The sequence below is a fragment of the Xyrauchen texanus genome, chromosome 45 (genome assembly GCF_025860055.1).
Source record: "Xyrauchen texanus isolate HMW12.3.18 chromosome 45, RBS_HiC_50CHRs, whole genome shotgun sequence".
Lineage (NCBI taxonomy): Eukaryota > Metazoa > Chordata > Actinopteri > Cypriniformes > Catostomidae > Xyrauchen > Xyrauchen texanus.
Window position 1 is genome coordinate 22,830,761 of NC_068320.1, and position 288,358 is coordinate 23,119,118.

The 288,358-nt window shown below is 38.8% G+C and overlaps 2 protein-coding genes across 4 annotated transcripts; one reads left to right on the forward strand and one right to left on the reverse strand.

Moving 5' to 3' along the window:
• Positions 1-15,852: 15,852 nt before the first annotated feature.
• LOC127637746 (interferon-related developmental regulator 1-like) lies at positions 15,853-25,989 on the reverse strand. The gene is made up of 12 exons (XM_052118995.1): positions 25,781-25,989; positions 23,626-23,730; positions 23,107-23,185; positions 22,828-22,952; positions 22,545-22,702; positions 22,412-22,462; positions 20,397-20,575; positions 20,180-20,288; positions 16,966-17,100; positions 16,735-16,863; positions 16,554-16,649; positions 15,853-16,264 (listed from the first exon to the last, which is right to left on the reverse strand). Exons 1-12 carry the CDS (start codon positions 25,809-25,811, stop codon positions 16,178-16,180), a joined length of 1,284 nt encoding a protein of 427 aa, XP_051974955.1. The 5' UTR covers positions 25,812-25,989; the 3' UTR covers positions 15,853-16,177.
• Positions 25,990-49,551: 23,562 nt separating this feature from the next.
• Positions 49,552-169,668, forward strand: dock4b (dedicator of cytokinesis 4b). 3 transcript variants are annotated; one of them, XM_052118833.1, is made up of 53 exons: positions 49,552-49,715; positions 90,859-90,942; positions 92,945-92,985; positions 93,255-93,310; positions 93,998-94,094; positions 94,336-94,484; positions 95,388-95,472; positions 98,995-99,146; positions 106,935-107,016; positions 107,110-107,170; positions 107,297-107,429; positions 107,978-108,066; positions 114,391-114,516; positions 117,083-117,207; positions 117,365-117,527; positions 118,672-118,778; positions 121,163-121,316; positions 121,473-121,570; positions 121,692-121,775; positions 121,885-121,985; positions 124,184-124,265; positions 124,573-124,743; positions 128,755-128,947; positions 129,356-129,483; positions 131,354-131,488; positions 135,315-135,413; positions 135,520-135,614; positions 135,704-135,779; positions 135,886-135,986; positions 137,575-137,633; positions 137,735-137,883; positions 137,973-138,058; positions 138,925-138,951; positions 139,056-139,151; positions 140,172-140,232; positions 140,674-140,767; positions 142,378-142,526; positions 143,717-143,803; positions 144,962-145,066; positions 145,214-145,355; positions 146,310-146,476; positions 147,899-147,985; positions 149,382-149,558; positions 152,636-152,719; positions 153,523-153,642; positions 153,740-153,864; positions 155,691-155,811; positions 156,224-156,305; positions 158,537-158,643; positions 161,910-161,982; positions 162,491-162,586; positions 163,013-163,071; positions 167,239-169,668. In XM_052118833.1, the coding sequence occupies exons 1-53, from the start codon at positions 49,673-49,675 to the stop codon at positions 167,656-167,658; spliced, it is 5,883 nt and encodes a 1,960-aa protein (XP_051974793.1). In that variant the 5' UTR covers positions 49,552-49,672; the 3' UTR covers positions 167,659-169,668. The 3 variants fall into 3 exon arrangements, with proteins under 3 accessions (XP_051974793.1, XP_051974795.1, XP_051974794.1); XM_052118835.1 differs by lacking the exon at positions 162,491-162,586; XM_052118834.1 differs by lacking the exon at positions 138,925-138,951.
• Positions 169,669-288,358: the final 118,690 nt, after the last annotated feature.

Below are 288,358 nucleotides of genomic sequence, written 5' to 3' on the forward strand. Positions count from 1 at the left end.
AACAGCAGAAGACCCCACCGGGTACCACTCATCTCCACTACAAATAGGAAAAAGAGGCTACAATTTGCAAGAGCTCACCAAAATTGGACAGTTGAAGACTGGAAAAATGTTGCCTGTCTGATGAGTCTCGATTTCTGTTGAGACATTCAGATGGTAGAGTCAGAATTTGGCGTAAACAGAATGAGAACCTGGATCCATCATGCCTTGTTACCACTGTGCAGGCTGGTGGTGGTGGTGTAATGGTGTGGGGGATGTTTTCTTGCCACACTTTAGGCCCCTTAGTGCCAATTGGGCATCGTTTAAATGCCACGGCCTACCTGAGCATTGTTTCTGACCATGTCCATCCCTTTATGGCCACCATGTACCCATCCTCTGATGGCTACTTCCAGCAGGATAATGCACCATGTCACAAAGCTTGAATCATTTCAAATTGGTTTCTTGAACATGACAATGAGTTCACTGTACTAAAATGGCCCCCACAGTCACCAGATCTCAACCCAATAGAGCATCTTTGGGATGTGGTGGAACGGGAGCTTTGTGCCCTGGATGTGCATCCCACAAATCTCCATCAACTGCAAGATGCTATCCTATCAATATGGGCCAACATTTCTAAAGAATGCTTTCAGCACCTTGTTGAATCAATGCCACGTATAATTAAGGCAGTTCTGAAGGTGAAAGGGGGTCAAACACAGTATTAGTATGGTGTTCCTAATAATCCTTTAGGTGAGTGTATACATATGGCAAATCACAACTCCGCAAGGTTCTCTACTCGGCACCACCTGCCATTCGAATACAGTATGGTCTCTTCCGTTTGAGCGCAGTGGTGGGGCAGTAATCTTAAGGGGCTTTTTGCATTTCCCGTTAACCTTCGAATTGGCAATTCCTTCGCTCGTGGGTAAAACAAGCCCAACATATAATAAGGTGTGCATAAATGTAATAAAACCATGTCTCCCACCAGATAATGGGCCGCAGTACCCGCCCACACTCGATACTGCCACAGCATCACCCGCATACTCTCGATAATGCCACAGCAGCACCCTTTTTGCATTTTGATGCTGCCATAGTAATGCCCAGCCATGACAAACGTAATAAAGTTGGATTCTTACTAACCTTTTGCTTTTACAGACGGGATAAAGGTAATACATTTACGTATTCCTAACTAACCATTTGCTCCCCCTACAGGTATGTACAAATGAACCTCTGCTTCCCTTACAGGTGTTGATACATTTAATAAAGTAATTTATGCTCTACTTGACACTGCCGCAGCAGTGCCCCGCCCATGGCAAATGTAATTAAGTTATGTTTTCCTATCCAACCACTTGCTTCCCCTACAAGCGTGTACAAACATAATCGTCTTGTTTTTCGTAACTAACCTTTGGCTTTCCTTGCCGGTGAGTATAAATATAATGGCTTGGTTTTCCTAACTAACTTTTCGCCACCCTTACAGGTGTATACACAGAGTTGTTTCTATTTTCTCCACAGGCACTTTCAATTCCTCAGTTCCATAAATTTATAGATGTGCATCTATAGCCATGGAAACACAGCAGTGCTCCCACAGGAGCCCCTTTACCATACTTTAAATACTCAATCTACTCTCTCTTTAGAGCAGTCTCCAGTTTGAATCATAGTGTTAGCACTTCCTTTCGAGCACAGTGTGAGCCAACTCTGGTTCTTACTTTCCCCGTTCTAATGCATGCTAGGCTTACCCGTTCAAATGCTGCAAGCTAAACCACTCTCTCTGTAGAGCAGTCTCCCATTCGAATGGCAGCGTGAGCCCTCCCTTTCGAACACAGTGTGAGCCAACTCCCGTTCTCACCTTCCCCGTTCGAATGCATGCTGGGCTTACCCATTTAAATTGTTTAAAGAGTTTGAAAAAGTAGTTTTTCCGAATATTGATCAATCCCATAACTTACTTTACTTGGAGGCAACCTTTTTACTAAGCTATTAGCAATAGATGAAATTAAAACTATGGTATGTTTTCAGAAATCAGGGGGAAATTATTTTGTCTCTAAGACTTATGGTTCAAAACTTATTTGCATAAACATGAGTGGAACTTTAAACTGTTGGTGGCGCTAGAGGGTTTCAGATAAAGACTAAGATAAGGAGTTTATTACCGAAGATAGACAAATTAAAGTGGTTGCTAAAGTGGGAATTTTATGTTTAACAGAGACCTGGTTAGATTTGACAGTAAATTATATTATTATTTTGAAGTTATAACAATGAAGTGTTGAAAGTTATAATAGAATTAGAAAGGATTTCAATAGAAAAGGGGGAGGCATTTGTGTTTTTATTATATCCAATATTAATTCTGATGTGCTAGACATAAATGCTGTGCATGAGTTATTTTTTCTGGATGTTACACTTCCTGCAACAAAGCCTATTCTGTTTGGAGTGTGTTCTGGACCACCGAATAAAAAGGATGTTTATGAGGGACTTGAGTATGCTTTGAACAATTATAATGATGCTTTGACAAAAGAATGTATTATTATTGGGGATTTTAATACTGATGTTAGTAAAAGAACAGGGGGAATTATAATGCTCTATGGACATTATGTAAATCCTTTGGGACAGTGGTGATAGTACTATCAACCTAATTTTGGTGTCTGATGAAGCAAATATTTCCCAGAAAGGAGTGATAGAATATGGTGTCAGTGATCATCATATTATATTCTGTACAAGGAAATGTTTTAAACAAAAATGTAGTAGGCATAAAACAGTAAGGACTAGACTGCTTAAAAAATATTATGATGAAATAGTCAAAGATCACCTAAATAGAGTTAAATGGGAAAATATACAAAACACCTCATTGGTTGATTATGCTTGGATACATTTTTAATATTTATTTCTTAATCTAGTTAACGAAGTTGCCCTGCTTAGACAGGTGAGAGTTAAGCAAAGATCCAGTCATTGGATGAATCAGAAGATGATATAACTAATAAAAAGTAGAAATAAGGCCCTATCCATGTATAGGAGAACTACAAATGTAGTGGATTAAAAAATTTAAGTTTAAAGTACTCAGAAATTTAGTACAGAAAAGTATAAGGGAAGTAAATAAGAGGATCTTTATCACTGAACAATTTAAACAAGGAGGATCCAAAATCATTGTGAATGGTGCTGAATAAGCTCAAACTTGATGGTAAATAACCTGGTTCATCAAAAATGGGCTTAGAATTTTGATGGAGAGATATAATTTGATAAAAGTAAAGTCTCATCTATTGCTAATAGCTTAGAAAAAAGGTTGCCTCCAAGTAAAGTAAATTATGGGATTGATTTTGTTAAGAGGTTCTATTCAAGACAAGGTGTGTTACCACATTCTTTCTCTTTCTAAAGCAACTGGTCTAGACAGTATTCCAGCTGGGTTTTTAAGAGATGCTACAGATATCATTGGACCAACCATTACATATAATGCTAATCTATCACTTAAAAAGGGTAAAGTACCATCTGATATGAAGATAGTAAATATTATTCCAATATATAAGAAAGGGCATAGATATGATCCTGGGATATACCTTCCGGTCTTCGTCCTCAGTGTGGCTTCAAAAAAATTTGAAAAGTTTGTGATGTCATAAACAGATGTATGAATTTGTATGTAAAAATAGATTGATTTATGATTTGCAGTCAGGTTTTAGGATGTCTCATTCAACAGATATTTGTTTACTATATTTAACAGATTATATAAGGAAACAGATTGATGATGGAAAATTGTGTGAAATGGTTCTTTTGGACATTCGGAAAGCCTTTGATAGCCTTTGATACAGTAAATCACTAAATACTTTTACATAAATTAAGTTTGATGGGTTTTTCGAATACAGTGATTGCAGTGGTTGTCTTCTTATTTCACTGGGAGGACTCAAAGGGTAGATGTTGGAGGGATCCTTTCAAAGGCAAAACTTGTAAATATTGGAGTTCCCCATGAAAGTATACTTGGTCCTCTCTTGCTTTTGTCATTTATAAATTATATGCAAGCTGCTTATGATTGTAACTTGTTTTTATATGCAGTATTGGTATTAGGTAAGGATGCTTGTAAAATACAGGAGAAATTAGGTGAGGACCTCAGTAAGGTATGAGATTGGCTTTCAGAAAATAAACTTTTACTACATCTTGTCAAAATGGAATCAATACTATTTGGCTGTAAATCTAAAGTACATAGGGCTGCTGAGTTGGCTGTCAAGGTCGGCAACTGTGTAATATTAAATAGAACTTCTGTCAATTATCCTGGTTGTGTTCTTGACAATAGCTTGAGTGGTGCAAGTATGGCCTTGAAAGTTCTTGTCAAGGTTAATACCAGGACCAAATATTTAGCTAGACATGTTGGATTTCTGGATAGAGAATACTTAAGATTACTTCTATTATATTTAGTGCAATGTTATTATGACTATGCTTGTATTGGCTCCCATCCTTGATGTGGATGGGAATGTTACAAGCCTCTCAAAATAAATTTATTAGATTAGTTTTAAGGATTCAGCATTTTGCTCTTGTGGATGAAACCCATTTTAGACATCTTGGTTGGTTTCCAGTTGAATGTAGAGCAGTATAACTTAAAGTTAACATCGTACATAGAATAATCAACAAAAGAGCTCCAGTTTATTTTTGTGATTAGTTAGGGATTAGTGAAAAACATTGTTACAATACCAGGCAGAATATTATGGATCTTACTTTGTCGCTTTAAATCCATGTATGGCCAGATGTCTTTTGAATACTCAGCAGCACAGGAGTGTAATAAGTTACCTATGCATATCAAGTGTATAACAAATAAGGTTGGTTTTAGTCTGAAAGTTAAACATTTTTTTCTTTTAGATAAATTGAAACAATGAACCTAGGCCTTGGCTAGTGGACGATAAAATGGCTTAAAAAAATCCTATAGATTTACAAGGACATAAGCCATACCCAAGGACCAGAATATTATACAGATTTGGGGTAGAGTATTTTTACCAGGACTAATAAGCAACCAGCCAGAACATCCTAGCAACTGCATAGCAATGCATTAACACTCTAGCATAATGAAAGCTACTTTTGCTGGGGAAAGCACCACTTACATTTCCTTTCTAAAAATGTAAAACTCCAGTTTATTTTCCATTAGTCATGTGTTCAGAATGGGATGTGAGTTAGATTGTTGAAGGGTTTTCTGTCTGAGCTCAAATTAGACTCCCTGATGCTATTCCCAGAAGCTATTAGATGTAATGAGTTTCTCGTCACTCTTTCTTAGAGCATGTCTTTTAATAAAGTAATATAATCGAAACATACTGCTGTCACACACACACGCACACACAAACATAGCACACACTTAGATACTTCATGCATTTTGATTGATTGAATTGCTAATCAATTGGGTATGCACATTAAATTTACACTTGACCAAATAAATGTGTTTTCGCTAAACTAATATAAATCTGATGTACCATTTCTACGCTTTAGGTAAAATTTGTTCTGTTTGGGATGAGTAATGTTTACTCAAGTGACCTGAACAACTAGATATATTCAGGACCATAGTAAGGAATTCTAGGCCCCCTGACTGTCTATTGCTCTAGGCCACTTCCCTATTCAAAAAATACAGTTTCAGAATTGGACCTTAGGCCCCTAGAATCATTACAACTATTCACCCCACTAGCTACGGCCCTGGATGTATTTACACTTCGCCAAGTCATGTCTTGTATGCATCTCAAAATGTTCAGATTGCTATCTGTCTCAAATGAGTCTTGGATGGCATTTACACTTGGTCTTTCCATGATCAGATAGATAAACGATCAAACAGATTTAACCAAGTGTAAATAAAACATGCATACACAGTATAGACTGTCACACAAGCATGCATTGCAATTGTTTGCAAATAAAGAAACAGAAAAGAGAAAGAAAGGCAGAAAAAGGTTTATTATTATCTCTGTTAGCATAAGATTAGATGTTCAACATAGGTGGCACTGATTTGGTATGCATGGCCTGGCAGCATTTTCCTGAAATGTGATTACCATTTTTTTGTTTTCAGTCCAAGTCCTTTGCATTATCTATTAGATTTTCATTTGTTGCTTGTCCATCAACTGTGAAGAAAAGCATGTCTCCCTGACAGGACCAATGTACGCACAGGCTTAACCGCTAGTTGTTGCACTGGTTTTTATTGCAAATACCACATATCACATTTTCGCGTGGCATTTCCATGGGTTGAATAATCAAGTTGAAAATGTTGTTTGTAGACCAGGATACTCAAGAAGAGAGATGGAGACCAGGGGAGCGTAAGTGAAGGATATACAGTACATGCAGAGCGTGAAAAAGCATGCAATATTTCCACTGAGGTACTGTAGGGCTGCTAAGAACATGCTAAATGCCCGCAGCCCTCAAGTTTCGAAAAACAACATTTCCACTAAGAGAAAATAAAATGAGGACAATAAAACCAGCTTTACAACCTTAAAGCAACATCCATTCTGATGGAAAAACCCAACCACTTAATAAATAATGCTAGCGTATTTACTAGCGCTGTAAAAAACTGAGATCGGGCTACTAAAATGGATGAGGGATTCATGAAATCAGTGACTGGCAGTAATTGCGACGTTTGAGCAGGCGTTGTTTTTCCAAGAGCTGTGATAATAGAATATTTTGGATGGTGACAAAGTAGAAACTTTTTTGGTAAAAATGCTTAACAAGAATGGTAGTATCTTGGTAGTAAATGGTAGTAAACTTTATATCATCCCTTAAGCCTTTCAATTTCTCTCTCAATCTTGGCTCAAAGAAACAAAGCGGATACAGCAAGAAGCATTTGCGTTCCCCTACTTTCATTGAGTATGTTTCAGACTTAAAGACCCCTTGAAATCAAAACTGGAGCTTAGGTATACTTTGTTGTTCCATGTGCCGTTACGTCTTGCACACAACAGAGCGCTCTTTTGATTGCACAATCAAAGCTGACCTCAGGCGGACTGTACTCATGTCTAGAACAACAAGGCTGTACGCAGACAGTCCAAACATACTGTGCTGATGATGAAATTTGTGTCACGTACATTGTGTGTGAGATGTAGTGGCATTAGGAAAACAGAAATACACTTTGGCCTTTAGCTTTGAGGCCATCTATATGCGAGTGTACTCTTAAAAAGTGCAAATTTACGCAGATATATGCATTCAGTTTTTGTAACCCACACACACACACAAGATGAGACAGTCACAATGTTGAGTCAAGCTGGTGTTTATTGAAGCAGGCAAAGGTACAATACGGGAAATCCAGAGGAAGAATGGTCAGGGGAGCGTTAAGTCGAAAGCCGGGGAATCAGGATTGGGTAAAGGGGCAAATCCGGGAGAGAGTGGTCAACGAGAGCGGGAGGTCGAAGCCGGGAAACAGGACACAACTAGACGGGACTAGCGGGAGCAAAAGACAGGGGAACTAGGGGATGACTAGTGCTGGCAAAGCGAAGGGGAAAACTAAACAATAACCAACAAGCGTGAGACGAATGTGCTGGGGTATTTATAGGGGAACAAACGAGTGGTGCAGGTGAAAGGAATGACAGGTGATGGGACTAGTACAGGTGTATACAATGCTCTGGTGTGCTGATGAGGCGAGTGCAGGTGTATACAATGAGGTGCTGAATGAGGCGAGTGCGGGAGCGTCTTTAATGTTCTGGCGATTGGGAGCGGGCATGTGAGCCCGAGGGGGGAGATTGTGTACGAGCATGTGAGCTCGAGGAAGCAGAACGAGCGTGCAAGCTCGAGGGGGCGGAACGAGCGAGTAAGCTCGAGGGAGCGCGCGTGTGTGTGCGACGAAGCGGGGATGGGGCAGAGGAGCGGGGTTCGTGACAGTTTTGCCATTTTTACAGTCTTTATTTGGCAGAAAAAAAAAACTCATCTTGCACTTGTGGGCGTTTCAAAATGTTTATGAACATTGCGCTTAGAATTAGCATCTAATGAAAATCGGATAAGATTTAGCAAGTGATAGTTGATCTTTGTGCCTAGCGTGGCCACAAAAATAGAGCCCAATGACCCCCTACCAATTAGCAATTGCCAGTAGAAAATCATGGTTCACGTCTGTTATGTAAAATAAAGACTGTTGGCTATTTAAAATAGCCCTTCGATATGTCCTGCTAAATCATCCTGATGCAATAGGAAATATATCAACACAGGAAAGTAAAAAAACGACACTTGTCAAGCAATCATGGGGTCTTTAAAATGATGTCTTCAACTCTCAAGATGGCAACTCTTAACATTTCTTTGGTTTTTATAACACCTGTGTACATTTTAATGCAGCCTCTGTCTAGTCAGTGAGTCTCCGTATCCAAATGATACCACTTTGCCTCGACAATCCCTTCGAAAATGAAATGCAACCTTCAAAGATATCAATTAACGTCAACCATGGAATTGATTTGTATGTGTGAGAGTTGTTGACTAAGATGTGTTCTCGGGTTAATGTGACTAGTTTGGAATCTTCAGTCATTTAAAGGAGCCAATCAGCTTGCGTTCTCCTTCAGAGCCCTGGCAACAACCCCCAGTGCACGGGCAAGTGTGTTTTAATCATTCTACTGAGCAGCCAATAGTGCACTCACACTTCTATAACACACACAGGGACAAGAATATATATACAAGAATTTGTATAAGCCACATACACACACACACACACATATACACACACACTGTGTGATGAAGTTACTGTCTCCTATTACTCCCTGTGCTATTTACTCATAAGCAACACTGAACTGAATTGTCCTGTTATAATAGGACAAACTGGTTTATTGAAATCACCCTAAATATTGCATTTTGTCTTCCCACATAGAAGTCCATGGTTTACAACATTGAGTTAAGTTGAAGTGGATCCTCTATGGTGGTGTATCTACGAATACTGTAATGTATTGTGGATTTTCTTTTTTTTTTTTGTGGACATGATACCATATTTATATCATGTTTTTTGGACATGGTATCACAATGGTTTTTTTGGACATATACCATGGTATTCCCATGTTTAGAACCCCCCAGATACAACATCAAACCCTATTAGACTTGATCAAACCTCATCAGACTTCCTAATACCACATCAGAACCCTTTAAACCATATCAAACCCAATGGCTGGCAGGTTGCTAGGCATTTTTAAGGTATTCTTGCTTGTTGCTAGGCTGTTCTGGCTTGTTGTTATGTTTTGCTAGGGTTATGGACATCATCCCATATTTAAGTAATGTTTGTTTGGGCATGGTACCATGGTAACACAATGTTTTTGGATGTGTACCATGGTCATGCTATGTTAAGACTACATCAGATCCCATTAGACATTATTAGACTCCTTTAGACCACATCAAACCCAATGACTGGCATTCTTATGCGTTTTTAAGGTCTTCTAGCAATTTGCTAATGTGTTCTGGCTTGCTGTTATGTGTTATGTTTTGACATGGTACAATGGTTACTTCTGAAACTCTATGAACCTGCCAGAGGGTCTAAAGGAGGGGCTGTATTACGAAAAAAAAGTCTACGCTTAAGACGTTAAAGTGACATAAGTCAGGCATATGAGGTATCATTTGAAAGCTTAGAATCTGAACTTTTCAGAGAATACCATCACTTTTGCATTCATGTTACATAAAATAACAAAATAAGATCTGAAAATATATGCATCGCAAATTAGTGCCCCCTAGAGGTAATGGGGTAGAAATATTAATATGAAATTAATCTTTCACATAGCACTTAAATTGAAAGTCATATATCAAATGAAAGCTCTCATTCTCAGGAGTGTGACTATACAGTTTGTTATGTTGTTGCCCTAATACCACACTTTGAAAAAGTTTCAAAAGCATCCCAAAGTGAAATATGATTTCTGTAAGTCATCAAAAACAAACGTCTCTTTTATGAGCTGATAATTGCTGCTACCTTAGGCAGTTTTCTAAACAATATTTCATTTTTTACATGTCTGTGAGCTTGCTTGTGTGAATAATACAATGTTATATCTTAGATGTCCAGAACAAAACATGCCATCCAGCAGGAATGTATGCAATGTCAGCATTCCAATGACACCTGGATTGACCTTCTAGTCCACTCAGAGGCCGAGATATTCAGTGAAATGTGGGTGGTGCATGAACTGAAAATTAGACTGAATGTCTATGGATGAGCACATCTATGAAGGCTAAAATGCGTTAGAGTGCCACCATATTGTGATGGAATGTGCAATTAGTCCACAGTATGTGTGAATGGTGAGCTTTTAAATTTCAGTGTGAAAAATTGCAGGGTGCAACAGCCCCAAAATGCAAAAGAGTTTAAGGGGTTAATATACTGTAATGGGTCTGTGCATGTAAATAGAGTTGCAGTGATCTAATATAATGAGTTGCACATAAGTGTTTGCAAAAAAAGAGCCAACTGTGCCAATGTGCTGGCTCGTGCAGCTCGTGAACAGGTGCCTTTCCATGAACCCCAGCATAATCCTGCTTGGCACGGCCCAGTAAACAGTTGTCGGACCCGGTGGGCGTCCGCATGTGTCACCAGCCTCCATGATCACGAGCCTATGTGGCAAGACGGTGGGTTTTTGGCCACGATTAATAATGTGCATATGTGTTTTTGTTGGAGACTGGCCGCCAACCACAAAAGGGTTTAAACATGAGTGCTCTGTGTTTATGCTGGAGGAGTCACCTAACATCTGTGCTTGGCTCAAAAAAACAGAATGTGCTGACATGACCACTTTCCAGTTCCAGAAATATGTGTAATAATGAATTTATCATGGTTGTGATATAAAGGCTGTAGATTTGGGTTCTCCACATGAGGCTAATGAGCTGGAAATTCAAACTGTGGTTCATGATTTTAGACCGTTAAATAGGGAAAATCATTTCATTGGATGATAAGTGTTGTTACATATTAAGTGGAATATGTTCATGTGTGTAAACATGCAGAACTGACACATGTTAATGGTAATAAGTGGCTCTGTTTTTGTGGATTGATTAATGAAGTAATCTCATTAAGATGACTGTTGGGACTTCAATTCTCAATAGTGAAAAACTGCCATCTGCTGGAAGACTTTTGCATTGCCAGTCGTTCATAAATACAATAATAAAAAAAAAATTATAATAATAATGCACATTTAGCTGTTTTCATGTTTACATCAAACCACATACTTGTGTTTTAAGTAAAATATGTAGATTTTTATTATTATTATAAAAACTTTTTTTTTTACTTAAAATGTTTTAAACCCAAGGAAATGAATTGTACTTTTTTTAAAATGTTTAAAATGTTTACAAAGACTAAGTGGCCTAGAAAAATACTATTATATATTTTGGAAAATCTGAGCACAGTCTGTTATATTGTTGAGATCACTTCTGAAACTCTTGAGTGAGATTTGGGGGTTTTCAGGAGAGCAATCAGAGAAGCAGGAGATGATTTAATCTCATTGCGACCTATAAGAAACAATTAATATTTCAAATAGATCTCGTTTGTGATTTTTCTTTCTTATACAGTAACCTAATATATAAATAAGGCCTGTTAATCACGCATTAGGTGCCGATAATCTAAGGATTAATTGTAACTGTATTTTTGACACCATTCTCATTTTGCTTGCTTGAAATTGGGCATCTAACTTTGGCACATTGTTGAAAAGATCATTCTGAGTTCAATAGATTATCTCACTGACCCAGAATCGACACCTCCATTGCTGGCTGCTGAGTTTCCAGGCCAAAGGAAGCTAATTATATAACAATGGCTGACACGCATAAACATGAGGCTACTGTTCTGGCATCAGGAAATCAAATGTGGGTCAAGGTAGCTTCCTGTGCTTTATTTATTAAAAAAAAGACCTGAAAAGCCTGGTGTAGTTTTGGCATTATAGATATCAGAATTGCAACAGCAAAAATCTGTGAAGATGCTGTTTTTCGTGAGCAATGTGGCTCTGTGACAAAATAGCTGTAATCTGCACATTATATTTAACATGTCAAAACAATGCCATGCTTGAATGTGTGTTTACCTATTGCATCATTTGATGTTTTCTTTAAACCAAACAATGTGTGTTTAACCCTCAGAGACTCAAGCATAAAAACTGATGATGTATTTTCTTTTTTCCTCTCTCTCTCTCTTTGGTCATGTTTGTAGGAAGCCACTGATTATAAACTATTTTCATTTTTAAGCATATTTTGTTTTGGGGTGAATTTTGTGTGACTTCAGAAAACAATGGCAGTGTATGTGAAAATCAAACTGTTGTTCTAAAGTACGGTGTTTGTTTTTTTTAAACATTTTAAACCAGAATATTTTATTGTTTTATTGCAGGAAAAACAAACATTACAATTCTGTTACATTTGGTCTCTGAGTGTTAATCAGAATTTGTGACTTAAAAGATACATTTTGTATAGAAAAATAATGCACAGTGGGTATGTCCAGAATCACATGCTACTAAATTACTCTTTCCTTTTCTGCAGTAGATGAAAAATATGCAACATGCCTGGAATACCTGGATGATGACCTTCCATTTTCAGTGTGATGAATGAACTGGAACTTTTTTATTGGACTGCCAAAAGTTAAGATGCTTTACACAATATTAGATTAAAATTGAAAATAGCCTTTTTCAATATAACATTTTTTTTTTTTTTTATTGGAAGAGAAGATGGTAACATTTACATGCGACAAATACTATGTAATCATGTTTTCAGTGATGGAGATCGGAAGACAGCAAGTAGAGAAGAGACAAGAAGATGAGACAAAACAAAAAAGAAAAAAAAACTTTATGGTTATAAGTGTTAAAAGGTGTTAGTGTGTCATTTTTATGTATTTACTGTGTGGGCACATACTGGTTGATGGTTCAGTGTAGGTTTGTGTATGTGTGGGCAGTCTGTATGACAAAAAATCAATGAAAACAACCACAGCAGTAACAACAACATAAAAAAAATGAAAAACAATAATTATTATAATCTGATGGACTGCCCCATCTTATACTTTTGATTACTTTTTGTCTCAAAATTATGACTGAATCTAATAATAATGATTTTTTTATTATTATCAATTATGGCTAACTATTTAAAAATGTTGACGTTTTATCATAATTCTGATTTAGTATATCAGAATTATGACTTTTAACCTCTTATGACTTATTTTATTATTTCTACTTAACACTTGCCCTTAAAAAAAAAAGTTACTCAGAGGTCCATCGAGGACAAAAATGTCCGCGCCAAAAAACTGCCATATAAATGTTATATATTAATATTATTTTCCACTTAAAATTAGTAAAGAATTTATCCAACATCGGTCCTGATCAAAACTACCAAATATTCTTTCATTTTCAGGATTTTAACCCTTTAAATGCCCATTTGTTATATTAATGCCACTGTTGTTTTATTAACAATACAAAACAAAATAATTATTTTTCATATACTAAAATGCGAAGGGATAATTTGGAAATTTTGGAAAAAACTCTAATGCTTAAACATACATACAATACATTTCTCAACATAAACATATATAACACACTCTGACATCCATACGAACACACCCACACAATGTTAGCTGCATCATTTATTCAATTGGCCTGCAGTGCTCTATAATACAGCAAACAGAAAATAGGAAAAAAGCATGTATTTGCTCCATAGGATAAACATGAGAAAAATGGTGCCATCTGGTGGAAAATATATCAAATTAATATTTTGAAGCCAGGGCTCTGGAATGAAAGCATAATATCATAGAATTAAAGATGTTATGCTTTAATGGCACTAGGATCAAATATTGCACTTTTAATGAGTTTCATTGGGGACATTTAAGTCCTGAATGTCCCGAGTGTAACTATTTTGTGTACACGGTGTATAGATGTATTACAGGAAATGAGGTTGAAATATCAAAATTCCCCCAAAAATGCACGCCTTTGGCTAAATGTATGCCGTTGGCATTAACAGAGCCAAAATGATCGAAAAAACAAAAATGAAAATTACAAAAATATCCAGAAGGTCTCACAAGGGTAATGTCATAAATGTGACTGTGAATCTAATAATTTTGATTTATAAACTCATAATTAAGACATCTCATAATTGACTTGCCAAAGCACTTTTTTTTATCAATGTGTAGGAAATAGACATCCATAGGATCATGTGGGCCAATGGCAGTGTTAACCAACTGACCAAACCAACCAATGAAATCAAAGATCTGAAAACATGGATTAGGGCGGAGCAAATATAATGATTTTGCAAATCACTTCCTGTGCTGGGGCTTGTGGCATTCTTCTAAGGAAATGCTTTATCATTAATCTAATCCTTTAAACAATGGGTTTTGAAGATGTGTCCATGTCCGGCCCTGATCTGAATCTTACTGACCTGAAGATTGAAAACTAATCATAGGAGGCCACTTTGCGAAGTTATGTGCTGCAACAAGTAGGTGCCACAAGTTATTGACTGAACACATCTTTACCTCTGCATAAGAATGTCTAAAGTACCAGTCTAATGATCTATTAAAATCATGAGTTCAGTCGAGCTCCGAAAGTTTTTTGTTCTGATCTTTTTAAGTGGAACTGAAGCGGGAGCCAAGTAAAATATACTTTCAGAACGATGCCAAATTATCAATTGTATCATTCGTTTGAGTCGGTTCTACACAGGCAATTGCTCAAACGGGTTTGGCAAAACTCTGAATCGATTCCCAATTCACTCGGAATCATTCAGAATCCTCGGACGACTCACGCACTGACTGAATCATTTGGAGCGATGCACGTGGAGTTCTTTCAGTTCACTTCCATTTCGTTCCTTGTTCAGAAAGATATCTGGATTTTCGGTTTGTATCTTGACGAAATAAATGAAACAAATAAATTATTCGTTTGGTTATACTTGATGCTTATACGAAGCATTTCCCCAAATATCGTGCGTGTGTGTCGTGTAGGGATTTAGTGAGACAGTAGGCTGGCAGATGAGGTGGTAATTTAATTTCCATTTTTCTTAGTTTGCCAAAAAGACAGCAGTGTCAATAAGACTTATTCTCCAATAAATAATAGCGCTATGATTTTAATGATTTAAGTCATTTGCAACACCGACAAATACGTCGACTTCTGTTCTGTCATTGGGAACGCAAAAACAATAGGAAACCAGTTTGGTTTGTCGTGTTGCATTGGAGCATACATAGTCTGCGGTTTAGTGCATGTTACACATTAGCTGTGTGCAGAATTGCATACTACACTTCTGCAGTATAGAGAATGTACTAAATAGTATGCAGATTTTCTGAATGCGTGATTTTGCTCGTTTTAAAGGGACAGTTTTTTATTTTTTTATTGAAAGGATCCCCATTAGCTACAGCCGTGCTGCAGCTATTCTTCCTGGGGTGTTCACCACAATAAGTCTCCATTTACTCACCCTCATGTCATCTCAGATGTGCATGACTTTTCTTCTACTGAATAAATTTTTTTAGAAGTATATCTCCTCTCTGTTGGTGAATGGTGGCCAGAAATTTTTAAATGTCCAAAAAGCATTAACGTAATCCAAACGACTCCAGTGGTTTAATCATCTTAAGCGATTTGATTGATCTGGTTTTCACCAGCACCTATATTGAAGTCCTTTTTTACTATAAATTCTCTGACTAGTAGGTGGCGATATGCTCCAAAAACAAAACTTGATACTTCAACGCATTGCCAGTGGGCTAAGAAAAAAATTCTGAAAACGTATTAAAAATAAGTTTGATATTTTACTGGAAATATGACAATAAGAAACTGATTTTGCAATGTATCAGACTGTCATTTGTATCCTACGTGCTTTTTTACAAAACATTGGCAACTTGTTATACCAGCTTCAGTGAATTGATCTCCATGGCAACTATGAAGATTCCAGGAAGTGCGGTAAAGGTTTTTTTGTGTGTGTGTGGTGGTGATTTAGAATAGCTAAGGTTTCTGGTCTTATTAAAATGAATGAGTCATCTGAAACCATGGCAGATATTAAAGAACACGAACTAGCCCATTTGAATAGGGGACATCAACTTAATCTAATTTTATTTATTATTTTTAAATGTACAGCCTTGTCACTACAGTACAGTCCATACTTTAACATACACAAGATTCATAAATATACTATGAAATTCATAAGACCCACAAGTACACAGGCAAAAACAAAATTCTAGTAAACCCAATACCACTTAAATATAGACATAAATTAGAGTGTTGGTAGGATTAGTGAGTTCACAGTTGGCAAATATTATATTTTAAATCACAAACTCAGACTAGTAACTTTTCAGCTAGGAATGCAAATAATAAAAAGGTGTATGAGCAAGAAAATGAAGTTAAATTACAAAAACTTCCTAGAACTCGCCAACGTCAATCCTTTTGTCCCGAAACTTGTTCCTGGCCTTGGTTCTAGCTTTGAACGCAGCTGCATTGTAGAGGTGCTAAAAAATACAAAAGCAAACATGGTTATGGCACATGCAAAACACATTGTTAACTTCAAAAATGAAGTTCTATCATATATTGTAAAAGTGCTACATGTGGAAAACCTGTTGGGCAATTTAACATCGTGTCAGCATTCCACAATGGATCACTTTGCATAAATAAGTGAAAATTGTCTTTTGACACTTTCTGCTATGCTTTTTATGTGGAGGTCAAAGCCGTGCATAACACTTGGGTTTGAAGCGGTGATGAGTCATGTGAAAGAGCCTTTAGAAAGAAGTCCTCACTTACCCTCTCCAGTCTGGAACTCTTCATTGCTTTCAGAGCAGCAGAATCAATCAACATTGGCTGTCCCAGTTCAAACACGTCCCTTATGAACTCGTTTGCCTGCGATCAGAACAATCCAATTTTGTTCACAAAATTGCCTACAGAATCAACTAACAGGTATGTTCTTGACTTCATAGAGCTTTACCTGTAAGTGGTAGTTCATCCCAGTGCCAACAAACTCTCTGAACGCATCGTAAGTCCTCTTCCTCACCCAGCTGTCAATGACCATTCGCTCTGTGCCAAACCGGATGGTCTCAGATTGAAAATCTCCTTCCTGTTTCCAGACAGAGTGAGTGGTCAATGTCAGAACAACATTACCCATGATTCACTTGTTGTATTGTGTTAACCATGATAACCAATTCATTTATTGTCTGACCTCTACTGCTTTGAGGACATCTCTGAAAACAGATCTTTGCTTCCTCTTATCGCTCTTAGCTCGGTGTTTATTGCAGTCAGTGGCCAAATTGCTCAGCTTCTTACACAATGGCTCCCAGTCATCATATTCAAACTCCTGTGGAGGAACAAAAAAAAAAATTACACAAAGTTTCACAATCTTAATTACTTTTTTTTTTCTCCCCCCAATTTGGAATGCCCAATTCTCAATGCACTCCAAGTCCTCATGGTGGCGTAGTGACCCTGACGGAGGACAAATCTCAGTTGCCTGAACATCAGTGACGTCAATCCACGCATCTCATCACGTGGCATGAGTGTTACCGCAGAGACGTAGCGAGTGGAGGCCCATGCTATTCTCCGCGGAATCCACGCGCGCACAACTCCCCACGTGCCCCACCGAGAGCGAGAACCACACATTACAGTGACCACGAGGTGGTTACTCCATGTGACCCTACCCTCCCTAGTAACCATGTCAATTTGGTTGCTTAGGAGACCTGGCTGGAGTCACTCCGCACGCCCTGGATTCTAACTTGTGACTTCAGGGGTGGTAGTCGGCGTAAATACTCGTCAAGCTACCCAGGCCCCCAATCTTCATGACTCTTAACTAGTGGTGCACTAAATTTAACTGGCCAATGCCAAAATCTAGAAAGCAAAATGGCCCATACAGACAATTTAATTCAGAGCTGCCATGTAAGGTGCTAGCCTGCCATTGGGAGCAACTTGGGGTTCAGTGTCTTGCCCAAGGACACTTCGGCATGTGGAGTCATGTGGGCCAGGAATCTAACCAACAACCCTGCGATTGGCAGCCGATCCACTCTACCATCTGAGCCACAGCAGCCCAAACAACAAAAATATCCACTGATTTATTGACCAGGGCAAAATATTGGTCTAACTACTCTTAACTTGATGCGTAGCATTGGGCCTTTATCAAAACACACAAGCAAAACGAGTATTAACAAATGTGTAAATATTTTTAACTTTTCTTGTATATCTCACATTTCATTCAAATGTAACAATTTACGCAAAAACAGATTCATGGGCAATTTAGTTAAGTCATTTTTATTTGTATAGCACTTGTCAGAATACACAGTTACAAAAGCAGCTTTACAAACAAACAAGTCACTGGCTTAACCGTAAAAACTAATTCCATGCTTTCTGATGAGGTCACCAAAGGGAAGCATATACAAAAAAAAAAAAAGAAGAGGACCTAATACTGAGCCTTGTGGCACTCCATACATGTTGATCAAACATTTCCTAGTTTGCGCAGTCATAGTGGTCAGATAAATAGGACCAAAGTCATGCTAACGCCGGTCTACAAATATTGAATGCCAAGATCTAATGGCACAATGTGAGATGCAGCCACTGTCAGATGATTAAAGCAACACTGGCAAGCACAGTCTCTATACTATAATTTACCTAAATCTTGGCTGAAATTCTTCACAGATACTATCTCTTAAAGGGGTCATATAATGGTACATGCACTTTTTCAAGTTGATTGTACTGAAATGTGTGTTGGCTGTGCCTGTACACAACCATCCTATTATGATAAAAATCCATCCAGTGTTTGTTTTAATCTCCTTATATATTTTCCCCTGCCTCAAATCGAGCCGTTCGACCGCGTGACGTCACACGGTCGGACGCCCCTCCCAGGATTGTTGATTGACAGCAGTGTTTCAACACAGACCCGCCCTCGCTCGTGAGCGAGCTGTCAATCATAGTCAGTCATCATTGTTGATCCACTGGAGCAGAATGGCGCCCAAGCGATTGTGGGTGTTCTGTTCTTCGGTGTAATAACGAACACAGCAGTCATTTTGATTGTCCTAAATCTGAACCGCTGAAGACTCAGTGGCTGAATTTTGTTTACGATGGGAATATTCCCCACGAGCAACGTCAATGCTTTCATGTTTGCGCGAATCATTTTTCACCAGACTGCTTTATAAACGAGGGTCAGTATAAAGCTGGTTTTGCTAAGAAGCTGCTGCTGAAAAAAGATTCGGTACCAACTATTTATATTCCCTCTGCACCTCCAGAAGAAGTGTAACGTTTTATTAACCTTTATATTAATCTTTGCAAATCCCTTGCATGCTTCACAATGAATGTGGCTAATGTTTACACTCCGGGTACATTACGGCATGTTTTCCATAACGTTACGACGTTCAATATAATTCATAATCCCACGTTTATAATGAACAACGCGTTATGGTTATTGTGTTATTAAAAACTCTGTACGCAGGTATTACAGTTAACATGGTAACACTAAGTTACACCTGGTTTACTTGTATGTTACTGATTAAGAAGTAATGTCAAAAAAACAGTTATAACTGCATGAAGATGAATGGTAACACAATACTGGCAAAATACGGTTTACATCTTGCAAATGCATATGATTAAATAGTTTTTCAACATAAATCTGTCAACGAACATACATCAGTAACGTTAAACACATAGCATTTGTATCTCACTACTCTACCCTGCCAGTACATACAAAAATAGATCAAAGTGACATTACGTTAACAAACCATTCAGAAACGTCCTGTTCGAGCCTTAATTGTCGAACTTCTTCGGGGCCGTCATCTTGTTCCGGGTCCGACTCCGGTTCAAATTGGTATGGTTGCACTACAGATGTGTCCTCAGACTCCCGCTGCCATTCTCTCTCCAAAATATACCCTCAACTGTTGTCAAGGCAACACTCCACGTGCGTGGTGTCAAAAACGCCCCCAGAACGGAGGGGCGGGGTGACCAAAGCTCATTATCATTTAAAGTCATATGCACTGAAACGGCGTGCTGAAAACAGAGCTGTTTTTGAGCAGGTAAAATTAGTGTTTTCTTAAAATACTAATGAGAATTTTTAATAAAAGTATATTACAAAGTTTTCATTTAGACCCTAAAGATTCATATTAACTTGTACAAAAATGGCATTATATGACCCCTTTAAATTAAAAATAACAATTGGGGAGGACAGTTAACTTTCTATTATTAGACATAAACGGGAGATTTGAGATCAATGTTTTTTTGATAAGCTGTTTGATAACTGCCTGCTTGACAGTCTTGGGACATAGTCTTTCTAAAAGACAGTGAGTTAGTAATATTGAGAAGAGGTTTTACAAATTAGAAACATCGCTTTCAGTAGCTTAGTGAATTAAGACATTTTTTTTGCTTGAATTTCATATGAGGTCCGTGGAGTAAATGAGACTTACCGGGTCAACATCTCTGATAAGCTCAAACAGAAGGGCAATGGTCTCTCCAGCCGCAATCCTCATGTTAACATCATCATTCTCCAGCAGTTGCAGCAATTTTGCCAGATGTCTGTAAATGGTAGCGTGTACTTGTCAGAATTAAACTGCATACTGTAATTTAACCATCATCAAGGCCTAAAAACATTTTTCCAGAGCTGGTAAGCACTACAGAACGTACTTTTGTGCCATGGCTCTGATGTGGCTGCCGGTGCAGATGGTAAGCAACAGTGCCCAGGACAAGAGAGAATTGGTGTGGAGCTGGGTGGTTTGAGGGCTTACAGAATGTCTGCTTCCATCCTCCCTGATGTATGAATGGGTAAAGAGGCTCTCAAAGCACTCCATAGTGGCTGATACATCCTGGAGGTGACGAAAACATAAGTGAGTCAGTCATGATATTCTTGGAGGGTTCTACATCAAAGTGTTCAGAGAAAATTACTTTGGATGTTTCATTAGGGTTTGACCATGCCATTTCAGTCAACATGTTCTTGATCTTGTAGTGTTTGGATTCACTGGCAAATAAAGTGAATGGCAGCAAGACTAGTAAGATCGAGTAATTTGTGAAGTCCAGATAAATATAAGCTTTCGATGTTTTCAATAAGAATTTTTTTTTTCTTACCAATTGATTGCTAGTAACTAATTCACATTTTTTGATTGTATCTTGGTTAAAAATATATACTCTCAAAGTACTTGCAAGAAATTGTTAAGTCATTAATTTTAATTATATAAATGTTTTTTTTTCCTTTTTTGGGGATCGTTAAACCCATTTTTGCAGGTATAAATCTTTGATGGACGTATACACATGCTATAAAATCAGTGAACATGCTGTAATTAAAAGTTGGGCAAAATCTTCTGCCGTTTTCCAGTGTCCATATATATATAAGGATCAAATGGGGTTGTGAACAATGCTAATGCATTATTAGACAATACATACAGAAAAAATTTAAAATTGCAAAGTTTGATTTAAGTTTAAAATCTAAAAAAAAAAATCAGTCTGTTACGCACGTACACGCCGAGTCTCGGGCTGTTTTCACTTGATACTGGTTCAGATTACAGCAAGTGTGCATTTTCGGGCGATGCAAAGGCATACTGCAGCTTGCCCAAATCTCTCCCACACCTGATTCACCACTTGCAGGTGAAGTTTTAATTCTCTGTACAGAAAATCCGCTCCCCGTGTTTATTATGCCCGGGACATGAGTCGCACATAATAAGTGTGCACTGCTACACACAATCAGTTTCTGTGCTAGGATGTGCAGTCAAGTTAAGTGTGTACCTCCTGGAAATTTATATATGCTAATTTTAGCCTCAGGAAGTGGAGAAAACAAAAACGTATACTGCATTAATATGTTAATGTCCCCAGACACATCACAAAGGTTCCACCCCATTCAGTTCGGAACTCGCATGGAGCTGAATAACATGTCAGAATCTAATTTCAAACTGGTAAAATGCATAAAGCTTGACAGCTTTAATAAATATGCAATATATACAACTATTGTTCTATACCATTTGTTGGTCCAAGAACAATCCACATGTAAACAACTATTTCTCCCTTTTCCCCAAATTGCTATACAGAGCCATTTTAGAGGCTGTGGCTCCATTTTAAAACATACTAGGGATGTAACAATACACAATTAATTTTTATTTGTATAGCACTTTCACAATACACAATTTCAAAGCAGCTTTATGGAAAATCATGCCTTTGTCTAAAAGCCCCTATCGAGCAAGACAACATTGACAGTTGACATTTAAATGTTGGTTAGTGGGGAGAAAAAAAATTATGAGGAACCTGACCTATGGCTTTTGATAAATGTATATATGCCAATATTATTTAGCGGTTTAAGCAAAAATCAATCAGCACACAGTGCAATTATTTATCTGAATATTTAGGAATACAAGAGATGTAATGCTATAACTGTACAGAGAGAAATGGGAAGACAAACAACGCTAAAAATACGAGACGTCACATAAATTGACTCAAAACATTAATATAAAAAACAGACAATTACTATAGATGCAAAATAGATCTGCGTATACATGATATCAGTGCAAGCAGAATGATAGCATCTGTGTGCATGTGTGTGCACGCACTGGCATGTTCACTCAGTCCAGTCTTTAGGCACAGCGCTACGATGTGACATCTAGATTTAAAAATAAGTCTCAAGGACTTTTGCAGCCTGACAGAATTCCACCACTTACCATGATATCATCTTCTGCCACAAGAGTGCAGAGGCCTAAACTTGTTGCACACTGGAACACAAGAAAAGATTTCATGTTTGAGAAAATACTTACATTTCCAAATGGGCTAAAGTGGAAGAAAATTAGTGCTTACAGCTTGTCTGGCCTGAATGTTAGCTGCTCCATCATTGAGAATGGTCTTAAATACAGGTTTAAGGGTCTTAAAAACCTCTTCGCTCTCAATTCCAGAACCCAGCTGGATGCACAGGAGACATGCCAGTGAGGCTGCAGCACATTGTTCCACCCCCTTACCTGAAATACAGCGAACACAAACGGAAACCACAACAAATAATAAAAAAAAAGTTATTACTTGCACGTTATTCTGCCATCTAAAGAAAACAATCTAGTTCCAAACTTGAAAAACAATTAAATCAAACCTTTTTTTAAGCAGCGCTCGATGCCATCTGTGATGGTCATCCTTCTCTCGGAAATAAACTCGTACAGTATTTTGGTTGCCATGGCAGTCTTTAGTCCATCAAGGGCACCTTGCCTGGTCTTGGCACTAAAAACAGAACATAATTACTCAGTTCAGAGCACTGCAAGAAGAAATAAGGTTTAGCAGGTACAATAAATCCCACATCAAAAGGAAAACTAAAATGTTATTAGTTCATTCTGAACAAACTGTAAATTCTTTCAGAACAGTATGAAACACGAACCTTTTATCCACAGTGCTGTCAATGTACGCCTTCAGTTTATACTGGAAGTCCTCTTCAGCAGTTTCTTCAATTTCACCAGCTGTCAGCCAGAGAGAAGGGACAACAATCATCATAACATGCATTCATCTCTTATTTCTGGTATCTCTAGGCATGTGAAACAGCTTTCTACAAGCCTATGTTTATACATGCTGAACCATTTAAAAGAAATGCAGCATGCTTTTTTGTATTCAAGATACATGATTTAGTTCAATTGATTATGGCAATAAGGGGAGTGCGTTTTGGTAATGGTCCATTCAAATTTTCTGATTAAGAGTACTGTGTTGTACACATCCTGTGTGTACGCAACATGTATTCCTCAACATATAGAACCGATGCAAGTTGCTGACCCCCTCTTAACCCACTGAATGGCACTGTAAAGGATCATAAAATATACACGAGTACAATTTTGGTACATTTGCATGTAGTTGTTACTAGACCTTGATCATAGTACTCAGGGACTCATCCCCTGAAAATACACACCTTCCTCTGCCACACTGGTTCGGTCACTGAGGCTGCTGCAGTGACTGAGGGTCTCGATGGATGCATCTTCATCACTAAATGACTGGACATTTCCCTGTTGTCCCGCTGCAACCAGGAAAACAAAATTTACTTAAAAGGGGTCATATACACATTTAAAAATTCCCCTTGTTTTTTTACAACCCTACCTTTTTCCACACTTTTTCTGACCCACTGCAGGAACTAAAGCCTGTTTGAGGTACTTTTAAAGTACCTTTAACCCACGATGAACGGTGGTTCCTCTTAGCTGTTTAAAGGGACTTTTTAGCTCTTACTTGGGGGTAGGTACTTTTTGGGAGAAGAGGGAATGTGGGAGGTGCTGCAACATGCGATTGCTCAAACAAGTGTAATACACAAAGCAATGAGAAACGGCAATAGCTGACAGCCACCATGAGTAAACTGAGGACGCAAGAATGCACGATATTTTTGTAAAATTTCGTACTACACAGCGTTTCGAAAGTTCAAGTTTGGTTTAGTCTTACCTGCGAATCCATGGAGAGGACACTTGAATATAGATCGATGCCTGACCTTATGGCACAATTCAAAGTATACATATTTCAAAACAGTGTGTTTTGTTGCAGGAAAGAGAGTAGACAATATATTAGTGTATAATAGCCTGTGAGTTTTCCAAACTGGACACGTTTGATGCAGTCCGAATACGAGTGTGATTGTTCCAGACGCATGTGGACCAGAGTACAGATTGCTTTCTTATGTGAACCGTCCCACAGTTCCATTGCAACTGAACTCAGACCCCCTCTGAAAGGTAGTATCAGATTTGGGAACAGTTTTTTTTAACATTTTTTCACACTAATCGTTTTGGACGAACACACACAAGGTTTGGAAACAATTGCACAAAACGAGCCAAGTGTGATAACACTCTTTGACCAAGATTGTCTGGGATGTTAAAATAAATTTAAGTCTTACATGTGGGGTTTAGAGATATATAGAAGTATACATACTTCTTAAATAATGACTGGCAGCCAAAGTTTCTGAACTATGGATATCATTATTTAAGAAGCATGTATACTTTATAAGTTCAGTAAATTAACTTTATTTGGGGAGGACATTGAGTTTTTAAAAAGTAATATTCTCAGAGTACATTAAAATTCCTAATTTTAAGTCATTTTAAAGATAACATTTTGTAACGACGCTTGCATGGTAATTAAAATATTATCTAACTAAACTCCCACATTCATATGCGAGCTTCAATGAACGGTCACATCTGAAGATATGGTGCCACGTGTTACCAGCACGACATGTGTAGAAGGTACAAAGTGTCTCGTATGGTTTGACAAGGTCACCGGGCACAGTGACAGCTACATTTGAGCTTATACAAACAAAAGGGCCTCTATATGGCATTTCTCAGACAAATGTAAACAAGTCTAGATTTTGAAGAGCACCACACTATATATGGCACAGACTGTACATTCAACACAGACTGATTTATATTAAAGTCTAGAGCTGAAATATTTAGACTTCATGTTCCTTGTTCCTTCCGGTGTCTTTTAATTTTTCGCAAAACGGGACTGATATTATATAAGCGAGAATGAGCAGTGTGACAGCATAGCCTGAATTATTCTCATATTTACAAAAAAAACTATTGCTAACTTCCTCCTGCATAACATTTCCCCCTAAAAGGAAATAAAGATTAATACATTCTCTTTGTCATTCAATTTGGGTAAACAACCTTAAAAAACACAACACATTTTGATAATTTGATTTTAATAGCGTGTCATTGTTAATCATATTATTGCATTATATAATCGTCCCTTTTTAAAACAAATTCAGAAGTTAGTATTTATGTAAAATACGTTTATCAATTTGACTAACCGTAAATTTATATCAATTCGAAGGAAATAACATCCCCCTAAAGCAAATGAAACATTTAGAAACACAAATGGGCATTTTGTATTGTCCATGAATCGCACTGTGCATTATTCTTTTGTTTGTGTTAAAAGAAAGACACCCTCGGCTGTCAAAAAAGCAGGCCGTCAACTCATGGATGTTGTAGTTTTCTTGCCTACATGTTAATGGCCGAGCGCCATGTCAAGAACTACAAATCCCATATCATACTGCAAAACAAATAACCGGTCATCTCCAGACTTTCCAGCCTACTTACCTCTGCCGCTCCTTTTGTTGCCTCGTGGCATCTTGATTAAACGCGTATTTCCGCAACTAAAATCAACCGATACACGACCAGTTTTTACTATAATGTATTTTAAGTTGAGTGTGTTCCAATGGCACAGTGAAAAGGAAGGTATTAAAAGCGATTCCGGTGTAAGACTTGGAGCGCAAACGAAACATTTTCCCTCTCAAACTAGGGCTGCGTCTGTGCGCGGCCGCGAAGTGGTTTTATACGGCCGATGATCACGTGTTTAAAAAGGCGTTACCTCACATGGGGTCTGGCCAATAGTGTAACTGGCCGCGTAGACGTAACTACTTCTGGTGATTTTGTATTGATTTCGGCTGTCATGTCCTCGTGCGGGTACACGTGTACAACTGATAAATAATACAGCACATGTATAATCGATTTTTTTGGATAATTGGTTTAAGGTTTAACTATACATTTTATGGTTAAACTTTAAACAAATGATAAAAATTTACAAACTGCCTTGAGTCCACAACATGTCCAACGAAGCAGCACTCCTTCCTTGCACATGTTGTGGACTCAAGGCAGTTTGTAAATTTTGACCAGCTGACTGACAAAATATTTATAAATTATTAACATGTTCTACAGGACTATAGTATAGGCTGATATGTGCTGTGTTCTTTCTAATCAAATCACTATATTGTCACTACATCATGAACACAAGTGCAATGATGAGTGAAAAACTTACATGATCCACACATTACAGCATTATACATATAAAGAAGAATACATAAAATGAACATTACAACAATGTACAATACACACAATATAAACACAATATTTGATATACAAATAAACAGGCTCAGATATGCAGGATTAATGCTTAGTATACTATGTAAATTTATTCAAATGTATTATTTATATCAGTATGTCAATCAAACATTTATTTGCTCTATCATGAGAAAGAGGCAACCATATACCAGTGATACAGAACATTTCAAAGATCTTTAATTTGGATTTTGATGTCAGATATTAGCTACATTAGTACGTTAAGAAAATGTGAATATTGATTCCCCTTGCAAAACTTGCCACCATGATGCTAGGGCGTTGAGATTGTTTGCCAGGGTGTTGGTATGCAGTTGTAAAGGTCTTTTCAGTGGTTCTCTGTGTATTGCTATGCGGTTGCTAAGGAATTGCTAGGTGGTTGCTAGAGTGTTTTGAGGTTTTGCTTACTGGCTTAAATCAATCAAACCCACCCGAAGATATTCCGGGTAGGGTTGCACCAGCTGTGCGTAAGTTCTCATGTATAAGTTGGGACGTAAAGTTCACACTAAGGGCTTAGTAACTACTACTAGTTAGTTTGTAACTTCAGTCAGTGCTTAATTTGGTTGCACCACCTGTTCTTAAGGCAAGACGTAACTAGTAGGACATAAGCTCTCCGTAAAGTAATGCGTAGTCACATATTATGACGTTTACCAGTATTTATCCAATAAGCAGCATTACATTTGTACACAGAAGTATTAAAAAAGCTGTGCATTTCAGTTTCATCTCATTGCGGTTGATGTTCAAACCTTGTAACCCATACATTTCAGCTGTAATAAATTATATCCCCATTAAAATACGATACGTATAATAGTAGCTACATTTGATAAATCAGTAGATTTGCCCTGTGTAAATAACAATAACAGGAACTGTATCTAAAATAAGGGGTGATAAATACTAATACAACAGACATTAAATGAGTCTGCTTTTTTATTCCAATCATTACTCCTGGTCTGAGGCTTCCGTAAATATTTAGTTTATACGTAGGGCTACGTCATACCTAAATTTAATGGTGCAATGCTCAAATATTTAGTAGTGTGCAAATTGTGACTTAGTGCCCATTATAGCTTGTACAACCCCCTAGATATGTCTCAGGGGCTGGTTGCACCAGCTATATGTAAGCTACAACTTAGCCTAGTTGTGGCATAAATGGGCAATAAGTCACAATTTACACACTACTATATGAGTTAATGTTTTTACATTTACACTCGTTTACATTTACCAGAGAGAAAAAAAACGTAATTTTAAGCGGCTCTTCAGCATGAAACTGTTCTAATAGTGCAGTTTTCAGGGTGCGTCGCCCAATGTGAAGTTTCAACACATTCGAAATATATATATATATATGATATTAAAATGAATAAATGTCTACTTTTCCAGCCTGTTGTATTAGTTTTTTTTGATCACCCCTTATTTATTTTAGATACAGTTCCTAGATTTTGTTATTTACAAGGCAAATATACTATTTATCAAATCTACTTTTATTACGTATCATATTTTAATGGGGATATAATTAATACAGCTGACATTTACGTGAGCAAACAAGGTTGGAACATCAAGTTCATGGCTTTTTAACACTTCTGTGTACAAGTTTTAAGGCTGCTTATTGGATAAATACAGGTAAATGTCATATTATGCATCTACGCATTACTTTACGGAGAGCTTACGACCTACAAGTTAAGTCTTGCCTTAAGAACAGGTGGTGCAACCAAATTAAGCACTGACTTAAGTTACAAACTAACTTGTAGTTACTAAGCCCTTAGTGTGAACTTTATGTACCAACTTACATGAGAACTTATGTATAGCTGGTGCAACCCTACCCAGGTCCTTCCTCCAGTGAAAATCTATGGGTGCCAAAGTTTAATACTTAGAGTTAGGGGGTTAGTCAATCCATAACCCAAAGTATGAGCTAACTAAATAACTACTCTAACTAAATCTCAGTATTACAGACAACACAATCAGGATCTTTAATTGGGATACCACTAGAGGGAGCTCATTCAAAATAATTCCCCATGATAAAATTAAACAGCTGGCGCTGATGTTTGGAGTGATCTGACATTGCTGCATAATTTATAAAAGAATCCTTTTGATGACTCAAGGTCAGTCAAATCAAATTTAGGTCAAAGCCATTCACAACCCGGTTTCCAATATGAATTCAGTGCATAACTGGATTAACAATATTACAGGCATACGATGGGTTTTCTGTGGTGTACATCATCAAACTGTTTTTCCATCTGACCTGTGGATTATTTGAAATGACAGATCAAAGAAGAATATTGCTATTACTTTGTCTGACAGATAGAGTTCCTGGAAATGAAGGGTTAATGATGCAGTTTTTCTCACATTAGATATCCACTGTGAAGAGGTTTAATATTTCATGCCATTCTCAACAGGTTTTTCTACCCCAGTATGATTATTATGTCATAAAAGCCTTTTAAGGACATCTATTCACCTGAGTGAGCCTTGTATACATGTATTTGGGTGAATAAGTTCAGCCTGAATAAACAGATCCTTTTTGTGTTTGTCCTCAGTGGTCCAGGCACGTTCTTCCCACAGAGAGCGTTACTCAGCAGCCTAGCGCCACATGAATGCAAATAATATGGGGGTGAAAAACAGGCAGAAAAATAGGTTGCGAAGGGATGATGGGTTTAAATATATATTTGCCCCATCTGCAACTTCTGTTTTATAATTGATAACACACCCTGGGGCTCTGTACATTTGCATTTCTTTAGATCTTTTTAACTTCATTAAAATCATTCGTTGGAAGTCAGGTGTATGTGAAGGCATCTCAACAGGGTTTCTACCTTAGATTTATACATATATATATATATATATATATAATTTAATTAATATAGTCTCTTTAAACAAACTTAAACATTTTGGTTTTCCCACCATATTCCCTTAATTTAAAATGACATCAATAAAAAAAGCTAAATGATTGAATTTATTTTGCTTTGATTTTCTGAATTTATGTTTTACGCATGATGCCATTGACAACAAATGCTACTTGAGAAATTCATTAAAACATTAATGAACATGAAGTGGAAGGAAATAACAGAGTGCATGAGGTGTCTGCCAATTCAGTGAGATGTGAAAACCTCACACATCAGCACAGGTCAGGGAATTAAAATGAGTTGAAAAACAGCAGAGGATATTTTAACACAACCTAAACATCTGGCTTTCTTTTGGTACCTTATTAGGACTTTACCAAACACATATTCTGACCTTCAAAGTTTTCAAACATTTGATCAATTTACTAGATGCTTTGACTGTTCAAAATGTTTTCTTTTATTACTATTTAAGGATTACTGTTGGTTCAATACAAGTTAAGCTCTTTCGACAGCATTTATGGCATAAGACTACCACTAAAAATATTTTTGACTTGCATGGCCTTTTCTTTAAAAAAGAAAAACTCTGTGTTTCAGTGAGGCACTTACAATTGAAGTCCATGCATGGGGCCAATCAGTAAACATTAAAATACTCACTGTTTCCAATGTATAGTCACAAGATATTAACAAGATGCACGTTAACGTGATTTAAGTGTGATAAAATCACTTACTAACCATTTCTGTGTAAAAGTATAGCCAATGTTGCAACTTCGTTGCCATAACGATGTAATGTGATATCAACAACCCTAAAATTAAAGTAAGATGACCTTTGAAACAATTTTACAGCTCAAATAATACATGAGTTTTAACAGAAGAATTAATGTAAGTGCTTTTATAAAATTATAAGCTTCACATTTCTGATTATAAACCCTCCAAAATTTGGCCCCATTCTCTTCCATTGTAAGTGCCTCACTGTATCCTAAATTTTTGCTTTTTAAAAAAGGGCGGATGAGTCAATAACAAATGTATTTTTTTTTTTTTTTTTGTGGTAATCAACATTACATCACAAAAGCTGGCGATTGAGCATAATTTGTATTTAGTCTGCTATTGTTGTTCCAGAATAAAAGTCTGACCAGTGTTCATTATTATGAATCTTGTAAGTGGGCGTTCACACATAATGCTGTTTTTTTGTTTTTTTTTGTTTCATGTTTGCTGCTTCAACCAATGCTATAATGGCATTTCAGCTGAATAAAAACACTTGACTATTGGCTTGACTGCTGCTCTGCCTAGCTATATTGGCAGAATTGAACTCTAAACCTAAACCTATAGCAAGTTATTACATTTTGATTAAAGATTAGGATCATAAAATAAAAATAATGGATGAATCATTTACCATAAGACCAGGAACATGCATTAAGGAAATAATATCCTCATTGTATGTTTTGGTTTTGTTGATGCGAGTACAAGGTGTTATCTTGGCAGTGTGTTTGTTACCCTTTTCCAGTTTTCCACCCCACATGCTGTTTTTCCTGGGCATCGATTCAGATTTTTAGAACTTCAGGACAGACAACTAAATGAATTTCATTTCCTCCACCACTTCCTCCCCCTCACATTTTGTTCCTTTCTTCTTTTAGCCTTGAAGTAGGTTGGAAAATGTTGCCAAGCTAGTTCTCTAAATGGGTTAAAATGCCTCCTGAAGAGCTTTTTCAGCCGAAAGGGCCTTAAATGTCAAAATTTGTATCAGTGAGTGGAAGCAAATTTTCTGTTTTCAATTTACTTTATTCGTTTTTTGAAACTTGATACGTTTTCGTTTTCCTGATAAAGCTCTGTGAAAATGACTAGCAATAATGCTGGTATCAGTGCCAACACCAGAATTGCTAGATGATGTGATTTGTATCCTCACACTTTTGAACGAATGTGTTGAAAACTATTGTAGACTTTACACATTGTCTGGTGCTTGCCTGTGGAAAGGTCACAGCCAAGATGCTATGGTTTTGTGGATGTTCTGCATGATTACTAGGTGATTGCTGAATGTTACAAGTCAAAATACCACAAAGTTTACATAATATTCTGGTCTAGTTACTCAGAATAGAGCAGACCTCTACTCAATAAGCCGAGGTATCATTCATGTTTGTGGCACTAAAGATGTGGGACATAACAAGTACAGTGTCTATGTAAAACTGATGATATTTTGAATTGCTAGAGCCCTGCAGTTTGATGTAGACAAACTAATTTACAAGATTCTGCTAAGAAATAGATGTCTATCCTTTAAATATCTTAAATATGTGTATGTATCGTGACTACACCATTCAGATTCTGCTCATTCGATCATCAGAGAATTGGGTCAGTCTCTTTGCTGTGGGCCAAAGTTCCTTTGCTTTGACTGCTCTGGATTGCGTGACTGCATCAAGTAACTCAGTTCATCGTCTCATGTACTTCTCTCTTTTTTTCTCCCTCCCTCTCTCCATTCGTGCCCTTGAGATGTCTTTCTGCTGACCGACAAAACTGGAGTGCGTGACGTGAGAGGTTTATCTCAGGAAAGAGTGGAGAAGAAAGGCTGATTAATCTTGCAGAATAACCACAAATCTCAGATGCTGTGATCATGTTTCCGAAACTACATCCATCCATCCATCCATCCATCCATCGTCAACCGCTTATCCTGTGTACAGGGTCGCGGGGGGCTGGAGCCTATCCCAGCTAACATTGGGCGAAAGGCGGGGGACACCCTGGACAGGTCGCCAGTCCGAAACTACATGATGAAAATAAAATTACTGGCTTGTGGGTGATTATAAAAACATGTGTGATTGTAAAAGCAGTAACAGTGATATACACACACCATGACACACAGTAGGCGATATGTCCACTGTGTAGATGGATGGATTGATGGAGTGTCCCCCACCTGATGGATGGATGGATGGATGGATGGAGTGTACCCCACCTGATGGATGGATGGATGGGGTGTCCCCCATCTGATGGATGGATGGATGGATGGATGGATGGATGGATGGATGGATGGAGTGTTCCCCACCTGATAAGATGGTCGGATGGGTGGAGTGTTCCCCACCTGATGGATGGATGGATGAATGGAGTGTTCCCCACCTGATAGATGGATGGATGGATGGGGTGTTCCCCACCTGATAGATAGATGGATGGAGTGTTCCCCTCCTGATAGATTAATGTATGGATGGAGTGTTCCCCACCTGATAGATGGATGTATGGATGGAGTGTTCCACACCTAATGGATGGATGGATGGATGGAGTGTTCCCCACCTAATGGATGATGGATGGATGGATGGATTGATTGAGTGTTCCTCACCTAATGGATGGATGGATGGATGGATGGATGGATGGAGTGTTCCCCACCTAATGGATGGATGGATGGAAGGGATGTTCCCCACCTGATGGATGGATGGATGGATGGATAGATGGATGGAGTGTTCCCCACCTAATGGATGGATGGATGGAAGGGATGTTCCTCACCTGATGGATGAATGGATGGAGTGTTCCCTTTCTCCTGTAATGTTTCAGTGTGCTGAATTGGCATGAAAAATAATAGTATATCTGAAAAGTATTAGCAATAAATGAGTATTAATTTATTTACCTGTTTTGTAGTTTTGATCTTTGGATGCTATATAAAGTGATAGTTCCCCCAAAAATATAAATTCTCTCATCATTTACTCACTCTCATGCCATCCCAGGTGTGTTTGACTTTCTTTCTTCTGCTGAACACAAATTAAGATTTTTTTAATAATATTTCAGCTCTGTAGACCCATACAATGCAAGTGAATGGTGATCGGGGCTTTGAAGCTCCAAAAATTAGAAAAGGTAATCATAAAAGTAATCCATAAGACTCCAGTGGTTAAATCCATGTCTTCAGAAGTAATATGATAAGTGTGGGTGAGAAACAGATAAATATTAAAGTTCTTTTTGTACTATAGATTATCCTCCCTGCCCAGTAGGTGGCGATATGCATGAGAAAGTGAATCAGCAAAAACAGCAGAAAGTAAAAGTGGAGATTGATAGTAAAAAAGGACTTAAATATTGATCTGTTTCTCACCCACACTTATCACTTCAGAAGACATGGCTTTAACCACTGGAGTCATATGGATTACGTTTATGCTGACTTTATGTGCTTTTTTGGAGCTTTTTACGTTTTGGTACCCGTTCACTTGCATCTCACTGTGTCAATATTTGAGTCAAGAGTGCAGTTGCTTATGCTTTTTGTCAAATATAAAGGCAAACCTACATATTATATACTGTATATACAGTACATTTCCTTGTAACATCCATGCACACAGAATCCTGTACATCACATGCAGAAATATATTCTGGAGGTCCTCTGGAGATACAACTTATTTATATTTGTATATGAAGAGAGAGCCGAAAATAGAATAAGAAACTCTATTGAGTGTTGATCAGCTTGAGCAACTGTGGTGATACTTATAGAAGTAAAACTGACATGTATTGTTGTATGCGCCCTCAGTCTTTGACACTTCCTCCTCCGTGGTTAAAGCGGCTATTTACTTTTCTGATTCATATACAGATTTCTTAAATAAACCCTTGAAGCTGTTTGTGGTTATGTGTGTTACAATGGAAGATTCCAATGACCTTCAACTATACATATCAATCACTATGTGACAATATGAACAATTTGTCAAATTTGTTTTGTCTTTCATAGATTCTTTACTCAATTTACAATTTACAACCTATCAAGAAAATGTCCTGGTGATTTTTATACCCAAATCAATACCTAAAAAGATATGAAATATTTTTTTTGCCTAAACAATACGAAGCATACATTTAGGACCATTAAGATTTTTTTGCATTGTGACATTATTTTCAGGACACTTGAGCACATTTTACCCCATCGTTCTCATTGATTCTCATTACCATAACACAAAGATAATTCTTTTTATTTGATTCAGCAAAAATGAACGGCAGTACCAAAGGAGTACTGCTGGACTACGAGGTATGAATACTTTACCAAATAATTTTTCACATTTCGGTAATGAGAATTGAGTAAACACTCACAAAAAAAAAAAAGAAAATCACAATTCAAAACATCTTGATGGCTCTAAATCTAGGCTTCATTTTCTTTATGGAAAATATAATTTCTTGTTTGTTTCTTTTGATTTTTTTGTAAACTAATAATAAGACATTTTTTGACAGGTTTCATGAAAATCATTAAATTGCACATTTATGGTTCACCTTGGGAATGTTATGTTAGATATGCTCTTGTTGCAAAAAAAATGGAATAAATAAGTCAGACATGATAAGCAAGGCAATTAAAGTAAATCAAAATAATTTGAGCATGATAAACAAGGAAATGAAATATTTATTCTGTGTTCTTAACTTTGGAGTTTTGTAATAACATTACACTTTTTCAACATGAAATCAAAAATCTAAATCTTTTAATTTCTTCACATTCCTGATCTTATTTTGCACAATTCATCAGTGCATGTTATTAAAAAAAAAAAAAAGAATTATATATATATATATACATTTATACAGTACAGTGTAAAATTCTTGGACTCATAAGATGTTTCTCAAAACCATTTGTCTTAAGATGGTTATTTATAACTGCTACTTTAGTGTGTCAATAGGAAATATACATTTTATACTCCCAAACAGAGGTGGACAAAGTACACAACTCCATTACTTGAGTGAAAGTACAGATACTACTGGTCAAAGACTACTCTATTACAAGCGAAAGTTGTAAAGACTTTACTTAAGTAAAAGTACAGAAGTACTTGGTTTTAAAAGTACTTAAGTAGCAAAATAACATTTCCTTTTTTATGTCAACGCATTGTTTTATTATTGTTGCAATGCCTTATGCTTCTGAGCAACCTACTGAATACACTGACTAGCTTATAGTATCTGTGGAATAAAGAGCTTTTAGAATGTTACAAAACCTATAGAAATCAAACAAATAAATTGACAAATAAGAATATTGTTTTTCTTTAACACTCCTACCAACACCCACAAAAGCAGCATGGTAGTGTTCTCGCACAGCTCTGGCAGTGTGAACACATCTATGTGTACTGTATACATTCACCCACATTTGAATCAAGTGGACAGTGAAATTGCTGTAAATACAGACATTTACATTTATACATTTGGCAGATGCTCATTAGGCACTTATTACAGGGACAATCCCCCCGAAGCAACCTGGAGTTAAGTGCCTTGCCCAAGGACACAATGGTGGTGGCTGTGGGGCTCGAACCAGCAACCTTCTGATTAACAGTTATGTGCATTAACCCACTACACCACCACCACTCCACTCCACATGAACATGCTCTTTGAATTCACGCTATTGCATGCTAATTAATGTCATTGTTAAACCTTATCTATGTGTTAGAGGTGTATCCACAAACTATGGCAACTTGGCGGGCCAGCTTGGCGGCCCATAAAAAATAATTTGACCGACCATACTTCATACTGAAACATTAGCTCTTCTCGGCTGATGTCACTAAGCCCTCTTTTCACAGTCCAATCAAGTCCTCATGGATAAAATCAAGTCCCACCCTACATTTTACTCATTGTTTAACTCAAATAAGTCACATTGTGGAAGTAAAATTATAGTTAAAGTGCATTGTATAGTTTTTGTATAATTATTGTAGCATTATTTTCCACCACTGTTCAATCAAACAATACCTCCAAAGTGGCATAGAAATGAAAAGATCTTTCTATTTTTATCAGGAAGGCATGTAATTTTCTGCTCCACGATCAGATAGAGCACAGTTTTTATAAGCACAGAGCAATGCAAAACAACATGAGGGGAAAAAATGAAACCCAGCACAATTATTCACGGCCTCTTTGGCGGGCTATTTGTGCACGGTGCCAGAAGCTGTCTCTACCTTTGTTTGAGCGAGTTTGGGAGGTGACGAAGCATGTCGGTATAAACCTCTCCTTTACCGATGCCATTTTTATCATTATTGTTTATGACTAGAGAAACTGTATCCACATAACTCAACGCTTGTTTTTTTAACACTATCTTTAACATTGCAAGCACAGTTTTATGTGTTGTTCCATTCTGAAATGTGTCAGAGCACAATTAATCATGTAGCTTGAGTATGCATGCTTGCAAAGAGTATTTATATGGCCCATATTCCACTGCAAAGCACATATCGAATGCCAGTCATTCACAGAGTTTGACACAGTCCCCACCAAGGTCAGAGCAAAAAGCTCAGGGCAAATATGCCACTTAAAAAGGCCCTCGAAATCCAGAAAAGTAGGGGGAAATTATGCCCATTCACATCTGAAATGGTTTTAATATTCTATTATAGTCAAAGGTATACGTATTATGGAATTAAAATAAGAATTTATGTTGATTTTGCACTTACATGTTTGTCATTTTAGCAGGACATTTCACACTTAAAATTTAGGGAGAAATTTGCCATGCAAAATGTATTGAACAGAGCTGAGAGTATTCCATTTTTATTGGTAGTTGAAAGCATAACCAAATTAATTTGTTTAATTAGACAAAATATTTCAAGGGATTCATATTTAAATGGTTAGTTCACCCAAAAATGGAACACAAAGGTTGTTAGGTAGACTGTTAGTGACTGACAGCCTCAATCACCATTCACTTTCATTGGATCTTTTTTCTATACAATGAAAGTAAATGGTGACTGAGGCTGTCAGCTCCTAACATTCTGCTTAACATCTCCTTTTATATTCTAGACAAAAGTCATAAAGGTTTGGAACAACATGAATGTGTGTAAATTATGAAAGAATTTTCATTTTTGGGTGAACTATCCTTTTAAATATGAATCCCTTTATATTTAGACTAATTATTTAAATTAATTTGACATGCCAAATTTTTTGTCCTCAAAATTAAAATGTGATGTGTCCTGCTAATATGAAAGATCACAGATCATCTGCTTAGCTTATTATTACAGTATGACAATCTTTAATATTTTCATACATAAAATAGGGTTGTTATTATTAGTAACCTCGCAGACCCAGTGTAGCAGAACTGCAACGTTTGTTTAAATGGTATAAAAAAAACTACACATAACAATAGCTGGCACTCTGGACTCTATCACAAAAACAGCTTAGGTGAGGGAAAAAAAACTGCATAATGAAACTCACAGCTTGTTAAAATAGAAAAAAGAGCACACTTAAAATTCAAGACTTTCCCATTCACTGTCATTGTTTTAGTCACACAAAATTCACTCCAAAACCAAAAATCCAGACTTTTAACAATCAGTGGCTTCCTAAACACTTTCAAGAAGGAAAAATAAAATACATCATCAATGTCAATGCTTGGGTCTCTGAATATTTAAAGCCAGTCCATATTTTTTCTAGAAAATATGCCATTAATAATATAACACACCTCTGAAACACATCTAAATCTAGAAACAAGGCAAATATGATAACCAATCAGCAATGAGGTCATTACTGGTCTCCCACCAAAGCAAACATTAGTAAACTCTATACTCTATATACTGTATCTATCTCTGTAGCTCTGGTGTCATGGGCACAGAGTAATTATGTCTGTGTACAGTATTTACCTCTGTGTCTGTGTTGACAAACTTGGTGCTGCTTTTGCATTATAATGACACCCTTGTGACTTAACAATTCATTTTAATGATTAGTTTGGGAGGTGATGCAGGTATGTTTATAGGTTTAAGTGTTTATTGGGCCTGTTTTTCTTTTGCAAATAAGTGCTGTGGTTTTACAGAAGCTACGAAACAATCTGCAGGTTAGTGTGAGACATGAAACTGTTGCTCGTTATGACAAATACGTTGAAAATATAGAAATGATCACATTTGGTTTCAGTCGTCAAAATGCAAATTATTACTGGACAGTTCTCACTTATGTTTCATTTAAGTATCAATTTTGTCTCTGGTGTGTCTTCTAAACATTTAAGGAGAAAAAATAATTTACACAAAAGAGACAATTGTTGACATACAATAAGAGTATTGAACTATTAAATTAATGTGGATATAGCTCAGAAAAGTTGGTCTTGGAAGAATTTGATGAGATGTGTTTGAGTTCATATTAATATCTCTGACATATGATTGCAGACACTGTTAATCTGAGCAGTTTGAGACATTGTTGTGATCTCGTCTGAAACTCCTGAGGAGACACAGGTGAGATTACTGGGGTCTTTTTCTCAGGAGAAAGGTCTGAGAATGAGTCTCCGTTTGCTCTCCAATCTGAAGAAACAACTGGGGATATTAAAGAGATCTCAATAATGATTTTGCTTTCTTATGGGGCAGCAGTTGCGATTCTCATCTAGATATTCAGGACAAGAGATTTCAACACAGACCTGCTGTCACGATTGTGTAGTAGAGATGAGGAGAGGCAAGGATCTATTCGCAGGATTTTACACACTAATATACAAGTTAACTGACAGACATACAGGAACCGATAGACAATTGAGAACTGACCCAGCGTAATAGAAACTAAAGGGTATATATATATATATATATACAAACCAGGGTAATGACCAAACACAGAACACCTCAGAACAAACATGGGGAACACTTGGCTGTGATGAGGGCAAATAATCATGGGAAATGTAGTTCAGGGGGAAACTAAAGACAGAGGACAAAAACCATTACAAAATAAGAGTCCTTGAAAACATAACGGAGATTAACTGTGACACCTGCAGAGTCCTCGTCCCAGCTGATTTGCAGATAATCATCTGCAATTAGAGTGAATTGTGGGTTCAATTTAGTTTTTGTCTCAAGTAGAAATCTAGCCATGGCTTAGTGAACAATATCAATAAAAGACACATTAAAAAATAGCTCTTTGGATGAACTTAATTAATTTGGGGACAGTGGTTCCATGTTTTTAAAATAGGTACTTAAACGTACACTCGGGTACAAAGGTTTTTTCCTCAATAAAAAAATGTAACTCCTAAAGACATGAATTGTAATTTTGCAATATATATAGCAAATCATGGCCACTCATATTCAAACGAAGACTCCAGTTATATCAGTAATCTTATAAAAGCTGTTTTATTCTACATGGAGATGGTCCGCACATGGGGGCTCCCATGTTAGAACCACATGACCAGCCGAATACTACTCCCTTAATCTCAGTAAACATCCTGTTATTTGACGCTTTCACTCATTGTTTATGTAAGATTCAGAAAGGACAAGGAGTGGTGGTGGTGTAGTGGTCTAAACCACATAACTGGTAATCAGAAGGTCGCAGGTTCGATCCCCACAGCCACCACCATTGTGTCCTTGAGCAAGGCACTTAACTCCAGGTTGCTCCGGGGGGGATTGTCCCTGTAATAAGGGCTCTGTAAGTCGCTTTGGATAAAAGCAGCTGCCAAATGCATAAATGTAAATGTAATAACACCTGTGGCCATTAAGTGAACTGCAGCCTGTTGCTCATAATCGTGTACACACACAAAAAGACTGATATCATGCTGACAGATGAGGCAGCATAATTAATTTACACATTTTACATTTACTAGAAACTTTGAGACTGTATATCATATTTGACTCTCCAGTGCTGGAACAGGGCTAAAACAAAGTGTGGAAATACGTCTGGCTATGCAAGACTGTAACATAACCGAAACTGCTAAATCTCAACATAACAAAACATGAAACACTTAACAAGTATCACCCTTTATATTCATCTTGCACAAAAACACATAAAATAACACTTCATGTTAACAATCGAGTCCCACATAAAGCATGCTGGGAAATGGAAATCCCCTGCCCAGTTTCATCAATGCTACATTAACACAAAAAAGTATTCATGTAGTCCCAATTTAAATGGATTAAGTAAACATCCATTTACAAATTTTAATGGATAGAATGCAGTTTTTGGCAAAATGTTCTAGAATTGTGTTGCTTTAGTTAATTTTAACTAAGTAAATTGAACAAGCTGCAAAAATCCTTTTTTTAAGTGCACGTTGTTTTAAAGAGGCACAGAGAGAGAACTTAAACGTTTTCTTCTCATTCTTGAAATATAGATAACAACAACACGTAATGCTTTGCATGGTTCTGTTCAGTCCACAGATGCCGCTCAGATAGGTTTGCCACCCGTCCCGTAAAATACGGGATAGTCTCGTAAATTACAGGATCGTCCCATATTTAAAGATAAAATTATGCTTCACGAATTGATTTGTCCCGTATTTAAGCTGGTCAGATGGCATCACGGTGAAATTGTTCCAGATCGCCAATTTAACATTGATATAAGTTGGAATATTTGCCTTCGGTGTGTAAGGGACCATCTGAAAAGACTACATATTGTGCTAAAACGTGCTAATACTGTGGAGGGTGTGATAAGAAACCATTTGAAATGTCCACAAATGGTGGTTAAACTGTGGAGTTTTTTCTATATAAATGTTCAATAAGATCAAACAATGTATGAATATAATCATAAAGACAAGTACAGGTGAAGGAAAAAAATAAACATATAAAATAAATAAAAATAATGAATCAAAGATAACTCCTGAATCAGCATCTCTCATCAACCTGATACCTCCTCATGGCCTCCTCATGTGTTGTGTCTCTGAAAATCTGTAAATAGTGGGATAAGACATTTTGCTAAATGATTTTCTCTGGCTCATTTCACTGTAGATTGACTCCTCAAAAACCCTGTTTCTCACACATAATGCTATCTTATGACAGCTGAACATTTTTATATTAGTCCATGACTTGTAACATATAACATTTTAACGTTTTGAGTACATTTTTAAGCTTGTTTGAGCAGGATCATTTTGTGCAGACGCTCAACTGATAGAGCGTTGCACTTGTGACACAAAGGTCCTGAGGAGGACACGTGAGCCAAAAATGTCATAGAAGCACCAAAAAATAGTGTGGTTGCTTCAGCAATCGGGGTTTTCACCTCATATTTGCTTTTTATGACTCTGTCAGTTAGATTTAGGTTTGGGGTTTAGAAAAGGGAGGTTGATTTAAAACTCAGTAAAGCACCGAATACCTCATCTGTTTGGGAGAAAATTGAACTTGCTTTTAGCGCCACTCAGTGGACATTTTACCTTGCTGCGGTCCACCAAGGAACAACACAATATCAGAGATCTTATATACTTAGATAACAACCTCTGTGCTTTTAATTTAGGAGAGAGCGTAACGGTCAACTAGCATAATACGACAGTAAGTCACAGTTTGCGGATACCATACAATCGAATGGGGAGAGCCGTAAACTGACACCAACCTGTCTCAAAATCATCCATGACTTCCCTTATAAAACAGCCATTTTATCATTGTAAACACACATAGTTCACTTCAAAAGGATTGTTTAGGATAAAACATGCTGGAGATCAGTGGACATGCGATCAATTAATTAAGTGATGAACTGTTTCCTCACAAAAGCAGTTTATTCAGCACCGGGAAGGATCTCCTCCATTGACACCAATTTAAAAAGAACGGCCTCTTGTCTCCTCACCAGTGTACTGCCCACAGAATGTCTATGGGTCCGCTACATTATGCTATTTTATGCTAACCTTGTAGGCTCCCCCTTCAGATGGGCTCTGGCCATATCTTTTTGCCTAAAAATGTTTGAGGAAGTCTTTCAAAATTAAATACATAAACTTGCTCCCAATGGCAGGCTAGCGCCTTACATGGCAGCTCTGCCGCTATTTTTAACCTCTAAGGTTAAAAAAGGCTCTATATAAGTGCAGACCATTTACCATTTACATACAGTACATTACAAAACAGACAATTACAATTTGTCTATTTAAAAGGCAAGATGCACGTAACAACAAACTTATAGCACAACCAGTGTTTTGCAATGTTTTTGTTTTGTATTGAATTGGTTTCTATACTGTTAGGGTTGATTGCTTCTTTAAAAGTGCTAAAAGAATTGTTTAAAGAATAATTGAAGAACCGTAATTGTATTGCAGGGCCTTCTTAACATCCACAGTGCAATGATAAGTCCCTGTCCATTAAGATAACTATTGCTTACTATGCTGTTAGGTTTAAACATTTTCTACAATTGAGATACATCAACAGTAAACCACATTAATTAAATTTTTTATGGCTTTTCTTAATAAATAAGGTGATCATCCAGTCAAGCAGCATTGAATAATTGATGGAAATTATTAACCATTCCTGGAGTGCAGACTGCTTGAAACATTGGTGTGAGAGTAAGTCCAGTTGAAACAGGGGTCGACTTTATAGCTCCTGTGTGTGTTTAGTATGCATGGCTGGTTGGAGCCTGTGTCTTTGGATCCCTGCAGCTCACTTACACAGTGGTCTGTGACATAAACGCATAGTCTCTTCTTTCAGAGCAATGCAAACATACTTTAACATTGTCTGCGTGAACAGTATCTACCAACAAGTCCTGAGGACAGTCTCGTATCTACATGTCTGGTAATGAAAACACTTTTTAAATGTTTCTTAATTTTCTATACAAAAAATATTTATGTTGCTTCATTTTCTATGCAAAATGAATTTGTTTCTTTTGATTTTGGAGTAAAATAGGACGTAATTTTCTTAACATGTTTCATGACAATCACCCAAATGTAATGAAAATGTTCTTTAAAAAATTATCTTTCCTCACTGCTCATTACTTTCTTTACTACTACAAAATTATTTATACTTCACACCAGAATTACTATAAATTATTTATATTCACAAATGTAGAATAATTAAATATTTTTTCCTAAATTAAAGGATTTTGTAACAAAATTGTATTCATAATACAATATCTTAAATTAAGAATAAAAATAGTATGTGAAGTATTATATGTACACTAGTGATCAAAGTTTGGAATATTGTTCAGATTTTGCTCTTATGGAAAGAAATTGGTACTTTTATTCACCAAAGTACATTCAACTGATCACAATGTATAGTCAGGATATTAATAACATGAAAAATTACTATTAAAATAAAAAAATAAAATTCTGAACTTCTTAAACTACTTCAAAGAGTTCTTATCAAAAAATCCTCCACGTGCATCAGTGACAGCTTTGCAGATCCTCTGCATTCTATCTGTCAGTTTGTCCAGATTCTCAGGTGACATTTCACCCCACACTTCCTGTAGCACTTGCCATAGATGTGTCTGTCTGAGTCTTCTCTTTACTGTTGTACATGAAACTGGTGTTGAGCGAGTAGAATTCAATGAAGCTGTCAGCGGAGGACATGTGAGGCGTCTATTTCTCAAACTAGAGACTCTGATGTACTTATCCTCTTGTTTAGTTTTACATCTGCCCTCCACATCTCTTTCTGTCCTTGTTAGTGCCAGTTGTCCTTTGTCTTTGAAGACTGTAGTTACACCTTTGTATGAAATCTTCAGTTTTTTTTTTTGCAATTTCAAGTGTTGTATAGCCTTCGTTCCTCAAAACAAGGATTGACTGATGAGTTTCTAGAGAAAGCATTTTGCATACTGTGGCAACTCAAAAACAAACACAGACAATGTTTAGCTTCAATTATCGAAACAAATAGCTTTCAACTGTGTCTGAAATAATGGCAAGTGATTTTCTAGTACCAAATTAGCAATTTAACATGATTACTCAAGGATAAGGTGTTGGAGTGATGGCTGCTGGAAATGGGGCCTGTCTAGATTTGATAAAAAAATTTTTTCCAAATAGTGATGGTGTTGTTTTACATCAGTAATGTCCTGACTATACTTTGTGATCAGTTGAATGCCACTTTAGAAAGAGTACGGGTAGGAGGGTTCTGGTAAGTGAGCACTGATTCTGCAGATCTTATCTGAATCTTGTAAATGTAATTATCTGCACTAATCCCATACTAAAATGCACCTCTGTTTCCTGTATAAAAAATCTTTGCTTACGATGACCCACAAATGAGTCAATTGATCTGTTCAGACGAAGCTGAAAATTAATTTCAAAAGTGAAATTCAGTCTTGCTTCCTTTATAGCTCAGCATGCATAGCGTCTATCACCATCTGACAGCTGTGAGCATAGATGGAAGGATGTGAAGTCAAAAATGGGCCCCACCTCATGACCTCATGATCTTCTCAGTGAAGATTGTTTCTGTCCCTTGAATTAAAAATAGACACAATGCTTTATTAATGAAGGATCATGGTTGCATGAGTTTTTGTTAGGAAGGTTACTGCTCTTTTATTGATGATGATGCTATGACAGACTTCATGCAGGTTTTTTTTTTACATCTATATTCCCTCATGTAAGTGTCTGCATAAAGTGACTTTTAGTTAATTCTATTTGCTTAGTTTGTGAAGGAAATCGTGGATTAGGCTAGGCCCGACACAGCAACACTGTCTCAAATTTTATATAAAGATATTTTATCTAGATAAGAAAATAAAATCTCAAAATTAAAATGAAAAACTGTTTGGAAAGAATCATTATTTGGCAACACTCTACAAGTAGGTTGTATTAGTTAACATTAGTAACAGATACCATTAACTTACAGTGAACAACAGTTTAATGACATCTATTAATACTGGTAAATGTTAATTGCTTCCTATAATAATATGTTTTTTACGTTAAAGGTTGTATTCATTAACACCAAAATTATTGTTTATAGTTAGTTTATAATAGCAAATGCATTACATAATGTTAATATATAGAACCTAACTGCTGTAATGACATGCCAACTCAGGAGCTGAGATGAATCCAGATGTGGGAGTTTATTGCACTGAACACAGGAAAAGCAGGTGAGCAGTGTGAGGTGAGTATTCAGGTCATACAGTGAACTAAGGCTGAAGGTCCAGAGATCCACAAATGTTTACCAACATGTGCCCAAAGAGGAAACTTAAACTTCATAAAGGGTCATAGGTGAGTCACTTTCATAAACTTAGGAGCAGGTTTGTATATCAAGACATAAAGTACATTCAGAGATCTCAAAGTCATGTTTCCAACACATTCAGATAGGTTCATTGTATGACAGGCAAGTTTCAAACTGGTGAGTAAATATGCAGTAAACTCAGGTTTCACAAAGTCACTTATCTTGTATATCCAGAACAGATAGTTGACAATCAGGTAACTAATGAACAGAACATTTGTTTATTTTTAGTGCCATGTCAGCAACAAGGCTATCCACATGGTGCGAACTGATTAAGTATCAAAAATATACAAATTAATTAAGGAATATTTGTTTTATGTTAGACAGAATCTCTTTTTAGGTGATACATTTAAAAAAATGTTCGATAAGCTTGTTTCTGAGTAAAACCTTTGTCTAATACTGTAGTATTAAAAGCAATCCAATAAAATGCTTAATAGTCAGCATAGTCTGACAGGAAAGACTTCACAAAGAGGTTCTTCACCTTTTAATAAAAATCCATGTCTTAGTCTAGAGTGACCTATTCGACACCTGGTATATACAATTTGATCATGCCTAATTTCAAAGTCAGAGAAAACATTATTAGTTATACTGGGATTTATTTCATAAAGCTTAATGTTTTTACATTCGTCCCATTCTATCTGCCACTTGTTAGAGATATAAGATTTTAGTAAGGGTTTATGTCTGTGGGCATGGACCAATTATGACTTGCAAAGGCCCCTGGGCCAATTATATCCAAGGGCCCCCCTCCAAAAGTTAGTGGAGTGTAGTGTTTTCATGCCCAGTGGCGGGTGGGGGGGTTGTTTTCATTTTCACTGTTGATTGGTTTGCGAGCAGAGGGATCGCCAAACTGGATCACGCAACCTTAAACCCAGGGCCCCCCTGGGCAGTCAAGGGCCCCTGGGCACTGGCTCCATTGGTCGATTCGGTAATCCATCCCTGTCTGTGGGTGGAATACTACACTCTGGGGTTTCTAGAGAAATGGCTTCTTTAGCTGCGATATCTGCTTTCTCATTGCCTGACATTCCAAAATGTCCTGGGAACCAGCAGCAAAAGATACTGACGTTTTCTTTCTGTAAGTTGTCTACTTTAGTTAAAATATTCAAAATAACGGGGTGATCAAGCTTTACAGATTCCAAAGCTTGAAGGCATGATTTTGAGTCTGTGAAGATTAAAACATTTCATCCTTGTTCATTCTTTAAATTTTCCAGGGCTAAAAGCTGCACACGAGCTTCAAAATGGAGCATTGTCCAGGAATACGGATTCCATAATGTTGATCTCCGAAAACTGTTGCAGCCAAAACTTTATTATCTGCTTTGATCATCAGTGAAAACAGGTTTATGGAGAGGAAAGGCACATCTTATATCTAAAAATGGCTGGTGGTATTAATTAAGGTGTGTCTCTGTCTTTTTGTGCTGGGTCATTGTCAAAAATATTTGGCCTTTTCAGATCCCACGTGGTATAGGGATTGATAAACTTGTTTTCTAGGTAAGGTTTCATCCTCATTCCAAAAGGTCTGATATATCTGGGTCTGACTTTCTGTAAGTAAGATCATTTGGGATGAAAAACTGTCTGGTAGGCTGGAATGCTTTGGTTTGCCTTAAGTTTCACTGCATATTGTAGTACCAACTTCAAACATCTGTTCTGGAATGAAGGTTCTCTGGCTTCTGTGTAATGACTCTGAACAGGAGAGGTTCTGAATGCTCTTAAAGCGAGTCCAAGTCCTTGGTGATGTAAGGTGTCCAGAACTTGAATGTAGGACTTTCTTGCTGAGCAATATACAAAGCATTCATGGTCGGGATCTGACTAGCACTCTGTAAGTCGTAAAAGTACAGTGAAGTCAGCACCCCATTTTGTTTTTGCCAGCACTTTTATAATATTCAATGTCTTGAAACACTTTTTCCTCAGGTTTCTCATGAGTGGAATAAAGGTGAGTTTGTTATCGAACACAAGTCCTAAATATTTAAGTTCTTTGACAACTTTGATGGGTTCTCCTTCCAAAAAAACTCTGGGTCAGGATGAAGAGACCGCAAAAGTGCATACAAACAGTCTTTGTTTTAAAAAGTTAAATCCATTTATGATTGACCATTTATTTATCTTAGTTATGCATAATTTTACTTGTCGTTCAATTACATTCATATTTTTTCCTCTGTAACAAATTCATGGATCATCAACATATAAAATGCTAAAAATATTGTGCATTATAACATTTGCTATACTATTAATTTTGATACTGAAAAGAGTAACAGAGAGAATGCTTCTTTGAGGGACCTCTAGTTCTTAAATATGTGAATTTGACAGGGTTGTTCCTATCTGAACACGGAAACGCCTATTGGACAGGACATTGGGTAATTTGCCTGGAAGACTGAATTCATATAGATCTTTAAGGATGCCATATCTCCAAGTGGTATCATAAGCCTTCTCCAGGACGAAGAAAACAGCTACAGCATGTTCTTTTTTGATAAAGCTGTCCCGTACAAATGATTCCAGTCTAATGAGGTGATCCAATGTGCTTTTTCCTTTTCTAAACCCACACTGGTATTTACTGATCTTGTGTTCAGACTCTAGTATCCACACTAGACTGTCATTGACCATTCTCTCCATAGTTTTACAGAGGCAGCTGGTCAGTGCTATTGGGCTATAATTGTTAGCATCAGAATGGTACTTGCCAGGATGAAGGAAAAGTTTCTGTTCTCCAGATGGTATTAAAAATTTCCAGAAGGATACTGTACAGGCCAGATGCTTCTAAAATTCATAATGAGTTTTGTCTGGTCCAACTGCTGTATTATGAGCATGCTTTAAAGCTCTCGAAAGCTGATTATATGGTTTCATATTGTTTGAGGAGAAATCAAGGAGTTTCTGTTCTTGTTGTATCATTATTGAATTGAAATTATGTCGACAGTTTTCTAGTGAGGAGTTCTTCTCAAAATATATTTTATATTTGCTATTTCCTGTTTTGTAGTTAATAGGGTGCCTTTATGTTTAATATGTTGAACTTGTGGACCACCTCCCCTATTTTCCATCTTTTCAATCAAATCCCAGATCTTTTTGGATGGTGTATCCAAAATTCTCCAGCTGTCTTTTTGTCTCATTAATGATTGTTTGTGCTTGTGCTTGACACCTTTTTAGTTTTGTATGATTCTCTGTTGTTGGATGTTTGTTGAAGAGCTTCTCTGCTTTTTTCCGGGATTTGATAGCCTTTTTACAGTTGTTGTTGAACATATGTTAGACTTACAATGTGGCTTTGATGATGTCTTAGGATTAGTTTAATTTGCTATTTCAGTTAAGGTGTCCGTAAAGCTTTTTCCTTGGTCATGGTTATTTTTAATACTCATGTTAAATTTATCATAGCACATGGTTTGAAACATGTACCAATTGGCTTTTTTTCAGTTGCCATCCTGGGGTTCTTTGTTGGATGTCTAGTCTTGTAGAGGTGAGTATCAAAGAGAAGTGGTCACTTCCACTTAGGTCATCCCAGGTTTTCCATGAGAAGTCAAGCAATAACTCGGGTTTGCATATTGCCAAGTCAATGGCAGAATATGTTCCATATACCGGTGTAAGTAAGTATTTGAACCATAATTGAAGAGGCATAGAGCGTTATTTCTAATAAAATCTTCAACTCATTTGCCCTTCACATTAGTGTGGCTTCCTCCCCATAATGGACTATAACTGTTAATGTCAACCATAATGATGAAAGGGGGTGGTAACTCATCAGCCAATTTGTTCAAGTCTTGTAAGGTCAAGGTAACATCAGGAGGTATATAAATGGAGCACAAAGTAATAGTTTTATGGAGAGTTATACGTAAGGCCATTGCTTGTAGGTGGGTGTCTATTGTGATCTGACTGTGAATTATATCCTGTCTTAAAAAGATGGCCACCCCACCAGCCGGACGATGAATGTTTGGGCCAAAACTTATAAATTGTTTCAGAGAAAAAGTGCTGTTTGGTGATAAGCATGTCTCTTGGAGACAAACGGAAAGAGGATTATGTAAAGCGGTTAAATGCTGAAGTTCTGCAAAATTCAGTTCCACTGAAATAATGTGACTACCCATCTGGTGGGTAGGACGGGAATATGCCCTCTACTCCTAAAAAAAGAAGATTCACTATTACCCAGAAACACATTTACACCTTTATACACTTAAAAAAAAGGAAAGTCTCTGTTTTGAATTAATTAGCTATTAAGTTGATAATCCAATATATAATATTTTCTTTATCATCAGTTGACAAATATTTGACTGTATACATTTAAACCATGTTTTTCTTGGTCAAAGTGACTCAAAATGAAAGAGCAGGTCAAATGTCATCATTTCAATATGAAAGCTTAGCCACCGTTGTTACTTTTCCATCTACGTTACAAAACAACATTTCCCATCATGCTCCCTGGCATTGGCACCCTGGCCGCGCGCTGGCATGTGTGAGCGCGCATTCCCCTCTCGTGCTGCAGAGCGGTTCACTCGGTCGCTCGAGCAATCTGAACAATGACTCTGTGCAAGAGGATGATCCAAAACTGGAGCCATGTGTGATTTAACACCGATACTGTACATTGCGCTGGTTTTAACGCTCTTTTCAACACAAACACCATGAATATGTGGATACCAACAGAACATGAGAAATACGGAGTCGGTAAGTTTGCTGTTTATTTCAATACGAGACTCTTGAGTGTGTGTGACTATTGAATTCAGCGGCAGCCGATTATACAGTGTTTGTTTTTATTCATAACGAAAAGTCTGCTTTGTTGACTCTATGCTGTATTTGATTTTGTTTACAATTATTTGACACTGAAACATAAGTGTTGTGGCACTTTATTTGTGTAATTGATTGTATGTTTGTGTTTGTTTTGTGATGACAGTGTGCATGTTAAACAAACTATCACATGTACATCCTGTATGATGTGTAATGACTGCTGGTCTGTTTTTCTCTAATGCATTTATCATGATAGCATTCAAACAGCCTTTTCCTCAGTTCAGCATCTGTCAGAATTAGAGATATTTGACTCGGTATATATATATAAAAAAGCTTAATAATAAAGAAAAAGTATGTAAAATTTGAATCCTACGAGAATGCGGTTGTGATTATAATATTATTCATAGATATTATGAAACATCAGAGTATGTGTGTTTATGTGTTATATGCATGATCTGTTATTTTTATGAAGTATTGCTCATCTGTAAAGTGTCTTGTTAGATGCTTATGTTATCAGGTGCATGTGGTGCTTCGTATCCATGGTTGATGTGTGTGTGTCAGCTTTTTAAATTAGTCGGTTTAACTTCGTATAAATGGTTCCTTAGCTGAATCAGTGTTTTTTTTTTTTTTTTTTTTTTTTATATATATCTTGCCTACTTGATTGAAAGTAATGCATGCTGTTCATACTGGATTGGTGACATTTGGTGAGGTTAGGTTAAGTCAAGTGAAAATTTGGTTGTTTCATCAAGATTTATACAAATTCGTACTACTCTTACTATTTCTGCCGTATGTAGCATGTATATATTTTACATGTGCAATATGCACATATGCACATTTTCAGTATTGTATGACTTACTCAGTTGACCGAACAGATTTTCCAAATATTCAATGAGTTCATTAAGTAGTAAGCTACTGTTTCATTCAGAGCATAGACAATTATTCCATTTACAATTGAAATCGGAAATTTACGTACAAATTTACGTACAAACTATAGTTTTGGCAAGTAATTTAGGACATCTACGTTGTGCATGACACAAGTATTTTTCCCAACAATTGTTTACAGATTGTTTCACTTTTAATAGACTATATCAATGTCAGAAGTTTACATACACAAATTTAACTGTGCATTTCAGCAGCTTGGGAAATTCCAGAAAAAGATGCCAAGCCTTTAGACAATTAGCTAATTAGCTTCTGAAAGGAGGTGTACTGAATTGGATGTATTTGAATGCCTACCTTCAAACAGAAAAATATTGTGGACCTCCACATGTCTGGTTCATCCTTGGGAGCAATTTCCAAATGCCTGAAAATACCACGTTCATCTGTACAAACAATAGTATGCAAGTATAAACATGTGACCATGCATCCATTATATCGTTCAGGAAGGAGACGCATTCTGTCTCCTAGAGATGAATGTAGTTTGTGCGAAAAGTGCAAATAAATCCCAGAACAACAGCAAAGGACCTTGTGAAAATGCTGGATGAAACGGGTAGACAAGTATCTATATCCACAGTAAAATGAGTTCTATATCGACATAACCTGAAAGGCTGCTCAGCAAGGAAGAAGCCTCTGCTCTGAAACTGCCATAAAAAAAAAAATTGAACTGTTTGGCCACATTGACCATCGTTATGTTTGGAGAAGAAAGGGTGAGGCTTGCAACCCGAAGAATACCATCCCAGCCGTGAAGCATTGGGGTGGCAGCATCATGTTGTGGGGGTGCTTTGCTGCAGGAGGGACTGGTGCACTTTTTCAAAATAGATGTCGTCATGAGGAAGGAAAATTATGTGGTTGTATTGAAGCAACAGTCCAAGACATCAGCCAGTAATTTAAAGTTCAGTCGCAAATGGGTCTTCCAAATGGACAATGACCCCAAGAATATCTCCAAAGTTGTGGCAAAATGGCTTAAGGATAACAAAGTCAAGGTATTGGAGTGGCCATCACAAAGCCCTGACTTCAGTCCGATAGACAATTTGTGGGCAGGACTGAAAAAACTATGAACAAGGATGCCAACAAACCTGACTCATTTACACCAGTTTGACCCAAGTTAAACAATTTAAAGGCATTTCTACCAAATACTAACAAAGTGTGTGTAAACATCTGACCCACTGGGGATGTGATGATAGAAATAATAGCTGTTATATATAATTTTCTGTGCTATTATTCTGACAAAACTTCTGACTTCAACTGTATGTTTTTACCCTTGGTGAGGTTGGTTATCAGGTTAAGATGGTCTGTATGCTGTCTATGTGAACTGTCTTTCCTGTTGAATCTTTGGCAGATAGTTCAATGGAATTTATCATAGTAAACTTATTCAAAGATCAGATATTGCAGCCAGTGGGCAAAAGAATGCTTGTTAGACCTAAATCAAATGTATTCTCTAGTAGGATCTTGTCTTTAATTATGGTGATGTCTCAAAGGATTTTGTCATTTCGCTTTACATTTATTACTTGAAAGTGAGATTTCCCAAAAGTGAGACTTCCCAAAGGGATTTTGTGCTTTTACCTCCAGTGGTTTTATATTTTTCCGTTTGATCCCATGCAGAAACAAAAATTCATATTTCTGTGTTTAATTGGAGGCTGGAAAGTGATTCTCCTATGTAGAGTAGTTTAGAATGAGTTTCAGCCACTGATGAAATATGAATGAACTCCTGCAGTCGCTGCAGTAAAACACCAATTAGCCCTCAGTTGGATTAATTACCGCTAATTAAATCAAGACAAGCTATTTAAATCCAAGTCATGTAACTCTCTAAATGGCCCCTTTGTGACTTTCTAGCTGGTTTCTACCTGCCTAACAGGAACTAGGAAGAATATTTTTAGGCATAATAGTGATTTTGACAGCCTTGGCATTTGAGGAAACAACGTAGACGCTGAATGGTTGGAAATATACTCATTTGTTGTGCATTGCTTCCTTTGCCGTCTTCATTTTGCAAGACAAATGTGATTAACTTAGAGCTTGAAATAGATTGAGGGTGGAATATGACTAACTTTTGAGTTGATTTCAGCTGTCTCTGACTGTTTTCAGTGAATCAGTCTCCCTTGTGTCAAGACATTTTAGAAACGCTCAAATTGCGCCCCCTCATTTAAGCTAAAAAAAAAAAAATCATGCCTCATGTTAAGCTGGAAGCATTTTTTTTTTGTTGCATATTTAACCTATTTTTGAACGTCTGTTGAGGAATTTTTACTCCTTTCCATGCAAGGTTGAATCTCACGAAACCTGTTAAGAACATGCTCTGAATCAAAAGATATCAAAACATAATTAAAACCAAATAAAAATTTACATGCAGAAAATTAAGCCCATTTATAGAACATTAGGTTTTTTGCATTGACAATGTTTTTTTTAAATCTTGAATAATAGTAATAATAATAAGAAATTATAGTATTTATGAAAAAATAAATACTAGCTGAAACACGTCTTGAAACTTTAACTACAACTGCCACTGTTGATAGAAAATTAGGCCTAATAGATTCTACCTTTAGATTATTTCATATGAAACTATAACATTTTGTCAAAATATAACAGTTCATTTTACTCATGTGAAATTGTGAAACAAGTTTGTAAAGGTAAATAGATAAATGAGCACTTAGCACAGTGTTGATCTTTTCCCCCTCAGTGCTGTTTGGCATGTCAGGACTGCCTACTGTTTGAGAGGTTTGACTTGACTTCCTCCGTAATGCTTTAAACTAGAAAAGTCTCACTAGAATTTAAATTGGTCATATCAGTTTTGAGGTCTACGCTCCGCAAAATCGAGGGAATTGCATGCATGTGCCAGAGAGAATAGCAGATCATGTTTGCGATCTGTTTCCGTTACTGTATGGGCCAGGGGTGTGCCAGTGCCAATGGCATGGGTAACTCGCACATCTGTGAGGGCACCATTAATGCAGATAGATATGTACTAATTTTGGAGCAGCATATACTGCCATCCAGCACCGTCCTTTCCAGGGACGTCCTGGAATTTTCAGCACGACAACATCAAACCACATATAGGCTGAATAAGCAGAGCGTGCGGGTGCTAGATTGGCCTGCCTGCAGTCCTGACCATCTCCAATTGAGAATGTGTGGTGCATTATGAAGCGTACAATATGGCAATGAAGACCCCGTACAATTGTGCAGCAGAAGATCTGCATAATGGATGAATGGGTGGAAATTCCACGTTTTAAACTTAAACTTGTGTTTTCAGTGCCTAAATGCATAATAAATGTTTTTATAAGAAATGGTGATGTTTCACATTGGTAAACACACTTGACTGTCCAAACTGTTTTGGAGCGTGTTGCAATCATCTGATTTGAAATTACTGTACATTTTCAAAAAACTATGTAATTCACAAGGAAAACATCATACATCGATCACCCACAACACTAAAACCACTTGCCTTATATTATGTAGGTCCCCCTAGTGCTGCCAAAACAGCACCAACCTGCATCTCAGAACAGCATTCTGAGATGCTTTTTTTCTCAAACAATTGTGTGTACAGAGCAGAACAGTATCTGCATTATCATAGACTTTGTCAGTTCAAACCAGTCTGGCCATTCTCAGTTGACCTCTCATTCTCCACACTCACTGGATGTTTTTTTGTTTTTGGCACCATTAAGAGTAAATTGTAGTAAACATTGAAGGTTTATGGATTACTTTTATTCTAGCCTTCGAAAATCCCAGGAGTTCAGCAGTTACACAAATACTAACTATCAACTATCATCCAAGCTATCATCCATGCGATTATCTAATCAGCCAATCATGTGGCAGTAGTGCAGTGGATAAATCATGCAGATACGGGTCAGGACCTTCAGTTAATGTGCACATCATCCATCAGAATAGGGAATAATCTGTGATCTCAGTGATTTGGACCATGGTATGATTGTTAGTGCCAGATGGGCTGGTTTGAGTATTTCTGTAACAGCTGATCTCCTGGGATTTTCAAAGGCTAGAATAAAAGTAATCCATAAACCTTCAGTGTTTAAATCCTTGTCTTCAGAAGCGATAAGATATATGTTTGTGAGAAACTGATCAATATTTAAGTCCTTTTTTACTATAAATCTCCACTTTCACATCATTTCATGTTCTGAAAGTGAAAGTGGAGATTTATAGTAAAGGATTAAAAGATGTATTTGTTTCTCACCCCAGTGATTGCATCGCTTTAGAAGACATATCATGTAATGTGTGTAGTTTTGACATCTTTAATACCCATAAAAGTGTGAATTCTGTTGGAGCTCATCCAAACTTGCTCTGATGGTGCTCAGATGATTGCATTGAAGGTTATTGTGTCTTGAGCCTGGTAGACATGACTTAATTTGAACCATAATTGAGTTTGTAATTATTGAAATTCAGTTATATAAGAAATCAATTGCACAGACTTGTTCGAAAAAGCAAAGTCATTTTATAGGCTGAACAATCACATTTTGATTGCAAACACCAAAATTACCAATATTCTTTGGAATAATATGTACTGGTGAGTTGTGCACCATAAGACCAGGAACATGTAAAGAGGGTCAATTTTGAATGAATGTAATGGATACATACATAAAATAGTCAAACAAAGACAGGCTATAGAAATGGCCTTGCTTGCAAAGAACAGATCCGTTCTGAAACCTGAAATCCTCCCCTTCCTTTGAAACCGAAGCCTGGTGCTTTCCAGAAATCCTGTTATTGATCCTAAGATAGGCACACTCCCTGACCTCATAATCCCTCTGACCTTTGACCTCGTGTTCAGGGTGCAAACAGGGAGATTATTAAAACACCCTCTGCGGCTGGAACGTGGATGTAATTAAGTGTGGTTATGAATGCCTCATTAATGCAGAGTGAAAGCTTCTGTGCGAATAGGGATCGTGTATGAGGGAGAGACAGATGTGAAGAGAAGGCCGTTATCTGTGCTCTTGGCAGGCAGCAGTGCTGTTAGTGTCTGGCCCAGACAGCGCTATAGATACAGCTTTGAGAGGCAGTGTGACACCCAACCAACCACCTTCTGTTGACATCCCCCACATCATATTAGACAGTAAGCGAGCAAGCCAAAAACAGGAGCATAGAGTCTTTCTCAACAGTCTCTCTTCTATACTGGCTTTTGAATTCTTTCCTCATTTCACATTACATTCCCTGGATGCTCTTAATATTTTCCCATTTCTGGCCTCCCTTTGCTCCCATCCATCTCTGTTTCTGTCAAACCTCTTGCTCAACTATCATTTGTCTTTCCTGCATCCTTTTCAGTTTATCACCCTTAAAATGATAATTCACCCAAAAACGACAATTCTGTCATAATTTCATGTTGTTGCATGTTGTTCTCAGGTTGTACGAGTTGTATGCTTTTTTCCACTGGAACACAAAAGGAGGAATTTTAAAGACTGTACACGCACCGCACAGAGAAAAACCTTGATGCTATCCATCTGAAATCGAGTGAATTTAAAAAATGGGTGTTGAATGAAGCCAGGTGGTTGGAGGGGTTAGGAACTGATTTAAAAACAGGGTTTTTCCTGCAATTAAAATTTTCGGCGGCTGCCCAGGCAAATTTTTGTGCTGCCGAAACAAAATTAACGATATTTGTCTCTAGGACTGGATAATAAACTGATACCAATATTTATTGAAAACGTTTTTTGAAATTAATGATAAACATTTGAGTAATTTTCGATATTTAGCCTACGTTCTACATCTAGACAATCGAATCAGATATGTGTCACTAAAAACGCAAGCAATTCAGCAAATTTATACACACAACTGGCGAACTGAATCACACACACATTTATTTGGTACGTGCCAAAATAAAGGTTTTCAAATACACATCTTTGCCAATATAGATTACGATTTGACAGCAGTAACAGTAACTGTGATACTTTGTTTATATGTTACAGTTTATATGTTAACTGTGATAGGCTTGTTTCCCACTCTACACAGTTTTCATTTTATTTTGGCTCTTAATAATTTAAGTAACCTTTAGGAATATCTGAAGGCAAAAAAGGGCAGTTTATACCTAATTCGAACAGAACATAAACCGGCGGCCAAAAGTTTAGAATAATGTACAGATTTTGCTATTTCGGGAGGTGCTTTAGTTCACCAATGTGGCATTCAACTGATCACAAATTATAGTCAGGTCATTACTGATGTAAAAAACAACACCATCACTATTTGAAAAGCCATCACTCCAACACCTTATCCTTGAGTAATCATGCTAAATTGCTAATTTGGTACTAGAAAATCACTACATACCATTATATCAAACACAGTTTTTGAGTTGACACTGTATGCAATAGACTGGCATGTATTAAGGTCAATATTAGGTCAGAAATGGCAAAAAAGAATCAGCTTTCTCTAGAAACTCATCAGTCAATCATTGTTTTGAGGAATGAAGGCTATACAATGCTTGAAATGACCTAAACACTGAAGATTTCATACAAAGGCATACACTACAGTCTTCAAAGACAAAGGACAACTGGCTCTAACAAGGACAGAATGACAGCACCAGTTTCATGTACAACAGTAAAGAAGACTCAGGAGGCCTTATGGGAAGAATTGCAAGAAAAAGGCACTTTTGAAACAGAAAAACAAAATGAAAAGTTTAGAGGTGGCAAAGAAACACAGACATTGGACAACAGATAATTGGAAAAGAGTGTTATGGATCTTAAACCCATTGAGATTTTGTGGGATCAGCTAGACTGTAAGGTGTGTGAGAAGTGCCCAACAAGACAGACACATCTGTGGCAAGTACTACAGGAAGTGTGGGGTGAAAAGTCACCTGAGTATCTGGACAAACTGAGAGAATGCAAAGGATCTGCAAAGCTGTCATTGCTGCACGTGGAGGATTTTTTGATGAGAACTCTTTGAAGTTGTTTAAGAAGTTCTGAACATTGTTTTCAAACTGTAATTGTAATTTTTCACGTTATTAATGTCATGACTATACATTGTGATCAGTTGAATGTCACTTTGGTGAATAAAAGTACAAATTTATTTCCATAAGAGCAAAATCTGTACATTTTTCCAAACCTTGGGCCACCAGTATATATAAGCCAAATGGAAAAATGTGTCCATTATTTGTTGAAGGTCCAGATTTAAACCCCTTTTTGTACTTGCCCTTTTATTTAGAGTGCAATGACATACAAGCACAGGCAAGACCATTGATGGTCATCATTTCTGTGGTAAGGTCAATTTAGCTAGTCTTCCTAAAAATAAATTCTACAAATAAGGTGTTAATTGAATTAGCCTAAGCTTAATGAGATTTCGTATTGCACCTTAAATTAAAAAAGAAAACCATTTAAGACCCTTTTATTTGTTGTGTGTGCTCATATAGAGGTTTTGTTGTTTGTAATTGGTCTGAAAGTGTATTCGAGGATGAAAAACCAGTTGCAGACCTAGATCTCACATATAAACAAATGTTTAGACATGGAATGGCAAGATATCAGCAGCTATTCCTTGTTCTTCACACCCACAAAGCGATTCCTCATTAAGATATTTTTCATTATTGAAGACCTGTGGAGTTTTCAGTATCCCACTGCGTGCTTTTGCTCCAATCAGATGGTTGTCTGATCTCGACTCACCCTGACTTTGGTGTTAAACCACTTCTGAGAGATGATGTGCTGTGATTTTAGTAAAGGCAGCTTTGCTACACTATAACATAAATTCTGAAACAATTATACAAAATGTGTTTGCCAGCTGTCTGTCTATTCCAGGTTATTTCGTTATTTCAACTGCTACTAATGACTGAGAAACATGATTATAGAACTACAATTAAAATAGAACCTAGAGGGCAAGAGGGCGGAATCGTGAATAGGTCTAAATTATCAAATTTGTTTTATTAGAAAACGTTATTGTTAAAATCAAAACTTTTTTATTTACTACAGAATACTTTTAAGTCTTTTAAGAAAATACAAGCTTCACAATTCTGCTTTTAAAACATTCAACTCAATTGCATGCTACAGAAGATTACTTTGTTCAGTTTGTAATTAAGACCAAAGAACTGTATGAGTCAAAATAGGTTTGTGAACCAGCAACCAGTTGTTATTCTGAACTGTTAACATAAAAAAAAAATAAAAAAAAATGGAACAGTTACAGTATGCTTTTCATGATTTGAACATGAATTTCTCTGCCGATGTGGACGCAACACTGTACTAAAACACTGTAGCACTATTCAGCGGCAGTGCTGCTTCTCTTCTGAATTTATAAGATTAGTCCGATTCCCGAACAAAAGACTCTTATGAGCCAGTTTTTTTTTTATCTCCTGCGTGGAACACAGTGCAACTAGTGTGGTCTGATTCTTGAACAAATGACTCCTTTAAGCTGGTTCTTTTGAATATACAGCGTAAAACATGTTTAGCTTGACCATTATAGTCCGATTATCAAATGAAATACTCTTATGAGATGGTTCTTTTGAATCTACAGTGTGAAATGTATTACCAGTGTATGACAGTGTAGTATGATTCACCAACGAATGAATCTAATGAGCCGGTTATTTTGAACCCATAGTGGAAAACGTATAGTGCAACCAGGGAAGTCCAATTCCCAAACAAATGACTCTTATAAAATAGCGATGGGCAGCGAGTACTTGAGTACTCTGTAGTGACAGCAATGATCGATCATGAAAACGACTGATAATGATCATGCATGATGGAACTTTTCACTTAATTTGAAATCCAGTGATAATTGTACTCCAACTTTTCAAATGAGGCTTATTTTTTCATTTCGAGATTATGATTTTCAGTGGTACCTTCCAATCTAAATCATCAGCGCAACATGACTTTCTCTCTGGGGTAGTGACAGCACTCAACACTCTGGAGAAGCGTGCACACACACCAGGCTTCTTCCTTTCGAACAGCTAGATGGAGCAGAGCTGAATGTAACAGGACACAAGGTCTTACATTTTTTTTTTTTTTACTTAAACGTATATTAAAATGTGATGGTTATGGTGTCTCCTGTCATGCCAACCACATGTCAAAATACACGGTTCAGCCAGACACTATGGTCCTAATAAAGTCCCCGATGTGGTGTTCTGCTGTTATAGGCAATCCGCCTCAAAGTTCAACATGTTGTGCATTGCTGAGATGCTATTCTGCTCACTACAATTGTACAGCGTGGTTATCGGAGTTACTGTAGACTTTCTGCCTGCTGGATCCAGTCTGGCCATTCTCCGTTGACCTCTCTCATCAACAAGGCGTTTCCATCTGCAGAACTGCCACTTTCTAGATGTTTTTTTGTTTTTGGCACCATTCTGAGTAAACAGTTGTGGGTGTGAATCCTAGGAGATCAGCAGTTACAGATATACTCAAACTAGCCCGTCTGGCACCAACCATCATGCCACGGTCAAAATAACTGATCACTGTTTTCCCACATTCTAATGGTTGATGTGAACATTAACTGAAGCTCCTGACCCATATCTGCATGATTTTAGGCATTGCATTGCTGTCACATGGTTAGCTGATTAGATAATCTCATGAATAAGTAGGTGTACAGGTGTTCTTAATAAAGTGCATGGTGAGTGTACATAGTATGCACATAGTACTCGACTACTTGAGTAGAAAAAATTAACAAAATGCCAATGCCCATGCCCATGTATTATAAACCAGTTGATTTGAATCTACAGCAAGAAACTTACAGTGTGAACAATGTATGACTCTTATGAACCAGTTGTTTTGAATACATATTGCAAAACGTACAGCGTGACTAGTGTAGACCAGTTCCTGAACAAATGGCTCTTATAAGCTTGTTCTTTTTAATCTACAGTGCAAAAACGTGAACAGTGTAGTCTTATTCCTGAAAAAATTGCTCTTTTTAGGCAGTTCTTTTGAGTCCTCCAGTGTAGCACGACCAGTGAAGTTTCATCATTTAGGCAGATCCCATCAACAGATTGGCAACAGACTGCTAAGGGCAGTATTGAATTTCATATTCCAGATATTTCTTCTTCATAAGTGAAAATTCTTAATGGAACTGTTAAGGAATTGGAATCAGAACCAGAATGGTAAGGCCTAATTCCTTACGATTCCCATCCCTAGGTAAAAACAATTTCTGTGTTTATCAACAGATGCTTTCCATAGCCATTAAAGATTCACTCAGTAACTTTTGTCTTTGTGTCATTTTGCACTTACACTGACACCTAGAGGCTTGGATGCAGCATCATTTAAAATCAACAGTTTTTAGTTTCAGATGCCATTGTAGAAATGTAGGATTCACAGTCAGCCATGATTACTTCAATCAATGAGTGAAATTGTGAAATAACAGGACATTTACTGAGAGTAAGCGAGTAGTATTCAACTGGTCATGTGATTCTAACATGCTTTTATAAGGTTACTAATATGACTGGAGTCTTCATTTGAATGTGAGTGGTCATGATTTCCTACATATATATCAAAATTGCAATACTTTTCTTTAGGAGTTCAACTTTTTTAATGAGGAAATAATTACTGAGTGCACCTTTAAGTTGTAAATTACTCTGAATATCCCTTTAATACTTTAATTACATTTTTCAAATTAATTTGGCCACTGAAAGCTTTTCATGTTTTTCTTTCCAGGCTTTCACTCACATGTACATGTCTCGACAGATTTTCTCTGCTCGGTCCGTGGGGAAAAGGGTGAACCGCAAAGGGACCTGAGATGCTATTAGCTGTTATCTAAGCTGTCAGGAGTGCGATACAGCATTAGTAGCCTCGCCTGACCGCTGTTGTCAAAGCAACTGCACCATATGCCACTTCTTTAACACATCTCGCCAAGGCCGGATGCCTCACTTTCTCATGGAGTTGGTGTGCTATCTAGATCACTTTTACCCCACAGCAAGGCCAGGATTAGGGCAGTATTCCCTCTCAGGGATTCTATGTGAACACAGCCCCCCTTTTTTCTCTGCTGTACTTAATGCAGTTCTTTTAAGTAGCTAATTAACACCCTGCTGATTGTTAGCATGTCTTCTCCTTGCTGTGTGAACTCGTTTTGACAAGATTAATTGATTCGAGACTCGCTCACCTGTGTAGTGGAGGTTAGTGAGTATAAGATGCCACAAAACCCTGTTCTTCATGAGTAAATGACCCTTTTTATTTATATATTTATGAAGATATTTTTTAATCTTTAAATCTTTTTGATAGTTTGAAATCCATTGTTTGCAGCCTTTTTGGATTTATCAAGTGCACCCAATCGTTGACAGCACAAATGATAGCAAAGTGTTCCATTTCTCTAAACGTATGTTGCCTTATGGTATCCGTTTCCTTTTTCCGTTGCTCTGTTGAAAGATTAAGGCTTCTGCTTCAATGTGGAGAGATTCTGCTGGATTTTATGATCCAATAAATCACTTTCTTCTTATCATTTGAAGTTAGTTCGTCCAGAGAGGCAAGTTCCTATTTTCTCCTTCTCATCGCTGATTGAATGGGGTCTGCTTAGCATTCCAACAACGGCATCCGACAGTTTACGAGCATTCAGGGATTTCCTCCTTTGCTTCTGGCCCTTTGTTTTACGTTCAGCAACTTTCTTTTGTCCTTTAAAATGCTTTAATTTAGCAAATGAAGCCTTTGTTGATAGATATAAAAAGAAATGTCAAAATGTTTGAATGACACATATATGTCTTATGGCGGAAGCTATTTCACGGATTTGTCGCATTCCAGCACTGGATTGACAATGGGCTGTTCGTAAGCATCTGTGTTGGTGGGGGTTTATGCCCATCCCTGTGGCTGTTCGAACGCAAAGCAGACAGACTGGCCCACATTTTGGACTGCTTCTTGACCCCCTGATAGCTGTCCAACTAGCGTCCTTATTTGACATTCTCAGGGTGCAAATTAAAATTGAAGTGCCACACTGCTACAAAGTCTGTAATGCTTATCCTTTGTTTGGGCGAGTGGCGAAATGGCTCTCTTCGCCCTCTGAGAGTCATGTGCCACAGTGAATAAATGCAGCCCGCTCTCTTGCAATGAAGACTGGAAGTCTCGGTCCTAATGGAGTGTCTTCTGCTGTCTCATGCTTGCATGCCACACATATACTTTGGAAGAAATGTGAGCCAGAGACGATTTATTCAACCAGCATTTTGGAACAGTCATCGCCTACGCCTACTTCAACAAGAATCAAGATCTCTTTTTAGACTAGGTTATAAATGGATTTAACACTCAAGGGTATTCTAAAATGATGAACATTTTGTAAATAATAAAGCTGCTGTGGTAAATCATCATTGCATATTACATTTCAAATGGATACTTTAGCCCATCCTTAATCATAGTACTAGATCTAGTCCCAAGAAACATGATTAGTTGTTAGGGTAGAGGGTATTGCTCTCATAATCGGATGTTCATGTGTCACCATTTATTGATTCTTTTTTCCATGGCATTAAATGAATGGTGACTGAGGCTATCATTCTCCCTAACGTCTCTGTTGAAGTCAACTAGACCCATCCCTTTAACTTAGGAAGAAGGCCTCACACTTGTTTCTGTCTTGTGCCCTGTTGGTCTGGACTAGAGTGTTGTGGTTGCTAGTGCTGAGGTGTATTAGCATAATGAGCGAAGGTGCTATAAATACTTGTGTGTAAATGGGACACGCTGCATGTCACATACGTTTGACATCCTCAAATAGCGCTTGCCACTAAACCACACTGCTTTTTTTGTCTGTGAAACAATACTAGGCACTAATAACACAATAGATCACAAAATTGAAAGCATCACTTGAACTGTGCTGCAATCTGTCTCATGGTTTTAGCAATAGATATTTTAGCAATAGTGTTATGTGCATAAAACATGCATGTTACTCAGGTAATGAAATGTGAATGAGAAATTTGACATAGATTGCAGCACATTCAGGGTAATGCTGTCACTTTTGTGCGATCTCCTTTTACTAGAAATAGGAAAAGTGATCTCTGTGTGAAAAAAAAATATTGATTAAAATATAGATTTTTTACTTTTTAGAGTATTGACACTGTATTGTGAGGAAAAATATTGCCATTTTCTGAAGTGTCAGTTTTTCCCCAATTTCAGATAGATAGATAGATAGGTAGATAAATAGTTGGTAAGCTTGGGATTGATGCCTTTTCGCACATCGATAATCAGAGGATTTTACAGGTGATTATCAAGATACATCTTGATTTTTTCAGATTTATATAGAAGTCGACCGATGGTGGATTTTGCAGATACCGATAACTAAGGTGGTGGAAAAGGCAGATAACCAATTAATCGGCCGATAATTTTTAAATCGATTCATGGAACATTTTCTTAGTCTGCACAGACATAGAGGCCAGAGGACAAAATGAATGCAATCCAAGATGTAGATTATTTTTCAACTAAAATCCCAATGATAATCAGAAAAAAAGAAGATTTCTTACGTGTAAGACATAGAGGAGAAAACGAATGCACGAAGTCGAAATGCGAGATACAGACAAGCAGAAAAAAGAAAAAACTAAAAAGCAATTGAAACAGTAAAAAAGTGCGTGAAAAAATGAAGTACGCTGTAAAATGGCAAAAGGATAAAATGCTGAGCATAGAAGAATAAGCAATGCTAAGCAGGCTAACAAGCTACACACAAACAAACAGATTTGTGCTGGTGTTGAGAAATCTAGTCCCCCCTGAAAATCGTGTCATCCTGCACTAACCTGCAAACTCATCAATTTCACTTTTGTTAATTCTTGAAGAAGTAGAAAAATCTTTGTAATTTTGGACTGCCATCTGCTGTGCCGCATCAGCTTGTCATGTGTGTTTGATTGTGACTGCGACCCGGCTTTAGTAAATGTTATATCACCCTCTTGTTGTCTCCCAATGCTATTAAGCCAGACTGTTAAACAAAAGGCCAACTAAGTAAGTTGGAAAGCATACAAATTAAGCTTCTAATTTAAATGTTGGCTAATTTTAATATATCAATGCAACAAAAATATATGGATATAATAACATGCCGATCATTAATCGATACATTGATATTTTATGACATCCCTAATAGATAGATAGATGGTAAGATAATGTAGTTGGGCAGATAGATGGGTAGATAGCTAGCTTATATCAAAGGGACAGCTGTGTTTTTCCTCTGCCCTCACGATGGGCCTTATGTAGGAAAGCCTACCAGGCATTACCTGTGAGAATCCCACTAAAGTACAGAGAGAAGACTAACCACAATTTCCCATCTGGACATCAGTGTTTGGTTTCAGCCTCCCTCCTCATTGGCCGAAAGCTCTCCCCACATGGAGGGTTCATTTGGCAATTGAATCCATCACCCTAGAGGAATTCTGGGACAATTGGGCTCTGTGTCCAGCTGAGCTACTGAACACCTCAAAGCTATAAGCCCAAACCCAGCTGTTAGTTGTGCAAGTGTGTTTACTCCATTGTTGTAGATGTTTTGGGTGCACTGGCAGGCCAATAGCTCATTCAAGCTTTAATTCTCATTATGCCTTGGGTCAGGAAAGGGTGAAATGCTTGAACAGATGATGTTTTGCCATTGTATCTGTCTTGCTCAGCAGTGGTGCTAGGTAATATATTGAATATCTCTCATAATATTCATGATGATTTTGCTGGTGATGTATCTAACTAAGGAACTTAAAGTTATTGCAGTGTTTTTAAAGGAATATCCCAGGTTCAATTGCCAGCATTTGTGGCAAAATGATGATCATTACACCCTTGGCCTGTCCTGCTCCTAACTTTGATCTCCATCAGGTTTATTTATTTACAGATGTGTTTAGAGATTGTAAATGGCTGCTGTTAACCCATTTCATGGTGAAAACTGGGTCACCGTTTTTTTTTCTGCCTCCACTCGATCAATTCTGTTCATACAGAGGCCAGCATGAATACATTAACCAGGCTAGTTGGACTTGAAGGCACTGTGTTGCAATTAGGCTTGCAGGAACCCTGTCTAGTCAGCCAGATAAGCAGCTTTTTTTTTTCTTTTTATTGGGAGCTGTAATTGGCCCTTATAAAGCACTCAATTATAGGGCAGACCGGGGCTAGTTGTCACACTTTTTGCTCTTAAGTCAACTAAGTCTCTCAACTTAAAAAATAACTTTTGAAAATTTTCACCATTATTGCCCAGAACAAAATGCAGTTGCAATAGCACATGATTTATGATAGCATGCCCCAATAGCAGAGCATGTTGTCACTCTATATGGGATAAGTTGTCATAATGGGAACCTGACAGTAAATAGCCTATTATTTAATGACATTTTAGCTAAATTTAAACAGTAATACTGTAAAGAAGCACAAAGATTTATTAAAAAAGGAAAAGGCCTTGGCCTACAAATAATGTATTAAATTGTATAACAAAACAAAAAAAACAACAACATTTAAAACCTATGTGACAATGTACCTCTATAAATGTGTCAACTTGCTCCAAGCTGATGTTTATGAAAAGTCCCCTATCGTTAACAGAATGGTTCAACCCCAAAATTTTAATTCTCTCATAATTTCATGCCATTCCAGATGTGTATGACTTTCTTCTGCTGAACACAATGATTTTTAGAAGAAAATCTCAGCTCTTTAGGCCATATAATGCAAGCGAATGGTGGCCAGAACTTTGAAGGTCCAAAAACCATTTAAAATCTATAAAAGTAACCCATATGACTCCAGTGTTACAGTAAATCTATGTCTTCAGAAGCGATATGATAGGTGTAGGTGAGAAACATATCAATATTTAAGTCCTTTTTTAGAATAAATTCTCCTTTGCTTCGGAAGATATGGATTTAACCACTGTAGTCTTATGGTTTACCTTTATATGCTTATTGGACCTTCAAAGTACTGGCCACTGGACCTACAGAGCTCAGCGAATGTTCATTGTTGGGTGAACTATCCCTTTAAGGACAAAGTTTAACATTTTGGTAATAATTTAACTTTATCATGTAGTTCCCAGTGAACACAGAACGTGTACACGTATACAATCACATCTTTTTTTCAATAAATCATCAAAATTGATTATCAGATGTGTTTTAGTATATAGATTGCACCCCATGTTTGTTAGATTATTTTGGATGCCACCTTTTCCAGGAAAAACTATATACATCCAGGGATGAAACATGTCGTATTTAAAATCTGTACAAAATAGATTTATTGACTAGGAACGTTTTTAAACTAACCATAAACTAACCTTCCCAAAACATTGCAGGGATGTTTTTGTCTTACAACCTAATAATAATAGACCCTGACTGATTATTTTTGTTGCTGAAAGTTTCCTGGATTTTAGAGGTTAAGGGAACATTAGGGGAACCATTATGCACAACCTAAAACAAACGTTGTATTTCCTTTTTTGGTTCCTGGCTAACCAAAACAGAACCTTAAAGCTCAGTTCTGTAAATGTTCTGGCAACCAAAAAATTTTGTTTGTGTTTGCGTATGCACAAGAGGTTCCCTGATGGAACGAGAAAACGTGATTTCTTTGGGACAAAACTAATGTTATTGTTTTTATTTTTTGTGTAGTCGACATGTCATTCTCCAACCCTATAGACAGTAATCCTACATGATCTGCAAATGACACGCGTCACTTTCGAAAAACAACCAGGCATTTAAACCTCAGCTTGAGTGGAATTTTTAACCACATGCACAAGTTCAGGCTTTTGCTACGCCGCCTGTGCAGAGGTCAGCTTTAACACACGTGGATTTCCATAGTGTGTTTTCATTAGCCTCCACCGTAGACTAATTTCTCCTGACATTTAGAGGAAAGGTTTGAAAACAAACACAGAATGTCAGTCTTTGCTTTTTTGTATGCATGATCCTGAATCTGAAGATTTGTTCGGCACGACTGACGGAACTAGACACCCTCCCTATTGGCCTTGACATTATTTCTACACCCCAGAGAGCTCTTGAATATTAGAGTTGAGTGTGTCAGAAGCATGAGAGTCTGGATGGGGCAGTTCTTGATTCCTTTAAGCTAAAGCAGATGTTCTGGCTGCTCCCGGTATATGCCAATGGCTTAAGACTTCACCCCTGCTCTTTCAAATCCACAAAAGGGAAAATATGAGAGAGAAAAGGCATGCTTTTACGCCACTTCTCTTTACAACTTGACTTGAAAAAGGCATTCTGACATTTATGACATTCTGGACATAAATCCACCTTGGAAAGCTGTAGCGGATGACTGCGGTGTTCCACTTGGAATTTGGAGGAAACTTGAACGCAGTGTTACATATTTAGCCCAGATATATCAAAATAGATGCTGCGGGAGTTAGTAGTTGCCTTCCAGCAATAATAGCGGAGGTATTCAAAAAATATTTTGTGTGTGTCATGTTGCTAAGGCAATCATCGCTATTATTGCTAATTTTTATGGTTAAGTTATGGTTAGGTTAGGTTCAGGTTAGGGATTTGACACCTAACCCCTCTCATTAAAGGAAAAGATGTTAAGCAGAATGTTAGTCTCAGTAACATTTCAATATCATTGAATGGAAAAAAAAAAAGATGTAATGAAAGTGAATTGTGACTGAGGCTAACATTCTGCTTAACAACTTTTGTGTTCCACGGAACAAAATATGTCATAAGGGATTGGGACAACATATTTATTTACGTTTTAAACATCAGTGCATAGCTCGTTTTCTTCTGAAAATGCTAAATTCAAGCTATTTCATTGTCTTTTCCCATAGTTTATTTTCTTTTCATTTTAGTCAGTGTTAATGCAAAGCCGAGTACTCAGATCTGTGTTAATTTTCCAAATCTCTGTTGGAAATTAGAGTTTGTGATGAAACTGTTGACTGTATTTGCTGTGCTTGACAGAATGAGCGTGTAAAGCCAAAACAAACAAATGTTGATTGCACATTTAGTTGCAGGCTGGTCAGATTGTGATAACAGGACTAGCTAAAGCGTGCCTGATAATGTTTCATGTTCTCTCTGTCTCTCTGTCTCTGTCTCTCTCTCACACACTCACACACACTGTTGCACATGGATGGATAAACGGCAGCACACGATTGTCTAATCATTCATCTTGAAAGGCCTGGAGTTAAAATGTACAGATAACAGAACATTACAGCTGTCTTTGAACCACAAATCAGTCCTTCAGCCTCCCTTTGTTCCCTCATAGGAGTGAATGTTGCTGCATCTTATCTGTCACAAACCAAAAGTCTTGGAATTTTTACCACGTTGCATTTTTTATTTTTTTTTTGCTCTTATATTTAGCTGACTTGGTGAATATCACGAAAACACGTCTAGGTAATATTTCACCCAAAAATAGAATAAAAAAATAACCAATATTAAAAGCATATTGAGCATATTTTTTTGTGTCATTGTTATTTTTTTATTAAAATGAGCATAAATTAAAGGCAGTGCAAATACTGCCATGATGTATACAGTAAATACTGTTAATATTCTGGGTTCAACAAGTTAAGCTTATTTGACTGAATTTGTGGCATAATGTTAATTTCCACAAAAGATCATTCCTCCTTTATTTAAAAAGAAGCAAAAATCGCAGTTCCATTGAGCCACTTACAATGGGAGTGAATGGGGCCACTTCATAAACATTCAAATACACATCGTTTCAAAAGAATAGCCACAACACGTAAACATTGTACATGTTAACATGGGTTTTAGTGTGATAGAATTGCAAAATAACTTTTTCTGTGTACAGTTGTAATGTAATCAACCTAATCAGATATGTGGGTTTACCAAGTGATTTTATCACACTAAAATCATTTTAACATGTGTAATGTTTACGTGTTGTGGCTACACTTTTGAAACAGTGTGTATTTTAGCCTTTATGGACTGGGGGGAGTCCCAATTATATTTTGTAGTAATCAGTATTATGCCACAAATGCTGTTGATTGAGCATAACTTTTATTGAATCTGGAATATACTTTTAAAGAGATAGTTCATCCAAAAATGTTAATTCTTCAAATTTTAAATTATTTACTCACGCATATGCAATCCCGAATGTGTATGAATTTCTTTCTTCAGCAGAATACAAATTAAGATTTTTAGAAGAATATCTCTACTCTGTTGGTCCATACAATGCAAGTGAAAGGGTGCCAGAATTCTGAAGCTCCAAAAATCACATAATTCACCAAAAATGTAAGCCAAATAACTCCAGTGGTTAAATCAATGTCTTCAGAAGCTATATGACAGGTGTGTGCCAATGTATGTATGTATGTATATATATATATTTATATATATATATTTTTTTTATTTTCTTTTTATATGTAATATATGTAAAAGTATTCTTTTACTATAGAGAAAGCCATGATGGGCTGTGTGATGATATGATTAGTTTTGAGGAGATTATAAAGAGCCAGATAAGTTTCAAATCATGAAGGAAAATGTCAAATGAATTTCAGAAAGCACAACGGGACTCCACTTTCCTGAAATTTGCATAAAAGAGTGCTACTTTACAAACCAATAGATTTTGCCTTTAAATCTTATTAGAAGGTATTAGAAAATATATCTGTTTGTGTAATATTTGCCCACTGGACTTTATTTTCAAGTCAATTTTTTTTTCCTTTTAGTAAAAGGTCATATAAATAAATAAATAAATATATATATATATATATATATATATATATATATATATACACTCACCTAAAGGATTATTAGGAACAGCATACTAATACTGTGTTTGACCCCTTTCAGCCTTCAGAACTGCCTTAATTCTACGTGGCATTGATTCATCAAGGTGCTGAAAGCATTCTTTAGAAATGTTGGCCCATATTGATAGGATAGCATCTTGCAGTTGATGGAGATTTGTGGGATGCACATCCAGGGCACGAAGCTCCTGTTCCACCACATCCCAAAGATGCTCTATTGGGTTGAGATCTGGTGACTGTGGGGGCCATTTTAGTACAGTGAACTCATTGTCATGTTCAAGAAACCAATTTGAAATGATTCGAGCTTTGTGACATGGTGCATTATCCTGCTGGAAGTAGCCATCAGAGGATGGGTACATGGTGGCCATAAAGGGATGGACTTGGTCAGAAACAATGCTCAGGTAGGCCGTGGCATTTAATCGATGCCCAATTGGCACTAAGGGGCCTAAAGTGTGCCAAGAAAACATCCCCCACACCATTACACCACCACCACCAGCCTGCACAGTGGTAACAAGGCATGATGAATCCATGTTCTCATTCTGTTTACGCCAAATTCTGACTCTACCATCTGAATGTCTCAACAGAAATCAAGACCCATCAGACCAAGCAACATTTTTCCAGTCTTCAACTGTCCAATTTTGGTGAGCTCTTGCAAATTGTAGCCTCTTTTTCCTATTTGTAGAGGAGATAAGTGGTACCCGGTGGGGTCTTCTGCTGTTGTAGCCCATCCGCCTCAAGGTTGTGCGTGTTGTGGCTTCAGAAATGCTTTGCTGCATACCTCGGTTGTAACGAGTGGTTATTTCAGGCAAAGTTTCTCTTCTATCAGCTTGAATCAGTCGGCCCATTCTCTTCTGACCTCTAGCATCAACAAGGCATTTTCGCCCACAGGACTGCCGCATACTGGATGTTTTTCCCTTTTCACACCATTCTTTGTAAACCCTAGAAATGGTTGTGCGTGAAAATCCCAGTAACTGAGCAGATTGTGAAATACTCAGACCGGCCCGTCTGGCACCAACAACCATGCCACGCTCAAAATTGCTTAAATCACCTTTCTTTCCCATTCTGACATTCAGTTTGGAGTTCAGGAGATTGTCTTGACCAGGACCACACCCCTATATGCATTGAAGTAACTGCCATGTGATTGGTTGATTAGAAAATTGCATTAATGAGAAATTGAACAGGTGTTCCTAATAATCCTTTAGGTGAGTAAAGGGTTTAGGGTATATATATATATATTAATCAAAAAGAAAGTTTTTTGTGACATCCTTTTATGATAAGTGGTTTACACTGTAATTGGATCATTAAAATAATTTCACCATCTGAATAATTAAAAACAGCAATTTTGATTTTGGTGGCATTTTTGACCTGATTCTGGTTAATTTCCAACTCTGCAATGCATCTCCATTGAAATCAATGAATTCACAGCAGTTTCTTATGCAGCTTAAACTGCAGTGTGTAAGCAACATGAAAGCGTCTGGTAAAGACTAAAACATGGATTAGCATGGAAGAGATTTATACTTTGTTGTGCGTGGTTAGGACACGTGGTTCTGATTTCTTTCCATTTTAATGCATTCATTTTCCATCTGAATCTACTCAACACTGGAGCTTTTGCAAAGTTTAGCTTGTCAAATTTATTTAAATATTCACTCTTGATTTTCTCACTTGAAGAGCTGCTCGACTCACTGAAGATAGATAATGTGTGCTTTTCAGTGTAAATGCTGTAAGTGAAGGGACAGAGCAAGCGATGTCTCCACGGGCCATTGTGAATCATACATGACTCTGACTAAATGAGAATATAGGTCAGACTGGTAAAGCGGCCCACTTCACCCTCATTCTGTGCTGTAATCGGCTCTTTGATTCTTTTGCCCTGTGTGTGTGTGTGCGTGTGTGCGTTTGGAGGGATTTCGATGTGATCCACTGCTGTAATGTTAGATTACAGCTTTTAAATACTTAGGGCTTTGAAAGCATTGGTAAATAATTCATTCTGATTTCACACAAAGAATTTGCGATTTAAATCTAAATTTGCTGCAATTCAGCATGACAGCTCACCAACATCAACGCTCTGTTGCTATTTTGTGTTATTTATTCATGCCACGCCATTTCTGATAGATTTAAAAGACAAACTAGATTTGGTACATTTCATACCCGAAGTAAGGATGTCATGATAAGAAAACTTCAGTAGTCAGTACCAATACCAGTGAAATTTCACAATTCTCAATACCAGTTAGATACCATAGCAAAAATGCATAATATGCTATTGAACAAAAGCATATATTTTTTAGCCTATTTAAAAAGTTAAATATTAATGTACAGTAAATAATAAATTAAAATAACTGCATATTACCTTCAAGTATTTTTCATTTAAGTAAACATTAATTCGTTTTTTCAAGATCAGCAACATGATGCTTCCTCCCCCATGCTTCACGGTTGGGATGGTGTTCTTCGGCTTGCAAGCCTCACCCTTTTTCCTCCAAAAATAACGATGGCCATTATGGCCAAACAGTTAAATTCTTTGTCCCCATGTGCACTTGCAAACTGTAGTCTGGCATTTTTATGGTGGTTTTGGAGCAGTAGCTTCTTCCTTGCTGAGCAGCCTTTCAGGTTATGTCGATATAGGACTCGTTTTACTGTGGATATAGATACTTGTCTACCTGTTCCCTCCAGCATTCTGCATGCATTCTGTCTCCATCTCTAGGAGACAGAATGCATCTCCTTCCTAAATGGTATGATGGCTGTGTGGTCCCATTGTGTTTATACTTGTGTACTATTGTTTGTACAGATTAACATAGTGCCTTCTGACATCTGGAAACTGCTCCCAAGGATGAATCAGACTTGTGGAGGTCCACAATTTTTTTCTGAGGTCTTGGCTGATTTCTTTTGATTTTCCTGTGATGTTAAGCAAAGAATTTGAAGATAGGCCTTAAAAACATCCACAGGTACACCTCCAATTTAGTACACCTCCCATCAGAAGCTAATTATCTAAAGGCTTTACAATTTTGCTGGAATTATCCAAGCTGCTTAAAGGCACATTTAACTTAGTGCATGTAAACTTCTGACCCACTGGTAGCGTGATATAGTCAATTAAAAGTGACACAATCTGTCTGTAAACAATTGTTGGTTACTCGTGTCAAAGTAGATGTCCTAAATGACTTGCCAAAACTATTTTTAATGACATATGCCTGTAAAATTCTGACTTTAACTTTATATGACAATGACTGGTCAGGCCTCAAAAGGGAAGTCAGCATTACCAAACATGCTTATGTGTACACACACACACACACACACACACACACACACACACACACACAAAAACTGAAAAAAAAAAAAACATGTAAATACAACAGCAAAAAAATCTCTTTTTTGTTCTGTGGTACCTGAGGCTGAATTACATGGTGTACACCTTGATCAGCTGTCATTATTGAAAGAAAAGACACACACACACACACACACACACACACACACACACACACACACACACACACACACACACACTTTTGTGCCTCTCTTGTGGTCTTTAGTCATCAAGCGCTGACGGAAAGCTATTATCAGCTTCACATGCTATTTTTTCTCCTACCGTATAGTTCCTCCATTTGAGGAGCACAGTTTCACATCCTTATTCTTACATTATCCTGAACATTCCTTTGACACTTGGCTGGCTGCAGGAAACTCTGTTGTCCTTGCAACTCAAACACAGATTTCATTTTCTTGAGATACTTCAAAATAAGAATTCGAGGACTAAAATGATAATCCACTTCCTGTGTGTAAAACTGCTGGAGAAAAACACAAACCGCATCTTCATCTTCACAGATATCTCTAAAAACTTCGGTAAAACAGTTAGATATAAAGGTTAAACCAGTGTTTTCCCACATAAGGAGCTGTTAGGCACAATGTTATGGACTGAAAGCCTCAGTCACAAACATGAGGTTGAGTAAATGATGACATCATTTTAATTTTGGGTGAATTATTCCTTTAATATGGCTTCTTTATTGGACAAACTGGCATTTCTGGCATTGTAAATGGATTACTAGAACCATCAACATTTCCATTGTGACCTTGTCTGTCCGAACACACATTCGTCGAGCGATGTCCACAGCCAAACTAATGTGAAACAAACAGACCGCATCAGTCATCATGTTTCTCACTCATGCACACCCCCACACAGCCCTGAGCTCTTTTAACACATTAACTGGAGGAAGAAATCAATACATCATGCACATCAATATCATAAACAAACATCGTAATCATCACCATCTTCATGATCACATCTGCTCACTGCTATTGTTACAAAAAATCATCACCAACGACAATCTTTCACCCCAGAAGGCTCAAGAGCAACATCCATTTATGAAATTGTTCACTAAAAATTTTAAATTTTGTCATAATTGATTTATCCTTGTGTGGCACAAAAGCAGATGTCTGGCAGGTCCCACTTTATATTAGGTGTCTTTAACTACTATCCACTTAAGCATTTGACACAATGTACTTATTATGTACATAAGTGTTGCATTGTACTTGCATTTAAAGTACCTGTATTTCATTTCATTAATAGTTACACTGTTAACCTTACCTCTAAACCTAACCCTTACGCTAAAACCTAACTCTAACCCCAAACCCTCCAACTAAACAATAAGGCCAAGGCCATACATCCACAGATGTAATTAAACAAATGAACAGTGACAACAAACAAGTACAAGAATATATTTAAATATGTCCAGGGACATAACAGATAATAATATATAAATCATTTTGGGTTTTGGATTATGTGAGGACCAGAATAGACACTCTTCATTGAAAATTTAAAAGTAATTGTAGGGCTAAACAATAAGGATGGCCCACTGGCCTGGGGTCAGTGTGAAAGAGTTTTGATGTCAAAAGATGATTAGAGAGTATTCATTTGATTAGAGAGTTTTTTAATGATAAAATGTATTAAACTTAAAAACCCGAAATTCAGAGAAATAAAACATGGATGTGGCATCAATGGAAAAACCCTCTCACATTGGCCTTGGGCCAGGGGGCCATCCTTTATGTTGAGACCTGCATTCAGATTGTAAACAGATGAGAGACAACGTTGAGAGTGATGTCACAATGGTCATTGCAGCCGATCACCAGAAACCATGGCTGGCAGGAAGACAAAACCTGACCAGACAAACATGTGGGGGTGTGTGTGTGGGTTCACTTTACAAGCCAAACACAAATACACACAAAAACATCATACAATCATATGATTACACACAGCATGCTTCAAATAGCAGTGAGACACCAAAGGCAAGAGACCAAATACGGTGGCACAGCACTGAGCAGCATGAGGATCTCTCTCTCTCTCTCTGTCTCTCTCTCTCTTGCAAAATGCAAAGTCTTCACAGCAGAGGCCTTGAGTCTCTCTGGAGTGTGTACTATCAGCGCAGTAAGCCTCCAAAATGAAATGTAGAAATCTGCATTTATTATTCAAAACAAGGCTTTGTGAAGTCATACAACAAATGAGGCACTTTCATGGCCCAACATGGTGCCCGAGTTGGCCCATATTAAAACACATTTCATTTCCTCAAATGAACCCTCAGGGAGACTTGCGTACACTACGCAGGGCTACTGGTGTGAAACTCGGTTGTAACAAGTGAACTCGTCCGTCATGTCAACCGCTCGGCCGCTCATGTGTCTACTAACAGACCGGATAGTCAGTGTGGTTGTGTGGAGGCTGGCGGGAAGCATGTGTTTGGGCTACAAAGCCAGTTACTGTCCAGACAGCTGCCCCTGTTATGGGTAAGGTCATAAACGGTAATAAACCAGTTGCCATAGATTTTTGTCTTTTTACCCCGATTTCGCATTGAATGCAAACACCTTTACCGTAGATCTAAACGGCTAATCCAATGTGCACAAGTGTTGTGCACATGTTTGTGATAAGCAGATAATAATCCATTGATTTCAAATGCGGTTTTCTTTATGGATGCACTGATACCATGTTCTCTCCCGATCTGATTCCTGAACTCTCGGTATTGCCTGATATCGATCCTGAGCCGATACCAGTTTTGTATTTTCCTTAATCAGTTTAGCGTATTGTTTTTATATGTAAAGAAACACAAACCTCAAACAACACATTATTTCTTTAGAAATATAAAGAAATAATAGCTTTGGATTTGATTACGTTGGGCATTCGTCATGGCATAGCAACCGTATGCAATATCACATTGCATTAATGTTTGGCCGAGATCTTGTATTGATTACGGGAGAGTCGAACCACTCTGTAAAGTCTCCTCCAGCACATCCCAAAGACTTTACATGATTGTTGTCAAAGTGGTCAAGCTAGTTTCAAAATTGGTATGGAGAATTGTGAAATGTAACAGTATTAGTCTTTTGACTACTGAAATGTTGGCATAGTGACAACCCTAATTAGCCTATGTAATTTAATAGTTCTAATTTAAAGGGATAGTTCACACAAAAATGTCAATTTCACCCAAATAATTTTCTCATAATTTACTCATTCACTACAAATCTTGACATCTGCAGTCTCCTTGGCACGATCATGATTTGAAGCTTGATTACACTTCCTCTCACTTAACACATGCACAGAACGCTATACACGTGCTCTGCGCATGTATAAAACGCGAGGAAGTGTAATTTATAGTGAAAATGAAATGTACATTTGGTCTGTTTCTCACCCAAAACAGATTTCATTGCTTCAGAAAACATGGAGGTGTAAGGATTACCTTTATACTACACTTTTTTGGAGCTTGAAAGTGTTGGACCTCGTTGACTTGCATTTTATGGACAAAATCACCTAAAATCTCCATCAAAATATCTTTGTTTGTGTTCCGCAGAAAAAAATCATACAAGTTTGAAACGGCATAAGGGTGAGTAAATGATGAGAGAATTGTCATTTTTGGATGATCTTTAACTCTAGTTTAAATACATTCTGCGTAGCTTGTATGTTATTAAGCTACAGTTGCAAACTATTATCTCAGACATTTCACTTCAGGAACAAAAACCGGATTCTGGAAATCAGCTTAGTAAAATCCAAGGCCCATTTGTGCTTTATGTGAATTCTTACCTTTCCCGTGATTCTGTCAAACAGAACGATACTCTATATTGTCCGTAAATATTGACATTTTAATTTCGGCCACATGTGTGTGTGCTGGTGTCAGTGTTCCAGCATGAGGAATGTCTAAATTATCGAATTATTTAACAGACCTGCTCTCTATCAGTACACAAACCCTTCGACTACATTCACAATACCACAGACAGAGTCACCCACTTTCAGCAGCTGCAGTAATGAACGATTTCCTCTGTGAACACTTCATTGGCACAAGTGTACCAAAGGCATGCCAATGAACCCAGAGCTCCTGTTATAAAACACAGATGAATCTCTGGCTTGTCTGACTGGCGATGGATTCAGATTCTTACATCATACTGTGGATTGCAGTGTGGTTGAGTGTAACAGGACTGAGATGGTTGTGGTGAGATTCCCCACATTGCTGAGAAGAAAATAAAAACTGAGATTTTTTAGATTTTGCATCTGGAAGAGCCATTTACATCTTGTATTACAAGTGATTTACTCCAGATGAAAGCCCTGTTGGTTTGCCTTCAAATTTCTGAATTGCAGATACAGAGGGTTCCAAAACTGTAAGATCTTTCTTGACCTAAATCTCGTGCAGAATACATTTTAAACATGTATAATAATTAAATGTTTTAATAAGATTAATATATGAATGTAATATTCATATTTATATAAATATTAATTAATATGAAATATTAAACTTTACCAGAGTTTACCAGAGGCAGAGCCTCTCCGGGAACCAGCACCTTATCGTGGTGGAGAGGTTTGTGTGCCCTTATGATCCTGAGGGTTGTGTTGTCTGGAGCCATGTGCTCCTGGTAGGGTCTCCCAAGGCAAAGTGGTCTCAGGTGAGGGGCCAGACTAAGAATGGTTCAAAAATGACTCATGGAAAAAACGGCAAGAGGAGGAGTTACCCTGCCCGGAGGAAGCCCGGGCCCCTGTCTGGAGCCAGGCCCAGATGGAGGGCTCGTCGGCGCAGCCTGGTGGCCGGGTTTGTCACGGAGCCCGCCGGGCACAGCCCGAAGAAGCAACGTGGAACCCCCTCTACATCCCTTGGGCCCACCACCCATTGGAGGAACCGCAGGAGTCGGGTGCGCTGCCATATGGGCGCAGTGAAGGCCGTGGGCCTCGACGGACCAGACCCGGCAGCAAAGGCTTGCTCTGGGGACGTGGAATGTCACCTCACTGGGGGAAGGAGCCGGAACTAGTGAGGGAGGTGGAGCGCTACCAGTTGGATCTGGTGGGGCTTACATCGACGCACAGTTTTGGCTCTGGATCCGTACTCCTGGATAGGGATGGACTCTATTCTTCTCTGGAGTTTCCCAGGGTGTGAGGCGACGGGCGGTGTGGGGATACTCACGAAGTCCCCGGCTGAGCCACTACGCTGGAGTTTACCCCGTGGATGAGAGGGTCGCCTCCCTACGCTCTACGGGTTGTGGGGAAAACTCTGACTGTTGTCTGTGCATATGCACCTAACAGCAGTTCAGAGTATTCGGCCTTCTTGGAGACCCTGAATGGAGTCCTGAATAGGGCCCCAGTAGGGGACTCCATAGTGATGCTGGGTGACTTCAACGCACACGTGGAAATGACAGGGACACCTGGAAAGGCGTGATTGGGAGGAACGGCCTCCCTGATCTGAACTCAAGTGGATGTTTGTTATTAGATTTCTGTGCTAGTCATGGATTATCTATAACAAACACCATGTTCGAACATAAGGATGCTCATAAGTGTACGTGGTACCAGAGCACCCTAGGCCGAAGGTCGATGATCGATTTTGTAATCGTGGTCGCCGGATCTGAGGCCATATGTTTTGGACACTCGGGTAAAGAGAGGGGCAGAGCTGTCAACCGATCACCATCTGGTGGTGAGTTGGGTCAGGGGTGGGGAAAGACTCTGACAGACCTGGGAAGCCCAAGCGAGTAGTGCGGGTGAACTGGGAACGCTTGGAGGAGGTCCCTGTCCGTGAGATCTTCAACTCACACCTCCGGCGGAGCTTTTCAGGCATCCCTGCGGAGGTTGGGGACATTGAACCGAGTGGGCAATGTTCAAAGCTTCCATTGCCGGCCGCGGTGGAGAGCTGCGGCCTCAAGGTTTTAGGTGCCGCAAGGGGTGGTAACCCTCGAACACCGTGGTGGACACTGGTGGTCAGGAAGCCGTCCGACTGAAGAAAGAGGCCTTCCGGATTTGTTGTCCCGGAGGTCTCCGGAGGCAGTTGCAAGGTACCGGCAGGGCCCGAAGTGCTGCGCCTCGGCCGTGAGGGAGGCAAAGCAGTGGGTGTGGGAAAAGTTCGGAGAAGCCATGGAGAAGGACTTTCGGTCCGCACCAAAGTGCTTCTGGAAACCGCCCGCCACCTTAGGAGGGGAAACGGGAACCATTCAAGCTGTATACAGCAAAGATGGGACGCTGTTGACCTCAACCGAGGAGGTTATTGGGCGTGGAAGGAACACTTTGAAGAACTCCTAAATCCCAACACGCCTCTATGGTAGAGGCAGAGCCGGAGGATGATGGGGATCAGATTCTATTTCCCTGGGGAGGTCACTGAGGTAGTCAAACAACTCCGCAGTGGCAAAGCCCCGGAATTGATGAGATCCCACCAGAAATGCTGAAAGCTCTGGATGTGGAGGGGTGTCATGGATGACACGCCTCTTCAACATTGGCGTGGAAATCTGGGACAGTACCTAAGGAGTGGCAGAACGGGGTGGTGGTTCCCTCTTCAAAAGGGGGATCAGAGAGTGTGTGCCAACTACAGGGGTATCACACTTCTCAGCCTCCCTGGTAAAGTTTACTCCAAGGTGCTGGAGAGGAGGGTTCGGCCGATTGTCGAACCTCAGATTGAAGAGGAACAATGCGGTTTTGGCCCTGGTCGTGGAACGACGGACCAGATCTTTACTCTCGCAAGGATCCTGGAGGGGGCCTGGGAGTATGCCCATCCGGCCTACATGTGTTTTGTGGATCTGGAGAAGGCGTATGACCGGGTCCCCGGAGAGACTGTGGGAGGTGCTGCGGGAGTACGGGGTGGGGGGTCCTTCTTAGGGCTTATCCAATCCCTGTACGCCCAAAGCGAGGGCTGTGTCCGGGTCCTCGGCACAAAGTCGAAGTTCATTCCATGTGGGGTTGGTCTCCGCCAAGGCTGCGCTTTTGTCACCAATCCTGTTTGTGATATTCATGGACAGGATATCGAGGCGTAGTCGGGTGGGGAAGGTGTGCGGTTCGGTGGGCTGGGGATCTCATCGCTGCTTTTTGCAGATGATGTTGTCTTCATGTCATCATCGGTCCGTGACCTTCAGCTCTCACTGGATCGCTTGGCAGTCGAAAGTGTGAAGCAGCTGGGATGAGGATTAGCACCTCTAAATCTGAGGCCATGGTTCTCAGCAGGAAACCGATGGAGTGCATACTCCAGGTAGGGAATGAGGTTTTGCCCCAAGTGAAGGAGTTCAAGTACCTTGGGGTCTTGTTCACGAGTGAGGGACAATGGAGCCGGAGGTTGGCCGGAGAATCGGGCAGCAGGGGCGGTATTGCACTCGCTCTATCGCACCGTTGATCACTTAAAAGAGAGCTGAGCCGAAAGGCAAAGCTCTCGATCTACCGGTCAATTTTCGTTCCTACCCTCACCTATGGTCATGAAGGTTGGGTCATGACCGAAAGAACTAGGTCACGAAAGTACAAGCGGCCGAAATGGGCTTCCTCAGAAGGGTGGCGGGCTTCTCCCTTAGAGATAGGGTGAGGAGCTCAGTCATCCGTGAGGAGCTCGAGTAGAGCCGCTGCTCCTTTGCGTTGAAAGGAGTCAGTTGAGGTGGTTTGGGCATCTGGTAAGGATGCCCCTGGCCAGCCTCCCTAGGGAGGTGTTTCAGGCACGCCCAGCTGGGAGGAGGCCTCGGGAAGACCCAGGACTAGGTGGAGAGACTACATCTCCACACTGGCCTGGGAACGCTCGGGTCGCCCAGTCAGAGCTGGTTAATGTGGCTCGGGATAGGGAAGTTTGGGGCCCCCTGCTGGAGCAGCTGCCCCCGCGACCCGACTTCGGATAAGCGGTTGAAGATGGATGGATGGATGGATGGATATATAAACATTAGTTTAAATTACATTTTGAATCGTGGATTTTTGGACCCTACTGTACTTTTCAAGCCTTTAAGGATGCAAAATGTAATCGCCTGCATGCTTATATCGCAGGGATTTACATGCAGGATATCCTGTTTTGTACGAAAACGTTTCTGCTTGCGCTAAATACTTAAAAACACGAGCGCCTAATTTTTCTTCAACTTCTTGATCCTCTCAACAAACAAAATATTCCCAGTCTTTGCATAATTTATTTACCCTCCACTACAGGATGCTTGAAATGTGTAGACCTAAATATTGTGTTAATTCAATCTCGTTTTTGGGCAGTCTAGAACCCACCATACATTTGCATATTAATGTAGTAATGAATAATGAATGCATCTAGAGGTTAAATAGCTGTCAGATTCATTGTTGGATCACAAATCTGATGAATGAACATGCATTAAGTAAGGCTAAAAGCACATTAGGCAAGCCATTTGAACCAGTTTGTGTTAACTACATGATGATAGTTGGAAATTGCAGTTATATTTAATAAACAGGACTTTTAATCTAGTGGTCGACTAATAGTTTTATTAATGGCCGATAGAGAGGAATGACTGTTTTAATAACTGTATATGCAAATGCAATGTACTTATGTACTAAGACTGAACACAATAATTTCCTCTCTTCTTTTTTTTTTTTTTTTAAAGTCTTCTAAAATTGGTTGTCACTCTTTCAGATCTTTGCGCGAGTAGTTTTACCCTGTTTTCAGACAGAAAAACATCTGAATCAGTCCACATATAGCACACAAAACAGCTCTGAGTTCTCTGTGTTTCCTGGATGACTCAGAAACCTGGAAGCACTGAGGCGATACAAACGTCACTTAGTCAGAACTTGAGCCGTAAGGGTAAACCCCATCATCCTGAGCTCCTCTGCACCCTGTAAGGAGCTTAGACTACTCAAATGTAGCATCACTCCCTCTGCAGCCCAGAAACGAAGACGAAGGGATGAGACTTGCTGTCTCAGGTCGGTGTCTGTGCAGTGGGATTATGTGATGGTGAGAGCGTGTCGTCCTGCAGAGGTTTAAATACTTTCTCTTTACCACTTTCTTGGTGAATAAAATGTGTAATACTAAAACGTGATATTCTGCACTTAAATATCACAGGGGGCTACTTTTCTCAACGTTTACCTCTAGTTTTATTCAGATAGATAGAATGATTGTTTTAAGTATTCAGTCTAAATTATGTGAATCTTGCCCACCCAATCAAACATTTGACAAACACAGAATTAAATAAAATATATATATATATATTTTTATTATTTGTGCATTGGTTAAAAGCAACTTGGGTGTGGGCTATGTGTTGCAAACATTGAGGGTGGGCTGTAGACTGCCCCTCCCAATCACAAAATAGCATTAGAAATTACTATTTTTGTTATTTGCCGAAAGCAGCGACACACTCAAGAAGCAGCTGCTGCAAACCAGAGAGTCTTAGAGACATTTTTGTGCAATGCTTATGTATTTAGTGCCTATAAAGAAGCCTGGTGGTGTCTCTAGCAGTGACTATGTGGCTTTTTTAATGTACCCTGCTCATCAAATATCTTGCTCCCCAAAATCAAGCTACGGCTGTTTGCGAAATACTGGACTTGAATTGTAAAGCACCATACCCGCCAATATTAGCTGATGGTACCATTCGCGGCATATCTGGATACAGTGTTTTGCAGGATGTGTGCTTCTGTATCCCTGTTATACATTCGGTGTCACTGAGAGAAGCTGTCTTCACCTCACGCCTTACATCTCTTTTATAATTTTTTTTTACAGTGCTGTGATAGTTTGTTGTTTTTTTGTAATTAGGCTTTAAACTACTCTGTTTTTGCCATGGAAATAACTTCTGGTGTTAACATGGCATTACATCCCATCCATCCATCCATCAAATAATTTTATGCGGATTTATGCAGCAGTTACTGCATTTTCACATCAAGCAGTGCCGCTGCTGAATAGCGGTGCAGGAAACACTGGTGTATATGCTGTATTGTCTTGGCTAATTATGGTATTGATTGATTAGCTTAGCAACATGTTAATGTTAGATTCTATTGGAATCAACTGTGATTTGTTTGAGTCTTGCTTGTTCCACAAGTGGCCATTATCAGAGTTGTTGCCAATGAAGGGCATCTAAAAAAACAGTCACTTATGAAGCGTTTTTTTTTTTTTTAACCTGACATGCTATCTAAAAAATGGTCAATGATATTTGTGTGGTGCATGTTGCACAACATTGCAGATGAACGTCTTTGACCGATGTTTTTTTTTAAAGAGGCTGTGTCAGGTAAAAAAGGACATCTAGCTTTATGAGCTCAAGATCGCGTTCGGTCTGAACAGCCTGAAGTCCGAAGTATACTTAGATTTTCTGAGTCCTCGTATGTGTGCGTAATGTAGGCCTTTGTCAGTACAATGATATATCTATATATTGCAATACTTTTTCTCGTTAACGTTAAATAAAGTTCAACATTTATGCCTTTCAGTGTGATCAGCTTAAAAGTTTAAACAGTCAGAACATACAATGTCAAGTTTTGTCTTGAAGGTAGAACTTTTGAGCATTCTCGGTCTGATTGCTGAGGAAGCCAATTGTGACCGAATAATTCCATCTGCTTATCATTACTACTAGTGTGCAATCACTTCTAGTTTGGCTTGATACTATGACATGGAATATTTTCTTATGTAATGCAATTTATTTATGTTATGTAAATATTGATTAGTGACTTTTGTTCAGAATGTTGGATTGCTGTACCGACCTTAATACTGTAGTTGACAACAATGCACTATTGTGCAGAAAATATACTGCATAGCATTGTCTATTTAGTGGACTTTCTGTAGAAACTTTGTGAACGTCTGTGCAGTGAAAACTTCATGTTTACTGTAGCAAGTCAGTTAAGGCCAGGTCTCCCACAGACATGGAAAATCAGGAATTATTTGGCAATTTAAAATGTGTGATTTTGATTCTTGAGAATATTCTTCAGTAGTCATTGTAAGGTCCTGAAAATTCACGGGTCAAAAGATTTGCAAACTTTATATTGGTGCATCTGCCACTGAGCATGCCAATTGGAAAAGCAATTTGGAGGCAATACTCACAATCTCTTGCGCTTAAATATATTTATGTGTCTTTGGTCAAAGCATGGCAACATGTAACTTATTATTGTTTTGAATTAATACATTAGATGCTTCTTGTTTTTGAGTTTTAATAATGTCTTGCTATAAAACGTAGTTTTATTTGAAGTCACCATCAGTTTTCAAGTTAATTGAACTTTTATGAAAATTTTAGTGGTGAGAACCGGCTCTGCTATTTAAGTCAGCTTAACTAAACAGCATTTTGGTGGGGCTGACACATGAAGTTTAGTGGAAATTAAAAGAATTTCTTGCGCTAAACTTAAAATGTAAGCTAGTTGAACTTGGGTTAATATGTTGAAATCACTGTTATTTCTGAGTGTACTTAATTTATTTAGTTAACTGAAAGCACAGACAAATTAAATAGTTAAGTTGATACAACTTATTTACCCTTGAGTTGAGAAAACATCTCCTGAAGCTGGTTGCCTTAATTTAAGTTTTAGTGTAGTGTGTAAACACAGAAGATAGATTCTTTAGATTTTTATGTTGTTTACAGGTGATTTACACATGATTACAGATGATTTCGGCGACTATGGGACTGTGTTCCAAACACGGCTTATGTCTAGTCCTAAAAAGGATTTTCAGTGCAGAATTACTGATGAGATTGCAATTTAGTTCAGCTCTAGGGTTAACCATGTCTGGGAATCTGGCCCTCTGAAATACACTGATCAGCCACAACATTAAAACCACTGGCATGTGAAGTGAATAACATTTATTATCATGTTACAATTGCAGTTGTCAAGGGGTGTGATATATTAGGCAACAAGTGAACAGTCAGTTCTTGAATTTCATGTGTTGGAAGCAGGAAAAATTGGCGAGTGTAAAGATCTGAGTGACTTTGACAAGGGCCAAATAATGATCTCCAAAATGGCAGGTCTTGTGGGGTGTTCCCAGTATGCAATGGTTAGCGCCTACCAAAAGTGGTCCAAGGAAGGACAACCGGTGAATCTGTGACAGGGTGATAGGCTCCAAGGGTGTAACTTTGGTTTGAGAAGTGGGGGGGACACAATGATGTTCTCGATCGAAAAATGTTTTCTATTTGAATCCCATTTCCTCCATTTACATATAGGCTACATTTAGGGACTATGGCGATACAAAATCCAGGAAATGGATATAAAGTTGTTTATAATGATACATTTTGCCAAAAAGAATAATAGGCTACTAAACTATATATAAGAAAAATATGTCTTACCTTATTTATTGTTTAATAGCCAAGACTTGAGAGAATCATTTTATAAAGTCAAAAATTTTCACAAAACAAACTTTTATTTCAAACTAACCGTTTAATCTGACATTAGTCAGAGACACATCCACCAAACCGCAGGTACACAAGATTATTTGTTACACAAGATGCAAAATTGAAATACAATCTCACAAACATAAAAACAAACATTTAACTTTAATATAAAGAGATTTTTTTAGTGTCCTCCATCTATCAATTCAATCCCATCTCTCCATATACTAACTATAATTTCTGTGTGCTGCGCTCATTTGTTTTCATTTCTCCTCATGAGGCGGGATCCTAAACAGCACAACCTTGTTACCGTCGGACAGTCAGCGGCTGTTTGCTACGGAAGCGTATTGCATTCACTTGAGAAAAAAAAATCTACTCTGTTTTTCTGAATTAACGACTTAATTATCTCAGAATTACCAGATAATTTTTCATGGAAAAAGAAGTTTTTGCTCTGTTTTTCTGAATTAACGACTTAATTATCTCAGAATTATGAGATCATTTTTCATTAAAAAAAATATTTTGTTCTGTTTTTCTGAATTAATGAGATCCCTCAAAATCCTGCCTGGAGCTCTATGGGAGCTAATGTGAAAATGTATTAGTTCATCGACAACCACAGAACTTGCTATTATATTAATTACAGATACAAATTTGATTATTTATATTAAATTATTCTCTTTGTAAAATAAAAACAAATCAATACAATAGCTTATAAAAACATCACCAATGTGTATTTCAATGCATAGTAAAAACCTTAGACATGTATGAAACACATATAGACCAAACCCAAAATGGCCAAAGCGGTTAATAAAGAATATGAACATTCGATAAACTGTGGGAAAACTGATTTAGAAAGCAATATTTGTTTTACTGTGAGCAAAAATATCATGCTGTAAAACTATAATGAAAATAATATGCTATAAAATCATTATGAACGAATTCTCCTAAAAGTGGGCTCACTTGAACTAAAAAGGGGGCCCCCTTTTAGGAGAATAATTTAATATAAATAATCAAATTTGTATCTGTAATTAGCTACAATAGCAAGATCTGTGGTTGTCGATGAACTATTACATTTTCACATTCATTAGAATTAAAATTTACGTGTCCTGGTGTTTATTATTAATATAACAGATTCATTTATTCATGGATTTTGATTCCAGTGGCTGCTACATATGGATTGTTTCCAATTTCCAATAACTCCAGAGCGTTGTAAAGTCCAAAAGTCAACATGTTTTGAAAAAGGATAGATGTAATAATTTCCAAAATTCACAACATGTTTTTATCTAACGAAATATTCCGCCTCAATCCATGTTTGTTGGCGTTTAGACTTTCAAAACCATTTTCACTGTGGTGGAAAAAACTTGCTGTACACAAAGCGAGGCATGCACCTTCTGGGGCAGTCTAGCTAATATATAATATATATAGGCCTATGTATGAGTATAGTCTAGTACTATTATATATTACAAAAAAAGATCGTATAATGTAGGACTATCTCGTGTCAGCTTAGCTCCATTTGATCCATATTATTCTATTTTATTCAATACATTTTTAGGGTGATGACGCCATAAAATATGACGACAGACATTAGAAGCTTCATTCTAAAACCTCAATAGAAGTTTCGAATGTAAATATGACATGACATTTGGTCCAGTCTAGTATGAACGGTCAGAATGACCGCTATGGCCATTCTAGTAGTTCTAGAATTCGGTAGTTCTCGTGTTAAATGCAAGTACAAGTCTATTGCTTGATTCGTGTCCTTTGGAAGATCAAAGCGTGTCTCAGCCATGACAGTATTACAAATGTCATAGACAGTAATGTCTTTGTATTGAAGGCCAAGTTTAAAATATATCTCTATAAATTCATAGCATCCAAGTCTCAGACGACTCAAAGTAAAATAAAACCGGATTAAACTTGAAAGGCGGGACATGTTTACTTCCATGCAATCCAGCTAAAATAGAGCTCCTGGCAGGATTTTGAGGGATCTCATTAATTCAGAAAAACAGAACAAAATATTTTTTTAATGAAAAATTATCTCGTAATTCTGAGATAATTAAGTCGTTAATTCAGAAAAACAGAGTAGATTTTTTTCTCTCAAGTGAATGCAATACGCTTCCGTAGTTTCATGGATTACGAATGTCGGCAGATATTTTTTTAAAATTAACTTACATTTTAAATGAACAAATATTGTAAGTGAACAACAATAGCTCAAGTTTAGAAAAACATTTATTATTAAGACTTTAAAAAATATTTCTGCATCTGAGTATAATGAGTTGAGTTGAGAATAACAATAAACTAGCAGCCAGAGTCTGCTTGTCATACATTGCTGACAGAAAACGCTGCGGTTTAAAGTGGACTCGTTTTCATGGTACACAGAATGTTCTAGGGCTAGGCAACATTAAATGTTTAGCTAACAGTTTGAAGTTACCTAGCAACAATGTATGTTAACGTTAGCTCAGTCAATGTTAGTATCAACAGGTGTAGACAAAATAAAAATTACCCTGACCTGATCTAATTTACTGAATCAACCAACTCACATCTCCTTTCTTTTTTTTCATCCATGAAGATATTAAAACCTGTTGCTGGCGTTTCATGACTGACTACTGCGATACCGGCTGCTCAGTAGAACTTTCAGTGCGCTTACAGTTACACTATTAAGAGTGTGCACGAGGCGTTCCTGCCTGTCTCTGTCAATGCGCGCGTCCACGTACAGGCACGCAGACGCGCGCACTGACAGAGACAGGCAGGATGTCTGTATTCTGCTCGGTCCTGCTCCTCCGTGGCGATGGCGGCAGCGGTTAAAAAAAATAATAACAAACGAATTTGAAAGTGGGGGGGACACGAACGGGATTTTGAAAAGTGGGGGGGACATGTCCCCCCTGTCCCCATAGGAAATTACGCCCGTGATAGGCTCCCAAGGCTCATTGATGCGTGGTGGGAGCAAAGGCTAGCCCCTCTGGTCCGATCCCAAAGAAGAGCTACTGTAGCACAAATTGCTGAAAAACTTCATGTTGGCCATAATAGAAAGGTGTCAGAACACACAGTGCATCGCAGCTTGCTATGTATGGGGCTCCGTAGCCACAGACCAGTCAGATTACCCTTTCTAACGACCCCTGTCCACCACCGAAAGAGCCTACAATGGGTACGTGAGTGTCAGAATTGGACCATGGAGCAATGGAAGAAGTTGACCTGGTCTGATGAATCACGTTTTCTATTAGATCATGTCCAGCCGTGTGCGTTGTTTACCTTGGGAAGAGATGGCAGCAGGATGTACTATGGGAGGAAGTCAAGCCGATGGAGGCACTACTGGGAAAACTTGGGTCCTGGCATTCATGTGGATGTTACTTTGACACGTACCACCTACCTAAAGATTGTTGCAGACTACATACACCACCTTCAGCAGGATATTGCGCCCTACCACTCTGCAAAAATTGTTCAGGTATGGTTTGAGAAACATGATAAAGAGTTTGTCAAGGTGTTGACTTGGCCTCCAAATTCCCCAGATCGCAATCTGATTGAGCATCAATGGGATGTTCTGGACCAACAAGGCTGGGCCATGGAGGCCCTACCTCGCAACTTACAGGACTTAAAGGATAATGTTGTGGTGGCACAAGGGGGACCTACACGATATTAGGCAGGTGGTTTTTATGTTGTGGCTGATTGGTGTAAATATGACATGAAATATAAGATTAGCATTACGGTATTACAGTTTTTAATTCTACAGTATTAAGCATTTTATTTCTCACCCTAAAGTGCACTTATAATGTAAGTCAATGATACTTGCACCAAAATATTTGACTTCATACATCCACTAAAAAACACCTTGAGACCAGTTGGTTAAAAATCATTGTATAAATGGCTTGTAAAATGTTTTGAATGTTATATTGAGGTTCACTTTTTTATAGAGTCAATGATTGTTTTTCCTTTCTCCCTTTATCTGTCCCTTTTTTTCTCGCTCTGTATTCCTTTGTCCTCGGGTAGGCTAATGAAAAACAAAAAAACAAAAGGATTCTCCATTCAATGAACTCTTTTCAAGTGCTAACATCTTTGGCAAAGCTTCAGCCCTGTTAGCAGACCAACCACAGCTGGTGTACGGTTACCAGGGAAAGATTTGAGCATTGTCGTGGATTCAACTACCGAGCTGAATAATTTAGGCTAGTGTGCTGCTGCTGAAAACCAGCTTGTATAATTAATTCATTGGCCACACTTTGTTATTTTGGCTTCTAAATTTCACACAGATATGGTGCAGCCAGTCCATGAAACTTCAGGCTTTTTTGGAGGAGAGATTTTGATCGGATGTGTTTTTGATTGCTTTTGGAGGACTATAGGGTATATCATTGTTTTAAATTTTACCACCACCTCACAAAAGTTCTCAATTAGGTCAGTGCTTCTGTGTAGGTATCATAGATTGGCCTATGCCCCACAACTCTGTGAAATCCACTCAAAAATCAGTCTGGGTTAGTGAATATCATTTCTGCATTGTGTTTTCAGGCAGGTAACATAACCTGGTTTAACACACCAATCCCATGATCCCATCCGAATGGAACGAGCTGTGATGACATCATTAGAATGGATATGAGATCTTTCAAGAGAGCGTTTTGTGTCTTGAATACTGACTACACAAGATATGCCCTCTTTTTCTTTCTCTTTGAGCCGTTTTTCCAATTACTTTTTCCAACTATGGACACGTTCCTCTAAAGTTTGACAAAGAGAAAGTGTCCAGATACTTTTTGCCTTAATTTTAAACAATATATCTATTGTTTTATCATTTAAATCTAGCAACCACCTAGAACACCATAGCAACTACAAAGCAGCATCCTGGCAACCACTCACAACATCCTAGCAGCGTGACAGCAGCTTTTGCACGAGCAAACACCACTCACTTTTTTTTCAGAAAATTTACATATCTAGTTTTCTTTCTTTTCTCTTCACATAACCCTGCTCAGAGAGCAGGTATCAAATGGAGAAAGATTTGTATCAAAGAGTCCCAGACTTCATGCCACTTTTTAAACTTTCATTAAATATTGCTATGACATGAAACGTTAGCTCAATCTGCCATTTTTTGTTCACAGTGGGCGGTACACAAAACAATTATGTTTTCCTGCGATTGCTTGATTGAATTCCTCAAACCATGCTTTGAAATGTTGTCCTTTTTTAAACAGGGATAAATGGTATGAATGATGACAGAAACATGATGGATACTTTGGATGTTTATGTGTTGCAGTTCTGGCCAGTTTCCGGGGGATGGTACAGCATAGCTTGCCTCTGGAGATCGGTGATACGGTGCAGATCCTAGAGAAATGTGAAGGTAAATGAATGCCAATACCAACCACTTTCCATGAAACAATTGTTTTCTATTCATTTCAATAGCAAAACCCCCCCTCTTTAGGTTTTTAGTCTATAGTTTGGACCATCTTAAATTCAAAGAGGGTCTTAATTTGTTGTAGATTAGATTTGCTGAGCTTTTATTTTATAAACTGGTTAAACTAGGTAAATATTATGTATTTTTATTATATACTTTTATAGTTATGATGGATAACCAGCAAAAACCAGCATAAAAGTGGCCAAATCATACCCTACTCTGGTGACCAGTCATGATTTTAAATGGACATTTAAGCTGTGGCTTGATTGACGAAACATTCCTAAGAATAACTTTCTTCTTAACTACTGTTTTCATCATATTTATTAACTTATGAAAAATGTAATTACAAAAATGTTGTATTCTCAAAAAGGTCTTCTACATTTTTTTTATATGTTTTATCTTAAGTAGTTAACATTAGTTAACTTTTTACAATTGTCTTATAATTTATACTAAGAACTTTCTTAATCTGTCCCCTGGTCACAAGCTGAACCAGCGAATCTGGTTTAGGCTGATTTATTTTCATCAGAGTTGTGGTTTATGTTGTGGAACTTGCTGGTGTTCTGGTTTATTCCCACCAGACTTCTTAACTTGCTTAACCAGCAATGGTTGGCCAACCAGTCGACCATCTTCATCAGCTAAACTAAGTTTTGATGTTGCACAGCATGGCAATGTTGGCTCACCAGCTAGACCAGCATAAACCAGCATGTAAACTTTGGTCTAAGCTAGTCTTTTAAGTAGGGTTTTCATTTTATTGGACTGTGCAACCTCTTGTTGCTTTCAGAGTATTTTGAGGATTATGTAGCAAGTGGGAGGATCTGAAACTGTGAGCTGGTCTTTTTTGTGACCTGCGCTTAATTCAGACTTTCCTTCATTTCCTGTTTCCACCCTTTGAAGACACGCTCCTCTATTCTCTTGGTGAGCACACATCCTGTTTTGTGATTTTGAGAGCTGGTTTTCATCTGGAAAGGACTCAGAAATGTTGAATGAAAATGTTGTTGAAAAGGTGAACACAAATCTTGCGGAATGTGGTGTTTATGTAAAATTACAGAATCAAATGCTCCTCAATGTGTATGCATCTATGACCCTTAAGTGCTGTAATTACACTGTTTACTGTAAGTGAGTAGCTGATACAGGCCCCCGTCTTTCACACCTTGAAACTCAAGGTTTCTTGACTCATTGCCAGGACCTTTGTACACTCATTCTTTTACTCAAAGCATTAACTAACTGTTTTGAAAATTATTTATTGAAGATCATTTTGGTGGAACATTGTAGCTTTATTGAGATGTGGAAAATTTGACATCACAGATATTGGTGGGCTGTTAGCTGTTGCAGGAGAACATCAGTTCTGGAGAACTTAAGACCTGCTTTGGTTGGTTTGTGGTTTTCAAAGCAAAGCTGTGGAAAACCGCTTGAAATTGCCATGGTTGAGGAAACCTAATATCTTTCTTTCAAACATTTTTGCATTTGCAGGCCAGCCGTAACTCGAATATGTGATTCTGATTGGTTAATGTCTTAATGTTGTCCTTTCATGTAATTCTCTCAAATGTTCTGAGAGGTGTAAAACTAATGTATTGGCTGATGAATCAACCAATGGTTGTTTTGAGATTACTGGCATCAGCAGACGTTGTTTCATTGGTTAGCTTCTCATTGTGTCATTTAAAAAATCAACTGAAAATCTTATCAATGGTAATATTGGTGTAATTGGCCATTGGACACCCTTATCGGTTGATCACTTGTACTGACCTTAACTACATATTAAGACTTAAGAACACACAATACAATGTTTCTTAAGATTTGTAGGAGAACACATCCAACATTTCCATTGGTTTTTGTCAGATAATGTCAATTTTTTTCCAAGAAAGTGATTTTCTACTGAAAACGGCTCAGCTGAGAGAGACATTAGGCTGATATTAGGGATGAAAGTCATAGAAATGTTTTAGCGTTTCAGGCTGGTACAGAGGATTCGTCCTGAAGAACCCAAATGCCAAGGTAAGCGACAATCTCTTTGTCTTTTAACGAGTCTGTGCTATTTTCGGTTTCTGAAATATCACAGCAACACAGGCAAGCGAAACTCAGTCAGATCAAAGCTTGCCCTTTTTCTTTATTTCTTTCTCTATCTGCCTGTTCCCCTTGATTTATTATTCTTAGAATTATGCACACTTTTATTTTCGTTTGTTTGATTGAAAATTGTGTTTCCTATGATATTTTTGTATTTATTTTTACCAAATTTACATACCCTGTTCCGTCTCTTTTTTTAGGGTATTTTTCCTTGCAGTTACATCCATCTAAAAAATGCTCATATCAAGAATAAAGGGTGAGTTGAAGGGATTTCCCCTAAATTTTCAGACCCTTTGACTGGACGAAGGTTTTTCACAGTGCTGTTTCATTTAAGGGATAGTTCACCCCAAAATGCTAATTGTATCATCATCTACTTCGCTTGTAATACATCTCATCAACAGGAATTGGCATTCTAGCAGAATATCCAGGTTGTTCCAACCAATGAAACTGTTTCAAAATTAGGGTTGTCAAGCTCCAAAAATGACATTATAGTACAATAGAAGTAGGGACATACAACATTTGTGCCATATTTGAAGCTTTCCAATCTATTGCTATAGATTTGTGTAAGAAATTAAAATCTCAAATCTTGCCCATCCTTCCACGTGTAACTTTGCTACATTTACAATACATACTTGAAACAGCAAGGTTTTAACTTGTGGAAGCATGAACAAGTTTTGAGAGTTAATGAAAATGTTTTTACTTTTGGTTGAACTAGTAAGTAAATCTACCCTCATGGAAGCTTTAAACTGGAAAGAAGTTAACCAAAGTGCAAACATGCACATGTCTTTAACATCTGTTCGCCACAGTTACCACCCCTACAGCTACCATAGCATAATGCTAAATGAAAATAACAATGTCAAACAGAACAGTACAGCAACTGCAGAATCAAATAAGGTGCATCTCATATCTGTTTCCCTGTGTAACGCCCACATGTGACCCACAGGCAGTTTGAGATGGTGGTGCCGACCGAAGACTCTGTCATTACCGAGATGACGTCCACACTGCGGGACTGGGGTGCCATGTGGAAGCAGCTGTTTGTGGTAAATGTTATTTGTGCAAACATAGCAGTCCACCCACAGCCAAACGCCAGCTGAACGTGAACTCTGGGTGCATAGGCACTGTTAGATGGAATATATTATTTGTAGTTCATCAACTGTTGAGGGAAATGGATCACTTCCAATTATTTTGAAAGCAGCTCATTACATTTGAGCTTTGTGCCCCATACTTCATCGTTAAATCTGTAACTTTAACATTTCAATGTACTTTTCTTTTACTCTGTAGAAAAATGAAGGCGATCTGTTTCACAGACTGTGGCACGTCATGAATGAGATTTTGGATCTGAGACGGCAGGTTCTGGTTGGTCACCTGACTCATGACCGCATGAGGGACGTCAAACAGCACATTACAGCACGACTGGACTGGGGCAATGAGTTAGTACCACATTCTCTTGTTAGAAATGTCCTAACTAGGAGTTATGTAAAAATAAATCCTGGGTCATCACAAAATCAATGAAAGAAATAAGAAATAATATTCATTATTTGAACGATCTTGATAACGATTCTCAAATCCCAAGATTGTTTTTTTACTCTATCCGCATCCCTATGCAATGAGAGGAAATCACTCGCACTTTGCACTTTGCTACTAAAAATTTATATATTTGGCAACTGGCAAGTGAAGGGTTAGATCTCATTCACCATGAGATAAAGCCATTCTAGTCTCTCTTGTTAACATGCTCTCATTTACAGACGTTCTTTACAGAAAGGCTGTTTTTCTTAAAGGGACTTTAGCTGTTTTTATGATGGGTTCAACAAATCAATGTAAATACTTGTAAGTTGTTCAAATAATGCAATTAAACAATGAACATTTAACAAAATATATTATATGCAATATAATTAGCAAAAAAAATGTTTTTATGTTCCTAGTTAGAAGGTCTCCTGTATAATAAGCATTAGCTGGGAGAGTATTTCTTTCATATGTAAGCAATAGGGATATTATGACTGAAACATATCCATATGAATTCTAATTGAAATTGGAATCGAATCAAGAGATTTAAATTGAAATAGAATCAAAATGGGAAATATGTATCAATATCCATCCCTAGTTTCCAATCAGATTTTCTTAAGCAGAATTTTGTTTCCCCATCACCTTAATGCGCTTTTTAACTTATTTGAAACTACAGAAAATCCACCTCAATCCACCCAAATTAGCCTAAATTGTTATGCTAATTTTGTAATTTGTCAAGCATAACCATTCAGATTTTCTTAAGTGCTAATTCAAGTTAAAAGCGTTGACTACAGTCCTGAAATGCTGAGTGTGTTTATTTGCCTCCACAGACAGCTGTGTTTGGACCTGGTACCCAGGAGAGAATTCAGCATGGTCGACCCAGACGAAATCAGCATTACAGAGCTCTACCGATTGGTACGTTTTACTCCACCTATGTTGCTGTATCACCACAACAAACTCATTTTTTCCTTAATCAAGGTTGGCCTTCTAAGAACAATTGCTCTCCATCTACGATTTAGCCACTGAATTATGTTCTGTTAAATGCAAGACGCTCGCCGTGAAAGCCTCAAATGCTCAAATCAGCTTGCGTAACATGCCCCTGGGTAGAAAATGACAGTAATTCCGAAAAGCTCTGACAAGATTCGGTGCAGAAAATGACTGTCGTCATGGATGTGGAAGTTTTGTCGCCGGCTGAAGGGTTTGTTGGCAGCGGGGAGTCTCTGCTGTGATGTGATTGAGTTTGTGTAAAGCACACTGGTGCATTACTTCGTCTAAACGTGACCTCGGGACTGTATAAATTAATGTAATAATCCTCTGCTGCCAGACAGACTCCATTACCGCACCCTGTCTGTGGTTTATGTGGCAGGCGCACACGGCTTTGGCATCAGCTGCCTGTGAGAAGAAACAGAAGTCATGTTTGCAACCTGCTATTTGGCTACAACAAAACAAAAAAAGATAAATATGAAGATGAAACTTGAGTAGTAACACCTCCCCTGCTTCTACAAAGTTATGACCTCTTTATTAGAAGATCCCTAGAGTAGGGTTGGAAATTGATTGGATGCCACAAAAACATACAGCATGACCAGTGTAGTACGATCTGTACGAGCTAGTTGTTAAATACAATTATATCTGTTTAATAAAACAATGGTGTGTTTAATTAAAGAACCCTAGAAAATTAATACTTTTAATTTTATGTGGTGTTTATAATGAATGATTGTTGAGGGGAAAAAGGAAGTTCCTGTCAACAGTTGATGTATTTGGGTTATTTTATGCTATGATGTTCAATGCATCTAGTTTAGCATTGATAGAAAGTATGCACAACAGGATGGAGTTTTGTGTGTGTGTGTGTGTGTGTGTGTGTGTGTGTGTGTGTGTGTGTGTGTGTGTAAGCAGAAAACCCAGTGTGGAGTGATGAATAGTGTGGGAGTAAATCAGGTCACGTCTTACCACACACACTTTAACTAGTGCCGAGGAGCCAGACAGCACCATAAGTGTGTGTTTGTGTGTGGTAAATAGAAAGTGGGGTTTCAAGATCGGAAAACATAGTCAAGAACAAGGTATGCACAATATATTGGTGACTATTTCAGTATTGGCCAATATTAGTATTTGGTTATTATTGGAATTAGTCTGATTTTAATATTATTGGATGCAAATAGTATCAGGGTTATTTTTTATGAAGTTAAACATCATAGTTTTTCTGTGCCAGTATACAAGTACTAAATTGTTTGGCAAATGTTTTTGACCATTGCGTTGCATCTCGCTTTTTTTTTTTTCTTCAATCATCTGGTGGATGGCAGAAACACCTTGTTTTTTATAAGCAATGTTAAGTTCAACAAACTTCAACTTTTAAAAACACATCTCAAGACACTTTGTTCTGTTTTATTTATTTAGCTCCAGAATGCGTTCAGTCTGAATGGCCCTTATCCATTTTTTCCTATCTTACATACAAATTTTGCAATGTCTGATTATAGCTTGAAGCATGTTTAAATTCAAGATTTTTTTTTGAACACACAAAACAATTTTTAAGGGATAATGCACATTCATAATCACAAAATAAACCCAGAGAGGGTTTTGGACGATTATTTTTAGGGAAGCGGAGGGGTATCCATTAAAAATTGTGAACAGGTGAAGCGAATAACGTTAATCATCTCCTAACAAGGCCACGTGTCAGTAAGCAAACAATCAGTTCTCATTGTCAATGTGTTGAATGAAGAAAAAATGGGCAGAAGTAAAGACCTGAGCGATTTGACAAGGGCCAAATTGTTATGGCCAGACGACTGAGTTAGAGCATTAAACTGGAAGGCTTATGACCTTGGAGCAGTGGAAGAAGGTCGCTTGGTCCAATGAGTCCCGTTTTCTTTTACATCGCGTGGACGGTCATGTACATGTGCACCGTTTAACTAAAGAAGTGATGGCACCAGGATGCACTGTGGGAAGACGACAAGCCGGGGAGGGAGTGTGTTACTCTGGGCAATGTTTTGGGTCCGGCCATTTATGTGGATGGCAATTTGACACGTGCCACCTACTTAAAAATCGTTGTATACCAGGTACACCCCTTCATGGCAATGGTATTCCCTAATGGCAGTGGCCTCTTTCAGCAGGATAATGTGCCCTGCCACACTTCACACATTGTTCTGGAATGGTTTGAGGAACATCTCAATCCCACTGAGCATCTGTGGGATATGCTGGACCAACAAGTCCAAATCATGACGGCTCCACCACGCAACTTACAGAACTTCATGAATCTGCTGCTAATGTCTTGGTGACAGATACCACATGACACCTTCAGGGTCCATGCTTCGGCGAGTCGCCGCTGTTCTGGCTGCAAGCAGAGGACCATCAGCATATTGGGCAGGTGGTCATAATGTTTTGGATCATCAGTGTGCCTTCTGTTTCAGCACCATCATTCTTAAGGTTTTTCTTTCTCAAAGTTATGTTTTGGTTGAAATCGGGCATTCACACACTGATTGTGATAATTGACCATTCGCTAAATCCTGCGTCAAAAGCGTTTCTGACTAAATCCATCTTGGCGTCTGTTGCCATCTGCCATTTCTCTAACAAGAGTTTGTTTATGAGTTCGTTGATTAGGGCACAGGTGACCTTTGTTTGAAGGTTTTGAGGTAAAACTAAGAGGTTTAAGGAGTCTAGAACCTTCTGTGCCAAAGAAGGAATAAAGGTTTTATGAAATTCCAGTGCTTTATCCTTTTAGCCTATTCATTCTCCATAAAACTGTTACATATGTGAGCTTTGGTAATGTAACGTGTTGTCAGGGATGAACGATTTTTCTCTAGTCATTATTTCTCCCCTTTCTTCTCTTAACACACAAATGCAGCATCACACAGCAAGCAGGCAGGAACATATGTGCCGCCCGTTAGCCTTTTTATATTTCATATCACGGCTGTTCACACCTTGGTGTCCTCATACTGAGATGTTCAGAATACGGCACGGTTCTGCGTCTCTTTACTGCATCCAATTGGCAACACTCCCAAAGGCCAGGAATCAGCAAAACAGTGTGTTTGTTACTCAAAAGAGATGTGAGCATGTGCGTATAGATATGCATGCAGATCGGTTTACATGCGTGTTTGTGTGTGCATTGACATTTTGCTCTCTTGTCTCATTGCAAATAAAGGAGCATATTAACTGAAACCAATTAGATTTGACCGGCTGTAATGGAGCCGTGCTGTGAACACTATGCCTCTGGAATTAGGTGGAACATTCAATGCATTTCTGTCACAAATATCCAGATTTTATGTTTTTTTATGCAAATGAGAGAGAGAGAGAGAGAGAGAGACAATCCAGATAATGCTTTTATTCGGATGTTTGAATACTTTTGTGATGTTACTGGAGAACAAGCTAGAGTAATGAATTATATTTGCCCATTAAGATCAGAAGGACTCATGGACAAATAATAATGTGCATATGTGTTTGTGTGTATAGATGGAAAATCGGCATCGGAAGAAAGAAACTCCGACTCCCGTCAGCACACATCACCTGTTTGTCCATTTGAAGAGTCTGATGAGCTCAAACCTGGGCGAAGAACTGGAGGTCTTTTTCTTCATCTATGATAGTCGAGAGAGCAAACCACTCAGGTGAGCATCTGATCAATCATCGCTCCTTCAGGTTACTCTGATAATAAAAACATGGATTTGTGAGAGATTAGCAGAACAGAAGATGTCAGAATAAACACCTTGGTAATGCATACTACAATACTACTCTTTTAAACTGATATGGAAGAAGTAGTAAGAGTAGTATGTAGGGCTGCACGATATAAAGACAAGGAACATCTCTCCAAGATATCGCAAATGTAGTTGTCGTTTGTTCCAAATTGCATATAGACTGCTTATAATTTGTACAGTTTTACCATTAGCTATGTAGCAGATATCAAAATTAAAATTTTTTGGTTATAAGCATATTAATATAATGTTAATTTCACCATATCCTAACATAAAGTTGTAAAATATTGAATTTTTACGCTCTAATTCTTGTTCTTATTAATTTCAATTAGTTCATTCAATGTGGGACTTATTTTGAAAAAATATGTCCAAAAGTGCTGTTCAAGCAGAGCCAATGGTTTTGTATTTGCTGTCGCTGTATTTTCATGGCATACGTCACAGCAGTGCCGAAGTCTAAAGTCTGACAAAATTTCTTAACGACATGCTCTGCTTCGAGTTGAACACACCTATTGTTGTCCGAAGAAAGCGGTAAGGGTACACACCTGAGCACTATAATATCTAACACCTGTGATTCTTATTGAATATATATAGAGAGAGTTGTCCCAAGAATGCAACGTGATATCCGGAAGCAGTGCCTCTGCGCAACGTCTCGGCACGTAGTGTTGCGGAGGCACTCTTCAGAATAATTTCACGAATGGGGATTCCAAAGAAATCCTCATTGATCAAGGCACTTACGTTCATGTCACGGTCACTACCTTGGTAGTAAATAAATTTGCACCAGTGTTTACCACCCACATACAGACAGGTTGAATAAACCTTGAAAAATATGATTTCTAATTTCATTAATGAGAGTGAAAGGAATTGGGAGTGGCTCAATCCCTTGTTATTTGCTGTTCGAGAGGTCCCGCAAGCCTCCACATGGTTCTCCTCATTCAAGCTGCTGTATGGGCGTCAAATGCCCGATTTGCTCGACATCCTGCAGGAAGTTTGGGAGGAGGGACCTTCAAACGGTAACAATAAAATTCTGTACATTCTTGATCTTAGAGCAAAACTCCAAACCTTGGGGCAACTAACACAAGAACATTTTCTCCAAGCTTGTCAAAGACGACTGTATGACAGGGTCACACGTCAATGGGAATTTGCATCGGGAGACAAAGTGCTTGTATTACACCCTATGTCAGTGGCAAGGGCCCTTTGAGGTCACACGACTTATAGGAGATCTCGATTATGAGGTAAGGCGAACAGATAGAGGTGATGCACATCAAATATACAATCTCAACCTCCTAAAATTATGGACTGAGGCTTGTTCTTGCCTCTGCCTGGGTGCACAAATCTCATAGGGCACCACATCGAGACGACACCCGGGATAGTGGTACACACTCGTCCCTACCGGCTTCCCAAACACAAGAAAAAAATGGTTTGGGAAGAGTTAGATGCCATTCTGTAAGAGCGATGGGTCAGTACTATACTGTGTGGATTATAGAAAAGTCAATGTAGTATCTAAATTTGATGCATGCCCAATGCCTCGTATTGATGAGTTGCTCGGTCAGTTGGGCACAGCTCGCTTTTCCTCAACACTGGATTTGACAAAGGGTTAATGGGAGATCCCTTAATGCCTATGTCCTGTGAAAAAAAACTGTTTTATCCACACCGTTTGGCTTACACCAATTCTTGACACTTCTGTTCGGTTTGTTTGGGGCCCCTGCTACATTTCAACTCCTTATGGACTGAGTCCTCAGGCCACACACTGCTTACGCCGCTGCCTATATGGAAGATATCATTATATAATTAATGATTGGCAGTGGTACTTGCAGCAGCTGAGGGCTGTTCTGAGGTCGTTGCGATGAGCGGGACACACGACAAACCCCAAGAAGTGAACAATGGATGGGTGGAGGTACGGTATCTGGGGTTCCACTTGGGTCACGGGCAGGTGTTTCCCCAAATTGATAAAACTGTGGCGATTACGACCTGCCTGAGACCCAAGACCAAAAAGTAGGTGAAACAGTTCCTGGGGCTGGCTGGCTTCTATAGAAGGTTTGGCCCTAATTATTCAGCCGCCACCAGCCCGCTGATGGATCTCACTATAAAGGGAGCACCAGATCCGGTCCAACAGGCGTTTACGCAGATGAAAGCTGCACTTTGTGGTGACCATTTTTACATTCACTGGATTTCTGTCTCCCTTTCATTTTACAGACGGATGCTTCAGACAGGGGGCTGGGGTAGGTGCTCTCGCTGGTGGTGGAGGGGGAGGAACGGCCGGTGCTGTACATTAGTCTCAAGCTCTCACTCATTACACATCTCATTGCAGTTTTCTGCCACTTTTATAGAGGAGTTCCACTATTCAAAGGCTTCCGCTTTTGAAAAAGCTTCCTATTTGTATCCAGCATCAGGATATGAACTTCAATCATTACCTCATTACATGTGTTTCCTCATGTGTTTGTTTCTGTCTGCTACCAGACAGATGAACAAATACATTGTTTTCACCAGGGAAACACACCTGCAGTTGGAGGCCTCGAGAGGATTCAGACAGTTTTGTTTGTGTGTGTGTGTGTGTATACCTGTTTATTTCATCTAATGTTTAATTACAAACTTGAACAGCTGCTCAGTTGTGTTTGTGCACATTGTCTCAGCATTCTCCATCTATTCATTGATTGGAAAGTTATTTATTGGTCTTTGCTGTTGTCTTGGAGAAAATAAATGTAGAAAAAAATATACTTTTGAGTATGCATTAAGTAGTGGTCGACCAATATGGTTTTTCAATGACCAATACCAATATCTAGAGAGCAAGGTGACTGATATAAATGCCGATAAATATAATTAATATTCCCTACATAGTTCCCTACATTAGTAATGGAGGTACATGGGCACATTATCCCATACCGTGTACATTTACATTAACCAAATTATCTTACAAAAAACACTTATTTTATGCAATATTTCCTCATGTTTTCATAAAACCTTTAATCGACCTGGCCGATATAGCGGTCTACCACTAGTACTAAGTCAGTACTCCATTACTGGAACATGCTAGAACTTTTAAAATTGCGTCTTGATACAACAGACCCCTTTGTTGTGTACTGTACACCTTGATTAACCTTCAAATTCAGTTTTTATCTTTTAAGGATAAAGCTTGCTCTTCACAGGCAATGTGTCAGACTGCAATTCACAACACAACGCAAGTACTCACTGCATTCTCAACGTTGCCCCAAGGGGTGCGATAGCAGACATTAGTGTTAACTGTTCGCTTTACAGTGAGTCAACTACTGTTATGGTAGAGCAACAGTTATAAGAGAATATTGTTGAGCAAGTAATTTATAACACATATAATAATAAGAATAATAACACATCCAGTAAAATGGCACAGACTTTTGAAGGAAACTCTGTATGTCCATCCACTGTATATCCACTGGAAATATTACGGCATTTGGACACCTTTAGCGTATATGGTTATTTTTGAGTACATTTAAAAGGGATGTAGTAACCATAATATTATATATTGTATACAGGGTTGGGAGTTCAGAGCCCCTCTGCAGCCGTGGGCCCTGGGACTTAAGCCTCGGTAAGCCCGTGCATTAATATGGCCCTGATTGTATACTGTTTACATACGTATACAATTTAGTAGTGGTTAACCAAAATGACTTTCTTGTAGATCAGTTTAAGTGGTAGCATCAATTTGAGATTTTCCCACCACTAAATGTCCTGGTAAAAATTGAACAACAGCTTTTATGGTATTAAAATACAAAATATCGGCTGATATATTAGTCATCCACTACTATTTGTGCGTAGTAGGTCATGTTATGGATCTTCTATCCTGGTGACATGGAATCAAAATGTACCCTCACTTCCATATTCACCTCATAAGTAGAGTGATTCTGCATCAGAAACCGTTTGATTCTGTTCATTCAATTCAATTTGAGCAGTGCTACCAAAGCCCCATGTGTCTTGTCTGTGCATTTGTGAAGATGCGTGGGTGAAAGAGAGAGTCTATCTGCATGCAAGATGTGTACAAAGTGCTGATTGACAGCTTTTGGGTAACAGCACTCCGTCTGTTCCCACGGGACCGTTCTGTGTCATGGTTCATTTATCCATCCATCCAGACATACAAGGATCACTTTTCAGTCCGTGTCGATTTATCTAGCCATGTCCGGAGGGAGGATGAGCCGTATCAGTGTCCTATTCAAACTTGTTGTGTTACAATCCCCAGCATCAAGGGAGGAAATATCAAATTCCCTCTCATCTGCCTGTCGAGAGCTGCCCAAGTGTGTGTGTGTGTGTTATGGAACTGGAGGTGTGATATTCACAGATAGGAATATCCCAGTGTCCACAGACGCCTTTTTAAAAAAAGCCATCACAGCCCTGCAGCTGTGTCAAAGGCCAGGCTTTGTGCCCCCGTCTCTTATGATTACAACAATAATCAGATAATTACTTTGTGTTTGTGTGAAGGGCTGTTTCAATAGAAGTCATGCATGAATGTCTTTCTCCTTGTGTGCATTGGATCAATGATACTTGTCCAATTTTTGGCTTATGTGTGTATTCGGCCGGCCAGCTATTGTTGCTGTTTGGATACATTTATGGGCCACTCTATTTCTGTTATCATGGAGCTGTGAAAGTCATTTAACTGGATTATGAGGTTGGTGGGAGATGGACACATGTGTCTATCCTGTGTCCCCTCTTTTTTTGTCTTTTAATGGTCCCTTAATCTCTTGTATTTACAGCTCACAGTCTCACATATGTTTTATTTGACTTTTTATATGGATTTCTTTTTATTTTATCCAAATAAAATTTTTTCAGCAAGGACAGTAACACTGGAGTTACTGGGGAAAAAGTGTTTTGTTCAATGGCACAATGGTGGCACCTCATGACTTGAAACCTCTGGAGTTTTTATATACACAGTATAAAAAATACTGTGTTGGTACTGTGGTACAGTTATGGTATCAAAGGTAAAAACAATGGCACTGATTAACTTTAATTTACATGGTACTCCAAGGACCTTCAAAAAATACCATGGTATTACCATGATATATGTTAAAAAATCGTAGTTGTACATTGGGACATGTAAAACACAATAAAATAAATAAATACCTAAGATTTTGCTCTGTAAATATTTGATCTCTCAGCGCTCTGTTATTATTACAGTCTCCTATAGTTTTACTATTTTCAACTGATGTATAAATTTACTCTACATTTTTCTTCAAAGATAGTAACCCTGGAGTTACTTGTATTTAAGTGTTTTGTTCAAGGGCACAATGGTGGCAACTCATGACTTGAGCCTTCTGGGGAACTTACAAATACTGTGATGGTACTATGATACAGTTACGGTAATGTCATGGCACTTTTATATGTAGCATGGTACTGAATGATTGCTGTATTCATGTACCATGGAGTTTACATGGTATTCCAAGAAAATTTATAGGATACCATTGAATTAACATAATGTATGCCCAAAAGTCCCATGGTATTACCATGATACATACTCAAAAACATACCCAGAAAACTATGGTATTACCACAAAATAAAAACACATATGGGTTTACTGTGATACATGTAAACAAAAAACCATTAGAAGTAAGTCTACATACCGAAACAAATCCAAATCTAATGATTACCTTGGTATATAACCCAAACATATGGCATTACTATAGTGCATGCTCAAACTATGGTTTTACCATTGTATATGTCCAAAACAACGTGGTAGTACCATGGTATGTTTTGGTACAGTGAGGAAAATAAGTATTTGAACACCCTGCTCTTTTGCAAGTTCTCCCACTTGGAAATCATGGAGGGGTCTGAAATTGTCATTGTAGGTGCATGTCCACTGTGAGAGACATAATCTAAAAAAAAAAATCCAGAAATCACAACGTATGATTTTTTAACTATTTATTTGTATGATACAGCTGCAAATAAGTATTTGAACACCTGAGAAAATCAATGTTAATATTTGGTACAGTAGCCTTTGTTTGCAATTACAGAGGTCAAACGTTTCCTGTAGTTTTTCACCAGGTTTGCACACACTGCAGGAGGGATTTTGGCCCACTCCTCCACACAGATCTTCTCTAGATCAGTCAGGTTTCTGGGCTGTCGCTGACAAACACGGAGTTTGAGCTCCCTCCAAAGATTCTCTATTGGGTTTAGGTCTGGAGACTGGCTAGGCCACGCCAGAACCTTGATATGCTTCTTACAGAGCCACTCCTTGGTTATCCTGGCTGTGTGCTTCGGGTCATTGTCATGTTGGAAGACCCAGCCTCGACCCATCTTCAATGCTCTAACTGAGGGAAGGAGGTTGTTCCCCAAAATCTCGCAATACATGGCCCCGGTCATCCTCTCCTTAATACAGTGCAGTCAGCCCTGTCCCATGTGCAGAAAAAACACCCCCAAAGCATGATGCTACCACCCCCATGCTTCACAGTAGGGATGGTGTTCTTGGGATGGTACTCATCATTCTTCTTCCTCCAAACACGGTTAGTGGAATTATGACCAAAAAGTTCTATTTTGGTCTCATCTGACCACATGACTTTCTCTCATGACTCCTCTGGATCATCCAAATGGTCATTGGCAAACTTAAGACGGGCCTTGACATGTGCTGGTTTAAGCAGGGGAACCTTCCGTGCCATGCATGATTTCAAACCATGACGTCTTAGTGTATTACCAACAGTAACCTTGGAAACGGTGGTCCCAGCTCTTTTCAGGTCATTGACCAGCTCCTCCCGTGTAGTTCTGGGCTGATTTCTCACCTTTCTTAGGATCATTGAGACCCCACGAGGTGAGATCTTGCATGGAGCCCCAGTCCGAGGGAGATTGACAGTCATGTTTAGCTTCTTCCATTTTCTAATGATTGCTCCAACAGTGGACCTTTTTTCACCAAGCTGCTTGGCAATTTCCCGTAGCCCTTTCCAGCCTTGTGGAGGTGTACAGTTTTGTCTCTAGTGTCTTTGGACAGCTCTTTGGTCTTGGCCATGTTAGTAGTTGGATTCTTACTGATTGTATGGGGTGGACAGGTGTCTTTATGCAGCTAACGACCTCAAACAGGTGCATCTAATTTAGGATAATAAATGGAGTGGAGGTGGACATTTTAAAGGCAGACTAACAGGTCTTTGAGGGTCAGAATTCTAGCTGATAGACAGGTGTTCAAATACTTATTTGCAGCTGTATCATACAAATAAATAGTTAAAAAATCATACATTGTGATTTCTGGATTTTTTTTTTTAGATTATGTCTCTCACAGTGGACATGCACCTACGATGGCAATTTCAGACCCCTCCATGATTTCCAAGTGGGAGAACTTGCAAAATAGCAGGGTGTTCAAATACTTATTTTCCTCACTGTACTTTGGGTTTTTATGGTAGTCAGTGGTCTTAACTCTTAAACCACACAACCCCATGGTGATGTGACTTGAAATAAAAAAAAATGTATTTGTACATTTTATTGATGGTTCAACATATCAATAGTCTGAAATTCCTTTTTTTATGTATGAGATTTTACACTAAATAGTTTATCAGGCAATGTGAATAAAAAATAAATAAAAAACATTGCATGCAGTATTTTTGCTTTACTGTCTTAAATAAATGTAATACTTGAGATTGGTTTTCAATGATTTCTTTAAGTCTCTCTCTCTCTCTCTCTCTCTCTCTCTCTATCTCTGTGTCTTTCTCTCTCTCTCTCTCTCTCTCTGTCTTTCTCTCTCTCCTCCCTTTCTTTGTTTTCTAGTGAACGGTTCTTTGTTAAACTCAATAAAAATGGTCTGCCCAAGTGTCCTGAGAAGACAGAAAGACAATGCACACTTTTTGTGGTGAGTGCTCTGATTAAATAACTCCTGGTGTAATCACACAGTGGTACAGCCTTGCCATTGTTGATTAAGTTTCGTTTATCTTTTTTCATTCAGGATCTCGGGAGCGCTGACCTGAGAAAAGATGTGTATATTGTTGTACACATCATTAGAATCGGTAAATGGAAACATCGTCACAGAATAATTACTGAATGCCTTGCTGGCATTCGATGAATTCTGATTTTAGTGTGTGTGTGTGTGTGTGTGTGTGTGTGTGTGTGTGTGTGTGTGTGTGTGTTTATAGGGAGAATGGGTGCAGGAGAGAAGAAAAACACATGTAATGTTCAATATAGACGTCCGTATGGCTGTGCCGTGGTCAGTATTGCTGATCTTCTAACTGCTGACTCAAAAGATGACCACCTTCTGAAGGTTTACGCGTAAGTGTAACACACACACACACACACACATTTATCAATAAACTATAATGAAGTTAACCGACACACATGCACACTCAAACCTCATACAAATCAAGACTTTCTCCATAATTTGTTCTCCCAATTGATTGATTTGGGTTGCCTGGTAACCATAATTTTCAGTAGCCCCTCTACTGAAATGGTAATACTATAGTACGTTTTGTTGCTGGCAGCTTCCTTTCCCTACAATCCTCTATAGAAATGATTTTTGGGAATTCAAAAGTTAGAAAATCGAAAATCTTTCTATGCCTCTTTCTATGCACTGTGTCCCTCAAGTTGTATAAAATCGGTATTGATACATTAATAGTGTGGCCTACTTTGCGCAGGAGGGCAGGCAGATCCACTGAACTCTACTCTTTGTTGGTACACACTCACACACAAACACACACATTATAAGCTGGCTCCTGGCCAACCCTTTCGGCTGTTCATGTGATTGCAGATCTTTGTATCTGTGTCACTGTGTGATTGAATCCTGCTGTCTGATTCTACTCTGTTGTTCTGCTGATTTGCAGTTGCAACACAGAAAGTGATTGGAGTCAAATTCATGACAACATCATTAAGAAAGTGAACTCCAGATACAACCTCTCAGGGACCAACACAGGTAAGGCAGCCATCACTACTGTACCTTTAGATTCATTCACTTATTGAAACTAAGATGCAAAAATGGGTCGATCAGAATCGCCATGATTATGACATCATAACAATGAGCACATGAACAAATGACTGCCATGTTTACATATCAACACCTTTTTAGTGTTCAATAACTTGGTAGAGATGTTGTTTCTCATTTAATATGCAAAGAGGTTAGTCAGTCATAACAGAGGTAATTTATGTAATGAGGTCTTTAAAAGTACAGTTGCAAAAATTGCCCGTTTAATTTTAAAAGGATAATGGAAAGGGGACCTGGAAAATGGTCATGAAAACAAAATTACGATGCTAGAAACTTTTATTAACATTATAAGTTGACTTGAGTAAATAAACATCACACAAATGTAGAATATGCCCCATTTAAATTAGATATCAGATTTGCTCCCATTTTCAGCAAAACGCATGCGTACACTGTTTACCAACGTATCAGACAGCACTTTTCACATATCACATATCAGACCAACGTTCTACATTTCCATAAACCTAATTTGTATGACGACTAGAAGTTAATAATTTTAGATTTGAAAACACATGAAAAGACCCTGAGGGTGGCTTATCCATTTAGCTGCACTTGCTAATATATTCCTTTTTGCATGAAACTGTAGGCAAATAAATAAATAAGACTCAGTATAAGAGCGTAGATTTGCCAAATCTTCTGAAAAGACATTGTTATTGTACACAATTCCACCACACCCGTTAAATTTTGAATAATCACATTTGCAAGGTCCCCATTTGCAAGCAATTGTAACACTTAAACTAAGATGACAAAAATGTATTTATTTATCTGCCTTGTTCCCCAGAAATGCACAAAGCATGACTTGCAATGAACTATAATACTGCATCTTTCAAAATCCCTAATGAAAGATTTAATTCAAAAGAATGTAGATATGATTTCTTCTCATAGAACTAATAGATGAAATTGTTCAATAAAGGCTTGTTAAATGCTGGCTTAGGAGACTATAGAGAGAAGATCACATCTTAACCATGGTACTAACTCATCAGCTGTGCTGTTTCTAAATCTCCAACATCAGTTCCACTTAGCAGAACAAAGAAACTTTATCAGGGCTAATGGGAGCTTTTCAAACATAACAGTAATTATGAAAATTAACTGAATTAGAATTATTTTGTAAGTATAGTTACAAAGCAGTGTTTCATTGGAGATGAAGTAATATGTCAAAAATTACTGAAGGAATGCTAATGGAATTTTTGTTGTAATTTGAAACCAGTCCTAAATTACAAAGTAATTCAGTAAAAATCAAGTGGTATCGGAAAAATAAACCGAAAAATATAAATAAAGAAATAAAAATAGGGCAAAAAATCTGATTATTTATTTACTTTTTAATGGGTTTGTCAATAAATTATTTCTTTAATTTTAAGTAAAGAATTTTAAGACGTTTGGCCTTTTATTTTTTTTAATTTTTTTTTTGAGCTATTGATATCAAATGTTGTTTCAGTTTGGTTGAAGCATTGTCCATAAATACATAAATGTATATAATGACTTGATAAATATCCTCCTGCATTCAAATGTAAAAGCATTTCCATGAAAGTTACTGTTGAAGTCAGAAGTTTACATACACTTAAGTTGAAGTCATTAAAACTAATTTTAGCAAGCTATAGTTTTGGGAAGTCGTCTTGGACATCTACTTTGTGCATGACAAAAATTTATCCAACAATTGTTTATACAGATTGTTTCACTTTTAATTGACTATATTATAATTCCAGTGGGTCAGAAGTTAACTGTGCCTTTAAGCAGCTTGGATAATTCCAGAAAATGATGTCAAGGCCTTAGACAATTAGACATTTAGTGTCTGATAAGCTAATAGGTGTCAGTTGGAGGTGTACTGAATTGGAGGTGTACCTGTGGGTGTATTTTAAGGCTTACCTTCTAACTCAGTGCCTCTTTGCTTGACATCACGGGAAAATCAAAAGAAATCAGCCAAAACCTCAGAAAAAAAATTGTGCACCTCCACAAGTCTGGTTCATCCTTGGGAGCAATTTCGAAACGCCTGAAGGTACCACGTTCGTAAGTATAAATACCATGGGTCACCGCAGCCATCATATGACGCATTCTGTCTCCTAGAGGGGAACTTTGTTTGGTGTGAAAAGTGCAAATCAATCCCAGAACAACAGCAAAGGACCTTGTGAAGATGCTGGAGGAAACAGGTAGACAAGTATCTATATCCACAGTAAAAACGAGTCCTGTTTCGACATAACCTGAAAGGCTGTTCAGCAAGGAAGAAGCCGCTGCTCCAAAACTGCCATAAAAATGCCAGACTACAGTTTGCAAGTGCACATGGAGACACTTACTTTTTAGAGAAATGTCCTCTGGTCTGATGAAACAAAAGTACAATATACTGAGTATAAATGTTTTTGGCTAAGGTGTATATCAATTTCGTACTTCAACTGGATATCTCTCGTTGTCTTTGCATTGTTGCAATATTGCAATACTAGTTTGTGTATATGGTGTAAGATATTTTCTCAATGGGTAAGTCTGATTTGTCTGAATGCATGCTTTAAATCTGTCTGGGTGATTAATGGAGACTTTTTGCTAGCTCAGTTATGAAATAATTCTGAATCAGGTCTTGTGACAACATAAATCGTTGCAATTAAGTATCTGTCAGGCAGGTTTATGATCAGCCTCAGCCCTGGTTTAAAACTGATAACACAGCCCACTGTTTGCTTTCACCTTAATAACTGCGGTGTCATGTATGGATGGCTGTTAGATTATTTTCAACACAATTCTTTTAAAAGCTCAGCCATACTCTGAGACATCATGACACTGTAAGTGATATAAAATAAATAAAAAAGTAGGTTGAATGTTGCTTGCAATTAGATACACCTATCAGCCACAACATTAAAACCCCCTGCCTAATATTGTGTAGGTCCGCCTCGTGTCACCAAAACAGCACAATCGTACAGAGTGGTTATCTGAGTTACCGTACACTTTGTCAGTTTGATTCAGTCTGGCCATTCTCTGTTGACCTTTCTCATCAACAAGGCATTTCCACCTGCAGAACTGTCACTCACTGGATGTTTTTAGTTTTTGGCACCATTCTGAGTAAATTCTAGAGACTGTTGTGTGTGAAAATCCCAGGAGATCAGCAGTTACAGAAATACTCAAACCAGTCCGTCTGGCACCAACAATCATGCCATGCGATTATCTAATCAACCAATCTTGTGGCAGCAGTGCAGTGCAAAACATCATACAGAGGTCAGGAGCTTCAGTTAATGTTCACATCATAATGTTCAAATTTTATCTCATTGATTTTGACCGTGGCATGATTTTTGGTGCCTTGTTGATGAGAGAGGTGTAGGGTTTCTTGGTTCAGGTTTGGGGAATGTACAATTAATATTAATGATTGTAATCAATGATTAATCATACGTTTTGAACCAGATAACAATACAGTCTAAATTGCCCCAAAACAGGGGTTATATAGCCCAAAAGTCTGCTTCAGATATATATAGATAATTAAACACAACAAATTATAATTAATTAGGAATATACATCATATGCAGACAGGCTGTATTCATTTTCAGAACACCTTAATGGAATTAACCCGTACCGCAACCAACTAGTTCGTCCAGCAAACCACTTTGCTCGATATGCTTGATCAATTCTCCAGAAGGTTTATTCTTAGTATAAGCTTACTTAATCAAAGCACGTTAACTTACTTTGATAATATCAGCTCGTAGCTTTAGATCGCACATTAAAGAGGCTTTGATCTATGACCATCAAACACAGACAATCAAGCGTATAATTGGGTTTAATACAAGGAACTAGGATATATCACAAACTTAACAAACGTAGAACACATTTAACAACAAACATTTAACATAGAACAAACAAAGTAAAACAGTAAGGAAAATAAAGAGATTACAGGGATAGCAAACTTGTTACAACAGTTAAACCTTAAGAGCCAGCAAGGGAATTACACACTTTAACGCATTTGAATTTAGATGGAATAATACTTGCAAAATGGACCTTTGTGTCGCTGAACAAGACTGCGTGTGTGCGTGAATGTACTCGTTGCGTCCGTGAGCTGGAGGATTTCTGTTGGTGCTTCCGGAGCGTGGATCGCTCGCGGGAAGTTCAAAGCATCTTAGGAGTAACGGTTGAAACTGAGAGAGAGTCCTTTCACCCGGAGGATATCGGACTGCTCCAAAAACGTAGAGTGTTGAGCTTTGTCCGAAGACAAGGAAAAGACTGAGATAAACGCCAAATAAAACAAAAGACATGTCTGACGAGAGTTTGAAGAGAAGTTGAAGAAAACTTGAAGAGGTTCAGAAGAGAAAGCAAGAGAGAAGTGTAAGAGAGAGATGTAAGGATAAGAGGACAAGAGAGGACAAAGAGAGAAGAGAAGAGAGCGATTCAACACCAGATCCTGACTTTTAAGGTAGGGAGGTCACACCTCCTTTGGGAGGAATGACCCAATGAGGCTCCTCAGTTTTGGCGCGAGATGGTTCCCTTTGTCTTGTCAAGGCTGGTCATTTGCCTAATTTACAACAGGGTCCGGATGTGGTTTGAATCACTCAAAAGATGGTAAAACATAGCAGAATACATTTTAATGTAACCTTATATATATATTCAGCTAGGGCGAGTCGTAAGGTTTAATTTGATACCAAGAAACTTGTATTTGGTACACTTAAAAGTGAATATATACTCTTAGACTCTTTATATAAGCCCTCAGAGTTTAACTACACAACTAAACAATCTTAACTAGTTTGATATAACAGCAGAAATACCCAAGCATACGGGAATAAAACACATTTCCTTAAAAATAAGCCATTTCTGGGTTTTAAATGGTAGGAACGTGTGTGTGTATAGATTTTCAGTGTGTAGATGGCTGAATATCACGAAGTGTCTCTGGAGAGGCTCTTTGGGTTGTAAAACGTCAAGAAAGCATTCTAACTCCCAGACTCGCTGGCGCTACCCGGTGATTTAGATGGGGAGGATCAGAGTGTGGGTTTAGTAAAAATGTGTGCATTGCATTCAGAATTAATGAGTTCATGATTTTCCGTTCATACTCTACAGAGGTCAACAGAGAATGGTCAGTCTGGTTTGAGCTGACAAAGTCTACGGTTACTCAGATAACCACTCTGTACAATTGTGGTGAGAAGAATAGGTTGCCGCTGTTTTGTTCAACAAACCCTAAAACCTCAAAAATGACTGTAAAAATGATTATTTAAACAACTTTACAGCTCAAAAAATACACATTTTTTAACAGAATAATTAATTATTTTCTAAAATTAATTTAACCCCTCCAAAAATTGTCCCCATTCACTTTCATTGTAAGTGGCTCACTGTAACCTTGATTTCAAATGTATTTTTTGTGGTAATCAATATCCACAATTATGCCATAAATGCTGTCGATTGAGCTTAACTTGTATTGAACCTGGAATATTCAAATACTCTAATGTCAATTTTTGTGTCTAGTGCTGCCCAGCACAAAGTTTCCTGTGTGGTTAGAAATCTTAAAGCAGTCCTTCTTTCGAGTGTATGTGTAGTTGTGTGTAAGGAAGTGTGTTTGTATGTGTTTACTTCCTCATTATTACCTGTGAAGTGGTGCTTTATTACATTTTCATATGGTCACAGTAGAATCATCAAAGAAGCAGAACTGAGTGTGAAATATAAAAACTGAGGTTTATTCAAATGCTAACTGCTGTTCAAGAAATGCTTCCATATCTTCACCAGACATGGTATAAATTCATATTTACCATCACAACTACTCAGTCATGTTGTTTTTATGATGGGTTTGTTTTAGAGAGTGGTTTTGCCTTGAATTTTGACTTATACAGTATGTGAAATTTCAGATCCCTTAAAAGTAAACACTCTAGAGTGAACATTAGTGAGTTTAGTTCTTGGGTCATTTAATATATTTTAAATTAAACTAATATTCTAGTAGTCTGGGTTTCAAAACACAGCAGTGTGAATAGAAAATGGATAAAAACGAGTGGACCAAATAGACATTCAAGTCCACTTTTGAGGCCAGGAACTGCAAAAAGAACGAGGCTCTTTTTCATTTGGTCCACTTATAATTATAATGTGATTCATTTCCAATTCATATTTATCATTGTTGAATATTCTCCAACTTGTGAATACTTATTCATTGTGTACTGGTGGAAAGTTTACTCTGTCAGTCCAGTGAGGGAAAGCCCTGTCATTTAGAAGTGATTAATAAAACATGTGAATAATCATCTGCAATTAGTGAACTGTATTCTGTATGGCATAGTTTTACTATGAATCTAATGTATGTGTTTGTATTGTTTTTCTGTCCAGGCCTAGCAGTGGCTCTCCAGTTGTTACATGGCGACATCGAACAGTTGCGGAGAGAATACATGGTCCTCTTCACCAGAGGAGTCTCCGTCACCAAAAAACTGGGCTTCTCTGATGTTATCATGCCAGGTGAATAAAAAGCCAATTGATTCACAGTCATTCTGTTTCACTGATTACATTTTGGAAATGTGTGTACACTTCATGGTAAGACTTTCCCATTGTTAAGAAGCAATAACAAACGATTATTTCATGGTTTTAACTCTAAAAACAAAGATGATCATGCAATTCTGCTTCAGGATATCATCTAGTTCTTTGTAGGAAGAAATGGACTGCTAAAAACAAGTGCAAAGAGCTTGCTATTTTTGTGTGGAATATCCATCAAATGGCCTCCAACCATCCAAAGGCATCTTTAAATAAGATTATTCTTTTTGCCTCTTTCAATTATTGACTCAGATGTTTGGTTGCATGAGAAGCCCACCTATTGCCTCTGCTGTATGAATGCGACTTCACTCATAATAACTGTGCCTTAAGGATGTCTGATTTATTAATAGTCTGTTGCTCTTGGCTGATCTTTGTGTGTGTGTGTGTGTGTGTGTGTGTGTGTGTGTGTGTGTGTGTGTGTGCATATTATACAATTCATTCTCGTTCACCAAATCTGTGTCTCATCTCCAAGTAACTAACTGTGACTTTACTTCATATATTTAATTGTTACCACAGCAACGGTCATATGGTCATTAGTTGGCATGACTACTGGCTTAAAGTCTGTCTTCCATCTGAAAATGACTTTATGTGGGAACACACACTTTAAACACAAACCATTAAACACACTTAAACAGGAACACACACTTCCTCCTCCCCTGTGGTTGAGGTAGCGGAAGTTTTTTTGACTCCTTTTGTTTCACGTTACAATGCATTCAAAGGAAAACAAATTATATATACAGCTCTGGAAAAAATAAAGAGACCACTGCGAAATTATCTGTTTCTCCGGATTTACTATTTATAGGTATGTGTTTGAGTAAAATGAAAATTTAGTTTTATTCTATAAAGTACTGACAACATTTCTCCCAAATTCCAAATAAAAATATTGTCATTTAGAGCATTTATTTGCAGAAATTCACAACTGCTCAAAAAAAAAAAAAAAAGATGCCATGTTTTCAGACCTTGAATAATACAAAATACATTTCATATACAAGTTCATATAAATTTTTAAACAGCACAATACTGATGTTTTAACTTATGAACAGTTCAGAAATCAATATTTGGTTTAATAACCCTGATTTTTAATCAAAGCTTTCATGTGTCTTGGCATGTTCTCTACCAGTCTTTCACATTGATGTTGGGTGATTTATGCCACTCCTGGTGCAAAAATTCAAGCAGCTCCACATAGTTTGATGGCTTGTGGCCATCCATCTTCCTCTTGATCACATTCCTGAGGTTTTCAATGGGGTTCAGGTCTAGAGATTGGAATGGCCATGACAGGATCTTGATCCAGTGGTCCTCCATCCATACCTTGATTGACCTGGCTGTGTGGCACGAGCATTGCCCTTCTGGAAAAAAAAATCCTCATAGTTGGGGAACACTGTCAGAGCAGAAGGAATATTCTGATATGTAGAATATTATAAAATCATCCTACATTTATATTTACATTTATGCATTTGGCAGACGCTTTTATCCAAAGCGACTTACAGTGCACTTATTACAGGGACAATCCCCCCGGAGCAACCTGGAGTTAAGTGCCTTGCTCAAGGACACAATGGTGGTGGCCGTGGGGTTAGAACCAGCAACCTTCTGATTAACAGCCCTGTGCTTTAGCCACTACGCCACCACCACTCCACTCCGTGGGGTTAGAACCAGCGACCTTCTGATTAACAGCCCTGTGCTTTAGCCACTACGCCACCACCACTCCAGAATCCTGTTATTCGACAGGCTCGGATTGCGTTGAAGACCTCTATTGCACTTGTAGAATAACCAAATTTTGATTTTGCTATTCAAATAGAGGTTTGCTGAACTGTTAACCGAATAACAACTATCCATGCACATCCCTAGTAATTATGCTGGTTTTGGTGTCACCTGCATTTCTTAGGGGTTGTTTACAAAAGACTATTTTCAATAGCTAGATGTAGTGCAACTATGCTGCAAATTGTGAAAACGTGGTAGCGCAGAATCATTTGCTTGCTACATTTGACCTTGATATGCATGTTAATTATATAAAGTGAAAATGCGTGTGCATGGCTGTTGATGTGTGAGTTTCTGAATGCCAATATGTGTGTTAATGTGTGGACATTCGATTACAACTGACAAGGTGTGAGAAAGGAGATGCACATCCTGTGTATTGAGAAAATGTGTGTGTTCTTGGCTCCTCTGTCAGCAATCTTAACTGTGTGTCACAGGATGCACCTGGTGAGGGCATTCAGGAGTGCTTAACTTTTCACATGAGTGTGTGTTTGTGCTTTGTGAGTCTGAAGCCATGCTTTTTATGCTTAAAGATTAGTTAGTGGTAAGGATCACTTTTGCTATTGCTACTTTAAACAAACCTCTAACCCCAAGTATTACACTTCAATGCATAACGTCCTCCTTTGGACATACTAAATGATACCTTAAACATGTGGGATCTGGCTTGGAAACAGAAAGGTTGCAGGTGTGTAAAGCAAGAACTTGAGCCACTGAAATTAGGCCTGCTTTTGCTCTTTTAAAGGTGAAATGAGGAATGATCTGTACATCACGCTGGAGAAGGGGGAGTTCGAGAAAGGAGGGAAGAGTGTGGCGAGAAACGTGGAGGTCACAGTCTACGCGCTGGATGCTGATGGACAAATTCTCAAGGTCATTTCTTGAGCAGTGCCAAAATTACTTCGTTTTTTAGATGATAAAATTCTGCATATGCTTTGCCAGTGTTCATAGAGATTGCTCACAGTCTCTATGAAGCTTTGAGATGTTTGTGATTTGTGCTCATGCCATTTTACTCTTTATATTTCGGCAGGGTTTTGTGGCTGTTGGGTCGGGCGAGCCAGGCGGAGACGAGTATCACACCTTTGTTCTGTACCACAACAACAGTCCACGGTGGGCGGAACTAATCAAGCTGCCCATCCCTGTCGACCTGTTCCACGGCTCGCATGTCCGTTTTGAGTTCCGTCACTGTTCCAGTAAGCCTGACTATAACTGAATATTGGCATATCGAAGTTTTCAGTCCGGGACTCTTATAAAACATGTAAAGTTTGGGGCAGATTGGACATTTTATGTTTGAGTTATAACAACTTCTTGTTTCATGGCGAAACATCGAAATATGTCTGGCCGCCACGGACACAGCATTCAAAGAAAACTCAAAAGCTTCGCAATTTAGCACCGCCAAGGCCTTTAGATTAGAATTAGAACCAAATATGAAGTAGATCTGATTTAATTTAGGTGGAGCTCCTTAAAGTACGAGGCCTGGAAATGTCAAAAACTAAGCAAAAATTGAAGAGACAAATCAAAATGGCTGACTTCCTATTGAGTTTAGGGCATGGGTCCAAGAGACATTTTTGTAGGTATTGGCATGTTACACGTGTGTACAGATTTTCATACGTGTAGGTGAAACGTAGCTCAAAGTGCACATTTAAAGTTTGTAGGTGGCGCTATAGAGCCATTTTGCCACACCTAATTCTGAAATCAATTTCATATGTACATTTTCACCACTTCTGATGCATGTGCAAAGTTTCTTGAGTTTTCCAGTATGTTTAGGCCCTCAAAAATTTGATTAATTTGGGAAAAAAAAATTATAAATGCCTAGAAAAACAACAGGGTCCTCACCCCATCGGTGCTTGGGCCCTAACACATGTTTTTTGCTGTGGTGTTACAAGAACAAATTGGAAAATATTTACATTTGTTGTTTTTTTTTTTTATTACCCAATTAGCGCTCTTGTCACCTGTGACCTCATTATACAGCACGCCTATGTGACTTGCGTTTTTTACATAGCCAAATTTCAAACATTACAAGTAAACATGCTACTAAGACTAAGACAGAAAACATGGACAAGTTCTTGAAAAGGAAAACTATCAAAAATGGTTATGTGGGATAGTGGTGTGCCGTGGGATTTTTTTAATTGTAAAAAGTGTGCCGTTGCAGAAAAAAGGTTGGGAACCACTGCTAGATATCGAACCAAAAGATATCAGTCGATCACTAGGCCTAACAATCTAATGTAAACTTGAATGTTTAGTTGCAGGATCAGTACTGTTTAGTATTTTATGATTTTGGTTTGGGGGGAATTTTTAGTTTGTGTTGTGTGTAATATTCAGGGTTTTTTTCTCCAGCAAAAGACAAGGGGGAAAAGAAGCTCTTTGGATTCTCATTCGTTCCTCTAATGCAAGATGATGGGAGGACTTTGCCCGATGGCACCCACGAGCTCATTGTTCATAAGGTATGACTGTCAAAATGTATTGTGTGTTTTATAAATTCAAATTGCTTTATTGGCATGACTGTACATATTACAATATTGCCAAAGCTTGGAACACATAGAGTAATTATTAAGACATCAAAATAATAAAGTATATAACTTAAATTTAAATGTACAAATTAAATTCATTGTACAACTTAACAGTGTAACAGATTACAATATCTGTGAACATTCGATACCACACTGTTTTAACACACATATACATACATACACACACACACACACACACACACACATACATTACTGAGGGTCACTGTGGTGGACAGTAGGGAAACACACTGAGGTCAGACACACAAACGCACACACACACATTCACCTGCTGTCTCTCAGGCTGTGGCACAAACACACGTATCTGGCAGCCAGTGCTGCTGTCGGTCCCTCTCCTAGTAAGGTCTTTATCTGATCTATTTCAGTCATGGCTGTAAAGTCCTGTATGAAGTCAGTGAGTTTGTTGAAGTAGAATTCTCTGACTGAGCTGTATTTGTGACAGTGAAGGAGGAAGTGTGTCTCTGTCTCGACCTCTCCTGTCCTACACTGAACACACACCCTTTGCTCTCGGGGTAACCAGCTCTTTCTGTGTCTGCCGGTCTCGATGGCTAGGCTGTGTTCACTCAGCCTGTACTTGCTCAGGATCCGTCTCTGCTTTGTGTCTCTCAGATATTCTGCCAATTCATAATTTGATTTCAAAGTTCGATAGAATTGTAATTTACTTTGTGTTTTAGTTTCCTGATCCCAATGTTCCAGATATGTATTTTTAGACTGTTTGATAATTTGGTTTATTCTGATGTGTGTGTGAGAAGCAGTGTTTTATGTATGTATATATATGTGTGTGTGTGTGTGTGTGTGTGTGTGTGTGTGTGTGTGTGTGTGTGTGTGTTCAACATCTACAAAAATACTATTTAAAAGTCCCACTATTTCAAATGACAAATTGTCCTAGATGATGTGCATATGATTTTGCATGCTTTGTTTTTTCATTCTGTTCCTTCACACATTAAAAAGCCTTTAAAAAAATGCCTCCTTATTAAAAAGTTTTAATAGTTAAATAACCATGTCCAAGAACACATCCTTCAGGCACTCCCAATTTAACAGCATGTTATTTGCCCAGCTCTCGTAATTGCAGTCTGTGGAAGTGTTTGTGGATTCAATAGGTTTGAAGCAGTACACACACACACACACACACACACACACACACACACACAAAAAGCAGCTGCTCTTTGTGCTATTTGCCCTGTGATGTAGTGATGTCAACCCTTACACTCCATTAGTAGTTGTTACAAATATGAATTCATTAATGTACATTTAATAGTACATTTAACACTTTTATTTCTGAAGAGCAATACAAATCTGGTTTTCCATACTGTGTGTCCCCTTTAAATTTACTGTATATATACACATCCCAAGTATAAATAAGTTACTGTATTTCTAGCAACTATAAGGCTTATCCCATATACAGACATAATAAGACTCTAAGAGCATCTCATGGCCTATTTACACACACTGAAAAATGGAGCAGTTTGCTTGAGCTCTGTCATTTACACAAATTTCTCAGCGTAACGCACAGCCTCACTTTAGAGATCACCGTGAGCTGTAATACTGCACACTGACATTAGTCAAGTACAACATATGGACTGATATTTCAGGATTTGTTGAAAGGGTGTTAAACATGAGCAACTGTGACTTTGATTAAAAACGGACACTCTACATGTAAAGGCTACAAAATGTGGCTTTTTTTTTTTTCTTTCTTTCTTCAACAAATGACCTGTGAGCTGCATAACCTTTAGAAAATAAGGTTGTTTGACTCAGGATTATATTATAAGGAAGTGTTTTATATAACATTTATTTTAAAGGAGTTTACAAATGTTTGCAACCCTATTACCAAAATTTGGGACATGCATTAAGAGTTTAATAATCTGTTTTTTGTTATTAAATTAATACAATTAATACAATTTAATTGTCTAAATGAAGCTGACCTAATCACATAATGGTTAACTAGTTTGAGCCCAAATGTTGATAAATTAAAATAAACTTAAAACTTATTTTTTTAAATAACAATTAAAATAAATAATAATAATAATAATAATAATAATTTTTAATAATAGTAAAAAAAAAAACTTTTCTTGCTTAAAATTTGCATTTATTTTTTCATAAAAGTTTATCTAATACATAATAAAATAAATGTAATTGAACAATTTGTACCCTATTCCTGAAAAATGTGATGTGTTGTGGTCCAAGGCCTTTTTAATGTTTCTGGCAAGTAAATGGAAAAAAAGGATGACCAAAAAAAAAAAGATAATTTTTTTAATTGTTTCAAATAGAAAGTTCTTTTTTTTCCCCTCCCTGTTTTCCAGTGCGAAGAGAATGCTAACCTGCAAGACTGTGCTCGCTACCTCAAACTGCCCTTCTCCAAATCAAATCTGCCCGGCAACAACCAAACACTGAAAGGCAGTAAAGAGTCTCTCTGGATCACATCTTTCCTGTGTTCCACCAAGCTCACTCAAAACGGTAATATGTGTGTCTTTAAGATCAAATAGGACAATATAGGATAGAAAGCAGAATGTCTCAATAAGAATCAAGTATTCCAGAGTCCAAACAGCTGGGTAAAACATTGTAATACAAATATTGTAATGTAAATGACACTGTTTATTGGTTGTTCTGCAGGTGATATGCTGGACTTACTGAAGTGGAGAGCTCACCCGGAGAGAATCAGTGACAGTCTGTCTAAACTCAAAGAGATTGATGGATCAGAAATAGTGAAGGTCAGCTGCACTCCAGAGACTTGGTTAAAGAACATGTCACTCATAGTAATCTTTGCCCTAATGGGCACAGTTTTACAAACCTTACTTAACTGACTTATTGAAATCTAAACATCTTTATCAGTTTTTACAGGATACACTGGACACACTTTTTGGTATTTTGGATGAGAGCTCACAGAGATATGCACTCAAGGTGTTTGATTGTCTGGTAGGCACAGTTTTTTTTTATAATTAATAGTACATATTTTTAAAACCTGTGGTATCAGCGAAATTATCATTTTACTTCTCGCTGATTATGTGCAAAATTTGTTATTCAGGTACACATTATAAACTTGCTCCAGGACAGCAAGTTTCAGCATTTCAAACCAGTCATGGACACCTACATTGAAAGCCACTTTGCAGGAGCCCTGTCATACAGGTAAGTTGGTTTTTGCTACATGAAACGCAAATTTTGTTTCATCAAAAGCTTGGCGAACCCAATGAAGTAATAAAGAGGAAGTAGGATTGAAATTGTCATTCCTAAACAGCTAAACAAGAAAGAGTAAACTGTGGTAAGAGTAAAAGATACAAGTATGGGACATGTATGGCACCTACAGCTCTGCATCTCTTTTGGAAGGATTCCAACATTAGGAAAGTATGGCTAATTAAGAGTGGCAAACTCTAATTGAGCCATCAGCGTACACTTTTACACACTTCCTCCCATAAATACAGACATGAACTCAAAGCTTACCTGTAGATCTCATTCCAAAAACTCTGAAAAGCACACAAACATAGCGGCTCATATAAACGTACAAGAACACGGTTCTTGTTTCATGCTGTGTTGAAGCCTGACCCTCACTTCAAATTCCTTCACTTAGTACAACACTCATATTTCACTCTCACTCCAATAACACTTCATTTTCTCTGTCCATTTATCTGGGTCAGAGTGCAGCCCACATTACCACCTACACCGTTTTCAATTGCACATATTATGCAACAAATTAACTTCAAAACTGTACAGAATACAAGGACACATCCTTCTTGTTCAATTGATTACCTGTTAAATTGGTTTGTTAAACAATACATCTATTTCAGGTAATTGTGAAGTTTTTAGTGCTCACTGGTTTTATTGTGTCAGGCTTCCAGTTCAAGTCTTCTCTGCTCTAGTTTTCAGTTTTCCTTTTGTTGTGACTTTTAGCCTTTTTATGGGAACGCTCTTCTCGTAATTTATTCACTCTTTTAGTACACTTCTCCACTGTTTAGAGCAGTTGAATCACCATCATGCCATTCCGTATGTGTTTGACTTTCTTTTTACTTCTGAACACAAATGAAGATTTTTTGAAAAATCTAAATTCTGTTGGTTCTGTCAGTGCTCCAAAAATCACATAAAGACAGCATAAAAGTAATCCATATGGCTCCAATGGTTTAATATGTGTTCTGAAGCGATGCGATCACTTTGAGTGAGAAAAAGATCAATATTTCAATCCTTTTATATTTTTGTATACTCTAAATCTCCACTTTCACTTTCAGAATTTGAAAGTGAAAATGGAGATTTAAAGTAAAAAAGTACTTAAATATTGATCTGTTTCTCACCCACACCTATCATATGGTATTTTATATATAGCACACTATCATATATAATACACTATCATCTAATGAAGACAATAATTTAACCGCTGGAGTCGTATGGATTACTTTTATGCTGCCTTTATGTACTTTTTGGATCTTCAGAGTTCTGGCCACCATTCACTTGCATTGTATTGACCTTCTAAAAAACTTTGTTTGTGTTCTACAGAAGAAAGTAAGTCATACACATCTGGGATGGCATGAGGGTGAGTTAATGATGAGAGCATTTACATTTTTGCGTGAACTATCCCTTTAAGCACACTTGCAATGCAGCAGGAAACTAGGATTGGAAATCATCAAGGATTCCACCATATCATGTTATTGTGATACTCGAAAGCATATTGTAATTCTACATATGTTTCTGTATATAGGGCATTGCAATAGACTGATTTAATGAGTCCTGTTTAATTGTCACTTACAAAAGTGTGCTTCGTTTAAATCTCATGTGTGCTCTATTTGAATGCCAGAGCTTTGAAATGCATAAAAAGATTGATAGTTCACTGTGCTATGGTTTAATGGTTAGCGGTCATAATCCAATCATGCTAACTCTAAATGCATTTCAGGTGAGTGAATTTCAAAAAATAAATATCTGGATTATATTTCAACTCAAAATGTATAGATTAATATAAGAAATATGATGCATACATTTTTTGACCGCTTTCATGAAATAAACACAGATATAGCTTGGTTTCGATTAACACTGCGTCCTAACCAGATGCAACGTTATGAAGCGGCATGTGATAAAACATAGTTTTTTCCAAACAATGTTTGCTCGCGACGAGCAAAAAGATGTCCTGTTGATCACAGTAATTTTTTCACGCCATTGCACATGTCCAAAATCATGCTTCTCATAACTTTACATTAAACATCAAATATGTTCTGATTGGCTGTGATTGTGCTGCTTTGCGCAGCATTGTTATGTTCAGTGTGGACAATTCCATCGTTCCAAACAATACATTTCTGGGATAAAATTGTTTAAAAATGTATTTTATGTACTTTTGTCTTTGGCAGGGATCTGATCAAGGTGCTTAAGTGGTATGTGGACCGCATTATTGAAGCTGACCGTCAAGAACACATCCAACAGGTGCTAAAGGTGACAGATCTCGCTATAAGCACATTCAGATTCACACTAAACATCTTTTCTTGCGTTCTCGCATCCTCTTTACACATTCTGCTTCTCATTATTATGTTTTGAGTCTTTCGTTATCGTCTCCTGTTTCCGTATAACCACAAAAACAATTTATATTCATAATGTACTGAATATTACATTTTCAGAAATAGTGTGCTCTGGGCTATTTTGAATTCCAAATCACATTATTTCACACAGCCTATTCATACTTAATTTGGCAGCATTTGTGTTGCTTTCTGTGCTTAAAAGTTGTGTTCCGTTGGTTTCCTAGGCGACAGAGTACATTTTTAAGTATATTATCCAATCAAGGCGGCTATTTGCACTAGCCACGGGGGGACAGAATGAAGAGGAGTTTCAATGCTGTATGCACGAGCTGTTCATGTCCATAAGCTTCTTCCTCTCACAGGAGAACAAGAGCTTGCGCCCCATCACGCAAACACAGGTAAGAGAGAGAGATACTCAAAAAATTTAAAGAAACAGTTTAAATTGCATAGTTGCCATGATGTTGTGGTTAGCACATTTGCTCATAATACACTGAGTAACATTTTCCAATCATTTCTACTATTTTTTTTTCAATTTATTTTCTCTACATCAAATTAAATTAAATAAAATAAAATATAAATTAATAATAAAGAAATATAATAACAATAATATATTATAATACAAAACTACTTCCCACGACTAATAATAAAACTAAATATAGGCCTTATATATGTAATTAAATATAAATATAATACAAAAATGATATGCTAAAAATTATATTATTTTCAGCAGACTTGACAGACTTAAATTAAGTGAAAAAAACATTAGATTTAGATTAATGGAGGAAATCGAGTCATGTCTAGAGACCAAAAGCCCTTAGCAACCATATAGCAATTCTCTGGACAGCCTTGTATCATATTGGGAACTTTTGTACTGGCCAACATCACAGATTTTCCTCAGAAAAATGTATATATACTGTCAAAATATTCAAATGCCATTGTTTAGTTTCGTTTTTTCATTCTGGATTTTCAACTCTAGCCTGTAATGTGCACCCAAATGCTATTTTTCAAAGTGAAATTTAGTCTAGAAAGACCGAAATCAGTCTTTTTGTCTTTTTAAACTTTGAGCCATTATTCTGATCAATGGAGCAGCTAATTTAGTTAGTCTTCGGCCTGAAGCTTCTTCTGAAACTGTGAGACATTGTAAAGCCTCTATGTGGTCTCTGTCGTGGCAAATGTGCTGTATTAAGTATTTATTTGCCAGAAAAAAGCTCTTAATTTAATTTCTACAGATGTTTTGCCCTTGAGAGGTGGGATAATTCATATTTCATGGTGGTGATGGAGTCATACAACAGCAGTTTTGAACATATTCTCTTTTTTCAAAGCATTAGAAGAGTCCTACACATTTTTTCGGCTTTGCTGAGCTGAATGCGAGAACGTCTTCTCTTCTCCCTCCCTCAGATACCCATCACACTGGCTTTTGTACATTTTTGGTGTGAGTTTGTTTTGATGTTTTGCCCGTGTTCTACAAAGAGCCTCAAGAGTGTCCACAGCAGCACTGATGCCCACACGCCCCCTTTGAAAGAGACAAATACGTCCAGAGAAGAAATTGCTTTGGGTTTAATGAAAGACAGAGAAAGAGAAAAAGAAACGTTGTAAATGAATACGAGAAAGAAGAAGGAAGTGAGACAAAACAAATGCAAGATAATAAAAGATTGCAAGAAACACTGCGGAAGATGGTAAATAAAAGTCTGCAATTGCTAAAATCACATTGTTTTACTATCAACATAAAGCCTGGTCCACTCTGCATCTTGTTTAAGACAAGACGTTCCCATTTAGATTACAAGAGACCAACTAAGCTACATTTAAAAGCCAGCTTATGATGGGGAAGCTATTTTGTAACTTTAGTTAGTAGCGTTTCATTATTTAAAGTAGTTAAACTACAGTAAAGCTACTCATTTGAAAAAGTAGTTAGCTTCAAGCTACTAACATAAAGGGGCTAACTACATTGAAGAGGGCAATATAATTTTTTTTTTATGTGTCCAATGATATAGTTTATTATTTAATCAGAGCCAGATTTCTTTGGCACATAACAATAAGGGTTCACACACTGAGTTAAAGCATTGCATGTGAACAGATGGGTTTACACTGTATAGCCTACATCTAAAAGTCTAGAATACAAGCTAATATATATGCAACGAAACATAGCAGATGCTCCCGATTGTGACCAAGTCCAAATACAATGTAATTGTAAAGGGATCAATGGAAAGGAGGAGGCGAGAACCGGCTTTTCAATATAAATAATAGTTTAATGATAAACTTAAAAGACAACATAAACACACATGACGGACATATCCGCTAACGATCTCTCTCTCCCGCACGGCCCTCTGCAGTCAGCCTTTAAACCTCACGGAGGCATAATTAGCCTAATACGGGACCAGGTGTGTAGTATCACGACCCGGCCCTGACCTCCACCCTGCCACATTCCTCCCTCGTTCTCTCAGGCTGGGGAGCCCCCGGCCTGACGTGGAGCCCGCGGCCTGACGTTACCCCCCCCCCTTTCCCTGGGGGGAGGGCGCGCCTTCCGCGCTGTCTGCCGGCAGGTCATCCCCATCTACCTGGACGAGGGAGGGGACAAGGGGAGGGAAACAGAAATAATTAAAATGGGGGGGTACTTCCTGTAACAGTGTAGTACCCCCCAAAAAACTGTAAAATTTAAAAGAGGATAAAGGCCAACGCAGAGCGACAGTGAGAGAGAGAGAGAGGAGAGAGAGATGAAAAAAACCCCAAAAACTTTTACTCGTCAGTTCTCCGATACGCCGCAGCTTGTTCCTCGGCCACTCCTCCACCCTTTATCGGACGACAGCCACGCCTCTCCGGGCGGATCCGAGGCAGTCCTCCAGCCCCTGGCGGAGGGAATACCCCGCCGCGTTCTCGGGGAACATAAGGGGTCTCCCCCGCCCCTGGCAGCGGTCCTCTCGCTCCAGGCGGTCACCAGTGAGCCCCTGCCCGCTCGCGGTCGGCGGTCTTAAACCCCGTCGCGTTTCAGCGGCCGGTAGGCGACTCCTGTGCCCCTGGCAGCGACCCTGACTGCTCCAGGCGGTCAGCTAGGAGCCCCTTCTCCCCTCGCGGTCGGCGGCCATCGTCCTCGTTCAGGCGGCTGGGCTCCTCGTCCCCTGCTGCTCCGTTGGGGTGGATGGTAGTGGCGAGAACTCTACTACGGCGTATCCCTCCTCCTTCCCGGGCTTCGGCACCAGTGTAAAGGGATCAATGGAAAGGAGGAGGCGAGAACAGGCTTTTCAATATAAATAATAGTTTAATGATAAACTTAAAAGACAACATAAACACACATGACGGACATATCCGCTAATGATCTCTCTCTCCCGCACGGCCCTCTGCAGTCAGCCTTTAAACCTCACAGAGGCATAATTAGCCTAATACCGGACCAGGTGTGTAGTATCACGACCCAGCCCCGCCCTCCACCCTGCCACAGTAATATAATGCATAAATACGAAAATAACCTTGGATAAAATGCAATGCTACCTCAGATATCCATGTTATCATCCTGGGGGGTGAGTCTTTGGATGCAAAGTGAACCTATCAAAGCTGTTGTGGTCTGTGTTGACGCAACGCCCAGTTACATTTTCGAAGAGGTGCGTGTCAGTCTACTGCAAACTTTATGATGTAACCGCCGTTGCTACGTGTAGCCTACGCTGCAGGATCAATGCAGAAGTAAAAATCGTCCCTTCAGGCTGAGATAACCCAGATGTATTCAAATAGTATTATTTCAAACTTGAAAAATGAATATAGCCCAAAAAGGTATAATACAAAATAATAAAATGTATATGTATTTAGATGTAAGACTACTCTGTCTCACATGACTCATTACTACCCCTGTGTTGTCTTAACTGTTGTTTGGATGTTTTAATCTTCATAGAGAGCAGAACAAAGGGTGTGATAGAATGCAGGCCAGAGCCTGTTCTAATTTCCCATAATCCTCGTGCTACCCTCCCCCATATAACACTACACTGGCCCCCTTAAAGCAGGATTACATGATGGGGTTTGGTCTTGTTCTCCATCCCGTCCCTGTTCTCCTTGTTTTGGGATTTTTTTCATAGTTTGCTGCTCTCACTGGTTAAGAATATGGACATATAATACAGTTCCTGTATGTAAGGCATTTCATATTGATAGGCAGCCAACCACATCTGTTGTAACACCTCCATATACAAATGTCCAGGACCACTCAAAAGCATGAAGAATCGTCTAAAAGGTGGAATCTAAGAAGCAACGAGGCTAAGTTTGAGACTAGTGTCAAGGTTTTGGACTTGACTGGTTTTTGTTTTGCCCATAATAAGCCAAATAACAGCCATGAAAGATCAAATTGATCTTGATCAATTGTTAAAAATGCTTCTGTCTTGAAAATGCTTCCATATGTTTTCTGTGCTTCACATGACCATGATTTTATTCCACAGGCAGTGTTTTTGCAGTCATTCCCGGCTGTGTACAGAGAGTTGCTGAAGCTTTTTACTGTAAGGGAAGTGGCCACATTTGTGCGTGAGACTCTCGGTAGCCTCCCCACCGCGTCCCAAGCAGACTGCCCCCTGCAGGCCGTCAAACTGCACTGCATCGCCAAAACCGTGGATAGCCAAATCTACATCAACCCAGGTAAACAAACACACTCTATACACAATTCAACTTCATGGACAAGTGGTCCAGATGGAAAAAAAATTCTGGGAACACAGGGCAAGCCAGGATATTTTGTTATTGAAAAGCTTATATGTACAGATATTGTGTTATAGTAAGCCTATAATATTTGTTCACTTTATAAATAAAACATCTGTGTTTATAACTTTTTTAATCATGAAATGATAAAAATAAATAAATAAAATTTAAGGTAACTTGAGACAAAAAAAAAACATCTAAAAAGTGCTTTCAAAATGGGTTCATTACAGAGAGTAATCAGACTCATACAAAAACTTAACTAAACATTAACTGTGATATTTATTATAGATGCAACGATTTACAATTTTGACTTTTCAAATTTAATTTGAAAACGGTTTTTGTTTATGTCAGAGTCTAGATGTATCCTGCTGCCAGTGGTGTTGCGTGTCCTGCAGGCTCACATGCAGGAACAGAAAGATCTCGTCATGTGTGCTCACATCCTCACCTGCATGCTTTCTCTACTCAAGAGGGAAGACACGGTAAGGACACCTTACATAACCCTCACACAATCCTCTGACCGCCACCAACCATGCAGGTGAAACAGCAAGAATGTTTGAGACGGTGTGACAGAAGGTGACGTAACTATCTGAAAAATTAGTCACATAGAGCTACTAGAAAAGTTTTATATGCGTTTAACATTTAATCTTTTTCACAATAAATTTTAACATAATTTTTGTCAGACACTTTTGTCAAATTGCCTGCTGTAATTTGCCATTATTATGCATAATTCATCGGTCACTGTTTTTTTTTTATAGTTTTGTGCAATAAAAAGGTTTATCCTGTTTATTTGTTGAATGTTTGTCAAGAAAAATAACCCTAATCCAGTATAATAATACAGGGCTTCCTTAAGACCGAATGGTTGCTTAGATGACCCCAATGTTTAGCTGATTTTGAAAACATGTACACTGGCGTCCAAAAGTTTGGAATAATGTACAGATTTTGCTCTTATAGAAAGAAATTGGTACTTTTATTCACCAAAGTGGCATTCAACTGATCACAATGTATAGTCAGGACATTAATAATATGAAAAATTACAATTGGAAAAAAATATTCAGAACTTCTTAAACAACTTCAAAATGTTCTCATCAAAAAATCTTCCATGTGCAGCAATGACAGCTTTGCAGACCCTCGGCATTCTATCTGTCAGTTTGTCCAGATACTCAGGTGACATTTCACCCCACACTTCCTGTATCACTTGCCATAGATGTGACTGTCTTGTCGGGCACTTCTCACACACCTTACAGTCTAACTGATTCCACAAAAGCTCAATGGAGTTAAGATACATAACACTCTTTTCCAATTATCTTTTGTCCAATGACTGTTTCTTTGCCCACTCTAAACTTTTCTTTTTTGTTTTTCTGTTTCAAAAGTGTATTTTTTTGCAATTCTTCCCATAAGGCCTCCTGAGTCTTCTCTTTACTGTTGTACATGAAACTGGTGTTGAGCGGGTAGAATTCAATGAAGCTGTCAGCGGAGGACATGTGAGGCGTCTATTTCTCAAACTAGAGACTCTGATGTACTTATCCTCTTGTTTAGTTTTACATCTGCCTTCCACATCTCTTTCTGTCCTTGTTAGTGCCAGTTGTCCTTTGTCTTTGAAGACTGTAGTGTACACCTTTGTATGAAATCTTTTTTTTTTTTTTTTTTTGGCAATTTCAAGCATTTTATAGCCTTCATTGACTGATGAGTTTCTTGAGAAAGCGGTTTCTTTTTTGCCATTTTTGAACTAATATTGATCTTAGAGCCAGTCTATTGCATACTGTGAAAACTCAAAAACAAACACAAAGACAATGTTAAGCTTCATTTAACGAATCAAATAGGTGTTGGAGTGATAGCTGATGTAAATGGGGTCTGTCTAGATTTGATCAAAAATGAGTTTTTTCAAATAGTGATGTGCTGTTTTTTACATCAGTAATCTTCTGACTATGCTTTGTGATCAGTTGAATGCCACTTTGGTGAATTTAAGTACCAATTTTATTCTTAAACAGCAAAATATGAACATTATTCCAAACTTTTGGCCACCAGTGTAGCTTTGGATATTCCTAGTTTGAATAGACTTCTGCTTTTAAGAGGACCACAGGATGCTATCTTGTGAAAATGCTGATCCAGCACTTGATCTAAATGTAGACATCCGCTCTGACCTTGACGAAACTAAACTGCATGTCTCACACACTGAGAAGGCCGATCAGGACTAGATGCATCAGCCACATTCCTTTTGTCCTACACCTGATTAAACTGAAGTGACAGCTTATGTTTTCATGGCGGTCTCACCTTCTTCGCTATTAACACCCTGTCAGACCATGTAGAGAGTCATTCATAAAATCACTTCCCCTTTGTTTGTGAATGCAGGAGTCGACTGCATCCGAGGAGGTTGACCTGATTGTGGAGAGTGTTTTGGGTGTGTTACTGCGGACAATACTGGAAGTCGCTAACCGACCCCATCCACCAGGGCCCACACTACGCCCCCAGATTCAAGACATTACGGTAAGAGTAACAGGTCTCCTGGATTAGAGACAGCGAGAGGAAGGAGAGTAAAGCACAGTATTTACAATGCATATGAGCTGCACATCGCAACATGACTAAACTAGAACTGCAAAACCCCAATGAAAATGTACTCCCCCGCCATGTACGTTTACTTTTAGAAAGTTAAGTCCCTTTAAAAGAATTTCACACTATCACTAATTTAATTTGTTTAATGGCAATGTCACGTATGTACATGCATCATAGGAGACTTATGTCGTTTTAGTCATTTTTTCTGAAAGTTTCATTTCCCGTACCACATCTCAAATATCTGTGTTGTGTTCAATAGAATTCTGTTTTGGAACGGACAGTGATGAAATTACATTTTAAATGTTTTTGAAACAAAACATCAAACTCCTTTGTCTTGCTTAGGCTAATTTCATAGCTAACATGTTATGTATCCAAAATACACACAATTAAATAAAATTTTCACACTTTTTGTATAATTTGGCCAGATTAGAGCTTGTTTAGTAATGACATTCAATAAAAATAGCTATATTTGATAGTGATATTGTAATATTTACCTTGAATTTTCTTTGTTTTCTTCAAACATCACATGTCTCATATTTCAGCGCAAACTTGCTCTTCACTGACACTTTTGTGGACTTACAAGTTCGCCAACTTTTGAAAAAGCTTTATTAGGGGCAAAATAGTTTGATAGACGCCACAACTGGGGGATTGTCGTAATTTTTGTAACGTTTATTTACTTCACACAATAAATATTGCTATGGTTTATTTAACTATTTGTTTAGATAATTTAGTTTTAAACATGTATTTTTAATGGGTTTTCTTTGTTTAATATTGAATGTCTGGGTTTGGGACAACGTTACAAGAATAAAATCTAAACACAAAAGGAATTTGAAAAGTAGCAAAACATTAATGACGATGGCCTGGTAACATTTTCTAAGTCAGTTTTAATGTGACCTTCATAAAAAAAGAAAACAAATCTCTTAGTTTTTATTAAAATCAACCCCAGAGACATGAAATTGCCCCAAGTTGGAGAAACACCCAATGCTAATATACACAGTTGACGCAATGCTAACATTGGGCTTTATTCATGAAACACAAACAAATTTCTGTGTTAGTCGTTCATAAATTAAGGTGTATGTAAAAGATCACATTAAATAGGACAATTTATAATATGGATGGTTTACACATAAATTTGTTCTGATTGTGTTTAACTGTTGAATTGTTTTTATTATTTTGCTATTCTAAAATATGCAGTCTATTTTTATACTAATTGACTTCCTTTTGAAGTAGGATATTATTTAAATGTATAATATTATTATTATTTTATTATGCAAAATTCACTTTTACATGGTGTTTGTACATAAATGTGAGTCGACAGTATGTGTACACAAACACCCTACAATGTTAAAAGTCCACCCACTAAAACAGTGTGTCAAAATTAACGGTTTTCATTTCTGCTCTAAAGTGAGGTCACATTAGAGCAGGCCACGCCCACGACTGGTGACGGACTTCACCCTATTATAGATCCTCCCTTGGGTGATTTACACACAGTCCGCCATTTTTTCCATGCTGGAGCAGATACAGTGAGAAGAAGAATGTCTCCGCTTCTTAAGCGTCATAAGTGTTCTGTTGTTGACTGTAAAAGTGAACATATGAGTCTTCATGTACTCACGGCATCAGAGCCACTGCAGTGGACAAGTTTAGTTTTTGAAGGAAATGTGCCCCAAAACATACATACATTTGTGTATGTTTGTGCAAATCATTTTACACTGACTGCTTTGTGAATGAGTGTCAATATAAAACAGGATTTTCAAAACAATATACATTCTCAAGCATGCATCAGTACCAACTGTTCATGATCCAGCTTTATATCCTGAAGATGTAAGTATCACACTTTATATTTTGTGAATGTTTGCAAATCGCCTTTCCAAATGAGTTTGTTAGCTGATTCCACAGCTAATGCAGCTAAAGTTACCATTGTGTCTGATTGTACTCATGGAGACCAGAGCTATATGCAGCTCATTTGCATTTAAAGAGACACACACGAAAACAGCGTTTTTTTTTTTTATTACACTCAAAAAGAGGCATTTACAACATGGTATAATAAATGGTCCGTGGGGTATTTTGAGCTGAAACTTCACAGACACATTCTGAGAACAGATGTGTCTGAGATCCTTTAATGTAACATGAAGTTTCAATGCTTCTTGCGTAAACAGTCTCAACACAGCCCAACACATCGTCGGTCATTTCCAGAGTAGACACGGTGCTGAAAAGAAAAAAGACTGCTTCGGAGAGATGAAAAAAAAAAAGTGAAACATGCTAAAAACTGTCAGAAAAAGCCAGAAACATGGCCTCAGGGCAAAGTAATTAAAGTCCAGCAGTCAGAGCAGTTTACACTTCAAAGACTATCCACGCAAGCAGCCGGTGAATTCTGGCAGAGATGCTCCTGGTAGACGTGACAAATTCCCTAGCGTTCGGAGGTTTTTGTAAATGCAAACCTCGCCTTGCCGCCCTTCAACACCAATTTACTCATCCATATTTACACAGACCTCTGCAATTTATCAAGGGTATTGTGGGGCGGTTCAGTATGGGGGTGAAATATTCTGTGATGTGTTCTCATTTTAGAAGCAGGTTTAAGAATCTATTTATGTGAGCAATACCATAAATCTGCAAATGTAACATTTTCTACACTGATCGTGGGCGAAAATGGGATTTTATTGAAATGAATTTTAATACATAAACATAAATGTTTTAAACTAATATTCTGTGTTAAATACTAGGAAGTCCATTTCTGCCAAATAGAAAAACAAATGTCATCATTTATTATGAGAAACAAATCATAATTGTTTAGATAAATTCATAATTACGAGATACATTTTTTAAATAATTTTGCGATACTAAATCATGATTATGAGATGACTTTTTATCAAATGTATGACTTTTTAATCTTATAATTATGATTTAGCATCTCGTAATTATGAAATATAAACTGATAATGTTCATTTTAATCTTTAAAATTGACTTTTTAATCTCATAATAATGAAATATAATCTGATAATGTTCACATAAATCTTTAAAATTGAATTTTTAATCTCATAATTATGAAATATCATCTGATAATGTTCATTTTAATCTTTAAAATTGACTGTTTAATCTCATAATTATGATTTAGCATCTCATAATTATTATTATCTCATAATGTTGACTTTATTCCAAAATGTTTGATATTTTTAATCTCATAATTATGACTTCTCTAAATTTTAAGAGATAAAAAAATGTTGTATCTTCAAATTATGACAGTATCTCCTAATTATGATTTAGGATCTTATAATTATGATTTTTATCTCCAAAGAAATTACTTTGTCTCTTAATTTTGACTTTATATTTCATCATAATTTTTATCTCATAATTAGGACTTTTTGATTTCAGAATTGGGACTTCATAAAATTTTATATCATATAATCCTACATTTTACCTCATAATTTTGATTTAATAATTTTTTAATTTTTTTTTAATGTGGCAGAAATGGGCTTCAATAGTTAGGTTATCAATGTCATTTAAATTAGTTTTTACCTATTACTATATTTGTTTTACTATTTAGTCAATACACATACGTTACCTTAATTTACATTTATTTACCTCATGTATCTATATTTGCCTTTGTTTTGTTTTTTGCCTTTTAAATTTGACATTTCATTTAAACAACACTAATTCAGAACTCCTTTGAAGTGCGATAAACTGTAGTCTGTATTCTATGTCAGAGTTGTGTTTCATATTTCCTGTGGGTGTCTGTATATCTGGTTCTGAATGTGTTTGTTAGGGAGAGTTTGTGTCGTGTCTTCTGGCTCTCTTGAGGCACATGAAAGATCGACACTACCAACAGCTTCTGCAGCGGTTCACCAGTAAAGATGACCTGCGGGTAAGAGACGTTCTGAATGCATCCTAATGTCAGCGCCATTACATCTCACTCCTCTGACTTTATCGACTTTATTGACAATAAAGCAATCTCTTTTTCTCTCTTTCAGGATTTTCTTCTTCATATTTTCACCGTGTTTCGGATCCTAATAAGGCCAGAGATGTTCCCCAAAGACTGGACGGTCATGCGGCTGGTCACAAACAAGTCAGATGCTTTTTTATACCGTCATTTTACATGATGTTGTTTTGACATGTAGTATGAAATTGTGACCTAGCTTCCGTCATACTTCACAGCATCATCATCACCACTGTGCTCTACCTGTCAGACGCTTTAAGGACAAACTTCCTCAATGACAAGTTCGACTATAAGGTTTCAGTTTAATTGTATTCACAATCTCTAATGTGCACTGAAACTTAACAGTTGATCTGTTGGCTTGCTCCATGGCTCAATATCTGAATTCTCTGTTTCCATGTAGATGTGGGATTCCTACTTCTGCCTGTCTGTCATCTTCATCAACCAGTCTTGCCTTCAGCTAGAGACCTTCTCTGCATCTAAGAGGAAGAAAATATTGGAAAAGTGAGTATCACAAATGTTTGCACAGTTCACAACCTGCCTTTAATTTAATTAACTCTTATCTCTTATAATGTATTGATGTGCTTATAACATGTTTCTTTATTGTGAATCTACTCACAGCTAAATGGTATGGTCACAAAATATTAAGAACATATATTTTATAGACAAATTCAAATGTCCTGCTTCCACTAGAAGAAACAGACCCTAACTAAGGGTAACTGTATGGGTGATGTGCAGTGATACAGTAGGTGAACAGATGTTTTGCGTTAAAGCTGTTACTATATTGTCTTTTTCTTGTGTAGTGCTGTTTCATACAAAGCTGCTTTCAAAAAACGTGTACTTCTGGAAGTCCACCTACAAGTGGCGTATAGTAGATAATAAAAATAAAAATGACCCAACAATGAAAGTTCTGTAATTTTTTTACTCATCCTGATGTCGCTCCAAACCCTTTAGCGTTTTCTTCTTCTGGGGATCACAACAGGAGAAATTTCACACAGCTTTTTGCCATATAATGAAAGTTAATAGTAACTCTGGGGAAAAAGTCACTCATCATTTACTCATCCTCATGCCATCCCAGATGTGTATGTCTGTCTTTATTCTACTGAACACAAACAAAGATTTTCAGAATAATATCTAAGCTCTGTAGGTTCATACAATGCAAGTAAATGGTGATCAGGCCTTTGAAGCTCCAAAAATAACATAAAGCCAGCATAAACGTTATCCATATGACCCCAGTGGTTAAATGTGTCTTCAGAAGCAATATGATAGGTGTGGGTGAGGATCAGATTCATATGGGGGTGGTGGTGGCATAGTGGGCTAAAGCACATAACTGGTAATCAGAAGGTTACTGATTCTATCCCCACAGCCACCACTATTGTGTCCATGAGCAAGGCACTTAAATCCAGGTTGCTCAGGGGGATTGTCCCTGTAATAAGTGCACTGTAAGTCGCTTTGGATAAAAGCATCTGCCAAATGTAATGTCAATATTTAAGTCCTTTTTTTTTTTAGGACAAATCTCCACTTTCACTTTCACATTCTGAAAGTGAAAGTGGAGATTTATTGTAAAAAAGGATTGAAATATTGATCTGTTTCTCACCGAAAGGGATTGCATTGCTTCAGGAGACATATATTAAACCACATCCAGTCGTATGGATTACTTTTATGCTGCCTTTATGTGATTTTTGGAGCTTCAAAGATCTAGTTCCCTTTCACTTGCATTGTATGGACCTACAGTGCTGAGATATTTTTAAAAAAATTGGTATTTGTGTTCTGCAGAAGAAAGACGGTCATACACATCTGGGATGACCTGAGGATGAGTAAATGATGAGAGGGTGAAATATTAATTTAATAGCCTTGACAGTCAATATTCACTTTCATTATATTGGCACAAAGCGTGTTAATACTTCTAATTTCATCCTTTTGTGGTCCACGGAAGAAAGTATTTTTTTGCAACATTAGGTAATAAAGTAAATAATGGCAGAATTTTCATTTTGGGGTAATCTATTACTTTATTATCGAAAAGTTACACACTTTAATTGATTTAACCAATTGAACTGTCAATGTAAATGATCTGTACTGTGTTTGTGTGCAGGTATGGAGACATGCGTGTAATGATGGGATGTGAGATATTCAGCATGTGGCAGAATTTAGGTGAGAGATTCACAAACATCCAAAAGCTTTAGTCAAACTTTTCAGTCAGCATGGATGTAAGAAATGTAATCTTCTCTTATCTGTCTGCCTTTGTCACGCAGGAGAGCACAAGTTAAATTTCATCCCAGCGATGATCGGCCCGTTCTTAGAGGTGACACTAGTACCTCAACCTGACCTGAGGAATGTCATGATCCCGATCTTTCATGACATGATGGACTGGGAACAGCGCAGAAGTGGCAACTTCAAACAGGTCACACAGCGCCCCCTACTGCCCTTTTATGGGACATGCAATCATCTGAGATTGGCTGCTTATTATAACAATATGATTGCTTATATTAGGTGGAGGCGAAACTTATAGACAAGCTGGACAGTCTTATGTCAGAGGGGAAAGGAGACGAGACATATAGAGAACTCTTCAACAGCATGTGAGTCAGACAGAGCTCTCCAAACGATATCATTTATTTCATTTAGTGCTGTATCGTTGGCTTCACAACATATTTATGTTCCTACTGTTCCTCAGGGGGTTTGGTTGGAGCTAATCTAGTGTTTAGGGAGGGAGAATATTTTCATATTATTTATGCTTAGTCTGACTGATGGTAAGTGTTTCTGCTAGTCAGATCTCATCCATCTGTGTGCTTATTGGTTGGGCTTAACTGGACCTATGGCCAGAAGTACATTTACTGTATGTTTGTGTTTTTGTGTGGGTGTGTGTGTGTGTGTGTGTGTGTGTGTGTGCATTTGCTTGCTTTTTATATCTTTATTTGGCTGTATATATCTATATATGGCCCACTTAAAAGCCACATCCTCAACAATCTTTGTTGTCTCTTGAAGCGGTCACTAAGAGAACCAGACAACAGCATAGTAATAATGTATTTAATAATTATTTAACACACATTATATAATGCTTAACAGATCAATAGTTCATTAAAATCTGAATGGAATAGAATTGACAATGTTCACTATTTAAATGCAGATTAACTAACGATACATGAATCTTTATGGAATGTTTGTTAAACTTGCAATGAAAGTTATCATAAAGTCAGTATATTCCAATATCAATTGGACTTCCTTTTCCTATACTTAATAACAGCGAGATTTAAAGGATAAACATGAATTTCTATTGATGAAAAGAACATATATTGCTCTTGATGTGACAGCAGGGGATGAATTGTCCCTCTTTCCTTTGTTTTCCTGTACTAACCATACTAACCGCAGTAACGGAGTGTGAGTGGCTGCTGTTAACATTAATGTATTCATCTGAATTTGTTTTATTTATGCTGTCCTGGACTAGAATTCCTCTTTTTGGTCCATACCCTAGGTAAGATGCACTAATCACTGTTCTACTGGACAGGTTTGGGTGTGTATGTGGAATGTGGTGGGCAGCAGAATGACTCGTTCTCTTGTGTTTGTGTTTTCTGTCAGTCTGTTGAAGAAGATCGAGAGAGAGACTTGGCGAGAGAGCGGTATATCACTAATCGCCACAGTTACACGACTGATGGAGAGACTGCTGGACTACAGGTAACACTGGGCAGAAATACACACGTATATATCAGTGTTGGGGAAGCTACATTGAAACTACCAAACTATAAGCAATTTCTAATTGGAGAATGCTAAAAAAGGTTACTGTCACTTTAAGGTATAAACATGCATTTCGGTTAAGCAATCATCAATGAGAATCTCTCTGTTTCTTTCGTGCATCCATGCTGTTTGAGAGTATATCTTTTCACATTTTATCTGACTGTAAAGAACAAAAAGGATATTAAGACACATTATTCAATGAAAGTGGTGTGCCTCATCTTTGATGGACACACATTACATGGATATCAGTTTTACTCTCAAGCACTTTTCATCAAAACAAGGCAATTTATATTGTCCCATCCCTAGCGAATACTCAACAAATTTACACAAAGTAATACTTATAAATAAAAAACAACTAATTTGTATGACTAAGTATTGAAAACATCATTAAAAACATTGATTTGTTTACAACTATTTAATAAACATTTCAATTCACTCTAAATATTTGCACTAATACACTTAAATTCCAATAAATACTAATAAATAAAACAGAACAACACAAAAAAACGAATTTGAATATCTTGGAAATGAAAAATTTCAGTCACAATTATTTACTAAATGGTGCAATTTACAACAAATACTTACAAATACTTACTACTTACAAAGTAGTAGTGTACTAAATATTACTTACGAATAAAACCAGAAAACAAATTTGTATAACTTGCAATTGAAAACGTCATTGAAAACAATAGTTCAATTACAATTATTTACTTAATGATAAAATGTACATGAAATACATTCTACCAATAAACTGATTTGTTTTACTAATTACTACTTACAAATAAAACAAAAATCTAATTTGAATTACTTGGGATTGAAAACATTAATGATTCAGTTACAGTTGTTTACTGAATTCTGCAGTAACACACAAAATCTGTAATTTGGTCCCAATATAACCCAACATGGTATGATTCATGTACACAAATGTAACATGTATGTAATTTGACTGATATCTTACAGGGACTGTATGAAAATGGGGGAAGTGGACGGAAAGAAGATTGGCTGTACAGTCAGTCTGCTGGTATGATTTTCTCTCAATTTATATTCACCCTGTACATGTAAGTGCAGTTGGGACTGCAGTATTTCACTGTTTTGCATTTCCTTTCGGTTCTTAGTTTCTCACACTCTAGATTAGATGGTTTTTGAATGGAATAAGCAGTGCTTAGCTCAAGACTTGCGTGTTAACAAGGGAAGTGATTTAGCTCTTTACTTCACGAGGGAAACAAGAGGGCAACACTAAAGCCTTTTCAAAGCTGAAGGTTGTATTGTGGACCGTCCAGTGCTGGAGCGATTTCCTGTATTCATTCTCTAAGCCTCCTTGGTTTATCTTTATGAGTTCATCCATAGCAACCAGCCTGACATAAGTGTGAGTGTGTTTGTTGAACAAAAAAAAATCATTCAGTTTAACAGCAAGTAAACCACTTAATTTTATAAATTTTCTTTTTTGTCTCTTTTTCTGCAGAACTTTTACAAAACAGAGCTGAATAAAGAGGAAATGTACATCCGCTACATTCACAAACTGTATGACCTGCACCTGAAAGCTCAGAATTACACAGGTATTCCTGTATGGGACAGACAGATGCTTTATTAAAGAGGGAAGGGAGTGTGTACAGCAGCTATTACTATTTTCAACATTTTAGAATAATGACACAATCATTCAACATTGAAATTAAACAAATGGGAGTATTGGAATTATGCAGAGACAAAAATAAGATCCAAAAATGATTCAAAGTAGCTTCCTTTTCTCTAGATTACAGCTTTGTACACTCTGATTATTCTTTCAATCAACTTCATGAGGTTCTGCCTATTGATACTTTTTAAGCTGTATTGAAGAATTGGTCGCTGGACTCTTGTTGGCTGTTTTTCCTCTCACTAGTGTGCAAAATACACTATTAAAACAAAAGTTTTATTAAAGGTTTAGTTCACTCAAAAATGTTAATTATCTCATAATGTACTACACCCTCAAGCCATCCTAGGTGTATATGACTTTCTTCTTTCAGCCAAACACAATCGGAGTTATAGTAAAAGATATCCTGGCTCTTCCAAGCTTTTAAAGGAAGTGAATGGTACCTTAGATTTTGATGCCCAAAAAAGCACATCCATCCATCAAAAAAAAGTAATCCATATAGCTCCAGGGGGTTAATAAAGGCCTTCTGAAGCAAAGCGATGTGTTTCTGTATGAAAAATATCCTTATTTATAACTTTATAAATTATAATGGCTGGCTTTCAGTAACGGCCGTCCGCGTGTTCACAAGAGAGTCGAGTACAGGCGTATGACGTAGGCGTAGAGTAAGCTCCGGCTAGAAGTGACGAATGCTGTTTTAGCTATACTGTAGATTTGTATTAGTCTTAAAACGGTGCGTTCATGCATCTATCCAGTCATTCCAATTGTCCATTCATGGCAGCAAACACTCTCAGCCTCTGTTGGCATTACCTGGCATTTCCTGCATGAGCACCACCACGTCTCCCGAACTCTCCGTTTACCAGATTCTTTTGTTTGTGCCGCTGCTGCGGCCTCCTCCATCTGGTAGGTGTACTCCAGTTCAAACAAATGAGCAAATGGGCTGGGCAAAAAACTCAATCTCCTCTTCTCTTATATTGAAATTCTCCATAATTTTTCTCTAAAATTCCTCACTGTTGACATCTAATTCGTGACCGGCGCTTCCGCGTTCGTCACTTTTCACCAGAGCCTACATCATACGCCGGAACTCGACTCTCCCGTGAATGAGTGGACGGTTATAAATATGGATATTTGTCTTACAAAAAAACACATCGCTTTGCTTCAGAAGGCCTTTATTAACCCCCTGGAGCCGTATGGATTACTTTTTTGATGGATGGATGTGCTTTTTTGGGCTTCAAAATCTAAGGTACCATTCACTCCCATTATAAAGCTTGGTAGAGCAAGGATTTTTTTTAATATAACTCTGATTGTATTTGGCTTAAAGAAGAAAGTCATATACACCTAGGATGGCTTGAGGGTGAGTATATTATGGGCTAATTTTCATTTTTGTGTGAACTAACCCTTTAAGAAATGTATACATTATATTTGTCAATAAATCTATTTTGACATCCAAACTTTTGACTGGTATAGTTTACGTGGGGTGGTTGGATCTCAAGATGTTGCGCATATTTCTATGACCCTGCTTATGTGTTTGCGTGTCTGTAGAGGCCTCATACACACTTCTACTCTATGACGAGCTGTTAGAGTGGTCTGAGAGACCCCTGAGGGAGTTTCTGAGTTATCCCATGCAGAGCGAGTGGCAGAGGAAAGAATACCTGCACCTCACCATCATACAAAATTTTGACCGTGGAAAGGTATGAATTCTTGGCATCTGCCTTTCTCTGTGTTTGTCTGCCTCCCTTCCTCTTTTCAAGGTCACTGTCAGGAAACAGAGCCACTTCTGCTAAAGCCTTGCCAAATAAAATATTTTTTATCGTTTCATTTGAAAAGGTTACTGAGCATTCAAGGAAAGATTTCAGAGAAACCTTCTCTGTTGGATCCATATGTCAAAAAATCTTATGCCACTCCCGTGAATATGTCAGAAAGATGAAACCATTATTTTTAAAGGGGGGAAATTTCGCAGCGTAACATGGTTCAACAGACAATGTAGGGAAAATATATATAAAGCATTTAGAAAAAACTACATAGTTACAGCTTAATTTGAATTCCAGTCAAAGGAAAATTTAGTTCATATTATAATTAAAAATATATATATATTTCATGAAAGCCATTCAAATGTAATGGTGAGGAATAAGCGATATGGATATGCTGATATTGCTATGAAAATATATTTTTTTATTTAAAAAATAGTTACAAATAATACTGTTTTCTGAGAAGGAATCTTGCTAGACCATTTTGTTTCTCCTAACATGGCTTTTCTTAGCCTCCTGTCAAATGATCAGAGGGCGATTGTAATTCAAGTAGCTATCCTTCAAATGAAAATGGTATTTACACAATCAGTAGCCTCAATCAAACAATCAGGGGACAGGATGAGAATAAAAATCAGCGCCTTAATTTTTATCTAATGTCCTCATGACAAGAGTCATCTGTTGCTGTTACTGGAAGATTTGGAAAGCAACAGGACTGAAAAGCGTATGTTTAAAAAAAGACATGCCTGAAAATTATATTTGGGTATGGAAGTTAAAAAATAACAAACTTTTTTTTTTTTTAAGACAATACATTATAAACATTATAAGTGTAGAAAACAATACAAGGGCTTTGCATCACAGCTACAATATATATATATATATGTGTGTATAGCTTTTGTATTAATAATTATGATAAAAAGTATTAAATATATATAGAATAACTTATTGTATTTTTATATATTATTTTTTTTTAGTATATATTATGTATTTTTTAATAACTATATAATAAACGTCATCAACTAACCAGTGCTTAATATGTTTTTGTTGTTGTTGTTTTTTCAAATTTGAATGGTGCTCTAGGGCCTCCTACTGGTGAATCATATTCATTAAAATACTGTCATTCCCTGTGTCCCCAGTGTTGGGAAAATGGCATAATTCTGTGCAGAGAGCTGGCCAACCAGTACGAATCCTACTATGATTACAGAAACCTCAGCAAAATGAGGGTGAGTTGCTTAATATATAATGTTTAGACAATAATACATGTTTATGCCTCATGACCATTCTTGACATGGTTTATTACTATGTCTGCACTTCAAAGGGCATATCATGTAAAACAGGATCTTACTCTTTTAATATAGGAGAATTTTATGTGCTGACCACATACAAACACAATCATGATCATATTAACAAATGAACAACCTATTCAGTAATCTGCAACTTGGCAGAGCTGTAATTACTCATTTCATATGGAAAGGTATTAGCCAATCATAACAGGTTATTTGCATTTAGAAGTGAAGTCTTACAAGACCAGTAGCTTAAAAACTGCCTTTTTTAGTGGTCAGAGAGAGGGTAGAATATAGTTACATAAAACCAAGCAGATTTTTTATTTATTTTTATTTTGTGTGTGCAAAAACACCTTAACTAACTAAAGGGATAGTTCACCCAAAAATGAAAATGCTCTCATCATTCATTCACCCTCAGGCCATCCCAGATGTGTATGACTTTCTTTCTTCTGCAGAACACGAATGAAGATTTTTAGAAAAAATATTTCAGCTCTGTGGGTCCTATTCAAGTGAATGTGACCAAACCATTTAAGCTTTATAAATCACATAAAGGCAGCATAAAAGTAATCCATAATACTTTTACAGTTGTAAAATCCATGTCTTTAGAAGGGGTATGATAGGTATGGGTGAGAAACAGATAAATATTTAAGTCCTTTTTTACTATAAATAAAGTGGAGATTTTTACTTAAAAAGGCTTGAAATATTGATCTGTTTCTCACCAAAAGTGATTGTATCGCTTCAGAAGACACACATTAAACCACTGAAGTCGTATGGATTACTTTTATGCTGCCTATATGTGATTTTTGGAGTTCTGGACACCATTCACTTGCATTGAAAGGACCTACAGAGCTGAAATATTCTTCTAAAAATCTTCTTTTGTGTTCTTTAGAAGAAAGAAAGTCATACACATCTGGGATGTCATGTGGGTGTGTAAATTATGAGAGAATTGTGGGGTGAACTATCCCTTTAAGTGGAGTTCATTGAAAAAAAACTGTTACAACAGAGTACAGTATGGCCCTTTAACTGAAGACATGTGCATATATAATGATAGATAGATAGGTTGTAAAATAAGTGCTTCTGTATGACTGCATATCACAGATGATGGAAGCTTCGTTTTACGATAAAATAATGGACCAGCAGCGTCTGGAGCCCGAGTTCTTCAGAGTGGGCTTCTACGGCAAGAATTTCCCCTTCTTTTTACGGGTAAGTGTCACCCTAACATCGATCACACAAAGTTTGGAGTGGGTAAAAAACCCTGCAGCTTTGTAGTTCAGCATATTACATGTTACTGTCAGTAACGTTCAAGTCCACTTGGTGTCAGTATTAACCAGAATGTCTGTGTCTCCACAGAATAAGGAGTTTGTGTGTCGTGGTCATGACTACGAGCGGCTGGAAGCGTTCCAGCAACGCATGCTCAATGAGTTCCCACATGCCATCGCAATGCAGCACGCCAACCAGCCCGACCAGACCATCTACCAGGCTGAAGCCCAGTGTATCCTACAACAGTCTTCTCTTTCTTTCCTTTAGAACTAATTATTAGTCAAGGCAACTTAAAAGTACACTAAGAAGAGGCTACATCACCCTACTACATTTGAGGAATCTACTTACTTGTAGATCATTTGTCATTGACCTCTGTAGATACATTTTGGGAAGTCCACTAACTCAGCTACCCTAAGCAGCAACACAGCCGAAGTTAGGACAAGATTTTCAGGATGACACAAGGCCAGAGATGCCCGCAGTAAATACATGTCCATGTGCTGGTTTAAAATCGATCCCCCCTCTCAGAACCCATCCCGGGTTTGGAGACGGCGGGTCGCAGGAGAGCGTTTGCTAAATTGATAGGACGTGTGCCTAGAGGCCAGCTGCTCTGTGAATATTTGACATTCACTTCAGCACAAGTAAAGCAGACAGCGGCAGTCAAACTGCATGAGCACAGCGTTTTGTTATCTGAGCTGCGATTAATCACAGCGCTTTCTGGACTGCTGCCCTGCTCCATTCATATTTATGTGCTGATGAGACCTTGCGTCTGTAAGGTACAAGATGTTGGGTATTTAAACATTTGCACAGGATGATTTGAAGTGAGTGTGAAGTAGGGCTGCACGATTATTTACATTTGCTTTACATTTATTCAGAAGCGACTTAAGAGCGTTCAATCCTGGAAATCAAACCCATGACCTTTTGCTAGTGCTATGCTCTAACAGTTTAGCCACAGGATTTATTGGTACTGATTATGACAAAAATAATTATTAATTTAATTATTAATAATTAATTGATTTAAATGAATAGAATTCACATAAATATTGTATGCGAGGCAGCTGCATGGTATATTGATTACTCAAAATATGCAAACAAGCTGAGAACGGATGTTTGTGCATACTGTAGCTTACAGTATGATAGCGTATTTGAATGACACATTTTGCATGCTCCTTGACATGTTATCCTCTAGACCTGCAGATCTACGCTGTCACACCAATCCCAGATAGCCAGGACGTCCTGCAGAGAGACGGCGTCCCAGACAACATCAAGAGCTTCTATAAAGTCAATCACATCTGGAGGTTCCGCTACGACCGTCCATTTCACAAGGGAACCAAAGACAAAGAGAATGAGTTTAAGGTGAGATAGTGTACACTTAACGTAGTAGTTGAACCATTATTTGCCTACTGGTGCAAAGCCTATTTGACTTTGAGGAGGAAAAGACCAAAGTTTATGTCGTTATTCACTGAAAATCTGGACATCTGCCTCAAGTAGCAATGTCTGATTTGTGATCAAATCCTGCATTTGAGTCGAAACTTTTCAGTTCATCAATTCAACCAGTTAACAAATCTGATCTGAATGATTCATTCATGAGTTCAACTCACTATTTACAGCAGGTAAAAGCTCTTTGGAGGGATTTTTAGTGAATAACAACTTACATTTCAATCAGTTTCTCACACAAAGATTTCACATGAATTCGGAAGACTTTAAATAAAGTTCACACATCTTATGGACCACTTTTATGGTGCTCAGTTTGGAGATTGACAACCCCAGTCCCCATTTACTTTAATTATGTGTGGCCAGTATATTATTCAAATATTGACCTTTTGTGTTCTACAGAAGAAAGAATGTCATTCAGGTTTGAAACAACAGAATTTTCATTTTTAGGTGAACTATCTCTTTATCACCATTTGTCTTTATTTCTAGAGTTCCTTTCATGTCTTTAATCTGTTTTTCGACTTACCTCTCTAGCATTTTGCTCTTCCGGTTCTCTCTTGTGTATTCATTCCATCAATCCCAGTGTCTGGCATCTTGTGTGTGTGCGTGTGTGTGTGTGTGCATGTTTGCACGTGTATTGAGTTCAGGTGTACTCTCATATGCTGCATTATTCACACTCTCAGCCCACAGAGGCTAATTAAAGTTTTAGAGGCTCAGGGACCGGCTCATTCCAAATATCATTCCCTCCCTCCCCCTCTCACGCAATATGTCCATCCCAGACAATCACAGCCACGCTGTGGATCTATCCACTGCAGGGGCTAGATTTCCCCCTGCCTCCAGTGATTACCGCTTTTGAAATAAACCATTTAGCCTGCCAGATATTACATTTTCTGAGACATTGGGGGTCCTCACCACCCCGGCCCACTTACCGCCCAGTAATAATGTCTGAAAATCTAATTTACAGGTAAACTTCAGATGAGACTGTATCCAGATGATAAGATTATATTGGGCTGCGGTGGTTTTGAATCTCATAATCAGTGTCTGAATTTCTGTCCATGCCTTCTCTGTCTGCACATTATACATGCACTGAAGTGGTGTATGGAAATTGAATTTATGAATGTGAAATTTAATATGTGGTACACATAAGCAAAGTCTGTTCCTGAGAATGAGGTGTTTAAACTGTAAATTCAATGCATGATGGTATGTATTATACATGCTGTTGGAGAAAAAGTAATTCGTTCATTGGAAAATGTAGTAGATATTTTACCTTAAGGCATTGTTGAGGTTGCTTCTGACAGTTTGAACTTTGACAAATCTAAATGAGATTTTGCTTTTGATTTACAGAGCCTGTGGGTAGAAAGGACGACGCTAACACTCGTACAAAGTCTACCTGGCATCTCACGGTGGTTTGAAGTGGAGAGGAGAGAGCTGGTAAGAAAATTTGTGAACATCTTAAAAAAAACGTATGCCTTGCTCTTTACCACATAAAGGCTGGAAATATACCTATACTATACTTGTACTAATATTTACATATATTTGCATTTTGTGGACACTTTCATCCAAAGTGACTTTACATCCCTGGGAATCAAACCAATGACCTTGATCATGCTAGTGACACGCTCTTCTAGTTGAGCTACAGAACCATTAAAACTCTACGCAAACACACAAACACAGACATGAATGTTTGCGATTGCAACTGTACACACCCACTTTCTCAGCCGTCAAGTGTTGTTCTCAAAGCTGTTTACATTTCATAGTAAAAAGCAGATCTCATGTAAGTCTCATGTAATCGCAGGTTTCTTTCATTGTCGATTCTTTGAATAAGCTGTTTTTTTATAGTTATGACTCATAACTTACGAGCGTCTGGCTTTGCATGTCAAGCTCAGTGTCACCTGAGAGTGGTGTTGTTAAACTTACTGCTGCTGTTTCTGCCTCACAAATCCCCCAATTTGCGCAGTGATGTCAGCATAAATAAAACTACATGTTTGATGTACTGTAGCACCAGGATATGACACCATCCTTTGGTAAATTCGACAAGCTGTACCGCAACAGTGCAATATACTTGCTGTTTGCCATCGATCTTCTCGCCTATGTACTTGGAAGTGAGCTGATCTGTTTTCCTGTGACCGCTCAGCGCAGCCTCTCCGGGGAGGAGACTGTTCCGCAGCTCTCAATATTGCGCTGCTTGGTTTTAATTACACTATAACGTGTTTGTTTATGTATCGTACGACACATATGGTATTGTATGGTGAGTGTCACCCCTAATACAAATATATAAGCAGTTTAAGAGTTTAGGGAGACCGACTCAAAATTCGGTTAGTATCAATTACTGTTGCATACTTGAGGAGCATTCTTCTGTTTCTGTGGTGGTAACAAACGTTGGTACTCAAGGGGACGATAGAGTTACAGTACCTTCAAACATCTGAGCCTAAACTGGATGTGTTACTACACATGTAGCTAGCTATACACATATTTTAACAATATAACTAATTCACAGTAACCTGGTCAGCGAGATTCTCTCAAAACTGCACCATGAAAGTAGTTGACCTGAAAGAGAATACTGCCTGTATAAGACCGTTAACGCCGACACCCGATGTAGCGCCCCTTGTGGCTGTGCTGAGAATGCAATGCATACTTGTGTTATTTTACAAATCAGAAAGCAAAAACAGGTGAAAATAAGATAGTTGTGCTTGAAGAGTAAATTTCAGGCCAAATTCCCATCTAGTAAACGATTTCCAGTAGGCAATTGCCCTAAGTTCCTCAACGAGGGACGTTTCTGCGCCATTGTTTTTTGGTTTGTTGGTCAATTCCATTGTTTGCACCCCAGGTGGAGGTGAGTCCGCTGGAGAATGCTATCGAGGTGATCGAGAACAAGAACCTGCAGTTACGGACGTTGATCACGCAGTGCCAAACGCGACAGATGCAGAACATCAACCCTCTCACTATGTGTCTCAATGGAGTCATCGATGCCGCAGTCAACGGAGGACTCGCTCGCTATCAGGAGGTTAATCTATTGAATTTATTTCGTTGTAAATATTGATTTTTTTCAATGTGAGAAAATGTTTACAAATTTCTTCATTAAAACAATGCGAGCATACAGTCGCCATTCAGCCTAATTTTTGACACTCGAACATTGTCACGACTTCAAAAGAGTGTCAGAAAGCATCCGTATTGCACATGCGTCAAACATCCATATGCGCTCGCAGTCAAAAGAGTATGCTTTGAAGCACTCGGCCACATGCGAGACGTAAAAACTAAGTTTACCCTAACCTTTACATAGGATAACACCAGTTCAGAGATTTGTTGGTATATCCTTTATCCTCATTGACACCATTTTTTCTCATGTTTTATAGTGTGATTTGGTTTGTATACACACACTATCGTTGTGAAGGTTTTCCCACCCCCTCATTGGCTCATTGTTTTTTTTTTGTGTATGTAGGTTAAAGAACACAGTGACTGTAAGGAAATAGCTGGCCATAACATGACTATGGAAATTAAATGAATAATAGCATTAAAGGAAGTCACATTACAACTTGTAAGCTCTGGGAAAATATATAACATCTCAAAGAAGTCATGTTTTCCTTGTGTGAATACAACAGTTCTTTCTAGATTGTCTGAAAGCTTGTTGCATAGCAACCTTGCTTTAGTGTCACTGCAGTATTTACCTTGATGGTCTCGGAAAGAAGGTATCAACAGGAGACTCCATACAACATCTGTGTGTTCCAGAATGTACATTTTTGTTTCTTAAAGGGATAGTTCACAGTAAAATGACATTTCTGTCATTTGCTCACCCTCATTTTGTTCCAAACCCTGTATGATGTTCATATAATTGGAGTGAACTATTCTTTAAAACTCTATTCTTGTAAGCTGTTCAAATACTAGGCTCTGTTGAACTTCCTCAGGCGTGAGTCTACGATGAACTACGGTTAATGTATTTGGACTTGTAATCATGACAGCATTGCCAATTAGTTGTTTATTAAATGTTTCATCTGCAGCTGTTAATTTTACTTCTTTCTGCTGAAGGCCAGACCTCGAGGAAATTTCACTCTGGTGTTTCTCTGATTTGCAAGTCTCTCTGTTTTAATTGGCTCACCCTAGCGGTTTTCAAACTTCCTCGACAGTCGTGCCTCATGAAGTTCATGTGCTAGTTAGGCAGTGATGTTTAAATGCTCATGAAAGCTGCAAAAATTAAGGCGTTAACAGATGCAATTCCTTCAAAATGATTAACGCTTACATTTTTCTTAATCACGATTACCGCACTTACCAATTTTCACGTTAGATTCGGACATTTTATTCAGCTCCATGTTGAGTGCTGAACACTGGTTGTAATAGTCAGAACATTTGGACACGCCACAAACACACACACAATAGCGATTCTGGGTCAATGATCAAGTGATGGAGAGAGGACCTGTTAATGGTGATTCTTTGTACAAAACAAACCAGATGGGACCTTTGATAATCCGCATTGACGCAGCCCGACAAATCGAAGCATCTGCATTTTCCTGGTGTCGCTGGAAATTAAAGTGCAGGATGAGGATTTAAGAGATATAATGCCCACTGCATAGTCCCCCACGCAAACTATGGGGACTATTTCATTGTGATTTAAGTATTTTAATCAACTGACAGCACTAATACAAACATAACAGATCTGTTCAATGTGACCAAGGCAGCAGGTACGCTTGTAATTATTTGCAAATACGTTGCATTCAAACTTTATGTTCTGCAGGCATAGCAAGCAGCTGCAATTAAATTTGTCATCTGCCTGCTACATTTGGTGGGCGTTAAGGCCAAATGTCAGATATGGGCCAGTGGGTAGTGGGTAAATCTGCATGGGAGAGTGTTTGAAGTCTGAGAGTTCTGGCTCTCCCACCGTCTCTTTGGAGATACAAGGCCATCATCCTTGAAAGAGATCGGAGGCAGAGACACCGTCTATTCTCTCTCTTTCTCTGCTTTTTCCTTAGAAGGTCAGAAAAGATGCATATTTCCATTTTCGCACCTTAAGCGTCATTTAAATGAGAATTACTCATTAAGTTGAAGTGCTACATTCACATGTAACAGATAAACAAGGATTTAAAGGGATAGCGAACCCAAACATTCTGTCAAATGTTCTTCCAAACCTGTATGACTTTCTCCTCATTGAACCCATTTATTTTTTATTAAAGGAATATTCCGGGTTCAATACAAGTTAAGCTCAACCGACAGCATTTGTGGCATAATGTTGATAACCACAAAAATTATTTCGACTCCCTCCTTTTTTTTAAAAAATTAAATAAAAACAAAAGGCAAAAATGTGGGTTACAGTGAGGCACTTACAATGGAAATGAATGGGGGCCAATTCGTAATGTTTAAAATACACACTGTTTCAAAAGTATAGACACAAGACGTGATGAATATGCATGCAACATAATTTAAATGTAATAAAATTGCTTGCTAACATTTTCTGTGTAAAGTTATATCCAATTTTACAACTTTGTTGCTATGATGACATAACACGTAAACCCTAACATGATTTAAATAACATAACAGCTCAAATAATACACGTTTTAATAGAATAATTAATGTAAGTGCTTTTCTAAAATTATAAGCTTCACGTTTCTTACTTTAAACCTTCCGAAAATTGGCCCCATTTGCTTCCATTGTAAGTGCCTCACTGTAACTTTTTTGTACGAAGAAGGGACGAGTCAAAATAACTTGGTGGTAATCAACATTATGCCACAAATGTGAGCGATTGAGCTTATTGAACCTGGAATATTCTTTAAGTGGAAAAGAGTAGACAGAGCATTCTTTAACATTTTGCCTTTTGTGTTCCATGGATGGAAGAAACTAATTAGAGTTTGGAACAACATGATGATGAGATAGATGACATTTTACATTTTTGGTGAACTATCCCTTTAATCAAGGGTTGATTTGCTGCAGGAAGCAAATCCTTTTCATTCTGTGAAATGATGCATGACGGTGTATGCTCGAAACTTGAAGGTAAGTGTAACTTGCAACGTGCTTTGAAATGTGTTGTGATGTGGTGATGCACAATGCATTGAGTTTAAAGAGTGTAACATTGTGTTTTTCTTGTGTTTCTGGCAGGCGTTCTTTGTGAAGGACTACATCATGAATCATCCAGAAGATGGTGACAAGATCAGCCGTCTCAGAGAGCTTATGTTTGAACAGGTCTGTCTCAAGAAACCAAATTAAATCGTATATTCTTATATAAAATCTGTCATCCATTACTCACCCTTATGTTGTTCCAAACCCACATGACGTTTGTTCTTCTGTGAAACACAAAAGGAGACGTTACCATATTATTAGCCTCAGTCACCATAAACATTTTTTTGTTTGAATGGCGAATAAAGGCTGCCAAAACTGTCATTCTGTCAACATTAGGGTGACTAAATGATGACAGAATTAAACATTTTGGGCTAAACAATCTATTTAATACCTAATCCTTTATTTCTAAAATGTTTCATGCTCCTATATTATTTCCATCTGTTTCTCTATTAACGTTTGGGATTAAGGCGTAATGATTTAAAGAAGCTTGAGTTCACTTCCTCCCTGCATGCCCGTGCTGCTTAGTAACCAGGAACTCTCCAGAGCCGAACACGTGATGCTGTTGTCTAGACAGTAACCATGGATATAAGCCAGTTACAAGCATGAAAGTGAACTTTTTAAGACTGAAGGGAGAAAATCTAATTCAACCCAGCTTACTTTGTATGTTTTTGTAATCTCTGGTCAAAATTGATTAACCTTCTCTGCATTTGAAACACCTTTTCTGTTCTGCTGATGGAGCCAAGGCTGTGTTGATGGGGGAAAAATACAATTAACAATAAAATCACAGCCATATTTTAGCAATCAAATCCCGCCCCACTAAACACATCACATTAAGCAAGTTAAATGCGTTGTAAATGCTTCCTTAATTTACTTGTTGTTTATTCTGTAAATCAAGCTGTGAACACTGATTAACGTTGCTCCTTTAGGCTCAAATATTGGAGTTTGGTTTGACTGTGCATGAGAAATTCGTACCTCAGGATATGAGGCCCCTGCATAAGAAACTGGTGGATCAGTTTCATCTAATGAAATCAAGCCTTGGCATACAGGTAAATATCCAGACTGCTCCAGTTTCTCAGAACTGAACTGTGTCTTTCCAAACCATTCGTTGTGTACTCATCTTTTTCTCTTTTTCATATTCTGAAGGAGTTTCCGGCCTATGCGCGGGCCAGTCCGATCCAATTCACCAACGGAAGCCCTCGTGCTGGCAGGAACTCAGTGGCCAACGTCCTGAGTCCAGAGGGAGTCGCACGCGTGGTAGCACGACGCAGGTGAGAAACTGTTTTAAGCCTTAGTCTGATCTCAGCCAGTCAGATGAAGGTAAACAGGAACAATCACACAAAAGTATTCAATAGCTCAGAATACATATGGTATGTGCATCCTTATATGCAATCAAATTAAAGTCGGTAGAACAATATAAAACTATTGATTAGCAGTTGTTGATTATAAGTATAGAATCAATACATTTTAAGTTTATTGCAAACTATTCGGATTTATAAAAAGATGTCGTTTGAGTGTAGGGAGACCGACTCGATTGTCATGTGAGTGGGCGGTTGCTGCACAGCGCGTTATCTTAGTGGCATGCTAAAGTCAGGCTCTATTGGAATCAATTTTACACATTAGTCAAGTAGCAGTGGTAATTGTGTGGCATAGTTGGGGGTACTGCATAGGTATGCACAGTGTTGGGTGAGTTACTTAAAAATAGTTATCCACTACAAATGGTAAATGGTCTACACTTATATAGTGCTTTTTTAACCTAAGCAGTTTTCAAAGCGCTTTACATTGTGACTCATTCACATACACACACACACACAAACACACTCACACACCAATAATGGCAGAGCTGCCATGCAAGGCGCTAGCCTGCCATCGGGAGCAACTTAGTGGTTCAGTGTCTTGCCCAAGGACACTTCGGCATGTGGAGTCATGTGGGCCGGGAATCAAACCGCCAACCCTGCAATTAGTGGCCAACCCGCTCTACCACCTGAGCCACAGCTGCCCAAATATCTAATTATTTCTCCAATTATTATTCTAATTACTTAATTGAAAAAGTAATCACATTACTAATTACTTTACTTTTAAGTTACTTTCTTAAACACTTTTCCACTCAACAAATTCAAAATAATGTCTATATTTCTTTCTTGTTCATTGTTTCACACACCTCACATTTCTCTTTCACAATGACTCATTACAGGCCATAATACATGTATTCGACATAAATAATTAGAAATAAGCATAACCCTATAATCAAGTTTTTTTATTTATCCGCTTTCTTCCCAATTTGGAATGCCCAATTCCCACTACTTTGTACGTCCTCGTGGTGGCGCGGTTACTCACCTCACTCCACTTCTGAGACAGGCAATCTGCGCATCTTATCATGTGGCTCGTTTTGCATGTCACAGCGGAGACTACCAGCATGTGGAGGCTCATGCTTCTCTCTGAGATCCACGCACAATTTACCACATGCCCCATTGAGAGCAAGAACCACTAATTGCAACAATGAGGAGGTTAGCACATGTGACTCTACCCTTCCTAGCAACCGGCCCAATTTGGTTGCTTAGGAGACCTGGCTGGAGTCACTCAGCATACCCTGGATTCGAACTCACAACTCCAGGGGTGGTTGTCAGTGTCAATACTCGCTGAGCTACCCAGGCCCCCCAAATCTATAATCTTCTTAAAATGTATTTTATTAATTGAAAGTCAGTAACGGTAATCTGATTGCAAGAATTAAAAAATGTATGCGTTACACTATTTTAATAAAAAAAATATTCGATTACAGTAACTAATTACTTTGTATTTGGATTACACTCAACACTGGTTATGCAGTTGTTGCAAGCCATGTTTAAATATCAGTCATGTGTAAGAAAAAACACAGAGACATGGAGCAATGCTCAAAGACGTGTCTAACTTTTAAAATACTATTAAAAAACAGAGCAGACAAATTCAAAAACACGCTTGGTGTGAAGGCCCCTTACTGCTTGTGAACAGCGTTTCTGTTCAGTCTCTTTTGAGGTTCCATTTCTCATGCCAACCTTATGTAAGAATTGCAAGTGTATGTGTTTCTAATGTTTGTGTGTGTGTGTGTGTGTTTGTTTAGTCCCCTCAGCTATCCAGCAGTCAACCGCTACTCTTCATCATCTCTGTCATCACAGGCCTCCAATGAAGTGAGCAACATCACGGGCCAATCAGAGAGCTCCGATGAAGTCTTCAACATGCAGGTGAGCATGCTGGACCACTCAGCACAGAACGCACACACACACACACACACACACACACACATTTTGAGCTTCAATTCAGCCTGCCACCTTTACAGCTATTTTCTCTCTGTCTTTCTCTCTCTCTCTCTCTCTCTCTCTCTCTCTCTCCTCTTCTGCTTCCATTTCTCTTAATTGCACTCTATCTCTGTTTCTTTCTCATCCCCACTTAATCTTTCTGTGTCTCTGTGTCTTTTTTCTTACTGTGAGAATGGGATTTGTAGGTGTAAATTACTGGATAGTAATTACTGGACTAGATAGTCACATTATTTACCTTTCCTTTTATCCCAGTCCAAATGATTATCAAATCCCATTGCGAAAGCACAGAGAACAATAACGTTAACGATATGTTTCATACATTTTTTTTTCTTTCCAGCCAAGTCCATCTACCTCAAGTCTTAGTTCCAATCACTCAGCCTCTCCCAACGTGACCAGCTCGGCTCCTTCCAGTGCCAGAGGTGAGAAGAATCCAGCCCTTAGTAGAGGTCCGAAAGATTTTTTTTGAAAATGTGCATGCTTGCGGATGGATCACCCTACTAAAATACTGTGAAATAATGCAAAAAAATATAAATAATAAGACAAAACATAAACTTTTTATAGTTTAACAAACATACAGCCTACTAGTGTAGTCCATTTTCATTCAAACAAATGACCCTTGCAAGCTAGATGTTTTAATAAATTGGTCAAAAAGATCGATGAATCATTCTCATACTCTTTATTGGGCTTTATACAAAACTTATTGTGGCTTCCTCAAAAGTATGAATAAAATCATGAATGGAATCATTAAAGAAGTCTGAAATCTGAATTGGAACCAGAATTGTTAAATTGCATATGCTCAGAGGTTAGCCAATCATAACAGATGTCATTTACATTTAGAAGTCATGGTGTACATTCTTAAAGATTTAAAAGTCTTAAATTCACTCAAACTTAAGGCCGTAAGAAGTCTTACATTTCTTAAGCTCTACCTAAACAGATGTCTGTCTCTCTTTCTCTGAATGTAGTGTTTGAAAGTCTGATTCATCTCAGTGAATCAATTAGTTTGGACAGTTCATGTAAAAGAACGGATTAAAAAATAAATAAATAAATAAAATAAAATATATATATATATATATATATATATATATATATATATATATATATATATATATATATATATATATTGCTGCATATGAATACGTTTTGATATATTGTTACATATAAAGAAATGCAATTTGGGCTCTGACTGGGCCATTTCAAAACCTGGATTTTCTTTTTTTGAAGCTAATCTGCAGTGGATTTACTTCGATGTTTAGGGTCATTCAGGGTTACCACGTGTCCTGGAAAACCTGGAATTTGTAATGCAGTTTTCCAGTCATGGAAAATTATGAAAAATACCTAAATGTCCAGGAAAATAATAATTTGTCCTGGAAAATATTTTTGTATATTAAAATGGTTTGACTGTGTTGCAAGGTTAAAAATGGTAACGGTGGTGACTCGGAATAGGATACACAAATCTGTATCGTTTGGTCATTGCCGCCGGCTGCGCATTGTGAAACAACGTCAACAGCTAAGGGCACTTACACCCTTGTGATTGATTACAGCAGCAGCCAATCGTGTGCTTGGCAATCGCGGTCCAACCACGGCAGATCGCTTTATTGGTTACAGCTACAGCCAATTGCGCGCTTGGCACGTGCATAGTGAGAAGTGCCACTCCTGAAATTATCATTCGTAAACAAACGGAATGACTTGGTACATGTACCGACCAACTGAATAGAGAGGGGCATGTTGTTCATTTACTTCAGCTCAAACTCAAAATGTTTGAGTTTGCAAAAGTTCACATACTTTTTCTTGCCACTGAATAGTCAAGCTTTAATTGAGCTACTGTAGGTTTTCACATAGTTGAGCTACAGTCTTCATCTTTTTGTCTACATGACACCATGTGTAATTGAATAGCTGAAGGAAGGACATAGACTGTGTCCAGTTGACCTTTTGCATAATATGACTTTTTTTAATGAATACGTGTACAATGGCCATGTAAAACCAAAATTACATTTTTGGTGCAAGAAACATTGACTAACATGTGAATTTAAGGCAAAAGAAAGTGCTATGAAGGTGTAAAATATGCCACTTTTAATGTTTTACAGGTTATAGAATTGCATTGTCCTGATATGCAGCAGTCCACTCTTCCGTGGCCTGTTATCTCTCTCAATTCAGCATCTGTTTACCTGTGGTCACAGATCATTAAAGCGGGAATATGTATGGAGACATTTATGTAATCATATAGTCTCCTCTTGGCAGCCCTCCCTGCCTCCATGGAGACCCTCATAAACCACCGGCAGACAGTGAACACTTATGGAGAATTACAGACAGTGTAAAATGCTACTTGCAGAATCTAGTCTGCTGATGGCTATCATGAGGGGCCACAGGGGAAATGTGGCCCTCCGTCCTGTGCTGGAGGACAATTTATGGGTGGAAGTCAGTGTTTCGAGCAGGTTTGGGCTGTTCCCTGCATCTGGGAATCTATCTGTTCTTGCGAAATAGCTGTCTGTCACCCCAGCCGCACAATTCTCGCCTTAGCAGGTGGGATTGACAAGGACAGATGCCTTTATTTCATGTGCTGGCTAATTAGCAAAGAAATGAGGGCAAGAGCTATGTGTGTGTGTGTGTTACTGATATCACATCCTTGTCTACACCTCCTCACCCCTCACAGGTTCACCGCAGTTGCCAGATAAACCCAAACATTCCCGAGAGAACTGCCTCTCACCACGAGAGAGACCGTGCAGTGCCATATATCCAAACCCCCTGGATTCCACACAGGTACGAAGACGATTCTAAAACATTCTTATACCAATATTTACATTTACATTTCTCCATTTGGTAGATGCTTTTATCCAAAGCAACTTGCAGTACATTTGTTGTATACATTTAGACAGTTTATGTTTTTTCCTTGGGAATCAAACCCATGACCTTGATGATCTTAGCACCTTGCTCTACATTTTGCATTTACATTTTTTTAAAAGACAATTGAGAATAAAGCTTAAGATGCTTTCATAATTGAGTAATTCTGACCAAACCTGTCAAGGAAATGTTTTGGTTGTGTTTAACCCCAAATCAGTACAGAAACAAAATAAAGAAAATAAAGCACTGAATAATATTTGCATAATGACACTAAAGTGATTGATTCTGGTTCTCTGTTTCTAAAGCACATTTAAACACTCTTATTATCATAAAAAGTCAGGACATTTTACTTTTTCTATAGTTTTCAGTAATGCTCTCATTACTGTAGCTTTTTTCTTCTTCTGTATTACAGTAAAAAGATGCAGTTGTACAAATATACAATATAAGGAAATATTTTAAATATATTAATTTAGTGAAAATGAAAGGCTGCATTTATTTAATATTTTTAATTGGAATAATTATAACTGGGGGGCAAAATCTTAATGTCCAATTCATTTTCTAAATGCAATTCAAATGTATTATTTGTAGTGCTGTCAGTCGATGGAAGTGTTTTTTTTTTATTACTGCGATAAATCACATAATTTGTCATTATTAATCACAGATTTTGAAAGTGCTGAAATTTGACTAAATATATTTATTTTCTTGTTAAAAGCATTTATGTCCTTCTTAGGAAATAAAACAAAACAACTTGTTACAATATTATACTTTATTAACATTTTCCACAGTATAAAGATAGAAATGCTCTAAAATTGCACCAATTCAGGTTACAATAAACGTTTCCCAAAGTCTTAGGGGGAGTAAGACTACTGAAAGAACTAGTCCCCACATAGGTTACATATTCATTGCAATGGGCATTAAATCTATTAAACCCTCTGCAATATGAATCTGCCAGCAGACTGTGGCTATCTGCAATGTTGCAGCAATCGTGAATCCCTGTTCATGATTCGCATCAGGTCATCAGTGCCAGTGTGGAGCACTGCTCTGAACTCCACATGAAAGGTGCTTGCAGACAAAAATGTCTCATTCTGTGTTTTGGTTATAGTTAAGACTTGGCATGATTCTGCCTTACTAAATGTGTTCCATTGGGGCTTTTTTTATTCATCAAATAGTGTAAATAGCTCTTTTACCCATCACTTTATCACAGACACTGAATCAGTGCTGTGTGTTTGTGGTGTGTCCATCAGTGTAATTACTCCGGGCAGACACATTGCAAAGGTTCAGCCCTTCCAGCAAGGGATTATGCTGGTTTATGTTTTATTAACAGTAAATGCGTTAAACACGATTGTAACAAGGTTACTAGCTTCATGGGAAAGGAGGAGGCTGGAACCGGAAGTAATCCTTGTCAAGCCAATAGTAGGCTATATTCATTTTATGTAACTAATTGAAAAGGCATTCAAATATAAGCTGTAAAAAGGAAATATTGGTTTGGGATGCACTGCGTTTGGAGGACTTTCCCATGTCATAGTAGAGAATGAACATACTCTAACTTAAAATGACAGTGATGATTTCTTAGTTTGTGATATTTTGTGTTCCCAAAGGCTGTTACAGAAATCACGTACTGAGATAAGAACAGCATTTGTCTCTGACTGACGTGAATTGGCTTGGTAAAATAGACAGTGTAAGACAAGCACTGCTGGCCACATTCAGTAGTTGAACGGACTATCGGAGAGACATGTCTCATCAGAAACAGTATTGACCAAACAGATACAGCATGCACATGAGATGCGCATCAAATGTGCTGCCTGCTCCTTTTCCCGACCCTCATCGCAATGAAACCCCCCTTCTGATCTAATAAAAACATTAAGAAAGGTACATTTGCTGTTCAGCTGTTTTTAAAATATAAAATACCAATGAAATATAAAATAATGGTAATCCGATGATATCAGACAGTGCTGCACAAAGAATTTTAATAATTTTCATTTTGTTTCCAGTATTAAATATTTAACTTCTCAATAAAAACCACTCTTAAAACGATTGCAAATGTTTTCTGAGAAGCAAAATTGCTTAGGTTAGATTTATGTCTGCAACGATAAAAACATTTTGCCAAGGGATTTTCAAGATATATTCTCTGAAAACAAGTTCATATCTTATTAAATAATGTTTCTCCATGGTGCAGCATCTAACCTTTGGGCATGTGATATTTACAGTCTATAATATCTCCTATAATACAGTTTCTCATATCGTTAAACGCCGTAATCACATGTCTGGATGGAGAAATGCATATGGTAATTGTATGCAGATGAGGATATGCATAGTAAAAACAGGCATTGTACACTCCATATATGGTTAATTTTGGAAGGAGATGGGTGGGGAATGAATCACGTGCATGTACGCACAATCTTCTGCTAGCTGGGATTTATTAAGGGAATTATGCGCAGGTTCTGGGGTATGTACGGTTTTACAAATCTGAATTTTATTGTGCGTACGCAAAATCTGACTTTGTGCTTACGCACACTTTTAGGAAGAAATCTAAGCAGAGTTTTATACAGGACCCAGGACATTGTCTTGACAGGCTTCGTGAGAATCACCCAATCTTTCTGTTATTATTATTTTTTTTATGATGACTGGGATATAATCTCACTATATAGTCTCTCTGCTAAAAATGCATGGTTTCTTACCCACTCGTGTAATTATCGACACAAAGCATATTTTGATTTTAAAGGTCATTTGGACTCACACTGACATCTAGCGGCTTGGATGCAGCATCAATTAAAATCAACAGTTTTCAGTTTCAGATGCCATTGTAGAAATGTAGGATTCACAGTCAGCCATGATTACTTTAATCAATGAGTGGAAGTGTGAAATAACAGGATGTTTACTGAGATTAAGCGAGTATTATTCGGCTGGTCATGTGATTCTAACATGGGAGCCCCCATGTGTAAACCCTCTCCATGTAGATTAAAACAGCTTTTATAAGAATACTGATATAACTGGAGTCTTCATTTTAATGTAAATGCTCATGATTTCCTACATATATTGCAAAATTACAATTCATGTCTTTAGGAGTTAAAAAATTAGTGAATGCACCTTTAAGCCTTGTGTAGTATTATCAGTCATAATGATATGCTTTCACAATAGAGCCACAAACCACGACCACGTTTATCTGACGTAAAACTCTTTCACAGAGGCCAGTTCCTCACCCAGCAGGTGATGCATCCTTGCCACGCAGTGATCCCAACATCTCCACCCCCGATAAAGGTGAGTGGTTTATCTGTGCATGCGAGCGTTCAAGTCTTCAGGACTTACTCACATAGAGTCTGTTAACTCACTGTGAATAGAGTGATTTGAAGGGACGGGGGTCTCGTGGTCGCCTCACCAGATCTGATGCTAGCTGACAGACCACCACTCCTGTGTGCTGTGTGTGACATCACCAGTGTGTGTGCCTGTGTTGTGACAGCTGTGACTGTGTGTCACAGAGGTGGTTTCCAAACAGTCTCACATTTATCACGATTGACAGGGAGATTTTGAGGAGATATATTATTGGTCAGCTTTTTAGTAGCACACTAGCATATAGATACAGTAGCTTCAAAGCTAATAAAAAAGAATAAAAATCTGCATTCTCTTTCATTTTGATATTGTGATTTCATAGTATGTGATTTCATCATGTCTATTCTGTATTCTTTTGTGTAATTTTAATCAAATGTGCCCTGTTTTACATTCTGTTATGAACTGGATTTTCCTGAAATGCATGTTTTGTGTGTGAAAGTGGTCAAGCCTGCAGTTAGTAGCTGGAGTCTAGACACGCCGCTCTCAGATTCAAACGGAAAGTGCCCCCCTGTCCCTCCTAGGCCACCGTACACAGGTAAAAGAGAAATCTGCTGCAGCTGATCCCCTAGACTCACATAGATGTATTCAAAGCCTTTTAACTCCTCTGTCTGGCTTTCTCTTGGTTTCTCACTCATCTTAACTTCTACGTCTCTCAATATCGTGACGGACGCCAGTTAGATTCGTCTTTGGGAACTCTGCGGAAAATATCATCTTACAGCAGGATTCTCCCCAAACGCTGTCATTTAATCCTGCTTGATAAATGTTCTCAAAGCATTTCTGACTTTAATCTGCATGACATGTCTATGACATTAAAACCTTCAAACTGAAGACTAGAAACTGCACGTTTTCTCTTTCATCACCTTTCAGATGTGGGCCTGCATCGTCTTTTTCCTATGATCGCGTGTTTAAGGTCTCAAGCTCCTGTTTCAAGTGAAGATAGTTTTTTTGTGTCCCTTAATAGGTTCTCCTGCCAAGACAAGATCGCAGTCCCCTGTGATGACATCACGCTCGCCTCAAAAGGTATGACCCTTTCTTCCTGTGTAGAGGGTTTTTGTGTATTGACCTTTAATGTATTTACTACTGTGGATGTTTAGTGTCTAGGGGCTCAATCCAGGGCATCTAAACTGGTTCAGGATCTAGTCAATCCAACTGGGCTCATGATTAGTGAGAAAGACACTGTGTTTGTGTCAGAACTTTCCAGAGGTTTCCAGTTCGACTACACTTGTGTATGGCAGAGATCCAGAGCAAACCCTAAGTGTCTTGAGTGAGTGAGTGAGTGAGTGAGTCATTCAATCATTGACTCAACTGATTCAATCACAAATGACACTCAAGTTTTGCTTCAGATGTTTAAATCTAGTCTGTATGTCAAATATTGTTGGACACAATAGCCAGAAAAGGGTCACCAAACCTTGAAAAAGGTCATAGCTGCAATTATCAACCCTTCCTTCAAGCACATTTTCTTCATTCAGCACACCACAAAACAGCCCTTAAAGATGAGTTGCCGGTTTGATGGATACTCAGAAACCCGTACTCCTCACCTCCTCTTTTCCTGCTATTTCTATTGCAGATAATTATATTCCTTGCCGTTTCCTTGAGTTCTCGCCTTGCTCCGCATATTGATTTGTACCCTGGTATTCAGCAAAGCACATAGACCTGCTAATCACCCTTTAAACATTTTGCCAAGCTCCCAACCCATATGAAAAGGAAGGAAAACTCTCTACGTCTAGTGGGGTCAGTGGATCGGAAAAGGACAGTGTGACCTTCTTGACCACTGATGGACAAAAATAAATTCACTCAAACCTGGAGCTATATGAAATATCACACACAAGAACATCTATACATATGTGAAATCGAGAGTCTTCACTGTCAAAATGACAGAAAAGTTATGCATACATTTGGGTCATAGATTTTAAACCCTGCTGACAAGACCAGCTGTGACCAGCTCAAATTTTCATGCTAGTACAGGCTGTTTACTCTGGATTATGGGTTTCTGGTTTATTATGTTTTTCAAAAATGCATTTCACACAAAGCAGTTACTTGAATGCACCTCTTCTCTGATGAATGTTTAAAACTCAAAGTAATTTGGATATCTTATGGGGCTTAAAGTAAAAAATGTCTAATTGTGGTGTAGTAAGCAAATTAATTAAGCATTGGAACAATGATGTTTTAAAATATAAATAATTGCAAATCATTTTTCCACCAAATCAAATTCAGCTAGTGTAATCAACATGCAGGTAGCTATTCTTTTGTCATGTGACCAAAAAACCCAAAAACAACAACCTAAAATCAGGTAAGATAATTTTAGAAGTAAAATTATTATTTTTAAATATAAATATATATATATATATATATATATATATATATATAAATTACATGAATATCAAGTAATTTAGGACATCTACTTTGTGCTTGACACAAGTAATTTTTCCCAACAATTCTTTACAGACAGATCGTTTCACTTTTAATTGACTATATCACAATTCCAGTGTGTCAAAATGTAACTGTGCCTTTAAGCAGCTTGGATAATTCCAGAAAATCATGTCAAGCCTTTAGACAATTAGACAATTAGCTTCTGATAGGCTAATAGGAGTCAATTGGAGGTGTACCTGTGGATGTATTTTTAAGGCCTATCTTCAAACTCAGTGCCTCTTTGCTTTATATCATGGGAAAATCTAAAGAAATTAGCCAAGACCTCAGAAAACAAAATCCTGGTTCATCCTTGGGACCAATTTCCAAATGCCTGAAGGTACCACGATCATCTGTACAAACAATAGTACACAAGTATAAACACCATGGAACCATGCAGCCATCATACAGCTCAGGAAGGAGACGCATTCTGTCTCCTAGAGATTAACATAGTATGGTGTGAAAAGTGCAAATCAATCCCAGAACAACAGCAAAGGACCTTGTGAATAACTGGACATCAGGAGCACCTGCCATTTTCCCAGTGGGCTGCTGGGTAATTTGGGCCAGCCCAGTGCTGCGCAAGTACCGGCCGCCCTGGGCTCCAACATGCCCGCGCAGACTCATTACAGAGTGAATATTCCAAAAACTCTGTAAGGTAAAATCCATATAATGGCTTTATTGAAAACTGAAATGACTTACACATTTCCGTATGTGCACATTAACTCATAATAATTGCATAATATATTTATACCACTGGGAGCTGACGTGCAGCTTACTGAATAATGCTCATGCCTGATAAAAATACAGAAAATAAGTCATGAAAAAATTACTTTGTAGCTATTAGAGTCTTTGAGGCTTACATTGTTTAAAGAATAACAGAAACAGCGCTTGTCAAAGCATAGGGCTTTTCACTTTTTCTCAAGAATAATCTGGGGATGATTAAGATCTTTATGTTGACATGTCACAGCACCTTAAATACACACTTTCCCTTGTACTTTCATGTACATTTTTACATTTTTATTTTTACATCTGTATCTTGGGAAGAAATATTTTTCGGACATGTTATTTGTCTGAGCTATAAAGTGCTTATTTTTTAGAGCTTTCTCTAAAAAATCACCTCATCACATTTACAGTGGTTTTATGTTTGAAAGTTTTTTTTTTCCCCAACCAATTTTTTTTTAATTGAGCCAGAAAATGAAATCAATGAGCTGGTGTGGTGCGTTGCGGGCTGGGTTTGGTGGGCCACTCTGGGCCAGAAAGCCACTTTTTAGTCCCAGTCTGCCCCTACTTAGAGAAGTACAAATACCTTCATAACTTCGGACTGCCATCAGCTCAAAAGTGTGTGTTATATCTGTGCCTTTTTTACGCTGCTACCAGCTTCAGTAAATGTTATGTCGCCCCCTTGTGGTCTCCTAAAAGCTATTACGTCAGACAAGGTTGAATGGAATGCAACTGGCAGTGAAGTGAAAACAGTCTAAAAGTAGTCTTTTAATTTAAATGTCAGCTGATGTTAATATATCAATGCCTCAAAAATGTATCGATAAAATAACATGCTGATCAATAATCTATATGTCTGTATTTTTATGACATCCCTCATGTATTTTGACAATTTTTATGAAAAGGCTCATTTTGTACAGATCACATTAAGTAAACATAATAAAACTTCTTTATTTAAAATAAATAAATAAATTCCTTGAAATTTTTAAAAAAGTTTTAAATTAATGATTAAGTTGTGTACACTTGCGTGTATTCAAGGAGCAAGGAAATTATTTTAATACCTTTTACTTGATGGTAACACCACATGACATTTTTCAAGGCATTAAATAAATTGTTGTAGAAAATGCTAGGAATGTTTTTCAAAATTGTTTGAAACTTACATGAACAAAAATATTTTTTAGAATTTGTAACACCTCAGACAACCTTTTTTTGTCAGTGACCCTTATACCTAGGCCCTAAGGCAAGCTATTTCCTGTCAGAAAGCTTTTTTAAGGATCAGTCAAGGTTTTTAAGCCAGGTTTAAGCTAAAGAAGCACAATTTTATAGCTGATTTGAAAAACTGACCATTCCTACAAATGCCATATTGACCTTTTTCCTTCTGGTGAAACAAGTCTTTCTGGTGATGCTAGTTAAGCAACCTGGTGGTGACACCAGCACGCCAGTATCCAAAACTCAACTTATAATGGTCTTTTTAGCAGGAAATTAAATTAATGAACAAAGGCAATTGGTATGTGTATTTGAAAGCGAACTGTTTCACCATTCTCGAGTGTGTATATTCTGTTTTTAATTGCTTTACATAGATGAATTATTCCAGCAGAAGATTTTAGTTTGAAGTTCTCTCCAGTGTGCAGTCAGAATAAATACACTTTATTCAGTGAAATTAAATTCTCGAAAAAGCTGCAGTCTTAGTTGCAGATTTAATTTCTTAGAAATTAGGTTCATAATTAAAAGAGACATTTTTGCCTCAAAGGAATAGAGCCAAAATCGCTGAATGTTGTAGTTTGACCTTCCAGTGCTCAGATCAGCTCTATGATGTGGAAAGTTGCTTTTGTTGTATTTGACAGTTTCATTCCCTGTTACATTGTGATTATTTTCTCAAAAAATTATGCATCAAAAATGTTGAATTAGAATTTTAAATAACTTATGAATACTTCCGTGTATTGAGAAATCATTCAGTGCAATACAGACTAAATGAAAACATTATGCATCATCTACCCAACTACAGTACAAGCTCAAATCTTCATCCATTCTCTCTCTTTGTGTGTATTTTTTTTATATTTGCAGAGTGTGGTGCCCCCGCTTACCCCCTCGCCCACAGAATGCCAGTCTGCAGGGTTGGTGTCCAACTCGCCAATGCTTTCGGGAAGCTACAGCAGTGGCATCTCCTCGCTTAGTCGCTGTAGTGTCTCTGAGGCCTCAGGTACCGAGACCACGCCCGCTGACCACGCCCTCCCAAACTCCGCCTCCAGTGGCTCGGATGAGTTCTTTCGACGGGAGAACAAGACTCCGCCTCCTTACTGCATCCACGAGCGAAACCCCCGCAGGCAGATGCCCCTTCCCCCAAGCCTGTCGATTCACCCAAATGTTGACGCACCGCCAATTCCGCCAAAACCCCACCAGATACGAAAGCAAGACACCGAACCGCTCCGACCCGACCAGTTTCCCAGACCCAGACCCATTCCGAGGAAAGTCTCGCAGCTCTAACGTTGCACCCCGAACACCAACCCCACCATTTGCACTTTTACACTTAAAGGGATAGTTCACCCAAAAAATGAAACTTCTTTCATTTACTCATCCTTGTGACTTTCCAAACCTGTATGACTTTCTCATGTTCTGCCTAACATCTCATGTGTTCATAGAGTTTGAAAGTACATGTGGGTGAGTAAATGACAACAGATTTTTCATCTTTAATCTCTTTGGGTTTACAAATCCAAACTCCCAGTTTAATGTAAAATAAATAGACTGGGTTATTTTTATTAAATATTAATATAAATATATTTAGCGAGCGAGAGATGATACAGGGATATGACTGCATTTTTATGCACTTTTTAGGTCTTAGATTGTAGGTTTACTTGTCAAATATCACAAGCCCCTGAATTAACTCTAAAACATGGTGTTTTCTAAGATTTGTCATAGATTTATCAATGCTAATATGTATTATAAAGGTTGAGACAAGTTTTGCCTTAAGATTTGAAAACTTTTTTTAAATGGTTAATGCACCATTTAAAGTACTTTGTACTTTTTATAGAGCCAAATGGTGCTAGAACTCATCTGTATTAATGCTAGCACCGAGGATATTCCCAGTGTAGTGTTTTCTTTGAAATTAGGTCATTGCTTTTGTAAAAAAAGAAAACACATTTCAATATAGTCTCTATTCTCATTACTGAAAATCTGTCAAAGATTAGACAAATCAGTAACATTTCACAGTATAAACTGCCATCCTTGCTGATGTGAAAATGTTTTTGGGGGAGAAAAAAAAAAAAGAGTTTACTCAAGAGTTGTTTATTCCACCAATCTTTGCAATTGAAAAGGTACTGTGGATGGGGCTATGTAAGCTCATCATAGCCAGTAAGCATTGAGTTTAGGGGGTTGTAGAGAGTTCTAACTAGGGTTTTTGCATGGAGAACCTTTGCCCACACAGTGTAAATGCAGATGGTTTTTCAAGGAGTTCTGCCAAGTGTCGTGCCAAAGGAACAGGTGGGCTGTATGGAAATGGATGCCCTGAACTCAAAGATGCTTTATTAGGATGCAAATAGAGTGTTAAACATTCACTGTAATAGACTCCACTGTAAAAGCTTGCTGGGCAACCAATTTACTGCACTGTATTGCTGCTGGATGTCTAGAAAGGGTACAGCCCAGTAAAAAAGATATTTTATCTGTGCACGGGTATTACAGAGATTCAACCTGTCATTGGATAATATGGTTGCCATTCATGTTCACACTTTATCAGTAATTGCATTCCAATTCAAAACTGGATTGGCACATTTGGACAGCCCTCTATGTTTCATTTACTAGTAAGAATACAGGTAATAATAGCAGGGCTGTACGTATAGCAGATTTGAATGATTATTACACATTTTCATATATCCCTAAACATGCATAGATGCTTTTGTAGATGACAGACATGTTTGCACTTCTCAAATTCGTAGTGAAACATCTGCAAAAAGCCTTCATGAATGTTGGTGCATAATGCATGGGAATTTATTTTGTTGTCCGAATCTTGCCAAGTTAGTTGTAAAATTTTTTGCTAATTAAATAATGGTAAATATATAAGGAGCGAGACCAGTTATTTCTTCTTAGTAAAAATTTTTATCACCTAACTCAGTGTGATTTGTTCATTTATAGTTCCTATTGATTCTCAAATTAACTTGAGTATGATTTTTATTTTCACCTTTTTTATGGTCGCATTTTAGGAGACTGACTTGTTGCGAATGTCGAATGAAGATCTTCATAAAAATCGTACTTGAGTATCTGTAAACGAAATAGCAAGATTGTTGTAATTTTGCCAAATACAATGTCTTGTCTATTTTAAATACCGTGTTTTTAACAGAAACAAAAGTGTAGCTATAACAAATTTACAGCTTTGAATGTTTGAACAGCAAATTAGGTTGATAAATGTCAAATATTTATGTATTTTGTGAGTGTGGAGAAAATTAGGTTGAGACTGCTAACACATTTACATTCTAATGACTTCCTGTCTAATAAACATTTCCAACAAGCACATTTTGATTCAACAGTTCATTGCGTTCTTTCTTTAAAGGCTAACGCCTATATAGAACCAATTTCCTTTTATTCAGTGCTATAATATGCAAGTTAACAGACTGATTATCTAATGCTGGAAGAAACCAACCAAGAAGTATATAATTCAGGTTTCTTGAAATGTAAATGGAGTCAATATACCGTATGTATATAAGTGGGTTAACTTGAGAGATTAGATTCTATGACAACCCAGTGAACCTGTAATAAGGATTATAACTCTAGAAAAGTCAGAAGCTTATTGTTATTCCTCAAGGTTGCAGAAACTGGATGCATTATTCATGGGATTGTCTGTTTAGTAAGACATGTATTTGCACACATAATTCCAAAATACTTTCTGGAACATTTGAAGACTCCCTGCTGTTATGTAAGTTTCTTACCTGTCTGAGACGTAAAGTGTTTTCCAAGAAAGTTCACAATTCACATGAAAAATAATGGCATCATTGTAAATGTAATTGGGAAGTGTTCAATGGAACAGTAAAATCTTAACATATCTTAAAAGACTCAAAATAGATATTCCAAGCCTTTGCTGCTAGATTTTGTGAACTTTTGCACAGACTTCTCCAAAGTGCCTCTCGTTCAGTTGCTAAACGCCCAGGGAAGTGTCAATTTATGGGCACTGTCAAAGGCTGGGAAGGAGAAATGCAGGTCTTAAAGTTGCCTTACCTTGTTTGTGCTCCGCATAATACACAGTCTCAATGTGCTTTAGAAGCTCAAGGTATTTTTCCTTTCTTGGCAAACCCTGAAGAACACAGAGATTCCATTGGCTCCATTGGGAACTGGATTCATCAGCAAAGAGAAATTTCAAACTGAGCTTATGGATAATAGATTTCGCTTTTCATCCCTCTGATTTCCGCTGATCAGCGGCTTATTGGGATTTGACTGTTGGTTTTAACTGCCTTCGTTTCTTCTAGAAGAAGAAGAAAAATACAGGGATTTCCTGTATTACGACCTCTAAGCACTCTTGCGATTTCATATGGGGATTTCTGTTGAACATCAAACAGAGCATAGATGTAGGCAAGCAAATCTCCCAGAACTTCCTCAAATGTGAGATTTTTTTTATTGTACTTAGATGTTTGGACTTCTCTCCACACCTGAGATGGTGATTCTTCCATTGATGATCATGATCTATACATGAATGCTCGGTCAGTGTGTTTTTGAGCCCTTCACTCTTCACACCTCCATGGCCAATGTAGAACCTTGAGAAATATATAACACTAAATGGAATTAAAACCCTCCTAAAGGACTTTGAAATCAAATGACATTTTTGGTTTATTTCTGGACTGGTACTGTTCCAAGCTCTATTCCAAAACCTAGTGATCTACCTACCTAGATAGCATCTTAAGACATCATACATTCCAAACATGAAGGCTGTTTCAAAATGTCAGCTTTAAAATTATGCTGGCCCTTTTTTTTAAATAAGATATTGGCCACATTTTGAGGCAACAATGTTGGCAGACATTGATAATAATGCTGAATAAAAAATAGAATGACATTTAATTTAAAACTGAAAGGTATCTATAAAAATAGTTCAAAATAATATTAAATAAAAAAATAAAAAAACAATTGTACTGAATCTTTCTGTGTGTGCTTTGCACACTCATGCTAACGCTAACTTATTTTAATACATTTTCATGGCTGAAACATACTTTACGTAAGATGCTTCCAGCTATGCAAGCTCGGTATCTTACATAAGTTGCTTAGCAAAATGTGTCAGACAGCAAATCATAACACAAAGCAAGTACGTGTTGCTTTTTTAAAAAAAAAAAAAAAAATTAAGTATTGCTATAGCGGATATTAGTGTCTGTTTCTACCGTGAGCTTTCTCACACGTCAACTACTGCCATGGCAGAACACAAGTTTGAAAAGAATATAGCTGAGCAAGTAAGTTAGTCATTAAATTTATAGCAACTTACCTAAATAATACCACATCCAGTTTAATGGCGCAGACTTCTGAAGGTAAATATTGCCCCCTTGAGTACCACCACATTAACGCATGTAAGACAGTAAGCATATTCAACTAGATCCAGAAGTGTCAGACAGCTGTCTGCACCCTGCAAGACTACAAGACACGCCCACTAAAAGACATACCTATACAGGTGATGTAACAGGTGAAATGCTAAAGTCTTGCAACAGTAGGATGTCACATTCATACACAGTGTTTGTTGTGTTTTTTTGTGTCAGCAACCCTACAAATATCCCTAACCCCTGACGACAAAGATTATACTGCTGTATCTATAGGTGGTGACAGTGAGGAGAAATGGCTAGCATATGCTAAGCTAATATGCTAACTGGTTAGCTTGTAAGCGAACTGGAGAAAACAGAACAGAGAAATTATTAATGCCACACCATTTACATCTTCGGTTTAATACTATGAAACATGACATAAATTAAAAGTTATTCTTTGTCAAATTTACACTGTTAAATATGATGTAACTTTTTTATGTCAAAATACTTTATTACAGCAGTTTATTGTTCATTGACAACTATAAGGAAGACATTCATGGGTTTACCTCCCCCAAAAGTATAAAAACTTTCACAACATTGATATTTATATTTTGAGTGACCCGTCCAGCCCCACACATCCCTTTCTAGCTCAACCTATAGCAAGACTTAGGGGCATGGCAGCTTGTTCAGCCAGGGGTATATAAATACCAATAGCAGACGTGTACACAGGAAACTAAATGTAGTTTTGGTCAAATTTAAAGACTTGCTATAAGACCCAGAGAATGAAGTAAAACCAGAGTTGGCGTTGCTTTTACAACAGTGATCTCAGAAATGACACTGTCGTTACACTTACTAGTTACCAGAAGAACCATCCTACCTTGTGTGCTGTGTCCACCGCACACCCAGCTGTTGTTCAATCCTGCGATGTTATCGGACGACCTGATTCCTGTGCCACGCTTTCTGGTTGGTGTGTTCATTATTGTGGTCTTGTTTATTACCACGTTAAACATTTATCACTTGTTATTTTTTATGAATCAGAAAGTGCAAAATGGCTTGAGTCTAAGGGTTGTTGGCTAAGGTAGTTTGAAAACATACTTACTTTTTGTAATTCCATTTGGTGCCACTAGCAGTGCAGAAATTACACACTTCACCTTAAAACAACATGAATCATACAGCTGATGCATGTTGTCTTGCGGGATACACACAGATAAACTTGACAAGATCAGTTCCTGTGGCTCTAGATAGACTGAAAGGACAGAAATCTGCTGACTATACTGTGACATTAAAGCATTCAAGTGAACTGCCTATCATCAGGGCTGAATGGAAACGCCCTGGTAATGTCTCCACTCGCAGAGAGGACACTATAGTGCAATCGATTGAGGAATTACAACCGAACAAGGGCACAATGAAGCACTTCTGCATCCTGTCTGCTGATACTCGCCCAAGGGGTACATTTTAAAGAGCCTAATTTTCTCAGTTTCCCTGGGTAAGAGTCGTCGACTTTGCATAAAGGTGGCTTGACCTTGCAAAACTTGCCCTTGAGCAGTATTAAAAGTGTTGATTCTTTCAGTGGTGCTTTTTCTGTCAAAGATCTTTGCTTCATCCTAAACTCTAATCTAGCAGTCTGTGTTCTTGCCATCTTAACTATTGATCTGTATTTCACCACTGGTGGTGGGTGGATGTGGGTAGAAAAACTAAAGTTGAATGCTACGAGATAAATTGGCCTTGGGTGCCACACATGCAGCTGTGACTTCGTATATGCACTTGTCAGCAACCCTGCTTCTAAACTGCATGTCCTCCACAGTCATGCTGGGTTATGATTGTGTTATTTCATGTTATTTGGTTGAGTCATTTTTTTTTGTTCCCTACTGTTAGTACAGAGGGTATGTTATCTGTAATTATACTCCCACCACAGCGTTTGTGCCATGGAAATGTTGGATCTCCTTTCTGCTATACATTTATTAATGAATCAGAGATGATCATGGTATTTCATTCTCTCTTTTTATCTGGTTTCATTACCCAGAAGATAAAACATGTTATTTCTGTTCACAGCATATACTTGAAAGGAGATCCTGTCATGTCACATTACCTTGGGGTATGTTCATAGTAGTATGCTTCCCGCTGGATTTGAAGGAAAGTAGCAAGCAGTATGTATACTGTGAATTTTCTTAATATCATCTATTACAGCCATCCATCCATCTTCTATAACCGCTTGTCCTATGTAGGGTTGTGGGTAGTGATGTAGCCTATCCCTGGAAACACCCTAGACAGGTGGCCAGTCCATAACACACAGAGACATACAAATTCACACTGTCACTTTGTCAGGTTGGGTTTTTGTCTGACGAGGACCGTGGCATCATCGTTCCCTGTTTGTTTTGTTCCTCATGTGTTTCAGGTGCCACTGGCAACTTTCAGCTGGCGAGCGGCACCTGTTCCTGGTTTGGCACTTTTAATCCCCTTGTGTGTGTCATGTCCTTGGCTGGATTGTTTAATGTTGAATGTAGTTTGTTGTAGTTTGTAATGTGTTTGCTTTATAGATGGCTGTTTGATGTTGAGTACTAACTTCCCTCTCTGCCTAGTTGGTCCTTTCTCGTGTATCTGTTGGGTGCCCGCGTGTCGGGTGTATGGTTGACTTCCAGTATTGCTGCGTGCCAGCTGGTCTTCCATGGAGGATCCCTCAGCTCTGCCCATGTGTCGGGAGTTAAGTTTACTCATCTCTGCTGGGCATTGTTCTGCATCTCACTAAGCTTCAACGGAGGATTCTGCTAATCTGTTCCTGACTTCCTCAACACACTCTTCATGGATTTCCCCTTGTGAGACCACAACACACACGCCATTGGAGATCGCTTCCCGCTGCTGCATCTGGTGTTCTACATTCCTCATCCCAGTGACTGCTCATTACTAATGTTAATAAATCCTTTGAACTGTTCCTCTGCTCTTGGGACTGTTTATCTAACTATTGTTTGTTACACTCACACATATAAGCAATTTAGAGTTTCCAATTCACTTAACCTGTATGTTTTGTTTTTTGGACTGTGGGGGAAACCAGAGCACCCAGAGGAAACCCACACAAACATGGAGAAAATGCAAACTCCACACAGAAATGGCATGGGTGAGCTGGGACTCGAGCCAGGGACTTTGTTGCTGTGAGGTGACAGTGCTACCCACTGAGCCACCATGACAATTTATTTTGTTATATTTTTGGTATTTTTCTATACATTTTTTGGTTCATTAGGTTAGTCAGTGAGGAGAGTGTGAGAGGAAATGCTTGAGGAGAAGGGGGCGATCAGGAAAGGACTTTGAGGTGTGATTCCAACTCTGGTTCACCCACAAGGCTACAGCTTTAACGACCAGGACAATACTATGTTTAGCTCAAATGCAAGTGTCTCTCCACCTAAGGGCCATGTGTAATGTTGATGGTGACTGGAGCTTCTGACAGAGAAAGTGAGTTCATTGTTTTGTGGTTATTACCTCGGTGCAATGGCTGTGTTTGTGTGCTCCTCAGGGAGCCACGCACATCACTCATATTGATTTTCTGCTTATGTTAGCCTATGTAGTGTGGTCCGTATCATGGTATCTCAACAGCTTTTTTTCTCCGTCTTCGTCCTTGTTTTCCTCTTGTGAACTTTGAAATCTTTGAAAATTTCACACAACAGCTGTGACAGCCACTGTACCTCAGTGCTATTGTCCCTTTCGCTCCCTAATTAGTGGCTAGTCTGCTCTGTGTTGAGTCAATACAGTCTTTGTTTCCCTCGCACTTGAATACAGAAGGTGTGGAAACTCTGAGGCTGACTTATAAATTACACAGGCAGACAGCGAGGAACTGCAAACTCCCCTGTGGAAGATTTCTCTTCTTAATTAAGCACATATCAGCCTAAATCAATTTGCTGTGCACTCTCTCACTCAAATGATGTGACCATATCGATAACGTATTCGCACGATGCGACTCCATCCGTCGTCCCTGTCGTTTGACTACTGAGGACAATGCTGCCTTGTAACTTTATGTCATTTGTGTTGGTATCAATTTGCCACTGGCAGCCCTCCTAGGGCACGGAAGAGCAAATTAGACGATCTAGCTGTGAGCATTGTTCATTAGTGTGTAGAACAATGGAGCACATTTTTAAAAACAGGCCTAAACTTGATGTTTCTCTGTTAATTACACAAATAACAGACACAGTGATTTAATGAGGTTTTATTATCTGTGTCTCTACACTATTGTTTTTAAAGGGGACCTATTATGCAAAAATCACTTTTACATGGTGTTTGTACATAAATGTGAGTCGGCAGTGTGTGTACACAACCACCCTATAATGTTAAAAGTCCACCCACTCCTCTTTCTTATATTTCTATTAATCAAAAACAGTGCCCAAATGAATGGTTTTCGTTTCTGCTCTAAAGTGACGTCACGTTAGAGCAGGCCTCACCCACGACTGGAATATTCCGGGTTCAGAAAATGCTAATTCATAGTTGTTTCTTTTTACATCTCCTAGAGAATTTTAGGAGAAACATCTGAGACATAGTAAATAGTGTAAAAAAACATAACTGAACTCTATTTAGTCTCCTGGTCTTTGAAAGAGCAACTCCCTCTGAGCAACAACATTCTCCTTTGGGAGGTGATTACTTGTTAGTCCCCTGTTTTTACTGAATACCAAAGCTGATAATGAACAGCAGAGACAGCTCACCAACACAGGTCATGTAATAATGAATATCTAACAACAAGTTTTGTGTGCTGGGTCACTCACCCTCTCCATCTGTCCTCATTTGTGAAGGAAGCTGCGTCACGTCCCCACCACAGAGCCCTGCCAGGCACCAGCTGCCAAAGCTCTTTCCCGCTGACCATTTCCAATTGTGCGCTTTGAAATATTTACCCCACGCTGGGTTAAAATGTTTTTGTTTTTTTAAACTACAGAGAACTGCTATAATGCTTTTTGCAAGCAATTTGGTCTCAGTGTTATCTCCCTTTCAGAGCCATGTGTTTTCTCTAACATGATCACAAGAGAAATCGTCATGCTGCTTCCGAAAGTACGCTGAATGTACACTGAAACCAACCCCATTCATCCAAATTACTGTCAAGCACAATTCCCCCATCGGACATTTTTGTGAGTTCAAAATTTTGTGAGTTCAACACATTTCCCTCAAGCACTACTGATCCCTCCATTAACCTCTGAGACACAGGTTCTGGTCCCTTTGGAATCAGTTAACACGTTCACATAAGCATTCGTGAATGCGATTTGGAGGTTGCATTTTTGCAATTAAATGTAAGTTTTTACTCCATTGACGGTTAGGTTTGGGTTAGGGGGTTAAGTTAATAAAATATGCATTCCTCTTGACTGTATTACATCATTACAACTAAAATACTCACATATAGCACCTCTCTGTGGATATTTCTCCTTGAAACTGGAGCTCACTCCTGCCTATATGTTCAACAACACTTCCAGTTTTGGTCACTGGGGGCAGTGATTCGAATTTAGACAAACACAGATCTTTTTCATCAGTGAAACTTTTGACCTCATGTTGCAGAATTATGTTAACCCAGGGTTTAAAATGGCTCTTTGTTAACAACTTCAAGTGTGTAACCCTCTAGTGCATGAGACCCACTGAGAGCACTTTTTGACACATGAAAATACCTTTTTATTTGTTATGTTTTCTTCTTTTATAAATACAGTGAAAAGCTCTGGTTTAAAGTTGACCTCACTTCTTCTGGCCATGCCTGAGGCCTGTTTCATTGCTGAGAGCGGGTTGCTATCGCTTCAGCGCGCTGGTGCCCCTTTTTCGCTGTTTTATTTGCTTTGACCATGACCGGGTTGTAGAAAGGCCAGCCTATGAAATGCTGCACTAAGGTACCATTTAATGATTTCTTTGGCTCAAGCACGTCAGTGCTTTTCCTGATAAACAGCATTACCAGGATTTTTCTCAGGAAAAACATTCAGTACACAAACAGCTTGTCTGAATTTAAAAGCACTTAGAGGTGGATGTTGCCCCACAGATGGTCCTAATGACCCAAACCAGTGGAAATTTGCACCACAGCAGGCTTAAATGTTGCTCAGGGCATTTTTTTATTTTTATTTCACTGCTGTGCCTTGAGCAGTTCAACGAACTCCAGTGATTGTGTAGAACAGAAGACTTTGTCCATACTAGGGGTCAGTGTCTCGGGCTCATTTATTTCTGGTGGGGCAGAAACAGTCACCTGACCCAACATGTTAGGGGTTGCGTTTTGAAAATGCTCTGCAGCGTCACTAACAGATTTTTATAGATTAAAGCATTTTATCCACTACACAATACAGATAAATGTATGTATTGTACTACACATATAATTGTAAGAGGTGAAATGGCTGAGATGAGTCCAATTGAAGACACGCTTCTTTACAATATTACAATCTACAGCCTCAGTGGATAATGCAAGTGAACCACTTTACTACAATAGTAGGTCTATATACTGCAAAAAATAAAAGACTGTAATATAAAAATGCAAAAAGAGGATTTAATAATAATGAAATACTTTATTGAACATGAAAATAATAAGCAGAAATATGCAATATAACAAGAAAGTTACAATAGAGAGATGGTTACACGCTAAATAAATGAATAAATATTACTGTGCTATGAAATCTGTACATGATCGACAACTTGAGATGAGCATACATTCACACCTTGTACCTATAGTGGCTTTTAGATCTGTTTAAACATCTGCTAAAAGGATAAAATGGCAAGTGTCCAAACACTGATTTATTGCTCCAAAAATTCTTTATTGGCTTAGGCTTGCTTGCAATGTTTAGACCATTAGGTATTCGTCAGGCAAGAAAAATAAACAATTTAAATCTACAAAAAGGACGATATAAAGTGATAACAACAGTGCATGTCTGTGACTGAGGTAAAAGAAAAAAATAGCCAAATAAAACAGCGGCACACACATTTAGAGACACACAATTTGGGAATCTCAAACTGCACCAATGCTATAAAATACTCAAAAGTCATGAATATTAGTAAACATGTAACAGTAACTTCATTCAAAAAGTAAACTTATAAACTCATTACGATCAACACACATGAGTAATGTTCGATTAATTAATGCATGACAAACAATATAAACCAGATCTGACCTTTCAGCTCAAATTCCCTCAAAATAAAAATCATTATTGTAGTCAGTCAGCTTGAAATCCATATGATCAAATCTTGGGGCAAATAATGATTAAATGACTTCAATGCAACAGACCTTAATAATTATAGAATTTCCCTCTTGTATAATGGACATAAAACAAGTTTAAGATGCAGAAAATATATAATTTTTGAAATATAATGTATGATTCTGCCATGCCAGATCTGGTGGTGTTCAGCCCCACCTGCCCCAAGTAGAGACACCATTGCAAGGGGTGTAAAAATGCCTGACAGTGAAAATTCAATGCATTGATTATGGAATTTAATAATGAATTGTAATAACTAGATAATATTACCCAATTAATTATTTGTCCATTTCTTATCCAAAACAAAGCACTTGAGCATGCACACTTGGTGTATTGTTTTTGTAAATTTTGTCAATATTTTAACTTTGCCCTCCATCCGCACATTTCTTCAGAATATTGTTGAAAATAATTTAGTCAATTTATTTGCTATATATAGGTGTGTGTGTACAGTATACAGTATATCTATATTTACATAAAAAATATATTTAAATAAAATAAAATGAAGCTCATTGTTAGAATCATTATGATTTTTTGCATTGTGACATTGGCGTTATGGTAATGACTCCAGCCTTAATTTTCTTAATATATACTGTATATAAAATACAATGTGTATTTACTATATCTAAATATATATATATATATTATTACATTTTTTTATATATTTTTATTTTTATTTTTTTTATTATTTTTGGGGTGACATGACCCAGAAATGTTCTTGATAGTATTTGTGAGATTCAAGATTTGTCAGATTTACTAAAGAATCAAATCAATTCTTTACAATAAGGTTTTTTTTGTTAGCCTTTGTAAATGCATTAGGTATCATGAACTAATAATTAAATATTTATTAATATTTGTTATTGTTCATTTAGTACATGTTAGATCATAGTGCATTAAATAATGTTAACATTTACAACATTTAATATAAAGAATATTAGTACATATTGAAATTAACATGAACCATTATTAATAAGTGCTGTAAAAATATTGTTTATTGTTAGTTAGTTAGCATGTAGTGTAGTTAACTAATGTTAACAAATCCAACCTTATTGTGAAGTGTACCATCGATTCATTGTCAGATTGTATATTTATACACCAAGATCTAACTCATCATTGGTATGCAAATGGAAGATTTCTGTGGCATCTACACATCTAGGTAAGACAACTAAAAGAAGCTGGTCTATCAGGAGGAGAAAAACATAGAGCAGTGTTTCTTCCTCCTCGCTAGAGATGGGCTGATCTGAATTCCCTCACTCCCTCAGCCACATTGAGGTGAATATCTCCATACTGTGATGCCTGGCCAGTTCTGTCTTAACAGATGAGGTGACGTGTCGTTCACTGATTTTCCGAGGTCAGGGTCCCAGGCAGAGGAGTTTCCGATAAAATCAGTGCTTACAAATGTTAATTAGACCCTCACTCTATTGATCATGCTGGGAGATTTCCTCCTAAACATCCATACCGTTTCTCAGTATATTCATAATGATCAAATGACACTTCATTTTTGTTCATTATTCATTTTGGCCATGAGACATACAATTTTATTAATAATGATATACTTGTATGTGCATTAGTTGTCACCCTCTAGTGGATGACAACCATGCCTTCCCGGGCAGACTGGAGGCAGTCCTCCGGCCCCTGGTGGATGGAACGCCCCGCCGCATTTTCAGTGGACAGAAGGGGTCTCCCACGCCCCTGGCAGCAGTTATCCCGCTCCAGGCAGTCGGCCAGGGACCCCTCCCCGCCTGCGGTCGGCGGTCTCAGATCCCGCCACGTTTCAGTGCCTGGTAGGGGGTCTGCTCCACCTCTGGCAGCGGCCCTGTCTGCTCTAGGCGGTCGGTGAGGAGTCCCTCCTCCCCTCGCGGTAGGCGGCCATTCCTCCGTTCCCAGACAGCCAGGCTCCTCCGTACCCCGGCGGATGGCCGTGGCTGCTCTGTTAGGGTGGATGGAGGTGGCGAGGACTCTACTACGGTGCATCCCTCCTCCTTACAGGGCAGCTGCCCATAGTTCTCTCTCTCTCTCTCTCTCTCCGATCTTCCGCTGGCAGATATTTATTTTACTGTAGTTTAACATTTAAGATAACTCACGCTGTACATTATTTCCCCTGAAAGTGTAAATATTATTATCAAGTATTGTTGCAAAGCAGTTAAATAGAGCAATAATAATATTATATTTTTCATTTATTTCCGTTTATTTGTCGAAGACAGTATATTAGATGAGTTTCTTGTATATGAAGAGACAGTAACAAATTACCATTTGATATATATTTTAATTATAATTATATGCAAATTATTCATGTTTCTATGCAAGTCAGTGTGACAACCCCAGTTGTTTTGGTGTGTAGCATAGATACACAGCATGTAAGCAATCTCTGATTATATCACCTCACTTTCAGCAGAAGTTAATTTTCTCTCAAACATCTGATTCCCGCTTGGAGTATTATCATTGTTTGTCCAAGTGTAACAGGAACACACACAAAAATCGGTACTGCCTATAATGTTCCTCAGGAAAAGCTGTGTGAACGCTGTGCTCTGATACAAATCATCTTCCCGCTCTTTTCCCAGCTGTTGAGCGATGTAGCAAATTTTCCTCTTGAATGAAAGAGTGCATCATTTGATAGTCCGTCTGCATCACAAAAGCACATTTGCACTCCATTTATTTGCCGCCTTCAACTATGCTCCTCAAACGATAATAGAAGAGCATACAAACAAGCACAAAAGCACATTTGGTTTATTAAAATATTGAATGATGCATTTCATTGAGAACAATCTCAAGCTAATTTGGCATCCAAAGCTACTTTTGGACACAGCATACACAGCAGTAAATGGAACTCCATTAAGAGCAAATTAATTTTAGTTCATACCGTATTATCATTAATAACCCCAATCTGGTTATATTTTTTAATAGCCAATAGGTTTCAGTTGCCAGATGTAAAGGGGGTCTATGTCTATTAACATTGAAGACATCTTAATTCTGAAATATTTATTGAAAACTGATCACAATCCATTCACAAAAGTGCATTTAAACATTTACATTACATTTATGCATTTGGCAGACACTTTTATCCAATGTGACTTCCAGTACACTTATTACAGGGACAATCCCCCCAGAGCAACCTGGAATTAAGTGCCTTGCTTAAGGACACAATGGTGGTGACTGTGGGGTTTGAACCACCTACCTTCTGATTACAAGGTATGCGCTTAGCACACTACGCCACCACCACTCCAGACCTTCCATTTAATGTGTTCAAGTGTTATTCGATTGTGTTCCAATCACCAAAAAGCAACGCCAGGTTTAAAGGGGGCAATAAACGATGGCCACGTCCACACTAATCTGTTTGAAGTTCGAAAACTCTGTTTTCAGTTTCCTTAAGTCATCCTTTTCCAAAGTATGTGGTTCTGGAGAAAGTGTTATGATGCATGAAAACTCCATTCTGGTGTGACTGAGTGGTGTAAATGTGGCGAAATGAATGCGTTTTTAAAATGAAAACGTATTACTGTGGATGTGGCCTCAAAGGCACAAAACTCCAATCTTGATTGATCTTGATGAACGACTTCGACCTCAACATCAATTTGCCCTCCAAAGCTACTTTTTTTACACACAACTGTAGACATAACCCCTTTAAGAGCAATTTAATATTATTTCATTTTAGCATTTCAAACTTAAAAAATGGCTGCAACTCCCAGTAGCAGGAAATTGAGATGGCCCAAAGGTTGAAGCACACAACTTTAATATTGCTTGTTGGGAGACTTGATTTGAATATTTATTCATGGGTAACAGAAGATTTGTCAAGAGACAAATGTGAGCCATTGTCAGAGGTGGAATGTTTGTGTTTATTTCTTGTGACAAGGAGAAAGAGATGCCGTGGGTCCAAAGCAAGGTTGCATTCTTGCCTGATTTCATCTCGTCTTGTTGTAGTCTCAAGGTAGATTTAATTCAGCTAGACACAATATGCTGTATGATGAACCGTTTCTTTTATTTCGATGACCGTGATAGTTTCGTGACCGATGATAGATGACAGTGAAATTCGAACTGGATGTGGGGGTGTCACAAATTCACATATGTAATTTTCTGTTTGGTCTTGTTTAAATGTTTCATTGAGTTCACATATGGCTTTATACAAACTTCCACCCCCTAATGGGCCTTGAACGTTTTCAAAGCTTCGAAATGTCAAAACTCTCTTTATTTTTGTTTCCTTGGCATATCTGCAAAAGTGAGTCATCCAATAAACAGAGAGGCTGAGATCTGTCACATCCAATTAGCTTTTAGCACTTACTGTATGGGGGCAGGAACCAATCACTGTGCAGCATGAAACTGTTTGGATTAAAAACAAGGTTTATTTGAATTCCAGGTCAGGCAACAGGTTAAGCTGTGATCGCACCTTAAATGTCTTCACTCCTACGTTTTCCAGCCTAGCCCAGTTGCCGCAGTTGGTGTGATGTATCTGATAATGATCACACCTTCTCTAGTGCACGCTCTACCTACACCTTCAGCTTCAACAGCTGTTGTTTATTTCCAGCGCTGGGCTGAAATGTTTCTGTAAGAGCATCATGGCACTCATTATAACTTTGTTGATATATGAGTTCTGCTGTTAGTTTGACTTTAAGTGCTGCTAAAGTCACACACACAAGTTATGGCAAGTCATTAGTATCATGGGGAAAATGTTTAATCGTAATGTTAGAATAACAACACAATTACTTCCATCACCAATGTTTATGCATGAAATGCCACTCGTTTTAAATAACAAATAAGTCAAAAATGTATTTATAAAAAGGATAATTGTGACATTTTTATTGGATGAGCAATGTAGGAAATAGTAAAAAATAGCTAATATATTCACACTTGTGACTGTGCATCAATTCATTGTTATATGAGTTAATTGATTTTTTGTTTTATTTTGTGAGAAGAACATGATTGCAGAGTAATACAAGAGACGTGAAACTAGCACAGTTTGGTAGGAAACTGTTTAACAGATATAGTACAAAAATATTTGACCACAAAATGCCACAATTAACCAATCAGAAGGAAATATTTAAAAGATTCAAGCATTATATTCAGGGTTGGGAGGATTACTTTTGAAATGTATTCCATTACAGATTACAGAATAGTCGGCGGCTCATTTTAGCTTATCGCGGCCCATTCGGCACGTTTCGCGGCCGACCCACTGGCCCGCTCGATTCTCCCGATGGCCAGTCTGCCCCTGATCAGCCCCAAAATGCATCGGCCCACAGGGGAAATGCCCAGTATGCCAGATTACCAGTCCAGCCCTGGTGCCAGATAAATTACTAGAAATAGCATTTTTAGCTTAGCAGTAAGCTAAAGGTTCACATGACAAGGTTTATTTCCATTTCTGCCCCTCCAAATGTACTTTTAATTAATGTACTTCCCTGTCTACTCATATGAATTTAACACATCATAAGAAAGTGTTTCATCGCTGTTCAAATGCACTTTGGATCACATCATTTATACTGTGTGTATAAATATTTTCCAACTGAATAGACTAAATATTAAATGGAACAAATGACAATAAAATGCAAAGTAATCTTTTCACTAATCAAAATAATTTTTGAATGGAACTGTTTTCTGATTACCAATTATTTAATTGTAACTGTAGTGGAATACAGTTACAAATATTTTATATTTTAATTATGTAATCCCATTACATGTATTCCTTTCCTCCCCAACCCTAATTATATTATACGATAACACCGCTCTCTGGAATACTGGATTCTAACTGGTCAATCGAGCCATCCAGTGGTCTGATATTTCTGAATAATGAACACACATTCAGGGATAGAGTTATCAATTTTAGCCTCGGTCATCCAGGTATTGTGAGTCAACTTTCTTACTCTCGTTTCACTTTGTGATCTAGTAAAGTAAAATGATAAAATAATGTAAACTCGAATCAATATTTCACATCCATGTATTTATTTTGGTAGTTTCATAATAAGCTGGATAATGAGTAGTCAGTTGGTTGAACATTGGGACCTTTTATCTTATTGCTGTAGCTGCCATTTTCTGAAAGCTTTAAATCACTTAACCCTCGGAGACTCAGTGTAGCAGAATTGCAACATTTGTTCAATGCAATTAAATAATACCTATTACTTTTTTTAAATGGTAAGAAGTACAAATAACAGTAGCTGACTCTCTGAACTGTATCAAAAAAACAACAGTATTAGTGGGAAATTAAATAAAAGTCTCAAGATTCACCACAAAGAAAAGTATGCTTAAAATGTAAGATTTTCCCATTGACTGCAATTGTTTGCTAAAGTCACACAAAATAATTAAAACACCAATTATGCTTAAAAATCAATACTTTTATAATCAGTGGGTTCAGTAAAAACACTCTTAAGGAGGAAAAATAAATGCATTATCAATGGCAATGCTTAGGTCTCTGAGGGTGAATGCTGCATATAGCAGTGATGGTAAGGGGTAATTAGTCATGCTTAAGAACAATCCTTTCCTATGTTAAAATCCCTGTAATGCCTCTTTTGGTTTATTGCTTTATTTTTTACATGATTTCTCACCCTTTTTCTCAGTCTGACACACTAAATGAACCCACAACCCTACATTTTACTGGGTCAGAGTTTGATGAAATTCAATTACGTAATTACAGAAAATTTCTCAGATTTCGATTTGACTCATATTTTGACTTTGTTTAGAAGCTTAGCCTGTCTTCTGTCTTTTTGACCCTGTTTGGCTCCTATGTACTGGCCCCTGTCTGCTGGTGAGCTCCGTAATGCCCTCCGCCCGTCTGCACAGGACATCAGTCAATGTTCTCAGGCAGAAGTGGCCCAGAGGGTGCCAGAGAGGAAGCCAAAAATAGGCCTGCCCATCTATCTGTCTACAGCTTGCATCGATCCCTTCAGCAGCTCAGTCTGGACTTAAAAGAGCACCAGAATCCATCCTCAAAACTAGACGAGAAAGAAAACACGGAAGGCTTATCTCCCTCTATTATTATCTTTTTCTCTCTTTCTCTGCTTTGTGTCTTTGTTTTGTTGGTGCCGTGATATGAAAGTGGACCTCATGGTGTTTAAGAATGATGTTTTGAGCTTCAGTTCTGTTGTTATAATGTGAGTGACAAAGTGAGTGACCTGCTCTTTTAGAAATAAAAAGAATGTTGTAAACAAAAAACTTTTAGATATTAATGGATTACTTCAAAGTCACATATGCTAATAAAGACATGAAAAAAGCTATATTTACAATGAAACGATTACAGTTCTGGCATTATTTACTCACCCTTATGTCGTTCCAAACCCGTTTGACATTCTGTCTTCTGTGTAACACAAACAAGAGATACATTGATGTCTTATTTGCTCTTTTCCTCAATGTAGGAGAACTCAACTTTAATTATACTCTTTAAACTAAAATAAACATTTGCAACAATTAAACAGTTATATTTACATTAGATAAAGTAGCAGGCTGTTTGCTAGTGTAAGCGTTTCATCTGAGTATCCTTGTCGCTGGAGAGAAGGGTCACAGCACTTTCATGTTCCTCTTGGGAGAGCTGTATTTGAAATGAGATAAAAGAGCTTTTAACACTCTTAAACAAACTGAAAAGGTAAAGTTAGTTGATGATGGGCTGTGGTGAGGGTGAGGGTGTGTGTGTGTGTGTGTGTGTGTGTGTGTGTGTGTGTGTGTGTGTGTGTGTGTGTGTGTGTGTGTGTGTGTGTGTGTGTGTGTGTGTGAGAGAGAGAGAGAGGTAATTTGTCTTCCGTTGTCCTCTGTGAAATTTTGACTACATAGTTCCAGAATATCCTTAAAGCAGGACAGCAGCAATACTCTTAGCACAATACATTTACATTTATGCATTTGGCAGATGCTTTTATCCAAACGACTTACAGTGCACTTATTACAGGGACAATCCCCCTGGAGCAACCTGGAGTTAAGTGCCTTGCTCAAGGACACAATGGTGGCTAAATAAAAAGGCACATTTTCATAAAGACAACATGAAATAGCTTTTGTATTTATTTTCCATACCATAACATATTAACGAGTGAAACTGAATATTCAGTGAAAAATAATGTAGTTATTTTTATTTAACTTTTGACTTGGTAAGCAACCACCAAGAACAGCTTAGCAACATCCTAATAATCACCCAGAATACCTTGGCAACACCCTAACAACCATCCAGAAAACCTCGGGAATGCCCTGACAACCACTCAGACCACTTCCGCAATGCCTAACAACTACCCAGAACACAGCATCAATGCCTAACAACGATACCGAATACCTTAGCAATGCCTAACAACCACTCAGAGCACCTCAGCAATGATATAACAACTACACAGAACACCTCAGCAATGCCCTAACAACCACCTAGAACAAATCAGCAATGCCCTAACAACTACCCAGAATACCTCAGCAACACCCTAAAAACCACACAGGACACCATAGCAACACCCTAACAACCACCCAGAACACCTCAGAAACACCCTGCCAACCACCCAGAAAACCACAGCAAGGCCCTAACAGTCAGCCAGAACACCTCAGCAATGCCCTGACAATTACACAGCACACCAAAACAATGCCCTAACAACTACCCAGAACACCTCAGCAACACCATGCCAATCACCCAGAACACCACAGCAACACCCTAACAACTACCCAGAATACCTCAGCAACGCCCTAACAACAACCCAGGACACCATAGCAACACCCGAACAACCACCCAGAACACCTCAGAAACACCCTGCCAACCACCCAGAACACCCTAGCAATGCCCTAAAAGTCAGCCAGAACACCTCAGCAATGCCCTGACAATTACACAGCACACCAAAACAATGCCCTAACAACTACCCAGAACACCTCAGCAACACCATGCCAATCACCCAGAACACCACAGCAACACCCTAACAACTACCCAGAATACCTCAGCAACGCCCTAACAACAACCCAGGACACCATAGCAACACCCGAACAACCACCCAGAACACCTCAGAAACACCCTGCCAACCACCCAGAACACCCTAGCAATGCCCTAAAAGTCAGCCAGAACACCTCAGCAATGCCCTGACAATTACACAGCACACCAAAACAATGCCCTAACAACTACCCAGAACACCTCAGCAACACCATGCCAATCACCCAGAACACCACAGCAACACCCTAACAACTACCCAGAATACCTCAGCAACGCCCTAACAACAACCCAGGACACCATAGCAACACCCGAACAACCACCCAGAACACCTCAGAAACACCCTGCCAACCACCCAGAACACCCTAGCAATGCCCTAAAAGTCAGCCAGAACACCTCAGCAATGCCCTAACAATTACGCAGCACACCACAGCAATGTCCTAACAACCACACAAAACACCTTAGCAATGCCCTAACAACCACCCAGAACACCTTAGCTACACCCTACCAACTGCCCAGAACACTTTAACAACACCGTTCCAACCAACCAGAACATCATAGCAACCATAAAGTAACACCGTAGCAATCACCAACAACGTCATATGATCATGGCAGTGAGTTTTGCTTAGGCAAGCACCACTCACATTTTCTTCAGAACGTGTAAATATCAAATTGTTTAATGTATTTTTTCCACTGTGTTTCAGGTTGGAGAAAATTATTTCTTATTTTGATTATTAAATAGGTTTATGAAAACAAACATTTGTTGACTTTACAATAACGTGTGAAAATGAATCATTCTTAAATGAACAGTTATTAAATAAGAGGCCATTTTTATTTCATTTTGTCTTTAATTTTGTTTCTCATCTTTAAACTGTCAATACAACAACAATGCTACATATCACATATGACATTAATGTATTCTGATGAGCTTGTTTGCAAAGAGACAGAATCCAAACTTGAATGAATATGGGTATATTGAAACTAGCTTCGGTAAGGTGCATAGACATCCAATATCATGTATAGATATGAAATCCATGAAGTCTGATTTGGATGTGTAAATCCTTGTGCTTGTGTTCACGTGTGTATTTTTCCACACGCCCTGGTAGTTTGTTATAGACAGGAGTGATGTTTAAGACAGGATGGTTGAGGTGGAAGTGATTGCAAGTGACAGTTTGATGCTCTGTCTGCCGCAGGGGGGCAGGGATATCACGGTGGTGGGGGGTTTCAAATCACATATATATACAGTTGAAGTCATAAGTTTACATACACTTATGTTGAAGTCATTAAAACTCTTTTTTTTCACCTCTCAACATTTTTAATATTTGCAAACTATAGATTTGGCAAGTCGTTTAGGACATCTACTTTGTGCATGACAAGTATTTTTTTCAACAATTGTTTACAGACCGATTGTTTTACTTTTAATTGACTATATCACGATACCAGTGGGTCCGATGTTTACATGCACTAAGTGTTTACATACACTACATAGCTTGGAAATTCCAGAAATTATGTCAAGCTTTTAGACAATTAGCCAATTAGCTTCTGATGGGAGGTGTACTGAATTGGAGGTGTACCTGTGGATGTATTTTATGGCCTACCTTCAAACTTGGTGCCTCTTTGCTTGACATCAAAATCTAAATAAAGACACCTGAAGGTATCACGTTCATCTGTACAAACAATAGTACGCGAGTATAAACACCATGGGACCACGCAGCCATCATACCACTCAGGAAGTAGACGCATTCTGTCTGCTAGAAAATAACATAGTTTGCTGTTGTTCTTATCCCAGAACAACAGCAAAGGACCTTGGGAAGATGCTGGAGGGAACAGGTAGACAAGTATCTATATCCACAGTAAAATGAGTCCTTTATCGACAGCAAAGACTGCTCAGCAAGGATGAAACCACTGCTCCAAAACCGCCATAAAAAATCCAGACTACAGTTTGCAAGTGCACATGGGGATAAAAGATATTCCTTTTTGGAGAAATGTCCTCTGGTCTAATTAATAAAAAATTTAACTGTTTGGCCATAATGACCATCGTTATGTTTGGAGGAAAAAGGGTGAGGCTTGCAAGCCGAAGAATACCATCCCAACCGTGAAGCATGGGGGTGGAAGCATCATGTTGTGGTGGTGCTTTTCTGCAGGAGAGACTGTCGCATTTCACAAAATAGATGGCATCATGAGGAAGGAAATTTATGTGGATATTTTGAAGAAACATTTCAAGACATCAGCCAGGAAGTTAATGCTTTGTCACAAAAGGGTCTTCCAAATGGACAATGAACCCAAGTATACCTCCAAAGTTGTGGTAAAATGGCTTAAGGTCAACAAATTCAAGGTATTAGAGTGGCCATCACAAAGCCCTGACCTCAATCTGATAGAAAATGTGTGGGCAGAACTGAAAAAGCATGTGTGAGCAGTTCTGTCTGGAGGCCAAAATTCCAGCAACTATTGGGAGAAGCTTGTGAAATTTAAACGCAATGCTACCAAATACTAACAAAGTGTAATGTATGTATGTAAACTTCTGATACACTGGGAATTTGATAAAAGATATAAAAGCTGAAATAAATCATTCTCTGTACTTTTTCAGTTTCACATTCTTTAAATAAAGTAGTCATCCTAACTGACCTAAGACAGGGAATGTTATCTACAATTAAATGTCAGAAATTGTGAAAAACTGAGTTTAAATGTATTTAAAGGTGTATGTAAACTTCTGACTTCAACTGTAAATACATTTGCAAACATACCATGGAATGTGCACACTCCGTTTGGGCATGTGGAAACCCACACAACTGTGCTCCAATAAGGGAGAAAAGATTATCCCAAACAGGATGAAAGGATTTACTTGTCAACTAACACTCCTCTGCCAACACTGTTTCTCCAATCGTTCCGCCCAGGGGCAAAGAACGGTCTTCTAAGAGAGGAAAAGCATTTGCATATTTAATGCATTCTTATTAAACTCTTAAATAATGACTTTTTATTTATACAAAGTATTTGGTTGAATTAAGTCCTTTCAATAAATTGATTCCTCATTAAATTTCAAATGATATTGTTCTGCATTTGACAATAGACTACAAAAGCCTGTCAAGATGTCATATTAAAACGCCATTGAGCTCATCAAAAATGTCTTGTAGTTAACAATACTCTCAAAAAACAAAGGGAGATTTACATCAAAGTAGCTAAAAAAGGGTATGCTCGGAATAGAATACTAACATGCTACTCTAACAATTTCTGCAGTAGGTAATATGTATACTGTCCACTGTATGAAAACGTTATCCAGACAAATTAGTAGTTAAATTCTCGACAGAGAAACATTTTGTGTTCCACAGAAGTCTTAGGCCAGAAATGTACTTCTATCAGGAAGATTCGCAGACTTGAGTAAATTTTAAGATGACATTTATTTGATGAATATAAAACAGAAAATTAATGTCTCTCTTTGGCATAAGCCCTGTCTGGCAGTCCGAAGAAGTTGTACTCAGAACCGTCATATCCTGCCGGAGATAGGACTTGCAGGACGGGACTCAACTGGTGGTGGGATGGTGGAGGTTGCCTTGTTGGCACACTGAAACAGCAATGTGATAGATTGTGAGCAGACTTATAAAGCAATGGCTGATACATGATTGGCTAGCTAATGGTGCGATAATGTACAGCTGTGAGTCTTCCTGCTAGAACTACGCTGCGCTTGCTTTATACTCAAGTGCGTACGCAGATGCAAGCGCTTTGCCAAAGCGTTACCATTGCACGGTCTGGTTGAACATGCTTCACAAATGTTCCTGTGTTATTGTAGCGGTAACAAATCTTAGTACTCAAGGTGGCAATAGAGTTACCTTAAAAAGTCTGTGACATTAAAGAGAAAACTCACTGAGAGTTTAGACTAATACCTGCTATAGTGGCCTTTGCGGCAATGTTGAGAATGATGTGCGTTCTTGTGTTGTGTCTTGAACTGCATTCTGAGACATTTTGAAACAAAACACCTAAGTTAAGTACAGAGTGGTGGTGGTGTAGTGGTCTAAGCACCTAACTGGTAATCTGTTAATCAGAATGTCGCTGGTTCGAGCCCCACAGTCACCACCATTGTGTCCTTGAGCAAGGCACTTAACTCCAGGTTGCTTCGGGGGGATTGTCCCTGTAATAAGGGCTCTGTAAGTCGCTTTGGATAAAAGCGTCTGCCAAATGCATAAATGTAAATGTAAATCAACCTTGCCTAGCTAGATACATTTGCGTAACCCGTACTTTGTGCAAATATGCATATGAAATCAAACTTGCGTAGCTGGAACCGTTTGCATTCACGTGTGCTTTACGCAAGTAAATCAAGCTTGAATAGCTTGTAGTGTTGGCGTTTACCCTTACTTTATTTACGAAATTGAGTTTATTAGTAGAAGCATTTGCATTCATGTGTATTCATGTGTACTTCATGCAAGTAAATTGAGATTGCGTTGCTAAAAGAATTTGCATTCATGCATACTTTACACAATTTATGAAATTCAGTTTGTGTAACTGGAAGCGTTTGCATTCATGTGTACTTTATTCGAGTAAACTGAACTTGCTATGCTAGAAGCATTTGCAGTCATGCGAACTGTACACAGTTTATGAAATCGAGCTTGGGTAGCTAGAAGCTCTACAACATCGCCTTTGAAATTCTTCGGAAGTCCATTGCACAAAATGTACAATCAGGCGGATTCCCATGACTGAGATGACAATATTTCTGGAATTGTATGTATATGTATAGCTTGCATAGCTAGAAGCATCTGCATTCATGTACTTGCATAAAATATGTTTCAGCCTTCACAGGTTTGGAACAACATGGTGGTGAGAAAATAATGACAAAATGTAATTTTTTTTGTGTACTATTCTGCACTGTACTTCTGTACTGTACTATACTGTGCTATTCAGATATTACAATCTTTATCATGCCTGTGATGCAGAAATAAAAATAAATAAAAAATCTCCACTTCAATTGCTGTTTCACTGTGAAGACAGGTAATACAAACAGCCTCCCTGAGGTCTTAAATACAATTTGTTTCACTTGCCATGCTAAGTAATAAAAAAAAAAAAAAAAAAGTATCTATTTAGATTTTATGCAGACAGCTGCCTTACAAAGTAAAGATGAGTATATTGTGTTCAGGGATATGGGATACTGACAGAGGGGTAATGGAAGTGTGGTATGGATTCATCTTACACCAACAGTGCAAAAAAAAAGAAAAGTTTTTTAGTCTTTTAGTCTTCTTTTTTAGGTGTGTTTGAGTGGAGATTTATGTCTACACTGCATCTAAGGTGTTTGTGCTCAAGCGGTACATGCAGCGTGAAGATTTGTGTGTGTGTGGTGTTGACAGAGGGTGATAAAAAGAGAGAAATGGCTATGTGCTGCTGCCCAAAGATGGCAGTCTCTCCCTGCAGGGGAGCGACAAGCAAAGGGAGAACAGGTCATGAAAACAGGACGTTTATCCTCCATTAGAGCGCCATTCCTGACAAAGTGCAGGCAGCACCACAACAGAATACTAATACTGCTGATTCTCTCGCTTTCTCTCTCGCACACACACTCTTTCTCTCTGGCTTACAATAACACACAATTGCATTCATTTGGTGGAGGTGAAAACAAGCGTCACTGACAAACAGCCAATAAACACAGTGCTGCTATTTATCACCTATTGCTTTTTAAATTCTTGTTTTCTGCATTGGTAGGGTCTCTCTCGCAAACTATGTCACAAACAAATTAATTAAAGTCACAGGTAAATTTGCCTATAGATATGCGCTGATATCCCAAAAAAACTCATTTATCCTTAAAACAAAATCAAATTCATTATTCTTTTTATTCAAAGAATATATATGGAATTAATTGTATTTTTTAAATTTTTTATTTAGTAAGATTTATTGGATAAATTTTTTGGTATCATGAAGCTGAGGAGTTTCAATAGGCTATTTCACGCCTCCCTGGTTAGACTTTTTAGAGGATTGTTTATACCATATTAAATAGTGTTGATGTCAAGATATTTCTTCTTAAGGCGTGGTCACATTTAACTTTGCATGGCGAAAGTCCATGGACATAATACCGTAATCTCTATGGGAATCCAATCCATGCGATTGTGAACTTCGTGGCAAAGAATTTCCCTTCTTGGATTTTGCGTGGAGTGCATGTTTGCTGAACTCTGACAGGTGAATTTCACTAGAGAATGGGTGAATGGGAATGCAAGTGATCTCTGTGTGGGTAGTGCTTCATACACAGCTCCTCTGAATAATCACAATGGACATGAATATCATTTTATTTTATTTTCAACTTCACTCAGCCAGAGTTTTAAGTGCAGCATTAAAAAGAGTCTGATTGGCAATTTGTTCTTTGTTGGTTTCACACACCCTCAATATCTGCCCATGGAATTTCGCCATGCAAAGGAAATGTGACTGCGCCTTTAGGTTTAAAGTGTTTGTTCAAACCTTAAACCCTAAAAAGTTCATTTCTGTGTGGAACTCATCCTGGCTTTTTTGACTTGGGCCAGGTAGTAACCATCTCGAATCCACCATATCACCCTAGCAACCACCTACAGTAGTAATGACCTGGCAACCAATCAAATTTCTTCAGAAACTGTAAAAACTTATAATCAGATTACATAATCAGTTACAATCTGATATGTTGTATGTGATCTTTATAGAGCTATAAATTGTGGTGAAATACACATTTTATAATTTGGCCATTGAATGGATGATTAAAATTTAATAAATGACTAAAAACCAGTGAAAATGCCTCAGTGTTTCATTGTTTTTCACTGTTATTCTGTTTGGTTAGATGTTTACATACATATTTTACCATTTACTTTTCCATGTTACTATTGCCCCATTTCTCATTGAAATGCCACATTTCTTGTCTTTATGAAAAGTGTAAGACTCTAAACATCATAAACTGCAGCTTTCAAAGTAGCTTAGAGAAGAATGAAAAACCTTCACTTCAAATGCAAATACAAGTCTGTTGTTTCTGTTCATTTGTCCCTCGTTTGCTTTTCTTTCTTCAAAATTACTGTATGCTCCTGTGACGCACAACCAGAACAAACTTGCTCTCGCTTAGCCAGAAAGGAGAACCGTAAGCTTGTATGTGCTTTGAAGACCTTGAGATTCCAATCTCAGGGCTGCAGAATTGTGTGTGTGTGTGTGTGTGTGTGTGTGTGTGTCCAGATGAATTCAGCCCTGGTGTGTTCTCTGGGCTAAGAATAACGAAGCAAATCTCTGGAGAGCGAGCTGGGGAAATTGGTCCCAGTTGGGAGTTCCGCGTATATCAGGTCAGGTAGAAATACGAGTGTGTTTGAACACTGACCTCAGTCTCCTTATTATATGTATAGATGTTGTGATAGACCACAATTTTGTTGTCCAGCCAGGTGCCTGTGAAAAACAAATGCATTTCAGCTACATTGTAGCTGATTTTGTTGAGATCCACCCATTATATGAAAAAGTATTGTGTACAGTGGTATTACACATGAGTGGTATTAGATAGAGTATTTATATCGTATTCCAAGGTAGTTCAAAGAATACCATGGAACCATATCCAGAAAAATATGATCTTTTTGGGTTATTGATAGTTTTTGTTGTGTTTACTAAAGGCTCTTCCATGACTGCCTGGTTACACTTTTAGGGGCTTTTTATGCTATATTAAGTTGTGTTTAGGTCAATCATCACTATTACTATTCCTTAAGGCATGGTCACAGTTATCTTTGCATGGCGAATTTCCAAGGGAAAAATACTGGCATATCTATGGGAATCCGATTGGTTTTGAATTTTGCGCGATGGACTTCTGGAGAATTTTGAAGGCGAAGAGTTTCCCCTCATGGATTTTGCAAGGTTTTCAAGTTTGGATGAACAGGGAAATTTTCCCCATTGACCAATAGGAAGTTGCTTGGTTTGGCAGTGACCTCTGTGCTGGCAGTGCTTCATAGTTGTAAGTGCAGCATTAAAAAGAGGCTGCTGGACACTTCGTTTTTTGCTGGTTTCACACGCACTCAATATTGAAAAAGCATTGTGTATAGTGACTGGTATTAGATGAATATACTACATTACTTTATAAACCTTGGTACTGAATGATAATAATATTCATATACCATAGTGTTTATTTGATACTCCAAGTATTCAAAGAATATCATTGTATCGTCTCCAGAAAAATCTTTTTGGTACCATTTTGTTAGTGATTGCTCTTCTCACAATAGTTTCTCAGAATAATTGGTTGATCTATATGCATCATGCAAATTCACTTAGGTTTATGTTTATAGTCATTAAAAATATGGACAGGTTGGCATACAAGCCAATTTAGGTGCATGGAATGGTCAAAATTAGTTTATGAATAAATGATTATTGGTTAAATCTCTCTCTGTCCATTTATCTGCACCTGTGGTGAGTTTTTAATATTAATAGCTTTGGTGCTAAACATTGAATGGCCTAAATTACTATTCATGAAGCAATAAAAACCACTGAATTCAGCCTTACTTATTAAACAGGCAGAGCACAGCAATACTTTACTCGTAATTGTGTTGAAGATAATCAGTCTCTTTTCAGATTTCTATTTAGCTTATATCAGATTCAACAAGAGACAGCCAAAAAGTATAATTGCATTATTACGCGATTCAGTATGTAATTTACTCTTCAAAATTATTGCTTATATGTTCCACAAAAGAAGAAAACGTTTACATTTTTGTGGAAACTTTACCTTTAAGCCGCATGGCACCATACTGTAGGTGTTTTGCTAAATCTTTAATGTTGATGTTAGCCGTCAATAGTGAATGCATAGATGCAAAAGAGTTCTTCAGTGGTGTGCTTCAAAAGCATATGAGCTGTAATTGTCTGGCTTGCATCACAGTGGGAGACGAGTCACAGATGAATGTAAATGTGTTATTAATATGTTGTCGGCATGATTTTATTGCAGGCATCGCCAAATACTTTATTCAAGAGGCGACATGCTGGCATGCTTAAGAAATTACCCTGAAGACATGGGGGGAGGCAGGCAGAGGTCGTCTTGTTATGAGTGGCCCTTCTTTACCACACTGCAAAAGGACACTTTACTAGGAGAATAGACCATAATTATTGGAGAGGGATTATCAAGAAAGAAGTGGACTGTTCAGATCTGCAAAGCTACGTTCTAGCAACAGATAGAGCCCTGAAAGTCATTCTAGCTAAGTCTCTATGGCACGTCTTTGTTAATTAAATTGCCCCTCCAGTGGGTTTTCAACGGGTAATCCAACTCCATGTTTAACAGGGGAGTCAAAAGTGCCGGAAAGACTGTCTTAAGCCATGGTCACACTAGAATAGAGCATGCAAAATAATTTGGGACACTGCAACGGTCAGAAAATTATATTAAATTCAAGAAGTTAAAATGTACCATCTACTCACTTGCCTGCAACAATAAAAAAATGCTGCTTTGAAATTACCGTGGTCCAAAATCCCAAATGTGAATTAAAACATCAAATATGTTCTGATTGGTTTTGTCAATCTCACCCATGCCTTTGAACTCCGGTCCACTGATAAACGCTTGACTAGCTGAAGATTGCTATATCGGAGGCTTTTGTGTGTCATTATCTGAAATAACATTTATGAAACATAACACATTTTATGGCTTAATTAATCTCTGATCCCTTGTTTGGTTCATGTTTATCATGAATGTCCACAATATAAAACTTGATAATGTGACATGACATAAAAATGGCACAAAACACACATGCATCTGTAACATCAAAGACGCATACTATATGTGGAAGCATGCAGATGTTCAAAAGGGATTTATTTCTCTACAAGATGTTTTCTCATTTAAGAGAGACATTGATTCTCATGTGGCAAGAGCAGTCAGGTTATGCCTTGACATATTGAGGACACGAAGAAAGCTTGCTCAAGTTTGGCAGGCAAACTGAGAAATTCACATTTTAATGTACTCGTCGGCAGATAAACAATTTAACATCACTCACTTAGAAGCATAAAAGTACAAACTGATGTAAATCCTCTTCTGGGCGACAAAGACATTTATCGGCTCAGTGAGTGTGACGTGGATCCGATGAAGCGAGTGGGTTTATCTCACATTCCTGAAGTGGACAAAGCCGAATTAGTGTCACACACTTGGGAGAAAAGTCTTGGTCTGGAGTTTAAGTTCTGCAATGCATGCACGCTCAAATGCGCTCTCTCTGGCCCAAAGGTGCTCGTTTGGAGCAGGAGTACATTACAGTTCGGCGTTGAACCTTTGATCAGAGGGAAGGACAAATTAAGATATATGCATAGATGGTCAACACTTAAATCCCTTAATAAAGAGAAGGGCTTTGTTGAGATTAGAAGGATGGAGGGAAGGTAGAGAGGAGATTCATTTACGCTTATCACTGCTGAAACTTAAAGCCGTGTCTAACATAATGGTTCAAACTAGGAAGTATCTGAATGAATACAGTATATATTGATAGCTAGGCTAGATTAAGCATTTTCTGAAGTAAATGTGAGTTGTGCATACCCATGCAAAACTTTTTGCGACAATGCTAGGGTGTTGTGAGTGGTTGCCTAGGTGTTTACCAAGGTGTGTAGGTGGTTGCTAGGGTAGGCTGGGTGGTTTCAGGACATTTGTATGCGGTTTCCAGGCTAGACCAATAGTCTTTGTGGTTACTAGTGAATTTCTACATGGTTGTTAGGGTGTAATGGATATGAATTTTAGAGCATTGGTAGATAGTTTGTAATTCTCTTTCATCATCTCGTGTTCGAAATCCACCTTTGGGAAGGCATATGCACCTGAGCACTGCAAACTGCATCCAACTGCACCAAGTCTGGCTTGATAGACAGGAGTGTGTGTCCAGTGTTGCGTTAAGGCCCTGCCCTTCTTTGAGTACATAAAAGGACCTGTACGCACTCATTTCCACAGTTGACATTCACTCAGTTCCCTCATTCCCTCTATGCAGAATACTCACAGCTCAACTGGTTTTCGCATTTGACTCTCACTCCCTTCTTTGGATCAGCCTTTGCCAGGCAAGACTGCCAAAGGAGTTCTGGTAAGTTTGCTGTTTTATTCAGCCAGTAAGCCATCCACGCTTGCTCCTGCTTGAAACTCCTGCGCAGAAGGCTCAAAGTAGCTGCTACCCAAGGCAGCGAACTCGAGCATGATGACTCAGATGGGGAAAATGGTGATGCCGCTGCTACTCTGGGGGCCTCCCAGACTTTGCCTTCTCTTAGTTAGGCCAACCAAACTAAGGATTCTTTACTCTAAATACATCCTACCCCTGTGTTTCTTCATTTGAGCATGAGCCTCATCACTCTAGGGAAGATGACGACACTGTGCTGGAGTTCTCAGTGGTTGAGGAGGCCATCCATTCGGCCCAGGCTCAGCCAGTCAGTGGTTTGCCGGTGTTACCACATGCTATCATCCTCGTGGTGTATGAACGAGCGGCCAAGTGACTCAACATTGAATGGCCGGCCCTCCAAAATGCCACAAACTAGGAGAGGGATGCTTATTACGGAAATTGTTGGGGCTGCCATCTGGCCCAAGAAAACAGCTCCTGCCTGTTCTTCCTGCGTGCGTGAAGCACATGAAGCACTATTGGAAAGACAAACTTGACCTTAAGCACAGTCTAACTGGCCTGAAGGTGAAGGATATGGTCGCACTCTTTATGGGTGACCCCACCCCCCCCCCCCCACCCCCCACCATCGAACTGTCAATAGCCAGACACCTTAACCCCTCACAGGGTTGTTTGCTTTCCCTAAGCCCACCCTCCATAACAAGATGGACCTCTTCTCCGCCTCCAAGATGGACCTCTTCTCTGCCTCTGCCTACCAGGCTGAACTCTGTGAAAGGCTCCTATTTGAACACATTGTGGAAGGAAATTATTATGGTCAATGACTATGTTCTTCATAATGCCCATCAGGCTGTCAAAGCCTCTGGCCATGCAATGACTCTATCTGTCATGGCTGAGTCTCTACAGTCTGCCTGAAAGCGAGAAGAGCCGCATTGCGGGAGCCCCAGTGGAATCTGGACGAGCTCTTTTTGGTCCGGCTATCACCCTAACTTTACCTGTCCTTCTTGGAGTTAGGGATTTGAACAAACCCCACTAACTAACACTTAAGTATGAGCAATAGTAGTGCTAGCCTTTGCAAACACCACTAATAAGAGTCTTTTCTGTCAGCACAGTGGCAATGATGTGGCAGATTGTTGCAATGCAACATAATAAGTGACATCTCTGCCTGGCTGGTCCCACATTAGTCATCTAATGCACAGCCGCATAGGTCTGCCATCTGAGAGAGCGAACAGGCCTTCAACCTTCTGTACACAGAGTTGAATCAGTCAATTTAGAAGAAAATCACTGTGCTTTTTTCACCAGTTAGCCAACTGAGAGTGCTGAAGTCGTGATGGCAGGTTTGAATGTAGAATTATGAATGGTAGTCATAATGAAACACCATTAGAAACCTTTAGTTTTGCCAAGGGTTATGGAGAGATGCATATAATAATCATGGCACCTTGCTGGACAGGACAAACTTGTATCTTTCTCATTAAAACGACAGAGAATCTTGCCAGTATTGTTAGAGCGTGCAATGTTATACTGAAGTATCATTTGTCATTTGTTCATTTGTTACATCACATCAATTTGGAACATTTAATTAAACTTGATCAGGTACAGTATGTTCCAGTATGCACATGTAAGTGTTTGTGCACAAGGATTCATGATGTGTGAATACAACTGTACGCTGCTGGATTCAAGGGACCTGCAAACAATGAGAACTGACAGGTACAAACTTGCATGTCAACATGCATTTTTGCCTGTGACGGATATACTGTAATCCACTAGTGCAGGCGTGTAACTCTAGTAAATGAATCATTCGTTACTCTAGACCTTGGTGCCTCAGATAAGGGAACAGAGACTCTTGGATTCAGAATTGACACTTAGATCTGTTAAGATATGCGTTCCCTTATATATATACAGTGCCTTGCGGAAGTATTCGGCCCCCTTCAACTTTTCAACCTTTTGCCACATTTCAGGCTTCAAACATAAAGATTTAAAACTGTAATTTTTTGTGAAGAATCAACAACAAGTGGGACACAATCATGAAGTGGAACGAAATTTATTGCATATTTCAAACTTTTTTAACAAATAAAAAAACTGAAAAATTGGGCGTGCAAAATTATTCAGCCCCCTTAAGTTAATACTTTGTAGCGCCACCTTTTGCTGCGATTACAGCTGTAAGTCGCTTGGGGTATGTCTCTATCAGTTTTGCACATCGAGAGACTGAAATTTTTGCCCATTCCTCCTTGCAAAACAGCTCGAGCTCAGTGAGGTTGGATGGAGAGCATTTGTGAACAGCAGTTTTCAGTTCTTTCCACAGATTCTTGATTGGATTCAGGTCTGGACTTTGACTTGGCCATTCTAACACCTGGATATGTTTATTTGTGAACCATTCCATTGTAGATTTTGCTTTATGTTTTGGATCATTGTCTTGTTGGAAGACAAATCTCCGTCCCAGTCTCAGGTCTTTTGCAGACTCCATCAGGTTTTCTTCCAGAATGGTCCTGTATTTGGCTCCATCCATCTTCCGATCAATTTTAACCATCTTCCCTGTCCCTGCTGAAGAAAAGCAGGCCCAAACCATGATGCTGCCACCACCATGTTTGACAGTGGGGATGGTGTGTTCAGGGTGATGAGCTGTGTTGCTTTTAAGCCAAACATAACGTTTTGCATTGTTGCCAAAAAGTTCGATTTTGGTTTCATCTGACCAGAGCACCTTCTTCCACATGTTTGGTGTGTCTCCCAGGTGGCTTGTGGCAAACTTTAAACGACACTTTTTATGGATATTTTTAAGAAATGGCTTTCTTCTTGCCACTCTTCCATAAAGGCCAGATTTGTGCAGTATACGACTGATTGTTGTCCTATGGACAGAGTCTCCCACCTCAGGTGTAGATCTCTGCAGTTCATCCAGAGTGATCATGGGCCTCTTGGCTGCATCTCTGATCAGTCTTCTCCTTGTATGAGCTGAAAGTTTAGAGGGACGGCCGGGTCTTGGTAGATTTGCAGTGGTCTGATACTCCTTCCATTTCAATATTATCGCTTGCACAGTGCTCCTTGGGATGTTTAAAGCTTGGGAAATCTTTCTGTATCCAAATCCGGCTTTAAACTTCTCCACAACAGTATCTCGGACCTGCCTGGTGTGTTCCTTGTTCTTCATGATGCTCTCTGTGCTTTAAACGGACCTCTGAGACTATCACAGAGCAGGTGAATTTATACGGAGACTTGATTACACACAGGTGGATTCTATTTATCATCATTAGTCATTTAGGTCAACATTGGATCATTCAGAGATCCTCACTGAACTTCTGGAGAGAGTTTGCTGCACTGAAAGTAAAGGGGCTGAATAATTTTGCACGCCCAATTTTTCAGTTTTTTATTTGTTAAAAAAGTTTGAAATATCCAATAAATTTCGTTCCACTTCATGATTGTGTCCCACTTGTTGTTGATTCTTCACAAAAAATTACAGTTTTATATCTTTATGTTTGAAGCCTGAAATGTGGCAAAAGGTCGAAAAGTTCAAGGGGGCCGAATACTTTCACAAGGCACTGTAAGTTAATAAAACATTTTTAATACCCACATTGAATTCCAAGGAATTTGACTGGTTTGATCTAAATATCTAGATGAAGACATTATACAATATGCAATATACAGAATATCTAATACATATGTTCAGAATAAAGCATGAGGTAAAGCAAGTCCAAGTAAAACTATGTTTTTAAATTTTTTGTAGAAATGTGAGTAGTGCTTGCCTGTGCAAAATTTTCACATTGTGCCTGGGTGATTTTATTTTGATGGTTCAGAAGTGAAGAATAATGATTGAAAAAATGGGTTGACTAGGGTGTGACCCCTTGTGATGTGAGAAATTATTACTTTATTTCTCTAATCGATTTAGTATCAGTGACCCGTTTAGCTGTGAAATGCTTAAGACTGTTCTTTTCATTGCATGGTTGATTATTTGACGTGCTAAACAATCAATATTTAAAGAGTTTATTTCTCAATAACAGGAGAATGTGTCCATTTGCTGCCTTAGTGGGTAATCATCTCCATTTCAAGGGCTCTTTGTTACTCTGTTTGCTGGTTTAGCTCAAAAGAGCCATAGCACAAACTAATGATTTACTATTTTCAAAAACAAAGTTTTTCAATAAAATAAAAAGTTTATATTGCCCATAGACAACTCAAAAACACGAAAACAAACAAATATGCAAAAATGAATAGGTAACATAGAACAACATTTTAGGTTCAAGGTGTGTCTTGTATTACTTTATGATTTAATCACTTTCGTCTTTGTTTCTTTAATACAAAGATACCTGTATATATTATTGAGCCTGCAGAGTTGCGTTCACAATGTGTAAGAGTGAACTGCTCCGTGGAAATAAAGCAAACTCATGAGATGATCGAAGATCATTTGCATCATTCTCATAGATTACATTATTCTTGCAAACAGTGTTCAGTTGAATGAAACATGATAAATCTTTACATGCGTTTGTTCCAGGAGACAGGCTCATGCTGAACACCTCTGAACAAACAGCGAATCAGACACAAGCATTGACGGCTTTTCTTTTATCTGTTCTTAAAAATATAATAAAGTGTGTTTCTTCAAGTGCGTCTTTGTGACTAACAGCATTTCTTGTCATGTGTCACTCCGAGACGTCTTACAGGTCACCCGCCTATTGCAAAAATTACCTGAGCATGAAATACCTACATTTGGACGAGGAGCTTGCAAGCTGGATTGAGCCTGGGTGCACATAAAAAATAACGAACGTTCATAATTCGCTCATAGAAAATGCTCTTAACTGCTATGATCAAAAATCTTTCATCTGTTCTTCATAATATAATCACACATGTTTCGTCAAATGCGCAAATTTCTTGTAATATATCACTCAGAGGTCATCTTTCACAGTGGCTGGTACATTAGTAAAATACTCTGCATGAAAAATCTGCAGATGTTTATTTCAAACCTTGTTCACCAGGAGTAGGCTGTACTACAAATTTGGGAGAAAGGAAATCAAAACAGTGTCATTGACTTGGCTTTGCAATCGCACCCACACTTTCTGCAGGAAAATGATCTCAGTAAAGTTTTAAACTATCATGTATTGGCAAATGGTGAGACACCCGACGAGCCACTTGATTTTTAACAAAGAACCACTTGACGAGCCATAGGTTCCCCGACCCCTGGTCTAGCTAATTCATGTTTTCACGTAGCTCTGGTCGATACTTTTGCTGTTGGCATTGAGGGAAGCTGCAGAGATTAAACTTGCATTTAATGATGAAATCTTGACAAATGTGCACACCTGACCGTTAAAGCCACAAGGATGAGTTGCAACGCATTTGAGTGCTGATATGGTTGATGTCCATTGTTGGCTTTTAGAATTCCCAGAGCTGAGTTATAGATCCTTTTCCATACGCTCCACTGCTTCAAAGCCCATGTTTTTAAAAGGGACGCACACAAGGGACAGAGATTCCATCTCATTTACTCATGCCTCTAAATCTTTTGCTGTCTCAGGACCAGGATAAAGAGAAGAGGAACAAATTGGATAGCTCTGATGGATGAGAAGCTTTAGGGGAGAAAAAGGATGGGTTCTGATGTCCCCACCTGGCTTCTTAACTAGCTTAACCAGCTTCACCTGAAAGACTATGCTGGACAACTGTCTACACCAGATAGGTTTTACTGTTGAAAAGCATGGCTATGCTGGTCCACCAGCTAGACCAGCACCACTTTTTAACAATGCATGCTTAAAAAAGGTAATTGGGCACCAATTTGTAGGCTATTCATGTAAAGTGTTTGATACTGTTACTTGAGTCGATGGTGGAGTGGAATTTGATTGACTATAAAACATTTGTGTCTGCAATGCCCACATCACTGATATGCCTCTCAGGATAGCTGAACATTTAACAAACATGACTGGTATTACAAGGCAAAATGGGCTAAAATTGGGCTAAAATGGATTTAGTTGCAATTTGCTGAGAATCTGTCCTGAGGTTCTGGGTCACTTTCAGCTGCCTGAGTGATAGCAAATTAAATTAGCCACATTTGGAACATCTGCTCTCCTCAGCTCACAGCTAACAGTCCTGGAAATAGATGTTTGAAAACTGATAAAGGCTTTTACTTCATAACACAATTTCAAATAGGTATTTTAAACATTGTGTCAAACAAACAGTTTTAACTAGGGGATGGAATCAGCTGGGACCAGGCAATGAAATATTATATGAGAATAAATGATATGGGTTGTATTAAAATATACAGTAATTGTGATTCTTTATGTTTAGTGAATGGGGCGGCTGTGGCTCAGGTGGTAGAGTGGGTTGGCTGCCAATCGCAGGGTTGGCAGTTTGATTCCCGGCCCAAACGACTCCACATGCCGAAGTTTCCTTGGGCAAGACACTGAACCCCAAGTTGCTCCCAATGACAGGCTAGTGCCTTGCATGGCAGCTCTGCGGCCATTGGTGTGTGAATGTGTGGGTGATTTGGACACAGTGTAAAGCACTTTGGTAACCTCTTAGGTTAAAAAAAGCGCTATATAAGTAGTGGGCTAAAGCACATAACTGTTAATCAGAATGTCGCTGGTTCGATCCCCACAGCCACCACCATTGTGCCCTTGAGCAAGGCACTTAACTCCAGGTTGCTCTGGGGAGATTATCCCTGTAATAAGTGCACTGTAAGTCACTTTGGATAAAAGCATCTGCCAAATGCATAAATCTACACCTCTATATTCTTATTTCTTTATTTAATGTAATTTATCTTTCATAATAACACTGTACTTTGAACATCTTCAATGAAAATGAACGATATTGTCATTTAAACAGCGATGGTGTTGATTAATAACAACTGCACTTGAATGCATCAGCTCGTTATTGTGTCGCAGGTAATTGAGTCATATGTGTCACAAGGTTCAGTGGATGAACACCATTGTCAGTGTCCGAATTCGTGTTCACGATATGCTGAAACACTTACATAGGGAGCTAGGAAGCTGATTGAGATGCACCTAAAGTCATGAGGTGTAGTAAACATGTAGGTAGCCATTTTTTTGTCATGTGACAAAAAACATAAAACAGAGTGGACCCCTTTAGAACCTCAAGACTGTGTCTAAATTTGAACAAAAAAATCCTTATTTTTTCATAATTTGTAAGAAAAGGCACATTTTATTCAGGTCATGTAGAGTAACCCTGGAAAAAACTTGATATAATTGATTTAAAAATTCATGAAGAAATTTACTAGTTTTTCTTATATTCAAAAGGCAAGGAAAGCAATTTTCTTGATGGTTACACCACATTTTTTGTAGAAAATGCTATAAATGATATTAAAAACCATCTTGGACAAAATGATTACATTTCATTTGATCAAATATTTCAAAATTTTTATCACCTTGGACAACATAATTTGTCAATGACCCTTAAGTGTCCAAATATTTTTAGGTAACATAAGAGTGACTGAAATTCCCTGTTTTGCATATTGCAACACAAAAGCTTATTGTGAACTCTTTCTGTCAAAGTATAATTAAAGCACTGTCATTATGCACATGTAAACGCGGATCATTTTATATTTACAGACTAGAATGCAAATACAGGCCAGGTTTAATGAGGGTCAGCGAGAGAGTTAGTGGGTTTAAAAGCATCCTGCTCCCCTCCATTAATCTTTGAGTGGAGTCAAAGGCCTCCGCATTGTAGAGTGTGCCATGAGCTTTTGAGCATTTAATGAGGTTGAGTGACATTTGATAAATAATTCAGTGTCCCTCCTGATTTTAAAAACCTCCTCTTCGTGATCTGTTGACGAACAGGTTAGAAATATAAATGATGCTGACCAATCGTTTTCACAGGAGCTCTTTTAAATGGCATTATGTCATTAAATATTGGATTGGTTACTCTCCAACTGTATTGTCCCTGCCCCTTTTCTTTGCGGTTCAAGTTTTTCATCAAATTTTCCATCCTGGAAAAATGTATAGCACCTGTGTTCCTATTTTCAGTCAGTGTCATTCGTGGAGGTTTATGGCATTTTGGTTTGCATATGAGAGGCTTGTGTATTGCGTTGAGCTGAAGAATATGAACTTATACAGATTCAAGAATGAAAAGTGGGTTGTTGAGGGTTGAAGTTGAGGGTTGTGTTGCTTTAAACTTGCCCCCACTTGGCCTGCACAGATGTGAGACCTAATTTTGCATGATGGCTCTTTTGTTGAGGGGGGTCCCTGGTGGGCCGGTCAGCTGATTTGCAAAGAAAGAACACTGAACACTGACAAAATCACAATTGTCATTTTTTATTTGTATAGTTCTTTTCACAATGCACAACTTTATCAAAGCAGCAATACAGCATGAATATAACGGAAATATTTGTTCTCTATGTATAAGCCATGTATTAATTGAGTAAACTGCGTAGGTGTTGGTGGACAATGTTTAAAACTAAATGATATTGATTGAACTGTAAGATTAATTATAAAGTGTCTTTGACGTTCATTCCGAATTGACTGCGAAAGTACACGTAAATGCAGTGTCCTTTGTTATTGGGTTGATAAAGACATAAGTTGGCATTCATTTAATTGTGTATTCCATTTTAAGAGAAGTGATCAGAGATGTGTTAATTGCTGTTTGATTGGATTACAGGTAATAGCAGTTTATTCTCTGTGTGGTCCCTCCTAGGACCAAGATGATGCAGGCAGAGGTCAGTTAGGCGTGCCTCGCGATCCACCTGTAAAGCTTGTGCCAGTTCATATTCGATCCATCCTAAGTCCGTGGTGAAAGCAGTGGCCAGTGAAATATCCCTTGTTGTCCATTGTAGTAGACTGAAGTGACAGTGATCATCAAAGCATCGAAGGATGAGACTGGGAAACAAATAGAACAATATTAGGATAGATGCTATTAGACCTAATTTTAAAGCAGATTTATAGAACACGAGGAGTCTTTCAGGTTCCGGCAGACCTGACTAATGGAGCATAACTATGAGTTGAGGGATAACTATGGATGCAGCAGAGTGTATTTTTTTTATTCAAATCGAAAACGAAAGCGAAGCGTTTGAAGTTTTCATGCGCTCTCTGTCAATCCCAACGAGGCGCGCAAGGCTGGGTCGGCGACATATCCTCCTCAAATCTCTGCACTCGACCCTATCCTCGTGCACCTCCCTTGTGTGTCCCTCTGCAGGTATCACGGGAGGAGAGGGGTTAGGCTTCGGGCGTATATGGAAAACAGCACTCATTCCCATCTGACAGAGGGATAAATCGCTCAAGGCGGAAACATTTGCAAAAAGATGTCGCTAAGCAAACGGCTCTTATGTTCTTTATGTACTGTACACAATAAAGCACAAACACAGTGCAATAGCGTTACAGATGCGCAAGTGACAAAGGATACTCAATTCGTCAGAGCATAGGCAGGGAGGTAGAAATAATCCACTTGTTGTAAAGTAGTGTAAACACACACATGCTGCCAGGGCCGCATTAAGCATCCTTCATCAAATACAGTACATACTGTGATAGTATGCAGTTTCGGACGCAGCATAGGTCTATATCAAGTCCCGAACAATTCTAGGAAGACTATTCTATAGTTTAGGATCCACATAGGGAAATGATCTACCTCCTTTTGTGGATTTTGATATTCTATGTACAATCAACTGGCTGAATTTCGTATTATCGTAAAATATCGTATTGATGGGGATGAATTATAGCATGATAGAAGGTTGCATAAGTACTGAGGAGCTAGACCATTCAAAGCTCGCAAATTTAGTGATGATTAAATTGGGCTGATCACATTTCTTGATTCTAGTCAGCACTCTAGCTGCTGCATTTTGAACCCACTGAAGCTTATTTAATCAACCTGCAGAACATTCTCCCAGTAATGCATTACAATAATCTACAGTAGTCTTGAGGTCATGTACACAGGAATTAGCTTTTCGGTATCAGGAACAGAGAGCATGTGTCATAACTTAGCAATAATTCTTAGGTGTTATACAAACACTGAAAATGTGATTTTCAAAGGATGATGGTTATCAAACATAACACCCAAGATCTTAACTCTAGAGGACTCAATTATATTCTAGCATCTTGTTTTTTTAGAGGTTTTTAGTCCAATATTTAATACTTCTGTTTTGCCAGAATTGAGTAGAAGGAAATTTCTAGCCATCCAATATTTGATATCATGGATAAACGATACATCATGGAAAATTCACCAGGTCTTAAAGAAATATAAACTAATTCCATGGTTCCTGATAATGTCTCCCAGGGGAAGCATATACTAGGAGAAAAGCTGAGGGCTTAATACTGAGCCCTTCAGCACTCCATACTTTAATTTTGCTTGATCTGACAATTCCTTGTTTACACAAAATAGTAGCGGTTGGATAAATAGAACCCAAACCATGCTAATGCCTGTCCTCAAATGCTAAAATAATTCTCAAGCCTAACTAAGACAAAATGTCATAACACAATACAAAATAATTACACTCCAATCTTAACCGTTCACTGAAGACAACTTGAAATCGAAATTTACATGATTTACTTACTTATTACACATTCCTGCTCTTATTTTGCATTGCTCATCAGTGCATGTTATTCCAAAGAATTTTCTTTTTGACGTGGGTGCCACTGCCACCAGTTTCAAGAGGGGAGTATTTCTCCACAGTAGACTGCAAACTTGCTTTCAGAACTGGCTCCATTCTATTGAACACCCACTTTCTACGATCTAATCAATTCTTAATTGATCAAATCTGTTTTTTGTCTCATTGAAAATCCAGTTTTGCCCAGAAATTCGTCATATTACGGAAGTTAAATGAGTGTGAATGATGTTTTGTATTGGCTTCAGGCCTCAGGCCACAAACTGGATGAAATCATATTGGGGTGGTCTGTGCCATTAAACTGGATGTGTTATTGAGGTAAGTTGAAATACGTACAGTATATATACTTTACTTGCTGATCAATATTCTCTTCAAACTGTATAACACCCCTTCTGGCAATGTTTAGAATGTAACACATACTTGCGTTGTGTAATGAATTACAGTTGGACACATTTTGGAATGCAACAGCACATGAAATACAGCTTGCATATTTAGAAGCGTCTGCATTCACACACATTTTTGCCAAGCATATGTTTCGAACTACATGTAGTAACGCTAGTAACTAACTACATTTTTCAGTAGCTTGACAGTAGCTCAGCTGCTTTTAAAACAGAGTAGCTTTTCCAGTTGCAAACTACTTTTTCCAGCAAGTAGCAATGTAGCATGACCAAACGCTATCACCTGACGCATCATGTTGGTCAGATTATAACTAATAGCCTTCCTTAGTGCGTAAAAGCCAGCGCAAAATATCCGACGATCTGGCAGCAAATTTCTGTCTGCTGATCAGAATCAGGCAGCGACGTCTTCTTTTGTAACAGCAGATCACAAACAAAAATAGTGAATAACCGTCATATTCTAAGAGCTTATTACAGCTCACTTGGATAAGAATAGATTGTCTGATGGTTATGTAAAGCGAGCAACCACAGTTTGTTTACATTTACAAGACGTACAGGGGAAGGTGATTCTGAAATGATAAAAGAACACCATTTTATTCTTCTATGTAACAAAGACTGTTTCAGACACTTTGCTCTCAATAGATGTTGTTCACACAACAGCATGTTTACCTTTACTATTTAAATAAAATAATTCAAAAAGTTATTATAGCCTTTAAAGGGATTTTGTTTCTGTTCTAAATATGTTTATTTCACTTCTCATCATCTGTGTATTATTGGGAGCAGCGAGTGAATTATTATTATAATATTTATAAATATACAGTATGTATCATTATAATAATTACTATCATGCAGAACAATTCGATTTCTCCATTTATTAGCATTTAATTAACAATTATTTTCATGTGAAATAAATAAATCATTGGTAAAATAAATCATTTATGGCATGTATTATTATTCAACAATCTAGGATGACCATCCATCCACTTTTTTTTGGACCTGAACAAAGCAAACAAATATTTGTAGAGCAACCTCTGTATGTGACCTGTGAAGCTGGCACTTGCATGTCAATGGCAAAAAAGTCAGAAAATACAATTCACATGAACCCAGGTGAGGGCAGAAACAAGCCCTGATTCTTTATTCACTTATTATCCACACTAAATATTATGTGACAAGAACAAAAATGCCAGCCCAAAGAGAGTTTGTCATAGAAATTTGATCTTTAGGGAAGTAGGCTACACCTGGCCACAGCAGGACTAAAAAGTGTGAAGTATAAAAAATATTTTTTAATGGCATCTGATCTGTTTTGTTTTTATTTTATACTGTTGTATTTTATTTTATAACTGTATTAATGTTACTATTCATTAAATGTATTAAATACATTTAATATATTTAATTAAACACATTAAATGTATTTAATTAATACATTAATAAATATCATTAGTGTAAATGTTGTTATTATTATTATTGGTTTGATAGTAACATTAAAAAAAATATTTCCTCATTAAGTAGTTTCAATGTAGCTAGCTACTTTTTGATAGTAACTTGTAGTGTAGCTAACTACTTTTTCAAAAGAGTAGCTTGACTGTAGATTAACTACTGAAAATTTTCAGTAGTTGTACCTTGTCAAACTACAGTTTCAAAGTAGCTTCCCCAACACGGGACACCTCTTAGGGACACCTCCACCTTTTCGTTATCTACACTTGCCTTCATTTTTCACAATACTCATTATGTTTCACTGCTCTCTTCATCTTTATCGCTCTTTGTTTTTTGTTCTCTAACCCCATTGTGTCTTTCTCCATCTCTGGGCCAGATGCTAAAAGTGTAGCATGGCTGGCAGTCCCAGCCAGCCAAGGCAGCCCAGTGTTAATGGTGATTAATGGGGAAGGTAGAAAGGCTTTGGCTCCTCGTGCACCTGCAGGAAACCCCTGTGGTCTGGGGCTAACTGAGCACCTTTCTTTAATTGTCTAACATAGTGAGCTTATGAATTATATTTTCAATTTAGACAGTTTTGTTATGACGCCTGCTTCCCAAGCAACACTGCTGATGTTCCACGACTTCATTAGCATAGTTGCGAGTGTCTCAGGAGGCTAGATGGTAAAAAATGGGTTGGTGACAAACGTATTCACTAGCATGGTGCCAGCTTTTGTGTGTTTGTGTATGTGGCTATTGGAATAGCATACTAGCACACTTATACAGTACCATTGCTGTGGTGTATGGCATGTAGTATATTGTACACAGGATGCAAATGTTCAGGGCTATGTTTGAAATAGCATATTAACATACTACTATAATTTTTTTCTGTAGTGTACAGTATGTACTGTATACTGTGTACCATTTTTTATTTTTTTTTGCTGGGCAATGTTTGGAATAGCATACTAACATACTACTCTTATGTATACTCTGCAGAGTATGGCTATTGGAATAGCATACTAGCACACTAATACAGTATCATTGCTGTGGTGTATGGTATGTATATTGTGCACTGTATACAAATGTTCAGGGCTATGTTTGAAATAGCATATTAACATACTACTCTTATTATTTCTGTAGTATACAGTATGTACTGTATACTGTGTAACATATTAAAAAACAATTATGGGCAAGGTTTAGAATAGCATGCTAACATATTGCTCTTATGTATACTGTGCATAGTATATCTTATTTTCTGGGCTATCTTGCAAAGTATGGAAATATTCTTGACTATAGTATGTTCGGAATGGCATTTCAAAATACTACTCTAAGGCTGAGTTCAGATTTGAATACTACCCATACTACTCGTACTGCTTCTGCCATATCTATCTATGGCAGACATAGTAAGAGTAGTATGCAATTCCTCAGCAGTAACTCAGCATTACTCTTTCTGATGTGTATAGTATGTAAACAGTGCACAGTATGCAAATGTTTCTGGGATATGTTCGGAATAGTTTACAAACATACTACTTTTATTATTTCTGCAATGTGAAGTATGAATACAGTACTACGCAATGTATGCACGTTTCCTGTATGCGTAGAATAACATTGTCTACTGTGTTGTATTTTAAAAATAGTAGGGAGTATGTACTGCATAGTATTCCATTAGTAGTTAGCTAGTTACATTCTGAACATAGCCTCTGTGTGTGTGTGTGTGTGTGTGTGTGTGTGTTTGTGTGTGTGTACATGCTAATTGTTTGAGTGTTGTAGCTAAGAAAGAAGTTTTGAAAAGTGCTAACCGGTGAAGGAAACGGAGAGAGATGTCGAAGAGCAGATCGCAAACGCCTCCTCCACACCAGCTGCCCAACACTTACAGTAATTACATCCACATCTCGGCAGTGCAGCTGGAACAAATACACACACGCTAACACTCACACCCCCTCTCACACTTTCCACAACACATCAACGCTTACACTAATCAAACCACACAGAATGTCTGCTCACTCCTGCTGTGGCAGAAAGCTTTTAGTCAGCAAGTGAGTATTTGGAATACTTTTGACTTGGAAATAGAGCCTTGGCACTGCAGCATGCTGCTTGGGGTCTTAGTGGCCACTTGTTATGTAGTTGCTAAGGCAACAAATTGAATCCAGCAATGCACAGAAAAATATATTTTGTGTATTCAACTGAAATCATACCACCAACCTGTGCATCCTTTGATTGAAATATATATTAACAATAGATCAATTGCAACCCACTGAGCAACATGATTATAATGAAAATCAACATGTAGCCTCTGAACTTTTATATAATGATGAGTCAAAACATTATGACCATCTGCCTAATATGCTGTTGCTCCTCCGCGTGCAAAAACAGTGCCGACCCGCCAGTGCATGGACTCTACAAGACCCTTGAAGATGTCCTATGGTATCTGGAAACAATACATTTGCAGCAGATCCTTCAAGTCCTGTATGTTGCGAGGTGGAGCCGCTGTGGATCGGACTTGTTGGTCCAGCACATACACATTGTTACATCCCATAGATGCTGAAACGGATTGAGATCTGGGGAATTTGGAGGCCTGGGTAACACCTTGAACTCGTCATCATATACCTCAAACTATTCCCGAACAATGTGTGCAGTGTGGCAGGGCGCATTATTCTGCTGAAAGAGTCCACTGTCATCAGGGAATACCATGCACTCTATGTTGTGACACATTCCTCCCGTAACCATCATTAAAATTTTCTGTGACTTGTGCTACAGTAGACCGTCTGTTGGTTTGAACCAGACTGGATAGCCTTACCCTTGAGTATTGATGGGCGCCCAACACCCTGTTGCCGGTTTGATGTTTGTCCCTCCTTGGACTACTGTTGTTAAGTACTCACCACTTTTGACCGTGAGCACCCCACAAGCCTTTCCATTTCAGAGATGCTCTGACTCAGTCATCTGGCCATAAAAATTTGGCCTTGGAAAAGTTTCTAAGGTCTTACTCCTGCCCATTTCTCCAGCATTCAACATGTTGACTACGAGAACTGATTGTTCGCTTACCAATTAATCTACAGACCTTGACATGTGGCCTTGTTAGGAAATGATCAATGTTATTTGCTTCACCTGTAAATGGTCATAATGTTTTGGCTCATCTGTGTACATCCTCAAATCAACCCAGTACTGCCAAATAACAGACAAGCACCATTCCCCATCAGACATTTTTGCATCAATTCAGGTAGTAACATGTCTCCCTAGCATTACTGTTAGCATGTTGTGCGAGCAACGTCAGAGGCATAGTTTCTGGTCTCGTGGGATTCAGGAAGTAATTACATTCACATAAACAATGTCAAATGTGATTCAGAGGTTGCATATTTGCTCTAAATTATTATCATTATTTTTTTAACTCCACATATGGTTAGGTTTAGGGTTGGGGTTGGGATTAGGTGGCATTTGCATTCCTGTTGACAATACCACCCACATTTGGCACCACTATGTGGACATTTCACCCTGAAAACTGGAGCTCACATGTGCCCATACTTTCAACAACACTTCCAGATTTGGTCACTGGGGGCAGTGATTCAAATTTCAATAAGCACAAACCGATTTCAGCTGAAGAGCTTATGAGGCCAATCCTCCATGAATATGAAAGCTGGTTGTCAAGAATAGAGGAAAATAATGTTGCTCTTCCGCAGAAGAAACTTGTCACTGTGTTAATGTAGTTGAGTGCACCATTTCCAGTGTTGTCCTCTTTCCAATTCATGCTTTAATTGGAGCACTAGTGATTTTCTGTTGGTGGGCTATTGATTTTCATTTGCATAGTTATTTGTTGATGGATTCGATGCCGGTGGCCTTGTATCGATCAGTCTCATAGAGGGGGCCATGAGCGCCCACGGGCCGGAAAAGTATCGTGAGTGTTTACAGGACAGGGTGGAAGCTGTTAAAAAAAACATGAAAAATGCATCTTTCTCTATTGACATTCAAAAGTAGTCTATTATGACCAAAGAAATGTCACAAACATTTCATGATTTAAAAAATAAATGAATTATTGTTATTTGAAAGGCTCTTAAAAGCATGAAATGGACGTATGTTATGCCATGTCTACTGTATTTGACGTGATCAATGGGAATGCTAATGGATAGCTCTCTCCGGGTACTATAGAACTCCGATTCTGTATATTAAAGGAATATTAATATGGAATTGATATGCAACCAGCGCTGCAATTTTGAAGAAATGTGTAGTAGAAGCAAGGTTTTCATATTCGCCATACCTTGCAACTTGGGGTATCAGTCATAAGAAGTAAATATCAGCCAGTACCAATTGATGGCATTCCTTGCATTATAAGTGAAGAGCGCCAGTCCGTAAATGTCAAAATACTCACTGTTTCAAAAGTATAGCCATTATGTGGTAAATAAAATAAAAGCTTTTCTATATTAAAGTGTATATTTTTAAACACCATTGCCCCCTGCTCTTAAAAGCTGGCATTCAAGAATAGGTGTATTTAGCATTGGTTGAGCGGTTAATCACAGCACCGTTTTCTGAACTGAACACATTTCTTACAAAGCTCTTGCTCATTGTTCGGATTGTCCTTCTACATATACTGTAGTGTAAGCGGCAAAGATAAAAAGCTTAAATGGATTAGTGAGCATTACAGTTACAGAAGCCAGTAAAAGGTCAGTGTTTGTAGTCAAAGCATGTACATATGAACACTGTTCTCAGATTATGTTGTGTCTGTTGCCATATATTACCACAAAGTGATACGTGAAATCAGTCTCATAAACTCGAAGCTTCTGCATACTTGATGTATGTTGCGAGCCTTAAAGAGCAAAACGATGCTTTCTACAGGGAATGCCAGCATGTGTGAAGCCACTAATCTGGCAAATTTGATCAAATCCAGGTTAGATCTTGCCAAATCAAGAACACCAAGTGTTTCCAGTTTTGTATGCAATATGCATAATGTTAATGAGCAGCCTTTGGGCACACCATTTGAGGCTGAGACTAAGAAGCAAGGCACATCACAGCACTGTGATGAAGAGAGATAATCACTACCTTTTATACTAGTAAAGGCCCTCTGGTACCATTAAACTTCAAGACAGATAGACAGACAGGCAGGCAGACATGTATAATTGATCCCTGAGGGAAACTTCAGGTGCAAAAAAGCAGCAACGTGAAACCAAAAATATCTCGTACACATATTGTACGTTCAGTCAAGACAATGAAAAACACTTTGAGAGACAACCCGCTTGCAGGGCTTTAGAATTATGAGGGAGAAGGGATAGTGAGTTTACGCACCATTAACCTGCTGGTTTTCTCCCACCTATCAGCGCTGATGCTACTGATTAGGCTTTCAAAGGTGAAATGACTTAATCGAGTCTGTAAAATAAGGGATGATTAAGGTCAAATAAAATCGTGATTCAAAATCATTGTTGCTCACATACTCAACCTTTACCACTGAGCAACGATATGATTGAGACAATTCGTGGACAAACAAATTCTAATTCTGGCCATGATTGCGACACAGTTGTGTTCAAGTTCTACAGATATGGCAAATCAGGTGTGTGATTTCAACTTTAATCTGTCATAAAAATAGCGAGCGAACTGTTAGCACTTAGCTTGTTAGTGAGCTTGTTAGTGAGCTTGTTAGTGAGCTCTCGTGTTGTTATTGATGAAGAAACAGGAAGCACTTGTGCTGATTGGATCTGGGAATTCATCATCATCTGATTATGCTAAGTTCCACTGAGGTGATGTCTTTGATGAGCAGCAACAAAAAAGCTTAATAACCGACAGAGAGGCGATTTTTCCATTATACATATAGTTATATCTCAGTAACTATTAGTTTCTGACACGAAATACCAAAAGCATTTTCTCTAGCAGTTATTTTAGATGTTGGTTTCAAACACAAAACGGTCTTATAATTATTTTTGTAAATTCTACCAAAACTAAAATTCCAATATCATATTTTTGTGATTTTGGTAAAGTTTTTGTTTAAAAAGTGACATAATAAAACAACTTTGGCTTACATTCAGGAAGAGGTCGACCGATAGTGGATTTTGTGCAGACGATAGCTAAGGTGGTGGGAAAAGCTGATAACTGATTAATCGGCTGATAGTTTTTTAAATCGATATATAGAATGTCAATATATATATATATACACTGGCAGAAATTGGTACTTTTATTCACCCAAGTGGCATTCAACTGATCACAATGTATAGTCAGGACATTAATAACGTGAAAAATTACAATTTGAATTAGTTTTTCAGAACTTCTTAAATTACTTCAAAGATTTCTCATCAAAAAATCCTCCACATGCAGCAATTCTTCCCATAAGGCCTGCACCCCTGAGTCTTCTCTTTACTGTTGTACATGAAACTGGTGTTGAGCGGGTAGAATTCAATGAAGCTGTCAGCTGAGGACATGTGAGACGTCTATTTCTCACACTAGAGACTCTGATGTACTTATCCTCTTGTTTAGTTGTACATCTGGCCTTCCACATCTCTTTCTGTCCTTGTTAGAGACAGTTGTCCTTTATCTTTGAAGACTGTAGTGTACACCTTTGTATGAAATCTTTTCAAGCATTGTATAGCCTTCATCCATCAAAATAATGATTGCTTGATGAGTTTCTAGAGAAAGCCGTTTCTTTTGTGCCATTTTTGACCTAATATTGACCTTAAGACATGCCAGTCTATTGCATACTGTGGCAACTCAAAAACAAACACAAAGACAATGTTAAACTTCATTTAACAAACCAAATAGCTTTCATCTGTGTTTGATATAATGGCAAGTGATTTTCTAGTACCAAATTAGCAATTTAACATGATTACTCAAGGATAAGGTGTTGGAGTGATGGCTGCTGGAAATGGGGCCTGTCTAGATTTGATCAAAAATGACTTTTTTCAAATATTGCTGGTGCTGTTTGCCACTTTGGTAAATTAAAGTACCAATTTCCTTCCAAAACAGCAAAATTGGTATGTTTCTGCCACCAGTGTATATAGTCTTTCTTTACTATGGCAGGCAAAGACAAAGTGTGCAAAATGAATAAAATTACAGATGCATTTTTTTTTTTTTTCAACCAAAGTCCCAAGATTTGGTACATGAAGTATAAACAAACCCAAAACACACCAGGGACTTTATTTAAAAAAACTATCAGCATAGTTTTTTGCTGATTAATAGGTAAAACCGATATATAGGTCTACCGCTTTGAGTCTGAGAAAGGCGCATTACAAATAAAATGTATTATTATTATTATTATTATTACCTCTACATTCAGGCAAGGGTCAACTAGATAAATAATAAAAGTAGATTTTAACAGAAAACTGGATTTTCAGGACATTAGCATTTTTCATAAATGTAAGTTCATGGGCAAGTTGTCACATTTATATTGAGGCAGGTTGTCACATGGGTTTAAATATTGTAATTGTTTTTTATTCAATACATTAATTACATATTTATTACTAATGGCTATAACAATTGTTTGAGATTTGTTTGTGGCACCTTTAACATTTTTGCTATATCTTGAATTAATTTGACAACTTACCCATATAGTGTCACAACATGCCCCCAATATTAAGACATGTTGTCACAAAAGATCAAAATCTTTTTTGGAACCAAGACTTAAGGTTTGTGTCTATACAGAAATTTACTTTCAAATATAAACCTACCCTGAGAAATACTCAGTGCGACAACTTTCCCCGGTTTTCTGTATTTCTTGTGAATCATGACAAACAATTGATAAGACAGTAAATGTTATAAGATATAAGGTATATGCAACACATTGCTATTTTTTATTTTCTATCTTGCCAGGTTTTGACATTTCTGTCGGAGCTGGAAGATGGTTTATGATATTAGAAGAAAAAAAAAAAGAGATAAAAATCGGTTGCCGCCATGAGACTTTATCTCCCCGTCTTGCTGTCATTTCTGGCTAATTAAATTCCACCCTCAACTGTGCTGTCATGACTGGATGACAGCTAATATTATAAATGCATAACTCGCATACAAACATGTACTTTTCAACACAACTAATAATTAGAACTGGGTTTTATGGCACGATTTGTGCTACTGTGGTTTTAAATTTCATAATATTGTGATATTTCAGAAATGATGCAAAAAAATTGGAATTAAAATCAAAGTCTTAGAACTAGTCTTAGGTTTACATGTTCAATTCTTTACATTTACAGACATTTGCAGATTACATTTATTGAACTGCAAAAAAGGTAATGACTTTTAAGTACATTACGTGGGCTATTTCTAAAATAATGGTTATGTGTAAGATACTTCAAATATGAATTTACATGTTCATATGTACGTCTTGTGTTTCTGTGATTTATTATAAAAAAATTTGGTTCGGGCTGAATTGCGGAAATTTAATACATTTTTAATATGTTCAATGCTTGCTTTTGAACAAACCCTATCCCATAGAAACGGCCCTGCTAATCAGAATGATTGAGGAATATAATGACAATTTAAAAATTCTAAAATCAGTGTGTGTCCTCATTCTGAATTTGAATATCAGCATGCAAACATGCACACATATTTTGTCTGTGTCTGTGTGTGTGTGTGTGTGTGTGTGTGTGTCTGTGTCTTTTATTGTGTATTAAGTGTTATCCAGATCTAAAGGGTGAGACTATTCCAGTTAAACTGGCTGTCCGGCTGGATCTGTGATATACAGTGTATCTCAAGCATTGAGCTTTGATAATCTGCTCACAAGGTCTTCCCCGCCTTTCTGGTGCCCTGGAAGAGATGAGGGGAGGGAAAGGGAAGAGGGAAAGAGTGAGGTGGAGCAACAGATAGAGAGAGAGAGAGAGAGAGAGAGAGAGAGAGAGAGAGAGAGAGAAATTGCTCACCGGTTCCCAGACACTTTGCCGCCCAGTCCTCAACTGCTCCTCCACCCTCTGGTGGATGACAGATCGCTCTTCCCCTGCCAGACGGAAATGCTCCGCCCCTTCATGCGGCTGCTCCCCTGGCAGATGGCAGCGGTGAGGACTCCGCGACAGTGCTCCCTCCTGGGTTTCGGCACCACTGTAACAGTATAAGGATGGGCAAGAAGGAGCAGACGGCCCGCCCTCCACCCTGTCACACTGTCCATGATGGGATGTCTTTTAAAGGAATAGTTCACACAAAAATGAACAAAGAACTGATGTTTTTTTTAATGCTAGCACAACAAATTAAGAACAAACATATTGTAATTGTAACAGTATGTCTTATAGATTATTACAGATGAGCAAACAATGTAAAAACATCTGTCTTCCAGATGTTAACACACACATAAAAAAGACATCTGGGTGATATACAGTACGTGTGTGTCAGGGTTCTTATTTCTTTCTCTTTTTCACATCTTGACAAAGACCGGACACTTTTCTAGTTTAAGTAACAAAAAATAATAGCAAAAGAGTGCACTTAAATGTATTTTAGTAAATGAATGAATGACAGGAAATGTAGTTTTAAAGCTAATCATTCTGACATGAGACTTGAAGGGAACATGAGAGGAAAATAAAGAACATGGATGTTAAGCGAGCACACTCACAACACGGGTTAACTTTATGTTGAGGGTAAGTGTGGAAGCAGTCTTGAAAATGTATTGAAGTGCATTAGTAGGAAGGAGTGAGAGTAGAAAAGGGGAGAAAGGAAAGGACAACAATGAGAGTCAAGGTCACAGAGAACGTCTAGGTTACGTATGTAACCTCAGTTCCCCGATGGAGGGAACGAGACGTTGTGTCAGAGAACGACACTAGGGGTCTCTCTTGAGCGCCGATATTCACCTCTGTACTATGAAATAAGGCCAATGAGAGTTGGCAGCCAGTATTTGCATGTCCCGCCCCCGGACATACGGGTATTTAAGCGGCGCAAATACGGGAGTTCATTCAGGATTTTTCTGAGGAGCCGGAAATGGTCCGGCCACAACAGGGGCTCGGCTCAGCGACGTGGCAAGGGGGACACAACGTCTCGTTCCCTCCATCGGGGAACTGAGGTTACATACGTAACCTAGACGTTCCCCTTCTGTCGCTCTCTTACGTTGTGTCAGAGAACGACACTAGGGGTCCACTTAAAAAGCGCCATGCGCTGAGCCGTGTACGTGATCCGCTGAAACAGGAGCGAGCAGGTATTCCTACGTGCAGAACGACCAACTGTATCAGGCAGCACGTACCCTTCCCCAATGCCCCATTTAAGCCATCAGGATTCCTTATCGTTACCCCGGAGGGGGGAACAAGGTGACGGCCGCCAACATGGGAACGGGCCAGCCTGGCTGGGCCTCTTTCTCTCTATGTTTCTCGCATAGAGCAACTACGGCCGGGGCCCTTACACGCATTGAGGGAAGGGGGTCTTAGCCCTTGGTAGGGCGGGGAAGACCCTGCGGAGGCCACACCTACCCGGAGGGGAGGCAAATTTGAGTGGCACATACATCGCATGGCCTATACCTAGGCCTTATGCGGAGCAGTAGTGCGGTGGTAGCACCAGCCTCAGAGAGGGGGGAGCACACAGCACGGCACCTGAGGTAGCTGTGACTGCCTAAGGGAAACACGGCGTCAACTCACGTGAGGGGACAGAACCGTGGTTTTACACACAGGGGAGTCCGAGCAGGAGGCCTTACCTGTGGGGCCCCTATACCAGTACAGGGTAGCTAGCGGTACCACGCAGTGGTTTGGGTCGGCGAGTCCCTCCGCGAGAACTGCGACCCGCAAGGGCTAGGGGAGGAGCCAACCAGTGTCCCAAGCCTGGGATCTCCTGGGAAGAAGGCGCACTGTTTCCCTGGTTAGGGGAAGGGCACTGGGTGCAAGCGATCCACCCGGTCAGATCGTCGGCGTGCCACCGAAGTTCTCACGGGCTCGGTACCTGAGAGAACACGGGACCGAAACTGACTCAACTCGGAGATTGTAGAATCTCGCAAAAGTGTTAGGTGTTGCCCAGCCCGCAGCTCTACAAATGTCTGCTAGGGCAGTGCCCCTAGCCAGTGCCCATGAGGACGCTAACACTCCTGGTGGAGTGGGCTCGGACCCGCAAAGGGGGGCACGGCCTGGGTGTGATAAGCCAGGAAATGGCATCGACAACCCAGTGGGCGTAGTCTCTGCTTGGAGACAGCGTTCCCTTTCTGCTGTCCCCCAAAGCAGACGAAGAGCTGCTCAGAGCGTCTGGTGCTCTGTGTGCGGTCCAGGTAAATAAGTAAGGCACGTACCGGACACAGCAGTGAGAGGGCTGGGTCTGCCTCCTCCCGGGGCAGCGCTTGCAGGTTCACCACCTGATCCCTGAAGGGTGTGGTAGGAACCTTGGGCACGTAGCCCGGTCACGGTCTTAGGATCACGAAAGTGTCTGCTGGACCGAACTCCAGGCAGGCGTCGCTAACAGAGAACGCATGCAGGTCCCCGACCCTCTTGATGGAGGCGAGCGCGATCAGCAGGGCAGTCTTGAGAGAGTGGGCCCTGAGTCCAACTGAGTCAAGCGGCTCGAAGGGGGGTCTCCGGAGTCCCATCAGGACGACCGAGAGATCCCAGGAGGGAAATAGGTTAGGCCGGGAGGGAATCATCCTCCGGGCACCTTTTAGGAACCTGACGATTAAGTCGTGCTTGCCAAGAGACTTGCCGTCTACCGTGTCATGGTGGGCCGCGATAGCAGCAACATACACCTTGAGGGTGGAGGGGACAGCCTCCTCTCCAGCCTCTCCTGAAGAAACACGAGCACTGACCTAACTGCGCACTTCTGCGGGTCTTCGGCTCGGGAAGAACACCAGTTCGCGAACAGACGCCACTTCAAGGCGTAAAGATGCCTGGTCGAAGGGGCTCTGGCTTGGTTAATAGTGTCTATGACGGCTAAAGGTAGGCCGGCTAGACCCTCCGCGTCCGGTCCAGGGACCAGACGTGGAGTTTCCAGAGGTCTGGGCGCGGGTGCCAGAGCGTACCCCGTCCCTGAGAAAGAAGGTCCTTCCTCAGGGGAATTCGCCAGGGAGGGGCTGTCATAAGGAGCGTGAGATCCAAAAACCACGTCCGGTTGGGCCAGTAGGGGGCCACCAGAGTGACTTGCTCCTTGTCCTCCCTGACCTTGCATAGCACCTGTGCAAGAAGGCTCACTGGGGAAAAGCGTACTTGCGCAGCCCCACGGGCCAGCTGTGTGCCAGAGCATCTGTCCCCAGGGGAGCCTCTGTGAGGGCATACCAGAGCAGACAGTGGGAGGTTTCCTGGGAGGCAAACAGGTCTACCTGGGCCTTGCCGAACCTGTCCCAAATCAGCTGGACCGATTGGGGGTGGAGCCTCCACTCTCCGCCAGGCAAGGTTTGTCTTGACAGCGCGTCCGCTATCACATTGAGGTTGCCGGGGATGTGAGTGTCGCGCAGCGACTCCAGTCGCTGCTGACTCCAAAGGAGGAGACGACAGGCGAGCTGTGACATGTGGGGGGAGCGTACTCCGCCTTGGCGGTTTATGTAAGCCACCACCGTGGTGCTGTCTGTCCTGACCAGGACATGTTTGCCACGAATCATCGGAAGAAATTTCTTCAGGGCAAGACGAACGGCCAGCAGCTCTAGGCAGTTGATGTGCCAGCGCAGCGGGCCTTGGTTCCACCGGCCTGCGGCTGCGCGCCCATTGCACATGGCGCCCCAACCCAATTTGGAGGCGTCGGTTGTAACCAGAACGCGACGGGACACCTGCTGCAAGGGTACCCCTGCCCGAAGAAAGCAGAGGTCTGTCCAGGGTTTGAAGGTTTGGAGGCAGGCAGTGGTAATTTCCACGCCGTGCGTGCCGTGGCGCCATGCTCGTCTCGGGACTCGAGTCTGGAGCCAATGCTGAAGTGGTCTCATATGCATCAACCCTAGTGGCGCGACCGCCGCGGAGGATGCCATATGCCCCAGGAGCTGTTGGAAACGTTTCAACGGGACCACGGTGCCTGGCTTGAAGGAAGCGAGGCATTCCAGCACTGACTGAGCACGCTCGTTGGAAAGGCGTGCTGTCATTGAGACTGAGTCTAACTCCAAACCGAGAAAAGAGATGCTCTGGACTGGGGTGAGCTTGCTCTTCTCCCAGTTGACCTGAAGCCCCAAGCGGCGGAGGTGCTCGAGCACCTGGTCTCTGTGTGCGTATAGTAATTCCTGCGAGGGGCCAGAATGAGCCAATCGTCGAGGTAATTGAGTATGCGTATGCCCGCTCCTCGTGGCGGGGCAAGAGCCACCTCTGCGACCTTCGTGAAGACGCGAGGGACAGAGACAGGCCGAAGGGAGGACCTTGTACTGATACGCCTGGCCGTCGAATGCGAACCGTAGAAAGGGTCGGTGTTGAGGGCGAATTGAGACGTGAAAGTACGCGTCCTTCAGGTCTACCGCTGCGAACCAATCTAGATGCCGAATGCCAGATAGGATTTGTTTCTGGGTGAGCATTTTGAACGGGAGTTTGGACAGGGTCCGATTGAAAACTCGCAGGTCCAAGATCGGTCGTATGCCACCGCCTTTCTTGGGTACAACGAAGGGCTGTAGAAACCCTTCTTCGTTTCGGTTGGAGGGACAGGCTCTGTCGCGTCCTTGATTAGAAGGGAGGCGATTTCCTTGCGCAGGGAGAGGGCATGTTCGCCGTGCACTGCGGAGGAACGAACGCCCAGGAAGGGGGGCGGAGACCTGGCAAACTGAATTGCGTAACCGAGTCGAATGGTCCGGTGCAGCCAGCGTGACGAGCTGGGCAGAGAAAGCCATGCCTCTGCGCTCTGTGCTAGGGGCACCAAGGGGACAAGTATTTTGGACGTACCTGGCGGGGCTTCGCAGCGGTGCGGAACAGGTAACGCAGCGTCGGGAGGCTCTGTGGCGTCCCGAGGCTCTGGTGCTGAGAATAAGCTCAAAGCACTTACCTTGTTCCGCGCACCCGGCAGGGGGCGGGTTCGTGACAGAGGAGGAGGTCTGATGTCGGCGTCCTCTGGACTCGTCTGAACCGGCCGGCTGGGGAACAGTTGTGGGGCTGAGGGCGGGAGCACCGCATCCTGGGCGCCGGGACTGTTGAGGCCTGAAACAAAAGTGCCGTGAGAACGGCATTTGCGGGCCATGTGACCCAGAGGTAAAGGAAATAGCTCTTTTATTGAGAATTTGGGTACCGCAGCCCCCGTCAGGGGGTGCGGCAAATGAAAAAACACAAGATTCTCCTCCCGGCCCTCCACCGGGGGACGGAGTGGTCTCACCATCTACGGAGCTAACTTCTCGTCCTCTGGGTCCGCTGTCTCAGGAACGTTTGGGAGCCTTCCGGGTCCTCGACGGGGTCCGTGAGGCAGGGGGCGTACGCTTCCTGCGGTTTGCTCGACGCTGGGGCTGAGAGCTGGGCCCAGGTTGGGGCGGAGCAGAAGTTCTTCTGGCCGCAGGAGGACGCCCTCGGCAAGCAGATGGGCCTGGGCCGTGGCGGCAGGCTTGCGGCGCGGCATGATGTGAGAAATGGCCTCCATCTGCTTCTTCACCAGGGAGAACTGCTGGGCAAAGTCCTCCACGGTGTCGCCGAAGAGGCCGAACTGGGAGACAGGGGCGTTGAGGAAGCGAGTCTTGTCGGCTTCACGCATCTCAACCAAGTCCAGCCATTGCTGACGTTCCTGGACCACCAGAATGGCCATCGCCTGCCCGAGTGCCCGCGCTGTGACCTTCGTCGCTCTCAGGGCGAGGTCGGTCGCTGAGCGCAGTTCCTGCAGCGTGTCAGGATCAGGGCCACCCTCGTGCATGTTGCGGAGTGCCTTGGCTTGATGGACCTGCAGGAGAGCCATGGCATGCAGGGCGGAAGCGGCGCGTCCGGTAGCGCTGTAGGCCTTCGCGGTGAGCGAGGATGTTGCTCTACAGGACCGGGAAGGGAGTACAAGGCGACCCCGCCAGGTGGTAGTGCTTCCGGGGCATAGATGGATCGCAACAGCTCTATCCACCTGGGGGGATCTCCGTGTACCCGTGGCGCGCTCCGCTGTCGAGGGTGGCGAGGGCGGATGAGCAGGTGGCACGACGAGTGGAGAGGGGTGCTCTCCACGAAGACGTCAGCTCATCATGCACCTCCGGGAAGAAAGGTACTGGGGGGGGCGAGGCTGTGAGCGGCGCCTCACGCCCAAAAACCAATCGTCTAGCCGTGATGGCTGCGGGGAGGATGGAGGGTTCCAATCCAGGCCCACGCTATTGGCTGCCCGGGGAAAGCATATCGGACATCTGCGCATCGGCCTCCTGCTGGGCGTGCAAGCCCGAAGGCGGCAGCCCAGAGGAGCCCTCAGCGTCAGAGCCCACGCCCTCCGATGTCGCGGCGAACTCATCTGCTTCCATCGCCTGAGGGTAGGCAGACTGGCTGTGAGGCGAGTCACCGCCACCTCGAGCGAGGACGGGAGTCAACGAGCGTGCCGGGCGTGGGTGGTCCGAGGGGCGTACCGGCGGAGCTGCACCCGCTGCCATCCCCAAATCGCCTCCATCGCCAGCCGCATCGTCCTCAATCCCGTGGGAAGAAGGAGCGACACGGGGCGGCTGGAGTGGCTTGCTTACGATTGTAAGCAAGCCGCGACCGCTAACGTTGTCATGGTCATGTTCTCGCAGTGAGAACATGAACCATCCACAAACGCAGCCTCGGTGTGATCACTGCCCAGACACACGAGACAACGCCTGTGGCCGTCGGAAGCGGAGAGTACTCTACCGCATCCAGGAACAACACAGGGGCGGAAGGGCATCTTTAAAAAGACGCGTCCTTAAAAGGACGTTCACGCCGCTGTGTTTTTGCTCTTTTAGAGAAATTACTCTTTTAGAAGGAAATAACTCTTTTATGAAAGAAAGACTTGTGAGAGATCTTTCTTATTTCTGCAACTGTCGATGCGCTCAGGGGCAGGAAGTGCACAGCCGTGCAACCAGGAGAAAGACGCTGTTGTGCGCCGCAGAATCCAACAGCATGCAGCAGAGGATAGCAGGAACTCGGTGTGTAGTCACGCAGCAAACTGCAAACACGACCATCGGCTCCGAAGAAATTTTCTGAATGAACTCCCGTATTTGCGCCGCTTAAATACCTGTATGTCCGGGGGCGGGACATGCAAATACTGGCTGCCAACTCTCATTGGCCTTTTTTCATAGTACAGAGGTGAATATCGGCGCTCAAGAGAGACCCCTAGTGTCGTTCTCTGACACAACGTAAGAGAGCGACAGAAGGGGAACAGCCACTACTAAGTGCTCTGCACACAGTTTAAAGTGGACATTTAAGGGTGAACCACAATCCCCTCTTCTCTGCTTGTTCCATTAGCTGAGGACATCACTATAAAAAAAGTAATTGGTTTGTTTGTTTGTTTGCTTTTTAAATACTGTATACTTTTCAACAAAATACTTAGATAAAATGCTTTTATTTACAAATTGTGTATTTCATATTTAAATATTCATAGTTTACTAATCACTTTTAGGACTTAGTGAGGATACTTCACAGCTCTTTAGGACAACACTAAGCAGTTTCGTCTTGTGGAGAAGTATGTAGCATATGCCAGCATAGATATTTTACAGATCTGCAATTACACGTTTCCCTTTGTCAAGTTTACTGCATTTAATTGAAGCAAAATATTCTGTAATACAAATCTACTTTTGCACAGTATGAACTCAAAAACCTGTCAGTGGTGACCTTCCTTATGCATCATACATTGTTGTTATTATTAGCCTATTATTATGTTATTATTATTTTTATTTAAAGGAGTTATTTTGCTGAATGTCCAGATTGTGCTTGTCAGTACAGCTCTGAGATTCAGCAAAAATATTTCCTTTTGTGCTCCATGGAAAGAAGAAAATCGTATGGGTCAGTAAATGACAGTTTTCACTTTGAGTGAAAAACAACCCCATATTTAAGCAATTTTACTGTAAATTTGTGGAAGCAAAGTATTTTTTTATTAAGTTTTAAATTGAGTCTCATTGTTCTGCCATTGTATGGAAAAAACATTCTTTTAATTTCTCTTTTTGTGTTCTAAAGAACTGAAAAAGAAAATAATATTTTTTTTTTTTTTTTTTGCTTTTTAGATACTGATTAACAAAGACTTGAATGTCAATGTTAAAACATATTTCACATAAGTGTAAATTCATTACCATTATTAAACACAATGCTTGACTGCATTTACTCCCATTCGAGTAATTATTCAGCAAGTGCACATTTAGCAGCAACTACAGCCTTGGGCCTATGTGGATAGGTCTCTATCAACTTGGCATGTCCACTGCAGAACCCGATTCATGCTTATCAATTCTCTTTTTGTGGAGTTGCTTTGAAGTGTTATTTTGTCTTCATGGTGTTTTTCCCAAGATCACTCACCACTATGTGGATTTTACAGATACGGATGTATTTATACTGCAATCACTTGAAACACCTACATATCTCAATTTACCAAAGATACTTCATATTTATAAATGTATACTTATTGGTAGAGCTGTCTTTTGACTTTGACATGAAATTTACTTCAAAATTATATATTTTATATATGTACATTAACTCATATTTTCATGTCATTTTCACAGCTTCATGCAGTATTGCGAAGCCCTGGGGAAAACATTTAAATCAAGCTTGTCTGCAAATTTGGAAGACAGCCTTGTCCAAAAGCAAGCCAAGGAGGCTAAATAGAGAAGCAAAAGGGTACGCTTACACAGTGTTTCATTTGTGTTTCATTTCTGCTTTTTTGAACAAGCCTTTACCTTTACATATTAGTTTGCTTAAAAGGTTGTGTTGTCTCAAACATATAGTACAAATGGGGGCTGGCTACCATCCCTGGAGTTCGCTAGTTCGAATCTCAGAACGTGCTGAGTGACTCCATCCAGGTCTCCTAAGCAACCAAATTGGCCCGGTTGCTAGGGAGGGTAGAGTCACATTGGGTTACCTCCTCATGGTCGCTATAATGTGGTTAGTTCTTGGTGGGACGCAGAGGCTGCTGGGATTCGACCTCCGCCACCCGTATTGAGGTGAATCACTAAGCACATTTGGAATTGGGCATGTCAAATTGGGGAGAAAATGGGGGGAAAGAAATCCAAAAATATTAGTAATGAAGATATTTTGATGGACTATCACTATATATGTCAATGGGGACCTAACTTTCAAGCTACAAAAAGGCAGCATAAAGATAATCCATAAGACTCCAGCTGTTTAATCTGTATGAGTAAAACGGTTGGTTTTGGGTGAGAACAGACCAAAATGTAACTCTGTTATGTTTACCTTGTCTTGTTTCACTGTTGCCCTTTTTGTTTACCATTTTTGTCACTTTTGCACTCCATAGGTTCACCTTTGTCCCTTGTTTAGCTCCACTGTCTCACTAGTCTGTTGTTAAAAGAACTACACTTCCCAGTATCCACCTGTCATCATCACTGCCATTTTGTTCATTGTTCTCACCTGTGTCCCATTTAGTCATCACTCCCTGTGTATTTAAGCCCTGCTTCTTGTTCTCTCCTTGTCTGTCGTTGAGTGTTGTTAGCCTGGTGTGTTTTCCCTGCCCGAGTTCTCTGTATTTTAGTTTCCTGTTTCCCCATTGTGGGTTTTTCTTTTGTGTTTATTTGTTTATTTGATCTTTCAATAAAGTCAACTGCGTTTGGATCCGCACCTCCTCGTCTGCCTCGCTGCTCATTCATAACAAACTCCTTTTTAACTGTACAGCAGTCTACATGCACAATCATCAAAGTTAGGATGTGTAATAGAGCTTGAAATCACAATCTTGACAGTTGATGTCAAGCTTTATAGTGAAAAATTGGTTACATTTTGGTCTGTTCTCACCCTAAACCGACCGGATCGCTTCAAAAGTCATGGATTAAACCACGGGAGTCAGCTATATTGTGTCTATCGAGATATGTAAATATGTAAAATATATGTAAAGCTTGGGCTTGTCTACCAGTGGGGCAGGGCATCATGTGAGACTGAGAGAATTTAAGAAGCATGAACAGAGTTTTCATGGCATTTAGGTGGCCACCAAAGCAAATTCACACATACTATGCTTCAAAGCACATACTACGCTTCTTATCTGACATGCGCAGCTGTGTTTGGTGTGCATATCGGGCATGCTATCTCTGGAGCACGTTAGTGTGGGCGAGTCCAGCAAGCTTCTGTGCAGAACTGGATCAATCGCTCTACTCAATCATTTCTGACACCGGAAAAACCCTGAAAAACACCTCCACAGACTCCCAAACAAGTCAAGAAAATGAAGATGAGCTTGTTATTAAAAAAGGTACGACATCTGTGGTGTAGGTTCTCAAAAGCAAACACAGAGCAGAAAAATGTAACCTGCAAACTATACACACGACAATAATCACTCATAATACAAGCAATCTGTTTTACCTCCTCAAATCCAAAAGATCTGCTCCACAGGCTGCTGTGAATGTTTCCTCATTTTGTAAATCTTGAGATAAAAGCGTCTGCTAAACGAATAAGTGTTTTGTAAATGTAAATGCATTCGGTCATATTTTTTCTGCAAGAATTGTTTATATTTATTTTCTGCAAGAAGTGTTTACAACATTTTGGATATTTTCTGCAAGTGTTTTTTATGCATTATTTTCTTTGTTACATTGCTTGGGAAAATAGAGTTTCTTGAGGAAAATTTATAATAATAATAATATTGGTATTGAAATAATATTTATAATATAATATTTTCAATACATTTTCCAAAAAGCAGATACTGGTATTGTGATTTATATATTGTTATCATGATATAAAATGACTCATGGTTCTGAAAAAGCAGGTTTTGTGCTATGAGGGAATTGCTTCCAGTTAAGGGGACCTTCCTAACCACCACAGTATTGGACGGCACAATGTGATGGCTATTATAGGAGAAAAATATGAAACTTTTAAAACATTTTCCTGACTTTAGCAATAATCCTTGTTTTACTGTTTTGTTTTTTTGTTGTTGTTTTTTTAGCTTCTAGATTTGTGGAAAGATGATGTGACTGTTTAAGCCGCCATTCCATAGTCCAATTGTTGATTATCTCAGCAGAAAAATGCAGAGGCGACTAGAGAGTGATCAGAACATCAGCAACCAGAACACCCATTTATATGCTGATGGTCTGTCTGTCTGTCTGTCTGTCTGTCTGTCTGTCAATCAGTGGCATGCAAAAAATGATGCTTTCTCAGCCATTTTTGTATTTACTTTTAATTAACTGGTGTCAAGGTGATTGTTGTGGATGTAGGGGATATTGGGGTAGGATGAACCTGTGGGTAAGTTGGCCCACCCCCTATATCTAGGCACCTGTACATTAGTTTTGTCATGTAAGCAGAAGTATCCATAATTTCTATCTGGATGTGAAGAGAAGCACATGGTAAAAGAGATGTTTTTACACAAGAAATTGTTTTTGAGCTACTTGTTTTTACTGAAACAAATTACAGATCTGTTCTGTTTATAATGTTTGGAATTGAAAATAATATAGGAATTTACATTGATTCAAATCATCCATCATTTACCTGCATAAACATTCCTTGGTGTTAAAGAAAACAAGGGGAATGTAAGAGATAATTAATAAATCAATTAACAAATTATATTTAAGAAACAAAATATCTTGTGAAATTTTACACTGGAAAAATTCAATATGTCAGCATATTTAAAGCACTGATCAGGAGCAACTTACCAGTAACCTGGGGCAAGTTGAGCCAATGAATCACATTACTTTAAAAGGCCACATGTTTGATGCTATCAAGTAATTACAGTCACCTGCATAATATTAAGTGATAGCAGATACCTTTAAATAAAGTTAACTCTATTCATTTAAACTTTGTCTAACTTTTCCTTGTATAAGTGACAACTTATGTAAAAACCGTCTCATCTTACCCCACTCTACCCTTCAGGTGCAAAGTTACCACAGGTGTAGTTCATCACATTAATTATGGACATGATCCACAAAAGTTTGGCAACTAGAAAGTGTCCAAATTCTATTTTGTCCTTCATTTTGTATATATATATATATATATATAATTTCAAACCACAGCAAACTTCTTTTTGTGAAATGTTTTGTTTAAAAATGGTGCTTGTGCTGTCTTTCTTTCAAATAAATGCCACTTGGTTTGATATTTTGTTATATAATGCATTGACATTTGTATATTTTTAAGTGCGTCTGAATTGTCCAAATACATTTAAGGGCCACTATCTATTTCAAGATATGGTTAAATGCAAGGACATTTGGACATTGCGATACATTAAACAGAATTACACTTAATACTCGCAGGTTATGGAAATGGGAGAGAAGATTCCCTTTCATGTCACACAATTGTCATGTCACTGGCGCTCTTCGGCACAGTGGTCTGTGTGTCACATGTAATTTGTATACTAGATGGAACAATGGTTCAATAGATCTTGATGCGGGATAGGAAAGCCCAAGTATGTGGAACTGCTCTGCCTGTGCAAATGAATTTCACATTATTGTAGGTCACTGAATTCATTCGGCGTGCCAATCAGCAGAGCTCCTTGGGGGACTTGTGTGTGTGGTGAGTTGCAATTCTCCATCGCGCTGATGCAGCGGGTGGTTGTAAATTAAGACTTCCATTTACCCTTCCCGGAAAAGCAGCCTAATTTATCAAACGCATCTGTGTGTGCAGAAATGAGCAACAGGAAGAGCTGCCTCCTCATTTCTTCTGCGGCTGATTTTATCTGTCTGGAGGACGTAAAAAAAAAATGACCCCCGTAATCATGGCGGGTTTGCCAACAGGAAGCCGGCCAATTTAGAAGGTGGAAAGTCCATTAAAAGATTAATTTAAAGAAGTGACTGATCTCCTTGAGGACTTATTAGAAGCTCATCAGAATAAAGCAGGCAAATTTGATGTATGAGCCAAACTGCCGAATGTGCGCTGCAATCCAGCAGTGATTTTTCCAGGTTAAACCCAAATATAATGACAGCGATTCTGTATTAGAACCAATTTATAGCCCACTTACCTGATAACTGTCAAATCAACCTCTAAAATAGCAATTAGCTTGCTGTTTTGGACATAACTCAAGCGCCCAAATCGCATAAGAAGGTGTAAAATACTAGAGCTCAGTTTTTAGGAGAAACAAATCACTTGATTTGCCAAAGATTGCCAGATTTGTGGCATGAAATCTTTAAAAGATATTCAGAGACACTTAGTAGCAAGCAAACTATCTGGATATCTATCCACGAGCAGAACTGTGTATTTATGCAGGTTTATGATTTACCTTACCTATTTAGTCTGCTTTTTTGTCTTAATGTCTGTGAAATGGTCTGCACTATCCTTTTGAAATGCCCTTTCTATCCCCTGCTTTGGAATAACGCAGTTCTGCCCCTCTCACATCACAAATAAGCATGCCGAAGCTCATGCAACCTTTTTAATATTTATAAGTGTTCAATCAGGAGCTGCGTGGCATGCACCTTTGATTGCTGTCCCGATTATTAATGCGTGTTGCACTGTGTTGGCATTTAAGAGAGGCAAAGTTTGCCATTATATAACGATTTACTGTCAATGGTGGACAGCAGCGTTCGCATGAGTCTTCGGAGAGAGTTGAAACTTTGGAGGAGACAAGTCATGTTCCTCTCAGATGTCTGTAACAGGCCTTATGCCGCTTGGTTTTGTTCTGTACATCCCTTTTGATTGGCAGCTTTGGGCATCATTGCAGTGCCAAAGCTCATTTCTGATGCCCAAGTGCCATCTCTCTCCATCTGTGCCCAATAAATCCTACACATTTTGTTGTCGCCACAACTTGTAATATTTCATATGGGACATTTTGTTGGAAAGGCTTTTGATGAGCCAAAAATTGTTGAGCGTTGGGGGGTGTTCGCTGTTGCTTTTCTGCATATCGTGGCACCGTTTTATGGTCTGTTCTGGCACATTTTATCTTATCGCGGCACATTCAGCTCGTTTCACGGCCGACCCACTGGCCCACTCGGTTCTCCCGAAGGCCATTCCGCCCCTGATCGCCCCCAAAGTGCGTCGGCCCAAAGGGAAATTGTCCGGAATGCCAGATTACCAGTCCTGACATGCACACAAACATAACCAAACACAGGGCAGCTGCCAGTAATTCTCTCTCTCTCAAACTGTCGTCTCCGGACACCCTTATCCCTCGCAAACCCCATCAGGCAATTAAAAATGCACCTTTTGTGTTCCGCGAAAAAAAGAAAGTCATATGAATGTAAATAAGGTCAATAGGTTATGATTTCATGTTGACTTCATGGGAATAATTGTTGATATGTAATTGCAGCATATGGACACACCAGTTACGCAAAGTCCCTCTATTAAACAGATGGCATGAAATATCTTTTAATCTCCCCTGTATTTGAGGGGTTTTGAGCACATAAGAAGCAGTATGAGTAAAGATGCCTTCATTTTATCCAAACAAAGCAAATCAACTATTTTCATTGTCCTATTATGAGAGAAGACCACCATTGGCATTTGTTAACATTGATTATCTGTGATAAACAGTGAAATAAACCTACTTATTCTTCCTTTTTAATAAGACAAAATGCCCTTCTGAGCTGCCAGGCACTCATCCCCCTGATGCATTTTCAAACATTCAGTATTCTTAACAAGACAAAGTCATCATCTCGGTTTCAAAGGGTTCCTCTCTACACTAAAGGTTCGGAAACTTTTTTTTGTATGACCCAGGTCTTGATCTCGCTACAGTGTTCAGTGTGGTGGCTTGCCTCATTAGCTTGAATGCGGCTGATGTCTCCTTTGGTCTGGTGGCTGTTTGTGTGACCTTGGCACAACTAAACAAACATTTGCACCTCATTAGCACAACTGTAGGAGAGGCCAGTCAAATACCTTTTTAAAAAAGTCCTTCTTCAAAAAGTGTTAGTTTGAACTTATAAGTAAATAAAAAAAGTTTTTACCCACACAAAACAGCGCAGATTAGTTAAGGGAACTTACTTTGGTTATAAAGCTCAAAGCGAGTGTGTTTAAGACAATGAAGTTTGACAGAACCCATTATGTAGTGTGTGTGTGTGTGTGTGGATAATGTAATCCCAGAGATGTTTTCATTTGCTTGTGCGACACGCACAATGAACAGCAACAATGTCTGAAACCCATAATTCTTTCACTCAGGTTTGTTATACGGATTGTACCGTGAGCTCGGCACTGTAATAATCATGCTTACATTCTCAGTGCCTGACTCTACAATATGCCATCATAAAATGTTCCTACAATGAATATTTAAAGGGGCCATATTTGTCTCTTTTATAGCATTTTATTTCCCTAAAGTCCACTTATAACGTTAGCCAAGTTTTCTTACACCAAAAATGGTTGTTAATTAGATTTATATGACAATTTCCACCCTCACTCCTGCCCTCTCTAGAATTAAACAGGACATTTTGCTGCTGTTCCTTTAAGATCTTATGTAAATAGAATCTGCTATGTCTGGCTGATCTTTGCATTTGAAATGAATAACACAATATGAAATGTAGAAATTGGTGTCATTTGTTAATGTGCCCATGGTTGTGACCTTTAAGGAATAGATAACCCAAAATATTTCACCCTGTCATCATTTACTCACCCTCATTTTGCCCAAAATCATATGACTTTCTTTTTCTTTACTTTTTTTTAAACTTTTTTTTTTGTAAAATACGAAATAAGATTCATTGTGCACATTTTTAAACTTGCCGTGTCTTGTGTAAATTAGATTTGTGCAGAAAGTTATATGTTCTCTAACAATTGCAATAAATGTAATATTCCCTCACAAAGGGTTAGGTTTTGTTTTTCCTCATAACTGTCTAGGCAGGAACCTGACAATGGAGAAGTGAACATGAGGACTATAAATACACAGACTAGGAAGAACAAAATAACGCAAGCAATGTAAATACAGAACTGATATTAACAAGCTGGCCAATGACAAACTAGAACTGATAACAAGATGACAAGACTAATAAACCAAGAACCAATAAGAATAAAACACATAAAACATGAGGGTCACATGACACAACCAGGAAATCACATGACCGATACAAAACAGGAACCAAATTTCTAAATAAAAGACATGGTAAAATTCAAGACATGAATATGAACACACATATACGTGACAGTTATAATTTGTGTTCCCTCGTAATAAGTTTATCTTTTCCTTGGAATAGTTTGGGTTACCTCGCAATAGTATTTTGTACCTTCACAAAAATGTTTTGTGTTCCCTCCCAATGTGTTTTGTGTTCCCTCACAATAAGTTTTGTGTTCCCTTCCAAAATGTTTTGTGTTCCCTTACAATAAGTTTTGTGTTCCCTTCCAATATGTTTTGTGTTCCCTCACAATAAGTTTTGTGTTCCCTTCCAAAATGTTTTGTGTTCCCTCACAATAAGTTTTGTGTTCCCTTCCAATATGTTTTGTGTTCCCTCACAATAAGTTTTGTGTTCCCTTCCAAAATGTTTTGTGTTCCCTCACAATAAGTTTTGTGTTCCCTTCCAATATGTTTTGTGTTCCCTCACAATAAGTTTTGTGTTCCCTTCCAAAATGTTTTGTGTTCCCTCACAATAAGTTTTGTGTTCCCTTCCAATATGTTTTGTGTTCCCTCACAATAAGTTTTGTGTTCCCTTCCAAAATGTTTTGTGTTCCCTCACAATAAGTTTTGTGTTCCCTTCCAATATGTTTTGTGTTCCCTCACAATAAGTTTTGTGTTCCCTTCCAAAATGTTTTGTGTTCCCTCACAATAAGTTTTGTGTTCCCTTCCAATATGTTTTGTGTTCCCTCACAATAAGTTTTGTGTTCCCTCACAATAAGTTTTGTGTTCCCTCACAATAAGTTTTGTGTTCCCTTCCAAAATGTTTTGTGTTCCCTTCCAATATGTTTTGTGTTCCCTCACAATAAGTTTTGTGTTCCCTTCCAAAATGTTTTGTGTTCCCTTCCAAAATGTTTTGTGTTCCCTTCCAAAATGTTTTGTGTTCCCTCACAATAAGTTTTGTGTTCCCTTACAATAAGTTTTGTGTTTGTTTTGTGTTCCCTCACAATAAGTTTTGCGTTCCCTCATAACAATTTTGCGTTCCCTCATAATAGTTTTACTATGATAACCAAATACCATACAAATAACAAAGTTCAACTATGGTAGCTTTAGTTAAAATATGATAATTTTTTCATAAGCAATTGGACATTGCAAGGTACAGCGAAGGCCCTAAAATAATTGTGATTGAACGCAAAAAAACATATTATTAGAAAGTGCAAAACTATTGTCTTCAGAAGTCTTGGAATATAGATCAAGAGTCATATGGACTACTTTAATGGTGCTGTTTTGTTTGCTTGACAGGTCACAATATGCTTTTACTGCATGGAAAAGAGCAGCTCAGACATTCTTCAAAATATTGTGTTTTGTGTACCACAGAAGAAAGAAAATTTGGGTTTGGAACAACATGAGGGTGAGTAAATGATAACAGCATTTTCATTTCAGTGTATCTATTCCTTTTATTTCCGTTTTCAAAAGCAAAAAAAAAAAATCCTTCATATTTCTCCGTGTAAAAAAAAAAAGAAGAAAAAAAGAAAAGCACCAGAGTAGAAATCAGTGCTTTTCCTGGCATTTGCAGTGGAAAAGGGCATTACATCTGGCACATATTGGCACTGACAAGCTGTGAAATGCTCATCTGTCCGAGCTGGCGGCTTTGTGGCCAGACAGTGGGGGACAACAGCAGTGGTGCCACTTCATCGCAGGGGCTCTAAAGGGCACGGCTGCTCTCTCTGCAGGGCAGACTGTGACTTATATCTGTGAAGAACGCTCAGTGAGCGGCTAAAAAAACCAGCCGTAGTTATGTTTGTGATTGCTGTCTGTTTGGAATTGGGTGTTTGTTTATCATTGCAGTATGTTTGGGGGTCACGTTGTGGTCAAGTGTTAAAGACTGAAAAGTCACGGCAATGCCGGTTGCCTTGGAGACTTGGTAGTGAGACGTCCATGCTAGTTTTTCTCTGTCTGGATGAGGCTGAGCTACAGCAACAAATGATGTGACTTTGACGTGCTGATATTGATTAACACAGATCCTAGTCTGTGTGCCGCATGTTGGTTCCTTGTGTGGAATCCCAGAGACAGATGGAGTGCTGTCTTGACTCATGGGTTTCATGAACTAACAATGAATAACACTTTTATAACAATTATTAAGCTTGGATTATGTTAATTTCTACATATTCTAGTACATTTCTACCTGCAAATTTAAAAGTATACATTGAAAGTGCATTAACAGAATACTAAAATGAATAAAAATATACTGCACTCTCAGTCACATCTTGGATGGATTGTGGGTGTCTTATTTGTCCTGAGAGCAAATGTTGTTTCTGTGTTTTGTGAGTGTCAGTAAAGAGGATTTGAGATTCACAGAGACAGATCTCACTGAGTATATAGACTTTGCTCAGGCATGCAATTTATTGTGGCTTTCAAGGAGATGAAATCGTTTGGCGTCCAGCTGTGTGATATAGCAGAGAGGTGTGTGTACCTGTGGCTGTATAGGCTATAAAACACACTGAAGCACAGACTCGAATGCGCCATGAGCTGAATGTATATACAGTAAAATGCCTGCTGTGTGAAAATGGTTCTGGTGTTCTGTGTGTAACAATTGCAGGGTGCTGCTTATTTAGTAGTTTTCATATTATGATGCAACATTAATTTTCTTGATAAAAAATAAGATCGTGCCTGGTAACATGTGCATGAAAAATGGCTAGAAATAGCATTTTAGCTTAGCGTAAGGTTTATTTCTATTTCTTATGCTCCAAACTTACTTCAGGTAATATCAAATGAAACTCTTTACACCAAAACAGGTTTCAATGAAAACATTTAGAGGTTTCTAACCAGAGGCACTTTTGTTCGCTCTGCATCCTTCGTAGAAATGGCCGTCATGTTGTTGTGTCACGTGAGCTTAAATAACAGTCTAGAGTGTTGTGAAGAGTATACAGTCGGTTTAAATATGTATAAATTATGCGTTGCATATTGCGAAGCCAAAATGCAACGTCCACGTGTGGATGTGGGGCCACACGAGATTAATCACAAGGTTAATCCCTATTTTAAGGGTTTACATGTAAATCAATGATGACAATAAAGGCATTTACGTGCAAAGTGAAATCAGGGTTACATGCAAAAATCATGATTGGTTAAATCTGATTTGGTTTTCAATTTCCTTATTAAAAGGCATTTACATGAGCTTGCATGTTATCGTCATATTAAACATAAGTGTGATGCATGTAAATGGACTCATTGACTGAAATATATGGTTTTATGAAACATACTTATGGTAGCCATCACTAATATGTAAATGTATGTCTGAAAAGATGAAGTCTGATGCAACAAGCATGCAACACTTTTTTTTTTGTATTGTTGCTTGAAGGCAGTACCTATATTTGTTCAGTTAATGTCACTTTTTCTGAAATGTCTTCCTTGTGATTAAAGTTGTTGCCTGCAGACATGAATTTGAATTTAATTTCCCATCATTCTCCTTGGAAAAATATGGATATAAACTTTCCTAATGATGCAACTATCAAGCATAAAAACTAGCAAGATATTTTCCCTGACAGGATTATATATTATTGAGATATATTTTAAAGGATAATTTTAGGGTTAAGGCTGGTGTTTGTATTTATACAGTGGCTCAAAAAAGTATTGAAGTATGGATAATTGCATTAGATAACAAAATATCAAATAAAGTGATGTCTATTTTAAAGAAAGATAGGACGAACAGACTTTTAAACAAAACATTGCACAAAAAGTTTTTGGGCTAAAAATGACAAACAATATAGAGTAGATATACAGTACTGGTGAAAAATTTGACCTGACTTTTTAAGTTCAAAACTGACTTTCAGACCAATTCTTCAAAAATGGCCCTGAAAAGTAACGTTAGTTCACAAGTTAATTTTGTTACAGATGCCACTTGGTTTGACATGTTAATATCTAATGCAGTTTCGTTAGATTTATTAGAAATGTTTCAGTGGCAAAACACATGTATGCTCAAGTGTTCACATACTGTATAGGGCCACTGAATATTGCACAATCTGCTATAATCTTGTTCACTTGTATACACACATTTTTCCGAAACTGACATAAATGTATCTGTATTTATACATTTTCATTCATTAGTATGATTAAGACTGACAAAACAGGGTTGATCTTTAGCTTTAAGCGTGCATTGAGTCATGAAAACATGAACATTGAAACATGCAAAATCCTTTTCTCAAAATATAATTGTTTTATCAAGAGCTGTTTATGCATATATTTTCACTTAAGTGTTGTTGCTTTACAGCTTATATGGAAGCATATGAGTAGCAATATTCAATTTGAAATGTAATATGCAAAATGACAATGCAATATGTAAAATGGCAATGCATTCTGTATTTAAATTTACATTTTACATTACCATTCTAGCAACGTTTGGTGCAAAATGAAAAAGAATTACATAATTTACATTTGCCATTTCATACACTCGTTTTAATATGCATTATTGAAACGCTTTATATGTTGCAAAATTAAAATGAAAATGTATTACAGAAATGATTAGATATGTGTAACATGTTCAAGCAAAAACTGTGGCAAAATGATCATTCAAATGTTATTTTTCTTAATTGCATTTACACTCACAGTCAAGACACTTGCGATTGCATTTTCATTAAATGTCCCGCAATGAATGTAGCAAAATTCAATGTGCACATTGAAAATGCATTCGAGCCGATCACGCCCCTGTCCCGCCACCTCCGCCCTCTCCGCCCTGTCAATCACTGCATCAAAGCGGGGCTCGGCAACAGGTAAACATAACATGTTATGGCTATGTTACGTGTTTTGAGCTTACAGTCTATGGTTTTGAGGTGTTGGAAAAATGGCGCGGCAGAGCTAATACTGAGCGTTAAATTCACTAGCAGATGAAGTGGAGCGTGAACAGAGAAACGGTAGTATTTCCGAAGATTATTACGAGTATGTAGGTGATAGAACCAGTACGTTGTTGGAACGTCTGGGAGAATTTTCTGCCTTATCAGGCGCCGACACCCGTTTGGCTGCTGACCTCTTAAAGGTGGTGGAAGAACAATTGTATTCGGAGAGGCCTAGGGGAGTGGGGAGACCAGCAGCCGTGGAGATCCCTGGCGAGGCCATAGAGGGGTATCTTATGTATGGGTTAAAAGTTAAAGATATCACAGCCTTGTATGGAGTTAGTCGATGGACGGTACATCGACGAATGCAGCAGTGTGGACTGAAGTAAACAACAACTTAAATATATTTTAATGATTTTATACAAATGCCTCAAGGCCATAATCTCTGTGTTTACTCCCGAATTCTGCCATGGGGATTTTAATAAAAAAAAAAAGGCAGTTTTGTTTTTTAAATGTAGTAACGTTATTATTATTCAGATTTAAATCTCATTGAAAAGTTTTGGTGGAATTTGAAGAAAGCAGGGATAACGTGAATGCCAAAGATTATCAGTGATCTGGAAGCTTTTTCAAGCAAGAAATGGGCCAAGATTGCAGTAGAGAGGTGACAGATGCTTCTAAGCACTTACAGGCAGCGTTTGTAAAGAGGTTATAAAGAATAAATTATTCTGCTTTACATTCTCAGAATCACTCAAATGTGTATTAATAAACTTTCTATAATAGTTTACTGATGCCTTTGTTGAATTTTTTTCATAAAATTGTGTTCTTGGCAGTAAAATGACCTGCAGGCCATGGGGTTGAATAATTTTGATTGCAACTGTACATATGGGATAGAAATGGTGTCCATCAAAGAAAGCCGATCTTTAGCATTAATTTTGAGTATGACTTTGAGGACACGTGTATGGAGCAAGATTCATACACAAGACAATGTTAGATGTACCGTCCATCGACTAACTCCATACAAGGCTGTGATATCTTTAACTTTTTACCCATACATAAGATACCCCTCTATGGCCTCGCCAGGGATCTCCACGGCTGCTGGTCTCCCCACTCCCCTAGGCCTCTCCGAATACAATTGTTCTTCCACCACCTTTAAGAGGTCAGCAGCCAAACGGGTGTCGGCGCCTGATAAGGCAGAAAATTCTCCCAGACGTTCCAACAACGTACTGGTTCTATCACCTACATACTCGTAATAATCTTCGGAAATACTACCGTTTCTCTGTTCACGCTCCACTTCATCTGCTAGTGAATTTAACGCTCAGTATTAGCTCTGCCGCCGCCATTTTTCCAACACCTCAAAACCATAGACTGTAAGCTCAAAACACGTAACATAGCCATAACATGTTATGTTTACCTGTTGCCGAGCCCCGCCTTGATGCAGTGATTGACAGGGCGGAGAGGGCGGAGGGCAGGGTAGCGTGATCGGCTCGGAATGCATTTTCAATGTGCACATTGAATTTTGCTACATTCATTGCGGGACATTTAATGAAAATGCAATCGCAAGTGTCTTGACTGTGAGTGTAAATGCAATTAAGAAAAATAACATTTGAATGATCATTTTGCCACAGTTTTTGCTTGAACATGTTACACATATCTAATCATTTCTGTAATACATTTTCATTTTAATTTTGCAACATATAAAGCGTTTCAATAATGCATATTAAAACGAGTGTATGAAATGGCAAATGTAAATTATGTAATTTCATTTTCATTTTCATTTCGCACCAAACGTTGCTAGAATGGTAATGTAAAATGTAAATTTAAATACAGAATGCATTGCCATTTTACATATTGCATTGTCATTTTGCATATTAAATGTCAAATTGAATATTGCTACTCATATGCTTCCATAGCTTATCTGGTTCAACATACAGCTGAATCAAACACACTCACACAAACTCTGAGAAAGCTGAAAGCCCCTCCATTAGAGGAGCGTGCATGTCTTCACACACCTGATGAGGGTAAATGGCACTCTCATCTTCAGTTCCGCCCAAGAGAACCCAAAACAAAGTGTCAGCACAAACAAAAGCTGCTCTCTGCCTCTCATGTCACCTGAAAGGAATCTAAAACAGCCTGCCTTCCCCAAAAAGTGTCAACTCTCTCTCTCTCTCGCTCTCTTTCTCTCTCTATTTCTCACTCTCTCTCTTTCTCTCTCTCTCTCTCTCTCTCTCTCTGGCCTTCACTGTTAGGGGAGATATATGGTACTGTAGATAGAAAGCCAGGGCTCTTAATACAAATCATCCATTTCTGTCACAGTCCAGCTAAGGGAGGTGAAAATACATTTGCACAGTATCAATTGGTGATTTTATTATATTTTTTGCACCCCTCTCTTCCTGTTTTCCTCTTCCTTTTTGTAAAGTGGATTCCTCTGAAATGGGGGCATTAGGTGGCACAGTCGTGAATCTCCAATAAAATCACTTTGTCTCTTTGTGTCGTTCGTGTTGGGCTGAAAGGTTGCTTATCATTAGCAAGAGATGAGACGCTCATCTATTATATGAGAGCCTTGAGAGGATCAGGTTGAATTTCTGCACCAAACACAGCCAAAAGGGTTAGTTCAGTCAAATAAAAATAATAAACAAATAAATAAATAACCCCAGATTTCTGTCTAGGAAATGGTGAATATCTGTACTAAACACAGATTTACTAAAAAATTAAAAAAGTCATCATTCTGTCAAATTTCTATAGAGATGTTGAATTTCTGTGCAAGCACACCCAAAGGGAGATTTGGGCCCTGTCACAATACCCACGCTTGCAGTTTCGGCCACTTAAGTGTTCAAGACTGTCCCATGTCTAAAACATGCCAAAGCTCAGGGCACTTAACCCACACTAAATCCACACTGGTGTGAATACCGCTTAGGAGCATTCTTTCAGGCTAACTGTATTCCAGAGTTCATCACGATCAGGAGCCACACCCCGCCTACCCGAGCGATCTGTGTATTTTTGCCATGATGATGTCAAGGTAAGCTTTTCAACATAAGTTATTTATTATAATCAGATAGTATAAATGAAAGTATGCAACATCATATAACGTGTTTGGGATGACTTAATATCAGCATCATAATTACAAAATATTATTGATGTGTATATCTATATACCTCGTTATTATCGTCTTCACCTTATTTTGTTTGTTCTTGCCTAATTCTGCTGCTGATTTTGCCAGTGTGCCATTTATCAGCCAGTGTGACATACAATATACGGTCTAGTAAATGATGTTTTAAAATTAAAATGTATCAACTACTTTATGTATTTAAAATATAAATTTGAATGCTTTTTATTTGTTGTATGAAATCATATACTGAAAAGCAGTTTATGGCCGTCTTATATAAATGACAAGCCAAAGCATATCATTTGCTTTGAGAAACAAAGTAGAAAGAAATTGTTTATATTTCATATTTTACAGCAGTTATGGACAACATCATTTTACAGTTAAACATCTTTTAATGTGCAATGTATTGAAAATCAAAATTTGTAAAAATAATTAACATTTACAATTATTTTCACACAATAAAAACATTATAAACTTTTTTTACTTACAAATTTTCTACAGCACAATACACTTCCATCAACCAGTAGTGTGTTAATAAATGAATAGATGGGTAAAATTTTCAGTTATTTATTATTTTAAGTAGGCTTTAACAGTCACCGCAAAAACAAAAAAAAAAAAACGCTGCAGCAAACAGCACCAACTTCTTGAAGTCTACGAGTGTCTCGGTGTGCAATCAAAAGTCATCCACACACTCGCAGTCTTCACGTATACTTGCACACTAGTGGCCAACACCGGAAATATGTAAGACAAGTGGGTAAGTATGCAAGACCAAATCCGCAAGTGGGGGTATTGGGACAGGGCCTTTGTCAGATTTTGCTTGCTAGCTAGCTAGTCAGCTTGCTAAATCCACTCAAATGTTCACTTTAGTTCACTCAAAAAAGTTACATTTCTGTCATCATTCTGTAAATTGTCTGTTTAGGAGATTTTGAATATCTGTACTAAACACAGGTTTTGTCAGATTTAGCTAGCAAACAAGCTAGCCAGCTAACTTAAATTTGTTTATTTCTGTCCGAATTATTGTCTTGAGAGGAGATTTTGAATTTCTTTCCTAAATGCACCAAAAGGAAGGTTTTGTCAGATTTAGCTAGCTAGCTAGCTTTAAAAGACACTTTAAAAGAATAGCTAGCTAGCTAAATATGGATTAGTTCATTCTCAGCCTTGAGATGCACTGTGATCTTCCTAATTAACCGTCTCAACACATTAGAATCCAGTGAGAGAACACACGGCTGGCCCTGGATCAGCTAATCAGCCGGGAGGGGGATAATGATGAGCCGGAGGTGCCAGTACGAGAGAGAGACGCATGCGTCCGCGCTGCATGTGTGTCTGTTAATGTTTTATGTTTACCTGTTACACTTCTTCATGTTTATTACTGTATTAAAATGATGCCCAAAAACAACAACAAATGTTGATGGAGTGAAACGACTCTCACAAGCCGTCAGACTTTCACAAGCTTAAAGTGGTAAACTCTTAAGGGAAAATCTAAATGATAAATGTCCTTCGTCAGCCAGCGTAGAACTGAGTTCTTTTCCACAAGTCACCATGATTTCAAGGACACATCCGGGTAATTTCCTGCATTCTCTGTATTTGCGTTCTTGAGGATTGGAATCGATGTTCGGCAGTGGATGATGACGTAGAACAAGTCCATGAGAACATAAGAACAAAAGAACACACGTTGAGAAACAGCCAGAGATTTTCTATACCGAGATAACAACCTCCGTGCTTTTACCATAGGAGAGAGCGCATGGTCAACTAGCATGCTACGACAGTAAGTCACTGTTTTTGGACACCATACAAATGAAAGCCGCAAACTGACACCTACCTGCCTCAAAAGTGTATTCTCTTATAAAACAGCAGTTTTATTGTAGTAAACTCCACACATGACTTATTCCGAAAAGATTGTTTAGTGTAAAGCACTTTGAAGATTAGCAGACAGGTGGTCAATTCATCAAGTGATGAGCTGTTTCCTCACAAACGCAGTTTATTCAGCTCTGATTGAAGCATCTCCTCCATAGACATCCATTAAAAAACAAACAAAAAAGATGGCCTCTTGTCTCCTCACCTGTGTACCACATAGAATGTCTATCCGTCACGTTATGCAGTGCTATGCTAACTTTGTTGGCTCCCCTTGATATAGTGATTTTCCCACCATGTTGAAAAATGTATTTATTTAAATTTTAGCTGTAATGTTTTTCACATTGTTGATTTAAATATGTCATTTGTGTTTCATTATTTAATGTTCATGTGAAAAATGCTACTGTAAATCTTGGTTAGTTCACTCAAAATTTTTAATTCTGTCATCATTATGTCAGATATCTGTATAGATGTTGAATTTCTATTCACAGAAACACATCCAAAAAGAGGTTTTATTAGATGTACTTCGCTAGCCAGCTAGCTAAATCAGGTTTAGTTCACATAAAATAATACAAATAAATAAATGTCATAATTCTGTCAAATTTCTGTAAAGATGTTGACTTTCTGTACTAAACACACCCAACGGGAGGTGTTGTCAGATTTACTTAGCAAGCCAGCTAGCCTGCTAGCAGGGTTAGTTTACTCAACAAAATGACATTCTTTCATTATTCTGTCAAATATCTGTCTAGGTCTAGGAGCTGTTGAATTTCCTCACTAAACACACCTAAAGAGATGTTTTGTCAGATTTAGCTAGCTGAAAGCTGGGTTATATCACTGAAAAAGGAAAATTCTGTCACTATTCACTTTTATTGTATGGAGAAAAAAATATGGAATAAAAGTGAATGGTGACTGAGGTGAACATCTCCTTTTGTTTTTCACTGAATCAAGTAAGTCCTGTGGGTTTGGAACTTCTTGAGGTTTAGGAAATTTTTATTTTTAGATGAATTAGCATTTTAATTTAGCTAAGTAAACCCACACATACACAGAAATTTTCACTTCACTGAGTGTGTGTGAAACTCTTGGCAGACGATAGTCAAAGTGAGATATATTGCAATTGCTCAGCATTTCATTTGCTTGCCACATGGATATTTTTGGTTAGAGGCACAGATGTTTTTGGCCTTGCATGCGTTTTTCAGAGCAAATGTGCACTCTTGTTCTTATCTGCACTTGGAATGATGGATTGAAAATTGCAGGTGGGTGGAAATGTCAGTGAATGAAGCCGCTTCTTGTCGTTCAGGTGCTTGAAGCACGATTATGCCATTGCATAGGCAACCTGCCACCAAACATTCTTAAGGTCATTGCGAAACAACTTTTATAGCCCAATCTCGCAGCTTGTTAAATCATCCCTTTGCTATTGAGCTGTTTTGTTGTGGCGGCATTTTACCAGCTAAACAGCCAAAGCCCCTGCGATGTTGAATACATCTTCTTTTAGCATCACCTGTGAAGATTTAATCCGTTTCAAAAGATCACATCCTTGAATAAATGTTCTCCTGAAGTGAGGCTTTTGAATGTAAGAGATGCTATTGATTAGTTTTGCTAAAACTTGCCTCTTCTCTTCACGTCTCGTCTCATCTCGTCTCTCTCTTTTCACTTCAGTTCTCCTGTCAACACCAGGAAATCCGAAATGCTGCAGTGGCATGTGCGTAAAATGAGACGCCCCAGACACAAACAAATATGATCAGTCAAGGGCTCTCAGAGGCAATAGGCACAGGTGGATTGCTCCCAGAGATAAAACATAAAGCCTTTCTATCTCCCAATGAAATATGCATGGGGCTTTAGAAAGGCATATCTCCCCAGCACAGTGTTTTTTTTAAAGAGAATTCCTGCTCCAAGAGGCCTGCAACATTATATGTGCTCCCTTCACGCCATGTGCCAGCTTTGTGATTAGTCAGTATTACTTCCTGCTGTTGTTTGGGACTCTGCGGTTCTCTGTTAGGCGCTCGCTCTCGTAGAGCTGCGAAAGACAAGGCCCAGCACTGTGGCCGCTGTTGATGAAAATCTACATCTCATATGTTGCTTCATTGATTCTTCATTATTTCAATTCCCCAAACTGTTTAAGTATGTGGTGGCTGAAGCCAAGGCAATTAATTTGCAGTTCTATTAAAACAGAGTCATTAAAAGTATACTGTGTGGCATTACATAATTAAAAATTCATTAGCATCAAGGCCACCTTTCTCTTTTATTTTGTTGTGCTGGTTTGTCTAACCATTTAATGCACACCTCAGGTCTTTTGTGACCCGGTATCTAATTCCACCCCCTTTATCTTATCCATTTTTTGGATTTATACCCCACCTCTTAAATATTCCTCAACCTTTCTCTTATGAATAGTGTCCCAGTAACAAAAATACGAAACATGCGCTGATGAGCCAAAATATTATGACCACCTGCCTATTATGCTGTTGTTCCTCCACGTGCCACATAAACTGCACTGACCATTCAAGTCATGGACTCTCCAAGACCCTTGAAGGTGTCCTGTGGTATCTGGCACAAAGACATTAGCAGCAGATTCTTCAAGTCCAAGTTGTGAGGTGGCTTCACTGTGGATCGGACTTGTTTGTCAAGCACATCCCATAGATGCTCAATCGGATTGAGATCTGGGGAATGTGGAGGCCAGGGCAACAACTTGAACTATTCGTCATGTTCCTCAAACCATTCCTGAACAATGTGTACAGTGTAGCAGGGAGCATTATCCTGCTGAAAGAGTCCACTGCCATCAGGGAATTAAATTGTCATGAAGGGGTGTACCTGGTCTGCAACGATGTTTAGATAGGTGGCACGTGTCAAACTGACATCCACAAGGATGGTCAGACCCAGGGTTTCCCAGCAGAACATTGCCCAGAGCATCACACTCCCTCCACCGCCTTGTAATGTCCCCACAGTGCATATTGGTACTGTCACTTCCCCAGATAAATGGCACATTTACATGGCCATCCATGTGATATAAAAGAAAATGAGACTCACTGAACTAGGGGACCTTCTTCCACTGCTCCAAGGTCCAGTTCCAATGCTCGCATGCCCATTGTAGGTGCTTTTGATGGTGGACAGGGGTCATCATTGGCACTATGACAAGTCTGCGGCAAAGCAGCCCCATACACTTCAGGGTGCGATGCACTCTATGTTGTGACACATTCCTCCCGTAACCATAATTAAAATTTTCTGTGACTTGTGCCACAGTAGACCATCTGTCGGTTTGGACCAGATGGGATAGCCTTCGCTGCCGTCATGCATCGATGAGCCTTAGGCACCCAACAACCTGTTGCCAATTTGTGGTTTGTCCGTTCTCGGACCACTGTCGGTAGGTACTCACCACTGCTGACCAGGAGCACCCCACAAGGGTTGAGGCACCCTAAAAGGCTTAGGTCTTACTCCTGCCCATTTCTCCTGCATTCAACACATTGACTACGGGAACTGATTGTTCGCTTACCATCTAATCTACCCAGACCTTGACATGTGGCCTTATAGGAAATGATCTATGTTATTTGCTTCACCTGTGAGTGATGTCATAATGTTTTGGCTTATCTGTGTATATATTTTCTAATTGCTTATTTGCCAAAAGTGTATAAAGCACTACTGACCCAAAATATGTAATAGTGTTGCATTATATATTTGCGATTCCATAAATCATATTTTTATGATTTTTCCTATCTATATAAGTTTACTATCACAGGATATCTATTTCTTTGTTTATTACAATACAAATGAGTACTATATTCATACAAATAACTGCAATATCATGTTGATTTTCTGCACAACGTTGATCAATTTTCAGTATCCCACATGTGTGTACTCATAATATTATTAGGGCTGTCGGTCGATTACAGATTTCAATCAAATGAATTACATGATGAATCACATACCAATATTTGCTGAAAAAGGCCCCCAAATAAAAATAATTCAAAATATAATTAAATAATAATAAATAATCATATTTTTTTTTTATAGATATAATATATATAAGATCATTAAAATACATTACATTACCGTGACAGACAAGTACAACATTGATAGGCAAATCAAAATGGCTTTAGCAATATATAATGGCAATAAATTGTTTATTTCCATATTTTTTTTTACATAAGCCTATCACTGGCCTACTATTTACAGTAATCACTTTTGCAGTTGAATTCGTAATTCTGTCCAAGGTAGATTTATTATAAGGGCTTTTGATAGGACACGTCTACATGCTTCAGACAGACGTTTTTGGAGCTTAGGGTTAGTCTTTGATTGCGTCGCATCATATGCACCTTGTTTTAGGACGCAGAGTCAAGTTAAACGTAGTTTGAAACTTAGACCATGTACACAGTGCAGCTAAATATGGTTATCAATTCACCTTTCAGTGCTTAATCCTGCTCTGAACACACACATTTCTGTTGACAACCACATTCTAAAACCAAATTTACTCCTGAAAAAATCAGGTAGCGACAACTGCATTTTCATAAATTCCACGTAGTGTGTATGGAACCAAACTCAATAAATTATCTTTATGTGTTATATGTTGCTCAATATGTTTTTAAAGTCTCATAACATTTCAGCATAGAAGTTCCATCATTTGTTGCATAATCTCTTTGATATATGAAATATAAAAACATAAAAATATAGAAGAATATATTATATTCTATTATTTTGTCATTGTCTTCAAAATGCTTTAAAAATGTTACACTATCTGGGCATTTTGTAGATTCATTTGTGATTGATATACATGCCGGATTGCTAAATACCCAAGTAATAATGTTTGGTGAAACATCCATGCCAGGTTTCTCATCCAGATGTCACATGCATGCTAGTGCACTTCAACTGGGGGGAAATTAATGTCTCAGATATGCACGACTCAAATGCAAAACAATTATCTTTCTCGCCCCTTTTTTCCATCATATATCAACAAGAGCTTTTGTTAATGCCATAATGTATTTCTATCGCCATCTTTGTGGTTTCTATTTTACTCTCCCATTGACAGTTCTGTCATAAAATGAGAAAAAGGTGGAAGTCTGTATGACTTATGCTTCAAATGAGCGAAAATTAGAGTTACCGCAATGTGTCAAACCCATAACGCATAATGACTCACAGGTTTTGACACAAACAGTGTGAGGTGTTGCATGTCTCCCTGCAATCGCTGTGGGGGATTATTCCATATCCGGTTTCATGTACGCTGGAAATAAATGATACATTATGTATCAGAGGCAAAGATCTATACAGCAGTAATGAGCTGAGCTCATTGATTAATGTGTTTCAGGAGCGAGTGCTTTGCCTTCAGTGCAACACAACACAAGGTTGTTTGAGCAGACACGATTGATGGCATTTGAGGTGCTTTTTACAGTGCCCTCCATGTAAAAGACGGGTGCCTTTGAGTCACTGTGTTGCGGTAATAGTTTATGCCCCCTATGCACCGTTTTTAGTCCCTGGTCCCAATAAAGTGCCCGACATGGTCTTTTACTGTTGTAGCCCATCCGCCTCAAGTTTCAATGTGTTGTGCATTCTGAGATTCTTTTCTACTCACTACAGTTGTACAGAGGGGTTATCTGAGTTACCATAGCTTTTCTGTCAGCTGGAACCAGTCTGGCCATTCTCCACTGACCTCTCTCGTCAACAAGGCGTTTCTGTCCGCAGAACTCGTGTTTTTATATTGAATAAAAAATTATCCACCTCAACCGAGCTTATAGGTTTTTTTATATGTATTTAGTTTTTTCCATCTAGCATTTGTTTATCCGATATCCCAATATTCGCATAAAATAACACGGATGGAAACGCTTCTTTGTATGTTTGAGCAGCCTGTCCAACCCAACTTAGCAACATTGGCTGAACTAATGGTGCAAGTTGGGGGATTGACTATCTGTTTGTACAACCAGTGGGAGACAGGGCTAGTTTTCTGGAATATTTGATGCCAGTGACTATTTTTCAATTGCACTTGGTGACTGTGTTGGTGCAGAAATTACACCAGCTTTAATGTCACAACTTAAATCCATTCATTCAAATCGAAAGTTCCTTATCTGAACAATTGTGGCTGTTACCTTTAAAATCGAACCAACATCAAGCACAAAAGTAACTGTAAATAATGCACAAGATATCATAAATGCTCTGCTATGTATTTTTTGCTCATATATATTTTTTAATTCTGTATCTGTGGCGTTTTTTTTGTGGGTAAATTCAATGGCATTTTTGTCAGTTTCAGTGGCATTTTTACCCCAAGCCTTGGTTCATTTCTGACTCTGGTGTGTGTGTGCGCATGCTTGGCTAAAAGGTGAAAATCCTGGCCTTGTGTGTGCGTGTGTGTGTGTGTGTGTGTGTGTGTGTGTGTATGTCAGTATGTTTGTGTGTGTTTAAGGCTCTAATCTCCCCTACCACAACTGTAGCTCCGAGCTTTGTACTCCGCTTGCTCCGGTCTAAAAAAGTAATTGAAATCTTTATTGCACTGTTTTCAAGGTTGGATGGGAAATCATACCGGTTTTGCACACTCAACATTGCAAAATTAAAAGCGTGAAAAACGAAAATCACTTCATAAATAGAATACCTTGTGTGGGAGTTGGTCAAAGTTCCTAGAGTAGCATTTATTTGTGAGCGTGCATAAGTGTGGGGTTTGACATGGGGAGAAGGGGACTGCATATATACATGTATATGTGACTGTGGATGTGCATATGTGCGTCTATCTCCACTCAAGTGTCAGCGTGGAGGCTTTATCCATTTATTATCTCTTCTGATCCTGGTTTGACTGGCTGGCATATATGTATATATAAACAGCTCAGAGAAAGCCATTCCAGATGGAGGAGTCATTTCTCATGCATTTCGATGGTCAGGCTGATGTTATCCAAGCAGACAAGGTGGTCGACTTTAACTTTCAGATAGCTTTTAACCAGATTATGCTGCTTTCTGCCACATCCAAATGTATCTGCTGGTCTCAGGGGGATAGAACACTATCTAAAAAAAAAGTATAAAAAAATAAAAGATGTTCAAAGGGACAAAGGGTGAGTATTATATGAATAAAACACACAGAAACACATATACAAGTAGCACTTTATGCAAACTAAATATTGCATTTGCATTGACAAAACCTGCACAGACAACAAAATCTGGTTTAGCAAGAGTAGATGGCGTATTTCATTTGATGCTAAAGAAAATGAGGCTTTGAGAGACATAAAAGTACACTTGTCATAGGGTGACCATACGTCCTCTTTTTCCCAGACATGTCCTCTTTTTTTACCTTTATAAAAGCATCCAGCCGGGATTTCTAAATTTGCAAAAATGGCCGGGATTCGGCATTAGTTGCATTATGATGAGCATCTGGTCACTCCATTGTGTGTTCATGCATATTTGCATTGCTTTAACCCCTCTTTGTTAGTCCCGCCTTCTTGCACACCAATTGGTCGATTATAAGAGGCTTGCAGGAACTATTGGCCAAATTCCTGCCTGTCAATCTATCCGCGAACACACAAAGTGCTGTTGTGTTCGCCATCAAACAGTTGTTTGACAATAGCAGCAAATGACAGCAGAGTGGAAACAATGCCCAAACAAAAGTGCAAATTTACAGAAGATTTGCAAAAACAATTTCCATGCTTTCGTCCAGGTCGAGATCCGTGGGAAGCAGAATGTATGACATGTAAAGCTGGCTCTTATGTGCTAATAAAGGTGCAAGTGATTTAGAAGCACACATTAGCTCTGCGATGCAAAAGGTGAAAGTTTATCAGGTAAATTAATGGACTACTTTTTGCGACCATTTAAAATTGTTTTCACATTGCTTCATTTTCCATGGCCATTCAAAATAATAGTAATAATAAATGAAGGTACACTCATGGCAACAAATATTTTATTTTAGTACATGGACATTCAAAAGAATGTTGGAAATGTTTATTTATTTATGTATATTTATGTTATGCTAATAGAGTGTCTTTTTCACTGTATTAGATTTTGCATTCATAGTAACATAGTGAACCCCTTGTGTTCTCTTTTTGGAAAACCAGAATATGGTCACCCTAATTTGTCATAAATGTTGTTTTAAAATATAAAATAAAATAAAAAACTACAGAAACACATGGGTTGTGATAAGATGGAATTAGATCTGTCCCAGGATTTATAAAAAAACAAAACATGAAATCAAGTTTTGTGCCTTTTAGTTCATATCTGTTAGCTTTGAGGCTAACTATGTGCTAGTGAATTCCTGATAGTTAAATAAGCTTTTCACTGTTTCCGCATTTAAAATTCAGTCTTTCTCATGTTGGAAAATGGTTAAAAAATATTATTACAAATTTTTGCCCAAGAAAATGCTCTTTAGATTAAAACAAATTCCTCCTGTTAGCAACTAGCAATAGCAAATCACAGATGGACTGGTATAAACTAAGGCCTATGGGCACTTTAAAAGGACAAGTCCTGTCCAAAATGTTTCTTTCAATTGGAAAGAAAATAACCTATAGGGTCTTCAAAACAATTTAGTTTGTGTCAGATTAATTATGGTGTTTACTTTGTCTATTAAACATCAACATGATGAAGCTCCCTATGTTTTTGAATTATATTGTTTCATTTCTTTCTGATATTTAGGTCTACAAAATAGAAAATTATATAAAAAGTGTTTGAATTTTCACATAATCAGTTTAACAGTTATAGAACCTATAATACTTACAATAAGAGTCTGGTAAGAGAAAAAGTTCCAAAAAAAAGTTGCCGTAAGGTTTTTCTATTTCTGCTTCTTCTCTTAAACCATCCACACCTCTATTTCCGATGTCCGCGCAGTATGTCTGATCATCTCAACAGCTTTGTTGAGGAGTGTGTGTCAGTTCATTTAACCGTGCTGCTGTGTCTTTTCCTCCTGACTCGTCCTATTAGCACAGATGAGGTACACGACAGGAAAGACCCCCACAACGAAACATTCACTGTAGCATTTATTTCCAGCATTTTATTGCTTACTTGTAATTTTTCTTGCTTTTTTCTGTTAGTCAAAATGTAAACTTCATTTTCAGACTTTTATATTTAATATTTTCACTGCTTTTTCCTGTCTCTCAGATTTAAGCTGCTGTAGCGCAGTGGATATATCCACCTGCCATAACATCTTCTGTTGTCATATTTTCTAATTAAGCAACAACAGGAAACAACAATTTGTGTTGCGGTATCTCATTTAAAAGCCACTGTGCAATAGAGTGTGGCTGTGTTTGGAATATAATTGAGTACTGATTATTGTTATTATTATTATGATTATGATTATTATAAAGAGTATGTGCAATAAATGTTTCAAACAGTAATGTGCTACATTGTTGTCGTATGACGTATTGGATGTAGCTTAAAAGCTGTAGGAGGGGTTCGTGTTAGAAAATGTGGTCTCAGTTAAGGGATAAAGAAAAAATTATAAAACGAAACCATTTTTTTTTTTTTTTAAATAACAGTATGTTGACTTTGTCACATTAACATAATGATGAAATAAATTCTTTATTTGGTTTTATTGGCACAGTATTCTTTTAAAATATCATATATATTTCTGGCTAATTTCTTAAATTTGATTCTGTTTGCTAACATTAGCAATCATTGTCTATCGCAGTGGTTCTTAACTGGCTTTGCTTCAAATTTGACATTGCCCATCAAGGGGTGACCGAACACAGTATGAAAATCGTATATTACGTATATCGTAAAATTAACAAAAATGTCCTTCAAATAAAAAATGTTTGGTTACTTTTATATTTATTAAATGTATTTAGCCAATAATGCACTTTTCTGCATGGTTTTCAAAGATGAGGGCTTTTATAACAGGCATGTCCATGTTTGTATCTGCCTCATTTGTCTAGCTTCTACCAAGTGACAGATGAACTTGTTAGATTAGATTGAACATACAACCTTTGATGTCAACAACAATATAATGGGAAGTTTTATTTTCTAACTACACACGTTTATATGGTTAGTTGCATTATATTATTTGCACTTAGCATTGTTTTCCTCGCTGTCCGCAGCCCTAAAAGAATAGTCCTGCATTCCATTATTGTTCTAATGCTTGCAAACAAATTTGAACATGCCTTGGAGAAAATGAAGTCTGGAATGTTATATTTGCATTATGGGAAACATTACTTCAAGGTAGTTTTAAAGCCATTTACATTGTTGGGTTGTTTGTCACAATGTGTCACAGGCATGATAATCCATAATTTTCTTCAACACAATAGGGATCGGAATGTATGAGTGAGCCGGTAATGTCCCTTCCGCTTCTGTGGAAGCAGATGGGGTGCCAAGATGTATGGCCCTTATGCCCCTGTTGTTCCACAGCAATGCACGGATGACTTCCCCATCTCCCTCTGCAAATAAATCGCCCTCTCTCCCCTCAAATGGGAAGACGGCCTGTCACAATCCCTCTTATCCGACATTGGTGGCGTTTTCCGTCTGCACGTATTTATGTCCTTTCACAGCTCATACAGTCCCAGTCCAATAAAAGAATAAATGGAAAACTTGAGCAAAACTGGAATGGGAGGAAGAGGAGGAGGAGTAATGATCTGGAATGGTGAGGAAGGATGCAAAGGCCTTCTTGTTGGGGGACATACCTGCATTCCATCTCTCTTCAACCCATTCTCCATAATTCCTTGGCCTCCTAAATGGAGGGTTGTTGATGGCTGCCAGGTTGAGGCAGAGTGAGGTGAGCCAAAGACCAGCGATGACAGATGTGCCGGCTAGAAAGGTGGGGAGTGTACATTGTGGCCGCTTCCTCTTTCAGCACTTTATTTTCAGCCACGGTAAACTCCAAGGAATGCGGATGAAGAAAAACTGTCTCTTTCCAATTCAGCAAGAAGGGGGATTTGAGACTTGTGAGCAAAAAAGGTGAATGCAATGTTATTGAGGTCTATTTTTAAAAATCATGTTGGAGGATTAAATCCACAAATCCAACTCAGGGGTCAGCATTCCAAAAAAAATAAAAATCACAAATGTATTTTTTCAGCTGCTTTTATTGTTTTTTTTTTTTTTTGAATGTGCAAAACATCATATTTTCAACATTGACTAAAGAAAACCCTATAATTAATGATTCCAGGCTGATTTCAGGTTAACTTCAGATCCATCAGATGCATTTCTTAGGGGCCGTTCACATAAGACATGCTTTGTCATTCAAAAAATGGCTAGACAGAATGGTCTCAAAACATACTTTTAAGGTGACATCCACACTAATCCGTATTCATTTGAAAACTCAATTTTCCATCATTTTTGAAAATATGCAGTAATGGAAAGTTTTCAAAACTGGAACACTTAAAGTTTTTTTACTACACTGAAGCATTCGCTGTTTAATAGCTAACAGAAGTTACGTTTCAAAAGCACGCAATGTGTTTAAACATGCTTTAGCGCGCTATCCAGCCTCAGTTCACTTGTATCTCAAACAACATACATATTCACACAGCGTGGGGTAATGGTAAGGTGCTTTCATCTTAACTGAAGTTTCGCTAGTTGCTACATTCTCCTTTATTTACAATTGTTTTGTCAGACCAGTAATGCAGCCAAGTATCTCCACCCCTTCCACTACATTCGTCAAGCCACAAGCTCTGAGTGATGAAGTGTCCACCATTCCACACTTCATTTTGATGGTTGAAGAAGTGCATCATCCGGGTGCTCATAGTACACTTCTTTTGTTGCATTTTCAGTATTAACATACTACTTACACTACATGCACTTTAAAATTACATAGAATAGTGCATAAGTGTGCGGTTATCTATCTGTTAGTCTATTAGGGATGCCATAATATATTGATTATTTATCGGCGCATTATTTTATAAATTTTTGAGGCATTGATATATTAACGTCATCCCACATTTAAATTAGAAACCTGATTGTGTGCTTTCAATTCACTGCTAGTTGCATTACATTCAATCTAGTCTGACATAATAGATTTGGGAGACCACAAGGGGGCGACATAACATTTACTGAAGCCGGTCACGGCATGGACAAGGGACAGATCACGCATACATTACGAGTTGATGGCAGTCCAAAGATAAGAAGGTTTTTGTACTTCATCTAGAATTAAATCAAAGTGATGTTAATGAGTTTGCAGGTTAGTGTATGAAACTGGTGTAACTGTGCAAACTGAATGATTAGAAATGGCAACATTTATCATGCTATTTCCCTGTATGTAGGTCTTTATAGGTATTTCATTAAAGCTGTTAAACCACAAAAAGACATTTTTAACTGAAAATACATAATGTAAACACTTTACCAAAGTTGTGTTGAGAAATATGTTTGAAAAGACAAAGACTATTGTAAAACAAGCAGCCCTGTTTATATTTGAAAATAAATAAATAAATAATAATAAATCCTGATATATATTGAGAATCATTGGGAAAATCTTATTATTATTGATATGTGAAAATGGCATCCATCCATCTGTTTTTCCATCAGCCATCCGTCCTTCTGGTGATGCTAGTGGCACAGAAATTACACACTTCACCTTTATATCTCCTATCCAAATCAAAAATAAGGCACCAGGGTAAAATGACATTGGCCAAATATTGTCTCCAAGGTGCAGGGTGAGCATGGCAAACTGATTAAAAGCTGCACTGTGTGCAGTTGGCTTCTTGGTATTACAGCTAGTAATTTCACAGATGTGGCATTGTGTTCTCATTCACAGCTAAATAACTGTCTTACATCACAGTGAGGATGTACACTAGACCATTCGCAGCTCTAAATACTTGAGTGTGACACAGTCCATTTGCCTGAATCAACTCTCACCATCTTCAATTTAAAAAAGGCTATTTGGCTCAGTGAATACAAATGGAGATAATTGAATGGCATTCTTAGAAATTTTTCATGTCGCCATAAGGGAGCTGTAAAACATTTTCCAAAGGGCTTTTTCACTCTAGTGCAAAGCATATGCATTAAAGAGAACACTGTATAGTGGTTGCAGGGTTTCTACTGAAGCTGAGGACAGTTTGAACTCTCACAAGCTTGGCCTTAATGTATAAGTGTGTTGTTTTATATACACATGAATAAGGTTCACCAATTCTTTGACTCAAAGTAGCAAAATTGCTGATGACAACCTGATAGCATGTCAGGAGTAAAGGGGTTAACACCTGTGACCTTGGCATTGCTAGAGCCATGCTCTTCTAGTTAAGCTACAGGAACACTTCATTGATAAATTATCTGTTATTGACCATGACCATAACACCTTGACCATGTCTTTCAGTGTCATAAGTAATGACTGACTCTTCTATCAGCAAAGGCTAGATTATAAATTCCCTGCGGAAACAGTAAAGCAGTTAAGTATTCATTGCTTCTTTAGTTGATTGACATGACAGCATATTACTTGAATTGAACCACTGACATCACTGAGTTCTCTACTCTTGTTACAGCAGATGAGTGCTACATGTCGCCAGTAATATGAATTGGCTTTTCACATTTCATTACAAAGCCCATAACCAGAATTCACATTATTTCTGCTCCCATGGAAAAACTGGTGTCACCTTGTAGCTTCTAGTTTGAGTCTATTCAGATTTGTGAATTAGTTTTTGAAGTACTGGAGTAATGTAAAACAGTGTTTCCCAGTCCTCGCTTTGAAGCACATTTTCTTCTTCATTTGACACCAGTGTTATTGTAGTTAACTCCTGGAAACTATTTGTTAACTGAAACTAAACTAAAATAAATGTTAATGTCTCTAAAACTAGGGTAGCACTTTAAGTAATTTTAACAAATACAACCTTATTACAAAGTAATAGTTCACCCAAAATGAAAATTCTCTCAGTATTAACTTACCCTCATGCCATCCCAGATGTATATGACTTTCTTATGCTAAACACAAACAAATATTTTTAGAAGAATGTCTCAGCTCTGTAGGTCCATACAAAGCAAGTGTATTTTCAAGCTCCAAAACCAAATAAAGGCAGCATAAAAGTATCAATCTCCAATTTAACTTTCGCCCATTGTACAAAAGGGCTTCAGTTTGTTCCTGGGAGGCAGCAGATGTCCTAACCCCAAACCCACCCTTATCCTAATCATGTGGTACCCTGCAAGGAACAACCAGAGGCACCTTTCTCCCATCGCATTCACATTCTTCTTCTATTGTTTTTGGTCATTCGCATTCTTTGTGCATTTTGCCACCTACTGGGAAGAAGAAAGCAGAAGAAATAAAGTTATACACATCTGGGATAGCAGGGGGGTGAGTAAATGATGAGAGTTTTTTCATTTTTGGGTGAACTATTAATTTACAATAGTTAGCTACAGAAGTAACGATAAAAAATTATTTTACAGCACTCAAACAATATTTCATATACTAATACTTGAAAAGGTGTCAACGTTAGCATTGGTTAATTCATTATGAACTAACGTGGAGCGCTTGTATCTTCATTCATTAACATTAATCCATTCCATCATTGTGTTCATTGTTAGTTCATGATATCTAACATATTAACTAATGTTAACTAATAGAAACTTACTGTAAAGTGTTACCCTTCTGGATCACTCGTTTCAGTAGTTTGAACTGTATATTGCTTCATATGGAGACCCGAAACAGAAAACATTCCAGCAGCAATCAGAATCATCCTGGTGCTGCCCAGTAATGCTTCAACTGTGGATAGTAACCCTGTTTGACGTCACAATTCAAGGAGCCTCTACAAAGGAGATGATTAGTTAATTCAGATGTGTTAGATCAGGGTGACATCCAAAATATGCAGTGTTGGAGGCCTCTAGGACCAGGATTGGAAAATACTGCCATAGGCAGCTGACCGCTGGACATTTATTACATTTGCCGGGTGTTTCTGGGTGAAGTGCTTTCACTTTTCCACCCCTGCCCCCAATTTTCAATCATTCATATCGCTGCACTTGCTTTTTAAACAGGCCTTTCATACACGACCTTGACTTACATCCATCACACTGACTTCTCCAGAGCGCGACTGGACCTCACAAAAGGCAAATGCTTTTTGGCTCTTGCTTGGGTGTGAATCACTAGCAAGCTTTTTTAATTACCTCAATCTCATTTACACCCACAAGCGCTATAAAAAAAAAGGTATGGCTGCAGTAAATGCATGCAAGCTGTAATTATCTATAAAATCTTTTCATGATTGATAGGAGCGGAATGGAGGCTTTACCCCCCTCTCGAATTCTCTCGACAGGCCGCACTGAATCGACTGTGGTTAGACTATGACATTTTGCAAGATGAGATGACATGGGCCTTTGCCAAAGAGAGAGAAAAAAGATAGTTTAATGATAATCTTCATCTTAAATGAGGTCATTATGTGACCAGGGTAGGTTAGGTAAATGCAGTCCCTAATGAGGTTCCGTTTAATAGCGGTCATTGTACGGCAAACTGGGTCATAGTATGATTCAACTCAGTGGCGGAGTAATATTTGCGTCACTGTGTACGTTTCCAAACATATAAAATCAAAACTAAAGTGTAATTATTACTGAAATGTGCCACTAGTCACTACATACAAATCTAAGATGGTAAGCAAATGCTCAGCATGTCCGCTGTGAGCGCATCTGTTTAAGTCGGCAGTCGGCTGATCTCAACCAAGCGGAAAAAACACTTGGCGCTGGTTGCACAGGAAATAGAACATACTTCTAAGGAATCTTGGGTGGATATGAAGTGTTCCTGAAAATCGGAAGCAACATGGATTTATAGTATCCAATACCTCGCACTTAAGCCACATTTAAAAATGTATGAATTGCATTCATGTTGCACGCCCGGTCCCCAATCGGCCTGATGGGGCACGCGAGGAATAAAGGCGGCCGGTGACGACGGTTCGAAAGAGAGAGAGAGAGAGAGAATTACGGGCATGTCCGTCATGTGTGTGTTTATGTTTGTGCTTTTGGTTTAATTTTCCATTAAATTATTATTTATATTGACAAGCCGGTTCTCACCTCCTCCTTGCCCATCGTAACCCCCTGCATTGACATCTGCAAATAAATTATGTGGAAAACATTCCTCAGAACTAACATCCCTTTTCTGAGCAATTTCTGCATATCATTTTAACTAACATGTCTCAAGGTGATTTTTAGCAAATTAATGAAGTCCCCTTCTAGTTCACACAGGTGTCTTAGCAGAGTAACCACCGGTGTATGTTTTACTTGTCTGTCAGAATATTTGGCTGAATAATCCAATGTTATATGAAGATCTCCAGAACAAAATATGCCATCCAGAAAGAAAAGCATACAAAACAAATTATCCGAAAAATATGTTTTCGACTATTGATGATAAAATGTTATATATCATCGCAAAGGGGAGGATCTCAGCTTTCTATTGACACCTAGATTGAGCCTCTAATCCACTCACTGGTTAAAATATTCAATAAAACAATGAGGGTGGTGTTTAAACTGAAAATTAGACAATGTCTGTGGACGAGCACATCTATGAGGGCTAAAATTTGTTAGAGCGCCACCTACATTTCAGATCTGTATATTGTGATGGAATGTGATGGAGACATTTTTTTTTCTCTAGTGTTTCCTGAAATCTAGTGGAATAAAATTAGACTTTTGTGAGGTAGTGCTTAACTTTTACAAAGTTAGGGACAACAATTATTATAATTTCTTTTTTATTTTCTGTTTATTATAAGATTATAAATACATACAAAATGATATCTGAATAATTGGAGTCTTATTTTTTTATTTGGGCAGTTCTCTGAAAAATTAGACACATTTTTTGCAATTAGTCCATAGTAAGTGTGAACTATTGTAGGCAAAATGCACCAGTATAAGGGGTTAAAGGAAAGGATGGACAAGTTGAATTTTTTTTTTTGTGGTAATCAAGTTTATGCAACACATGTGGTTTTGAGCATAACTTTTTGTAACTTTTCATTTTCCACTCTCTATGTTTTCACTTGAATTGGTGTATGTTTTTAGCGGATAATGTGATGTTTAGTGTAAATAATTTGACAAATAAAATTACGAAATTACTTTATATCTCACAAATTGCAACGCTATTTCCCGTAATTACAAGATATAAACTCACAATTGTGAGAAATAACGTTAAAAAATTTTTTTTATTCCGTGGTGGAATTCAACTTACATACCAAATACTATTTGGAGCCACTGTATGTTTATTTGAATGGAGACAGCCCTATCCACAGTAGACTGCTGACTTACTAATGTTGTTCAGCACTCTCTAGTTTAATTAATAGCATCATGAACAGGTGCAGTTAATATGCAGTAACAAATATTACACTGCTGAGATTCACTGCAGAGATCGGAATTTGCATGCGGTGTGAAGTCTCAGTAGTAATTATAAAGAGCAAATGTAAACAAGCTTTTAATTATTGTTTGTGTAACTGCCTGCTTATATTATCATAGCTTTTTCTGATGCACATGTTCAAAAGTAAGTGTAATGCACAAAAATGAGTTTTAGCCATTGAATATGGGTTTGGCGAACACACTGGCGTGCAATGAGTCGCCCGTTCTCTTGTTGATTTTGATAATCAAGGCTTTATTTCCCCATATGCTCCCATTGGAAGGAATTTTGGAGCAGTTCTATTTATCAGTGGGAATTTTCAGAACATGGGGATATAAAGGCTCATCTCTAGTAATCTTGTACTTCTTCTGGCTATTAGCTCATATCAATTAAATATGATCTGTTTTAAAGGAATGGTACACTCAAAAATGGAAACTCACATGAGCAACACAATAAGTGCATTTATCTGCAGCGTGTGAGGTCATGTAAAAGCATGAAATGGATTTACTTTATCAGTGTAAGGTCAGCAACAGGTCGATTATTGCCTATTACCCTGATTTCACTCTGCTTGTAAACACCACTTTAAACCTAACACCTATTTATCACACAAGTGTTGTGCACATGCCTGTTTACATTTTGACATCAAAAGCTGAGAATGACCCAGTGACTTCAAGTCTAAAACAAAAGTATCATTATTATTATTATTTGCATTGTTAGATTTTTTTTACATAAGTGGATTTTTGTAGATATCAGCGTATTGGTATGTATGTAATGTCATTCCAATCCTGTACGCTGATATTTTTTCAGCATGTTTCGACATGTTTCGGCACAACGGGAACCGTTCGGCCGTATGGTGGAAATTAAGATTAAGCATTAAGATGCTTAGAAAATTCCTTATCTTTCATTCCAGAGTGAAACATATGTGTTTGGGCCAAAATGAATAAACAATTTCCGATGTTTTTTTTTGGGGTGAACTTTTCCTTTAGAAATCCTGCTTGATAAAAACTGTAAATTTCAAAAGAATCCTAAATTACAAGAACCATATTAAAACAAGCATGCTGTAAATGTTGCTAGTACAGCCTAATAACACAATTAAGAAGACACAGTAAGCAAAAGTACTTCCTCCCTGCTTGCGGTTGGAGAATTCTGCTACGGAAAATCCTGTTCCTGCTGAGTTAATCCTGTTAACTACAGGAGACAGGTCTCGATGCTCTCCAAAAATGCCTTCAACCGCGATATCAGCTCCCACTCCACATTAAATATGGAATCAAGATGAATTATACAAAGCAGCTGCTCATCTGACATGCCATTATAGGTAAAGAATCTTGGCGGACACCTGTTTCCAATTTGAGATATAATGACGCCTCATTTTGGCAATGTCTTCTACTTCCTGTAACCCGACACACACACACACACACAAGTAGAGACAGTCACAATGATGAAAAACTGCTTTATTGTAAATAAAGCAGTGCAGGCAAAAGTACAAAGAGGGTTAATCCAGAGAGAACAATAACAAAGTGGGAACGAAGACAGGGGGACAAGTTGGCAAGCTAAGAGGTGACGAGTAGGGGCAAAACTAGACGAGACTAGCAGGGGCAAAACTAGACGGGACTAGCAGGGGCAAAACTAGACGGGACTAGCGGGGCAAAGGTACGGGAAACTAAACATACAATAACCAACACCAAACAAACGAAAGGATAGTGAGTTATATAGGGGCGAGTGCAGGTGTGAACAATGACAGGTGATTGGGACTGTGGCAGGTGTAACTAATATGTGGGGATAGGAAGCGCGTGAGTGCAAGTGGTCATGTGAGTCAGAGGGGGGAGAGAGTTTACGAGCGAGAGCTCGTAATAGCAAAACGAGCGTGTGAGCTCGCGAGGGAGGAAACAGAGTGTACGAGCTCAAGGGGGCGGAGCGAGGAAGCGGGAAGCGAGAAGCGAGCACGCTCGCGGAGTGCATGTGTGCGTGCTCGCGAACGCGGAGATGGGGCAGAGGAGCGGGGTTCGTGACACTTCCTGTGGGATTATACCTGCATTCATTATTAATAAGTGTTTTCCTCCTTTTCTATAAATTCTTCCTTGTATTTATGCCACAAAATTTGATCAAATTCTTTTCGAAGGCAGTTCTTATTCATTGATCGGTCTTTGATTTTTTTCTCCAAGTTTTACTTCTGTGATTCAACCACACTTAAAAATCAATTGCAGTACTTACTAATGCTTTTCAGTGTATTTTAGATTTCTCAGTTCAACATGTTCTCATTAGTATGAATTTACATGTAAAAGTATCTATGTTTTAGATACTTTTAATACGTTGATATTTGTATCTGAATGTGCAAACCATTCAAATGCCTTTGAATACCAATGAGATCACCTTGCTTATTTTGTACAGTACTCCCGCTCTGCTCTCACACATTTCCCTAACCAGATGCAACGCAAAGTTGTTGTGAACCGGCTAGTGAGATGCTGACTTTAATATACTGCAGTAAGTATAATTTTAGACCCATTTGTTGACTGCGCTGTCTGGCATGACGTTGCAGAAATACCATTCCAAAAATAGAAAGCCCTGTTGATGTCACGTGTCATGTGCCACGGGTTAGGACAAGAACTCTGATTAACATGGAAAAGATACCTTTTATCGTGAGTCACAGCATTGCGTCTGGTTAGGACACGGTGTCAGTCTTAAGCTGCTTCCAAATTGGATACTTCTAAACAAAGTATGTATTTCAGTGGTGTTTGGAAAGTACACACTTTAGTATGTAGTAAAACAGTACACCAGCATTAGACACAATACCATAAAGGACTTTATAACACAGACCCCTTTGTTGCATACTGTTTAATTTAGCATGTTAGCGTTAGCATCTCGCTAAATTCAATACCCCCAAAATTCATAAGGAATTAGGCACAAAAGGACTAGCTATATTGTGAATAAAGTTACTTTGTTAGGCAAGACACCCAAAACAATACATTCCCTGACAAAACAGAACGTTATATGCCGTAAAAATAATTAACATTATTTTACAACGTTTAGGTTAATTTTGTCTTGCAGCCTTCACAATTTTTCTACAATTAAAAAGTAAAAAAATAATGGTCAAAAACACCTCCTCTTTCATAGTGCAATGGGTTTTCAGTAACAGACCATCACAACAACAAACATCTCTAAGTACTAAATCTCCAATCCTGACATAAAACCACCTATCAATGCTAAGCAATATCTAGCTTAGATTTAAAACAGTCTTTTGTTGTCCTCTTAAAAGCCTGCAATGTATTTTGGCACTTATTTAAACGTGTTTTTCTCTCTTAAAAGCTGTGTGAAAATGGCTGGTGTTTATTGTTTATTAAGCTTTATTGTTTCTCCAAGGTTCACTCTCACTTATTGGAAGGGACCTCCATTAGTAAGTCAGCATGCGGCTGTCCTGTGAGACACTTAACAGCTTTTACACTTGACAGTTACAATGCTGGCTGTAAAAAAAAGAGGCAGGTGTGTTTATAGTCTGTTTTTTGACCTAATGTGTGGTGGGTGGATTTGTTTTGATGAGAGCCAATATTCATACTGCTAAATACTCATAGGCACCCCACAGCCCCGCCCCTCTTTGGCCCCATTTACACCTTGCATTAGCATGTGTATCATACCAGATAGTATCTGGATATTCTTAAACTGGATTGTATTTACACCTTGTAGTCAAATGCGTCTCCACTGTGGTCCGATAGAGATCTGGTCAAAGATGGAAAACACTAATTACATATTACATCAGAGGATGTGGTAACTGAAAATTCTCCATCTTTAAGTGCGTTTATAAACACTGGTGGAAAATTTTAATGCTTTCTTTTATTAGTTACTGTTTTTTCCTTCAAGCATTTTTTTGTCAGCTGACAAAAAAAGTTGGGTAGCCGAAGCAAATCTAATGATGTTCTCGAATTCGGCACTTTGTACTGTATAGGCCAATGGCAACATTTGTGGAATATAAAGGAATAATTGGTGGAATATTGTTAATTGTTTGAGTGACAAGATTGCAAAATGACAGTGTCTGTTGTGTTCTTCACATTACAATTGCAGAATTAACAGAAAATGGCAAGAACACTGCTTTAACAATGGATTACTATAGCGAACCTCATCACATAATAAATTGCTTATGTAGTTGTATCTGGATAACGAAAACTCCGTCTTTGAATGTGGTCAGAATCAGTTCCTGACCACTTCTGAATGTGGTTTCAGTGATCCGATCACAATGCGTCTTGGGAGAATTTTAGGGTCTTTTAATGTGGTCAAATGCAACCTGACAGCAATCCGATCACCGAAAACACATGTACAAGGTGTAAATGGGGCATTAGTGACCTTTAGCTGGTGCAGCGCATCTTTCTTCCTCTGCAGGGGTTCCAGGAATCTCAATCTTTTGGAAAGTTAACAGTGGATTTTTTTTATTTTGCTGTTGGAAAATATGGGAACTACAAATATTATTTGCTGTGGTATGGCTGATAACCGCTACAATGGATACAATTATAAATTGTGTCCATACACATCACATGTGTCAGATATGATACATTATTGAGGAATTTGTTTCTTATGTTATATTCTGATCAATCTGTTATATTGAGTTCAGAGAGCACATATGCACATTTAAACTTGCTGCTAAACAATTAAAGGTGAAGTATTGAATTTCTGCAGGACAAGCATCTCCAAACAGTATTGCATAATTTTTCCAGAACACTCCCATTGTCACCACAGAGCCACAGATGTCCTTTCGGGATATCACTAAACAAACAACCTACTTACTGAGTCTCCACATTAAACGGATAAGTATTTTAACAAAATAATAAGAATGAGCTGTAACTATGTCTTTATTTAGAGGGAGGCTTCTCGTGGAGTTTGTTTATAAAGAGACAGATAGAAAGATTGAGCGAGAGAGAGAATCCAGCGCTAATACTGTCACGCCACGTGCCAAATGAGTCATACACATTGAGAACTCTTCAAGTCTCTTCAGTTTTCTTGCTTAAGTGTTCCACTTTCCCCTTCACTAACTAAAGCCTAAACCATAAATACATCAAACATTTCCAGAAAAGCCTCTTTTCCCGCTCTGCTTCTTCATCAGCGTCTGACGTCTAATTAAACCTTCCCTCAACCCCAAGTCTCCTCCTCCGATTCAGGTGGCACAACCTCACAACATGACTTCTGCGTTTGGTCGTTTTCTGGGTGTACTATTTTAGGCAATTCTTCCCCCTCTTGTTGGCGAGTGAGCCATTTTTCATTCTCTGCCACCACAAAGGTGAAACTCAATAAATGTCAGACTCCCCGTGGGCCTGCGTTTGTGGAGCGATCATATATTTAGAGCTTGCAATTATGTCAAAGTGCCAAAATTAATGAAATGCCATACCACGTGAGGCCTGGCTTCATTTACATATTGATTTCATTGCTTTTAAGGAAACGTCCATATTGCTGCAGTCACATTTCATGGTGCATTACAGTATTCCAAACAACCTTTAAACGTCCAGCATGGAGGCAGGTTGTTTATGTCCTCACGTCATATGCTATTTTTTTCAAGTGATTTTGTGCTTTTTGCGACTGCATTACTTAAGCTTTACACTCAGGTGCGCTTGTTTTTCACTCAGCATTTTAAGGCTAAAATGGGTCATGTGGTAATTCCCAAGTGGTATGTAATGCATTTGTTTCTACCATGTTCTTTGGGAAGTGTGCGACAGTTCGCCCAAAAATAGAAATGTGCAATTATTTACTCACCTTAGTGTCAATCCAAACCTGTATGACTTTCTTTCCTCCGTGGAATACAAAATGAAGAAGAATGTTTCATCTGCCCTTTTCATACAATGAAAGTGGATGGTGACAAGGGGCTGTCAACCTTCAAAATGGACAAAAAAGCACCTCAAAAACATCTTAAAAGTAGTCCATATGATTCCCAATACTCCAAAAAATTTGGACATTCTGCTATAAATAACTAATTTTATGTTACATGGAAGAAGAATTTCATACAGGTTTAGAAGTACGTGAGGTTGAATAAATTATTTTCGTTTTTTGGGTGAACTGCCCCTTTAAGGGAAGTCAAAATGACTAGTTCCTGTTATGGAGACAAGGGTTCAAAAGGTGAAGGCTTTTTACTCCACCAATCCATCATCATTGACCTTTGAGCAGTGTAGCCAGTGGAGAACAGTGCTCTCCTGTTTTCAGGTGTTTCTTGAGGGACATCAAATGCTCAGAGGTAGTGAGGCCGGTTTAGCCAGACTGGTTGAGTCTGACCTGTTGGGAGCATGTGGGACTTGTAATTGAACTTAAAATCATTTGAGACCCTAGCTGCCACAATGATAAAATAAAAAAAAAAATCAATTGAAAAGGGTGATTGCGAATAAAATCTTAAGCAAAATTGCTCCATGAACCTCTCAATCAACTGTACTTCCTTTTCAGGGCAGATAGAATTTGATATGTGTCAGTAAATAACCACCTAGAACAGACTAGCATGTCCTTCACTGAAAACATTTATATTTTTCTTACTAAATATTTTTGTCTCATTTTCCAGGAAAAATCTAAACATCCTTAACCCTTGTACACTGTAAGGTATGGCGGAGGATCAGTGGCCTTAACAGATTCACGAACAAACAAGAACTTACTGTTAAAAACTCCCCTAATTACTGAAATAGCGCCAACCAGTCTCCACAAGCACAATAAATGTATTGACAAAGAGACAATGAACTATTGACAGAGAACCGCATGTGACATCCGCATGCTCACCACGTGCTTATCGTGTGGACAGGAAGGGGGAAACTTTGAACGTAACAATGTGTGTGTGTGTGTGTTTTTCAGTTAAACACAGAACTGCATATTGCTAATGAAATACGTGTAATCCCTGTATGTTGTGTATTGCTGAGGTATATCAAACTCGTTAGAACTGTTTCGTTGTGTGTTTTAAACTCTGAGGCCTCATATTTAATAGCCTCAGTGTATATTCCCTTTCTAAGTGTACTAAACACATGTTTCTTGGTATCAAATTAAACCTTACGATTTGTCCGAGCTGAATTCGAATATAAGATCTCTGTAGAATGATATTACGCGATGTTTTACTATCTTTTGAGTCATTCAGCCCAAAATCTCTTACTGTCATAAACATGCAAATGAGCTTTGACAAAGGAACTCTCTCATGCCCAGAGTAAGGGAGACTTTTACGACCTCCAAAGGAATGTTCAGAGAAGTGCTGACCCTCACTTCATTCTCTTACTGAGAAAGAGAAATGAACCCTGTTAATCCTATATATATATTCTATATATCCATGTGATAAATATTTTTTCATATTTATAGACTTTGCATACTATGGTTAACCAAAATCATATGTGTGGCATATTTGGTCTCTATAACTTGGTATTCTGAAGATTGAAATGACTGTGTACATGATATGTCGATAACAACAACATATTAGTATTACAAGTATGTTTCCTATTTTCTTTCTTGCACATGCAATGGGCAATTTTACAACAAAGAGCAATAAACCAAATTCCGCCTAGAACTCAAACCCTTCTTATTGGTCGAGCCAATGAGAGGTGGGACCTGTTTCCTGAGGGCATAAAATTGCTGCTCCACTTCCTCTCTCTCTCTCTCTCTCTCTCTAGCTCTTAGCTCTCTCTCTTGTCGCTTATTTCTGCCTCTCTGGTCCTCTGAGCCTTGTGCTCTCTCACTCTCTCGCTGAATGATGCCAAACTAGAAGGCCCCAAGGACTCCCAAGCATGTGCCAGGCTACGGCCTTGTCTCTGACTCCCACTGGTTCTCTCTCTCATCAAGACAACATCAAAGATCAACTGGAGCCTCAACAAATTGCATCAGGACAGTTTAATTCAAATGGGACATGCAAGTATCAAACTTAGTCTCATTATTTGATACATTAAGTATCCTTAACCCCTTTCTAAAAGGGCGTGTCAGAACTAATATGATGGTTTGCTCAGGCTGTTGATCTGCTGAACTTCAAACAATGCTATAACTTCTTGCCTTCCTGTATTCTGCTTCAGCCCTCTTTCCCTTGGTAAACTGTATGAATGTATGTATATGTATGTTAGAGTAGTTTAAATGTTTAGTCTAGTTAATAAAGTCTTGTTCATGTCACATGTAAAGTTGTCTGTGTCTCAAGCTCATATCTAAAGTCACTAATCATAGATTTTGACTACTTGCTCTTAATACTTAGTAAGAAAGACATTTCCCTTGCCCCGAAATGTACATTTCTATTAATTAATTAATTAATAACCAAAATTGAGTGTTCACGGGATGAACCGAGTATTTGGTTGTAATGTTAATGTAGCTACATCAAGTTAACCCGATGAACTGATCCAAATATTCATAATTGATTATAACAAGTTATGATTGATTATTAATATTTCATAGAGCTGATTCGCTTCCTAATGGTGGAAGAATATAGAGCTGATTCGCTACATAATGGTGGAGAATGATGCGGGCATGATTAAACAAAGGTTATGAGCTTGAACCACTGTCAACCTAAAAGTGTGCATTGAATAATTCCGGTCAGAATAGGACATGACATGCGAAACGGCATTTGCTTCACTAGTTGCTGGCTTGTTTGGATGCGGATAAAGTGATGGCTTGAATTGACATCTCTACTGTAATTGAAAGAGTCTTAACACATTTAAGCATATTTTCAAAAGGTATCAGTGTACGAGTAATATGATTTTAGCTGAAGAAACCCTAATTTCAGTATTAAAGTGTAAGTCTGTTTTGATGAAGGAATCTCAGCTCAGCGGCATGTAAACTGTACCAGAATTGATTGCTTAACCTGTTTCTGAGGAAGAAATCTCAGTACAGTGTTATATAAATGTAGATTTGGGCGATGCTCCCTTTTCACAGTATAAAGGCCTTACAAATTATAGTTAGATTGATGTCCTTCATCTAAACTTTATCTGTGCATCTAAAAGGCTTAGCTTCCTGGTGATCAAAACTGTGTTTCACTCACTGAAACTCTGAAGTGCATGGGTTCCCATGACAACGACTTGTCACAGGAAGTGCTCACTCCAGATAGCACATGTGTTTCCTTCCGACGCCATTTTGTAAACAAACCAGCCTAGGTGGCTAAGCTAACCCAACTTAGCAGCCCCTTAGCTTAGGCTAAGCTAACTAATAGCTTCAACAGTTAGCTGCTAGCATAATTTACATGAAGCCTTTATCTACAGCTTGTGTGCATGCAGAGTGAAGTGATCTAAACCATTTTCCTTTAACCCCATTTCTGGTTTCTGAATTTTCACTTTCTCTTTCCTTAACTTTAATTCTTCTCATCTAACTTCACCTGCACCTTTCAGGTGCATCCCTTACTGAACGCTGTTCAGCTAAATTTGCAGTTACTTTGTTAATTAAATCTAAAAACTTAATTACATGTAAACTGTTTAGATAGAGAATAATTTTTATAGTTATTGGGAACTTTCAATGGCACGTTGACTAAACTTTATAGAGGGACAAACAAATTGTGTGGTCTGGAACACGCAACAGCTGTGACCAACTATATAGAATGATGTCCAAAGCAAATCTAATTGTTGATCATAAGTGCTATTGATTATTCCCAATACAAGGTTATTCTGCTATTTTAATCACTTCTTCAAGTCTTTTTATTATTTTTACTAATAATAGAAGTCAGCTATTAATTTTCCCATTTTACCCTCTTGGTCTAGTGTGGTTTTATTTCCCCATAAAACTGCAAAAGTAACTAGACATACTTTTCTTCTCGATTTTGTGTTTATTTGCAACAAGTTGCTTAAATTTTATGAGCCAGCTACACTAGTAATCTAGACGATTTCTATGGCATAACTTTGAGCACCACTAATAGACACAATCTAATAGGAAAGCTCTTTTCTTCCTCTTTCTTTCTCCTCTTCATGTGTTCAAAGATCAAGCCTGTTGTATGCTATCAGTAAGTGCTGATAAATAATTTGACCCAAAGAAACATCTTAAGTCATTTATTAAATCTAGGCTTACGCTCTTTTAGCAAAGCCACTCAGATCCACACAAATCTGAGCATCCTGCTATTTGCAGCTAAGATAGTAATAATCAGGAACACATTTCAATTGTTAACCACACCTAGCAAAAACCTAGCTGTACATTATACACCTTGCTGTCTCACTTTGCCTTTAGCTCCAAATTCTGTTTGATCTTGCATTAGTCTCTTGCCCTTACTCTCACCAGAAGTGTGCCAAAATGTTGCAGATGCTCAGCCTAACTGCCCAGATGGCAGGCCAAAAGGACTGGCTAGGTGTTTTGAGGAACACCCTTTTATCCATGGCTGCTGACGACCTTCAGCAACAGAACAAAAAGCAACTGGAAAACGAGGGAAAAGAACTAATGACAGACGACTCAAACCAGAGGTATGAGCACAAATATCTGACTGAGGTTATCGCCCTGGCCCACAACCTCACAGGTTTGAAACAGGAGGTAAACAACCTCCAACGCCAGATCACTGAGTCCCAAACGGAGCTGACACATGCTAAAAACCGCATAGACCAGCTAGAGATGGAGGCTCAGGACAGACACAAGGACCCTGGCAGAAGGGAGTCACAGGAGGTAATCCACAGACTTCAAACGGCTCTGACAGCTGCTAAACAACAAGAGCAGTTGGAAAAGACAGCCAGAGAGCACCTGGAAAAGGTACTCTTTCACAAAGATTCAATGTTAAAAACAGCAAATTCTGAACTCTTGGACAAAGATGCCAGAATCATGGCCTGTGAAGGTCAACTGAATGTGTCCAGAGCTGAAGTTAAAGTGCTGACTCAGCAGCTGGAAAACACCAAAGATGAACTTGACATGGTCCAACGAGAACTGAGACACTCTTACCTGCTGCAAAAGGAACCACAGCAGGAGAGACATCTCACTCCCCACTTGCAATCAGCAGAGAAACCTCCCCAGCCAAGCACAGATTTACAAAGGGGGAGACAAACCCTACTGCTTAACACGCCATCGGACAGTTTCCTTAAAGCTTCTGCAGCCGTGGAAGGAAAAGGATTGATTCAGACCAATCTTGAAACGACACGCGTAGCGACACTCAAAGACCTCAACCGAATGGCCAGACATATCCCTGCATTTACACCAGAGCTTGCAGGAGACCACGACGCCCACGCTTACCTGCGAGACATTGACTTTCACCTGCAGTCTTTGATGAGTGTGAACCATCAAGATAGACTCCATCTGATCTGGATCACGTCCAGCCCAGAGTTGCGACGCTTTCTGGCTCGACAGCCAGAAAACATCCAGTCTAACTACCAGCAGCTGAAACAAGCCATCATAAGGGAATTCTCAGAGTCTAACAATGGACTGATCGCTGCCCTAGACACCAAACAGGGTCGGCATGAAACTCCCTATGTTTACTACCACAGACTCAGACGAGCTTACTTGAGCTCAGAACAAACCTGGGATGGAGGAGGACACCAGCTTCAAGAGCCTTTTCCTCCTAAACCTCCATCCTATGGTAAGTCACCATTTAGGCATTATGGCCTGCCCCCACACAATGCCTATCCAACAACTGCGTGACTCTGACACAGAAGGCCTTTAACAAACACAAGGCCTCACCCAGCAAACACCACAGGACGTCCCACAGCAGTCTACAACAACATCCTCCTGTACACCTTTCAAACAGGTGCCAAACAGAGGCTGCACAAAGACAGCTAGAAACGCCTGTTTCTGAGTTACAAGAGCTGCTAGCACTAGCAAAAGAGCTCCTGGAACAGAACTCCCCTGAGGAGTACTGGGAAGAACAAACCTCTGACTCTTGCCCAACACCACTCAGGCAAGCTCAAGTCAGCACTGCTGCCAGAGCAGAGTAACACTGCAGACTTCAGACACCTGGTGACTGGGTGCCGAACCAAGGGCTGAACGGCCACCTGCTGCCCTTTTGCTACCAGTACTAGGTCAGTCTGAAACTCTCTCCACACTACACAATGCCCATAACCACTCCCTGCAGCCACAAACAAGCACCTGCCTCAAACGAACTGACTTCATAATGACAGGTGACACACTGTCAAGGCACCTGCTGCCTCTGCACCTGCTGCAGAGACCTGGATGTGGCTACTGTCTACATCACCCACCGTGGAACAACCACCTGCTACAAAACCCTCATGATTCACCTGCCATCCGCCATTGTGATGATTGTCGTCCGATGATGTCTCCAACAGGGACACCACCTGGCTAAAAAGGGGACTGTAAGGTATGGCAGAGGATCAGTGGCCTTAACAGATTCACCTAACAAACAAGAACTTACTGTTAAAAACTCCCTAATTACTGAAATAGCGCCAACCAGTCTCCACAAGCACAATAAATGTATTGACAAAGAGACAATGAACTATTGACAGAGAACCGCATGTGACATCCGCGATGCTCACCACGTGCTTATCGTGGTGGACAGGAAGGGGAAACTTTGAACGTAAAAATGTGTGTGTGTGTGTTTTTCAGTTAAACACAGAACTGCATATTGCTAATGAAATACGTGTAATCCCTGTATGTTGTGTATTTCTGAGGTATATCAAACTCAAGTTAGAACTGTTTCGTTGTGTGTTTTAAACTCTGAGGCCTCATATTTAATAGCCTCAGTGTATATTCCCTTTCTAAGTGTACTAAACACATGTTTCTTGGTATCAAATTAAACCTTACGATTTGTCCGAGCTGAATTCGAATATAAGATCTCTGTAGAATGATATTACGCGATGTTTTACTATCTTTTGAGTCATTCAGCCCAAAATCTCTTACTGTCATAAACATGCAAATGAGCTTTGACAAAGGAACTCTCTCATGCCCAGAGTAAGGGAGACTTTTACTGACCTCCAAAGGAATGTTCAGAGAAGTGTTGACCCTCACTTCATTCTCTTACTGAGAAAGAGAAATGAACCCTGTTAATCCTATATATATATTCTATATATCCATGTGATAAATATTGACATGTATCTAATGTGCCATCTCACATTTTCCCTTAAATGTGCTTGATCTATGTTTTCTTGCAAACTAATGGGTTAATGTTTCAGACTTTGCATACTATGGTTAACCAAAATCATATGTGTGGCATATTTGGTCTCTATAACTTGGTATTCTGAAGATTGAAATGACTGTGTACATGATATGTCGATAACAACAACATATTAGTATTACAAGTATGTTTCCTATTTTCTTTCTTGCACATGCAATGGGCAATTTTACAACAAAGAGCAATAAACCAAATTCCCGCCTAGAACTCAAACCCTTCTTATTGGTCGAGCCAATGAGAGGTGGGACCTGTTTCCTGAGGGTATAAAATTGCTGCCTCACTTCCTCTCTCTCTCTCTCTCTCTCTCGCTCTTAGCCCTCTCTCTTGTCGCTTATTTCTGCCTCTCTGGTCCTCTGAGCCTTGTGCTCTCTCACTCTCTCGCTGAATGATGCCAAACTAGAAGGCCCCAAGGACTCCCAAGCATGTGCCAGGCTACGGCCTTGTCTCTGACTCCCACTGGTTCTCTTTCTCATCAAGACAACATCACAAGATCAACTGGAGCCTCAACAAATTGCATCAGGACAGTTTAATTCAAATGGGACATGCAAGTATCAAACTTAGTCTCATTATTTGATACATTAAGTATCCTTAACCCCTTTCTAAAAAGGGCGTGTCAGAACTAATATGATGGTTTGCTCAGGCTGTTGATCTGCTGAACTTCAAACAATGCTATAACTTCTTGCCTTCCTGTATTCTGCTTCAGCCCTCTTTCCCTTGGTAAACTGTATGAATGTATGTATATGTATGTTAGAGTAGTTTAAATGTTTAGTCTAGTTAATAAAGTCTTGTTCATGTCACATGTAAAGTTGTCTGTGTCTCAAGCTCATATCTAAAGTCACTAATCATAGATTTTGACTACTTGCTCTTAATACTTAGTAAGAAAGACATTTCCCTTGCCCCGAAATGTACATTTCTATTAATTAATTAATTAATAACCAAAATTGAGTGTTCACGGATGAACCGAGTATTTGGTTGTAATGTTAATGTAGCTACATCAAGTTAACCCGATTAACTGATCCAAATATTCATAATCGATTATAACAAGTTATGATTGATTATTAATATTTCATAGAGCTGATTCGCTTCCTAATGGTGGAAGAATATAGAGCTGATTCGCTACAACACATAACAATACTGAAACCCGTTCAGTCTTTTCGGGTCAAATTTGGCCCAAAACATCAAATGTCGAACCTCCAAATTGTTTTGTTTTTTTAATGTATTTTTTTCACTAAAGCAAAAACTCTAAAGTTATGCATTTCTTTTGAGATGTTATGGGGTTTTTTTCTTCTTCTTTTTACCACTATTTACCTCTAAATTACTCCATTCATGTTAATACAAAATAAGCACATTTTATATTTTTCTCGGTTCAAATAAAACGAATCGGTTACCTAACGTAACCTCGGTTCTCTCTAGATGAGGGAACGAGTATTGCGTAAGCTAGCTTACGCTACAGGAAAGATTCATCTTTTCTGAGATATTGAAGCCCAAAAATTATCCTTAATTTTGTATCCATTGTCAACGCAGTGCAGCAGCTGCATACCTTGAGCGGGCTAGCTAGCGAGCTCATTGGTTGCTCTGCGGCAACTGTTGCAGCCTATAGACGAACTTGAGTGAACTCGCGTCCAATGACAGGCTCGCCGTCACTGTATCAAAGCCCGCCAGAATGGGCGTGGCTAGAGTGCATATAAGCGTAAGTTCATAGGCTGGAACCCTGGTTTTCATTGAATGAAGCTGAAAATCGCTCGTGGCGCTGAAAGCACGGCCGGCTACGCAATACTGCTCCCTCATCTAGAGAGAACCGAGGTTACGTTAGGTAACCGATTCGTTCTCTTACGAGAGTTCTCTGATACGTAGCTAGCTTACGCTCACGGGAACCCATTGTCAACGCCATGCGCGCCAAGCATCCACTGCATGAGCCCCAGGGGTGGGGGACCCGGGGAGCCCTTGTGAGTGGGGAATAATATTTGGCCGGCAAGAGTGCGGGCCAGTGTGTGTGTAATACAAAAGCACATAGTGGGAAGGGAAAGACAGAGCAGCGGTGCCGGTCTGTGTGGAATGTGTCCCGCCAGTGCAGCTCACCAGGGAGCTGTAGCGTATTAAACCGCTAGTAGTTTTGCCTGCAGGGCGGGCACTTCCAGATTGTAAAATCTGACAAAGGTGGAGGGGAAGCCCAGCCCGCTGCCACACATATGTCGTGAATGGAAATCCCGCTGGACCATGCCCACGAGGAGGCCATGCCTCTAGTGGAGTGAGCCCTAATGCCTAACGGGCATGGTAGGTCTTTTGACGCCGACGCTGCAGCAATAGCATCCACTATCCATCTAGACAGTGTCTGTTTCGAGGCAGCGAAACCTTTGGTGCGCCCGAATCGAAACGAAAAGCTGCTCAGAGCGCCTGAAAGAGGCGGAGCGCGCAGTATACAATCTCAGTGCTCTGACTGGGCAAAGGAGATTGGCGCCGCGTCAGCTATCGGATGCTGGCAGCTCGATAGGGAAATGATTTGTGCTCTGAAAGGAGTACCGATCACCTTGGGGACATAGCCGTGTCTAGGCTTTAAAATGACCTTGGAGTCACTTGGTCCAAACTCAAGACACGCAGCTGACAGACAGCACGGAAGGTCTCCCACACGCTTAACTGATGACAGGGCAGTTAGAAAAACGGTTTTGAGTGAAAGGTATTTCAAATCCACGGATTGAAGCGGTTCGAAAGGGGGCTTTCATAGCTTCGAGAACTACGGAAAGATCCCAGATAGGAACCGATGGGGGCGCGGGAGTTCATCCTTCTAGCTCCCCTGAGGAAGCCGGATGACCAGCTCGTTTTTCCCAGTGACTGGCCGTGCAGGGTTCAGCGAACGCCGCGACGGCCGCCACGCATCACTTTGAGCGTGGATGGGGATCTGCCCTTATCCAGCAGCTCTTGTAAAAACACGATCAGCTGACTGACACCCCACATGTCCGTGGGTCCAGGTCTCTGTCGGTGCACCATTTTGAAAACACAGACCATTTGGACGCATAGAGTCTTCTCGTGGAAGGGGCTCTAGCGTGTATGATAGTGTTTATTACTCCTTCTGGCAAAGCGACGGGTAGTCGCTGATCACCCACGCGTGCAGCGCCCAGCTCTGGGTGGGGATGCCAGATCGTGCCGCGAGCTTGAGAGAGGAGATCTGCTCTCACTGGAATGGGCCACGGGCTGTCAGTGACAGCTGCGTAAGCTCCGGAACCATGTCTGATTCTCCCAGCTGGGCTATGAGAAGCACCGAGTGACACGCTTCCTGATCCTCTGCATTACCTGTGGCAATAGCGAGACGGGAGGGAAGGCGTAAAGCAGGCGGTTGGGCCAGTCCTGGGCCAGCTGCCCTCAGCTTTCGAGAAAAATACTGGGCAGTGAGAGTTCTCTTCTGACGCAAAGAGGTCTATCTCTGCTCTGCCGAATATGCTCCATAACTTCTGGACTGTTTGAGCGTGCAGGGACCATTCCCCTGGGGAAATATTGTCTCTGGACAGTCTATCTGGGCCATCGCTCAGGTGGCCTGGCACGCGCATCGCCCTCAGCGAGCGCAGGTGGCACTGGGACCAACTCAGTATGCGTTTTGTCAGATGGAAGAGGTTCCTGGATCTGACACCGCCCTGACGGTTTAGATAGGATACCACAGATCTGTTGTCCGAACGGACCAGGACGTGGTGACCCTGAATGACCGGGAGGAAGCGCACGAGCCGCACTCGACCGCTATCATTTCCAGACAATTTATGTGAAGGAGCTTTTCCTGAACTGACCATAGGCCAAAAACCGGAGAGCTCTCGCAGACCGCGCTCCAACCCGTGTTGGACGCGCCTGTCGAGATGACTTTTCGGCGAGATACAGCTCCCATTGTCACTCCCCGCTGATACCATTCGCCACTGCCCAGGGCTGCAGAGCTGAGATACAGGTCTGAGTCACTCTGATCGGCTGGCGCCCGCGGGCCCAAGCCCGGCGCGGACGCACGGGTGTTTAGCCAATGCTGAAGCGGGCGATGCACAGTAAACCCAGCTGAAGTACTGCTGCGGCTGAGGCCATGTAACCTAGCATTCTCTGAAATTTTTTCAGAGGCGTGAGGCTGTTCATCTGAAAGGACGCGGCTAGTCGCTGAACACGCGCGCGCTGTGTAGATAAGCGAGCCGTCATCGCCATGGAGTCTAGTTCTATTCCAAGGAAGGAAATTGCCTGACTGGGCTGTAGTGAGCTCTTGGTCCAATTGACTGCAAGACCCAAACTGTTCAGATGACTGAGGAGAACTGTCCTGTGAGACAGAAGCTCCATATGTGACTGTGCCAAAATCAGCCAATCGTCCAAATAGTTCAGAATTCGCAAGCCCTGACTCTGCAGGGGTGCGAAGCGCCGCGATCCATGCACTTCGTGAAAGTACGGGTGCTAAAGACAGGCCGAACGGAAGGACGGTGTATTGATAAACCTGGCCGCCAAAGGCTAATCTCAAGAATGGCCTGTGACAGGGATTTATCTGAATCTGAAAGTAGGCATCTTTCAGATCGAGAGAAATAAACCAGTCCCCTGGCGCACATGCGCGAGGAGTTTCCTGATTGTAAGCATTTTGAACGGTCTTTTGCGAGCACCTTGTTCAAAACCCTGAGATCTAATATTGGTCTGAGGCCGCCGTCTTTCTTGGGGACAAGAAAATAACGGCTGTAAAACCCCGACTCGCTCAGAGAAGGTGGCAACTCTCTATGGCCCTTTTGCACAGAAGGTTTGCTATTTCTGAACGAAGCATGCAGGCTGCTTCCGTGTTCACAGTAGTTTCGAGCCAGCTCTGAAGCGGGAGGGCGGCGATCGAACTGTAGCAAATAGCCCTGTTTTATTGTGCTTAACACCCATTTGGATATCCCTGGGATAGCTTTCCACGCTTTGAAGCATAACGCTAGAGGGTGAATGGCCAAGTCGCCCTGATTGCCGCACACAGCGAGCTGAACAGAATGTGTGAGCGCTTACTGTGCTTATGCATGACTGCTCGCAGACAGCAGGGACAGGCTGTTCTGTGAGTGACTTCCGATTGAGGTGAATGGGGAAAGAGTCACATCTGTGAAGTGATGCGCGAGCATAGTCACAGGCATGGGACTTACATACAGAGAGGTGTTTGCTGGCCGTGTGACAGAGCAGGCAGAGAAGGGCGCCACGACGGATTCGTGGGCTGCTTATTGACTCTAACACTCGAGCTGGCTGTGCCCGCTTTATGTGAGTGGGCTCTGATAGGGACACAGGAAGTGTAATGCTTGTGTGTAGGGGTGAACACTGGATTGTGGGCACATTTTCTACACATAAGGCATGTTTGCTTTTTACAAGATTTCCTTGTGTCGCCGTGAAAACGGCATTTGAGTGCGCCCTGTCGACGCTGACAAGTCTGGCTTTGCTGAGCTGGGCGCTGTGAAGAGGCTCATGCAGGAGGCTGGTCACGTGGGCGGCCTGCAGAGGAGCTAGCGATGAGGCAGGAAGAGATTCATGGCTTGGGTGGCTTTCTGGACTTCCGAGAAACGGTCAACAATGCCACTCACCGCGGAACCGAAGAGTCCGGACGGAGAGAGCGGCGCGTTGAGGAACGTGGAGCGTTCAGCTTCTCCCATGTCAGCTAGCGTTAGCCATAGGTGTCTCTCAGTCACAGTCAGCGCAGCCATGCACTTCCCTAGGGCTTGAGCTGCAGCTTTGGTGGCGCGAAGGGCGAGATCCGTCGCGCTCCTTAGATCTGAAACAGCCTCTGGGTGCCTGCCTTTCTCATCCCACTCTCGAAGAAGGTCCGCTTGGAGGATCTGTAAAACGGCCATGGAATGCAGAGCAGATGCGGCTTTGCCGGCGGCGGCATAGGCGCGGCCAACACAGGCGGAAGTAGTTCTGCAGGCCTTAGACAGGAGCACTGGTTTAGACCACCATCTCGCGGAGGGCGAGCAAAGGTGTGCTGCTACCGAAGCCTCGACCGGGGGGATGGAAGAGTAGCCCCTCTCGGTGGCGCCGACCACCAAAGCGAGAGAGGTGGAGACATGGGATCAGTTCCTGGCTGAGAGAGGCGTGTTCCACGATTTAGAGAGCTCGGCGTGGAGTTCCGGCAGGAAGGGAGCGGCCCGGGCCGCGGGCGCCACGCGGCGACTGCTCTGAAGAAAGCAGCCGTCGAGTCTGTTGGGAGCCTGCTCAGAGGGCGGTGACCACTCAAGCCTGAGGCGGTCGATGGCCTGTGTGAGGAGGCGCGTTAGTTCTTCCACGACTCCGGCGTGGGTCCTGCTGGATTCCTGGGCCGAGGAGGAGGCTTGGGAGCCTGACCACTCCTCGCTGTCCGAAGCCATGATGGAACAGCAGCCCTTATCCTCCGCCTTGTCATCCGAGATGGCAACAGTGCGGCCGCCGGCGGCAACTGCGCGTCCCGGGGCGGGAGGGTGAAAGCGAGGCTCGAGGGAGAGGCTCCGGCGAGGTAGTTGCTTCTAACACCGGTTCCGGCAGCTTTTGGGAGTGGCGCTTCTTTCTGCGCGGCGAACGAAAGGCGCGCGGCGGCTTCTGTTTTGAGTGCTTCGAGTCGAGCCCGCAGGGTCGACATCGAAGCTCTCGCAGAGGTCGCATCCGCCGTCAGCGAGGGCGAGCTCTGCATGTTCCAGTCCCAGGCAGAGAGCGCAGATGAGGTGGCGGTCTCCGGCGCTGAGACGGGCGCTGCATGAGGCGCAGGTGGTGCGAGGCATCTTTAAAAGACGCTCGTTGCTCTTTTTGTGAAGTTCGCTGAGGAACTAGCTTGCTCTAAAAAGGATACGTCGCCGGATGGCGTAGCTCGCAGGATGGCTGAAGGTGGCGAAGACGGCCGGCTTCTTCGAGCGCTGTCCAAGCTTGCTAGATGCCCCTCGAACGGCGACGCGGCTTCTGCAGTTCAGAGATGCGAAGAGCTTCGCTGAATAGATTAAAATCAGTGTTCCAGCCTACGAACTTACGCTTATATGCACTCTAGCCATGCCCATTCTGGCGAGCTTTGATACAGTGACGGCGCGGGCGCCGGTCATTGGACGCGAGTTCGCTCAAGTTCGTCTATAGGCTGCAGCAGTTGCCGCAGAGCAACCAATGAGCTCGCTAGCTAGCCCGCTCAAGGTATGCAGCTGCTGCACTGCGTTGACAATGGATACAAAATTAAGGATAATTTTTTGGCTTCAATATCTCAGAAAAGATGAATCTTTCCCGTAGCGTAAGCTAGCTTACGCAATACGAGAGAACCTCTCGTAAGAGAACCTTTATTTCCGTAAACGTCAAAATATGTCATTCATTGGGGGTCTCTTGTGACATCTGCTGGAATACAAATAACAATTACATGAAATTACAACAATGGCCTGCAGATGGCTTTAGTGCTCCATGCATTGGCTGATCTCTGAACGCCGGTGTTGTAACAAACTTAATTTCTAGATATTATCACGTTATTCATTGGATATATATTTAGACAATTAGTACATTATTTGTAAAATTGCTGCTTTATTAAATCACTTGTTGAAGGATGATTTTTTGCAATGATGCCACAATATGCTTACGGTCAAACCTGACCATGGTGTGCCATTCCCACACCTAGGTGTATACTTTCTCACAGTGGGGTCAGACTAAGACTTTGATCTGACCTTGACGTGTGTGTGGGTGTGTGTGTGCACTGCATTGTGGCTGATTGATTTTTATTTGACAATATTAAAAACAAAATGCTCTGTTTTAGTTTCATTAAATAATTTCTGTGTGTGTGTGTGTGTGTGTGTGTGTGTGTGTGTGTGTTATAAATCAGACGAGGGCAGACGAGGAGTGAGGATCTAAATGCAGCTTTTTAATGAATGAGCAAAAGGTGAACAGGACAACTAAAAATAAAACAACACAGGGAACAAACAAAACATCCACGAGGGGAAAACACAATATAAACATGAGAAACATCCACGGAGAACACGGGCAGGAGAAACATCGAGGACAACCATAACATTCAACAACCGACAATGAAAGAACAAACAACAGGGCTTAAATACACAGGGATGATGAGTAAATTACATACAGGTGAGATCAATGACACTGGCAGTGATGAGGGCAGGGGATTATGGGAAGTGTAGTTCGGGACAGGTGACAGGGGAGAAACACAGAGCAGACAATGGGGAATCGTAACAGTGTGTGTGTGTGTGTGTGTGTGTGTGTGTGTGTGTGTGTGTGTGTGTGTGTGTGTGTGTGTGTGTGTGTGTGAATTTATGTTTGTTTGTTCTGCATTGTGCATGTGTTTTAGTCTCACCCCTTCATTTATGTGTATGTGTTCTGCATTAAGACAGGGGACTGTTTGATAAAGCTAAGCTTGATGACATGCCATGCAGTTCAGGGTTAACATTTTTGTTACATTTAATTTAAGGATCTTAAAAAAAGATATTTCTGTGTTAAATGTTCTTTAATTTGATAGTCTTGCTGTGATACATTTTTCGAGACAAAATTACTTCATAATACATTTTTACTCCCTTTGTGATTTCTTGAAAAACCAAAGTCGCATGACAGCAACAGGCTCAATCCCATTGGTGGACAAAGAGATAGCAGAGGTCTCCAAAATGTTACGAATGGTTTAAGCCAATATCAAGCTTATTTTTTCTATGTGATTTCACCCTATTTTTCGAGCAACACAAATCACTTCATTTCTCAGAACTGGCATTAAATTATTCTTATTGTGGCACCACAGACACAGAGGGTGGTGTACTTTCGGTACAGTGTTGTTCCTGAATAATGAGAGTATCTGTAGAGTAAATATAAGCAGATGACAGTTGGTCCTCAGTGCTGGGGTTTCCCTGGTGTAAACAGGCTCTGTGTGATTCCAGGGGCCCGTAGACAGTCGCTTCATTACCATCTGTGTCCTAAGAGAACCTCTTTCATAATTAACGTTTCCGTGATGGATTACACACGCTGCCTCCAAACACCGCTGACTCTAACTCATTTTTGATGTTTTGTTTTTTCAGCAATACAATTTAATTGATGGGTTTGCTTTCCACCTCCTCTTGATGATAAAGCAGATTTGAAAATTGATGATTAAAAAGTCACATGGAAAACAGGAAAATAATGGTTTTAAAAACATGTTTGCTGGGCTTCAGGTTGTCTTGCCAGTCTACCAGCCTAAAATGTCATGAAAATTATGTGACTGTGGCAACATTTAGCAAAATGATATTAGGTGGCTCCTTACACTCACACCTTGATTATGCTCGAATAAGCTTATAAATGTTGTTAAATATGTAATGCAAACATTAAAACTAGTTCTATCGGGATGACACGCAGGCTTGAGTGAGGTTTAAGATGACATTTATTTGATGAATGTAAAACAGAAAAGTAATGTCTCTCTTTGGCGTCTGGCGGTCCGAGGGAGTTGTACCCGGAACCATCATATCCTGCCGGAGATAGGAGGCAGGGGCGAGGAGCCTACCCCGGGGCTCAACTGGTGGTGGTGGGGTGGTGGAGGTTGCCGGTGAGCACACAGAAACAGCAATGTGATAGATTGTGAGCAGACTTATAAAGCAATGGCTTACATGTGATTGGCTGGGAATTACCCAGCTAATGATGTGATTATGTACAACTGCTAGTCTTCCCGCTAGAACTACGCTGTGCTTCCATTGCTATCAGTCAATGAAAATGTATTTAGCACGATTAATCACATCATTTTTCATAGTTAATAGTGATTAATCGCAGATTTTTGGAAAGTGCTGAAATTTTACCTTAAATATAATTCTTTCCTTGTTAAAATGCATTTATTTCCTGTTTAGGAAATAAAACAAAACAGTATGTAATAACATAAGGCTTTTTACATTTTCCAAACAAAGCCTTTCACAGTATAAAGATAGAAATGCACTAAAATAGCACCAATTCAAAGTGTAATTGGAGGTTGACTAATTGAAATAACTAATCTCCCCAAAGGTTGCATATTCATTGCAGTGGGCATTACAACTCTTAAACTCTCATCCTCCTCAATATTGATCAGCTGGCAGACTGTGGCTTTCCGCTTTGTTACAGCAATCGGGAAGACGTGTTTGTGATTTGTGTGAGGTCGCCAATGCCAGCGCCAAGCGCCGCTTTGATCTCCACATGAAAAGCGCTGCAGAACGTCTCGTTCTGCGTTTTCGTGACAGACTTTTCCTGTTTTGTGGTAATTACATTGTGCATTACAGAGGCTGCAAAGTGCTTGCTTTCTAGTCCCATCTGGCCTTGTTTTGTAAATACACATATCATTAAAAAAAAAATTCCATCATTGTTTTGTGTGTGTGTTTGTGATGTGCACATGACGCTGGGCGGACACATCGCAAAGGTTCCGCCCTAGTACCACCAGTGTTTTTGACGGTTTTATGCTTTATTAATGGTAAATGCGTTATTGCGAATAAGAAAAATTAACGCGTTAAACTATTTAAATTAATCGCAAGCATTAAGCGTGTTAATTTTTACAGCTCTAGTTAAAATGTATAGCCTTACAAGACATCCACTATAGTAAGTGTGTTTTGATGTCATAAAATAGCAGTGTGAGGGACAAGACGAAAGTGTTTGTTTATTAAGTGTTTTACTTGTGTGAAAGAGAATAAAAGTAATTGTTGTTGTAGCGTCTCTAGTGTCATGCCATGGGAAACTGCCATGATATGTACGAGCCACGTAAAAATTATTTTTCAAAAATGTAGTTATTGTAATGTAATTCTGTGAGACTAGGTTGTCAAAAACAATATAAGAAAACTTGAACCGTCTCAATCCCCTGTAAAATATACAGTAATACAACAGTTTTCTGTATGCTCATACAGATTGCATTTTTTTTACATTTCTCTCTCTCTCTCTCTCTCTCTCTCTCTCTCTCAGATCATCTCATCCATCATTGAGACAGAAATCCACTCAGTGCTGAGGTTTTTTCTCAGCTTTACATATTGTACTGCTGTTGTATCCTGATCTCTCATAAATGAGCTCTTTCATGTGTAAGGGAATTCTCTGCTGTCAAAAAAAAGAAAAAAAGAAAATACATCTAGGCTAATCAATTCTCATTATTTTCTCCCATTGTTCCCACTTGTCAATAAAACACATTTTCTTCAAATTCTTCTGCTATTTAAGCTATTATGTGCCAGCTTTGAAAAAGGAATACTTCGAATTCTCCCTCTGCAATCCATCTTAAAAACCCTGCTTTTAAGAACGTATTCCAAAAATCTCATAGCTAAATATGCTCAAAACAGACAGTTTTTGGACAAAAAGACACTGTCACACATTTTGATTAAAAAATAAATACAGGATACTCCTGTATCCTCTAGAAGGCCTCCTGTTAAAGGGATACCATTCACCATTCACTTTCATTGCCTAGTTTTTCCATACATTGATAGTGAATGGTGACTGAGGCTCACATCCTGCCTGACATCATCTTTTGTGTTCCATGAAGAAAATAGTCAAACAGGTTTAGAACAACATTACGGTGAGTAAATTATGAACCACTTTGCATGGATCTAGACCTTGGGGGATCTTGGAAGGTTTGGTTTTGACTCAAACTCTCCTAAAGGCACACATCTAAGTTTTAACAATGTAGGAACACTGAGTCACTGTCGTCAGTTTTACTTTTGCCTGTGAAAACAGGAAAAAAAAAATATCCAGAGGTGTAGATAAAATTCTTACCTACTCCCAGAACGGCACACAGGAAGAGGGGAGAAGGAGATAATTGACAGCTCATGAGTAATGTTCAGCTGTCTACTTTTGGCAAATGTTTCAGGAAGTGCTTCATGTTAAAGATGCCGCACTAATTGGACACATGCACGATGGTGAGGAAGGTTTTCATTTAAAACCAATTAGCGGATGTGATAGTCTTAAATTAGCCAGAGCTTCTGTCTTGGCATCTCATTCTTTAGCCTTAGACGAATTTACCTGATATCTTAAAGGCATTGCATAGACTGGAGTGTGTTTTCTGTCTGTTTCCCTCTTTCATTATTTTGCTGAGGTCACATTTCACAGTTTTAATTATCAAATTTGTTACGATATATCACCTCAATGGAATACGGAAACTGCAAAAATAGCAGAAAACATTTAATAATCTGAAAAATGTTCTTTATCACTAGGTATGATGATTCTTATGAAGCTGATTCAATGATTGTGCAACGCATAGAGTTTAACATTTAGGCGTAAACTAGTAAGCATACTGGCATTGGAGAGATCTTGATATACATTATAAATTATGACAAACCCAGGACATTTGACAAAGTCTGGGGACAGGTTTTGAAACCTGGAACAATTTAAAAAAAAAAGAGTGCATTCCTAGTGAGCTGCCAAATATACTATATAATATTTATAAAGCATTAGTTTTTTATTTTATTTGCATTGTTAACTGTTATAATTACTATTATCCTGTTAGAACTGTTATACATAGTATCATTTTATTAAATAATATCATACATGTGTGTATTTGGCATATTTAAATGTAAAGAACTTAAATACATACATGTTTCAAATATTAACATATACACAATTCCGGTTAATACACTTTTTAACTTATTTAATTAAATCCCCTCAAAATAACAATAATTACATTTAGAATATTTCATTAAAAATAGTAATTAAAATATATATTTATATTTAAAAAAAAGTAATAATTCAGAACATTTAAATGCATTACATTATTTAGGCATACAAG

Excerpts from the sequence above, each read along its gene's own strand:
- dock4b (XM_052118833.1), top strand. The coding sequence starts at position 49,673 with ATGAATATGTGGATACCAACAGAACATGAGAAATACGGAGTCG. Across the intron at positions 107,017-107,109 it reads GACAATGCACACTTTTTGTG|GATCTCGGGAGCGCTGACCT; the intron begins GTGAGTGCTCTG and ends TTTTTCATTCAG. Across the intron at positions 138,059-138,924 it reads AGAGAACTCTTCAACAGCAT|AATTCCTCTTTTTGGTCCAT; the intron begins GTGAGTCAGACA and ends GTCCTGGACTAG.
- LOC127637746 (XM_052118995.1), bottom strand. The coding sequence starts at position 25,811 with ATGCCACGAGGCAACAAAAGGAGCGGCAGAG. Across the intron at positions 20,289-20,396 it reads ATCAGAGCCATGGCACAAAA|ACATCTGGCAAAATTGCTGC; the intron begins GTACGTTCTGTA and ends TACCATTTACAG. Across the intron at positions 17,101-20,179 it reads TTATCAGAGATGTTGACCCG|GAGTTTGAATATGATGACTG; the intron begins GTAAGTCTCATT and ends GTTCCTCCACAG.